General features: G+C 41.9%; 1 protein-coding gene across 2 annotated transcripts; it reads left to right on the top strand.

Annotated features, from left to right (window-relative positions):
- Positions 1 to 53,617: 53,617 nt before the first annotated feature.
- Positions 53,618 to 224,596, top strand: TMEM131L (transmembrane 131 like). Of its 2 annotated transcripts, none has more exons than XM_043567149.1 (35): positions 53,618 to 53,800; positions 54,501 to 54,571; positions 63,206 to 63,249; positions 133,881 to 133,949; positions 138,971 to 139,094; positions 140,377 to 140,493; positions 141,836 to 141,946; positions 162,385 to 162,462; positions 162,669 to 162,822; positions 164,406 to 164,464; positions 164,777 to 164,885; positions 166,963 to 167,056; positions 167,568 to 167,721; positions 168,436 to 168,606; positions 169,931 to 170,000; positions 171,070 to 171,187; positions 172,552 to 172,693; positions 175,047 to 175,156; positions 176,161 to 176,233; positions 178,984 to 179,111; positions 181,181 to 181,323; positions 183,588 to 183,774; positions 183,985 to 184,170; positions 184,988 to 185,137; positions 185,503 to 186,128; positions 192,377 to 192,525; positions 201,212 to 201,336; positions 204,976 to 205,142; positions 206,325 to 206,513; positions 210,705 to 210,783; positions 211,676 to 211,758; positions 219,666 to 219,786; positions 220,820 to 220,908; positions 222,838 to 222,977; positions 224,185 to 224,596. In XM_043567149.1, the coding sequence occupies exons 1-35, from the start codon at positions 53,677 to 53,679 to the stop codon at positions 224,458 to 224,460; spliced, it is 4,830 nt and encodes a 1,609-aa protein (XP_043423084.1). In that variant the 5' UTR covers positions 53,618 to 53,676; the 3' UTR covers positions 224,461 to 224,596. The 2 variants fall into 2 exon arrangements, with proteins under 2 accessions (XP_043423084.1, XP_043423075.1); XM_043567140.1 differs by having other exon boundaries at positions 220,817 to 220,908.
- The last annotated feature ends 31,018 nt before the right edge of the window (positions 224,597 to 255,614 follow it).

Below are 255,614 nucleotides of genomic sequence, written 5' to 3'. Positions count from 1 at the left end.
TTGGAAATAACCTTTAAAACTTTAATGCGTGGTTTACTATTTTTCATTACTTGGTGGAAAATGCATGTGATTGATTTTCAGTGTGAATCTCAGTATACTGCATCATATTTGCAAATTTCCTATAGAATAAAATGCAGAATGTTGGTATATTCAAGTTTAGAGTTAGGTAGTAATTCCTCAGTCCTGAAAACTACTTTCTTTTGACTTTTTGATGTCCTTTTACTGTAAAGAACAAACACCTGGCCCTTTGTCCTGATTAATGCACTTTTTAATTGGATGATATAGTAGTATTAGTATGGCACACATCACCAACTGGCATTCAGGGATTTTTGTTTTTCAACTACCTAAAAAAGAGTAAATTAAAAATAATGTCTGTCCTTTGTATATAATTTTTTTCCAATTCCGCTTGGGTATTTAAAGTATTTGTAGCACTCCAAGAAAAACTTACAGAAAAAAACAAAACTAATGTGTGCAGTGCACTTTACACACATGCCTTAATTTTTTTTCATACTAATTTTGATGTTCTTTGAAGTAACTCGAATGAGATACTCCATATATCTGAAGTGACCCAAATAGCATGCGAACCATTTGTGGGTGAATCTGGCCTTTGTATTGCATAGAGTTACTCTGGGCCTTCTTAATTACTTCCTGGAGGTGGGCGGGAGCAAATTGGTCTATCTTTGTTCTCAAGGCTACTTTTATGTTGCCTTTGGGCAACAGCTCTTTTCACAGAAGAAAGTATTTGATATAAGAGACAAAGGACAAAAAATAAAAATAACCCATCATAAGTCTTCCCCCAAAACACTAATTGTGGAAATTCCAAAATTTCTCACCGTTTGCTATTTATTAGAAAATATAATTCTTTGTTTAAAGAGAAGGGATGTATGTTCAAAAAGGACGGCATTTCTAGTGATCCCTAAAAGATTTTATTTTATAAATATTTAGGCACCTTTTTGGAGGCACTTTAAAAATTGAAGTATAATTAACGTACAACATTATATTAGTTTCAGGTGTATAATATAATGACTGGACATTTGTATACTTTGCAAAATGATCACCATAGTATATCTAGTTACCATCTGTCACCATATAAAATTACCCCAATTTTTTTTCTTGTGATGAGAACTTTTAAGATTTACTCTTAGCAACTTTCACATTTGCAATACATTATTGACTATAGTCACCATGCTGTACATTACATCTCTCTGACTTATTTTCTAAATGTTTGTTTATTTTGAGAGGGAGTGCAAGTGGGGAAGGGGCAGCAAGAGAGGGAGGGTGAGAGAAAGAGAATCCCAAGTAGGCTCTATGCTGTCAGTGTGGAACCAGATGTGGGGCTGGAACCCACGAACCATGACCTCAGCAGAAACCAAGAGTCAGCCTCTTGAACGACTGAGCCACCCTAGTGCCCTATTTATTTTTGTGACTGGAAGTTTGTACCCCTTGATCCTCCTCCCACATTTCACCACCCACACACACACTCCCCTCTGGCAACCACCAATGTATTCTCTTTATGAGTTTAGTTTTGTTCTGTTTGCTTGCTTTATTTTTTAGATTCCACATATAAGTGAAATCATGTGGTATTTGTCTTTCTGACTTATTTCACTTTAGCATAATACCCTCTAGGTCCATCTATATTGTTGCAAATGGCAAGATTTCATTCTTTGAGTATTCTGTTGTGTGTGTGCATGTGTTTGCACGTGCATGTACCACATCTTTTTTTTTTTTTTTAATTTTTTTAATGTTTCTTTATTTTTAGAAAGAGAGGGAGGCACAGAATCTGAAGCAAGCTCCAGGCTCTGAGTGTCAGCACAGAGCCCAATGTAGGGCTTGAACTGACGAACCATGTGATCATGATCTGAGCCTAAGTCAGACTCTTAACTGACTGAGCCATCCAGGTGCCCCTCCCACGTCTTCTTTGTCTATTCATCTGTGGATGGACTTAGGTTATTTCCATGTCTTCGCTATTATACGTAATGCTGCAAAAAACCTAGGGATACATGTCAAGTTAGTGTTTTCCTTTTCTTTGGATAATTGCCCAGAAGTGGAAATGTTGGATCATATGTTAGTTCTATTTTTAACTTTTTTAAGAACCTCCATACTGTCTTCCATAGTGGTTGCACAAATTTACACTTCTACCAACAGTATGTGAAGCTTCGTTTTTTCCACCTTCTGACCAACACTCGTTATTTCTTGTTCTTTTGATGATAGCAAATCTGACAGGTGTGAGGTGATATCTCATTGTGATTAGTGATGTTGAGCATTTGCTCACCTGTTGTTGGTCATCTGCATGTCTTCTTTGGAGAAATGTATATTCAGATCCTCTTCATTTTCTAATTGGATTATTTTTATTTTTTGTTGGTATTGAGCTGTACGAGTTCTTTGTATTTTGGATATTAACTCCTATTAGATATATGATTGACAAATGTCTTCTCCCATTCAGTAGGTTGCCTTTTAACTTTGTTGACAGTTTGTTTCACTGTACAGAAGCTTTTTAGTCTGATATAGTCCCATTGTTTTATTTTTGTTTTTGTTGCCTTTGGAGCAACAATTGCCTTTGGAATTGTATCCAAACAAAATATCCCCAAGAGCAGCGCCACAGAGCTTACTGCCTATGTTTTTTTGTAGGAGTTTTATAGTTTCTGGTCTTGTATTCAAGTATTTAATCCATTTTGAGTTAATTTTTGTGTATGGTGTAAGATAGTGGTCCAGTTTCATTTTTTTTTTGCATGTGGCTGTCCAGTTTTCCCATCACCATTTATTAAAGAGACTACCCTTACCCCCATTGTATATTCTTGCCTCCTTTGTCATAAACTGAGCATATATGCTTGGGTTTCTTTCTGGGCTGTCTATTCTGTTCCATTGATTTTTGTGTCTGTTCTTATGCCAATACCATGCTGTTTTGATTAGTATAGTTTGAAATTGGGAAATATCATGCCTTCAGCTTTGTTCTTTCTCAAGATTGCTTTGCCTATTTGGGCTTTTTCTGTTAGTTTGTTGTTAGATTATAAAGACACAAAAGGTTTTTGTTTATTATGTACCCTGCAACTTTATTGAATTTGTTTACTGTAATAGTTTTTTGGTGGAGTTTTTAGGGCTTTCTGTATATAAAATCATGTCCACAAATAGTGATAGTTTTACTTCTTCCTTTCTAAATTTGAGTGCCTCTTATTTCTTTTTCCTGCCTAATTGCTCTGGTCAGGACTTCCAATACTGTATTGAATAAAAGTAGTGAGAGTGGGCATCCTTGTTTTGCTCTTGATCTTATGGGAAAAACTTTCAGCTTTTTTGCTGTTGAGTATGATGTTAGCTATGGACTTATCACATATGGCCTTTATTATGAGTTATGTTCTGTTTATATCCACTTTGTCAAGAGTTTGTATCATAAATAGACATTGAATTTTGTCAAATGCTTTTTCTGCATCTGTTGAAATGAGCATAAAATTTTTGGTTTTCATTTTGTTAATGTGGTATGTCACACTGATTTGCAAATGTGAAACCATTCTTTTATCCCTGGAATAAATCTCACTTGGTCATGGTGTATGATCTTTTTCTTCTTCTTTTTTTTTTTTTAATTATTATTTTTACTTTTAGAGAAAGACTGAGCTGGGGAGAGGAGCAGAGGGAGAGAGAGAGAGAGAGAGAGAGAATGAATCTTAAGCAGGCTCCACACTTGATCCTGGGATAATGACCTGAGCCAAAATCAAGAGTCGGACACTCAACTGATTGAACCACCCAGGCACCCTAGTGTATGATCTTTTTAATGGGTTGTTGAATTCACTTTCCTATATTTTGTTGAGGATTTTGCATCTAGGTCCATCAAGGGTATTGGCCTGTAGTGTGTGTGTGTGTGTGTGTGTGTCCTTGTCTGGTTTTGTTACGCTGGTTTCATAAAATGAGTTTAGGAACCTCATTTTTGTTTGTTTGTTCTTTGAAAGAGTCTGAGAAGGATATGTCTCAAATCTTTGAATGTTTGGTAGAATTCACCGGTGAAGATGTCTAGTCCTAGACTTTTGCTCATTGGGGGGTTTTTATTACTGATTCTATGTTCTTACTAGTTATCAGTCTGTTCAGGTTTTTTATTTCTTCCTGATTCCATCTTTGAAGATTGTATGTTTTTAGAAATTTATCCATTTCTTCTAAGTTGTCCACTTGGTTGCTGTATAATTGTTTATAATAGTCTCTTATATGATCCATTGTATTTCTGTGGCATCAGTAGTAATTTCTCCTTTTTCATTTCTTATTTATTTGAACCCTCTCTTATTTCTTTAAAGAGTTTTTTTTTTTTTAAGTACTCTCTACACCCAATGTGGGACTCGAATTCACAATCTCAAAATCAAGAGTCGCATGCTCTACTGACTGAGCCCGCCAGGTGCCCTGACCCTCTCTAATTTTTTGATGAGTCTAGTGAAGGGTTTGTCAATTTTATCTTTTCAAAGAACCAGTTCTTAGTTTCATTGATCTTTTCTATTGTCTTTTCTAGTCTCTGTTTCATTTATTTTTGCTCTGATCTATATTATTTCCTTCAGCTAACTTTGGACTATATTCTTTTTCTAATTCCTGTAGGTGTAAAGGTAGATGTTTTATTTGAGATTGTTCCTGTTTCTACAGGTAGGCCTGTATGCTATAAACTTCCCTGCTAGAGCTACTACTGCTGCATCCCACAGATTTTAGTATGTTGTGTTTCCTTTTTTGTTTCCATGTATTTTTAAATTTCTTCTTTGATTTCTTTGTTGTCCCATTGGCTGTTCAGTAGCGTGTTTAATCTCCATATATTTGTGATTTTTCCAGTTTTCTTCTTGTAATTGATTTCTAGGTTTAAATCATCATGGTCAGAAAAGATGCTTGCTATGATTTCGTTCTTTTTAAACTCATTGAGACTTGTTTTGTAGCCTAGTATATGATGTATCCTGGACAGTGCTTCATGGCACTTGAGAAAAATGAGTATTCTGCTCAGCAACTCTTTTTTTTTTCTTTTTCTGTCTTTATTTTTGTTTTTGAGTCTATTTTATGGTGTTAGCACAAGAAGGATTGAGATGGAGTCTGTACATGAGCCAACCAGAGACTGCTGACCTCCAAGCCAGTAGTGTGCTTTTATTTATTTATTTATTTATTTTTCAACGTTTATTTATTTTTGGGACAGAGAGAGACAGAGCATGAACGGGGGAGGGGCAGAGAGAGAGGGAGACACAGAATCGGAAACAGGCTCCAGGCTCTGAGCCATCAGCCCAGAGCCCGACGCGGGGCTCGAACTCACGGACCACGAGATCGTGACCTGGCTGAAGTCGGCCACTTAACCGACTGCGCCACCCAGGCGCCCCAGTAGTGTGCTTTTAAATGTTTATAACAAACTGACTCTTTGGGAAATGGGATTGGGACTGATTTATATTATTTGCCTATTTGTGTGGTATAAATACTCCCAGTACAGTCAATTTCAGATTACCAACATGATGACAACGTATAGTTTGGGGAAAATTCTCGATAGCACACCATTACATAGTATTTCTACCATGTAAATATAATAAATGTAAATAATGTCAAGAGTACAGATAAGGGTATGGGGTGCCTGGGTGGCTCAGTCGGTTAAGTGTCTGCATTGGACTCTGGTTACAGTCTCGTGGTTTGTGGGTTCAAGCCCTGCATCGGGCTCTGTGCTGACAGCTCAGAGCCTGGAACCTGCTTTGGATTCTGTCTCCCTCTCTCTTTGCCCCTCCCTCATTCACACTCTGTCTCTATCTCTCAAATATAAATAAACATTAAAAAAGAAAAAGAATACAGATAAGGGTAAAATGGAAAATAATTAGGGAGTGATAAGTTTTTAACTTCAACATCATTGTTTTTAATATGTTATGATTCATCATAGTTTATGTAATTTAACCTTTAGTGATAGCTGTGTTTAACAGGTCTAGCACACCCCTGTCCTTAATTTTTACAAGCTACTTTTAAGTTTGTTCTTCCCTGAAATTAGAGATACTAATTAAGAAGCATAGGGACATTGGTTCAGCCAAGCTCTAGGAAATCCTTAGTCCTGGGTTGGTTTGGTTATTGATGTAAAAAGACTGAGTACAACCGGGGTAGAACTAGAGCCAAATTAGTAGTGATCCAGGATCAAATTTGATTTGGTAAATACTGCTATGACTGATACTCCCAATATCTTTTCAATGAATTGTGAAGTTTAAAAGGTATTTGAGGGGAGCCTGGGTGGCTCAGTTGGTTAAGCGGCCGACTTCGGCTCAGGTCATGATCTCGCGGTCTGTGAGTTCGAGCCCCGCGTCGGGCTCTGTGCTGACGGCTCAGAACCTGGAGCCTGTTTCAGATTCTGTGTCTCCCTCTCTCTGACCCTCCCCTGTTCATGCTCTCTCTCTGTCTCAAAAATAAATAAACGTTAAAAAATTTAAATAAGTAAATAAATAAATAAATAAATAAATAAATAAATAAATAAATAAAAGGTATTTGAGAGGGGCATCTGGGTGGCTCAGTAGGTTAACATCCGACTTCAGCTCAGGTCATGATCTCGCAGTTTGTGAGTTCCAGCCCCGAGTCGGGCTCTGTCCTGACAGCTCAGAGCCTGCAGCCTGCTTTGGATTCTCTGTCAGATTCTTCTGCCCCTCTCCTGCTCCTGCTCTTTCTCTGTCTCAAAAATAAATAAAACATTTAAAAAAAAATTTTTTTTTTTTACATAAAAGGTATTTGAGAGCTGATATCCATCTTCTCAATCTTCACACGTAGTTATTTTTTAAGTCTCACTATCCTATTTTCAAAGATTCTAGGAAAGAGATTTTATAGTCTCCTAACAAGTTTCACAGTTGTCCAGGGTCAGATCATATCACTGATGTCCCTTCTGAAGTTGGTTCAGTACCAAAGTGATCTGTAAGGATGAATTGGCTATGACTTTTCCTCTGATGTTTGCCACATCATTAGTCTAATAGGATTATAAGGTTCCTGGCCTATCTGAGAAAGAGACGCTATTATCCAACTTTATCAAACATGCTTCTTTTTAAGGGATTAAAAAGGAAATGAGTACAGCTGCCAGCCAGCCAAGAAGAACCACCCTTATAGTGCTTGAACAGAAAAGTCTAAATTGTAAACCTGATAATACTGTTTTTGAGAACATGATTGGAGTAAAACAGGGAACATTTTCAAGCAATATGGCTTCATTTGTAAGAGCAGTTAAAACGTAACAGATGGTAGGAATGTATCTTAAAATCATGCATACACTCCTTTTCAGGATGTGTGCTTCCTGAATATTTTCCGTATACCAGGAGGAAAATGTATTGCATTATAAAATGTCCCACTGCAGTGAATTTTAAATATATTATACTTATGCCAGCTTAGTTTAAAAAATTATTTGTGAGAGACAGAAGTCAGATAACATGGCTGTCTTTGGAAGTATTTGTTGAATCTCAAAGCTAATGATCTCTAGTAACCAAGATGGGCAAGCTACCACCCCAAGAGCCAAATCCAAGGCCTGGTTTTTACAGCCCTTGAGCTAAGGATGTTCTTTTACAATTTTAATGATGTAAAAATGGACATGAATATGCAATAGAGGGTGTTTATGGTCTAGAAAGCCTAAAATTATTTACTGTCCGAACCTTTACAGAACAGTTAGATCCAAAAGTTCAAAAACGGACAGCCTTTGGGCTACATATGATCTGCAAGGTGGATTTTATTTTAAATATATATTTTTTTAATGTTTATTTATTTTTGAGAGAGAGATGGAGAGACAGAGCGTGAGGGGGGGGAGGGGCAGAAAGAGAGGGAGACAGAATCTAAAGCAGGCTCCAGGCTCTGAGCTATCAGCACAGAGCCTGACGCGGGACTTGAACTCATGAGCCATGAGATCATGACCTGAACCGAAGCCAGCTGCTTAACCGACTGAGCCACCCAGGTGCCCCAAGGTGGATTTTATTTTGCCTAAACTGCATTTTTTTTTAATTAGTTGCTAACATGTTCACATGTAAAATGTCACATGCAAAGTGAGATTTTCAGTTTATTTTAGAAACCAGATGATTTAGCAATCCTAAATCCTCATTCCACATGGTAGAGAATCAGCTAGAGGTGAGTAGGACTGGCTCAATTGTAATAAGTTCTTTTCTTAGAGGAATGCCAGCAGATAGCTTTCTTCTCTAAGTTAGTTTTATTTCATGTTGATAAACTGACCTAAGATCAAACTTTAGTTTCAACTTTTCACATTCCAGAACAAAAAATCCTGGTGCTATTTTTTTAAATTAGCTTGTATTAAATTTATAAATTAACATAGGGAGATTTAATATCTTGATAATGATGAAGCATCCTATTCAAGAACCAAGAACAAGAGATATGTTTCCATTTGTTCAAGGGTACCTTTGTGTTTTTCCAACGATGGCATCATTTCCTTCACATAGATTTTTCACGTCTCTTAAGTGTACTCTTTTTTTTTTCCAGGTACAGTTTTTTTTTTGGTTTTCTTAATTGGAATAGAGTTAACATACAATGTTATATTAGTTTCAGGTGTACAAAATAGCAATTCGACAATTATGTACATTACTCAGTGCTCACTATGATAAATGCAGTCATCATCTGTCACCATACAACATTATTACAATATTTTTAAATTTATTCCCTACGCTATACTTTTCATCTCCATGACTTATTTTATAATTGGAAGTTTGTACCTCTTAATCTTTTCGCCTGTTTTGTCCATGCCCCCTACCCACCTCCCATCTGGCAACCACCAGTTTATTGTCTGTATTTAAGAGTCTATTTTTTGTTCATATGTTTTGTTTCTTAAATTCCACATGTAAGTGAAATCATAATGGTGTTTGTTTTTTTCTAACTTATTTCACTTAGAATAATACCCTCTAGGTCTATCCATGTTGTTGCAAATGGCAAGATTTCATTTGTTTTTATGGCTGAGTAATATTTTATTGTGTATATATACCACATCTTTATCCATTTATCCATCAGTGGACACTTAGGTTGCTTCCATATTTGGGCCATTACAAATAATGCTGCAATAAACATAGAGCTGCATATATCTTTTCAAATTAGTGTTTTGCTCTTTTGGGGTAGATACCCAGTAATGGAATTCCTGGACCATGTGTGTTTTTTGTTTGTTTGTTTGTTTGTTTGTTTGTTTTAGTTTTATTTATTTAAGTAATCTCTACACCCAACATGGGGCTTGAACTCATGACCATGAGATCAAGAGTTGTATGCTTTTCTGACTGAGCCAGCCAGGTGCTCCTGATATTTCTGTTTTTTATTTTTTTGAGGAGGCTTCATACTGTTTTCCACAGTGGTTGCACCAATCTACATTCCCACCAAAAGTGCAAACTGGGGTCCCTTTTCTCCACATCTTTGCCAACACTTGTTATCTCTTGTCTTTGATATTAGCCATTTGGACTGGTGTGGGGTGATATTTCATTGTGGTTTTGGTTTGCATTTCCCCTGATGATTAGTGATGTTGGGCATCTTTTCATGTGTCTGTTGGCCATCTGTATATCCTTTTTAGAAAAATGTTCAGATCCTCTGCCCATTTTTTTAATTGGAGTGTTTGGGGTTTTTTTTGGTGTTGAGTTCTGTAAGTTCTTTATATATTTTGGATATATCATTTGCAAATATAATCTCCCACTCAGTAGGTTGCTTTTTTGTTTTGTTGATGGTTTCCTTTGACACACAAAAGCTTTGTATTTTGGTGAATTCCCAATAGTTTATTTTTCCTTTTATTTCCCTTGCTTAAGGAGACATATCCATAAATATGTGGCTAAGGTCAATGTTCAAGAGATTACTGCCTATGTTTTATTTTAGGAGTTTTATGGTTTTAGGTCTGACATTTAGGCCTTTAATCCATTTGGGATTTTGGGGGAGTATGGTGTAAAAAAAGTGGTTCAGTTTCATTCCTTTGATTGTAGCTGTTTATTTTTCTTTATACCAGTTATTAATGAGACTGTCTTTTTCCCATTGTATAATCTTGCCTCCTTTGTCATAGATTAATGGACTATACAAGCATGGGTTTATTTCTGAGTTCCCTGTCCTGTTCCATTTATTTAGGTGTTTATATTTTTGTGTCAGTACCATACTGTTTTGATTATCATAGCTTTGTGGTATTATCTTGAAATCTGAGATTGTGATCCCTCCAGCTTTGTTTTTTCTCAAGATTGCTTTGGCTATTCAAGTTCTTTTGTTGTTCCATACAAATTTTAGGATTATTTGTTCTAGTTTTATGAAAAATACTCTTGGTATTCTGATAGGGATTGCATAGCATCTTTAGATTGCTTTGGGTAGTATGGACATTTTAACAATATTAGTTCTCCCAATCAATGAACATGGTATATTTTTCCACTTGTCTGTATCACCTTCAGTTTCTTTCATCGGTGTTTTCATAGTATAGGCCTTTCATCTCCTGGATGAAATTTATTCCGAGGTATTTTATTCTTATTGGTATAGTTATAAATGGGATTATTTTCTTAATTTCTTTTTTTTGCTATTTCATTATTAGTGAATAGAAACACAACGGATTTCTGTGTATTAATTTAGTATCCTACAATTTTATTGAATTCATTTACCCTAATAGGTTTGTTTTTCTTTTTGTTTTTTGTTTTTGTTTTTTTGGTGTAATCTTTAGTGTTTTCTATATGTAGGATCATGTCATCTGCAAATAGTGACAATTTTACTTTGTCTTTTCCAATTTGGATAACTTTTACTTATTTATTTTTTTCTTGTCTGATTGCTGCAGCTAGGACTTCAAATACATGTTGAATAAAATTGGTAACAGTGGACATCCTTGTCTAGTTCCTGATTTTAAGAGAAAAGCTTTTATTTTTCACCATTGAGTGTGATGTTAGTTGTGAGTTTTTCCTATATGGGCTTTATTATGTTGAGATATGTTCCTTCTAAAACCACTTTGTTCAGAGTTTTTATCTTGAATGGATGTTTTATTTTGTCAAATGCTTTTTCTGCATCTCTTGAGATGGTCATATGGTTTTTATCCCTTCTCTTGTTAATGTAATGTATCACATTGATTGATTTGAGAATGTTGAACCCCCTTGCATCCCTGAAACAAATCCCATCTGATCTTGGTGAATGACCCTTTTAATGTATTATTGAATTTGGTTTGCTAATTAGCTAATTACTAATAGTTTGTTGAAGATTTTTGTATCTGTGTTCATCAGGGATATTGGCCTGCAGTTTTGGTTTGGTTTGATTTGGGTTTGGTTTTGTATTGCCTTTGTCTGGCTTTGGTATCAGGGTAATTCTGGCCTTGTAGAATAAATTTGGAAGTGTTCCTTCCTCTTCTATTTTTTTTTTTTTTTTTTTTTAGTAGTTTGAGAAGAGTAGGAATTCTTTAAATGTTTGGTAGAATTTGCCCTTGAAGACATGTGGCCCTGGACTTTTCTTTGTTGGGAGTTTTTTTTATTACCAATTCAACTTGTTGCTAGTAATCTGTTCAAATTTTTTATTGTGATTCATTTTTGGAAGATTGTGTATTTGTAGGAATTTATCCATTTCTTCTAAGTTGTCCAATTTGTTGGCATGTAATTTTTTATAATATTCTCTTATAATTCTTTGTATTTGTTTGGTATCAGTTGTTATTTCTCCTCCTTCTTTTCTGATTATGTTTATTTGAGCCCTCTCTCTTTTTTTCTTGATGAGTCTGGCTTATCAATTTTGTTTAAGCTTTTAAAGAAGTAGTTTCATTGATTCATTTTTTTTTTTAGTTTTAAGTTTCATGTATTTCTGCTCCAATCTTTATTTCCTTTATTCTACTAACTTTGGACTTTGTTCTTTTTCTAAGTTCCTTTAGATGTAAGGTTGGCTTTCCCAAGATTTCTCTTGTTTCTTGCAGTAGGTCTGTGTTGCTATAAACTTCCATTTTACTTTATTTTCTTTCTTTATCTCAGAACAAGCAAATGGGAGAGAGGGGGAAACAGAGAGAGAATGAGAATCTTAAGCAGGCTCTATGCTCAGCACAGAACCCAACATGGGTCTCTATCCTGCGGCCCTGGGATCATGACCTGAGCCAAAATCAAGAGTTGGACACTCAACCAACTGAGCCACCCAGACAACCCTTTAGACTTCCCCTTTAGAACTGTTCTTGTTGTATTCCAAAGATTTTGTACTGTCGTGTTTTTGTTTTTATTTGCCTCTGTGTATTTTTTTTATTGTCTCTTTGATTTATTTGTTGACCCATTGGTTGTCTTGTCTGTAGCATGTTGTTTAGCTTCCATGTATTTGTGTTTTTTTCTAGTTTTTTTCTTGCAATTGTTTTTTAGTTTTATATCGTCGTGGTCAGAAAAGATGCTTGATACGATTTCAGTCTTATTAAATTTATTGAGACTTGTTTTTTGGCCTAACATGTGATCTGTCCTGGAGATTATTTCATGTACATTTGAAAAGAATGTGTATTTTACTGTTTTGGGGTGGAATGTTCTGTATATATTTGTTGGGTTCATGTGATCTAATGTGGCATTCAAAGCCATTGTCTGTTGATTTTCTATCTAGATAATCTATCTGTTGATATAAGTTGGATGTTAAAGTTACCCACTGTTATTGTAATACTGTCAATTTCTCCCTTTATGTCTGTTAATAATTTACTTTGTGTATTTAGGTGCTGCTGGGTTGGGTGCATAGGTATTTACAATTGTTATATCCTCTTGTTGGATTGACCCCTTTATCATTATGTCATATGATGCCCTTCTTTGTCACTTTCTACAGTGTTTCTTTTATTTATTTATTTTTTTAATGTATATATTTTTAAATGTTTATTTATTTTTGAAAGAGAGAGAGAGCTCAAGCAGGGGAGGGGCAGAGAGAGAGGGAGACACAGAATCCGAAGCAGGCTCCAGGCTCCGAGCTGTCAGCACAGAGCCTGAGGTGGGGCTCAAATTCATGAGCTGTGAGATCATGACCTGAGCCGAAGTCGGACACTCAACCAACTGAGCCACCCAGGTGCCCCTACAGTGTTTCTTTTAAAGTCTATTTTGTCTGGGGCGCCAGGGTGGCTCAGTCGGTTGAGGGTTTGACTTCGGCGCAGGTCATGATCTCTCAGTCTGTGAGTTCAAGCCCTGCGTCGGGCTCTGTGCTGACAGCTCAGAGCCTGGAGCCTGCTTCGGATTCTGTGTCTCCTTCTCTCTCTGCCCCTACCCCACTCATGCTCACGCTCTCTCTCTCTCTCTCTCTCTCTAAAAAATAAACATTAAAAAAAATTTTTTTTTAAATAAAGTCTATTTTGTCTGATAAAAGTACTGCTACCCTGGATTTTTTTTTTTTAAACTTTCATTTGCATGGAATGTCTTTTTCCATCCTTTTCATTTTCGGGCTGTACCTACATTTAGATCTGAAGTGAGTCTCTTGTAGGCAGGATATGGAAGGGTCTTGTTTTTTTGATCCATTTAGTTACCCTGTGTCTTTTGATTGGAGCATTTAGTTCATTTACATTTAAGTAATAGGCATGTATTCAATGTCATTTTTTTCATTGTTTTCTGGTTGTAGTTTTTCTCTGTTCCTTCTCTTGCTCTTTCTCTGTGGTGTGATGGCTTTCTTCAGTGTTATGCTTAGATTCTTTTTTCTTTATTTTGTGTATATGTGTTATAGGTTTTTGATTTGTAGTTACTGTTAGGTTCATAGATAACATCTGCTATATATAGCAGTCTGTATTAAGTTGATGGTCACTTAAGTGCAAATACATTCTGAAAGCCCTAAATTTTTAATCTCCTACACATTTTATATATATGATATCACAGTTCACATATTTTTATTTTGTGTATACCTTGACAAATTTTTGTAGATAGATTTTTGTACTTTTTTTTTTAACTTCCATACTGGCTTTATAAGTAATTAATCTACTACCTTTACTAGATTTTTTTGCTTTTGACTGAAATTTTTACCTTTCATAATTTTCTTCTAGTTACAGACTTTTCTTTTCACTTAAAGAATTCCCTTTAACATTTCTTATAAGGCTGGTTTAGTGGTGATGAACTCCTTTAACTTTTGCCTGTCTGTAAAACTCTCTCTCCTTCAATTCTGTATGATAAACTTTCTAGGTAGAGTATACATGGTTGTAGATTTTTTCTTGTCAGCACTTTGAATATATCATGCCACTCCTTTCTGGCCTAAAATTTTTGCTGAGAAATCAGTTGATAGCCTTATGGGGTTTCCCTTGTAACTTTTTTCTTTTCTTTTCTTTTCTTTTCTTTTTTTTTTTTTTTTTTTTTTTTTTTTTTGCTGCTTTTAAGATACTTTCTTTATCATTACTTTTTGCCACTTTAATTATTATATGTCTTGTTGTGGGCCTCCTTGAATTCAACTTGTTAGGGGCTCTCTGTGCTTCCTGAATCTAAGTGTCTGTTTCCTTCCCCACATTATGGGAGTTTTCAGCTAGTATTTCTTCAGATAAGTTTTCTTCCCCCTTCTCTTCTTTGTCTGGGATCCGTATCATGCAAATGTTATTATGCTTGATGATGTTTCAGAGTTCTCTTAACCTGTTCTCATTTTTTATTACTCTTTCTTCTTTTTGCTCTTCAGCTTGGTTGCTTTCCATTACCCTGTCTTCCAGGTCACTGATCTGTTCTGTATCCTCTAATCTGCTGTTGACTCCCTCTAGTGTATTTTTCATTTCAGTTATTGTATTCTTCAGCTCTTACTAGTTTTTTTAAAATATTTTCTATCTCTTTGTTGAAGTTCTTAAGTGTATTCTCAAATATTTTATCCTTTCTGTTACCATTGTAAATAGAGTCTTCTCTTCCATCTTATTTTCTAACTGGTTATTATTTATGTATCTGAAGGCCTTGATTTTGCATATTACAGTTGATCCTTGAATAACATGGAGGTTAGGGATGCCTATCGCCCACAGAGTCAAAAATCCACATGTAACTTTGACTCCCCAAAACTTAACCACTAATAGCCTCCTGTTGCCTGGAAAACTTACCAATAAATAATGTAAACAGTTGATTAATGCATTTTATATGCCATATGTATTTACTGCATTCTTTCAATAAAGTAAGCTACAGAAAAAGAAAATGTTACCAAGAATATCATAAGGAAGAAAAATTGCATTTATAGTACTGTAATGTTTATCAAAAAACATCCATGTATAAGTGGACCCATGCAGATCAAACCCATGTTGTCAAGGGTCAACTGTAATTTTACATCCTGCTGTCTTGCTTTCTTTTTTGAATTTGTTTATAATTAATTCTCTGAAGTTTTCCAGGTATCCTATCATACCATCTTCAAATAGACATAGTTTTGATTCTTCTTTCCTAATTCTTATGCATCTACTTGTTTTATCTAATTGCATTGGCTAATTATAAAACTGTGGTGGACATCGAGAGCATCTTTTTTTGTTTCTGATGTTATTAGGGATGCTGTTTGTATTTCTGCATTAATTAAAATGCTGGATTCTTAGAATATATAATGTTAAGTATTCATCTAGTCCTGTTTTCTCAAATATTTGTATAAGGAAAGGTTGTTGAATGTGTCAAAGGCCTTTCCCCCATCTATGGATATAAGCATGTAATGTTTCTCTTTTAGGTTATTTATAAGGTGAATGATATTAATATATTTTCTAATGCTCAAGCATTCATACATTCCTGGCATAAAACATACTTGGTTATGGTGAATTATTTTCTTTTTTTAAAAAAAAAATTTTTTTTTCAATGTTTATTTATTTTTGGGACAGAGAGAGACAGAGCATGAACAGGGGAGGGGCAGAGAGAGAGGGAGACACAGAATCGGAAACAGGCTCCAGGCTCTGAGCCATCAGCCCAGAGCCTGAGGCGGGGCTCGAACTCACAGACCGCGAGATCGTGGCTGAAGTCGGACACTTAACCAACTGCGCCAGCCAGGCGCCCCGATGAATTATTTTCTTAATGTGATGTTAGTCTATTTTCTAACATTTTTAGAATTTTTGCATAAATATTTATGTGATACTGATCTATAATTTTTTCTTTATGTGCTATCTTTACAGATTTGGATATAAATGTTTACTTGCTTCTTAAAAAATATGTGGAAGTTTTCCTTCATTCTGTTTGCTCTGAAACAATTTAGGTAACTTTGGGACGCTCTGGTCTCTAAAGATAGTCAAGTATAATTGTAAACAAGAATAAAGACAAAAATTAGATCATTCTGTACATGTAGATCAACACTGTTTTGTTTTTCATTTAAAAGTTTGTGAAGTTTGTTTTGTTCAAAAAGTTTCTTTTACTTGCTATGTAGTATTTTTTATAAAGCTATACTAAAATGGATGGATATTTGGTCTATTTTCAGTTTCAAGCTCTTTCAGACTATTTTCAAAGAACATTTCCAAACATATCTATTTGCCCATTTGTGGGAGTTTTGAGGATGAATTCCTTGACAAAAAAAAAAAAGAAAGAAGAAAAAGAAGGAAAGAAAGAGAGAGAAAAAGAAAGAAAAGAGTCCCTAGTCATGAAGAACTGATCCTTTAAAAAGAAAGAAATATAAGGCAAAGCTGAATTTTCTAGAAAGAAGAGGAATGGTAATGGTTTTGAGGACTTTTTGAACTGCTTTTTCCATGGGGTTTTAGAAGTGAACTCCACGTAATTTTTTTAAAACAGATCTGTATAAAATGAGCTGGGAATCTATTATCAAAAACAGATTTGTTAAAAACCCTGCCTTTTAGCCCGAACCTATTAATAAAAAAGATAATTTGTAATTACTGTTCACATGTCTTTAGGTCAGAGATTGGCTTTTAAAAGTTAAAGCCTAAATGGTTTGTAAACAACCTTCTAAAATGTAACTTACCAATTTGGAGACTGGATTTGATACAGACAGGGTGAGTTATTTTGCAAGCCTCAACTTGGAAGGCATCATGTTTCTCATAACATTTTGAAAAGTAACTATGGGAACTTTTTACACATTTAAATTGAACAGATGTGTAGTTTTTTTCTGTCCAGTTGTGGTTGTTACCGTGTTTAAGCAAATGTACTTCTTGCTTATATGTGTTTCCTGTGTTATGTGCGCTCTGGGGACCTACACCTGACTGAGTTTAACTTGCTTAGCAAGTTTCCGTCCGAGCAGATTTGGTTTGATTCTTAGGTCACCTCGAACAAGTATTTTTGCATTTAAGTACCCTAATAAAATCGGTTTGTATCTACAGGGATTGAAATGGCCTGTTTGCTTGTTTGTTTGAACAGATAAAAACATTCTTTAGTAATAACGATTCCCTTAATGGATCCAGAAAGATAACTTCTTTTTTTGGAACAGTGTCAGCATTTGGCGTAGCACAGCCTCGGGGAATAAAGTACCTGGATATCAAAATTATTTTGCATAACCGTAACTGAAAGTGTCTAAGAGATTGCTTATTAACTTTTCTTATATGCGAACAGAATAGAAGCGGTGACAGCCATGTTATATTGCAATGTTATAATAAGATCGTTTGAAAAGTAAGGTGGTAATGTTAGAAACAAATAGGTTTTGAAGGGTCGGATGGCCTTCTCTGCACTGAACAAAAGCTCCTTGACAGCATGTTGATTTTTCATTTCTATAGGCCCAAAGAACCTCACATAGAATTTGACACAAAAGAATTGCAACGTCACAATCTCCTGCCCCCAGTGGACTCTGAGCATTGCTTATCAATGCTTTTACTTGCAGTTATAATTGGCCTTATTCCAAGAGGCAGCTGTTACTTTTAGTCAGCCTTTCCAATCTGTCCCTACAAGTATTTCTCACATTTGCCACCCAGGCCCTCCGCTCAGCCTTACGTTCATTCCAAAATTTTCTCTATTAAAAAAAAAAGTTTTTTTTTTTTTTAAATTTGAGCCCTTCAGGCATAATTTCAACTCTCTAACCATCCTACCTCCAGTTATTTTCACACCCATACTTCCTGTTTAGGCCAACCTCTCTGCTGTTCCCCATGATCCAACTTCTTTCTGGTTGTTCAGAGACCTTCCTTTATGTTTCTTCTTCCCCTCCCCCTTAATCTCTTCCCTCTTTTTCTCCACTGCCTGATCTTTCCTAACACATCTCCCAGTGTTTCATCAAATGGTATTACCAGAGGGAATAAAGTACCATTCTGTCTCCTTACATTCTGATACCCTAGGGGTTAGCTAAGGTGTTTAAGCCATTCCTTGAACATGTTTTTCGCATTCATTCAACATATCTATTCTCCACTCGTTAACTCATTTGAACACTTATTTTAAAAATCTCTTATTTGCCCGGTATTATATTACATATTGATGATATAAGGATAAATGAGTTCTATAGTCTTTGCCTCAGAGAATTCTAATCAAGTGAGTGACGTAAACACATAAACAGGTAATTAGAAAACTGTGAAGAAAGCCAAGGAGAGGAGCGTACGGGGTGTTATGGTAACCCTAAAAAGGAACACCCACCTCACCAGCCTAAAGCCACACTTTTGGGATTTAGATCCCTACATATAAAGTTGACTCTGGGTTAGTCCACCTCTGGATATCACTGTCCCTTTTCTGGATCCCAATTCTTGGTATTTGTTTAATAAATCCACCCTAGGAAACACCATTATACTTTAATAAGTAAACATAATCATTTTAAATAGTAAGAATACATCTGTGTATGTAAATATATTTAATTGCTATTCAAAGTTTACAGGTCATATGCTACCTTTTAACATAGGGGAAACAATATATATTTATAATTGCTTGTATATGCACAAAAATATCTGAAGAGATTCATAGGAAATTTATGGTTACTTCTGTGACAGGTAGAGATTTTTCCTCTGTTCCTGTTTATGAATTTTACTTATGAACTATATACTACTTGTTCAAAAAGTTAAATTGTAATAAGTGTTATGCTAAGTGAAATAAGTCATACAGAGAAAGACAGATACCATATGTTTTCACTCTTATGTGGATCCTGAGAAACTTAACAGAAACCCATGGGGGAGGGGAAGGGAAAAAAAAAGAGGTTAGAGTGGAAGAGAGCCAAAGCATAAGAGACTCTTAAAAACTGAGAACAAACTGAGGATTGATGGGGGGTGGGAAGGAGGAGAGAGTGGGTGATGGGTTTTGGGGAGGGCACCTTTTGGGATGAGCACTGGGTGTTGTACGGAAACCAATTTGACAATAAATTTCATATATTGAAAAAAAAAGAAAATGATAATGAAAGGAGAAATATGAAATACATTGCAAAGGAAAAAAAAACTGAGAACAAACTGAGGGTTGATGGGGGGTGGGAGGGAGGGGAGGGTGGGTGATGGGTATTGAGGAGGGCACCTTTTGGGATGAGCACTGGGTGTTGTACGGAAACCAATTTGACAATAAATTTCATATTTAAAAAAAAAAAAAGAAATCCTAGAAGTCTCTGCACCGACTGACACCAGCTTTTCTAATCTTATTTTCCACTTCTCTGTAACAGAAAGCAAATGGAGTTCGTTTTGTCTCGATCATCAGTATACAAACTTGGCTCATCTGAGCCCTTCATCAGGCATCCCTCTGTCTAAACCCATTGCTTCAAGGTCCAGCATCCTTCAGGAGCCTTCTGAGACTTCCAGCTCACAGTGACCTCTCAAAAGGCTCTTTATAATGAGTTAAGGTATGTCAGTTCCTGTGGCACTGGCCTTCTTTTGCTCTGGAAATCTACCTAAATGTTCATATTTGGATGTCTGCTCGTAGCCCCTAGATTTCCAGCACACGCCTCCTTACATTATCCACATAGGAAACACTTCATATTTTTTTTGTCCATTAGTTGGGTCCATTCATTGAGGGGGATAGTTACTGCCTTCATTAAACTTAACTGTTCAATGAAAAACTAATAAGCTGTTAGAAGTATTCCTTAGGTCCTTGGGCCACAGTATGGAATAGGGGATTTAGAGTCAGAGAAGCTTGGGTTCACGTACTGGCTCTAACTGGATGAATTTAGGAAGTTGCTAATATCCCCAAGCCTCTGAGCCCTCTTTCTTAAATGCAGATAAAATAATTGCCCTCACAGATACTGAGTTTGTAGAATTATGCAAAATAATGTAGACACAGAAATCAACACTGTGCTGTAGCACAGAGTACCTTAATAGAAGGTAGTTGTATCATCTTGAACATTTGGGACGTTCTTGCTACGATAATAAATAACATAACTCCTGAATTCAAATATAATGACAGAGGTCACTGTCACAGGTGCACTGCCTTCCCAGGCCCAGACTGCATCAGACCTCACTCCATCCTTGAAGTCCTGGCTGTTGCTGCTGGAGAAGCCTGCTTTGCCCTGCATTCCCTCTCAGCCCTCCCCCTCCATGCCACCACCACCTCCCAACCAGCCTGTACATTTAGGGCATCCTCCACTCTTTCCAGGACAAGGGAACATGAGTTACAGGAATCCCAAGTAGGAAGTCAGGAAACAATCTCTTATAAAAAAGCATCGTTATACATGGCGGTGAGGGTCTTTAGTGGAATTACTTATCGGCAGATGGGCTTCTTTGGCCATATCTGGAAATCTAAACCACACCATCTAAAATTGTTTCTATGGGAAACTATGTTCCAAGGGTCTAACAGCTGACTTAGAAATGGGCTATTGGAATGCAACTTGTTTGGGGACTGTCTGTAGGTCAACATTCCTAACTCCTTGTCAATGAAAAAGGAAATGACATTTATTCTGCTATTACTGAAACACACTGCACATGTTTTTATGATCGTTTCTTGAGGACACCAAGTGTCTTAAGTTATTTGAAATAGCTACATAAACCCATCAAATTGAATTGATATTCTGGGTCTTCATTGCATTTAAGTCACTAACTCCAGCAACACAAATATGCGTGTTGGGTGTCTTTTACACATTTTTAGGATTTATTATTTTTAAGGAAGGTAGAAAGAGCCTTTCCCTTTGCAGCACTCCCCTTGTGGTTATATAACTGCTGTGCTGAAGCAAGTGCCCCTCCCCCTTTCCCTCTGGTGGCTTCTCTGCCCAAGTATGGTAACTGTTCCACAGCAGTCCTTCGTACCGAAGTGAGCAAGTCGAACCCTTATTAGGATCCAAGCTTAAAAGTTAAACAGCCCAGGGACTAAGATTAAGAATCTCCTGTGTGTAGAATCTGGTAGATAGTATATGGATCAACTAAATTGAATTTGGGATAAAGTCGTTCAGGGAGGAAGAGATAGGAGCATAAATGATCTGGGTGAGGTTGCTGTTCTAACAAAAAACCAATTACTTGCCCTGTTTTAAATTCATCTTGTCCTAAGTCCCAATGAAAGCATTTTCTCTCTCTTACGTTTCCATTTTTGTGTAATTACCACAAAGAGCATTAGGTGTGTCTTTTCTTGCCTTTTTCTTCTCTTTCTTCTATCCTTGTGTATGTAACTTTCAGGTACTCTTTGCTGTTATCCCAGGCTTACACTCAGTCCCTGAGTTACTCACCATCTCTTTTATTTTTGTGTCTCTAAGAGGGAGAAGAAAAAAAGCAGAACTAGGCAGAGTGTTAACTCTCTTTCCACCCCTGTAAGCAAGCCAGTTCTCCAGAAGGGTAAGCTATTGGCACTTAATATATCTCAAAAATTGTTATGAAGATACCCAGAGTGTTTGCCTTGTTCTAAGGGGTAGTTGTAACTTTTTGAGAATTGTGAAATTAAGCAAGCTGATTCTTTTTTTCTACAAAATACATCCGTTGAACACCAGAGATCTCTAGTCACTTACGAAATGCCTCCTTTATACCATTCACTAAAATGAACGACAAGGTCCAAGTCCTGAAGATAATCAGTCTTGGTACAGAAATGGAAATCGGTGGAAATAGGTACATACCGGGTGCTATACTAAAGCTTTTCAGAGGGTGCTGGGGAGTCCAGGTGAAACAATAATTGTCCATGCGCATCTCAAAAGTCCTCAAAGAAAAACAGATGGTTAACTGGGACCTGGTCTTAAAGATAAGGTGTTCTAGAGCAAGGCAGATGAACACAGGAAAGGCCAGAGATTCTGTGAGGTGATGCTTATTATCACAAAATGTTATATATATTATAAAATACAGAAAAACAGTCACTTTAAAGGATGAGATAAATAGAAGTCCTAAGATTTTCTTCCCACAGTCCATCAGCCTGTCCAGTGCACTCTGTAGGTGCAGGACCCATTTGGGAAATATCGTCATGACGTGTAGAGGGACCCGCAAGACTGGGAGAGGGGAGATGGGTGTGTTTCTTGTAATAATCTGGGTAAGAAGCGGTGGGGGCTTGGATTAGGGCAAGGAAGGTGAGAAGTGGACAGATTTTGAACATATTTTACAGGTTGAATAGAGAAGACTTGATGACTGGTTGGATGGCATGGAGGGGGCGGTGGGGGTGAGGAACAAGACAATTTTAACAGTGACTCACAGTTTCTGCCTTGAGTAACTTCTCAAATGATAGCGTCAATTTACCCTTCAAATGCAGCCAAATGAAAAACTCTGCCATTTAAATTTTGGAGGGAAAAAAGACAGGAAGAATTTTTACAGTCATTTTGGCAGTGTGTGTGCGTGTGCGTGTGTGTTGTTTATTTTTGTGACAGGAACTGCCTCTAGCCTTCATGTTTTGTGTCCTCATCTTTCCTCTAAGGTAGGAAATTCCCATAGAGAGCCAAGGTTTCTAAGGCCTCACTTTTCTCTTGCTTGTTCTCTCAGATACTGAATACCTTCTAAGTTGTCAACATTACAGGAATACCTTTATTACTTGCAATTTGGATTATGATATATATTAAAATTATATATAAAATACATATAAACTATATGTGTATATATATATAAATTATGACTCTTTTTCACACTGATCCATCTTATGACCCTTTTCTTAGTACATTTTCGGAACCACTTGAATCTATTTCTCGGCATATAGTACACTGAAAATAAAGCAATTCACAGCTTTCCACAAAATAAAAAAGTTTGAGGAGTTATGGTTATTCCAATACGTAGGTGGCGGGCATCGTTTGCACATCTCCAGAGAACTAGCTGGGAATCCCCTCATTAAGTAAGCCCTTGGGTTCCATACTTATCTGTAGGCAAATGTCAGCTGCAGCTACCATTAAGTGGCACAGCCACTTACAGTGATTATGAGGATCCAAAAAGATAATGGATATAGAGTGTTAAGTAAACTGCAAGTTCATAGATGAATATGCATTACTATCTTTAAAGCAAAATTATTTTTAAATGTTCCCGGAGTAGCAACCTATAGAGAAGTTGAATACACCAATAAATGAAATGTGAGAGGCTGTCATACCCATAGCCCTGCTCCATCATTAAAAGTCTGCTTGATTTTGAGTTCGGAACCAAATTGAGTGATTTTGAGTTAGAATAGGATAGAAGCAGCATGTTTCTCCTAGATGCATACTGAGTAAAAATGGTCTTTTAATACGCTGTTAGATGTTTGTAATTACTTTTGTTTCACTTTCTTAGTTAGAAAAATTAGTAAGCAAGACACAGGTTTGAGCCTGTTCAGTGACCCTAAAGTCTAGGGGGAAATATTATTTACAAACTTAGAAATAAATGTCTTGCTAATTTTCTTCAGAAGAGAGAATTTGCATAACTCTTGACCTAATTTTAGAGACATGCAGCTTTTTACTCTACATATACAAGGTTATATAAAGATCGGACAACTACTTTGGGGAGACAAGGGTTTCATTTAATCAGTCAGATATCTAATAAAAGTCATTTGTAATGATCCCATTCATTGTTTGTGTTCAAAAACTGCTGCCGAGAATGTGACCAGAAGTTATAGTTGGGGTCCTCTTTATCTTTTCAGGTGGGACTTGTGCTCGCTGTTTTGGTGGCAGCCCTGGAAAGCAGAAATCCTGGCTTTTGTTCAAAGGCCTGAGCCCTGGAGAGGCTACTGCGTTCCTGGTAGTAGGTAGACTGTTGGTTTAAAGGCAAGCGGGGGTGGGGATTAGTAGGCATGGTCAAAATATCTCGGTCAAAGACACAAAGGGAAGATTTCCCTGCTATTAGAAAGAAATTCCTCCAGGCTGGGTGGGAGAAGAAAGGGAGGGAACGTTGAGGGTCCTAAGAATGAAAGGGATGTACACACTGCTTGTTGGTTGCACCGCTGAGAAGGCAAGTCCTGGAGAGGTATGGCTCTGACGTGTGTAGATAGACAAGGATTCCCATGTCCCAAATATGGTACTGAAGCTGCCAGGAGCCCTTGGACCTGAGTGGACATCTTTGCAGCAGGTGACATCTATGAACAGAAGGTCTAGACGCACAAGCCCTTGTTACTGCGTACGACGCCAGGGCTGTGGCATAATCTTGGGAAACAGGAAGGAGAGGGCCTCGAAAAGAGCTGAGGTTAAATCTCTCATCCCGCAGAATGGGGCCTTAAAATGAGAAACAAGTTGATATAGTAAACAAAACACACTGAAGTATATTTCTTACAGAAACGAGTTTGTGGGCTGAGATTTATAACCACTACAAAGGGCAAACTTCTTTTTCTTGGACAAAGTGCAGAAATACACTTCGGTTTAGCATGTCCAGGCAATTGTACTCATTCCGGAATAGTAGGATATGAATGAAAGAGGGTGAGCCACGCCAGCACTCTAAAATGGAAAGATACGGAGAGGACTCTCACTGCCAAGTCAGAGTCCTTTAAACAGGGTCAGCTGACATAGGGCTTAGACGTTTACATAGGGTTGGAACTTCTGACAGGTAGCAAAGGGCCTGAAGACATTTTAGTTTTCAGAGGAGGCTTACCCAATAAAAACTCATTTCTATTTTTCCAGAAGACACCGTCGAGGTGAAATGGGGACTCGTGGCTCTAAGAAACAGTGGGAGGTAAAGCCTTCCCTGTGAAACTCCTCTTTGACTAGCCCGAGAGCGGCAGACAATTTCACACGCGCAGGGCGGGTTATGTCCCTTTCCAGCCCAGACGTGTGGCACAAGCTAGCAAATGGGAGCATGCAGAAGGCAGACAGGACTCCCTGACCCACTGTCTGCGCTGGAAGAAGCACCAAGAACAGCTGGCCAGGGTTGCAAGTATGAAGGGTGCTCTTGAAAGCAGGGAGGTTTGTTTGTATAGGTGTGGACTGCCAGTGGTCTACTTTGGGGGAAGTGGACCCCAAGACATGAAGACAGACAAGGTATCAGTGGCAGGGAGATGGGGACAAGCCCACGAGAGGTGTCAGGGGATAAATGAAAGGGAAATGACAAGGAAGGGAGAGGAGAAAGCACCACCATGTGGGGATTTCTGATAGGAGGGGAAGTGAAAATTATAGAAACAGAAAGAGGAACTTGGGGACCAGAAGCCTTTATTTCCCAGCACGCTCCCTGACTCCTCTCCCCCTAAAGAAGCAACCATATTAGGGGGAAGATGTACAGGAAATGTCCCTTTACACCTTAGCCCCTGATTCTGTGGCTGGATAAGATACCAGCTCCTTAATAGGGTGCTGCCCAGCCTGGAGCGAGGGATGTTCCCAGAGTGGAACGTGACCTGTTTGCATTCAGAGAATGAAGTTCCCATCCAATTTGAATGCGAACACTTAAAAAAAGAAGAAGAAGAAAAGGTTACAAACTGTCACTTTTTATGTGGTGCTCATGAGGGATAGAAGAGGGTAGGAAAGTAGGAGGAAAGCAACATCTTCCAAGAAGTTATGTTATCCAAGCATTTAATCAACTCTTGCTCAAGGCCAATTGTAAAAATAAACCGTGCACCTCTGCCTGCAGGAGGCGGCTTGCAAACTGCAGGTGCGATTGAGAAAGTCACCGTCATGTTCCCAGTAGTGATTCAAAAGGCATTTGCTATGAGCGAAACCATCTTTATGAATCTCACGCTGTTGTGGGAACCAGACATAGATCACACCATGAGAGAACATCTAGAAAAGAGCCAGCATGCAGGACTGTCACCATATGAGGACCTACCCTTTTTTTTTTAATGTTTTATATTATATTGTGGCAAAATAATATATAACATCAAAGTTGTCATTTGAGGGGCACCTGGGTGGCTCACACCATTAAGCGTCCAACTCGGTTTTAGCTCAGGTCATGATCTCGCTGTTTGTGGGTTCGAGCCCCACTGCGGGCCATGCGCTGACAGCACGCAGAGCCTGCTTGGGATTCTCTCCGTCTCTCTCTTCTCTCTGCTCCTCCCCTGCTCTCGCTTGCTCACTCGCTCTCTCTCAAAATAAATAAATAGACTTTTAAAAAATTTGTCATTTGGACCATTTTTAAGTGTACATCCTGTGGCACTCACATTGTTGTGCCATCCTGCCCACCACCCATTCCCAGAACTTTTTTTTCATCTTCCCAAACTGAGACTCTGTACATTAGTTATTAAACAATAACTCCCATCCCCTCTCCCGTAGCCTCTGGCAATCTCACCGTTTTACTCTCTGTGTCTATGAATGGGTTATTCTAGGTACTACATGTAAGTACAATCACACAGTGTCCTTTTGTGACTGATTTATTCAATATAGTATAATGTTCGTCCATGTCATAGCCTGTGTCAGAATTTCCTTCCTTTATAAACCTTAATGGGACTATACTTTTTAAGTGGGAGGCATGATCACAAAGGATCTCCTTTTTCTAAAGGAAAAAAAAAAAGCATATGTATCCATATTTCTTTTTTATTTATTTAAAAAAAATTTTTTTAACGTTTATTTATTTTTGAAACAGAGAGAGACAGAGCATGAATGGGGGGAGGGTCAGAAAGAGAGAGGGAGACACAGAATCTGAAACAGGCTCCAGGCTCTGCTCGGTCAGCCCAGAGGGGCCCAACGCGGGGCTCGAACTCACAGACCACGAGATCACGACCTGAGCCGAAGTCGGACGCCCAACCTACTGAGCCACCCAGGCGCCCCCATATTTTAAACCTGCCATCACTGTAAGATATTTTTAGTATTTATTCATTTGCAAAAGGAGGCTGGAGTTAGATTTCAAGGTATCATTGGTCAAGGCCCTCTTAGTTTCTGGGATGGGTTCTTTTTAGTCTCACAGACAAGAGACCAAAGGCAGACATTTTTTTTCCATTAGTGGAGGAAACTGAGCACTTAGCTAGTCCTTAGTCCCTTTGAGTTTTATTTTCCCTCACCCTCTGCTTGGCTCTCTACCCTCATAATGAGTTTCTGGGTGGAACATAAATGGGGGCAAAAATAGGAAGAGGCATGCTTCTGCTCTTTCAAGTAGAATGCCTTATATAGGAATGCCATACCTGGATGCAAAATTATCTAGTGTTGAGCTGGGTCTGGTCTTTAGGTAAGGTGGGTTAAAGAAATTAATGACTTTCCCCTTTCTGCTCCAACCTTAATTTAAAAAGTCTATGCTTTTTACTGAAATAAGATTCTCATTATCAGCTCTAAAGTTACCATAGGGGTAACTTTTGATCTTATTCCCCCAAGGCATAAAGGTCTTTTTCTGTAATTCACTGCAGGGTGTCTGCTCTAATGGCGGATGACAGGGCATGACCAGCCTCACCATGCGTTTTGAAATGACCAGCTGGCCCTGAAAATAATCTCCAAAACAGATCAGGCTCTGAAATTTCTGCTGTGAAATATAGCACCCAGGCAGCACTGGGACTGGCCAACAACTCATTGCCCAGCTACCCATGCCGAGCGGGAGCCTAAGAAAATACGAACATTTACTTAGAGCCAATACACAGATATGATTCCCGTGATAATCATGCAAGGGAACTACTAAAAGGAAATGGTAGCCACTACAGTTTTTAGACCTTTAAAAATGGTTAAAGATTTTTAGATGTATTTCCTTCTGAGAGAACTCTTTCATGTTTCTTAGACGTCATCATGAGTTGCTCTAATTTTTTTTTTTCCAGAAGATTGAAACTAGTAAAGATGTTTATTTTCAAGCAGGGCAATCAAGTCAATGTTTCTTCGACCCCATCAGGATCGTCAAGGGAAGGAACTGTTTAGCTCCCTGCCATTTCGGTTCACTAGTTAGTTACCCACTCACTGATGCTTCCATGAATAAAGCTGGAAGGAAGATCTTACTTTGGGAGTAGAGGAAAGAGGACCTCGAAGGGGAAGAACTGGCAATGAAGAAGCCCCAATAATTCATATTTCTGGACTCAGTTCTTTGGGACGTTTTTGCCTCATGTAAAGAAACATTGTCCCAGCCAATCAGCTTTACTGGTGTGCTGCTCCCCAGCCTTAACTTGAATTCTACACAGAAGTAGCTGAGAAGGCAGTGACCGTCCATTACGTCCTATCTCTCTGCATCTGGATTCAAGTCCCAGGCCTATCTTCTAACAACATCCATTTCTCCTTTTAAGAGTCCTTTCCTTTTGCAGGAAAACTAAGGATTTACCTCAGTCTTAGAAAAGCAGGAAAGTTAGTGTATTTGGGGGCTGTGATATATGAATTTTCCTAAAAAGTTACATTATTTAGCAATTGGAAATACGTTGACTCTAGCTTTCTTCCATGGACTTTGTGTGTGTCGTTCAAATATAATAATATAAATATATTACCATTTTGACCATTTTTAGGTGTACAGTTCAGTGGCATTAAGTACACTTTATGTTATTTTAAAAATCTTCCACTGCTCTTCATGCAGAGGCTCCTACCTACTTTTTGTGTCTAAGCCACATCCTACAGACAGTATTTAGGAATCCTTCATTTCTCAACTTCACTTTAACAACATTATAAGAAATTTATCATGCCTTTAAAAGTAGAGATTCTAGGGTGCCTGGGTGGCTCAGTCAATTAAGCATCTGACTCTTGATTTAGGCTCAGGTCATGATCTCATGGTTCATGAGTTTGAACCCCACATCAGGCTCTGTGCTGACAGCGCTGGGCCTGCTTGGGACACACACACTCTCTCTCTCTCTCTGTCTCTCTCTCTGCTCTTCCCCTGCTCACATTCTCTCTCAGTCTCAAAATAAATAAACAAACTTAAAAAAAATAAAAATAGAGATTCTAAAATGGAGCAACTCAAAGAGTATGTTTCTTTTCTTACTGGTCTATTCCTCTTCTGAACTTTTATCCACTAAAGATAGCATTTAGGTTGATCTTAAACTTGCTCTTCCTCAGTAAGTGATTTCAATGTCTTTGTCTATTAATAGGTATTTTTGCCCACACTTTAGTCATGGTGGTTCTCACAGTGTTTCTTCTCTGAACCCCCTCCAAGGTTATTTATATCTCTTTAGTTTTGAAAGTAATGTCTATAAACTCAACTTAAAATAAAACCAAACTCACCGAGGGTTTACCAGAATAGGTTTCTGGATCGGGGTCACTAGTGTGAGAAGGAGTTTCTGTCAAGTTTCACCCTTTCTCTTCCTGTGATTTCTCATTCTCAGTGCCTCTGTCCCTCTGCCACCTCATATTCAGTCTTAAAACTCCATCCAGTCTAAGAAAAACACTTCTTTCCTTCATTCCTTACAGTTGAAACATTATGGCAGTAGGGTATACGAAATGGGAATGTTAAACTACATTTTCCAGAGTGATTGGGTTTAAAATATCCTGAGCTGTTGGTTGATTTCCTTTTTTGTTCAGAAAGTGTTGACCAGACTATTAATGACATCTTAATGGAGGAAATGGCACCCAAACAAGAGCAAGGTCGATGTCAAGCCCATCTTGGTATTCACTGGTGCTTGTGCCCCCTTCCAGCATGGTTCCGTGAATGTGGGTCCAGAGTGGATATTTGTTGGCTGAATAAGTGAATGGAGGATAGATAGGTTTTAGAGAAGTGACACTTTACCCCCTAGTAAGCTAAGTAACCCAGAAGTGGAAGCAGAGGCAGGTATGGTAAATTAGAGTGAGGGTAACGTTTGATTTAAGGTGAGGATGTGGGCCAAGTGAAGAAGATGACAGCCTGAATGAATTTGAATTTGATCATATCATCCAGGCTGTGACAACCCCAAATGATTTACAAATGGCTTGTAAAGAAGGTATATCATCACAATCCTAAACAGAAATCAATGAAGTAATTAATTAATTGAAAGGAAAGTGAGGAAGGAAGGGAGCTCTTTTGCCTGCTCCTATCTGCATTTTTTGCAGGCCTGTCACCCCTCCTGGGCACGATCCTAATTGTTCAGTGTCTTCCAAATACACTATACATGGGTATAGCCATACCCAGAACAAGGCTGTTTCCTTAAACCTACACTTTGTCCTAAAATTATTCCTTTTAAAAATGCACTTCATGTGAAGTTTCCAATTTCTCAGAATTGGAAAACCTTCAGCTTACCTTGTCATATGCATATTTAAGCCACAGTCACCAAGGACTTAGTAGTCTATACGTGCTTCAAGTTACTTGGATAAAATACTATACCCCAAGTCTAAGAGGCTTATAGGCTTCATTCCCCAAGGGAACATTTGTGTTTCAAAAGAGGGTCTCATTAACTAAGGGAATCAACTGATGGAATGAATTCGGACCCTTCTGTGCCAATTCTGAGCAACCTTCTCTCCCCACCATCAAGCTGGAAACAGAGGAATCAACAACTTGGTATCTTATCTGTTGTCATCCACAGGAAGCCAAGATAGCTTCTTTATGGAGAAGAGTCATGATAAAACTGTTGTAGAAAGTTTACTAGAGAAGTGATGTTTATTCTAGATTTATTTGAGGGCTCTGAGTGGTGATTTCTACTGCTGCTGGTCCCGGACCTTATCGCCATTTAGACTGAGTTCAATGGAGAAACACAGGTAGGCTCTGAGCTCAGTATCCCTGAGGAGTACCACCTGATTCTGAAACATGTGCCAGGCATACAGGATACAACAGGTGCAAGGGATATAAGGACCAGTAAGGTCAAAAAGGGTGATCAAGTCTACTTGAGAGAAATACCGATGAGAGGGTGACCAACTTTCCATGGGGGAATATAGACAAGAAGGTCACCAACTCAGGGCGCCTGGGTGGCTCAGTCGGTTAAGCATCAAACTTTGGTTCAGATCATGATCTCTGGGTCTGTGGGTTCAAGCCCCACGTTGGGCTCTGTGCTGACAGCTCGGAGCCTGGAGCCTGCTTCGGATTCTGTGTCTCCCTCTCTGCTCCCCCCACCCCCCCCCCCACTCACAGTCTGTCTGTCTGTCTCTCTCAAAATTAAACAAACATTAAGAAAAAAAAAAGGTCACCAACTCTATCTGAGAGAGCTGGAGAAGGTTCATGCAGTAAGAGAGACTGGGCCTCATAGCATTTATCATCTTGTGTGATTATAAAATCTACTGTTTATCAATCTGGCTTTACCACTCTGCCACTCCTTGAGGGCAGGGGTTTCCTGTTACATATTTAAGAGTAGCTTTGTGCCCTGCTTGGCATAGAGTGACCATTGATATAATTACTTTTGAAAGAACAAACTGAAATATGTAGAAGAAATGTAGAAGTGCAAAAGAAAAGGGTTAGGTGTTACATGTGGAGAGAGAACAGCATCGCAAAAATGTGGGATCGGGAAATTCAGTGGGATTTTCAGGAAACACAATTAGTTCATTCCTGGAGCTTGGGGTGACTTGGGGAGAGGAATTGGAGAAGGAATGCCAGAAGTGTGGCCAAGAATCAGAGTGTGGGGGGACCTGTAGGCCCCGCTAAGAATTCAGGGTGTATTCTGAAGGCAGCGGGAGCCCATTCAGTGTTTTTAAACAGGGAAATAACTGGGTCAAATCTGTGTTTTAGAGGAATCACCGGCAGCAACATCAAGATGAACTGGAGTAAAGGGAGGCTAGACATACGAACCATTGGCCCTTCTGTGACTGGGGAGCGGAGGGATGGACCTTGAAGAAGTCATTCAGAGTAGCAATATTACCATGGAGAGAATTGAAAGAGTTGAAGCCAACATCAAGTTCCTGGTTTGGTTTGAGCATTGTGCGAGAAAACAGACAGGTGACCTAAGACAAGAAGCAGGTAGGAGGAAGGAGGGATTATTAACTCCACCTTGAATATCTGGGGTCTGAGGAACCAACGCATTTCCAAGGAGAGTCACTCTGTGCAGCCAGTAATATGAAGCAAGGAAGAGAATTGGGGCCAGAGATAGAGTTTGGGGTGTGGTAGGTGGAGCCATTTGATTGGATGAGAAACCCAGAGTGATCACATGGAGAGAGAAGAGAAACGATGAGGCTCATGGGGAAATTGAGCTTTTCTTCCCTCCTTCCCCGCCCCCCCCCCCCCCCCCACTTTTAAAGTTCAGTGCCTTTCTCCCTGTTATAAAAGTATCTGAAAACCAACAACAGGCCCAAGTAAGTGGAAATGACACTAAGTTTTGTTTTGTTTTGTTTTGTCTTTTCCAGAAATTCTCTAACTTCTGGCACTGGGAGAGGTGGGCCGGCACTCCCAGCCGCAGGACTGCTTCTCTAAGAGTTGACTGCTGTGTAGTTTGAGGTAATGCAAGCACTTTTGTGGAGTCAGCTCATTCAGGAGTTTACCGACAGCCCTTGAGATGTCTGCACACGAAACCCGGGTGTAGGAGCCAGCCCAGCACAGGGGGAAAGCTTGAGTCAGAGCATCAAAACAATGGAGCTTTCAAAATGCCTTTCGTTGTTAACTGTCTTGAAATGTCTGAAGGTTCTGTGACGCTGAGCAGTCTAAGCACTTTCTGGTAGTGACCAAAGGGGGGATCCACAGGCACAACACAGGCCTGGGACATGGCGGTGATGAAATCTATGGGAATTCAGGCCGGGTAGCTATTTTTGAGTGAGTTCTTGGTGAAGGAGAGGAGTAAAAGAATTAGAAGTTGAAGAATGTCTGGAGAACAGATGAGTAGTTGCCAGAGGCAGGGGTGAGAGGTGGGTGAAGGTGGTCAAAAGGTACAAACTTCCAGTTATAAGATGACTAAGTCCTGGAGATATAACGTATAGCATGGTGACTCTAGTTAACATTGTACCATATATTTGAAAGTTGCCGAGAGAGTAGATCTTAAAAGTTCTTATCACAAGAAAAAAAAAAAATCTGTGACTAAGTGTGGTGATAGATATTAACTAAATGTACTGTTGTGATCATTTCACAGTATCCACATAAGTCATTATGCTGTACACGTGAAACTAAAATGTCATGTCAATTATGTCTCAATAAAACTGGGGGGAAATAAAGGGGGGAAACACCTGGCTGGCTTAGTCTATAGAGCATGTGGCTCTTGATTTTGGGGTCATGGGTTCGAGCCCCACATTAGGTATAGAGATTACTTAAGGAAATTAAAAAAAAAAAAACCTGGAAAAAAAGAAATTGAAGAATGTAAGAACTTAAGGGAAAATAGTTACTGAGGGATTCAACTCAACAGTGATCCCGTGAATAATATCATTTGACTAAAATAAGTCATTACAGATAGCACGGTAAAGACAATAGCAGAAGTACTTGGTTTGGGAATATGGTCGGGCTGGGCTTTCTGGAGGATGTGGAGCTAGAAGTGGCCCTTTAGTGACAGGCAAGATTCAAATGGGAAGAAGGAGGCTGGATTATTCCAGGGAGGAAGAATGGCGTGAGCACAAAAGGACAAGCTTGTATGTAAACTGAAATGGTAATTAGGCACGGTGGCTATTTTATTTTAATTTAATTTAATTTTTTTTTCTGTGTATAGTAAATGGTAGCAGCCAGTACAGGGATCAAGAAGACCCAAGGATGAAGATTTTCACTGATTGATAGTGAGCTGGAATGGACATCTGCAGGAAGTACTGCACTAGAAGTCTGGGCGGGGTGCTCTGCCTATTTATGGGGGGCAAATAAAAGGTTTTCAGAAGACGATCATAGCAAGCGCCTTCCAGTTTTTTCCTGGTAATCACCGAAGAAGTGTTACTGACTGCCATGATTGTATTATACTACCAAGCAATAATAATATTAACAATATGTGTTAATATGTCAGTGCCTCTGATACACGGGTCACTGTTCTAAACTGATAAATGAATGATCTCATTTGATCTTTCTACAACACAATGATATAGACACTCTTATTTTCCCCATTTATGGATGAAGATACTGAGACACAACGAGGTTGAAAAACTTGCCCAGAGCCATGCAGAGCAGAAGAACCAGGATGGAACCCAGATGGGCTGCAGAGCCCGAGTCCTACTGTGTCTGAGAGTATGAAGGGTGCTCCATAATGTCTTCAGACTCTGAATAAAGCTTCTTAGTGTGAAGCTGGTATTGCTGCTGTGAAAAGGTCAACATGACAGCTATGCCTGTGTTAGCCTTTCCCTTCTCTGAATCAGCATTTTCTGAGAAATGTAGCCTCTGGGAGTGGTCATTTCCTCCATTGGAAATAAATCAGAGAAAAAGACCCCCCCCCCTCCTTAGCCCTGCCTCTCTTGACATTATTCAAATATACTTCTTATTGCTCAGAGATATGAATCTACAGAATTCATTAAAAACTCCAGTGCTTTCCCTTGAATCCCAAGAAATTCTGCTCATTGTGTCTTTCTCACCACCTTTCGCTTGGGGCACATGTAGCTCATTTTTCTCCCATACCTGCCACCTGTAAGTCTTCCTGATGATTGGTTTACTTGGGATATTTGCTTATTCAGTTTTTCCTATTTGGGTGAGGTACCTCTGGGAAAAAGCTATTGGATGACCTACTTTTCAGTTCATTTCATAATTGCTGGGTGTCTACAAATGTACCATGTGACATATGAGGAGCTCTATCCTGCTAACTGTCATCTTACCCCAAGGGAGTCCTGAAAGCCCTTTCTAGACCAGTGGTCCAGCAGTACACACTGCCTCTACCCAGACAAACTCCCTTTCACGGGGAACCATAGTCCTGTGGAGATCAGGATTTCACACCATGTATCTCCTTTACACTGGCCTGAAGGTCAATATCCACCTTATCTTGACATTGAGGGTTGATGACGCTGACTCAAATGTGCACATATATTTAGATGTAGTTGATGGCCTATATTCCCTTTTTTTTTAAATTTTTAAATGTTTTTATTTATTTTTCAGACAGAGAGAGACAGAGCATGAGCAGGGGAGGGGCAGAGAGAGAGGGAGACACAGAATCTGAAGCAGGCTCCAGGCTCTGAGCTGTCAGCATAGAGCCCAACACGGGGCTCAAACTCACAGACCGTGAGATCATGACCTGAGCTGAAGTTGGACGCTTAACCTACTGAGCCACCCAGGTGCCCCTATGTTCCTTTTTTTAAATCGAGGTATAATTGACATTTCACGTTATATTGCTTTCAGGTGTACAACATAATGATTTGGTATTTGCATACATTGCGAAATGATCAGCACAGAAAGTCTAGTTGCCATCCATTACCATTCACAGTTATGAAAAATTTTTTCCTTGCGATGAAGACTTTTAATATTTATTCTCTTAGCAACTTTCAAAGATGCGATACAGTATTATTAACTATAGTCTTCATGCTGTATACTACATCTCTGTGACTTATTTATTTTATAAGTGGAAGTCTGTATCTCTTGACCTCCTTCACCCATTTTGTGATCTTCCTCAGCCCCCGGCAACCAACAATCTGTTCTAGCTATGAGGTGAGGTTTGTTTTGTTTTTTAGAATCTAGGTATAAGTGAAATCATACAGTGTTTGTCTTTGTTTGACTTATTTCACTTAGCATAATGCTGTCAAGGTCCATCCATCAAATAGTAAGATTTCATTTTTTTTATGGCTGTATATTATTCCAGTGTGTGTGTGTGTATGTGTGTGCGCGCGCGCATGTGCAAAATCACATCTTCTTTGTCCATTCATCCATCAGTGGATGCTCAGGGGGCGTGTGGCTGTCTCAGTCGATGGAGCATGCAATCAACTCTCTGGGTTGTGAGTTCAAGTCCCATCTTAGGTGTAGAAATTACTTAAAAAAATAAAATCTTTTAAAAAAATGGATGCTTAGGCTGTTTCCATATCTTGGCTATTGTCAATAATGCTGCTATGAATATGTGGGTGCAGATATCTTTTCAAATTAGTGTTTTCACTTTCTTGAGATAAATACTGGATCAGAAGTGGAGTTACTGGCTTAATTGGTAGTTCTGTTGTTTAATAATTTCCTTAAAAAAATATTTTTAATTGCACCAAGAATCATAAAATACCTAGGAATAAACCTAACCAAAGATGTAAGAGATCTGTATGCTGAAAGCTATAGAAAGCTTATGAAGGAAATTGAAGAAGATACAAAGAAATGGAAAAACATTCTGTGCCCATGGATTGGAAGAATATATATTGTTAAAATGTCCATACTACCCAAAGCTATCTACACATTCAACGCAATCCCAATCAAAATTGCACCAGCATTCTTCTCGAAGCTAGGACAAGCAATCCTAAAATTTGTATGGGACCACAAAAGACCCCGAATAGCCAAAGTAATATTGAAGAAGAAGACCAAAGCGGGAGGCATCACAATCCCAGACTTTAGCCTCTACTACAGAGCTGTGATCATCAAGACAGCATGGTAATGGCACAAAAACAGACGCATAGACCAATGGAATAGAATAGAGACTCCAGAATCGGACCCACAAAAGTATGGCCAACTAATCTTTGACAAAGCAGGAAAGAATATCCAATGAAAAAAAGTCTCTTTAACAAATGGTGCTGGGAGAACTGGACAGCAACGTGCAGAAGAATGAAACCAGACCACTTTCTTACACCATTCACAAAAATAAACTCAAAATGGATGCAGGACCTGAATGTGAGACAGGAAACTATCAAAACCCTAGAGGAGAAAGCAGGAAAAAACCTCTCTGACCTGAGCCACAGCCATTTCTTACTTGACACATCTCCAAAGGCAAGGGAATTAAAAGCAAAAATGAACTGTTGGGATCTCATCAAGATAAAAAGCTTCTTTACTGCAAAGGAAACAATCAACAAAACTAAAAGACAACACTTGTTATTTCTTGTCTTTTTGACATTGGCCATTCTGACAGGTGTGAGGTGACCTCTCATTGTGATTTTTGATTTGCATTTCTCTGATGTAGGTACTCTTGCTACTAACTGAGATAAGTCCTGGGCTTGATTTTCCACAAACTGAGGACTTGTTCTAAATCGAACACAGTGTCATACCCAGATAATTGTGACGAATTCCTGCACTTTAGAAGTCGAGAGGACTCAGTTAAGAGAGGAAAGTAAATAGAGTATTACCTGACCAGGTAGAGTGGTGGTATTAGATACTGAGAGAAGAGTGGGGGCTCCTTCTACGTTCAAATTTTAGCCCTCCACCCACTAACTGTATGACTGCGGGCAACTAACTTAATCTTTCTAAGCCTCAGATTCTCCATCTGTGAATGGTAGTTACTAGTACGTAACTTGCAGCATCATTATTATGTTTAAATAAAATGCTTAGCACAGTGCCTGACAAATAGTAAGAGCTAAGTAAATATTGTTTTTAAGTAGGAAAAATACAGATTTGTGGGTTCCTTGGGTATTTCATTTTATTGCCGTCTCAGTTGATGACAACTCTACTTTCTTGGTTGCTCAGGACAAAAAGTTTGGAGTCATTCTTGGCTCCCTTTTTCCCTTTCATCTCCCATATCTAATCTATGTTGGGAAATCTTAATTCTACTGAAAAATTTTTTTACTAATGTTTGTTTATTTTTAAGAGAGAGAGACAGAATGTGAGTGGGGGAGGGGCAGAGAGAGAGGGAGACACAGAATCCAAACAGGCTCCAGGCTCCGAGCTGTCAGCACAGAGCCCAACACAGGGCTCGAACTCATGAACCATGAGATTGTGACCTAGCAGAAGTCAGACGCTTAACTGACTGAGACACCCAGGCGCCTCTGTTAACTCTACTTATAAAACATATCTAGAATCTACTTCTCAGCCCATCCACTGCCAACACCTGTTCCAAGCCACTATAAATTTTAGACTAGATTACCACATTAGCCTCCAACCCGGTTTGTTTCATCCTTACCCTCATGTCAGGTCAGGTCACTGCGCTTAAAACCCTTTATGACTCCCCATGTTTCTATGAAGTAAAAGTATACTTCACAGCATTGACGGCAGCCTCGTGAGGTGCTGTCTGATATGCCCGACGCCCACTCTGCTCTTTGCTCTCTGATCTCTTGCACACTCTCCCTCTCCAGCCACACTGGCCTCTTGCAGGCATTCTCCTGCCACAAGGTCTTGGCTGCAGTCTGCCTGGAATGCTCTTCCCCAGATGCCTGCAAATTTGACTCCTGCTCAACTTGTTATCTTTTTTTTTTATGTTTATTTTTGAGAGAGAGAAAGAGAGAGAGAGAGAACGGGGGAGAGGCAGAGAGAAGGGGAGACACAGAATCCAAAGCAGGCTCCAGGCTCCGAGCTGTCAGCACAGAGCCTGACGTGGGGCTCGAACTCATGAACCATGAGATCATGACCTGAGCTGAAGTTGAATGCTTAACTGACTGAGCCACCCAGGTGCCCCTCAAGTTGTTATCTTCTTAAATTAGGCCCACCTTGACCTCCCTATTTCAAATCATGTCTTTCACTACCGCTGCCCATCCCCTCCTCGAGTTATGCAGAAGAAATTTATCCAGCCCTGCTACAAATGGTTCTCAACTACTCTCATCTTACGACTGATTAGAGCAGACCTCCTTCCTTCTGGAGAGTTCCAACATTCTGGCTTTGGACTCAGGTCAATGAATCCAAGTGCTTATAGTCAGTGGCTTTTACAGCAAAATGCTGGCCATGATATATGTTGTACTCGAATAAGTAGAAATAAACATAGGAGAACATTTCTCAAGAGGGACTTTTAATACATAGATATGTCTTGACATTTGAGAAGAATCCACTTTTATTGTTACATAATTTAAATCTAGTTAAAAAAAATTTTTTTTAGGGGCGCCTGGGTGGCGCAGTCAGTTAAGCGTCCGACTTCAGCCAGGTCACAATCTCGCGGTCCGTGAGTTCGAGCCCCGCGTCAGGCTCTGGGCTGATGGCTCAGAGCCTGGAGCCTGTTTCTGATTCTGTGTCTCCCTCTCTCTCTGCCCCTCCCCCGTTCATGCTCTGTCTCTCTCTGTCCCAAAAATAAATAAACATTGAAAAAAAATTTTTTTAATGTTTGTTTATTTTTGAGAGAGAGAGAGACAGAGCACGAGCGGGGGAGGGGCAGAGAGAGGAGACACAGAATCCGAAGCAGGGTCCAGGCTCCGAGCTTATCAGCCCAGAGCCCGACGTGGGGCTCGAACCCATGAATTGCAAGATCATGACCTGAGCCGAAGTCGGACACCTAATCGACTGAGCCACCCAGGTGCCCCGAATTTAAATCTAGTTTTATACCCAGTGTTCATAATTTGGCTTTTCAGGAAATGAAAACACCTATTATACTTAAATAGATGAATTAGTCTTTCCTATTATAATCTTATGTATTGTCTCTCCCAAGTAGATGTATAAAAAAATCATATAATAAGGTTAAAGTTCCTTTATTCTGATAATGTACACTCCTACTTCACACATTATTGTTTCCATTCCCTAAAGGTTTTGAATGAGCAATATCAAACAAATAGGCCTAGAAGTGAGCAGGAAAATCCTTCATCTCAGAGAAGAAGGGACCAATAAGAAAAGAGTCTCTGGATTTGAGACCATGCACCGTCCTCGCAACTCCTCCATTTTGTTGTTGAAGAACTACAGACCTAGCAAGTGTAAGTGGCTTGCATGATCTCACTCGGTTGACCATAAGCTGATCCTGGAGGCCAGGCCTCTTGAAGGCTAGTGGAGTTATGTCTTCGTTGTCCCAGACCAATTTGAAAACAATTTGGGGTAATTATGCAGCTGTCCAGATTTTTTTTTTCTTAGCACGAGCTAATACATTGAGGGAAAACCAGGCCAGGCCACCATTACACCAGGACTCTGCCATGTATAATGAGATTTGATTTGAAAATATGTAGCATCCTCTTCTGTGAAGTTTGAGTACTTGCCCTGGCAATTCACCCTCTGGCATTAACTCGCTTGTCACAAAGTATTAACTGCCTGTTCTTATGTGTGCATATGTGGTTGTCTCTTAGGACCTAATGAGGAAGAGCTGGGTCAGAGAAGAGTGGGATGGGCTAATGTTCAAGAGTGAAGAGACAACAGAGACCTTGTCAGGTGAAATTACTGGAATAGAATGGTATCACCATAGTAACCAAGTTGGGGCTCTTCGGGCATTTTGGGGCTGAGGACTTCTGAGGAGTCCAACTTTCCTGCTTATCCCCAAGATGTTCCCAATGCCAGGTTGCCAGTGACACTTGGTCTCTCTTCTCCCTGCCCCCACTCTCCAGTCCTCAATAATCACAAAAATAAAGTTTTAGCCATGTTTGTTCACTGCACTTATTTTGAATTGTTTTATACACTTATTTTAAATAAGGAATAAATCAATGGTAACTCAGGTCATCAATACAGGATAGCACAGAACTGAAAATATGTTTATTCCTGACATTGCCATGTGCGCTAGGAGTCCATTTGTAGAGTAATTGCAGAGATTTGCAACTGTTTATATAGCGTTTGAAATCTTAGCCTTCTACTCCCGTGGGACCATCATAGTCAGACTGTTTATGTCTCTCATCAGTTGAATGAGAGTCACTTTATTATCCTAAATGTGAGCTCCCTTCCATCTTGCCCTATTTCCTGTTAACCAACCTTTACCAAGAGATTGGAAGTGACACGGAGGAGACTGGGGATCTTCAGAATAAGTCTATTGCCGCTAAGGTACAGAGATTTTGTAGGCTGTTCTATGTTTTCAGGGGGAAAAAAAAAAGCAAACGTATTCTAAGAATCAAAAATGTTCAGCAAACTTAGTCATGTGTGCACCAAATTAAAGGAGAAAGCATAGCATATTTCTATTTTATAATTCACTGTCCCAGGGCCTTAGATATTTGGAATGCAGACTGTGCCCTGTTGGCAGGGATTTGGAATCAATTGACAGTGTGTGATATGATAACACATGTTCTGGATCAGTGGCAGGGGAATGTTTGGAGCTGTAATTCTGTCTCCCCATTAGCAGGAAGCCTTGCTAAACTCACAGCTGGAGAAGCGCCTAAAAAGAACTAGGCTGTGTGTGTGTGTGTGTGTGTGTGTGTTTATAAAGGCAACACAAAACCCAGCCCCAGCGATAAATGCTAAATGAAGGCCATCAAAAATGAAATGGTACTTTCATCGCATGGATAAACTTGTATCTAGTCAAGATGACTACCTTTCTCAGCTAGAAGTGTTGCTCTATACCTTCGTACATCTGGGCTTAATGATACAGGTGATGTTTAACAACAGTAGAGAAAGAAAACAACCGTGGACCCAGTAGTCACAAGAAGAAAAGTAAATGGAAAGTGTTCCTTTTAATGAGGCACGAGGGGAGGTATACAATATGCAGACGATAGGAGTTGAAACCTGATATCCCTGAGGCATGAGGTAGAAGCTGACTCTTGGCCCTGGCGGACCAAACATTGAGGAAACATGTAAGTGCGTGTAAGTGCAAGCATTTAGCTAGCACAACTCAGCAGGCTTCACAAAGCCAAATGCTAAGATTAGGCAAGAACGATCAAATGGTGTTCTTTGAAAAGATTTAAGTTATTTATTTACTCACGGAGATCAGCAGAAAGAACAATTTATGTAACGTAACCCTACTTTCATATTTTTATTTTTTTAAAGTCTTTAGTGTTCTGTACCTTTCTATTGCCTTACTACCTAGACACATCGTCTCTCTTGCAATTTTCCTGAATGCATGCATGCATGAATGAGTGAATAAGTGGTCATTTGATTTAAAATATTAAGACTACAAAAATCATTGAGGCAATCATGGCCAATTTTGGTGTTTTTAGACTATTTCACTAATTCACAACTTGATCAATTTAATTAGGGCTGGCTTATAGATTACCAAAAATCTGGAAAGAGCCAAAAGGGTTAAATGATCAAGATAAAATCATAGCTTCAAATAGAAAAAAGATTATGATTTTACCAACTCTTCTTCAATATTAGAACTATAAGAATTTATGAAATAATCGATTTAGAATTATAGTTTAAAAACACACTGGCCAATTTTGCAATCTTTTTGTTTGTTTTTTTTTGTTGTCGTTTTGCTTTGTTTTGTCTTTTAGAGTGAAGCCCTTATCTCCAGGGCAAGTATTTATAAAGCATTTCTCAGTTGGCAAAGCACTTCTGCACATATTTTATCTAATCCTCTCAGCCTCTTACCTTTTTGTTCTGAGATAACATCTGGGCTTCTTCAGAGGTGATCTGAAGTATTTGGTTTTAATAACTGAGCAACATTTTCCCGTAGTCTTGCCTTCATTACATCAACTTCCTCTGACAACTGGAGACCGTCTTAGCCATTTCCTGCTCAGAACCCTGCTCCCTTTGAGACACTGGCCTGTGTACCAGCTTCTTGTTTCAGGGACCTCTTTAGTTATCTGCTCACTGAAAAAGCAGAGGAAAATCCAGTCATTGATCCCCTTTCCCATTTAGGTAACCAACACCGACTGCCCCGTGCCCACCTTCTCTTTGATGACCTGCTCTATGGTCTTCCTGTTAAACCACGTACCAGTTTTTCTCCTCACAACTGAAAATGTAAAATCATTCAATAGAAAAATGCATAAACAAATGGCTTATGATCATGGCTTCCCATGGGCCTTTTAGTTTGTGTTTAAACTGACAAAGCTCATCTCTGACCCTGGCACTTACACCCCTTCCAAGTGGAGCTGCACTCTTTCATGAACCCCCATTCTGCCCACGTGAGACACTATCTTCTACGCCTTCCCGCTTTCATTGCCTGGAAATCCCTTCTTTTTCAACCTTATGTGTGTGTGCTTTTTTCTTTTTACAGTGTTTAAAAAAACCCATTTATATGCTTTTTATTGTACCGATTCTATCATAAGTATCTCTGCCATTTCCACATTTGTGGATTTATTTGGGCTGTTTCCATTTTGGAACCATTAAATAACATTAAATAACCGTATCTTACAAAATTATCTTTTATTTAAAATTATTTTCTCAAAATACATTTCAAAGGTTATGGTCATTTTTATGGCTCTTATTCTGTATTTGGGCTGCCTTTAAGAAAAAGTATCAACTCATCCCATCCCTGACAATGTAAAATGTTGGTTTCTTTGAATCTTGCCCAAACTGGGTTTTATAATGATCTGGTTTTTTGTGGGGCGCTTTGTTGTTATGGTTGTTAATTTAATCATTATAAAATGATACTGCACAGTTATTTTAATCTGTGCTTCTTAAGTGAGGCTGATCTATTAATATAAAATATGACCAAAGTAATTTTTTATATATAGCAAAAATAATTTCTAAGGGGAGTGGGATTGGTCCTTCCTTCACATCTATTGGGCTGACTCAAAAGAATTTGCCTACATGTTGGTAGGGGAAAAACTCTTGTTTGCTATTTAGCAAAATAACTGCCACTGCTATAGTGTAGACACTTCTTCCTCCACACACAGATGATTGCCAAAGTCTCTTATCCAATTTAGTAACCTCCGACACTCCAAGTAATTGACCTACAACTTCCAGTTTGATGTGCTGCTTGTGGAGGAAACTGCATATGTGTTCTGTACCTTTCTGTAAGTATGTGAATATATATTGCAGAAAGGCACAGAGCCAGCTAGGACCAGAACCTCAGTCTCGTGAGTCCTGGACAGTGCTCTCGCACCTCTCACTACTTTCTGGGGATCCAGATCTCTAGAAGAGCTGCTGGCTGACGTTGGAGGTTTTCTGCACAGCCTTCTGGCTGCAGTTGTGGAAACCACGGCTTGAGGTTCGCGCACCCGCTGTTTGTGATTCTGCCCCTTTGCCTCCTGCTGGTCGGAGTCCTTGGGCTTCATAGCTGCACTCCAGTTGAAGATGTTTCTGCTGTTACCTCCAAGCTATTGTTGGCCGCTGACTTGCCTCAGGTTGTGTCCCGAGCCGTGCCTTCTGTTTGCCTCCCCCTTGGTTTCTCTTTCTGAGCCACAGGGCCTGCTGTCCTGTAAGGGCTGCCGTGACCAGCCAGGGGCCTGGGAGGGTTGTGAGTTGCACTACACGAGTGGAAGGCCCCCCGATCATGTGTCTGCAGCTTCTTTCCTGAGCAAGGTGCACAGGGTGCCTCCGTTTAGCATGATGCAGAGTCAGATGTCATGTTTGGTACTCTGTGTGAGTGTATTTTTCAATGATGCAGCAGTGTTCCTTTCAAGTCCTTTAGAGTGTACTTTATTCTCTTCTTCCAACCTTCCAACACACACACACACACACACACACACACACACACTGAATGTAGTCTGTGATGCAGCAAAATGTCATGGTTACTAGCATACAAGTGCACATTCTGGAGCCAGACAGCCCCGGTTTGAATTCTGACTCCGCCACTTAGCGCTGTGACCTTGGGAAGTTACTTCACCTCTGCCTGTGTAAGTATTTGCTCCTATTATTATTATTTCTTGAAAGGGGAGGGAGATCATACAAAAGTAAACAGATCAGAACTTACTCAAGATGTTCCCTTTTCAATTAGTGGTCAGCTTTACTTTGCAGCTGAAGGAAGAGTAAGAAAGACCTGTATTGGCTCAGGAGCCTGAAATTTAAACATGTGTCTAAATGGAAGAACTGATGGGGCTCCTGGGTGGCTCAGTTGGTTAAGTGTCCGACTTCGGCTTAGGTCATGAGCTCACAGTTGGTGAGTTCGAGCCCCACATCAGGCTCTGTGCTGACAGCTCAGAGCCTGGAGCCTGCTTCAGATTCTTTGTCTCCCTCGCTCTCTGCCCCTCCCCCACTCAGGCACATGCACTCTCTCTCTCTCTTTCTTTTTTTTTTTTTTTAAATTTTTTTTTTCAACGTTTATTTATTTTTGAGACAGAGAGAGACAGAGCATGAATGGGGGAAGGGCAGAGAGAGAGGGAGACACAGAATCGGAAACAGGCTCCAGGCTCTGAGCCATCAGCCCAGAGCCTGACGCGGGGCTCGAACTCACGGACCGCGAGATCGTGACCTGGCTGAAGTCAGACGCTCAACCGACTGCGCCACCCAGGCGCCCCACTCTCTCTCTCTTTCAAAAAAGAATAAATGTAAGAAAAAAAATTAAAAATAAACAAATAAATAGACGAACTGAAATGGGGGTATTTTCACAATATGAGGGCTTTTGTTTCACATTGGCCTGGCAGTAAAGGTAACTTGGCAGAAGCCTTCTATGAGCCATTGCCTGAGCTTCTCTCTTGAGTGCCCATCCAGACTCTTAGGCTTTACCTTCTTCCGGTTCTTATTTTGTTTCTCTTAATATAGGAAACAAGAGCAATAACAAAACATTATGTGGCATTTACTATGTGCCAGACACTCTTCTCCAGGCTCACATAGACTCATTTCTCTGCCACAACTTGTGAGGTAGATGGTTATCATCTCTGTTTTACAAATGACAGACTAAGGCACAGAGAGGTTAAATAACTTACTCCAGACCCCATAGATAGGACATTAGATTTTACCGACTGTATGCTTTGCTAAGTGGTCCCCCACTGGCAAATCAGGTGTGTCCCTAAGGAAAGAACAGATCTCCCCTTTACTACTTCTTCTCCATAATATCTGGTTCCCTGCTGCTGACTGGGCAACTTTTGATTTGAACTTTAAATGCCAAACTTAACATGATTGTAATCTGAAAGCATGCAAGTTCAGGAAGCTGTGAAGTTGCTTTACTCAGTGGATTTTGAAATAGTAAGAAATGACAACCAAAAAAGTTCAGGCTTCTTGCTTCCAAGCTATCAGGTTGGGACAGAAAATCATATAATGTTAGGCATGGAAAGGGTCTTAAAGATCATATTGTTTAATGGCTTCATTTTACAGGTAAGAAAACAGGTGCAGGGAGGTGAAGTGCTTTGTTCAAGGTCGTGAAGCATATTTTCCAAAATTGCAGTTAGAATGCTCAGGTGAGTGAATCCTATAAGTATTGTTGAAAAAGCACTACTATTAAGATTATATCTCGCTGTGGAAAGTGGTATATGGTATTCGTTTGGGGAGCTTCCTCAGCCAACATGGGTTCATATAACTTAATTCATATAATATATCAAGGTTACTTTACCTAGATAGACTCATTTCCATGACTGAGAATGCCATTATTTCTGGAACTATGACACATTCAATGACTAGACGTTGGCTATTCGGTATTGACATCCTCTTAACAATTTGTTAGATTTTTGATGCCATGATGGCCTTCATTTTCAGCGTCTCTAATTTCAGTGCATTTTGCATACATTTCTAATGCTCACCAATAGTACAAAAGTGATCATAACTACCCTCCCAATCACTTGAAGGTATAAAGATAGTATTGCTCTGGTGGTCAAGGACATGGATTCCAGAGACAGACGCCTGGGCTTAGATTTCAGCTCTGTACCTTTACTGATTTGTGGCCTTGGGCAACTAAGTTATACCTTACCTATCTGTGCCTCAATTTCTCCATCTGTAAAATAGGGATAATAATAATACCCACCTCATTGGGTTGTTGGAAGGATTAAATGACTTAATATATGCAAAGGACTTAGGATAGGGCTTGGCAGGTCGTAAGCACTATATGAGGGTTATCTTTCATTATTTCTAAGAAAGGAAGTTGAGTTACAAGGAATCACTTCAGACTGTGAAATACAGCTGAAAAAGTACTTACTATTTCTGCTTCTCAGATTAAGGGGGTGTCCTGGCTTTATAGTTTAAGTCCTTAAAAAATATTTTTCCAAGACCATCAAGAAATTGACTCGACTTACAGAAGTGCAATTCTTGCCAACCTTCTGAAGTCCAGTCATGTCTTTTCAAAAACAACAAGGAAGGAAAAAAAACTCGGCAAGGAAGAGAAAAATAAATCCTACTCATTGGTCTGCATTTTGACTTCCCAAGTAGAAGATTTTAATAAGTATAAACAATTAAATAAGTTAATGCAGCCACTGTTTTAGAAGTTTATACAAATAACTTTCCCAAATACACTATAAGCAAGCAAGCAAGTACAAAAGTCAGAAGGATAAGAACTGTGTCTCCAAAAGTGTGGAGGCTCAAAAGTAAAATGACAGGTTTTACTGGATTTCATATTGATCTTAATTTATTACCTGGAGGGTGTGTAGGTGGGGTATGTTTTGTATCTATATGTAGCAATAGTAATTTATTTTTAATGACTATAGTGGGGCTTTTGTAGATTGTTCTAACTTTCCTACAACAATCTGAAAATAAGAAGTAGAATTAAAACATGAAAAAAGTGGAGGCTTCCAAGTGAGTTCTTGCTCCTTCATCTTTAGAGACACTATGGTACAATGGAATTAGAGTCCAATTTTAACTCTGCATTAACAATTTACTTCTCTCACTCTTACTGTTTAACATGTAAAATGGGGACAATAAGACTAATCCTGTTGTGTTTTTAAATAAGAAATGCAGGGGCGCCTGGGTGGCTCAGTCGGTTAGGCGGCCGACTTCGGCTCAGGTCATGATCTCACAGTCTGTGAGTTCGAGCCCCGCGTCGGGCTCTGTGCTGACAGCTCAGAGTCTGGAGCCTGTTTCAGATTCTGTGTCTCCCTCTCTCTGACCCTCCCCCATTCATGCTCTATCTCTCTCTGTCTCAAAAATAAATAAACGTTAAAAAAAAATTTTAAAAATAAAAATAATAAATAAATAAGAAATGCATGTAAAATTAGTGCCCAGTGACTGTTCATTCTACCTTCTTCTTAGACATAAGAAATAATATTTTGATTGGAAAAAGGTCCTCCGCCCAGGAGGACACAAAATAGGCACGGGGTTTGGCCATCCGTCCGTGCCTTTGTGGAATCAGAATAAGACTCTTCTCACTGTGGGCATCCTCGAGCCAGAGCGTGGCTTGGTGAATCAGAGAGCTGATGTCAGTCCCTATTCCTTGGCTCTTTATACACAACCTTATGTAGCAGCCCTATGTAAATGATGAGAAGGAGCCAGATGTGGGACAATGAGACAAAGAGCTTCCCAGACGGAAGAAACAGCAAGTGTGAAGGCCCTGAGATGGGGGTCAAGTCTGGTAGGCTTGGGGAACACAAAAGCCCCTGGGCTGAAGAACAGTTATCAAGGGGAAGACTGGTAGAAGATGCGGTTAGAAAGGCGAGGAGGAGCCAGATCTCACTTCCTGCAGGACAAGGAAAGGAGTTTGGATTTTATTCTAAGCTTCTAGGAAACCACTGCAGGGTTTTGTACATAATCTGCTTTTTTTTTAATTTTTATTTTTATAACCCCTCAGAGTGATCCTCCATTTGTTAGATGGAATGCTGCCAGATGAATTCTGTTTTTAAAAGATCATTTTGGCTGTTGGAAAACCAGATGTAAGGGGAGAAAGTGGAAGCAGAGAAACCAGTAGAAGGCAATGGTAGGAGTCTATATGAGGGATGAGGCACTCCTACATCGGGGTAGTGGTTCAGAAAGGATAAGTATGAGGAATGTTCTGGAGGTGGCACGACTTGTTGCTAGATTTAAGGGTATAAAGAAAATATGGATTAAGGGTGACACTTTGGCTTTTGGCTTGAGCAACTGGGTAGATGCTACTACAACGTACTTGAAGTTAGGAAGACTGGGGATGTGCAGCTTTGGATGGGTAGAAGCAAGCAGGACATGTTAGGTTTGAGATGCTTATTCAACATTCAGGTGGAGATGACAAGTAGGCAGCTGGGAATATGAATGTGGACTTCAGGTTAAGCCTAAAATTCTAACTTGGGACTCATTAGCTTATAGATATTTAAAGACTTGGGGCTGGATGAGTTTATCCAGAAAGACAGAGTATAAAGAGCATCCAGGACCAAGCCCTAGAGTAGTCTTACTTTTAGAGGTTGAATAGAGAGGCAAGAGGCTGCAAAGCAGACTGAGGAGGTATGGGGAAGCTCTCACAGTACTTAGAGCTGTGTGTCACACGTGTCACGAGTGCCATCCACATAGACCTAATGTGATGTATCTGGTGATGGCACTGTCCTTTGGAGAATAAACTGGTATGCTAAGTGATAAGCACCGTTTCTTGGGGCCATCAAAAAGAAAGGTAGCTTTCTTCCTCAGGCTTGCCTGCTGGCTGCAAATCTCTGGGCATTACGTTTATAGTCCAGGAGGAAAAAGGACACAGAGTAAAAGGGCTGTACTAGCTGAGTCTATTCCTTTTCATCATGAAAGCAATAGCTTTCTTTGGAGCCATGTTAGTAGAGGTCTGCTTGTATCTCATTGACCAGAACTAAGCCGAATAACCATGCCAAGTCACAATGTAGACTACTGGGAAGGTAACTACTTTTTGTTTTGTTTACTTTTTTTTTGTTTTTCACTCATGTATCATATTTAATATCATTTAATCATATTTAAACCTTTAGCATGACCACATCCAAGGCATCCTGTATATATCAGTCTAACCTATCTTTAAAAATTTTGTCTTTAATTTCTTAAAAATTTATTAACTAAAAACTTTATCATTTTTACTTTAATTTATATACAGTGAAATATATCCTTTTCATTGTACAATCTTATGAGTTTTGAAAAAAAAACAAAGAGAAAGATGACTATTTTTAACTATGAATACTGATGCTTGGTATTTTCATAATGGTAAAGGACCATTAAAGGACCATTAAAGGACCATTTAACACAACAGAGTCGTTTGAGAAAGGAGAGAAACTTTATCTAGTGCACCTAATCGAGGCTTCTTGAGATGACATGAAATGGAATAAAGTTAGCATATGCTGGGTCCCCTTAACTTAAGGGGACAATTTGCATCTTAAAGGTACCTGACCAAAACCATTAGGTTACTGCTTTCAAGAGCCATCCCTCTGGGCATTTCTTCCCAGGGAAGATGAGGCTCAGATCCTAGCAATGATGGTAGTGGTTGTTTCATGAAACCCTTGGTTTTATTGTTGTGATTGGGGTGAAGCCCAAAATAGATAGATAGCATACAGCTGTTACATGTACATTTTCATTAAACATTCCCATTTCCAGCATGTCTGAGTTATAAAGGATCAGGGATAATGAATAGGTAATTAAAACAATTGAATATCAGTATCAAATTTACCATATTCAAGAAAGGTCTGGCATGTCCCCACAATGTGTATGCAAGATAATATCATTACTAGCATTTATTAACACGTATACTAGATGCTTACCATATAGTATCTCTTTCAGTCTTTACAACCCACCATGTGACCTGGTGTGTTGAATCTTCTCTAGACTAGAGACAGGTGATTTGGACTTGATGCTTCACTGTCAATTTTATGTAGAATGTTTTGAGATGTAACTCACATTTATAGACTTGCTTGGTTTTCATCTATACTCATTAAGAAAAAAAACAAGAGTGCAGTTAAGTCCAAAGCATGGTCAACACCTTGTATATCTTAAAATGAGTGTAGATTTAGTCAATTTTAGGTGTGTGTGGGGGGGGAGTGGTTCTTAAGTTTATTTATTTAATGTTTTAGTAATTTCTATACCCAAGATGGGGCTTGAACTCACAACCTCAAGATCAAGAGTTGCATGCTCTTTGGACTGAATTAGCCAGGCGCTCCTAGGTGTGTGTGTATGTGTTTTATTTTTTAATTTTTTTAAGTTTATTTATTTATTTTGAGGGAGACAGAGTGCAAGTGGGGGAGGGGTAGAGAGAGAAGGAGAATCTCAAGCAGGCTTTATGCAGTCAGTGCACAGAGCCCAATGTGGGGTGTGAATTCATGAAACCATGCAATCATGACCTGAGTGGAAATCAAGAGTCAGGTGCTCAACCGACTGAGCCATCCAGCTACCCCCTAGGTAGATGTGTGTGTATGTGTGCATGTGTTTAAATTAACTTATATGGATCTAACTTAAAATTGATAAACTCCCCCAATGTTTATAGCAGCACTAACAACAATAGCCAAATTATGGAAAGAGCCCAAATATCCATCTACTGATGAATGGATAAGTAAGATTTGGTATATATATATATATATATACACACACAATGGAATATTACTTGATCAAAAGGAATGAAATCTTGCCATTTTCCACAATGTGGATGGAACTAGAATAATTATGCTACGTGAAATAAATCAGTCAGAGAAATACAAATATATGATTTCACTCATGTGGAATTTAAGAAATAAAATATATGAACATAGGGAAAGGGAAGGAAAAATAAGATAAAAACAAAGAGGGAGGCAAACCATAAGAGACGTTTAAATACAGAGAACAAACTGAGGGTTGCTCAAGGGGGTGTAGGGTGGGGGGATGGGGATAGCGGGGCACTTGTGATGAGCACTGGGTATTATATGTAAGTGGAGAATCACTAAATTCTATTCCTGAAGCCATTATTATACTATATGTCAACTAACTTGGATTTAAATAAAAGAAAAATTTTTTTTTTAAGTTTTGGGGATCTAATATTCAACATAGAGACCAGAGTTAATAACATTCTACTGTATATTTGAAATTTGTTAGGAGAGTAGATTTTCACACACACAAAGGTAGCTATGGGAGGTGATAGATGTATTCATGTACTTGATAGTGGTAATCACTTCACAATGTATAATTAAATCATCACATTTTACACTTTAAAAAAATGATAAACTCTAGTAAGGTATCTCCTCAGTGCCTCTTCCATGCTTAGTTTTGTGTTTATAATTTGCATATTGAGTTAATTCATGTTTCCATTAATTTTTTTTTCTTTAGTTAACATTATTTATACATACTTCTCCATAACTTTGCTACTATAACTTGGATATTTCTCATCCTTTCTGGGCTTCAGTTTCTCTTTCTGTAAAATGATGCAGTTGTGCTATTATTTAATAGCCAAATTTTTCCAACTCTAATAATCTGTGACAAAAGAATATTTATTACCTGCAGGCAAATAATGGCATCAATGACACAGGAGTCTTCTTTGGAGAAGAAGTTTACTTCAAAACATGGATGCTACTTAATGGGCCATAACTTTCCTGTTGTTCATGAGTCAGCATGAAAAATACCTCCAGAGAAGGCTAAGTAGGTCAGATTTATCTAAGAAGACAGCTGTGTAATCCTGTATCCCTCTCCAACCCCATGGCACTGCAGATACATGCTTCTGGCTTTTTGAACAACAGTCAAATAGCATTACCCACTTTGTAAAGTCCACAAGATCACAACTTGAAAATCAAGCTGGCCTTCAAAAAGTTTCAGTACGAGAACAAAATAGAGCTGTGTTTTTTTTTAATAATGGTCCACAGCAATTTTCCTCTTTTAAGTCACTTTCATTGATTGTGTGATACTGGTTATTGTGGGAAAGACTTTTAGTAAAAAAGTAAGATAGTTTAAAAATTAGCAATAAGAAAAAAAATAGTAAAAAAGTTTGTACCATGACTTTTTATTAAACTTGTTTCATGAAACCTGTTTCATGTTCATCAATGTTTGCTTGTTTTCCATTCTAAGTCATGAGAGGACTTAAAAATACATATTGTAAATAAATAGGCCAATGACAGAATATTCATTTAAAAACAAACTTTGAAGGTGCAGTTACTGTCTCCTTGGGCTCTGGCAAGTATTTTTTGACAGAAGACAGCCCCTTAACACAGAGGAGGATCTTCAGAGCTCAAGGGGAAATACAAACCTAGAGAAATAAAACGAAGAAAAAAAAAAAAAAGACTCATTAGGATGGGACTAGAGATCCTTGCTACAGAAAGGGAGATGCTGGCAGGGAACACGGGAAAAAGACAAGGAACTGAGAAAATACTGGGGTCTTGAAGTTGGATAAGGCAAAGTGACTTTTTCCTGGGGAGAAAAGGATCCATGATTGATTTAGTTCTTCTTTGGCATCCCTCCTGCTATTTTGACCACTGCTTTGCCATTGTCTAGACTGTAAGGCACCAGAAACAATTAAATAGAGGATCAATGTAAACAGACAGGTGTGCCCCAGTCACTTCTCCTTATTCTACACTGCTCAAATTCTCTGAATTTCACACAAACTACTCTGGAAGCAGCAAACTAGTTAAAAAAAAAAAAAACCTTAAGACTGCCAATACCTCCAGCTTATGCAAAGCGATTCTTGAATAAAACCTTTGTTTGTGGTACCGTTGGCAAAGGCATGATATTAAACTTAAACGGGATCTCAGATATTAGACGTACTTTTTGGTTATAGGCATCAAATAATGGGGCTAGAAAATACATTTTCAGGTATTATGTATATTACCCAGTTAATGTTAGAAACAGGCAACCGACCTCGACCTCAACCATGTTTCCGAGGAGGCTGGCTGAATTTTGCAGTATGAATCCTAAGGGAGTATTTGCAGGGTCTTTGCAGCTATAAATGCCCTAGGAAGAGGCTTCCCCACCTGTCACAACCTGGGCCGTCTCCTCGGAGGCTGCCAGGCGCACCACCGCCACGCCTCGCTGAGGTCAGCCTCTCGGGTCTTGGGAGAGCTCTTTTTATTTTAAATTACAGACTTTGCAGCCACCGGATATCCTCGCTGCATAACTGGCAGTAGCCATGTGGCTGCACTAGCGTTTCCTGACAACCACTGCATTATTTCCACTAATATCCTGTCTGAGGCCTCTGGCCCGGCGACTCCTCACTCCCACCCCCGCCCCCCCAACACCGCCCTCCTCCCTCGTGGGTAATAACCCGACTGTGCCAGCGTGCCCAAACAAAGAGGAAACCACCCGAAAGTTCCTCAAATCGCACTTGGCGACAGTGGCCTGGTAGTCTCTCCCGACAGCTCTAAGAGACCCCGTCACAGCCGCAGACAGTGCCTGGGGACCGCAGATTTGGGAAGGACGCCGCGGGGCGCTGTGGGGCGGGCCCGCAGCCCTGTGGTCCGCGCCCGGGCGGGGTGCCCAGGGCCGCAGCATTCGCATTGTCCACGTTCCCCCGCGCCCCGCCGCGTTCCGTCCCTCCCTATCTGTGGCGCACACGCGCGCAGAGCGAGCGGCGCGCCCGGGGCCGAAGCTGCAGCAGCTGCGGCGGCGGCTGCAGCGGCGGCGGCTGCGGCGGGGGCGGGGCGGGGCGGGGCGGGGCGGGGCGGGGCGGCGCGGGGGCGGGCCCGGGCGAGGCAGCCCCGGCGCCAGCGAGCGAACAGCGAGCGCGGCGAGCACCCGAGAGGAGCGCGAGCACCAGCATGGCGGGGCTCCGACGCCCGCAGCCGGGCTGCTACTGCCGCACCGCCGCGGCCGTGAACCTCCTGCTGGGCGTCTTCCAGGTCCTCCTGCCCTGCTGTCGCCCGGGAGGGGCTCAGGGACAAGGTCAGCCTTGCGCCGCTGTGCTCGCTCTCCTTCTCCACCCCGCCCCCCCTTCTCTTTCTTTTAGGGAACTGCTGAAATCTATAAGAGGGCGAGGGGAGGAAGGGGAAAGGGGCAGGAGGAGGAAGGAAAGCGGTTGCAATTCTCGGCTGATAACATTTTCTAACCACAGCGTCCCCTCCCGCGCCCCCCGCCCTCAGACAAACGGAAAGCTGGGCAGTCGCGGAGCTTGGGGACAGCGGCGCGGACCGCTAGCCGCACGCGCCCCGGAGCCTTTGTGCGCGGGCCCCGGTCGCCCCGGGCGCAGCCCCCGCTTTGTGTGGCGCGCGCTGGGGCCCCGCCGCGGCCCGGCTTCCTGCAGCTTTGTTCCTCGAGCTCGGCCGCCCAGGACCCATCCTGCAGACGCCAGCCCCAGATGCTGCGGGATGCGGAGCGCCGAGCGGCCCGCCGGGTGGCTATCCCCCTGCGTCCCCCCCACCCCGCCCAGCACAAGAACCCCGACCTTGCACGCTCCCTACTCTCTGTCAGAGGGGCCGCCCGCTTTCACCCCGTCCATTGTGTTCTTGTCCTCGGGTGGCCTCCGCTTGGAGAAGGAAAGGGTGACTTGTTTTGGTGAGGCGAGTGCACGGGGGCATGATAGGGAAACAGGAAGCGTTTCTTTTCCGTGCATTAAAATGCGGTGTATTTTTTGGTGTTCGTGCAGCGATTGAGCCCTTGCAGAACGTGGTGGAGCTGTGGCAGGCAGAAGAAGGGGAACTCCTGCTGCCCACTCAGGTGAGGACGACCAGGTGACAGGGCTGGTGTGGGTGTGCGAGGGAGGACAGGCCGTCGGCCCCCCAGCGGCACAGGCGCTCGGGCCACTTTGCAAGGCAAATAAACGGTCGGGCAGAGCCTGAACACCTGGCAGCGGTGGCCTTCCCAGCCTCCTCCCGCGCCATGTGACAGGGCGTGAGTCACGCCCGCCCCAAGTTCAGGAGGTGGGAGCCCAGGCCACCTCAGCAGGGCCGAGGCCAGCGGCAGCCTTGTGGAGGGGAAGGGCGGGCCCCTCGGCGGGCTGTAGACCTGGGTGCGCGAGGGACGTGTGCCCTGTTCCCTAATTGAGCTGGAGCTGTGTGTGCCTGAGGACAACAGGAATATTGATTTCACAAGTGTTAGTGAGTGGCACTTGCCATTAGCGTTAAGTAGCTTTGCGATGAAGATGTGACTTTAAAAGATTGTACTCTTGGATTTTTTCCAAGGGCCTTTAATTCGTGTTAGATACACCCTCTTAACAACTTGAATTTCAGGTTTTGGGGGTTTCTCCCCCATATGATACAATGATTGCATGTGGAAAAATAATTACTAGCATTTCATTGAGAATATGTGGCATCATACGTAGATACGGTCCTGCAAAGCATTGTGTGAAGGTTTAATTTTAACATTTGAGTGCAGATGTACACATTTTAATATATTGTTGACTGCTTTACAGCAGCAGCAGTAGTGACCCCAAGTACTGTTTTTTGGGGGGTGTTCAATTATAAGGGAATAATCAGCTTGCGTGTGGTAGTTTTTAAGATGTTCATTAATTCCCACATTGGTGACAGCACTTGATTCTATGTTGTCTCTGGTGGCTGTTTGGAAAAACAGGATGTCTAGCTATAAGTTCCCTGAAGAACTGTGCTGTTTTACATTTCAGTTTCTCCCTCCTATGTGAAGCATTAGAGTGCTGGTTTTGAGATATTCAGAATATTCCCCTTTACCAGGGCTAATGAATAACAGCTTCAAGGCGGAGAGGTGATTTTTAGAGGAAAATTTTCTTGGACCTTCCCTGAAGGCCTGCAAGCTGAATGAGACCAGTCCTTTGAGAAGAAGCCTTATCGGGATGGGGAGCAAATAGTCTGTCCTTCTCCTAAAAGTCTATTCCCAAATGGTTTTTTTTTCTGATTACAAATAACAGATGTGTATTGGGAGGGTTTGGAAAATACATAAAGATGAAAAGAACTAAATAGAAATTGTTCATGATTGTACTGAAAGATCCACATTTAAAATTTGACGTTTTTACTTTTTAAAAATAGTTATATTTGTGTATCTCAGTGGTGTTCAAAAGCAGCATTAACGACATTGTGGGGTGGAGAATTCTGTGTTGTGGGGGCTATAGGATGTCAAGCAGTGAGAGCATCTCTGTCTTTACCCACTAGATGCCAGTGGCACTTTCTCCTCCCTCTTCCCCCCAGTTGTGAGAGCTAAAAATGTCCCCAGACATTGCAAAATGTCCCTGGGGAGCAAAATTGCCCGGGTTGAGAAGCACTGGTGTATATCCATATGCATTTGCATTTTTACTCAATTGTAGCCTGTACCCTCTTACTGGTTAGTGTTGGAAGCCAACCCAGACAGAAAGGAAAGTAAATTATAGACTCTGATTTGTTGGAGCATTAGTTGAAGATTTAGTCACTGTGCTCAGAGATGGAAATGTCAAGGCCTGTGATAGGATTAATGATATTATTTATAGCCATGAAAGTTATTTTATAAAAGTCTTAATTTTTGGTTTTGTTTTGTTTACATGGATAATACAGTTTGCTTTGGTAAAAAAAAAAGTCACAATTTAGAAGCTGTCTTTCTGCTCTACTCAGTATAGAAGCATTTATAACTAAACTATTTTAATCAAAGCTATAATGAAAGTGAAACTGGTGTTCAAAATAATTTTCTAAATACTTCGTTTCTGTCTATATGTGTATCTTTTAGAGACTGTTTTACCCTGCACATACCTGGGTGGGGGTGAGGATATATATGGATCTATATTATTTATCTAAACTGCACGTTTATATGCATATCTCTCTAAACTGCATATATATAATATATACACATATAAACTGCAGTGAGTTCTGAAGACAGTTATTTTTAGAGAATTCTCTTCAAAGTATTTTGACTCCCCCCCCCCTAAAAAAAAAGCTCCCTCGTGTGTCATGGAGTCAGCTGAAAAGAGAGTATTTATAGGTGTTTTTTAAATTTGAGGGTTTCTTCTTAATTAATTTCTAGGTTGGGTTCCTTTCACTCAGAAGACTCCGAGGCAGCTTCAGAAGCTAAGATTTGTCAGTGATAGGTGAAATGGGAACACCAGAAGATGTGGCATTACAGAATTGAATATTAACATTTACCACCACTAGTTATTTATAGTTATTTATTTTGGAAATGTTTTCTGGTGATTGGGTCGTCTTTTTTTTTTTTTCCTTTTCTAATGGGTCTTTAAGTGATCAAGAACTAGAAGAGTGCATCATTAATAAAAACAAATATAACAATTGAATTGGTATCATCTTCCAAATTCTGTCCAGCGTTCCAGGATTTGACTCCCGGTTCCATCCCTTTTCACCCCTCGTCCTCAGTTTCTTCACCTGCAAAATGGGGGTAATAGCAGTGTTGATCTCAGAGGATTTTGAGAGAATTAAAAGTATCTTGAACTTAGTAAGCTCTTCATGTATGTTACCTATTATTTTGTCAGTATCTCAGCTGACTCCTAGATTTGGTCTCTGGAGAGCATGGGACAGCTTTCCTACTTTGAAGGGCTTGAACCAGTGCAGATAACTCAGTCCTGTATGTTCTCTGCAGTTGTATAGATACATAATATTTTTCATATCTTTTTGTTAGATGCTGTTTTATGTGGTAGGATATTTTGGTGTAGGAACATAAAAAACTCTATCCCTGGTGATGAGAAGGAAGGAAAAAAACCGCGATTTTATTCTTAGATTTACAGAATTTTCCCCCTCTTCTGGCTTTACCCCTCCTTCAACACACTGAATCCAAAGTGGTGATGGTTAGGAACCAAAAAATGTTTTCATTAGCTTATTATCAAGAAGAAATTGCCAGTGTGCCAAGAATACTGCTTTGTGCACCTTCCTACTTCGCCTTCAAGTAAAAATCCCGCTGATCCCCTTGACCTGCTCTGGCCCTCGGGGCCTTCCGCAATCTAACGTCGTGTGTTGCTCCAGTCAGTCATCTAGGATGCTCGCTACAGCCTGACCCTTGGCAGAGGAGGCCCCACTCCTCCATTGAATGGAAGGACGAATGCTGTTGCCCTGCTGTTCCCAAAGAGCCAGTCTTTCTAGACTTCTAACTAGGCAGCAGCACTGTCATTTCTCTCCTTTTGAGTTTCTTAGGTGTCTGCAGTTTTTCCTTTGCCTTGGGGGTGCCTTCTTGCCCTAACTGGATTTCCCATAAGAGGGTTTGGGCTTTTGAGCTTGGTGGGCCCATTGTGGCCCCGTGGTTCTGCATACAGAAGGCATTCAGTGGCCAGCCCATGAGTTCTTCCTAGGGGAGGAGAGGCAGTTACCAGTGTGTTGTCCTGTTTATGTTAGTTTCGAAGACGGCAGGTGTAATGCCTTCAGCTTTGATTTCCTATTATTGTGTTGTTGTCGTTGTTTTGTATCAGTTCTAGTAGAAAGAAGGGAATCTAGAATTTGTTCTAATGCATTCAGCCTTTGCTGAGAAGAGAAGTCTCGCTCCTAACCCCCCCTAGCTAGGTTTGGGACACAGACATTAGTGCTGAGTGACAACAGCTGTTACCTGATACAGAATCATGTTGGTCTGTTTGTGGGGGGTAGGGGGGGTGGGCTCAGTGCTTTTCTGGCCTTGTTTGTTCATCTAGCAGACGCTTAGCATGGGCCTGACCCAGTTAGGCCCCTGGGATACAGTGATGAATAAGAAAGAGTCTCTGCCTTTAAAAAACTCATGTCTTACCCCTTTAGTCTGAGGGTATAGATAACGGAAACTAGTAGAAAGTGAAACGGGAAGTGGTACATTGAATATCTGAATTCTTTATTATCTCAGGTACTGTGTTATGTAATAGCATCTTGCTCCAGTCAGTGAATCATTGACTGGTATTTAGAAATCTTTTTGTCATAGAGATTTATTTTGGGCTTAATCTACTTCCACTATCAACATAAAAAAAATAATAGCTGACATGGGTTGAATATCACTGGCATTGTTTAAGCACTTTATGAGTTATTAATACTCATGGTAATACCTGAAAAACTGTGAAGTGTTATGACTTGATTTTTACAGATGAGGAAATTGAGGCCCAGAGTCATTAAATAATTTGCCCAAGGCTATATGAAAGCAGGAGTGGTGTGATTTGAACCCAGGTGGTGTTTAGGGTTAAAGCCTGTGCTCTGTGTGAGTTTTAGCAGTCTGACCAGGAAAAGTGTCGTGATAAAGTTCCTGTGTCTGAGAGAGATACTTTCATGTTCTGTTTTGAGTTAGAAAAATTTGCTTAATGAAGTCTTTAAAAATAATCAATAGTCATATCCGCTAGTATTTTTTACATTTTTGCTTAAAAATTTTTTTTATTGGGGCACCTGGGTGGCTCAGTCAGTTAAGCGTCTGACTTTGGCCTAGATCATGATCTAACTGTTCTGGAGTTCAAGCCCTCCATCGGGCTCTGTGCTGACAGCTCAGAGCCTCGAGCCTGTTTCAGATTCTGTGTCTCCCTTTCTCTCTCTCTCTGCCCCTCACCCGCTGACACTCTGTCTCTCTCTCTCTGTCTCACAAAAATAAATAAACATTAAAAACATTTTTTTAAAAAGCATTAAAACTTTTTATTGGGGCATAATTGACATACAACATTATATTAGTTTCAGGTGTACAACATAACAGTAAGTCTAGTTACCATCTGTCACCATACACAATTATAAAAACATTTTTTTTTGTCTTGTGATAAGAACTTTTTTAAGGTTTACTCTGAATAACTTTCAAATATGCAGTGCAGTATTATTAACTAGCCATCATGCTGTACATTACATCCCCAGAGACTCACTTATTTTATTACTGGAAGTTTGTACCTTTTGACCTTCTTCACCCGTTTTGCACCCCACCCCCTGCCAGCAATTACCAGTCTATTGTCTGTATCTATGAATTTGGTATTTGTTTTTGTTTTTTAAATTCTGTATTTGAGAATGACCATAAAGTATTTGTCTTTCTCTGTTTGACTTATTTCACTTAGCATGATGCCGTAACAGTCCATCCGTGTTGTCACAAGTGGTGCAATTTTGTGTGTGTGTTTTTTTAATGGCTGAATAGTATTTCATTATGTATACATACGTGTATATATATATTTATATGCATGTACACATATATCTGCATACACACACAAACCACCACATCATTATCCATTCATCTATCAATGGATAGATGTTTACATGTCTTGGCTATTGTAAATAATGCTGTTGGGTATAGATACTTTTTCAAATTAGTGTTTCCGTTTTCTTCAGATCAATACCCAGAAGGGCAATTGTTAGATCAATTTTTAATTTTTTGAGCAATTTCCATCCGGTTCTCCACAGTGGCTGCACCAGTTGGCATTCCCACCAACAGAGCAGGAGGGTTCTCTTTTCTCCACATCCTCACTAGCAGTTTTTATTTCTTGTCTTTTTGATAGTGGCCATTCTAGCAGGTGTAAGGTATATATCCATTAGCATTTAAGAACCAGCTAGACGGTACTTAGCTCTGCAGACGTTTGTTGAGTGTGTCCTGTGGGCCAAGCACTGGTCTATGTGCTGTGGGTGTCACGTTGAGCAAAAACTACCGCCCTTGTGGAGCTTCCAGTCTACAGGAGGCATATAGATAGTAAATAAGGAGTAGAATAAATTGTCACTTATTTAGTCTGTTAGGAAGGCATCAGTGCTTTGTGGTGGCAGACTGGAGAAGATTCAGGTGATGGGAACTGGAGTTTTAATTTAAGTCAAGGTAGATCCCTTTGAGAAGGGATATATTTGACATTTGAACCAACCCTTGAAAGCAGGGGGAGATTTAGAATAGCTAGTGCAAGGGCCCTGAGGCACTGCTAAAGGATGGGGTGGGGGAATTACAGGATTTGGTTCCTGCCCTTTGAGAGCCTGGTGGTGTTGGGGAGATAAGGCTGGTAATACCCTGAGATAACATTCAAGTGCTGAAATGTAGGAGCTGAGAGGAGAGAGGAAGAACAGTGTGTATTGGAGGGGTCTGTTAAAGCTTAAGGGTGGGAGGGCACTTGGAGAGCTGCATTAGCAAAGGTGTGAATGGGGCCTTGTCTAGACCCTTACATGGGTGACAGTTCAGTGTTTTTAAAGTCGATGCTTTGAATTGGAGCCCAGAGCGCTTGATGAAGTGTGGCTATAGAGATTGAGATGGCTATGGCAAAGTCAATTGACAGTTGCTCAGTTACAGGTTAAGGAGCTTGGAGTACATCTGACTAGCAGTTAGGGAGTCGTGGAAGGCTCTCGAGCAGAGATTAACGCAATGACATTGGATGCTGGGTCCATACCATGCGGGTGGTAAGTCATGATTGATGGTGAAGAAAATTGGTCTTGCAGTGGCACACGGGATGGGTTGGAGACAGCAGTCTGTTTTTTGTTTTTTGTTCTTTTTTTGGTAATGTTTTTATTTATTATTTTGAGAGGGAGGGAGGGAGGGAGAGAGAGAGAGAGAGAGAGAGAGAGGGAGAGAATGAGTGGGGGAGGGGCAGAGAGAGGGAGACACAGAATCTGAAGCAGGCTCCAGGATCCAAACTGTCAGCACAGAGCCTGACGCAGGGCTCAAACCCATGGACTGCGAGATCATGACCTGAGCTGAAATCGGACGCTTCACTGACTGAGCCACCCAGGTGCCCCTGGAGGCAGCAGTCTTAAACAGAGGAAGAAGCCCTGTGTGTGGTAGTAATGGAGGCCTGGGGTGCTGATAGTATGGGCAGATTTGCTGGCAGAAGGGATGGAGAAGAAAGGACAGGTCTGTACCCTATTTCAGATGAGTGGGTAGGTCTTTATGCCTGGAGGCGAAGGAAGGAGAGCAGTGTAAGATGACCTTAAGGTTTGCCATGAGTCAAGGAGGATGTTGGTATCCTTGACAGAAAGAGGCGCGTTAGAACAGAAACCACTTGGCAGGGGCCCCTGATGTTGATAAGTAAGTGTTGGTTGTAACTATTTCTGGGGAGACAAAATGCATATGTCCTGGAGGCATTTGCCAGTAGGGCTGAAGCTGTAAATGAATCCATCCTCCAAGTATTGTGGAGTATTTGCCATCTGTTGGCCATGGCTTGGTGCAGTGCTCACCAGAATCTCAGGAGTCTTGCTCTCGGGAAGGATAGGCATTCCCTGAGTATCCACACGTGTGATTGAGTGAGGCATGGGGGCTGGCACTGGGGATTTGGGCCCTATGGTTCGAATTGGTGTAGGGAGTCTGGGCCCAGGAGGACTGGCAGTGACAGGGAGGAAGAGGGCAATGAGGCAGTAAGTGCCGAGAGCCAAGGGTTAGAGAGAAGCTGGAGGACCAGGAAGGCTTGGTATTCCTGAAGCCAGCAATGGTGAGCTTCGGGAAAGAATGGTCAACATCGTGTCCGTCCGGCAGGTTACGTGTGGTGTCTAATCCGATCTGCCCTTGTGTTTTGGTTTCACGTGCCTTTTCTTTTTACCCTCTTGTTATATGACATGTAGTTAGATTTTAGCCTGGTAAGTCTGGGAGAGGATTTTGGAAGTGCTTTTGAGTGTGATGTTTATACTATTTATAAAATTGATCAGCCTTTTTTATGTTGATGTCAAAATACGTCGGATATCCATTTGGGGGATTGTGAGCTAACCGATCCATTTCCTATATTGTTAAACTTTATTTTGTGTGACTTTTGTGTAACTTAAATGTTTTTTTTTTTAAAAAAATTTTTTTTTTTTTTCAACGTTTTATTTATTTTTGGGACAGAGAGAGACAGAGCATGAACGGGGAAGGGGCAGAGAGAGAGGGAGACACAGAATCGGAAACAGGCTCCAGGCTCTGAGCCATCAGCCCAGAGCCCGACACGGGGCTCGAACTCGCGAACCGCGAGATCGTGACCTGGCTGAAGTCGGACGCTTAACCGACTGCGCCACCCAGGCGCCCCTAAATGTTTTTTTTTTTAAATGTTTATTTATTTTTGAGAGAGAGAGAGAGACAGAGCATGAGCAGGGGAGGGGCAGAGAGAGAGAGGGAGACAGAATCTGAAGCAGGCTCCAGGCTCTGAGCTGTCCGCACAGAGCCTGATGTGGGGCTCGAACTCACAAACTGTGAGATCATGACCTGAGCCGAAGTCAGACGCTTAACCGACTGAGCCACCCAGGTGCCTCTGTGTAACTTAAATGTTAAAAGGCTCTTGGAGAGAAGAGATGTCAAACTAATTTTGAGATTATGTAGGTTGTGGTTTTAAATGAGGATCTTTACTTAAAATATCTAAGGGATCACTTGGCTGTTCATGGCTTTTAGTGGTGTCATTACTAGTGTTATTCTTTCAGTAGATACTGAATGCCTGCTGTGTATCAGGCACTGTTTTTTGATATTCGTTACAAGGTTATTACCTGTGTTTAATTTGAAGAACTGTTTCTTTTGGAGATTTTTGTGTTGTTTTGAAATAACTGTTAAACCATGTTCTTTTATCAATAGGGTGATTCTGAAGAGGATATGGAGGAACATTCTGAAGAGCAGAGGTAAGAAAAACAACAGGAGCAAATACCTGCATGCTGAATATTGCTGCTCACTTTGGATGCTGTCAAAGTCTTGGTATATGTACAGCTATGTTTATGTGTTTGACATATCTGTAATATACCTTTTTCTTTGGCATTTGGGGTATCTGTACTCTCTGATAATTCATATGACTTTGTTTTAAAATAAGGTTGTATAGAAAGCTGTTAGAAATACCCCCCTGCCCCCCCCACCCCCCCACCCCACACACACTCTCACATGCACTCTCAACTTCACATTTTTCGTGGCATGCTTATGCTGTCCTCTTGCTCACAAATATCTGTTGAGCATCAGGCACAGAGCTGGGTGCTGGGCATAAAACAGTGAACAAAACCTGTGTTGCATATAGTGGTGTAGTTAGACATTACTGTAAATAAAACAAAATATTGCTATTATAACGACCAAGAATTAGATTGTTATAGTATAATGAAGAAGAAGGGGTGGTCAGGTGAGGCCCCTCTTAGGAGGTTACATTTAAGCTAAAGTCTGGAGGATGTGGAGGAATGGCCGTGCAGCAAACAGAGGGAATGTACCATAGGCAGTGGGAATGGCAGGTGCAAAGGCCCTGAGGTAGGAAGCACTGGCAGCATTCCAGGAACTTGGAGAAGGCTTGGGTGGTTTGTGGGATAGTGAGGTGAGGTAGGACCCTAGAAAACACATTAAGGAGGTTGGGTTTTGTTTTTTTAAGGGTGGTATGGTTTGTTGAAGGATTTAAAGCAGGGGCTAGCAAATTGAAAGGTGTAAACTACATTTTCAAGAGAATACTTTGGTCATGGTACAGTCTCGGTCACTTGTCCAACTGAGATGTCTGGTCCCTTGGAGGTGCATGGAGACTCTAAGTGGTACCTGGGCACAGGGATAACTTCCAAGGAATCAGCTTTTAGATCCCACTGTCCTATAGTCTCCTGAAATTGACCTGAGGTTGTGAGTTATCCTTTTTCACCTCTTCTTTTGTAATCTCTCTTCTCCACTTTACAAAGGAAAGGCATACTTCTTACCCAGCCCCAGTCTTATGAGTACTTCATCTTGGGCAATCAGAGGTGTGGCTTTGAAATGCTGATATTGGTTAGGAGAACCAGTTAACTCTGATTAGATGACAAATTCTTTTGTAACTCTGGTGGCTTTTGAATCTTTCAACAAAATTTAAGGACATAATCAAATTGGCAGTTGATAGATGATCAAAAATTATTTTTTTTAATGTTTATTTTTGAGAGAGAGAGACAGAAAGAGTATGAGTGGGGGAGGGCAGTGAGAGAAGGAGACACAGAATCTGAAGCAGGCCCCAGGCTCCGAGCTGTCAGCACAGAGCCCAAGGTGGGGCTCGAACCCACAAGCCTCAAGATCATGACCTGAGCCGAAGTCGGACACTTAACCAACTGAGCCCCCCAGGTGCCTCAAAAGTTATTTTTAATCATAGATCACTGTGATTTTTGGATAAACACTGAGGGTGTTTAGAGAATATAGGGACAGTGCTATAACAATGCTTCTTCCATTCATATCTGTTTATGTAAACAAGCTTTTTCAGTGCTTATATTAAATATAATATTTACATGAACCAATGATAGGGGGTAAGACACTCATCCATTTCATTAAAGGATGCATTTTCAGTAAATTTGTCTCTTTATGTTTAATTTCCTATCAAAATTTATAAAATTTGTTGATCAGTTTTGTACTAGTAAAAATTGTAATGGTAACTCAATTCAGAAGAAAAAAATATTTAACACTTGAATCCTGTGGTCACAGGAATGTTTTTTAAAAAGCCTATTTCAATGTATACCCATAGTTTTGTTGCACAAGTATTTGAACATAAAGATGTATGTATTAGGTTAAAATCGGAGGGAATATCCAGCTATTCAGGAATGCTTATAGATGTGTTTTTAAAAAATGGGTGATGATAGGGCTCCTGGCTGGCTCAGTTGGCAGAGGGTGTGACTCTTGATCTTGGGGTCATGAGTTTGAGGCCCACGTTGGGTGTAGAGATTACTTAAAAAAATGGATGATGATGGATTTCATTGCAGTGGTATTTAGATTCCGTTGAATATATTTTAAGAAGTGATTGTGAGTTTATTAAAGATGCCATCATTTATTATATACCAGAGATTACATTCTTTGTGACCATTTAAATTCATTGTATAAAATTTTAAATGGAGGATAAATATATGGGGCAGAGTTCAGAGTTTGTCACAATCCTCTGTTAGAGTGTGCGGAATTAAGAAAACGCGCAGGATGCTGGCAGTTGTTCAGACGAGGCTGGTGGGAGTGGCAATGAAGGGACGTGGAAAGTTCTGAGATGAATTTTGGGAGTGGAACAGATTCATTGCTCTGTCAGTGGTGGAGAGTGAGGGAAAGAGAAGTATGTCATGGAGGGCTTCTAAAATTTGGTTTGGGCATCTGGAGGGATGGGAAAGGAATTAGGGGGAGGGAAACCAGGAACTCTGGTTGGTTGTCTCATCGGAATGTCAGACTTGGTATGACAAGTCTGGAGATGGCAGGGAGGCAGTTGATGCTGTGAGTCCGGAGCATGGAAGGCCTGGGCAGCATCTCCGGGGGTGGGTGCATCCAGTCTGTTGCTCGGGCCTTAGCCTTTGTTCTCCTCTTTTGTAGATTGCTTCGGTTCTCTCCTTTCCTCTCACTGGGAACTGGTTTCTTTTCGTCAGTTTTCTGTCAGACTTTAAGGTATTAGTAGATTTTATCCCTGTTGGTCTTTTGACACAGTGTCAGGTTGCTGTGAAGGTGTGTGGGGAGAGAGAATTGTAGCAGTGATTTAGAACAGTGGCTTTCGGGCTTTTTGACAGTGACTCCTGGTAAGAGATGCATTTTACATCAAGATTACCTACCTGCCCATAGGCATATATGTGGATGTATGAATGTGTATGCACATAGTTTATTTATCAAATAGTGCTTACCTTTACTACCTAAGACATACTGTTTTCTATTTTAAATTTTTTTACTGTGATAAAATATACATTACACTTACCATTTTAACCATTTTTTAAAATTTATTTTTGAGAGACAGAGAGAGAGAGAATGAGCAGGGGAGGGGCAGAGAGAGAGAGAGGGGGACAGAGGATCCAAAACAGGCTTTGCACTGACAGCAGTGAGCTGGACGTGGGGCTCGAACTTGAAAACCATGAGACCGTGACCTGAGCTGAAGTCGGACGCTCAACCAACTGAGCCATCCAGGCATCCCCCGTTTTTAACCATTTTTAAATGTCAGTTCTGTGGCATTCAGTAATTTCACATTGTTGTGCAACCAATCACTACCATCCATCCATAGAATTTTTTTAGTCCATCTTATTTCATGGAAAAAAAAATGCTGTTTGCCATGACTGGATTGACTAAAAAATTTCTTAATCATCATTCACATTTTGATCAGCCCTGATTTATATATTTTAATCTTCTCGATATAAAATATTCTAGTATTTTGCTGTCATATTATCCATAGTTGCCTTCCTTTTAACTTGACTTCCAAACTTCCAAGCCTCTTCCTCTTTGTTTCTTCTGGCCTTTTTTTTTTTTTTTTTTTGCTTAGAATTTGTTCCTTATGTGTAAAGATAACATCATGACATGGGTTGGATGGTGCTCTTAGAAAACTTTCTTTGTGTTGATTTTCTGAAAATGTAGGTTCTGGAGTCCTTGGCAAGAATTCCCTCTGTAAGTGTGATGTCATGTGGTATGTAAATGAGTCACCTAAGTACTTAGTATTCACTTACCTTTACTGCACAGTTGGAAATTTTTTTTAAGTTTATTTACTTTGAGAGGGAGAGAGTGGAGGAGGGGCAGAGAGATGGAGAGAGAATTCCTCTTTTGCCAGCGCAAAGCCTGACGTGAGGCTCAATCTCCTGAACTGTGAGATCATGACCTGAGCTGAGATTAAGAGTTGGACACTTAACTGAGCCAGCCAGGTGCCCCTGGGAATTTTTTTTTTTTCAACGTTTATTTATTTTTGGGACAGAGAGAGACAGAGCATGAACGGGGGAGGGGCAGAGAGAGAGGGAGACACAGAATCGGAAACAGGCTCCAGGCTCTGAGCCATCAGCCCAGAGCCCGACGCGGGGCTCGAACTCACGGAGCGCGGGATCGTGACCTGGCTGAAGTCGGACGCTTAACCGACTGCGCCACCCAGGCGCCCCCCTGGGAATTTTTTTTAATGAAAAATTTAATACCTCCAAAGCTCATATAATGTCTTGCTACAGTTAAAACAGACCTTTGGCTTTAGGATAGATTTAGATTTACAGAAAAGCTGTAAAGATGGTACAGAGTATTCCTATATACCCCTCATGCTGTTTATCCTGCAGTTAACATCTTCCATAACTGTGGCACGTTTGTCACAACTAAGAAACCAGCATTGGTACACTACCGTGAACTAAACTCCACACTATTTGAACATCACAAATTTTTCCCTGGTGTCATTTCTCTGTCGAGGATCCCACATTACTTTTAGTTGTCATGTCTCCTTAGGACCTATTGATTGTGACAGTTGGTCAGACTTCCCTTGTTTTTGAAATCTTAACAGTTTGGAGGAGCACTGCTCAGGTATTTTGTAAAATATCCCTCGGTTTGGGGTTGCCTGATGTTTTTCCTCTTTGTTAGACTGGGGTTATTATGCGTTTTGGGGAGGAAGGCCACAGCTATACATTGGTATTCTCATCACATATTGAGGATATCTGCTATCAGCATGGCTTATCACTTTGATGTTGACCTTAATCACCTGGCTAACTCTTTTCTTTCCATCTTTCCATGCTACACTCTTTGGAGATAAGTCATTAAATGGAATTAAGCTCCACCTGCATAAATTATTTGGACTTCTTCTTTATGGGAAATTTGCTTATTTTCTCTCATTTATTCAGTCATTTATATCAGTATGGACTTACGGATATTAATTTATACTTTGGGTTATAATCTAATATTTGATTTGCTCTGCTAGGTTAATGTCCTTTATCCTAAATCTTATTTATGAAGTTATTACTACCTCTTTACACATTTTTCAAAAATTTTTGAGATTTTTGTTTTAATTACTACCCCACAAGGCCAATTCTCAATGATATTAAGTTGGACTTGAAGTCAGTAGAGTCAGTACTTACGAATTCTACAACATGAATGCCTCGTCTCTGAGAGTACTCACATAGAGGAGTCTTTCTTGGGACTCAAGAGAGAAGAGAGATTCAAGAGAGATTTGACCATAAAATAGAGTCTCCAGATGTCCCAAGAAAAGTGTAGGTGGCACTGACATCTGTCCCTGGTGAGAATCTAGATAGAGGAGGAGGGCTCTGTGTCTCACTCTCCAGATGGCCCAGGGCAGGGCTCGAAGCAGACCACCATTAATCCTGGGGCGGAGGGTTCTGGAGTAGCCAGCCTATGATCTCAAACACAGTTTGGGAAAGCTTTCAGGGAAATTGGCCTCGCTGAAGATTTTGTTTGTATTAACTTGACTTAATCTTCTATGAATGCTATGTAATTATATTTGGTTGAATGCCAGAAAAGCAATATTTGAAAGACTTTCTTGCCTCTTGCCTCTGCGTCCCCATTTTTCTCCGGGGTGTTCTCAAATATCAGCAGTAATCAGTTTCTTTGCTGAGAGAGAGAGGTTGTGGTTGGGACTCAAGCAATGAGAGCAAGTGAGACTGGACTTCAGCTCTTGCTGGAATTGAATGCTCTCTGGGAAGGTTGTCTGGCTCTGTACACAGCCCCCATAAGCCTTGTTGGGGTATAATTTGTTAGAATGTGAAAAGTGTGAGCATCTCCGAGGTGAACAGTATAGTACGTCAGCTTCTAAAAACGGTTATATAAAAATCATCAGTACCGACTGGTCAGGTACAGCATCTGCGGAAGTTGTCATTGTGTTGTGTTTTTAATGTGTTTTTATATGATCAGTAACAGCAGCAAAATGTGTTCTCCTGAAGTAGTTTAACATCAGTTAAAGGCAGATCCTCGAAGTCAGAACGTGCAGAAAGCTTGTTAACCTTTCAGCAACATACTGAAAGATATAATTGCAGACAAAAACGACTTAATCATTAGGGAAACTTCTTTTGGCAGTCAAGGGGATTTCAGAGCCCCCACAGGGAATGGAACTGCTTTTCACTTTTCTTTGTTCTCCTTTAGAAGTTGAAAGCTCTGTTTCCAGCACAACCCCAAAGTTCCTCACCTGTTGACAGGATCATAGCTTTTTAACCTTTGTGTGCCTCCTCAGGGTTCCCTTGTGGACCTGCTTGTCTTTCCCTCTGCCGTTTCCCCATGTGACCTCACCTGTTCTCTTGGGTCTGTATGTAGAAAGAACTTGCACTTAGATTGTACCTTCGAGCCAGGGGTCTCACCTGCCCAGTTGCCCACAGAGAGCTCCCTTTAGCTTTCAGGTGCTGCTAACCTAGTGTGTCTGGAACTGAGCTCTTGGGCTCGGGTCCTTCTCAGCCCTTCCCCCGCTGCTGCACCGTGCGTTCATTTGCATAAGCCAGAAACCAGGATGGCCTCCCCCTCCCCACTCCTTCATACTCCCCACCTAGTAGATGATCATCAGGTATGGCTGCATCTTCTTCAGATGGTCTGCTGCCTCCATTTTATAGCTACCCAGGTCTGTTCTTCGTCTTCCTCCCTGCATAATGTATCCAAGTCATACATCCTTTCCTACCATTCCTCTTGCAAACGACCTTACCTTCGTGATGAAGTGCAGAAGACCTGAGCATGGTGTAGAAGGCCTTGTGTGATCTAGGCCCTGCTCACCTCTTCAGCCTTCCTGCCCCTGCTTCTCCCTTCCCCTCTTGCACTTGGGCTCATGCTCTCTCTCTTTTCTCTGGCTAACCTGCCCACCTGACCGACTCCACATGGGACACGATGACATTTCTCCTAGCACAGGACTCATCCCTGTTTTAAAATTGCCTGTCCCGGGATTGTCCTGAGTCTCATTTGACTGATTCCTCAGCACCTAACCTAGTACCTAACTAACACTTGGGTGAAGACCTGCCAAATGAAGGGATGTAAGCTCCTATTTTTAAATTTAAGTCTTTTAGATTGATTGCTTGTAATGTTCCACATGTTCTTCATATCCAAGCCCACAAGTTATATTTGCCATTGAAGTCCAAGGACTGGTATTAGTATTAGAGGTTGTGGTTTTTAAATTAGGTTATTGCAGTTGGTGTGTTTTTTTAAAGAGAATGGGTGATTAGCTCTATCTCTGTGTGCCCTGTGACACCTTCTACACGGTCATGTGGGCCCTAGGAGCGTTGTGGAATGAATGCATTTAGTGATCATCTTCATGGCCGTAACAGTGTAAAGTGAATTTTCTTTGACTGTAATAGATCTCATAATTTAGATATCCTTAGAATACAAGGTTTTAAACAGGGTTCTTGGCATATATTAAAATTGTTTTCAATCACAAAAACCTTGTTTGTTTTTTTTTTAGGTTGTGAAATTTTTAGCAAAACTTTTGAAAGTTATTTATATAATTATTTAGCCCTCAAGTGGAATTAGAAATATAGTCTAATAGGATCAGTATCCAAATTCAGATTTTCATTGAAATTATTACTTCCTCTAAAAAAATTATTATTTTCCCTAGATTTATCTTACAGACTCCAGAGTGATCAGGCTTGTGCTAATTTATATCTTTATATCAAAAAAGATATTTGAGCCAATTTTAATAATTCCAGGTGTATTTTGAAGAGTTAGTCTAGAATAAAAATAAGCAAAACATTTCATTAATGTTCACATTCCTGAAACAATAAAGCGGAGTTGAAGTCTGGAGAGCCTGGGTATGGCCCGTAAACATGGCATATCCAGTGCTGGAAACTTGGTGTTCGTTCATTACTTTAGGAAGGATTGCTTTAGGACAAGTGCCTTAATTCAGCATTCAAAGGCTGACTCTTGGCTGGCTTCATTCCATATGCCACTGGGTGGCTTGTCTGATTATTGCTACCTGTCACAAACATTTAACAGTAACCTAACTCTGTGGAGTCTGTTCAGTCAGGTGTGCAGCCTGCAGTAAGAGCTAGGCAGATTCAACAGCCTAGCGGTTGGAATGACAATGTGGTTACTAAAAAGTACATAGAAGATTTATAAGGGGCTTATTTCAGGCCAGAGCGAAGGCACCACCATGAGGAAGAGAGAGACTTGAGTGTTTTGCCATTGGGAACTCAACTTCTTTCTTCAAGAAAGCTTATAGCGACAGAGTTAGAGATGAGCTGACATTGTGATTGTCTTGGGCTTCTTTTATGTAATGAGAATTGTGCTTTGGGTTGCTCTATTAACCCATTCATCTTGATGGGGTGATGAAAAATAAAAGTCCTTTTAGATGGATCCCAATATATTGGCAGCAGTATTGATTAATTCTACGAAGGCATTCTGGATGTGTTGTGATGCCAAACTTCTTACTGCTTAAGAGGGCGGCAAAGCTTGGGGTTTCAAGGTTCAGAACAGAAATATAATTTCCCAAGGCAGTATTCTCTGTCTAGGAACACAAGTGTTAAGATAATGGGGTCTCCCAGGAGCTTGTTACTCTAATTTTAAATGAATTGTCATCAAATTATTTGTTTGTTGTTACAGTCTTCCACATGTGAAATATGACTCTAGAGTAATAGTGATTCCCACCCCTCCTCCAATAAATGTAACAAAAGAATGTTGCCGCTTTACAAATAATTAACTGCGGAAATCTGGACGGTATTTCACAGATGTTGTGCTCAATAAAGATGTTTTTTAGAACCGTTGTTTTTGAATTGTCTTTGCAACTAATTTATAAATGATACAAGGGAAGTCTTACTTGTTTATTATAGTCTTTCCCCATGTTTTCCTCCAAGTAGTGGGGATATAGTTTTTAAAAATTTGCTATAAACATGAAAATTCTTCGGAAAAAAAATTTTAATTTGTTGAGAATTTGAAGTTATTTAATTTTTTTGAAGTTATTTAAAAATTACTCACTGATTGTTCCTTTGTTCCTCCAAAAAAATTTTTTTTTTTAATTTTTTTTTTCAATGTTTATTTTTTTATTTTTTTTGGGACAGAGAGAGACAGAGCATGAACGGGGGAGGGGCAGAGAGAGAGGGAGACACAGAATCGGAAACAGGCTCCAGGCTCTGAGCCATCAGCCCAGAGCCCGACGCGGGGCTCGAACTCACGGACCACGAGATCGTGACCTGGCTGAAGTCGGACACTCAACCGACTGCGCCACCCAGGCGCCCCTCTCCAAAAATTTTTTAGTAAAATGTTTGTTTCAGGAAGATAGCCATATTTACCTCATGGCATTATTTTCTCTACTACACACATACATATCCCAGTTTGAGAAACGTGGTTTTAGCATCATACTTGCTTTTTCCCCCACACCAATTCCTTTTATTTTTAACCAGTTTGTTCATATATTTCGATCAGAAGACATGGCTCTGGATGGCATGTGGTTGTTGGGCTAAAACTAAACTCATCTATTAATAAACTATAGGGACTATACCAAATTAAAAAGCTTCTGCGCAGCAAAGAAGAACCATGACCAAAACAAAAAGGCAACCTATGGAATGGGAGAAGATATTTGCAAACGATAGATCTAATAAAGGGTTAGTATCCAAAATATATAAAGAACTTATACAACCCACACCTCCAAAATGAATAATCCAATAAAAAATGGGCAGAAGACATGAACAGACATTTCTCCAAAGATACACAGATGACCAACAGACACATGAAAAGATGCTCGACATCACTCATCATCAGGAAAATGGAAAACAAAACCATAATAGGATCCACCTTACACCTGTCCCAATGGTTAAAATAAAAAAACGTAAGAAACAAGTGTTGGTAAGGATGTGGAGAAAAAGGAACCCTCATGCACTGTTGTTGGGAATGTAAACTGGTGCAGCCACTGTGGAAAACAATATGAAGGTTCCTCAAAAAATTAAAATTAAATACTATATGATCCAGTAATTCCAGTACTGGATATTTACCCAAGAAAATGGAAAACACTAATTTGAAAAGATATATACATCCGTATGTTTGTTGCAGTGTTATTTATAGTAGCCAGGATATAGAAGCAATCCAAGTGTCCGTTGATAGATGAGTAGATAAAGAAGAGGTGATGTATACATACGATGGAATATTATCTAGCCATAAAAAGGAGTGGAATCTTCCCATATGTGACATGGAAGAATCTAGAAGGTATTATACTAAGTGAAAGAAATCAGAGAAAGACAAATACCATGTGATTTCTCTTACACATGGAATAAAAAAAAAACAAATGAACAAATGAGAAAACCAGACTCTTAATTACAGGGAACATACAGGTACTTGCCAGAGGGGAGGTGGGTGGGGAGATGGATGAAATAGGTGAAAGGGATTAAGAGGTACAAACTTCGAGTTATAAAATAAGTCATGGAGATGAAAACTATAGCACAGGGAATAAAGTCAATAATATTGTGATAATACTGTATGATGACAGGTGGTGACTGTACTTACGGTGATGAGTACTGAGTAATGTATAGAATTGTCAAGTCACTGTGTTGTACATCTGACACTAATGTATGCCAACTATATTTCAGTAATTTTTTAAACTTCAAAAAATATTAATCCCCCATCCCCCCCAAAACTAAACTTCTATAGGAAAGATGAATTGCCACCTGTGAAATAGCCAAAGAAACCCACTGCTGCATTTGAGGTCGTTCCTGGAGAACAGCGTCAGTGAAAGCAAAGACATTGTGTGTGCCTCTTACATTGAGCATTGTGAAAATGTACATAGTAAATAATTCATATTGATGTTATGCCTTGTACATTGTTGACTTTTAGGGTTGTGCTGCTTTGTGGATGTTGGGCTCCTTTAGTTGCCACTAAATTATTGATAATAGGTGAAGTCCAGTTTGAATAACAATCCATTGTCCCAGTTGATTGCTATGACAGATGTATGTCGTATGAAGTTTTGGTGAGGTAATTCCTCTGGGATCACGATTGGTCTATATCTCTTAAAGTCAGGCCATGCTAATCCAGTCAATCCATTAAAAATTAGATTGAAGTAGTTGCCCTTGTATTACACTTCATAGTTTACAAAGTATTTTTATATGCATCGTCTCCTTAGGTAATCAGGGATTCCCATTTTGTAGATGAGGAAACAGGTTCAAAAAGGTAAAACAGTTTAAGATTACAGGGCTATGAAGGGGCAGAACAGGCACACAGTCCGAGGTGTCCTCTCTCTAGATCTACTTGTTGTCTCCCTTTTATCTAAAGTGATACGGAAAATAGAAAACCATTTTCCCAATTAGCCTGCTCTGTGTAGAAAGAGACCAAATCTAAGATTGGTATGTGGAAGCAACTGGATTCTTCAGTAAGAATTCTGAATTCTTTGGTATTCTATGGTTCCTAGCAATCCCCTGAAGAAAATGAGCATGGCTTTGTAAGCAAGACCGAGAGTTGGGACTTCAGTGTAGTAACACTTCGCTGTGTCCTAGAGAGCTTCTTTCGTTTTCTTTTCCAAGTGTTGCTCATCCCCTGATACTGGGTTGCATAGCTTTTGATGAAATAACTGGAAAATCTAAATCCAGAATTTTAGGGTTACTTTGTGGAACACATGCCACTGTAATGTGTCCTCAGAGGTTGTCTTTAGTTCTTGGATGGACATATTACCCTGTTTGCTTTGCTTTGCGATTAGATATTTTCAGCTTCAAGTAACAGAAAACCCTGACTCAACCAGTTCAAACAATGAAGGACGTGTTATATCACAAGAAGCCTGGAGGCTGGGTGGTTCTGGGCTGGTTTACTCATCAGGTGAGCGTCAGCACCAGGCACCCGGGTCCTTCCAACTCTCTGTTCAGCAGGCTCAGTGTGCTGCCCAGCTCCCTTAGGTTGCAGGAGGACTGAGGCCTCGCTGCCTGGTGTCCTCCCACTGGAACAACCAAAGGCAGGTTAAAAGAACCTTCATCCTGTGTCTCTTTCTCAGGAGCGCCCCTCAGCGCACCTCGCCTTACATCTCCCAGGTCAAAAATGGTCCAAAGTCACCTGGAACTACTCCTGGCTTAAGGACTGATGGGACTACCCAGTTTGCTTTGCAGGGGAGTTCACCCAGCTGCCAGGGAGTGGCGCTTACTGACCACTCGGGGGCTGTACCTGTGTGGGAGAAGGGGATGGACAGTGGGAAGGCCAGCAGCAGTGCCTGTTGAGCCCAGCTCAGGGCTTGTTCTGAGTGAGGAAGGACAAGTCTAGGGCAGTGTTTCTCCAAAGAATAGTCCCGGGACCAGCAGAATCAGCACCGCCTGGGAACCTGTTAGACCGGTTCTCAGAGCCCACCCCGAGCCTACTGAATCGGAATCTCCAGGGGAGGGGCCTGTGATCTGTTTTAACAAGCCCTCCAGGTGATTCTGATGCATGTTCAAGTTTGAGAACCATTGGTCCAGGGTAAGGCATCTGAGGAAGAACATGTCAAAATTCACTTTGGTTGAAGATTAAATAATTAACAGCAGAAATGGTCTTGTTGGTAAAACATTGGGTTGGAAGTTGGGAGACAGTTGCTTCCCCCCCCCCCCCCCCCCCCCAGCGCTGCTCACTGTCACTGGCCCGAGTTTAGCAAACTTAGGGTATATACATATTCTTTTCAGATGCTATCAAGTTTCAGCCAGTTGCTCTAATTGTTCTACAAGAGCTCTGTCATGGTTATGGGGCTAAGTAAGGGTGGAGTTGCAGGTTGAGCTTTAGTGCCTACCCGTTGGGGGTCTGCCGTGGCCTGGCACTCCTGGTAAACAGGTGGGTTAGGCCACTGCAGGTCAGCTTCCAGGGGAGAACTGAGGAACTTTCTCGGGGATAATTCATTCATTATAAGGGAAGTGAGCCTGGCAGAAAACCTTGGCCCAGTAACAAAAAGTCTCAGTTATTGGATGGGAGAGGCCAGTCACAGTACAGGGTGGTGTGTGTATTCAGATCTGCCTCCTGGCCCAGCTCCCTCTGGGCACGTGGCTGTGTGTGTGAGAGAGTGAGAGTGTGTGAGTCTGTAGTGGGGGGCGGGGGTGTTGGGGCGTGAGGAAGGATATTACTTAAGTAAAAACTGAAAGAAGTGTTCTAAAAATTCTGTGAGAAACTGGGGTGGGCGGAAGCAGAACAGGCACCGCCCACAGGGAAGGGAACTTCCCCATCCTGCCTGGACGCCCCCCACCCCCACCTGGGTCACGGATGCTTGGACAGGAGCAGGATGGTGCTCAGGGTGGGAGCTGGAAAGAAGGAAGAAGGTCGGGACAAGGGCCCAGATAGTTTAGCCTGTCATGTGACACTTTAAGAGAGAGAGAGAGCTTCCCCAACCAAACCACAGACTGGGGATTCCCTGCAGTTCTTTGATGGTGCAGTGGGAGTATTTGCCAGCTGAGGGGGCAGGATGGAGAAATGCAAGAGGAAGAAACCCAAGTTCAAGTGCAGTGTATTCCCTTTTCCTAGGGCTGCCATAACAAAGTACTCCAAACTGGGTGGCTTAAAACAACAAATTTATTCTCTCTCAGCTCGGGAGGCTAGAAGTCTGAAAGCAAGGTGTCAGGACCACATTCCCTCTGAAACCTGTGGGAGAATCTTCCTTGCCTCTTTGCTTCTGCTGGCTTGCTGGTAACCTTTGGGGTTCCTTGGTTTGTAGCTATGTCATTCTAGTCTCTGCCTGTGTGATCACACAACATTCTCCCCATGTCTCTCCATGTCTTCACGTGGCCGTCTTCTTAGAGGGACACCAGTTGAGTTACACGAGAGGCCCACTCTGTTATAGCCTGATCTTAACTAACTGTGTCTGCAAGGCCCTTTTTCTAAGGAAGGTCGCATTCTTTATGTGGTACGTAAAGAAGGTACAGTGGGTTAGGGTTTCAATATATCATTTTCTACCTTTAATGACTCTATGTTATTTACACATCATTGGGAACAAGTATTTTCTCTTATGGATTTTTTTTTTCTTGTGGGAAATGAGTGGGAAGATGAACAAGTATTTCAGTATATACTAAAACTTAACAGACAAAGCCTTGAAATTGAACCACACTCCTTTGATTAGAATTCAGAAAAATGCAGTTACTAAGACTGTAGCCATGTTCGCAGTGTTGTGTTTGTGGGTGTAAGTGCCTTAAACTTGTTTCCTTACCAGTTAAACTTTGCAGATGAGTACTTGTGGGTTTTCTCACAAGCTGAAGCAGATCCCTGTGGGTCGTTTATTGGTTTGGTGCTGTTTCCTGGAAATGCTAGGGTCAAGATTAGCCCCTTTGTGCTCCCATGTATTTTAATTGCAATTAGCCAGGTGTATAATACTGTTCACCGTAAGGAGTAGCTCTGTTATTGTGAGCTTTTTTAATACTTCGCTCATCAGTCTGCTTTCAGGTGGATGAATGTCACATCCAAATTGCCTGTTAGTTTGACTTTCATGTAACTTAATTAGCAGATTCATGTTTTGGGAAAGCCTGATCTGCGATCTTGAAATTGGTTACGGTTGGTGTAATTCGTGGGTAATTGGGCGCCTTCACGGTGACTCCTCTAGTCCTTAGAGGGCTGGGGTGGTTTGTGGTTGAAATGGGAGAGAGGGAGAAAGCACTGGCTCCCGATGCCTTAATCTTTTAATCCATTTAACCTGGGTAGTCAGTTCAGGCTTTATTTTAATTTGAAAGTATGCTTAGGTAGTTGGGAAGGGGTTTCATTAACTCACCACATTTAGACCATAATTAAGGGAGGAAGGTTATCCCTAATTGCCTAAATTTCTTAAAGGCCCATTAAAGTTATGTTGCTCCTTATTGGAAACTGAAATTCTAGATTGAAAAAAAAAAATGAGGCTAAATCCAAACCAAACAGGCACGACAAAACCATGTTCCAGTTCAGAGATGTTTCATGGGCATGGTCCTCGTGAGTTCTGAAATGTGTTTGTGGCACATGGAAGAGGGTTTATGGACACCCAGATACCAGGTAACCTGGTTTCTTGCTGAGTTCAAAATCTGTCACTTGAGTGCACGTTATATATGTTTTCTTTTCGTTTCTGCTTTTAAATTGGGGATAAATGGGGAAACTGGAGAAGGAGATGCTCCAGGAGACCTGCACACCTGTAATATTGACTAATAGAAGGAGGAGTAGACAGGAAGTAAGTGGAACAGGAAACTGGTGAAGAAAGGGAGAATTTAGAGTCTGGGTGGCAGGCATTTCTTGTCTATACACCCATCTTTAGGGATTTTGATCAGGTAGATAATCCTATGAAATTAAGTCACCAGTGTTTTGTATTATTTTCTCAATGGTCCATGTCCATTTTCTGTCACTCTGTAATCATTCAGGTGGTTAGTAAAAATCATTTTTACTCCTGTAAGTCTGTTTAGAGACAACTTGAAGTATTTTTTCCCATTAGTCATTTTATTCCAATTTGTATGGTTTGTGCATTTATTTTTTTAACATAATACTTTTTTAAAAAGTTTATTTAAGTAGTCTCTACACCTGGCATGGGGCTCAAACTCAAGACCCTGAGATCAAGAGTAACATGCTGTTCCGACTGAGCCAGCCAGGCGCCCCAACGTAGTACTTTTTTTTTAAGGTTTCTTTTGGTTTTCCAAGTAAAGACTTTTAGTATCCAAAGGTATTTAAGCTATTACAATATTAGTTTTCTTTTTTTTTTTTATTTTTTTTTATTTTTAAAAAAAAATTTTTTTTTTCAAAGTTTATTTATTTTTTGGGACAGAGAGAGACAGAGCATGAACGGGGGAGGGGCAGAGAGAGAGGGAGACACAGAATCGGAAACAGGCTCCAGGCTCTGAGCCATCAGCCCAGAGCCCGACGCGGGGCTCGAACTCACAGACCGTGAGATCTGACCTGGCTGAAGTCGGACGCTTAACCGACTGCGCCACCCAGGCGCCCCTACAATATTAGTTTTCTACATTTATATAACTTTTGGAGTATTTTTCTTGTAATGTCTAGTTTTGGATGTATTTGGCAGCACTCGGCACATGTGATTTCTGCCATAAAATAGAAACCTGATTAAGAGACTTACTGTACTTGCGTACTTATTATAGCAAATAAATTAAATCTTTAGTTTTTAATTAAAAAAATTTTTTTTAGTTTATTTTATTTATTATTTTTTTTTTTTAATTTTTTTTTTTCAACGTTTATTTATTTTTGGGACAGAGAGAGACAGAGCATGAACGGGGGAGGGGCAGAGAGAGAGGGAGACACAGAATCGGAAACAGGCTCCAGGCTCTGAGCCATCAGCCCAGAGCCCGACGCGGGGCTCGAACTCACGGACCGCGAGATCGTGACCTGGCTGAAGTCGGACGCTTAACCGACTGCGCCACCCAGGCGCCCCAGTTTATTTGTTTTTTGAGAGAGAAAGAGCAAGGGAGGGGGAGAGAGAGAGAGGGAGAGAGAGAATCTCAAGCAGGTTCTGCACTGTCAGCACAGAGCCCAACGAGAGGCTTGATCTCACGAATCCGGATATCATGACCTGAGCCAAAATCAAGTCAGCCATTTAACCGATTGAGCCACACCCAGGCGCCCCTAGCTTTTAATTTTTATATACATTGAAACCTAAAATTTTCATAGAAATTGAAGCCCTGAAATGTTACGTCTGCTCTGGCCTTCATGGAGGGGGGCTGAGAGAGACAGGCTAACTTGAGCATTTTACCTCATGCTACTGCACATGGAGTTGCCAGGCTGCCCCTGGAGTCACATCCTTCCCAGAGGGGGGCGTCTTACTCACATTTGTACAAAAGCACCATATGGGAAAGTCCTGAACTGAACTCTTCTTGCTATGGTTTTATTATCCTGAGCATGTATTCCTTTTGTAGCCTAAAAACTCCATTTAGAAATTAAAATGCTGATTGTTAAAACCAAGTATGCTTTCACAGACTGGGTTTTCTACGCAGTTGCTAACATACCACACTCTTTAGTTTAAAGCACATGGCTGTGTGTTCTCATTTGCTCCGAATAAGGTCGTAGAACAGATCTCATCTGGAAAACGGGGGTAATGAAACCAAGATTCTGGGTGTAGAAACATTTATTGAACATTGAACATTTCCAGTTATTTTTAGAAGTTCTAGCTTACTTAATTCGTCGGAACCTCCAGAGAGAAAATAGGCTTATCTCTATTTTATCTAGACTCTTGAGAACCATGCCTCTTAAAGCGTCAGTTCTTGCTGCAACTGAAGGGTGTTGGGGCTGAGACCGGAGTCCAGAGATCAAGCCACCAGACTTTGAATTTCTCACATTCAAGGTGTTATGTCAGTTGAAATGATTAGAAAATTCTTACTTGCTTTCATTTTTTCCTTTATTTTCTTTCTATTCTGAGAACAAGAAAAACAAGATAGAATAGTACCGTGTAGTTACCTATATTGAAATGTTAATTCATGTAAGCTGGGAAAAGGCAGTATGGAGTTCTGGAAACTTTGACCTAAAGATGATTAAAACGACTGGCTTTAGGGGCGCCTGGGTGGCTCAGTCGGTTAAGCGTCTGACTTCAACTCAGGTCACGATCTCGCGGTCTGTGAGTTCGAGCCCCGCATCAGTCTCTGGGCTGATGGCTCAGAGCCTGGGGCCTGCTTCAGATTCTGTGTCTCCCTCTCTCTCTGCCCTCCCCCGTTCATGCTCTGCCTCTCTCTGTCTCAAAAATAAATAAATGTTAAAAAATTTAAAACAACTGGCTTTTATAAAAATACATAATTTAGCTCAAGGAGGCTGATGAAAACATCCATGATGATGGTAACTTATAATTAACACATAGGTTTGATTGTAGAGAATTCTTAATAATTAAATGCCTAGTACTAAAATATTTTTCTCTTGAGTTCACCTGGATTAAAAATAGAGGGAGCTTGTTGAAAATTTGAATTTTTGCTCACTCTTGTCCGAATCATTACATTTTCCAAATTAATGATGCTTCAACTGGAGAGCTCTTCAACAACTATTGTGAATCTATATTACATAATAAATATGTGTAAAACTTTGCCTAAATCATTGTCAGAGTCTCAAGGTTGTGCATAAAATATCTCAAACTTACCATAGTGGACCCAGGGAAGATGAATATTCTGCTGTAATTAGTGATTAAAAGGCAATATACTGGTAATAGGAAACTGGCATTGCCTAGTTACTAGAAAGCCCCTGAAGCATACTGGTTAACTACTAGGTTATAAATATGGGCTCTACTCACAAGGAATATATAGTTTTAAGAGAATACATGACTTTGGCGACACATGAAGTAATATGTGTTTATGAGCCAAGTTTTTAGTTGAGCTCTTTTTACTTGCATCTTTTCTGGCTTCATCTAATGTTGGGTTAGGGATAGGGGTAGAGTGGAAAGAACAGAAGAGAAAGTGGGTCAATGGTGGGTAACTGGAAGAGTGGGGGGGGGGCGGGCAGCAGGCCGAGGTTAGGAGGAGACAGACATCTGGACAGAAGTAGGGACAGGAAGTTAAAGAAATGGGTCAAGGTCAGGAACCTGAAGTGGTTGTGGGCAGGGCTGTGAAATAAGATGGTGAGACACAGGCGGATATGGTAATGTTTACCTGGGGTAGGGTATTTTTTTCCAGCCTCAAGGTAGTATAGTCAGTGGCTAAATGATGTGCTTGGAGCCAGACCACCATGGTTTGAATCTGACTTCCTACTTATTAGCTGGCCACTTTTGGCAATTTGCCAAAACTCTCTGTGCCTTGGTTTCCCTTCTTTAAAACATGGGTATTATTAACAGTACCTCCTACGGAGTTTGTTATAAGAAGTGAATAAATGCGTGTAAGGTGTTCGGACAGCGCCACACCTGTAGGTGCTTCCACATGACCTGCTGTGAGATTGAGAAGGCTGTCATCCTTTTAGCGGTGGCTGACACTCAGCATCAGGGAACGCCTATCTGGCCGACACCCTTCCCTGGCTTCCAGGGGAGAATACTTTTTTCAGGAATTGTTGCATTTGAGAATCTGGAACTAGTGGGAATAAGGCCCTGGGCTTGGGGTGTGAACCCTGTCTCTGTAGCTTACTAGCAGTGTGAATTGAGCCTCTGTTCTCTGATCTGCAAAATTGGGACGATAGTAGCACCTACTTCACAAGATTGTGTGAGGATTAATTAAAGAGGTTACATGTAAAAGATACTCTGAAGAGTGGAAAGTGCAGTTGGCAGTGCATATCAAAATGTGGGTGTGCTTTAAAGATACTACACTCTTTAAAAAGAGTTTCCTGGGGCACCTGGATGGCTCAGCTGGTTAAGTGTGCAACTTGAGCTCAGGTCATGATCTCGTGGTTCGTGAATTCGAGCCCCGCATCAGGCTCTCGTTGTCAGCTCAGAGCCTGCTTTGGATGTTATGGTCTGCACCCACCCCCCACCCCTCCCCTGCTCTCTCTTTCTCTCTCTCAAAAATAAATAAACATTAAAAAAAAAGTTTTCTAAGGAAACAGTAGAATAAGTTCACAAAAATGTACTTAAAACAATGTCCATCTAATTTATATTGGGAAAGAAATTGTAACCAACCTAATTTATATTGGGAGGGAATTAGAAACAACTTATATGTCCAACAGTATATCCATGTACATAATGGTATAGTAAAGTATTTGAGAAAGATGTTTATGATACTAAATTTTTTGATAGAAAAAAATGATGGATAGATGTTAACTAGACTTAATGTGATCATTTTGCAATGTGTACAAATACCAAATCATTGTCCACCTGAAACTAATATAATGTTGTATGTCAGTTTTACTTCAATAAGAAAAAAAAGCTTTTAGTGAAAGGTACTAATGTTGACCAGGTCTGTGCCAGGCTCTATGATAGAGTTCCCCAAATATTGCTTTGTTTTGCCCTTAAAACATGCTGCTCAGAGTATGGGAATAGCCGTACGATACTTCACAAACTAGCAGAGTTACTTGGGCATTCTGGGAGAGTGCCCTTGACAGTGTTCACTGTTTTCATTTGGTAGTGAAATGGTATTTGTATTTTCATTTTTTTATTTTTAATTTTTTAAGTGTATTTTAGAAGAGAGAGAGCGTGAGTGAGCATGGGAGGAGCAGAGAGAGAGAGAGAGAGAGAGAGAAAGAGAGAGAATCCCAGACAGGCCATGCACTGTCAGCGCAGAGCCTGATGCAGGGCTCGAACCCATGAACTGTGAGATCATGACCTGAGCCAAAACCAGGAGTCGGATGCTCAACTGACTGAGCCACCCAGGTGCCCCATGTTATTTTTATTTTTGCTTATTAAGCTATAAGGTACATTTTAAAAATAAGACATGTTGAATTAGGGACGCTCACAATAAAGAGGGAAACAGATAAAGATATCTAACTATAATTCTTGATAAACTCCCAAGTGCTGGGAGCCAGCAAAATCCCCTTTTGCTAAGGTGGTTTTTTGTCCACTTGAGGACTGTACTTAATAAAGTAGTCTCTCCTGAAGAGTGGGAAGTTGTTTTCTTGCCAGTGAGGAGTGATTCTGGGGCGGGGAAAAGGACAAAAGGGAAGAGCGGTTACAGGAGTTTGGGATTGTGGGGCTGGAGTTGTCAGAGGGGCTGTAATAGAGCTGACGGCAGTGGGCTGAATAGGCCATATTCTAGACCCAGCTCTGAGACAGGGGTGCTGGGAGCACAGCGTGAGGGGGGGAATGCTCTGCTGAGTGTTTTTACCCACTAGTTGCTCAATCCTGGGGAGGGGTGAGAGGGTCCTAGGAGACTGAGAAGTAGCCACTTAGTGAGCAAGTATGAAACTGCCTCAGCATGTTAACAGGGTGGCTCTACAGGTGCTTAGGGAGTGGATGTCAGCCCCAGCCGGGAAAGAAGTCGAGACGAATTCCTAGAGTGCCAGCAAGGCCTTTGAATGCCAAGCCAGCTTCACTGCAGGGTGGTGTAACTGAAAATCAGAAAGACGGCCGGTTGAAGACAATCCCATTCAGAGTGAGAGTAGCAAAATAGATTAGGCTATAGATTTAATGGATAGAAGTTCTTTTAGAAAGGATTGACTAGTAACTTGCCCAGGCATTACTTCAGAAGACTGGCCTAAACTACAGTTTCAAAAAACGAAACACAAGATTTTAAATCACTGAACACTTTATTTAGGAAGAATTTTCTGTGGAAGCCTAGTGTATAAAGGATAAATACAGGCTGCTTTATTACAGTGGAGATGGGGAGACCTATTGGGCCAAAGGGATATTTACCTTTCAAGAACCCCCCCCCCCCCCACACTGTCCACCAATCTTATTATTTAGCTGGGGCGGCCATGCATGGTAGGGAAGATTAACCCTAACCCCGACACCAGAGACACATTTCCATCTAAGTCAGTCCCCTTTGCATAGATGTGTGTATAGTACGACCACGACGGTGTCATGGTTGTTCCCTCAATTTTGCCAGTGACTAATTTAGGGTTGGATGTTTATGAAGACAGCTTAACATTTTTTTCAGGCTTATTTTATTTTTGAGAGCGAGAATGTGCACACATGCATGCGAATGGGGGAGGGGCAGAGGGAGAGAGAGAACCCCAAGCAGGCTCCAAGCTGTTAGCACAGAGCCCGACACAGGGCTCGAACTCATGAACCGTGAGATCGTGACCTGAGCCAGAATCAAGAGTTGGATGCCTAACCAACTGAGCCACCCGGGTGCCCCTGTGAAGATAGTTTTGAAGGTAATGTTGCTTGAGGACTTTGGGGAAAGTTTTCCTCACCTCAGTACCAGTGAGGACGTGATGTTGAGGAGATGGCAAGGTGGGAAGGTTCCACAACTGTGATGACATCATGGAGCTACTGGACCAACCTGCCCTGGAGCCGTCTAGGACTTTGAGTCATGGGAGTCACATGAGAGAACTAGTCTTACTTACCTTGTTCAGAGTTAGGCCTCATGCCGTGTGAAGCTGAAAACATCCTGTTACACCTGTGTTTTAGGCACTCCCATCTGGCCCTTGAGAGAGACCTGTGTCTGTAACCCAGTTTAAAGCTTTTTGCTCTGTAGAATCATCTACCTAGAGAATTAATTGTACTAAATTAGGTCTCATATGTTATTTATATTTTCAAAGACTTATTTTTATTAAGTTTATTTATTTTGAGAGAGAGAGAGAGCGAGCATGAACAGGGTAGGGGCAGTGAGAGAGAATCTCAAGCAGGCTCTATGCTCTCAACGTGGAGTCCGACATGGGGCTTGATCCTACCAACTTTGAGCTCATGACCTGAGCCAGAACCAAGAGTCGGACACTTAACTGACTGAGCCACCCAGGCTCCCCAAGACATTTTATTTTTATTTTTTTAATTTTTTTTAACGTTTATTTATTTTTGAGACAGAGAGACAGAGCACGAATGGGGGAGGGTCAGAGCGAGGGAGACACAGAATCTGAAACAGGCTCCAGGCTCTGAGCTGTCAGCACAGAGCCCGACTTGGGGCTCGAACTCACGGACCGCGAGAGCATGACCTGAGCCGAAGTCGGTTGCTTAACCAACTGAGCCACCCAGGCGCCCCTCCCCAAGACATTTTAAAGTTTGCATCTCAGGTAGAGTATTTTCCACTTCATAGTCAAATCACCTGTCCATTGGAGCTGCTTTTTCCTGTTCTGGAAAAGGAAGTTGTTTGTGTGCTGAACACACAGATTTGAAATCAGAATGTGGTGACATGTATACCACACACATACCTCGACCAAATGAACCACACAAATCCCACATACAGTATATTCATAGCAGACATACCACACACGTTTCACACATACTCCACACACAACACACACACCATACAGAAAACATACTCACCATGCATAGACAATAAGCACTCCACAAATAAACCAGCTCTTCTTGTCATGGACTATATTCTTTTCTTGCTATTCTTCACTGTCTTATCTGCTTTCATAGATACAGAAATACTTAAATCTTTTTTCTTTTCCTTATGAAACGTTTCAAAAATAATGAAAAGTTGAAAGAACTGTGCCATGAACACCCAGGTATATGTCTCCTAGATTCAGCTTCTACTGACATCTTTAGAGCTTTCAATAGCAGGGGCCAGTGTTTAAGCATTTTGAAGTTTTGGCTAAATAAAGAAAAATGTTATGTTGCTTTCTCTTTTTATTTTGTCAGATTTAAGGCACAGCTCCTTTTCAGTCAGCCTGCCATTCTCTGAGTTTATGTAAGTTTGAGGAGGCGGGTGGGAGAAGATGTAGGAGGATGGAAAATGAGCATCTTGCTTTATTCATAGACATTGCTCAGTGAGCCCTGGATGGAGCCAGGGGTTTTGAGGAGTCCTGCACGGGGGGGCCTTCCCCTTCAGCTCTTCATATGCTTTTGCTGCTCCCCAGGAGGACGAAGAGACTGTGAGGGGGCCCTTTCCTGCTGGGAACTTTTCCTAAAAGTCCACTTTGGGTAGAGACACAGATTGCAGCCACGGAGCCAAGAAGGGCCGAGGCCAGCCTTCCCTGCTCTCTCACTCATTTCCGGCTCGCTGTTTAATTTGAAATCCTGGAACATGTGTTTTAGTGAATTGGTTCATAAAAATGTTTTTTGCAGGATTCTGGAATAGAGGCTGCGCATTCTTTAGTACACCATACATGGATAATTGCACTACGTGAGTGTGTGTGTGTGTGTGTGTGTGTGTGTGTGTGTGTGTGTGAGAGAGAGAGAGAGAGAGAGAGAAAGAGAAGGAGACTGTGTGTAGTGCACATTTTTGGAGGTGGGTAGGGAGGTAGGGAGTGAAGATAGTTCCTTTAAACCCTCTCTTCACAAGATGCAAAATGTTTTCTCCCTTAGTATTTATGCAGAGTGTGGACAGTGAAGGAGTTGAGATCCTGTGTCTCTCTGGGTCCCAAGGCTCTTCTCATTTGGCCCTTCTGGGCAAGGCTGGGCCTCCTATTTTTCTCTTTCAGTCACTTTGGAAACTAGTTATGGCTGGGAATTGAGAAGTTGCCATTTAGAAGTTTATACAACATACGCAAGAGAGACTCTGTTCCAAACTTTGCAGTTATATCAACTTTGAGCTTTTCCCAACCTTTCATGGAATAAAGCCCACTGGAATTAAGTGAAATCTCACAGTGCTGTGCAGCATAGCTGATTCTGCATTTGTAGTATGTATGTGGTGTGTGAGCCTCCACAGCATGTTGTCTTTTCTTTGAATGCAGTCTGACATAGAGAACTTGGGTTGCCTCTCATTTGATGAAACTTTTATCTGGCTTGTCCTAGACACAGCTTATTTTTTTCTCTTTCTTTTTTAGTGTTTAGGGGTGGGTCAAGCCGGAACTCCGTGTTTTGTGGTGCCAACCCTGCACGTGAAATCTTAACGAGCACTAGTCCTGGGCAGTCACTTTCCCACAGTTAGTTAGACTCAGATGTCAGGCGCTATAGCTCAGGCACGTCCTTGGGACGTTTGGAAGTTGGCCAGCACTCATCTGCCCGTGGCTGCTGACCCACAGCATCATGCAGCATGGCTAGACAAGGCTGTGGTCCGTCCTCCTCAGGCATGTCTGTCTGGACAGGAATTCAGTGCTGCCACCGAAGGAATAAATCCTTTGATGATGCCCTTCACGCTTGATTGATTATTCAGCTTCAGCTTGAACTCTTCAGGTGATGGGGGGTTCACCCCTCAGCAACGGACTTTCCGTTGGTGAGCCTCTCTCATTGTTAAGCTGATGTTTGTGATTTCATGTTTGCCGTCTTAGGCCCTCCACCAGTTGATTTCCAGTCTGCCTTCCGAAGCAACACAGACCGAGTCTGCTCTCTGCCATCAGGCAGATGGCAGTTGTGCACAGATCTGGACACCGTTACCAAATCTCATCTCTAGGTTGATTATACCTAAGTGTTATTTTCTTACTTTCTTCAGGCTAAATTATTCCTCACTTTTTTTCAGTTCTAATGTTAATTTCATCCGAACTTTTTTTTTGAGATGTTTTTTGTTTTTTTTCTTTTTTTTGTTTTTGGTTTGGGCTCTGTTTATTTTAATGAGGATTAAGTTTTCATTAATACTTGTATCAGTCTCTTCCCACCAGGACCATGTTGATTTTATGGCCAGACAAAACCAAGAACAAAACAAACAAAACAAACCCCTTAAGCCTCTCTCTTTCTCTTTCCCTTTCCCTTTTCTTTTTTTCTTTTTCTTCTTTTTACCAGGAACTATTAGGTTCTCTTTCTCAACATATACTTAAGTAGTTAATTGCCTTCTTTAGGAAAAAAAACAAACCTTTAAGTACTTACATTTGGTCTTGTTAAGATTCTGTTTTGTTGATTTGGACCTACCTTAGCCTGTTGAGACGAATGTGTGCACCTGCTCTTTTATTCTTAATTGTGACAATCGATTCCAGAGTGACCACATGACTTAGTGGTCTCTCCCAGGACCTGATTTAATAGGACAGAAATTTAAAAGGTAGAAAAAGCTCTTGGTGAATAAGTGTTTGGGAGAGGAGCTATCAGTTGTTAAGAAATTTCAATTTCAAATATTGAAAATGGATGAAGATGCTAACTGATGGAGGAGCCAGAGGAAAGCCTATAACATGAAAGATGAGGGGGCCCTCCGAGCATATTATGAAATGCCAGCATGACAGGGATAAAGAGAAGATTCTCAAAGATTTTAGGAGGAGGGTGGGTGGGGTTTGGCAGGGAATAGTTCACTGATGAATACACCACAGCCGGGACTCTGATCCTCTACACTGGATGCCTGACTGGAGACATGGGGCTTAGCACATGCACTTCCCGAGGTTGTGCAAGTGTTAAAGTTAATAATGTATGTAGAGTATTTTCTGACACATGGTAGGAACTCCCCTTCTGACCATTCCTGCTATTACGATGGTGGTGAAGAAGTGTATCAGGATTAGGATCAGCTTCATGAGACAGAAAACCCAGTGGCATGAACAAGATAGAAGTGGAGTAAACGAGATAGAAGTTTGCCTCTAGATGGCTCATCTGAGAGAGCAGCGAACCGGCCAGAGCTCAGGTGATAGCTCCATGGTCATCAAGGTTCGGCTTCTCTGTCTGCCAGTTCAAAATGACTGCTCAGCCTGCAGGGTCCTGTTCATATCCCCTCTAGGAAGGAGGAAGGAGCTGCGGTGGCATTTGGCCTTCAGCCTCCCTTTAAGGTAACTTCTTGGAAGTAGCCTCAGAATTCCAATATACATCTTGTTTCCAGAACTGAGTCAACATGATTGCATCTCAGTTGCAAGGTCACCTGGGAAAAGGAACCTACTCTGCAGCCACGTGGGTAGTTAAGAATGACTTTTAAGGAGGAAGGGAGAATGGCTATTGATGTTGGCAGCTAGCATTCCCTTTGTCACAAGAGGCCTTTACTTATCAATACGTTGGATCCTCAACTTTTGGAATACAAGATTTGCTCCAGCTCTTTGGGAATTAACACAAAGATCCATTAACATATTCTACTGTGGTTGACATGTGAATTATTACGTGTTAAACTGGGCATTCAACCACAGAAGCTTTTAGTATGGCTGACATGCATTTAAACATGCCCTGCTGAAAATACTCAGCTCAACATTACTTTTGAAAAGATCTGCAGATTAGGGGAAAATTAGAAATTACTAGGACCATCTTGTGAGGCTGGTATTAGTCATACATTATCCTTCTGGTATGGAGACAATTTGTGCAGATTGCTTTGACTGTTAAGAGACAGTTATAGCATTTGGTGTTCATAACTTCTTGTTACTTGATCTCTCTGCCCTGGGAGTGCTAACTCTGCTGTCACTCCAGGGAAATCTACATCTTAGATTTTTCACATTATTTCCTTCTGTTTGGAGGATAGCTGTGGGGTCCATGACCTTGTTCCTAGATACAAAATTTCTAGAAAGCCGGTTATTGCAAGGTCTTATCTTGCCAGATGATCTCTACCCACCCCCCAAGTCTTCCTGACCATGTTTATTTCTATTGACCCAAATACTTGAGATTTATTTTTAGTTAGAACAACCAGGAGATGCCTAAAGGTTAATCTTAAGCCCTATAAACTGTGCATTAAAACAAAGACATAATTTCAGTTTCTCATACTTAACTTGGAGAGTGCTTTCTCACTTAGGAAACTTTTCAAGAACCTTAACACTTAGCAAATGTTCATGTGATGTTTTCCATTGCTATAACTTTCTTGTTTAATTCACTTTTTCCCTTAATCATTTTTAGAATGCAAGGGATTTTTCACATTTCAGGGATCTGGTTATTATTCCTTCCTGCCCTTGGAGTATAACATGGCTTTTAAACATAAACCAGGACAGAATTAACCATATTAAATGGGAAAGAATTAAGGTTAAGTGGCAGAAATGGGCCATTTGAAGTACAACAAAATGAGTGCATTCTGTGAGTTACTATCATTTTTCAAATTCAGACATTATACAACTACTAGGATATAGCTTTGAAAAATCTGTTAGGATATAGTATTGGATAAACTGAAATGTTAATAGTTAAGAAAAAACCGTTGGGTATGTACTAAATTAATGCCTTAATTTGGTTTTGTGGCCAGAGCCAGGACCAGGAATCAGAGAACTGGGGTCTTGCAGGTTACTAGTGGCATGATTTGGGGCAAGTTATTTGACTTCTGAGTATTTCGCTACAAGAAGCAAAATAAGGCTAATGTCTGCTCTGCCAGCCTCATTGCAAGTAGTAATGAGACACTGGTTATAAAGTGCTTTGAAAACGATTAAAGGTCATGAAATGTAAGGTTATGTTATGAAAGAGTTGTAGCCGAGCCTAGAAACAAATCTTTAATAAGAAAAGAAAACAGAAAACTCACTGCTTTTCAAAATACATTGTTTATAATACACATACTGAGGACTTTGCTTTTAAATGTATGATGAAGGCTAAATGTTTTGTTTCTTTGTTTTATCCTCCTCAAGAGAAAAATTGGCTTATTAAGGTGATAATTATTTTGTTGCTTGGTTAGTCTGAGTTGTAATAAAATTTTCTTATAAATGATCATTAATTTATCCCATAGAACTAGCAAAATGTTATGATTCTTTTAACTGGGTTATAAAGATTTGTTTCTAAAAGTCTTTTTTTTTTTTTTTTTACAAATGAATGAAATTTAGGATGTATGAAAAACATAATCCTTGACTTTTTGCCTCTTCATCACATTTACCACTGGCAACATGCCATTGTCAAGGATGGATGCATTCACTTGAATCTCAGCTTGTTTTTCCGGAGTGACCAGCCTTGCTGAGTAAGAACAGAGGTTAGGGTTCAGGGGCCATGTGGGAGGAGAGGACAGGGTTGGCTAGGTGCAGACTATAGGGATGTAGAGTAAGTGTGAGGGGACCCTGATGGGAGGATAGAGACAACTTAGGTGTATTCTGTGTTCATAAATACTTGCAAATAAATAATACTAGTCTTTAATGAACTCTAAAACTATAAATTCTGTCTTTAATTACAGTGTGAATAAACACATGTTTGTGCATCATTTGAATTAGTATTTGAAAGCATATTATGTACTGAAGGGGAGAAGAAAAATGTTGTCCTGTTTCTTAGTACTCAAGTTCTTGATCTGTTTGGGGTCTAAATTATGAGCCCGGGACCTGCTAATAGTATAAGATAGTACTACAGTTGTTTCACCCAGCTAAAATATCTTATACCACTAAAATGAATTGGTGATAAAATCATAAGAATTCAGACAATTTGGAGTGAGAATGGTGAGTGAGTGGCTCATGACATAAGCGGATGAGGACCTGAAAGGAAGGAGAGGCATCTGGAAGTGAGTAGGGTGTGCTCAGGGTGCTAGGAGTGGGGAGGGGGAGCATGGCCAGAGCACTGGGCCTATTTTGCTGTGTCAAACATAAGTTTTCTAGAAAGGTTGTACCAGATTTTGATAGCTTGAATTCTTGCCTGAGGAATTAAACTATTCCATGAAGCAAAAAGGATCAGAGGGAAAGTGTTGGGAGTAGAAGATTTGGTAGCAAAGAAACAACAACTTATGTATAATTGGGCTGTGAAGAAGAGAAACAGAATTGTGCAGTGATACTAATGTTTAAAATCCAAGAAAACGTTCTGAAAGGAAAAGAAGACCTAATCTGTAAATTGGAAGAACCCATCAGATACCTAGGGAAATTAACCCAAAATGAACAACTCGGAGATACAGTCTAGGTAAAGTATTAGACTTAAGAGAAAAGAAAACCACATTCTCAAGGACTCCTTGCGAAAAGATGAAATGATAGACAAGGGCTAAAAATATTTGACCATCATCACATTTCTCAAAATGACTTATTTGTCATAGTGGAGCCGCATTTTCGGAAGATCTTATGGAAAGTGATAACCATGCATTTGTATTCAGCCAAGCTGCCCTTCGCGTATGAAGGCCAGAAAAATAGCTTTAAACATACACAAAGTCAGGGAATAATGTACTTTGGAGCCCACACTGAGGAATCTTTTAGAGGGTGAACTTCATTTAAGCAAGAATGATGGGGGAAAATGTCAGCAAGGTGACGGAGCCTGAGCGTTTCCTGTTTTGTTTGCAGATCTAAGGCTAAAATGGAGGAAGGGGCAGCGATGGGAGAATGAAAACCTTCCCTCTACATGTAATTGGAAGCTCTTAGAGGTTGTTTTCTGTCACAGTGTGTGTTCCTTAGAAGCAGTTGCTGAGACCGAGTTGGTGTACAGGATATTTATGAAGGATTAACACTTGTGGCAGGGAGGGGGCAGAAGCAGGGTTGGGCACAGGGAGAGGAAAAACTTCAGGACAGATCTGCAAAGCCCAGGCCAGCACCACGGGCAGCTTTGGAGTGCTTATGGCCCATCAGGGCTGGTGTTGGGCACAAATGGTTGGGCTTTTGTAGCCTCGTCTTCATCAGTCACTTGATGTGGGCTGCCCTTTGAAGGGCATGTTTTCGGGTTGGTGGCTATCTGGCTAGCACGTCTCCATGTCTGCTATACTTGCTTTTTCTTTCGTAGGAAGACTGTGGTCAAAGTGATACTTTAGAAGACAGATTTCTTCTAATTGGTGATGGTAGCTGCTCCCTTACCAGACCAGTTCTACAACATGATTCAGCCTAGATCCTTGGACTGGCTGTAACCTACTACCCTACTGCCATAAATGCTTTTAAAATGTGTAGAATGGATTTTGTGATTGGCAGCTAAGAACCTGACACCTGCTGTAGAGTTGATTGTTGGGGAAAATAGCCTAGAAGCTGGGAAAGCAGCTAAAAGACCACTGCATAGTCCAGTGGGAACTAGAAGAGATTTAGTAGGATGTAAGAATGGATTTAAGGAGAGTATGAAAGGAGGAATAAATCACACTTTAATGATGGTTAGAATAAGGAAATGGTGTGGGGGTGGGGGAGTGGGAATCAGATATCATTCAGCATTACCTCTGGGGAATGGATTTGGGTGTGACATAGGGATGGTTGGGTGTATGTAGATAATAGGCGGTTCATACCCTACTGTATGTTGTGTTTACTATATGCTTATAATATTCTTGTGATTTAAAAAAAGCTCTAAGATTTGAGCCAGGAAACTTAGAAACATTGTAGTGTTCAGATATCAAATTTTGGTGGGTATATTGTACATGAGTTTGAAAATATTTTTTTCTTTTTTTTTTTAATTTAATGTTTCATTTATTTTTGAGAGAGTATGAGAGGGGGAGGGGCAGAAAGAGAGGGAGACACAGAATCCGAAGCAGGCTCTAGGCTCTGAGCTGTGAGCACAGAGCCCGATGTGGGGCTCGAACTCACAAACCGTGAGATCATGACCTGAGCCGAAGTCAGACACTTAACTGACTGAGCCACCCAGGTGCCCCAGAACATATTTTTTTCTAATCTGAGAAGTCACAATAAATCAAATGAAGGAAGGCTATGAAGACTGGAGATGTAAAGATAGAAAATTGTGTACATGTTCCATACAAATCCTCAGTTCAGAATGCGTAACGCACAGTTGCTGAGTTTCTACTGTGTACTAAGCAATGTGCTAGGTTCCTAAATTCCTAGGTTCTCATTTAATGTTTTCTTCTCACATCTGTATTGTAGATAATATAATCCACTAAACAGATTCCCAGTGGAGATTAATTAATCATGTATCTCATAGGTTTCTTTGAATTGAGGAATGTTATTTTATGTTTGCTTTAGATGGCCTCTTTTAGCATAATCAGACCTATAAATTCAGAGAACATAATGTATAGACTTATCAGATCGCTGTGTTGTACACTTGAAACTAGTGTAACATTGTGTGTCAACTACTCAAAAAAAAAAAAAGTAGAAAAAAGATGCGTCTTTTAATAAGTTAAGAAGATGGTGCGTTTTATCTCCAAAGAACTCTGATACCTAAAATGCTTTTTAAAGTATTAATAATATATTTTAAAAATTAAAATAGATTAACCTTGGGTTCATCTACAGGTGAGAAATAAACATCACTCCTCCGCAATTAAAAACTAATTTTAATATTTAGGTATTAGTTCTTTGGTTCTCAACCCTGGTCACACTTTAGAATCACCTGGGGAGTTTTTTTGTTTTTGTTTTTGTTTTTTTACTACTGCTGTGACTGGCCCCACCCTAAAGCAATTGAATCAGAATATGTGCAGCCAAAGTTGAAACTGCTGCTTTGGGATTGCTTTGTAAGAGACTGACGGCTGCTTTTATGATGCCCTTGTTTTGATCTTGCTAACTGGAATATGATCTGTCAGGAAAGGGATGACAGTGTTCATTTTGAATAAGGCTAACTTTTCATTTTAAAACAAAAGCGCATCTGATGATATGAAAGGATGTGAAAACATACCTTGATATTAAGATTTTGATACCTGACTCAAATTTGTTAAAGACAATATGTATGAAACAGCCCAAATTAGAAATCAGACTTTGCACAGTTTTTTTTTTTAATCTTTATCTTGTGCTTCTTTGTCATTCCCATCTGCCTTTGAACTTGAGGTCTATCCATGTAGGAGTCTTAGAGCATTGGCCTTCAGATCCAAGAGGATGCATGTCCGGGGGTACTTTGAAGCCGTTTCAAGGGAGACACAGGCACCTATAATTTAAAGAGAATCAATTTCAGATTCTTAGACCTTGAAAGTAATCAGTCCTAAAATTGACCTGCCTCAGAAAATGCTTGTGACCCAGGCAGTCTGCTGGTTCTCCTTCAGAATGACCTATCTTTAAAGGGAAGGTACACCTCACACTTACCCCTAATCATCAAGGTGCCAAGCAGAGGGATAATGAAAATATTGGTGTGACTGCTGAGTAAGGCAATGACCTTAATGGAAAATGATCCTTTTGCAAGTAAGTTTCCCATTGTTTACTGTCCATAAAATTGAGAGAAGGCTTATTGAATGGTCAGCTAATAAGTTCTTAAATCTTACACCCATGGATGCATATTATTACTCTTTGCTAGAAAAATCTTTTCCCATTTCCATCTACATATTAATGCAAACCCATACTTTCAATGCCTACATCTGTAATAGCTAAATATAATAGATTTCATGTGGAATCTTGTCTCCTTCCAGTAATAATAATCTACAGAGAGTGAACTAATGAGAGGAAGAGTCCCATCCATATCATTAAGATACACATACATTTCCAATAAAATATTACTTATATTGAACAATTATATTATTTTTTGGGTCACTTTTGACCTTACAATAGTAATTGTATTGCACTCAATTTAGAAGAAACTTTTAACACTGAATTTTATGGTTGAATACGTAAATCTCAATTTGTTTAGAGGTTTTGGTTGCAGAGAGGTAAGACGGGCATGTAGGCATAAAAGTATATTAAGACATAAGACTGTAGGGAAAGTAGAATGGAAAGATGAGATCAAGGAGAAAGGGGAAATGGTGCACAGTTTCCAACATTTGAAGATTTTATTCATTTACTTTTTTAAATGGATGTGGTATGTGAAAAATGCTGATGGAACTTAGACTAGAATAGATGTATTTAAAAGTGATATAGTAGTTTTATTTACAACTCAGTATTTACAGTATGCCGGAAATTATATTCTTTGCAACCATTTGAGATTAACAGTGTGAAATTTTGAATGTTAACTTTAAAATGGTGAAGAGCCCTGGGTCAGGCCTATTGTGGGGACAAGGGTGATGAGGAAGACAGGGTTATTTATTTTTTTCCTTGGTTAAAATATATGGAAAGATGATATAACTGGATATTTTTAAGCCTCTCAGCAATATTTTAATAAAAAAAGATAGTTGCCAAACTGTAATAGGATGTCCAAAACCGCACTGTTTTCTAAGATCACTTCCTCTTTGAGCCTTTATGCCATTCCTGACATCTCCGTGTCTTCTGCCTTCTTTCTGCTTAACAGGAATTTCTGTTAGAGGTGTTATTTAGATATGCAGGCCGTTTGTGTTATCAGTAGATGTTAATAGGTTTTGCTTTTCTAAACAAAAACTTTTTTTTACATTCTTTTGAAGTATAGTTGACACACAATGTTATGTTAGTTTCAGGTGTACAACATAGTGATTCCACAAGCCCGTATGTTACTCTACACAAGTTCACAAGTGTAGCTACCATCACTTAATGGGGTTTTAACTTAACCAGTTTGTTACACGCAGACATGTCTTCATGTTCTGCTAATTTTCTTTTCTTTTTTTTTTTTCTTTTTCTTTTTTTTTTTTTTTTACTGGTGGTTTTAGTTATCAAAGAGTCTAGAGCGATTGGGAATGCATAAGGAAGTAGTTGAAGCCCTGAGAAAGGGTCTGGATATTCCGTGGTCTAATTATGGCTCTATCGCTAACAAGCTGCTTAAATTTACAGTTACTTTGTAGACAGTCATGTTAAGGGGGAATATCCTTTTCTTATTGCTTTTGTCAGAGCACATTTGTGAACTTATTAGAGAAAATTGTTAAGACTTCACCACAAAAGCTTATTTCTGTTGGTTCTAGGTCTCTATGCTGGGTACATAGGAGATCTAGATAGGTAGATCCACTCTGTCATTTTTGGGTTGATGGTTTTGGAAAGATATGACCAGAAAATAGCAAACGGGTAAACTGAGGATTGCAGTAAGGCAGAAAGTATTTAGTTACTTTTTATATTTTGTGAGCAGACTAGGTAGTGGGGAAAACAGTATCGATATTCTTGTTTTCTTATATTTGTTCTGAATTCCAATACTAGTGTTTCAGAAACTCATAAAAATATTAAAAAATACAACCCTTGTAAAATTGGTCTCCATTCAAACATGTCTTCCTGCTTAGTGCTAGCTTCTATACCACTCATTTCCCATTTGGTCGGTAGCCAGTGTCTTTGTGTTGGCTGTCGAAGAAGACAGAATTGACAAAGGATGATGTATTTGATGCTTCAAAAGAGGGTGGTTTAAGTGTCAAAACATTAAGAGATGCCCTTATGCAAATTACTATGGCCCTTAAATATTTTCACAAAAATTTACCTGTGTGTATCTCCCTCTATATCATATCTTGCTACTATTTGTCAAGAATTATGCTAAAAATTATCAACTCTTGACTCATTCTTTGTTCCTACTGAGACTAACTTAAGACCTGGTTGGGGTTACAACAATATTTGTTAAATATAAAATGCTTAGTTTTATAAGTTAGTTTTGTTTTTTAGGATGTCAAGTCCCAGATAAGTCTCTTTTTTTTTTTTTTTTTTCCATCTCTCTCTTACTCTTGTGGATTTTCAGTGGCTTCCTTTGAGTAGCTGTTTTTTCAGGTACCGATTTTCCCTCACATAAGACACCGCCCAAGCTTTGGAAGCTTAATGGTGGGTCTGAATCCCTCAGCCTCTGGCCATGGGAATCTTTGGCCAAATAATCTGTACAAGCTTTGATTTCCTTCTCTGTAAAACAGGACTGATGGTACCTTTCTCAGGATGGTGTTGAGGTTTATTAGCAGCAGGCACGAAAGCACTTGGTGTGGGGCCTACACAATAGCAAATGCTATGTGATAGGACCAGAGGATGTCATTAATTATTTGCCATCTTAGTCTGGCATCTCGGTTGCCTTGTACTTGGCATTTGTCTCAGCTGAGAGGAGAATTGCTTCTTAAATGATGGGAAACAAATCAAGAATGCGTAGTGAGGTGGGGCACCTGGGTGGCTCCGTTGGTTAAGCGTCTGACTTTGGTCCAGGTCATGATCTCGGTTCAGGTCATGATCTCGTGGTACATGAGTTCGAGCCCCACGTTGGGCTCTGTGCTGACAGCTCAGAGCTTGGAGCCTGCTTCAGATTCTGTGTCTCCCTCTCTCTCTGCCCCTCCCCCATTCACGCTCTGTCTCTCTCTCTCAGAAATAAATACACATTAAAAATAATAATAAATAAAAGAACGGTTGCGATGTAAGTAGGAGGGCATGCTTGTGTTTTCAAAGTGAAGATACAGTAGTTTGGTTTTTTTTTAAAGTTTATAATCAAAATAGCTAATTTTTGAATGCTTGCTTTATGCTAGATATTCTTTAAAGCCCTCTACAAATGGAACTGTGAGCTAGGTAGTATTAAAATGGGTACCATAACTGTCCCCATTTTATAATAGGAAATCAAAGTGGGTACTTATCTGGTCCAGCTGGTATGTGTAATGCCTGTTAAAATTTTTCTTCGTAAGAAAATTAAAGCCACCATAAAGTACTGAAAGAACTATTGTGGTTTTTTTAAGTTTATTTATTTTGAGAGAGAGCAAGTGCCAGCAGGGGAGGGGGAGAAAGAGAAGGAGAGAGAGAATTAGAAGCAGGCTCTGTATGGAGCCTGAGGTGGGGCCCCATCTCACGAACAGTGAGATCATGACCTGAGCTAAAATCGAGAGTCAGCTGCCTAACTGACTGAGCCACTCAGGTGCGCCATTATTGTATTTTTAAAAATAGCTTTATTTAGATGCAATTCACAGTTCATACAGCCCCATGTAAATGCACCTGTTAAGGTGTACAGTTCGGTGGCTTTTGGCATGCTAGCGGTTGTGCAGCCATCACCCCAGTCTAATTTTAGAACATTTTCATCACCCCAAAAAGAAACCTCACACTCACTACCAGCCACTTCCCATTACCTCCACTCCAGTCCTTGGCAAGCACTACTCTATTTTCTGTCTCTGTAGATTCGCTTATTCTGAACATTTCATATGAATGGAATCATACAACGTGCAGTCTTTTGACTGTTTCATTTAGCTTAATGTTTTTGAGGTTCACCCACATTGTAGCATATAGCCTCATTCCTTTGTATTACCAAATAATATGCCTTGTATGGATATACTGATTTTGTCTATGTATTCCTCGGTTGATGTGCATTTGGGATGTTTCCAGTTCGGGGGCTATGATGAATAATGCTGCTATGAACATGAATTGGTGTATGGGTTTTGGTGTGGACATGTGTTTTCAATTCTGTTGGGTATATGTCTAAGGGTATAATTGCTGGTTCATATGTAACTCTATGTGTAACATTTTGAGGAACTGTCAAAACTCTTTGCCAAGTGTCTGTGCCATTTTACATTCCCATCAGCAAGGTAGGGAAGGTTCCGATTTCTCCACATCCTCACCAGCATTTAATTACCTGACATTTTGATTATAGTCATGCTAGATGTGATGTGAAGTGATATCTTATTGTGCTTTGGATTTGCATTTCTTTTTTTTTAAAGTTTATTTATTTTGAGAGAGAGAGAAAGGGAGAGCACGTGCACATGTGATCAGGGGAGGGGCAGAGAGAGAGAGTCCCAGACAGGCTCAGTGCTGTCACTGCAGAGCCGGATGCAGGGCTCGATCTCACAAACCCTGAGATCATGACCTGAGCTGAAATCAAGAGTTGGATGCTTGACTGACTTGGCTGCCCAGGTGCCCCTGGATTTGCATTTCTTCAATGACAAGTTGTGTTTAGCATCTTTTCATGTGCTTAGGGGCCATTTGTGTATTTTCTTTGGAGAAATATCTATTCAAACCCTTTGCCCATTTTTAATTGGATTAATTGTATCTTTATTGTTTGGTTTGTACAGTTGACCCTTGAACATCTTCGGTTTGAAATGCATAGGCCCACTTATGCATGGATTTTTGTTTTCAATAAATGCAGTACAGTACTGTAAATGTATTTTCCTTATGATTTTCTTAGTAACATTTTCCTCTCCCGAGTTTACCTTTTTGGTAAGAATACAATACTTATAGCATACAAAATATACGTTAGTCAACTGTTTATGTTATGAATAAGGTCAACAGTAGTCTATTAGTAAAGTTTTTGGGGAGTCAAAAATTATATGTAGATTTTCATCTGCATGGGAACAACCCCCACATCGTTCAAGAGTCAGGCATATACTGTAAGGTTTTAATGTATCCTGCCAGAACTTTTTTCCATTAATAGGATGTATTATTTTTACTATATATTTTTAAGTGGGATTGAGACATACAGTTTTGTAATTTTATTTTTTTTCCTTTTTCTAGTTTTATTGAGGAATAATTGACATACACCACTGTAAAAGTTTAAGGTGGACAGAATGATGGTGTGACTTATGAATGTTGTGATTACAGCAGTAGGTTTGGTTAGCATCCATCATCTCCGTCATCTCCTATAGATACAATAAAAATAAAACAGAAGAAAATCATTTTTTTTTCTTTGTGATGAGAATAACTTCTAGGATTTACTCTTTTAACAACGTTCTTATATCTTATACAGCAATGTTGACTGTAGCTATCACACTGTGTATTACACAGTAGTTCTTTATCTTATTACTGGAAGTTTGTATCTTTTAAACACCTCCTTCAGATTCCCCCTCCCCGGTAACCACAAATCTGATCTCTTTTTCAAGGAGTTTTTTAGAGTCCACCTATAAGTGAGATCATACAGTATTTGTCTTTTCTCTGTCTGACTTATTTTACATAGCATAATGTCCTCAGGGTCCACCTATATTGTTGCAAATGGCAGGATTTCCTTGTTTTTTTTTTTTTTTTTTGTTGTTGTTGTTGTTATGGCTGAATCACATTCTATTAGTGTGTATGTGTGTGTCACAACCTCTTTATCCATTTATCCATCAGTGGACACTTAGGTTGTTTTCATGTCTTGGCTATTGTAAGTAATGCTACTATGAACTTGGGGGTGCAGATATTTTTTTTGTGTTAGTGTAACTTGATTTTAACCTTCCTCTATTGTAACCGTCTTTTTGTGCCTGTATTTAATTATATCACTTGTAATGACTGCTTTGTAGTTCATTATATGAACATTCCGTAATTTAAAGTCTCATACTTTATATATAGAGTTTATTTGAAAGGAAAAACATCTACATCTTTGAATGCTTGTGCAGTCATTTCTTTAGGATACTTTCCATATTAGAACTGAAATTGCTGGGTCAAAACGTGGGCAGGTTTTAAAGCCTTTGAAAAATATTCGCTAATTGCCCTCTGGAAACGCGGTTCCAGTTTCTACTCTCTTGCAAATGTCTTAGGATTGCTGGTTTCCCCACAACCTTCCCAATACTAAGTATCAGTATTTTTGCTAATATTTAATCTGAGGCCCCAGTTGGTATTCTATACTTCTTTAAATTTGCATTCATTTATTAATGAAGTTGGTTGAAGTCTTTGTTTCCCACCGTTGTTCCTTGAGCCTGGAGATTTCCTCTATGCTTCTTCCAGATAGCTCTCTGCCTGGGTACCCCTGATCTAGGAAGGTTTTCCTACCCCTTCCCCCACCTGCACAGACCTGAACACGTTCTCTCATCCTCACTTCCCAAGGCCCTGGGAAGGAGCTGAGGAACGTGTTCACATAGTTCCTTCCTTCCTTCCTTCCTTCCTTCCTTCCTTCCTTCCTTCCTTCCTTCCTTCCTTCCTCTTTTTTATACTTTCTTTTTAATTTTTTTAAGTTAATTTTTTTTGAGAGAGAGAGAGAGAAAGAGAGCACTGAGAGCATGAGTGGGGAAGGAGAAGAGAGAGGGAGAGAGAGAATCCCAAGCAAGCTGTCAGTGCAGAGCCCGATGTGGGGCTCAAACCCATCAACCCTGAGATGACCTGAGCCAAAACCAAGAGCCCCATGCTCAACTGACTGAGCCACCCAGCTGCCCCTACGTTTTCAAAAGTAAAATATATTATGTATTTTTTCTTCCCTTAGCACTACCCACCCCTGCCAAATAATTTTCAAAACCCCATAAAAGCTGGATCTCCCTGCCTGGGACATGTTATGTGTTCAGAACAAAGTTGGGTTGAATGGCATGCATGAAGTTTAGTGTTTATTAGCTTTTTGAGCATTCGCAGAGGTACTTTTGTTCGTCTGAGGCTTGGTTCCTAGTAGACTCATGAAAAATAAGGTAGCAGTGAAAGAAATACTTTCTGAACGTTTTTAACAGTTAAGATTCATTTTATGGGCAGTATTGTTTATGCAATCATGTGTTCCCAAACCTTGTTAACCAGAAGTCAAAAATCTATTTTGGTACGTTCCTGATTTCCTGTGATAACCCAGTCAAATTACTCATTGCTTGTATAACCTCTTTCTTAACTCTGTTTTACATCTCTTAAAGCCTTTAAACTGAGTAGGAATCTTTTAGAACCCTAGTTTTTAGGTCTTGAAAATTTGCCCCGCTTGAGTGATGGGCTTCAAAGTGACTTAATTTTACTAGTTTTCCATATTTCCTAAACTGACAATGAGTGTGTATGTAATAATGGGGTGAGAAAAACCAATAAACTGTTGAATAAAACATTTCTGACTTGCTGTTAGTGAGACCTGGGACTTGGAACATGGGGATAAACACACAGGGCTTTCACTTGACTCCAGCTGGGTTCGTGTTTAGAAGTGAGGTCGATCAACAGGTGTGTGAGTTCACACAGGCTCCCTAGCACGTGCTGTGCACTGTGATGGAACACCATAACTTCAAAATGTCTCATTTTCCCCGAGCACCTTTGGTTAGCTCTGTTGGATCCTGCTGAGTATTTCCAAAGACAGTGTCTTGGGTATAATAGAAAACTGTGGTAGCTAGGGGCCAGGCGGGATGTCCAAGAGCTGATCCAAAGAGAAAACAGAATCAGAAGAAGCTGAGCCTATTGTCGAAGTCTGTGAAAATAGGAAGCAGACACAATTAGCTGAGAAACTGTTAATGGAATAGAAAAGTTTGAAAACATAAGGAATAAATTAGTTTTTGTCTCAGCATGAGGTCATTCTGGAGAGAAAACATACGTAACAAATGCGATGTTGCAGGGTCAGGGTGTAGACTAGCGAGACTGTAGCATGACGTGTGGAAAGGGAAAATTGGGTAAATTATTGAGAAATTCCTAATAATTAAAATCATATGTGACAGTTTCAAAAAATTATCACAGGCTTTGGTATATGTTGGCATATGTTTACTATGAAAATCAGTAGCCTCACGTGGTGCTCAGACTCTGTTCTCAGTATTCCTAGGATATATCAGAGCCAGTTTGCAGCTTTCAGATGGAATCTGTGACTCCAGGGGACATTACTTAGTGACATGCTGATTCGGGCCTCCTCCCTCTTGTCTGCTCCATAGCAGGGTAGGCACCTGGAAATCCTAGTTGTTAAGGCCCTTACAGACCCTGAGAAACTTTAACCTGTGGTTTACTTGTTGTAGTTTAAACTTTTGAACACCTTTCTTACATTTCCTGTGATCAGTTTTTAGTCTCTATGTGTAGAACTCTTCTCCCCGCCCTAAACTAACTCTAACGACAAAGCACTTCAAGTCGTGCTGAATTCTTTGCATTTAATTATGAGTCCATCTCACTCAAGAATCCCAGCACGCCAGATGCCTCTATCCACCCAACTGAAACCAAACCATTGTTCCCTAAACCCACTCAGTCCCTGGGGAAAGGAGAAGACGCTTCGAAGAGTTGGCCTTTCCTAATCTCTCATCGGTGCTTCTCAAACCCTCCTGACAGAGGGGAATGAACCGCCCCAGGGATCTAGGGCCTTCCCGCTGTCCCACCTCAAGTGGGACAAGTATTTAAAGGGTAGTCATCTGTTTTTAACATGGCTGCAAACCACATGCTCTAAACTGTTGCGTTTATTTTAATATAAAAAAATCTTCCTTCCAAGTCTTACGTACAACTGGCACCAAGAAAGATGGACCGTGTACGTTCAAAGCCTCCAGAAACCCCAAAGCCCCAAAGTTAGCCCAGATGAGGAAGCAGGCCTGGCCGTCCCAGCCCATGAGTTCTCACTGCAGGCCCCCACACACTGAACTTCTGACAAGACCTTCCCCTGAGCAAGTGACGGCTATGTGTACCATTCGCTGGGAATTTACCTATCGGGCTTTAACCCCGTCGTTTTGTTTTCACATGCATAAGTGTGTAAACTCCCTGTGATCGAGGAAGGTCAAACTTCCCTATTTGTCCGCCACATCTAATCCTGTTTCTGACACATGACAGACTCTCGGGACAGCAGGTTCTTTAGAAACCTTGAGTAAAAGAAAAAAATGTGGATGGAGCCAGCAGGCCACCTTCCTGGAGACTCACAGTACATTTCTGTCTTAGCGCCTGATAAGCCCCTCAGCCCTGACAGGGAGAACAACAATGTATCCTACTGTATAACAGGGCCATTTTTCCTTTGTCCCTGCCAAAGGAAACGGGCCAAATTATATGTGTACTAAATTCACGCATCTGCTTTAAAATTACATTCACCTGCCGTTCCCCTCCAATGTAAACCCAAGTCTTAAAGTTTAAAATCGCTCGTTCTCCATATTCTAAATGAGTCAGACAGGTACAGATACTCAAACACCTTCCATAGCAACTTAAAGTGTCTGAAGACTTTCATCTTAGCTTCTCTCCCTCTGTGGCCTTCGTGTCACCTGAAGTTTGAGTAAAACTTCACAATCTCTGTGGCAAGCAAGAATAAAAAGCGAGAGACCTATTGACGTGGATTCGAGTACAAAGTCTTCAACCTCAAAAATAAGTATGTGATGCCACTAAATCATTTTCTGTCACAGCTTCTGTCACTTCAGCAACTTTCACTGGAAGCTTGGCCCCAAGCAAGCAACTCAAAAAGACAATATTTACACATGGCATCAGAACAACTGCTGTCGAAATCCCAGAGAACTTTCCCTACCGATCCTCTAAGCAAAAACAAAAAGTGTCCCCACAGCCACTACACCTCTCTGGCTCACCAGCACAAGTTTCCCTAAGGCTGGCGATCATATCACCCATGTAAGAAATCCTTTACACGTAGAATTTTAGTCACAAAAACTAACTTCTCCCCGCACTGTGGAACCTTCTGTGGGGCAGCCCGATCTGGTGAAGGCCGGGGCATGAGTGGTGAAAGGACTCACCCAAGACAGAACACAGGCGATAGAAGTTCATTGAATACACTACAAGGGAGCAGTGGGCAGGACAGTGGAGGAGAGACTGTCCGGGGGGTGGGGGGCTGTAGTTAAAGTGGGGAGTGAGGAGGTAGGGGAACGCATGGAATTTTCCTTTTGTGGTACCTGTGCCCGGTTGTAAGTCGCCTGTTGGTCGGCTAGGGTCTGTGGTTATTTTGAGGTGGGTGGCTTCATGAGCTTGTTTGCCTCCAGCCTGGTGGTCACTGGGGGCCCTTCTACCTTAATCAGGCTTCTGTTGCTCAAGTCTGTTGCCTAAAAGTGGCCTCTACACCTTCTTTTTTCAGTTGAGGACTTTGGATCCAGCATTTAAAATAGTGCCCTGAGGGGCGCCTGGGTGGCTCAGTCGGTTAAGCGTCTGACTTCAGCTCAGGTCATGATCTCACAGTTGGTGAGTTGAAGCTCTGCGTTGGGCTCTGCTGACCGCTCAGAGCCTGGAACCTGCTTCCGATTCTGTGTCTGCCTCTCTCTCTGCCCCTCCCCTGCTTATGCTCCGTCTCTCTCTGTCTCAAAAATAAATAAAACATTAAAAATTTTTTTAAAGTAGTACCCTGAAATTCTAGAGCAGATGTGGACTGTGTATGTGCCGAGGGATATGGGGCCGGGTAGGTGAAGTGACGTGCAGTCCACCCCTGGAAGCCAGTGCTTTGTGTGTGTGACTTTGGAGGGGAAAGGCAGTAGTGGGGAGTCCGCATGGGGGAGTAGCACTGCCCGCAGATCAGTGATGCACAAACTTTAGTCACTTTGAACTGTGTTTTCTTGGACCTGTTTCTCTTCATTTGTAGAAAGTGGATGATGCTTCCTCTTCTAGGTGATTGTGAGGCTGGAGTTAACATGAATCGGGTAAATGTGTGATCGGATTCAGCTCGTGGTGGTAGCTGTGTTGAGGATAACAGTGCTAATATTGTTGGGAGGGCAGAGGATGGCTTTTTCTCCAGGGAAAATTCTGAGCCGTCATCTTTCAGGTATGACTCTCTCAATAGACATGTCCATTCTTGATGTTCCAGTTAGGAATTAGAGAGTTTCCATTATAATTGCTAGATCCATTGTGTATTATTCAAAAAAGAGTGTGTGTATTGTTAAATGTAGAGGGACCCTGGGTAGAATAAATTTCTGAGGACTGTTCTTTTTTTTTAAATTTTTTTTCTTAATGTTTTTATTTATTTTTGAGACAGAGAGAGACAGAGCATGAGCAGGGAAGGGGCAGAGAGAGAGGGAGACACAGAATCGGAAGCAGGCTCCAGGCTCTGAGCCATCAGCACAGAGCCCGATGCGGGGCTCGAACTCACAGACTGTGAGATCATGACCTGAGCCGAAGTCGGACGCTCAACCTACTGAGCCACCCAGGCGCCCCGTGAGGACTGTTCTTTTTAAAAGTTATTTGTTTTAATTGTGATAATATATATATATATATACACACACACACACACACACACATACACACACACACACACACACACACATATATAAATCGCCATTTTAACCATTTTTAAGTGCACAGTTCAGTGACATTAACATTCATCACATCATTGAGAACAACCATCACTGCCTTCCATCCACCGTGCTGTTTACACATTGCAAAACTGCATCTCTGCTTTTTAAGCAGTAATTCCTCATTCCCCCTCTCCCACCCCCTGACAGCCACTTTCTGTTTTCTGTCATTATAGATACTACTCTGAGCACCTCACAGAAGTGGAGTTATATAGTTACTTGTCCTTTGGGGACTGGCTTATCTCAGATAGCATAACGTCCTCAGTGTTTATCCATGTGGTAGCATGTGTTCTCTGTTGTTTTTATTGTTGTCTTTTCTTTTTCTTTTTTAATGCTTATTTATTTGGGGAGAGAGAGAGTGTGGGGGAGGAGGAGGGAGAGACAGGGAGAGGGAGTGTGGAGAAGGGGCAGAGAGTGAAGGAGGGAGAGAGTCCCAAGCAGGCTTCTCGCTGCCAGCGCAGAGCCCAACGCAGGGCTCAATCCCATGAACTTCGAGATCATGACCTGAGGTGAAACCAAGAGTCAGCGCTTAACTGACTGAACCACCCAGGTGCCCCGTCCTCATTCTTATTACACAAATACATGTTTAGTTTACAGTCATTCAACAATATAGAGAAGAAGAAAAGCATTCCATAATACTCCTACCTGACATAACTCCTGCCTACGTTTCACTGTGTGCTTCTGCTAAGGCTGCCTCTTAAAGCAGAATGATTTAGAGTAAAATCCCACATATACTGGGGCCTCTGGTCTCTTTGGATGTGAGGGTAGCTGTCGAATGTAGGTTTTGGAGACAATGAGAAGTGAAGTGAGAGTCTGTGGAGCTGTGGAGACAGAGCTGGGGGAGAACGTGGAGCGGTAGAGTGGGAAGCCGCAACCACCTTTTATGAAATGGGACATTCTCATCTTTGAAGCCTGAGCTTGTGGGTTTTGAGTTCCTGTTTGTGCCCTTTAATTTCAACTTTCTAAGTTCATAAGTTTGTAGTAAATAGGTGTCCTGGCTTTCATTATGGGCAGATACTAAGGAGACCTCGGAAGGGCAGTCTTTTCCCTTCCAGGATGGGCCCATTGGGAGGAGTGCTGTGAGCTAAGTAGGCACTGGGGGAAGGAAGAGACCCAGGATGGAAGGAAAGGTAAATGGAGTGCTGAGAGCCTGTGCTCTTTGGGTCTCCTGAGACTTAGCCCCCGGGGTAGCTTCCAAGAAGCCCCAGCCCCTGTTCCTTCTGCCAGATCATCCGGTGCTCTGCCTGCCTAATTCTCTAGTCTTTGTTTGTCTCTACCTGGTGGGGTGGAGTTCTTTAAGAGCAGTCTCCTGTTGCTTAGCCAAGTGCCCTAGCCCTAGATGGTCTTTAATAAATGTTCCCTGAAATGAATGGAGACTCTGCCCGGAAGGTCGTCGCTCCTGTCTCACTCTGGGCCGTGCTGTCTTGATTCTCATCTCAATTCCTCTGTCCCCCAGGATCCCGTGTTCTTGCCACAGCCCATCTTCAGCACCAGCTTTGCTTGGAGCCCTGCCTTTGGTGATTTAGACAAGGCAGAGGAAATCCCCGTGGCCTCTGCCTCAGGCCTGCGGAGCTCCTGGGTTTCCCCTTAGCCCACTCTGATACTTGGTGGTTAGACTTTGCAGGACTTAAGGATTGAGTAGGTTTTTGTGGCTTCGTCTGCTCACTTAACCATGGTATAATATTTCCATGGTACAGTGTTTTCTTTGGTTTGAAAAAGTACTTAAAGACCATGTGACTATAGGATTACCTGTATTTTTGCCTTTAGCATTTGTTGTGCCTTTAGCATTTTATGTCAAAATAAGACCAGAAATACAGTTTCCTGTGAATGTAATTCCCAGATGTTATGTCAGGCATTGGCAAACCATGTTAATTAAAACTACCAGAATTGTGTTCCTTTGTAAGTAGAAGTATTTGTGAACCTTAGGTATTTTCTACATTTGTCTCTATTGCTGTCTGTTCGGTGAAATTCATTCTATAAGATGTGAGGTTATTAGATGGTTTGCCTAAAGTTAGGGGGGGGGGGGACAGATGTCTCAGGAATGAAATGGAGAGGGGAGAAAAGCATCATAAATAAAAAATTAAAATTTGGAAGGAAAACAGCACTGCATTATGTAGGGAGAAGCCAAATCTGATGCACATATATAGGTAACACGTGGGGTGAAGAGAAGGGGGAAGTGTTTGAGGAAGAGGAATTGAGTCTTTAGAAATGCAGAGGCAGACGTTTGCAGAGTTGGTTGGCTGTTGTACAGGGTGTGCTGAGGAGAGCTGTCAAAAGGAGGTTGTATGCTTCTAACTCACCTCAGGTTTTGTTGTGGAGTTTTCATGTGATCATTGTTTAACCTGTTATTATTGATAGGACTGTGGGAAATGTCTACAGTTAGCTGGTGTTAAAGACAGTTAAAACTTATGTCAAATCAAGGCCACACCCAGAAATGAAGCTATCACCCTCATAGATTATAGGGAATGTTTTGTTTTTTACCCCATGTTCAGGATGACACCCAATCAGGTTCCGATCAGAAGAGATCTTAGGGGTGTTTTGGGTGGCTCAGTCGCTTGAGCATCTAACTTTGGCTCAGGTCATGATCCTGAGGTTCATGGGTTTGAGGGCCACATCAGGCTCTCTGCTGTCAGCATGGAGTCTGCTTCGGATCCTTTGTCGCCCCCTCTCTCTGTCCTTTCCCTGCCTGAGTGCACTCTCTCTCTCTCTCTCAGAAATAAACAAAACATTTAGAAGAGGTCTTAGACATTCAGTAAAAGGAGTTCATTCTAGTTGAATATCAACCCTGGCCTTCCTTCATGACTGAGTTTTCCCATTACATTTCTCATTACAAAATTCATGTTTGTGGTAGCAAGCTTAGGTAATTCAGAAAAACCCAAAAGGGGCAGAAATCCTCACCCTATCTGCTTGCTAAGACTTTTACCAGCACCTCTCAATTGGGTGTATGGGGCTGCCCTGTCTTTCGCAGATTTCACTTCTGTTTGGCTTTTCCATCTCTCTTGCAGAAAGTCTAATGGGAAGTTTGGTCACTGGCTGTGCCAGAGTGCCCTTCTCACAGCTTTGTACCCCAAGGATTCCCTTCCAGTTCACGTGGTCTGGGGAAAGGCTCTGATACCTGTCTTGGGTCACGTGCAAGTCCTGGTGGCCAGGGAGGCTGGGTCTCTAACCAGAAGGAGCGCATGGCCAAAAGCCATGGCTCTTCTGGATTGGCAGTCCAAGTATTCGCCCATAGTACTTTGTAAATTTTGAAAAGACCAAAAAGAAAAATGGTTGCTCATCACAAGCACATAGATGTGTAATCTTTAAGGGCTGACATTGTTTGCAGGTAGAATGTGTTATATGGGAGTTCTGCTTTATGTTTGTCTTTTTTAGAGGTAGTTTATATAATAACAGTGTATGCTTTTTTTTTTTTTTTTTCTGTTTTAAGGGACCTTTGTAAAGAAAGTAAGCTTGTGTAGTAGTACATGCATTGGTTAATAGGGGGCCTGGGTTTGTTTCTCAGTTGGCTTCTAACAACATTTCTGACCTTGGGCAAGTGGTCATTGGGTTTTCATTTACTGGCCTAGAGAAGGAGAGATTTAGACCCTGTGGTCTATAAGGTCGCATCTAACATCAAATTCCAATGCTATGGCTTGATTTTATCACTTTGTATTATTTAGAGGGTTTGGAGCTGTGTCATAGATTTTTTGCAACATTGTCATTGCTATGATTTATTTGGTGTCTTTGGCCAGGATGTAACCCTTCGATTTTAATGTAGTTCCCATGGGAAGATATGATTGGCTTTATGTTATGGTTTCTAGGAATGTGTTGTGAAATTAAAGCAGGGACTGTCTCTGTGTTAGAAACTTCACTGGATGGCTCTTCTTTCTAAGATGATGCTACTTGGATAGTGACACATACTTGATGACGCTAAGTGTGCTAAAACAGCACACTGTCCAAGTATTTGACAGATGTCCTTTTACTGTCCATGTGTTATTTTTTTTTTCCTGCATTAGTGGGCCACATTGCATGTATTTCTTTTTATTTTCATCGTTTTGGTACTATATTTTTATAATTTGAGAGGCTTTGATTTTTGGTCCTGAGTATTTTAGAGTGTTAGCCATACCATTAACGTGTGCAGCTGCTTTTCCCCATGGTCTGTTCTGAATTTCCTTGGCCTGCTGGGAGACATCGCCTGCTTGCCTGTGACACACATTCACTCACTGAGTTTATCACATCTCTGAAATGGAGAGCAGTGTGGATATGTGTGGAGTTTTAGAACTGCGAGTGAAATATTGTAGCCTCAGCTTACTTCCCAGAGTTTGGCAGTAGATAATATAAAATAGGTTACAGCTTGCCTCTTCAAAGACTGTGTTATTTAGTTGTGAAAATGGAAATTTATTGATAGGGAGAATCTAGTATATGAAAACAGAACCGAGAGTGAGGCTGTATTTGAGCTCCTAGCAATTGGCATTGGTAGATTTGTGTGGGTTGAAAACATAAGTTTTAAATTTAGTGTATCCTTTTCCAGTGACTGGAGAAAAACTATGTAGCATGTTTTAAAATATTGAAAAAAAAAAGAACTTGTTTTATTGTTTTATTTTTTATTTTTAATTAAAAAAAAATTTTTTTTTTACTGTTTATTTATTTTTGAGAGACCGAACATGAACAGGAGAGGGGCAGAGAGAGAGGGAGACACAGAATCCGAAGCAGGCTCCAGGCCCTGAGCTGTCATCACAAAGCCTGATGCGGGACTCGAACTCACAAACTGTGAGATCATAACCTGAGCCGAAGTCGGACACTTAGCCGACCGAGCCACCCAGGAGCCCTAAAAAGGACTAGTTTTAAAATAAGAGTATCCATCTAGTCTGGTTGCAGTAATGCAGATAAACCATTCACTTATGGAAATTTAGGGGGAAACCTCTAGGTTTGAAAACAACAAGACCGTTAAAAACAAGGTGAGAACAAGTGTCAGCTTAAAAGCAGGTAGAGGAGAAGACTTCTTTTAGAACTTAAGGAGGAAATAACTGTCATTTCCGTTTTCTCTTCTGTTCTTCTTACTGTCTTTAAAATACTGGTCTTGTTTCTTGTAGGTTTGCTTCCTGGACTTGTCTCATAAAATGTTCATATTAACGTTGCTGTATCTCAAGCAAAGCAGTTAACAATGTATGCTTCAGACTTAGAGTTTCCAAGACTAAGGGAAATAGCATAGCGGAAGAGGGATTTGGTTGGGGTTGGAGGCACTGGCCCCTCCGTCAGAGCGTGGCTTAGAGTGTGGCCTAGAGAGAGGGTAGACTTTGAAGCTCAAGAGAAAGGTCAGCTATAGTCCCTTATCTGATGCTATATGTGTGCTAGACCACAGCAGGCTTTGGATTTTTGCTCTCTTTCTGTAGGGCGGTTTTGCATTTGGTCTGGTCTGGGAGGATTGTGTCCTCTGGAAGTAGGATTCTGTGAAGTGAGGGAGAGCCTTCCATTGCTTTTACCCCACCGTCCAGAGGGCTCCAGAGACCATTCATCAGTCATCTGTTTAATCTTTGGTGATTTGCAGGATAGTTTGTAATTAATTTTATCTTGGTGCTTATGAGAGATGACAGTCTAGCGCCTGTGAATGTTGTTGACTTTTCATCTAGAGAAGGTGGAAATGTTCTGTTCCATATAAAGTTGGTTATATTTGCAGTAGTAAAAGAAATGATTAATTACCTTGAATTTTCTATTTAAGGAAATTGCATAGACAGCGTGCTTCTCAAATGTGGGGGATGGGATGGAATCCTTTTACAAAAGAAATAGAAGTAAAGTTTCCACCTAAAACAGATTAGCAGGCTTTTGTGGGTGTGCCCCTTCCACCTTCAGCATGACTTGAAGAGAAACTTACTCTATGTATATGTTTCCACTTCTTGAAAGTGAGTATGTACAGTAAGAAATGTATGTGGACTCCTTATTTAGAAAAAGATGCTGCTTCTTTGGAAGACAGTAGCCCAAAAGATGTGAAGCGCCAATTAAAAGAGAAAACTGAATCCCTCAGGAGGAAAAAAATCTCAATGTAAGCACAAATATGATACCAAGTTAAATCTAGGAGGAAAAGTAGTTTACTCACAGGAGAAAATAAATTAAGAAATTAAAGGTAACTGTATATCTTCTATCATACTGTAGTGTGCTCTCAGGCTTGACTCCTGTGTTAGGAGTGATTTTGTTTGCTTTAAAGATCTCCCTTCACTCCTCACCCTGGCCAGGTAACTGTGGGAGATTTTCTGCACTTGACATATGCACATGTTTTGAAGTCACACAGTGTATTGTATTAAGTAAGATCTGATTGCAAAAATGGACTCTGTGGGCTGTTACACAAGATGTTACCATATGTTCATTTCAGGAGACCTCACACATGCTTTAAGAAAAGAACGAACATTATTTTTTCAAATCTGAGAAGTTTATAGTTAATATTGGTATCAAATATTTTAGTTGTAGCATCTAAAATTCTTTCTGTCCCCACTATTCTTTTCTTAGGTCTCTGCTGCTCCTCTGAGAATACCAACTCCTTGTGGTCAAGGGCTTTTATCCATTCATAGCACCTCATGCTGTGTTGGACATATGGCTTAGAAAATACTGTGTGGGGTCCCTGAGTGGCTCAGTTGGTTAAGCATCGGACTCTTGATTTCAGCTCTGGTCTTGATCTTGTGGTCCTTGAGTTCTAGCTCAGTGTTGTGCTGTCAGTGCAGAACCTGCTTGGGATTCTCTGTCACCCTCTCTCTCTGCCCTTCCCCTGCTTGCACGCTCCTGCTCTCTTTCTCTCCCAGAAATAAATAAACATTCAAAAAAAAGGAAAAAGGAAAATACCATGTAAAAAAATGCTGGTCGAATCTGGGCAGATCTCAGTAATGTGATTATTAGAATTTTCCTGGTGAGGGTGGTGTTAGTATGTTTTTTGTTAATCCTATCTATTTAGTTCAAGTGGCATTGATTTGGTGAATGACAGGATTTGGTGGGGGGCAAAGATCCAGTTTATTGGATGATAAAAATCAGGACCTTGTAAAAGATACTGTCTTATGAGTGGGGCCAAAGAAGAAGAAATTCAAAAGGTACTAGATACAGTATTGGGATCTGAATTAGCAGTTGTCCCCACAGGAAGGGGACATGGAGAGAAGAAAGGCCAGAGTGCTGTAGATAAAGGAGACATGAGAGTGTTAAGGACTGCTTGAATAAGTGGCTGTTGGGAGAGTTGAGGTCCTCTGTTCAGGGTAAGGCAGGCATGCTGGACTTCACTCTGGTGACCGCTGTTCGGTGCAGTAGCATCAGAAGCGTATCAACTCAGGAAAGTTCGACCTCTGGAATATCGCAAAACGTGAGTGATTCGTCCCTTGATTTGACTTAGTGGCTATGTGGCATTGGACCAACAGTGGTGGCAGAGGTAGCTCTCAGGTCCTGCCATCACAGTTGACAGGATGTTCCTGACTCAGTAGTTCCAGGATTGCTTCCCAAAGTGTCCCACCTTCCCAGTGTGACAAAGGTACCAGTACTCTAGGTGGGCCGGTTCCCTGTTGTCCTGGGAGTCCTTTCTGGAGGTCTAGAACAGAGACTGCCTCCTTGAACCTTTCAGCAATCCCAGAAGCATCTAATTCTCTATAGTAAAATCCCTTTCAGCTTAAAATAGCTAGTTTGTTTCCTGCAACCTGATTCTCCCTGAAACCAGAGAATTTTATAGGAGAATGAATGAGCTGCATTGGAAACAGAAGTATCCCTGGAAGAATCCCAGAAAACGAGCAGCAGAAAGATGAATAAATGGAACTGTGATTCCCAAATGCACATGCTACTTCTTTCCTAATGGGTGCAAGGAGAGTGCAGCTGCGTGGGGAGCTGTTCTCACAATGCAGATTTCCAGGCACTATCCCCAGAGATTCTGAATCAGCAGGAAGTGGTGGAGCCCTAAAATCCATATTTTACAAAAACTCCTGTTACCTCTGAGGGTGGGTAAATTGGATACCAGTGGATTCATTTCTTTCTTGACTGTAGGAGATGTGCTCATGATGATCCTTTTTAAAAGAGAGGAAATGTTTAGGAGTTACACGTTTTTAAAGAACCCACTGCAGGGGATTAACCTTTTCTTGAATTTAATGGGACTAATTCTGTAACTACTGCCAGAATGCGTAGTATTTCTAGACTGGAGTGTACAGGATTCCCTTCGTTATTACTAGAGGAAAGGAATGCATTTCTGAAGTGTTACTGAATATTGGGTTATAAATTGAATTGTTTCTAATGAGAGTTAAAAATTTAGCTGAATACTTTATGTACAGTATTTTATTGTATAATTATGGCATTTTACAGTATAATTCCCCCATTTCATTGTATGAAATACTGTTGGTATATTTTCTTATCTCTTTTATAGTTAAAGGAAAACCACAATGGAAGCTGTTTAAAATACGGAAATGCCTCCTCAGAAGAGAGGTCAAGGGATTATTTGGAGAACTGGCAAATTCAGAATAATTTAGTAGTATTGGAGTTTATTGAGCTCTGGAGGCCAGGTGGTTTAAGGATCAGGGCTCACATGTCCGTGAAGATTAATATGGGGATGGGGATAGCAGGGGGAGAGAACATGCCATGGTGTAAATACTTGTTCTGCTCTTACTTGATTTCTTCACCCCCCCCCCCCCCCCGCAACCCCTTCCTGCCTCCCCCCTCCCCCGCAGAAAAAAGAAAAAAAAACACACCCGTCCTGATTTCTGCCCTTTCTCATTCATCTTTCTTGCTGGCTTTTTGAAGGTACATGCTAACAGATGAAGAAGGAAGTCACCATTGTTCTGTGGTCTAATAGTGCCTACTTGATTGAAATTGATTAGCCCTAGATGATTGGAGTCCTTGTAGCAACAGGGGTTATATGTCAAATGGGCCTCCACTGACAGGCAAGGCTGTTTTTCCTCTGCAGCTGCCAGGCTGCTTGAAATTAGGCAGAATGATTTTGCACTTGGATAATGGGCAGGAATTAACTGCAGCTCCCCAAGTGCTGCATGATGATGGGAAATGTGGATGGCGCTAATCAGATGCATCTGCATATGGCATTTTCATTATGTATAAGAGGCATCTGTGTGCACAGAAAGGAAATGAGCTTGTAGGGCTTGTATGGTTACATGTTTGAGAAGATGCGTCGGCAGAAATGGCCTCCTCTTTCCTTTGCTATACTGAATCTTGACAGAATGATTGAATTAGGAGGCTGGCACTGTGTGGTTGCTGTTAGTTCTTTTTTTAAAAACACAGCTTTTTAAAGATAAAATTCCTGTACTGTACCATTCACCCATTTAAAGGACACAATTCACCGTTTTTTAGTTTATCTGCAAGGTTGTGCAGCCATCACCACAATCTAATTTTAGAACATTTCTGTCCCTCTTAACAGAAGCTATTGGTTCTTTTTTTTTTTTTTTTTTTAAAGAAAATGTAGTTTGCACTTTTTAAGAGACACTTTTCTGCCTTTGTTTGGAGGGGATGCAGATTATCTTAGGCCTTCTGTAGAATCATTCTATTTCTCAGAAAGCATGTGTTTTCATAAACAGTCATAAAATATATTTTAATGTTACAAAGGTTACTTGCTTTTCTGACTTTTGGACCCAGTCTCATGAATTATATTTGAGTTACTGAGTTCATCTCACTACTAGTTGGGGCCTTTTCAGCCTCAAGTGACAGACTCCAATCATTTGGTTAAGCATTAAAAGGAATTTGTTAACTCTTTTTTTTAATTTTTATTAAATTTTTTTTTTAATTTTTTTTTTCAACATTTATTTATTTTTGGGACAGAGAGAGATAGAGCATGAACGGGGGAGGGGCAGAGAGAGAGGGAGACACAGAATCGGAAACAGGCTCCAGGCTCTGAGCCATCAGCCCAGAGCCCGACACGGGGCTCGAACTCACGGACCGCGAGATCGTGACCTGGCTGAAGTTGGACGCTTAACCGACTGCGCCACCCAGGCGCCCCCCAAATTTTTTTTTTAAATATTTATTTTTGAGAGGGGAATGGCGAGGGGCAGAGAGGGAGGGAGACACAGAATCTAAGGCAGGCTCCAGGCTGTGAGCACAGAGCCCCACTCAGGGTTCAAACTCACGAACCGCAAGATTATGACCTAAGCTGAAGTCGGATGCTTAATTGACTGAGCCACCCAGGTTCCCCAGGAATTTGTTAACTCTTATAATCTGGAAGAAGGAGTGTTGTTGGCTTCAAGGAGTAAGTGAATTTGGGGATTCTCCCTTCATCTCTCAGATCTTTTATCCCCACGGTTGGCCACATTTGCCCCCATTATAGCTGGAGGACTAGTGTGAGGCTGGGGTACACATCGGCTCCCCACTGGTGCTAAACCAGGGTTGTAGCTGAGGTGGCAGAAGGGAGGCCGAGAGTCTGGTGCCAGGGTTCACCTCAGTTTGCCATGCTTTTTGTGTAGCTGGTATTTATAAATACTGTAGGTTTTGATTGCTTCATTCTGGGATTACCAACCTACTCATTCAAGCAGTGGAACCAAAACAGCCATCCCAGGAATGTTGTAATAACTAGTGATGCTGATTCAGATGGTTTATCAGAGATGTGAAACAGGCCCTCACCCCAGATGCTTCCTTCTGAAAGATTCTCCCCAGCCAAGGGTTAACAAAGTGCTTCTCTAGCTTGATCTCTTCCATGATGTTCAGTGCCTGATCCAATGCCTTATTTTTCTCAATAGTTCAATATCCTCCTTGTTTTTTTAACTTCTTAGTTATCTTGACGTTTTCTGAACAATTATAGCATCTGTAATTTAGTAATTCATTCTAATCTGTATACCTTTGACATGATTTTTTTTTTTTAAGGTGAATAAAAAATACAACTTACCTGACACTGGTTTTTAAGACTGTTCTATCCTTTCTTTCTTTCAGAATTAGATTTGGTAAAGGTTTAAATTGAAATTTAGGGAACTTTTTTTTTTTTTTTTTAATGATCCTGTGGTTCTGCTATGTTATGGTAGGCTGACTTTATACTGGATAATTAAAAAGATAATCCGAGGCCTGAATTGTGATTTTATGAATCCATGGCATCGGTTGAAAAGTTTTTCTCTAACTTAACAAATCCTATTCAGCAACTGTGCTGTAAATGCTTGGGACACATTGGCATGCAAGACAAACCAAAATTCCTGTCCTGGAAAACGTGCCATCAGATGGGGTATGGGAATGACACGGCAAACCTAAATACAATAAACAACTAGAACGAATGGATGTTTGGGGCACCTGGTGGCTCAGTTGGTTAAGCGTCCGACTCTTGATTTCAGCTCAGGTCATGATCTCATGCTTCGTGGGTTTGAGCCCCACGTGGGGCTCTGTGCTGTCAGCACAGGGCCTGCTTGGGATTCTCCCTTTCTCCTTCTCTCTCTGCCCCTCCCCTGCTTGCACGTGCGCTCACTCTCAAAATAAGTAAGTAAACATTAGAAAAAGCTAATGGATGTTTGAAGACAATACATGGTATGGAGGAAATTAAAAACTGGGCACAGGGAAAAAAAAAGATGAGGATGGTGGGTGGGGTGGGGGCTGTCATTAGGATGTGGAGGCTTATTAGAAGGGAGAGATTTTACTCAGATCTGGGGGAAGGGAGTTTGCCCTGAGGCTGTCTGAAAGAACAGCCAGTACAGAGGCCTTTAAGGTGGGAACGAATGCCAAGTGTTCACCGAGCAGACTGAGAGTCCCAGGAGGGGAGGGAACTGAAGGCAGTGAGGTCACCCCGAGGAGCGTGGTGCAGAGTTCTTGCGAGACCTTTGAAAAGGTTTTGAGCAGAGCACAGTGACGGGATCTGGATTAGATTTAGAAAGGCAGGTGTCCAGCCTGGACTGCAGGGAGAGCAGCTGAGGCCATTAGAGTCAGTAACCAAGACATGTGGGAGATGAGAGTCCTGGGACTATCAGGGAGGTGGTAAAGGTGGTGGGATTCTGGATTCACTTTGAAAGCAGAGCTCACAAGATTTCCAGCAGATTGATTTGGGGTGTAAGGTAGAAAACAGTCCAGGATGATTCCAAGATTATCGGCTTGAACACCTGAGCTAGATGGCTATGGATAGAGTTGGGATAAGGTCAAGGGTTTTGCTTTAGACTTTTTTTTTTCTTAATGTCTTGTAGACATCCAGTTGACCTGTGGGTGGGCAGTCAGAGGGCTGCGCGGGAGGCGTTAAGTTTGAAGTGATGCTGGAGCCTGAGATTGTACCAGATCAGCAAGTGAGGGTGTATGGCAGGGAGAGCGAAGCCTGGAGCCTGCAGGTCTGTGTCTTAAAGACATGGTGGAGGAAGAAGAGCCCACGGAGACTGAAAAGTTGCCAGTGAGTTAGGCATTGAAACTTTTGTTAGCTTTTTAAATAGCTTATAAATGTGGAAATGTGTTCTTTGAATTGATAAAAAGAAATGATCACAAGTAATATTTAAAAAGAATGTGACTTCCTATTGCTCTTGAGTTTTCTGAAAGCACATAACTGAAAATTTTTAATATTCTCATAGACATTGAGCCGCTTAGCAATTTTGGAAAATCAGGAGAAAGAGAGATGTTACCGACATCCCACCCATCCTAACATTGCTGTTAATATTTTGGTAATTGCCTTTTCATGTTCCTCTGTGTATTTTTTACTTGTACTCATGCAGCACGTGACTGTTTTGTTTCCTTTTATTTACTTGTTGGCGGCATTTTTTTTCATGGCGCTATGATCTTGGAAGCACACTTTTTTTTTACATCTTTTTTTAAGTGTTTATTGCTGAGAGAGAGAGAGCGTGTGGGAGCCAGCGCGCAAGTTGGGGAGGGGCAGAGAGAGAGGGAGACACAGAATCCGAAGCAGACTCCAGGCTCCCAGCTGTCCACACAGAGCTTGAACTCATGAGCCACGAGATCACGACCTGAGCCGAAGTCAGACGCCTAGCAGACTGGGCCACCCAGGTGCCCTGAAACACAATTTTTACCGGGGGGGGGGGGGGGGGGGGGGGGGGGGGGGGGGGGGGGGGGGGGGGGGGGGGGGGGGGAGGGGGGCTCCACTTCTTCTGGAGTTGGCGTTCCTCCACAAAGGGATTGGGTGGTTGCCACCAGCTGGTCTTTACTTCCCTCTCCCTTCTCCACTGGGCCCTGGAATCTGCGCTGGATTCATCCTGTGCTTTGTCTAGGGATGGAGAACGCTAGAAGGAGAGATGGAGATGTTTGAGAAGAGCTGGGCCACGACCAAGGCTGAGACAGGCTGCCAGGCTGGGGCAGGTCTGACCGGTGGGAGGGTAGCAAGCCTGCAGAGCCAGACAAAGGGAGGGAAGGTCTGTGAAGAGGGGCCTCTCTCCTGGGCTGGGGTGACCTAGGCTGGGCCCTCTTTCTTCTGTGACATCTTCAGCAATAACACTTCAGTGCCTCAGGGGTTTGAAAGCAAAATTACAATTTAAAAGGAAAACCCTTCATGCACTATTTGCATATGAGTGGCGCCTGTATAATTAAGAACAATTAAATTCCCTGGGCTGAATTGAAAGGGAGGCTCCAGCTACTTTCACTGCTGTTCCAGTGGAGTGCAGCCTGGAACTGTCAGCTCCCTTGAATTAAGTTGGAGGCATTCTGCCCGCCTGCCTGCCTCCCCCCAATAAATTAAATTTTAAAACGGACACTTCTTGGCCTGGTCCTGATTTGTTTCTCTGGAGTCTATAGACATCAGAAGATCAGTCTTGACTATTTTGCTTCTCTGCTGACCTTAGAACTGACACTCCTCTACTCCCTGGGCAAACACTCGGCTGGGTACTTTGCAAGCTCTTTGCATACAGATTTCATTTACTCCTCACAGACGACCTGTGGTGTTACCTTAATTTTACAGTAGTAGAGACTGAGATTCTGGTCACAAGAACAGTATGTAGTCTCTTGACTCATCTTTCTCTTGTGGGTTGGTTTCTGATTGGGATCCGGTAACCCGTAGGCCCTGGGAATGAAGCAAACTCCTTTCACTGCTAAAACCTTCTTTGGACTCTTCTGCCAAGACGGAGTAGGAAACAGGATACCGTCTTCCCCGTTCTTCCTTTTCTGGTTTTGCTGGAGCTCTGCATTGTGTCACCCTGTTGAAGGACCTTGAGTAGAGCAGGAAGGTGCTTGCTTTCCTTTGTAGGGTTCCTGTCATCCCCCCCCCCCCCCCAGGGGAAGGAGGCAGTGCAGGTCAGTAAATAAATGTGTTTCGAGCAGGCTTTGAAAACCTGAATAATTTTAATTCCTTGCCTTCACCGCAATGTAAGTGGTGTTGTGCTCCTGTTGGCAAGGCCCCTTCTTGGACTTATTCCTAGGAGGTCAGGAACCCCTGTGTGTCCCTTCCAGCACCTCTTATTTTTCTGGTGTGGTCACATTGGCATGGAATACCTTCCTACCCTGGGTTCGCTGACGTGTCTCACAGAGGTCCTCGCACGTCCCTGCGTGGAATTGTCCCTTTGTGTGTGGTTAGGAGGCAGAACCATAGGTTCTAAACTAGAAGGTAGTTTCTGTGTGCTCGGTCCTAAAAGCGGTTCATCTACAAGCATTTCTCAGTTTACACCAGCTTGTGAACAAAGCCACCAAAGGCTACTACCACAGTCAGTGGCTTTTCTCAGTGAAAGGCAGCCAGGAGCCATCCTTTCTTAGAATTTTCTTTGTTTTGCCGGCACGGTTGGGTTACATTTATTGCTTAACCACGTAGCCTCCTTATTTTGGGGGAGGCTCTGGTTCTGGACCAAAAGGAAGGCTGATGCCCCTGGAACCCGTGTTCCCCAGGGCCAGCAGAGGCTGGAAGGATGGGGAGGTTACATGGCATTCGTTCTGTTGAGCAGTGGCCCCAGCAGCTTGTGGTGTTAGAAAAGGGTGAGAAGTTGAGGTGCCTGAGTGGCTCAGTTGGTTAAGTGTCCGACTTCGGCTCGGGTTACGATCTCGTGGTTCGTGAGTTCGAGCACTGCGTCTGGCTCTGTGCTGACAACTCAGAGCCTGGAGCCTGCTTTGGATTCTCTGTGTCCCTCTCTCTCTGCCCCTCCCACTCATGCTCTCTCTCTCTCTCTCTCCCCCTCTCTCAAAAATAAATAAACATTAAAAAATGTAAAAAAAAAAAAAAAAAGGGTGAGAAGCTGTTTCAGTTAGAATTAAGTTTTCAGGTAACAGTTACGATGGTTTAAAATGGTTTATAATGGTTACAATATCACTGGTTTAAAACAAGATCACGTGTTCCCTTTCCTGTGAGAGTCTGGACATAACGCAGCCCCTGCCTCCAGAAAGTCTTTAGGGAGCCCCGCTCCCCGCAGATCACCACATTGCCTTCCCTGAGGTACTGGGTCTGGTATTCAGGATGCAAGTTGGACTTTTGTGTTCATGGCAGCAGATGGGAGGAAGGAGGGCCAGAGGGTTCCTGGAAGCTGCTGCACGGTGCTTACCTCCTGTTTGCCACTTGGTCCCATAGCCACCCCCAGCTGCAAGGGAGCCCTGGAAATGTGCCTGGCAAAAAATTCTATGAAAGAGGGAGAGAAGGGATGTTAAGAGCAGGAGAACAATCCCTGTCACATGGGGATTTCCCTGGGAAAGAAACCATGAAACCTTTACCATTATTTCTCAAGGGAAGATGGTTTTTGACATAACACATTTTAAAGTTACCACCCCCAAGCTCCCTATCCTTAGGGGGGGAAAAAATAACCCGGCCCCTCTGATTTATATTAAGGAGTAATTGTCTTTCTGGGAACATTCTAGTCTAGTTTCTCTGTTGTCAGTATGACTTGGGTTTTACATGAGAAAAATCAGCTTTTAAGCCATTGTGAGTGTGGGATTATATCTTACAAGAAGTGAGCTTGGCAGTAGGAAGTTATGCTCTGTGGGCAAGTGTGTGGTGTATGCTAGTGTGTTTAGTGGACAGCTGGACAGTCCACTTAAAAGAGCTGCTTCTACATGAAAGAAATATTCAGAGGGAGTGTTCTTTTTTTTTTTTCCCTTTCCTTTTCTTTAATTTTCTTTCTTGTCTTTCTTTCTTTTCTTTCTTTCTTTCTTTCTTTCTTTCTTTCTTTCTTTCTTTCCTTCCTTCCTTCCTTCCTTCCTTCTTTCTTTCTTTCTTTTTTCTTTCTTTCTTCTTTCTTCTTTCTTTCTCTTTTCTTTCTTCTTTCTTTCTTTTTTCTTTTCTTTCTTTCTTTCTTTCTTTCTTTCTTTCTTTCTTTCTTTCTTTCTTTCTTTCTTTCTTTCTTTCTTTCTTCTTTCTAAGAAGACTTGACCTTGTTGAACAATGACACATGGCCCAGGTATTCTGAGAAACAGGAATGCCTGGACACACAAGTTACTATTGTGCAAAACTGACAATTGCTGCGCCCTTCCCAGTAGCTGACGCTGCAGGCCCTTCACTCGCTCTGGCCAAGAAAGCTGCGAGGCTGACTGTTCAAGGAACAGTGTAGACATTTTTCATTAGATTTTTCCAACAGTATTGCTAAGTCTTTGTAATTGCCTGAAGATTATTTTGATATATTGTTGACATCGAAATTAAAAAAAAAAAAAAAAAAAAAAACTCAGGGGTGCCTGGGTGGCTCAGTCAGTTGAGTGTCTGACTTCGGCTCAGGTCATGATCTCATGGTTCATGAGTTTGAGCCCCGCTTTGGACTCTGTGCTCACAGCCCAGAGCCTGGAGCCTGCTTGGGATTCTGTGTCTCCCTCTCTCTCTCTGTCCCTGCCCTGCTCTGTCTCTCTCTGTCTCAAAAATAAATAAACGTTAAAAAAAAAATAAATAAAAAACAAAATCAGTCATAGTGTTTGAATTAAAATGTTGTCCTGGGATTTGAAGTTACATAGGGTTATTCTTTCATTTAGAGTTTCAACCAAGAAACTCCAAGAAGTTACCTTTTATATGTCGGTTTTTACCTTACGTGCCTTTCTGTAGTCTGTGTGTCATCATTTGCGTTTCTCCCCTTGTCTGGAATCCCTCCTCCACTTTTACCTGAAGGTGGCATATCCAGCCTTACAAGCCCTACTCCATGCCACCTCATCCAGAACACTTTTCCTAACCTGCTTCACACTGTTTTTTCCCTCTTACGGACTCTACTCCACCTCGTACTATATGCAGCACTGTAGGCACATGAAAGTTAGGCAGCCTCTTATTCATCTTTGGAGGCCTGGGTCATACTGCCTTGGCTGTTGTAATATCTTAATGCAGGGAGACGGAAGAAGTTAATGGTCAGAGATACAGCATTGCTGCTTTTATAATGTGAATAAGTGTAGCTGTCCAGTTGCTTAAAAGGTTATAGACGAACTTTAAATAATAGCTAGTTCATGTCCAGAGAACTAATATCTAAAGTTGTATGGACACTTTGAGAGCTCAGAGTTTTCTAAAAATAGCCACAGTATCGAATGAACTTGCATTGTCTCCCTGTGATTGAGAAGGAAAAGTCCTTCATCCCTAGTCTGCCTGGTGGTTCCCTTATTGTTCATGTAAATTTCTGCCTTTGCTTCCACTTCTGATATGTAGCATCTGGCCAGCTCTATTACTACTTGGAGATATCTACTACTGAATTACTTTTTCGTCCTAACTTGTCCTAGAGCTGAAAGGTAGTACAAAATACCTTTTGTATTCTGCAGACTGAAAAATCACATTTAATTATCTTAACATGTAGTAGAATCTAGGAAAATATGTTAAATCTTTATTTTTTTAAATGTTTATTATTTATTTTGAGAGAGAGGAGGGGCGGGAAGAGAGAGAGAGAGAGAGAGAGAGAGAGAGAGAGAGGATGAGAATCCTGAGTAGGCTCCTCACTGTCAGCACAGAGCCCAATGCAGGGCTCAAACCCACGAACTTTGAGACTGTGACCTGAGCAGAGATCAAGAATTGGAAGCTTAACCGATTGAGCTACCGGGCACCCTAGTATGTTAAATCTTTAAAACATAGATGAGAAGTCATACACTGCATAAAGGCGTTAAGTTGGAACAGGAGTTAGGAAACGTGGACTTAATTACCAGCCTTTTTCTTTTCATTTATGTATTTATTTCTCCTTTTCTTTTACAAGTTCTTGCAAATTCAACCACTTAACTAAAGGAGTTCTTGATGGCATAGGAACTGTGGTATGATTAAATATGTAAATATAATATATTTTAAAATTCTTTGAAATGCAAAGGTAGTGCTCTTTTTGGGTTCCCAGACCCAATGCCAGTGTGTATGGGGGTCCCCACGTACAACACCAAGCAACTCTAGGACACCAGTAAGGTGTCCAAAAATTCAGCTCACTTCTAACACTACCTACTCAGAGATTGCACAGGTTAAAGGGTCAGCCCTAGAAGACCGCCCTTCCCACTGGATCCCCATGTCAGACACCAGTCTGTGCTCTGACAGCTACAGGTGGGTATTTCCAGTGACCTTCTCCTTAGGTTTGATTAATTTGCTAGGGCAGTTATCAGAACTCAAGGAAACACTTATGTTCACCAGTTTATTGAATGATATGGTACAGGATAAGAATCCAGAACCAGATGAAGAGATACATAAGGCAGAGTCTGGGGAAAGGGCACTGAACTTCCATGCCTACTCCAGACGCACCACTATTTCTGCATCTCTCTACATATTTACCAACCTGGAAGCCCTAGGAACCCAGTCCTTTGGGTTTTTGTGGAGGCTTCATTACACAGTAAGGATAGACTAAGTCATTGGCCATTGGCTGAATCAACCTCCAGCCCCGCCTTTCTCCCCTCCCTGAGGAGTTTGGGGGTGGGGGGTGGCCGAAAATTCCAAGTATCTAATCACAAGGTTGGTTCCCCTGCAACCAGCACCCCCACTGTGGTTGGGTTCCACAGTCCATTAACATGACAAAAGACACCTTTGTCCCCCTTAACACTTGGGAAATGCCAACGGTTTTGGGACCTGTCAGCCAGGAACTGTGGTCAAAGACCAAATATATATGAGGAATAAATACTGACAAATCAGAATATCGCAAATGCCTTTTGAATATAAGGTCCTGTTAGTGTCACTATAAGGAGGGGACAGATTTGAGTGGTGTCAATGTGCCACGTCCCAGCAGAGTCCTCAGCATCCATTGCATGTGGAGTTAAGAAAAGTACAGGAGTCAGAATCTCAACAAGTCTCCTGGTTGGGCAGGTGGGCCGCCACTCACGAAGAGGAGAATACAGTAGACCCTGTATCCTCTGAGGATAAATTCTAAGAGCCCCAGTGGATGCCTGAAACTGTGGGTAGCACTGAAGCTCTGTCTATACAGTTGACCCTCAAACAACATGGGGCTAGGGGCACTTACTCCGTGTGCAGAAAGTCCACATATAACTTTTGACTCCCCAGAAATTGAACTACAAAGAGCCTATTGTTGACCGGAAGCCTTACTGATAGCATAAACCATCTGTTAACACATGTTGTATGTTGTATGTGTTATATACTGTATTCTTACAGTAAAGTAAGCTAGGGGAAAAAAATGTTAAGAAAATAATAAGCAAGAGAAAGTTCATTTACAGTACTGTACCATATTTATTGAAAAAAAGTCTGCGTGTAAGTGGGCCTGCACAGTTCAAACCTGTGTTGTTCAAAGGTCAACTGTGCTGTTCCCCCCTCCCCCAATCATACATACCTCTGAAAAAGTTTAATTTATAAACTAGGCACAAAGGCAGATTAACAACAACAATAATAAAATAGAACAATTATAACTGTATACTATAATAAAAGTTGTATGAATGTGATCTCTCTCAGAATACCTTACTGTACTGCTCTCACCCTTCTTGCGATGATGTGAGATGATAAAATACCTACCCTAATGAGATGAAGTGAAATGACGTAGCATGAGGCTAGTAGTGACCTTCTGACTGTGTATCAGAAGAAGGATTATCTGCTTCTGGACCGTGGTCGATGGTGGGTAACTGAGACTACGGAAAGCGAAGCTGTGGATAAGGGACTACTGTGCAGTGCTGTGATCCATTGGGGAGTCTGAGCAAGACGTTGAACTCCACCATGGATTCCACTTGGATGTGCCTGTGGGCCATCTGTGGGATGGTGTCTGGTACATTTGGAAACCCGAGTCAGGAGCTCAGCAGAGGGGTCCAGGCCACAGATACACAGTCTTGAGAAATGAATCAGTCAGACCACAGAAACCAGCTCTGGCTGATTTAAGCAGGGAAAAAAAAAAAAGGAATTTATTGAAAAGATGTTGGGCAGCTCTCAGAATCTCTAGGAAGACTTAAGAACCAGGCTGAGAAAAACAAAGAATGGAAGAGGGGACATAGCAAATAGAACCACAGCTAGAACTGTGCCATGGAAGCAGATGCCGAGGACACTACTGTCCCTGACACTTAACCCTGCTGCCTGGCTGCCGTGGTTACCCCCAGGATGATTCTCCATTTTCTTTCCTTCCCTTCCTTGTGGCATCATCTCCTGATGCCCTGCCCGCTTCAGGCAGGTGAAACTGGCCAAGTCTGGGTCATATGCCAGCATTCTAGCTATAGGCAGGTCTAGAAGAACTAGTAATTGGCCCTTTTGGAATCCAGGAGAGGTGACAGTGGGAAGTCTGTGGTTGAAGTAAGGAAACATGGATGCTGGAGAAAGAAGTGACAGATGTCCCTAGAGGAAGTGTCATCCTGTTGGTGATAGCTAAAACTAGGGGATAGGTGTGCTTGGCCAAAGTGAGACTTTAGGGAGGGCTGAGGAGACAGTAATGTGGGGGAGAAGGGCCTGACAGGGAGATGAGAGCAACAGCATGGAGGGCGGAGGAAAACTGGGCAAGATTTCCTAGAAACCAAGGAGGGGCACTTCAGGATAGTAGCCAGTGGGGAGATTGAGTAGCCTCAGCACTTGCCTTCCCAGCTTGTTCTCACTGATGACCTCAGCAAGAGCATTTGCGGTAGAGTGAGGGAGCAGGACCCCAGAGACGTGGACGGGAGGCGGTGTAGCCAGGGGCTCATTCCTGTTCAGCCACCAGCAGTGGAGTGGGCTTTGTCTGGTTGTGGAAACCCTCAAAGTGTCTGTTTCTTTGGGTGTGGACGTGGGATACTAATAGTACCCACACAGGGTTCCTTGGATTACACAGGACAGCAAAGTGCTGGGCACGGCATCTGGTATGCACATCTGGTAAGTGTTCAGTAAGTGTACTTGCTGTCGTTGCTACTTTGACCCACAGCTGAAGGGAAGGAGGGGACTTGAATCAGGTCGGAGTGACCGGAGTATGAGTATCTCCTATATATAAATGGAGGAGAAAGAGCAGGAGGGGATGCTGAGAATCCTGGAGAGGGCAGGGTGGGTGAGGGCCTGAAACCAGCCCAGGTTCCATCCAGAAAGGGGCTTTCGGGCATTAATCTTTGAGAGAAGGAACACCTCATCCCTGGGTGGTATGAGCTGGGAGAACGTCTTTGCAACTCGAGGGACGGATTGGTGTGTAGGACTTTTGTCCTGGCCTTGGGAAGGCCTGGCCATCAACATGTAGGGCTGGTTTAAAGCGCCAAATATCCCCTTATCAGTGAGGGTGCCTTTGACCACTGCTAGGATTGCTCCAAGGACTTTTCTCTTCGGCCAAATGATACCCCCTCCCCCCACTCGTTGGGGATTCATTAGGGAAAAATACTGGTTTCTGCCTCCATCCTTAAGTGATTATCTGTCAGTAGTTACTTTGCCAGGAAGAATGACAGTTCTAACTTCAGTAGATGTGCTTATGTCTATCATATCTGCCACGGTAAACTCTTAGAAATATTTTTTAAGTTAAAAGGAAGAGCCAAAAGCAACTTGTGGTACTAAGATTATGATGTAGAATTTCATAACCCATGTAGTTATAGAACTTACTTCATAAATCACATGGTTCGGGCCATTTCACCAAAGGCCTGCGGCTGGGTTCCCTTGGATCACTGGAGTGGTTAGAGCAGTGCCCATGCTAACCGTGCAGGCCTTGCTCTGGAGTGGCCGGTCTAACTGTGGGCAGGCTTCAGGAAGGGCTGCCTTAGGCTGGGGCTTCTTGTATCTGCGTAGGACTCGATCCCAGTTTTGCCGTATGACGGGAAGTACTAAATCCCACCGCCCCCGCACCCCCCCCCCCCCCAGGTGCCTGGGAATAGCAGCTGAGTCCTGAAAATACCTGTTTGTGTGTGTGTGTGTGTGTGTGTGTGTGTGTGTGTGTGTTTTCTCAGAGTCCAAGGGGATTAACAGTGCACAAATCTCTACCTTTGTGGACTCTGTGGGTCTTTTACAGCAGTCCCAGCACTGAGCTCTGGTGTGCACTCACATTCTCCTGACTCTAAGGAGAGCAGCCCAGTAAGTAGCTCATTAGCGTAACATGTCTTTCCTTGAATACTTCAGAGTCTAGACTATGGTATTATTTTGCTATGGTCTCCTTTGTTACCTTCCTTGAGGCAGAAGAGGGTCTGTGGACTGTGTGGGAAGCCAGTCCTCTTGTCCTTGTACTCATCCAGTGGCTAAAGCCTGGTCATGGCCATGCTCTGGAGGTATTAGAAGAGTTTGCATGTAAAAGACAGCCAGCTGGAGATGTTGGGGCTTTGAGAGGCAAATGGAAATCAGTGCATTTAGGAATGTGGAAAACCAGACAGTTCCATCTTCTCTGTAGGTGGCCGCCATTGTTTCTCAAATCCTTGCTGGAAGGTGAAGTTATTTTTTACCTGTTCAGAAAGGACTATACCAGCCTCTTCAGGCCCTGTTCTGGAACTTTGCAGTGTCCTCCAGAGATTGGTTAAGCCTTTAGGCTCCTTTAGGGGTAAGACCCAGCGCAGAGCCACGGTGCATGAATCTTGTTTTCATAGCGTGTTGTGGTGAGTGTCTGGCTCGTGCACCATCCCAATGTCCTTGTCCTCCAGTAAGACTGTATTGCTGGCTGCCCTCCTGTCTGCTCCCTTCTGTCCTCACTGTTCAGGCTCACCTCCCTTGCCATATGCTTCACCAGTCAGAGACTCCGCCCCAACTTCCTAGTGTGTCTTCCTTGCCTGAATGGTGTTTTCCAGATGCGGCCTGTGCTTTCCTTAGCCTTTGTGTCTTCCCTGCTGCTGTTCATTTTGCGAGTGGCCTCCCTTCAGTTTCCATTTGTGGTGACTGTTCCTTGAGGCCTCTGCCCCCTCCCACCCCCCACCCTAAGCCTTTCCTGACTTTTTCAGAGCTTTCTGTCCCTCACTTTGAACTTTCTTGATCTATGAGTTTCGTTTGTTGGCATCTGAGCCTTGTCTGGCTTCCTGGATTGTAACCTTGAGGGGAGGGTCTTCCTAGAGCTGGTCACCTGCCCCGGTGCAGCTAGTCCTTACTGAATTGCCATGAGCCGTTGAAGCCTGGTCCACAGTCCTTGGGTCCTGTTGCTCCCTCCAGGGAGCTGGAGCATTGTGTTTGGAATGATGTATTTGGTTAGATAACATTTCTGAATGGCTTAAACAGTTGGTTATAGTTAATTCATTCCCTACTGAAGTCACTGGACTGAAATTTTTTAATGGGTGTGTCTGATATCAGCAAATAGATATAATTTTCCTAGGAAGAAGGAGTCGGGGCATGTGAATGCCCTTCTAAGGATCCCGGAGCCATGCAGTCTGGTCCAGCTCCTTCAGTTTGTCGAAGAGAAAACAGAAGCCTGGTGTCACATGGGAGCTCATATCATATCTGGGACCTGAACCAAGCTCTTCTAATTTCCAGAGAAATTTTCTTTTCTCTTATACCAGCCACTTTAAAAAAAAAAAAAACAACAACAAAAAAACTGTTTCTTTGTTTTATATACAAAGAAAAAAGTTAGCTGAAGTTTCCAAAAAAGAGAAGATGATAAAAGAAAAAAAGTCAGGTAATCTTAGGTGATGATATTCTTTCCAAATAATGTGTAGATTCCTCATCCACATGTCCTGCTGCTGAGGAAAGATTCAGCTCTTTGCGGCCGGGGGGGTGTGTTTAGAAGGGCTAAGAGAGTGTGTGGGGTGGGGTCCATATAAACAAGAGCCCCCGCATCTCAGATTACTGTCACCTCTAGTTCTCCTCCTATGCCTCCCTCCTGTAATAGAAGAAAAATGGTTCCTCTTTTATCTTTCTCTTCTAGTAAAGGGCTTTTCCTTATAATTACCTTCCTGGGGTGGGGGGGGGGAGGGTACACATTAGAAATATGTGGCATAATTTTCTAATTTGTTTTTACAAGATGTCTGAGTTTATTTTATGCCAGACAAAGCGAATTTCTAAGAGGGAAAGAGGCCAGGTGAATTGTGATGTAAAAGAAGCATCAGCAGTATTAAGAGCACACATGCGGAAAGGTTAATGCTGACTTTGAATGAAAGGAGCAAAGGGAAGGAATTTTGTCTTTTATTGCTGTAGCTCTTAAGGCTTAAGTTACTTTGATGTCATGGATTTGGAAGTGAAAACCTTGGCGTCTTTAAACACAGTATAATTTCTTAGCTACCACTGATATTTGAGAATACGTGTTGGTAGTTGACTAATTTTTGGCAGTTTGCTGCTTTTCCCCCCTAAAGTTTTTTTAAAAACTTGTGCCTTATGTATGTATGTATGTATGTATGTATGTATGTATGTATGTATGTATGTATTTATTTATTTTTGAGGTGGAGGGGAGGGACAGAGAGGAAGAGAGAATCCCATGCAGGTGCCACACTCAGCCCGATGCAGGGCTTGATCCCACAACCCTGACATCAGGACCTGAGCTGAAATAAGAGTCTTGATGCTTAACTGACTGAGCCACCCAGGCCCCCTCCCCCTAAAGTCTTTAACAAATACTTGAGGACATGTGCATGTGTGTGAATACTCTCCAGGGCAGTGTCTACATCTAAAATGGTTTTACCTACGAGTACTAACTTTTTAACCTTAGACAGTGATGTTAAATCCCCTTGTAACTTGCTCTCCTTTCCAAATTGTAAAGTCGAGTGAGCTGAAACTGACCAAAGAGAAAAATGAATCTGTTCTGTGACTTTTAGGAAGAAATATTGACATGGTTTTACTTCTCCATTATGACATTGAAATAGAGTTTTCTTCGAAGTTAGAGACAGTCTGTCTGTTTCTAGTTTTATTGCTGTAGGTTGGACCTTTCATATCTGATTTTTGTTGGGTGTGTAAAACTTCCTGATTGTGGGATTTAAAAATCTCTGTTATGATATGAGATGGTGCAGGTTTATATTTCATCTGTTCTATTCAGAGATAATTACTGCTCCCCATTTGGGACTTTTAAATCCCCAGGTCAGCTCTGACTCAGGCTTAATTGGCTTCTCCATCTGTTCTCATTACTTTTCTTGTTAGATGACAGTCTTCCTCTTAGTAACATGATCTAATATTTATTGCACTTAACTATGTGCCAGGCACGAAGCAAAGGCATTATTATCTCATTTTAACCTCAGGATAACTATATGGTAGATACTGTTGTCATCTTCATTTTAAGATAGTAAGGCTAAGACTTTTGAGAAGTTGAGTGATTGACCCATTCAGGACTGGAGAGTAGTGGCTTTGGGCCTGGCATCCCAAGTTTGTCTGCACGCTAAAGCTCAAACCCTCACTCAACCGCTAGAGTGCCTTGGTTCCTTGGGTAGGTCTGGTGAACTTGGATAGGCCCCGACTCCATACCAGCTTCATATTTCTGGCCTCGACAGATCTGCATGGGAATTCTGGCTCTGACTCTTAATAGCTATGTGATCTCAAGTGAGCTACTTAAATCCTTAAAACCTTGTCTTCGTGCAGAAGTTGGGTGTGAAATCTGATGATAAATCCACTTTTGGTACTCAGGAAGAGACTATCATTAATTGTTTTACTTATTACTTATACAGTACCCTGACTTTTCTAAGATAATTTTTGGCATGTGAAGTTGCCTGTTTTCCTTTTCTTCTGGAATGCTAAAACCTGGCCAGCTCGATCTGGAGCGGGGTGGCTGTGGTACATGTGATGTTGGCACTTCTTTGCATCCATCACCTCCTGGGGCTCTTGAAAACGTTTCTGGAGGCAACTGGGTGTGTTAGTGGCCTTTTTGTACATCGTCATGGAGTTAGTCCTGTCCTAGGAGGCCAGTAAACAACATACCTCTTATCTGTTCAAGCTCAACGCAAGTAGAAAGGTGGGAATTGGGCAGGTGGAGACTGAGATGTCACTTTGATTTAGATAGGGACAGAAAAGTGGAGGGAGGAAGGAAAGATTGCAGCCAGGATCCTTCCTATGACATGAGGATTTTGGAAGGGGTTTTCTGGTTTCTGTATTGTTTGCACCTTCAAGAAAAATGGGAGATGGGCTTGCTGAAGGTCACAAAGCTTCTTTTGGCCAGCAGCTCTGAAATTCAGATGTCCACTCCTGGGCCAATCTTGGGACCATGTTTGGTGCAGTGCTAGTTGGTGGGAGGAGGCGATGGAAAGATTGTATTTTAGAAAGCTTTCTGGAGTCTTTGAAAATAGCTACACTTGTTGCATTTAGGGGCTTCTCCAGTTCAATAGTTTTGGATTGCATGGCTTTTAAAATGTCACAAGCATTGATAGTTTTTTGGTGTATATAATATATCACACATAATACAAGTACATACACACATATTTTGTATTTTCTCTTTAAGTAGGTTTATGTATATATATATATATATATATATATATATATATATTTATGTTATTATGTTATACATATATTTTTATTTTACTCTGTTTTTTGGTATGTTAATTTGGTATGTGTCTTGATTCTAAAGAAAAATCATCATAACTGGTTAACAGCTGTTGAAGATGTGACCTGCCATGTGAGGTTTTATGTGATGATTGTTCTTAAAAATATGGATTTGGGGATGGTTTCAGCCTTCAGGGGCATCCCTGGCTCTGCTCCCATCCTTTCCCTGTTACAACTTTAGAGGCCAAATCTCCTTCCCTCTCCAACCCCTCATCCCCAGTCATCTTACATGTATGTCTTGATTTGGAGTTTATGAAAATAGTCGTATTATCTGAATTCATCCATAAATGAAACCTAAATGAAATGTATATTAAAAATTAACTGCTTCCTCATTTTTGTCGAATGCTTATAGAATCTGTACTTTTGATATGTTATACTAACCATAATCTAAAAGTATCTTAAATTTTTGCAAGTATAGAATTGTATTAGACTTCTAATAATTCAGTTTTTACATTTAAGATCTAGTTCAGACTCATCAATAGGGGAGTAAAATTATATCTTGTGAGAGCCCTTGGCCTAAGCGTATACTCTTAACTCAGCATTCAAGTTTCAAAATTGCAACAAAAAATAATCTGTCTTGTCTTTTCTTTTTTAGCTTCTCAGACAAACTATTTAGTGGAAAGGGCTTACATTTTCAGCCATCAGTTCTAGATTTTGGAATTCAGTAAGTATCTTTTCTTTGTAATTTTTAATAACTTGCATTATTTGCATTGTTTGCTTTCAGGATATTATATATATATGTATGTATATATATGTATGTATATATATATATGTATGTATATATATGTATATATATATACTTAAAATATATTAATATATATAAAAAGTTGAATACATTTTAAGTATATTAATAATATAAGGGATGTTGATTCTGGGGCTTGTTAAAAGGAATATTTTTGTGAAAAGGAGAGTATAAGATTGTTTTAGCTACTTCTTCAGTTATTAATAAAGATACCTTATAATATTTTATAGTGATTAGAATTTGATAAGAAGTCAGTATTAACTCCTGGTTTTTCTATAGCAAATCAGGTTATTGTATAATGAAAACACTAAATATTGATGGTTTCTGAGTTCTTTTTTTTCTTTTTTTTATTTGAAAGAGAGAGAGAGCATGCACAAGCGCATGCACAAGCGCACAAGCATTGCACAAGCGCAAATGGGAAGGAGCAGAGAGAAAGAGGGAGAGAGAGAGAATGAGAAAGAGGGAGAGAGAGAGAGAATCCCAAACAGGCTCCATACTGTCATCACAGAGCCCGATGAGGGGCTCAAACTCAAAAACCATGAGATCATGACCTGAGCTGAAGTTGGACGCTTAACCCACTGAGCCACCCAGGCGCCCCTAGATTCTTTTAATTAGATTCATCTGCTTATTTTTACTGCTTGTGATGCTGTGGGATTTACAATTGCATGTACAAACATTAGTTACCACAGTTAAGACTTTGGAAAGACGTTAAGTGGAGAAGAGCACACATAAGCTGAGTGCATTGTGTTAAGAACCGTTAAGATGAAGGGAATGTGATCTGAGTGTTGGTTGTGGGGCTAATCTGGGAACTTGGAGAAATAAAGAGCATGGTGACACTGTGCAGAAGGGACTTAAGGACTCTTGTTGGCTGTGACACTTAACAAGCGTTTGAAGTTTGAAACTTAAAATGTTAAACTCCCCGGATGCAGAATATTGCAGAACTGAATAGATGCAATTTCACGTGAGTGGAGTTTCAGGTATGGAAGTAAAAGAGTGTTTTAGGTGTCAAAGCTCTGCTTATTTCAGCAGCCTGGAACATCAGTTCAGTTTTACGAAGAGCTTATTTGAGTTACAAGAGAAGTTATGTGAATGAAATAGGCGTGGTGATAGGAGAGCATCTGGGGTGAGTTAGTGGTGGTCTCCTGGTGTGCCCTCCTTTATTCATCTGGATTTCCTTCTTTCCCTTTCCTTCTGATCATCAAAAGATTAGCCCTAAGGTGAAGGAAGAATGAACTTTAAAAATAAAAGTTTCTTGTTGAGCTTTTAAAGGAGATTCTGTAAAGGAAGAAGAGAGAAAAGTGTGAGGGGAGCTTGCTGATTTTACAAGATTCGAGGTGTCTGCTTTTTGGTGTTTTGAGTTTTTTACACCTTTACTGTTAGGTAAAGAAACGTTCAAAGCTGAATTTATAATAAAACCTCATTGGTTGCAAATTCTGAGAGATCGCTTTTGTGAACAGTCTTTATCGTAAAAAGAAATTTTAGTGCAGGACCTACTTTTTTTATTTTTATTTTTTTATTTTTTCAACGTTTATTTATTTTTGGGACAGAGAGAGACAGAGCATGAACGGGGGAGGGGCAGAGAGAGAGGGAGACACAGAATCGGAAACAGGCTCCAGGCTCCGAGCTGTCAGCCCAGAGCCCGACACGGGGCTCGAACTCCAGGACCGCGAGATCGTGACCTGGCTGAAGTCGGACGCTTAACCGACTGCGCCACCCAGGCGCCCCCAGGACCTACTTTTAAAAATATATATATTACAGATTGGTAGATGTAATAAGATGGATATAGTAAGTACAATTAGATCAGGATAACAACTCCAGTTCATAGTATGTTGGCTATCTATAATATGTTTACTCTTTGGTAAGATACAAATCCTGTGATCAATGCACATGAATGTATAGATGTATTAGCAACATATGTTAATTAGCTATATGCATCAGTTTCTGGTCCCCATAACTGGAAGCAGGTTGAAAAACAAATGTTTAAAATCTTTATACATTAAAAAAAATTTTTTTTGAGTTTACTTTGAGAGAGACAGAGCGAGCGGGGGAGGGGCAGAGAGAAAGGGGGAGAGAGAGAATCCCAAGCAGGTTCTGCTGTCAGCGCAGAGCCCGATGTGTGGCTCGAACTCACGAACTGCAAGATCATGACCTGAGCTGAAACCAAGAGTCAGATACTTAATCAAATGAGCCACCCAGGCACCCCCAAAAAGGTTACTACATTTTAGACTTGAATCATCTTTGGATGATACAGTTTTGTGTATGTAGTACTTTATATAAAGTTCTCAAAGTACAATCATGTCTCTTGTCAGTTGAGTTTTATATCAATCCTAGAAGGATAGTGGACTAGTGGAGGTAGGTATAATCTGAGAGAGTGACACACACACATACAGAGAGGCGCGTGCGTGTGTGTCTGTGTGAGATTTTCAAATATCTCTATATTTGAGCATGGACTACAGATGCTTATGTATTTCTTGCTAAGAAGTAATGTATTTTGCCCAAGGGCATTTTGCTAGAAGTAACAGAATAAATCTTAGAATTGTCTTCTCATTTCTAAGTCAGCACATACCATGCTATTTTTTTTAATAAGCGAGATCTAGGAAATGATTAAGGGAATAAATTATTTTTGCTGAAGTTTTAAAAAAGTCTCAATAACAAACGTAGTCAATTAGAACACTTCTAAAATTAGTCAAGTTTTACCTTACTTTTAACAAATGGTCTAATTTATAGGCATTAGATTCAAACCCAAGTGTTCTCCTTCTGATTTCTTCACTGCCCTTGTTCAGCTTTTGCTATTGTTTATTTTGAAGTTGACCTTAGGCAAACCCCATCCCTTTTTCATAGCTTTGGTTTTCCTCTGGGATGCAGAACCAGGGGAGTGTTATCCAGCTGCCTCCTGGCAGCTGCCTTCTGCCTACAATCCACTTTGTAGGATTTGTTGTTAAGGGTTAATATCCCACTGGTCCTGAGATTAAAAGTACTAATCATTCCTAAAAGATTTTAATCATTCTTTTGTAGTATTAAATTAAAGAGTACCTTCCAGTTGTCACTAGTGAAGGAAATTCTTATCCTCATAACGCTTTTAAAAATAGAATTAAAAAACATAGTATAAAAATAGCCCAATGGTAACCAGGTCTGGGTCAGGTCTGGTGAGGTTTCTGGGGGAACACAGTCACTGGGCTCCCTAGAGTTGCAGTTTTGCAGTACAATTTTTTAATGTGTTTTCGTCTGGGAAACATTTGTATTTTTTTGAACTAAAAATCTTATATTCCAGTGATATGAATGGGAGATAAAGCTTTGAGGACAAGTATTAATAGCTTTGCTGATTGAATCGTATTATTTACCTAAAACCTAAAACCATGGAAGTCTTTATTTTTTAATTTAATGGAAGGAAAAGACAAATGTGAGCCCCATCCTCCCCAAGCAGGACTCCCTGAGGTGACCTTTTGTGCTCATGGTAGTCTAAAATATTTTTAGTTGTATTAGCTACAAACACTAAAAAAATATCAAGGTTTTGATCACACTGATGTATATTTTATTTATCACTGAGTGTAAAGAACCCGTTTTTGAAAATAACACATTGGCTGTATTAAACCTTCAGTTAAGACTTGTGATTAAAAGTAGTGGGGGCGTTGGCGCTTGGCTTGGCTGACTCAGTCTGTAGAGCATGCGACTCTTGATCTTGGGGTCGTGGGTTCAAGCCCCATGTTGGGTTTAGAGACTACTTAAAAATAAAATCTTGAAAAAAAGTAGGAGGAAAGCTGGAAGAAGAATGTGAGAGATTTGATGGCGGTCGTATAATAGTTTGGAAATCCCACTGTTACACGTAAGACAGACAGCACGCACTTAATTTTCCTTAAAACACACAATTCTTAGTGTCAGAGAAGTCAGAATAAAATCAGAGAAACGCAAGCGTAAGGTAGATGAATTTTTGCTGAGCTTAAAATATAGTTTTATTTCTAGGCCATATTTAGGAGAGCAGTATATTTGGGTCTCTGCTACTGAGGGCATTAAAACTGGAGAAATGGCTTCAGTGAAACTTTCACTGGCTCTCTGTTTTTGACAATGTGAGTTAAGTGGAATGAATTTGGTATTGGGCAGTAGGAATCGGAGGTAAATGATTCCAGGGAACATGGCAGGTAGGTTGGCCAGAGAGTGCTCTCTGTTCCCTTGCAGTTCCTTTGCTAGTCTTGTGGATAGAAAGCAGAGGAAAGAAAGAATTAACATGGGCGTCCTTCTCAGGGTGTTTGCTGGAAAGCAGACATTCTTACCTTAGTGCACAAGCGTTTTCGAGCCGTGTGTAAAACTTTTGTGTGTGCCCGTTCGTGGAGGGAGGAGCCAAAGCTTTCATCAGGGTTTTCTACAAGACTCATGATTTGAATGGATAAGAGCAAGTGCTAGAAAGTGCTGCTGAGTTTTCATTTTTCTCAGAAGAATGGTCTTTAGCAACAATTAAGTTTTCCTTTCATAAGGCTTGATAAAGTCCCTTTGTGAGTTGAAATCCATTCCCCTGGAAAGCCTCTTTAAACTTATTACTCAGAGAAGAAACCCTAAAAAAACTGGGCTTTTCTGAGTACAGTTTCTTACCTAAACGTATTTTCATTTGAGGCAGAGCGAGTACCTATTTCCTACTCTGAGTATTTGCAAGCATTTAATGGCCCATGTGTGTTGAATTCTTCTAACACAAAAGTCAGTGAGGCGTTACCATTGGTTGGCATTAAGTGTGTCTTGTAAAAGAAAGGATTCTTTAAAAAGTTTTTGTGGATTGAATGTTTTAGTAATAACAGGATTTAATAATTGTTGCTTTTAACTTTAACGAACATCAACAGCTTTCTGGGATTAAAGTATATATACAATGTGTGTGGGTGGAGGGATGGGTGGATGGATAGCTATATTTAGAACCACATAATCCATTGGTTTTTTTTTTCTCCTTGTTCCCCTCCTAGGTTCCTGGGTCACCCTGCAGCAAAGATTCTCTATGCTTACAACCCTAGTAGGGATAGTGAGGTCGTGGTGAATTCAGTGTTTACAGCTGCTAGACATTTTCATGTGCCTCCTGTTCATTGCAGGGTAAGTGTTGATGTACTCTTGGAAACTATGCTGTGGCAGGCTGCCAGATTTTCTTGCTTTCTTTGGCCTGAAGTTTTTACTTTCTGCTCCCTGTCTCCCCCTTTTCTGCTACCCAAACTCTTCCCTTCTGTGTGTTTGCTTTAGCATTTATTTTTTCAGTTGTTCATAATTTTGGTGGCTCTTGGTATCTACATGGAAAAAAAACATGGAAAAAAAAGTTTAGAGTCTAAACAAAGTATAATGTTTGTGTATTTAATGGGACTTTTTCATGGTTAAAGAAATATAGTATTGGGGCGCCTGGGTGGCGCAGTCGGTTAAGCGTCCGACTTCAGCCAGGTCACGATCTCGCGGTCCGTGAGTTCGAGCCCCGCGTCGGGTGATGGCTCAGAGCCTGGAGCCTGTTTCCGATTCTGTGTCTCCCTCTCTCTCTCTGCCCCTCCCCCGTTCATGCTCTGTCTCTCTCTGTCCCCAAAAAATAAAATAAACGTTGAAAAAAAAAATTAAAAAAAAAAAAAAGAAATATAGTATTATGTGTCTTGAAATGACTACAAATGCTGAAGCATTTAGTAATTAATACAAGTTTTATAGTCATGGTCTCTTTGCCTGGCACACTGACTAGAATTGGACTCCTTTCTAAGTGTAGGAGTAGGAGGCAGTGAATGGCTCCTTATAAAGTTAATTCGCACCGTAACAGAGAGCTCCAGACCCTGGTGTTCTAGTAGTGTAGATTTCAGTGGTCTTTGAAGATCCCAGTCACTGGTGGGTTTTATTTATTTGTTTATTTAGTGTACTGATGTCTACCTGGTATACTTTTTTTCTTTTAAATACAAGACCAAGGAAATGGTGTAAGAGGAAGTCCACTATTCTGTTTATGATTGCCCAGATAAATGCAGCTTCCGATTTTTATTAGGTATTGCCAGGTTTGCACATTGGTGGCTCCTTCTACTTAAGTAAGGTTAGAACTGTGTTCAATAAAGGCCGTTGAACACACGTGGGTGCAGAAGAGGAGGGAAAAGGAAGGATGTGAGGGCACAGGGTTCCCAGTCCAAAGTGAAAGCACTCGGCAGCTGCCTTGCTGTAAGTCTGTGGTATGTCCTTCGATACCTTCTTAGATTGTTGGATTTTGTTCCATTTGGGGGATTCCTAAGGATTCATGATACTTCTGAATCAAGGGTACAGATATGCAGACATCTGTTAACAGAAATTGTCAAAAAGAAAGTCTCTGAAAGACATCTTTTAAAGAGGGCCATTCCCAATGGCTAATTTGGTACCTTTCTTTCAGGTAATTCCAGCAATGGGGAAAACGTCCTTCAGAATTATTTTCTTACCTACTGAAGAAGGAAGCATTGAAAGTTCTTTATTTATTAATACCTCCTCGTATGGAGTCCTTCCCTATCGTGTAAGTAAGTTTTTCCCTCTTGTCCCATGATTTTGTTGTTGATTTAACAAAGGGGTTTGGATGCTTTGTAAAAGACTTTTGGAAATGTTGCCACCTGGCTTATGTTATTAGAATATAAGATCGTTAGTGATGTTAAACTCACCAGCTTTCACCCTTCTTCTGCATCCCATGCCACACACATGGGACTGTCTTCGGCTCAGAGTACAGAGCTGTAACTCTCACCATGAATCTCTGAAGGACATTGGAACAAAACACAGAAGTCTACCGTATTCTGTTTCTGTTATAAAATAGAGTGTACTTTCAGAACTCTCTGCCCTCACCTCATGAGCAGTCCAGAGGGAGGAGCTATAAAGGCAGTCTCTACTGATTTTGCCTTCGTCCCTTCTAGGCTCGGGAATATTTCTGATCAGGGGACAAGGATTGCATGTTTGGGGGCCAGTTCTCAGGGAGCTTACTATTGATATCAAGGCACCAGGGATGGAGAGTGAAGAATCTTTTTGTCGTTGTTCACAAAAGTAGTTAGGAATCTTTATCTTAAGTGGTATCTGTGACTTATTTAATACGACATAGCATCAAGCCAAGATCTGTCATTTTCATTATTATTTATTATTGGATTCCATTTAACACTTGTTTCCCTAATGGAAAAATTGTCTATATCTGAAAAGCTTTGCTACAGTGAGGAACATTGAGCTTGAATGTAGCAACTTTTGTTACTTTCTTTTGTAGACGGAGATAAATTTAGTAACTGGATTAATACAGTCTTTAAATTTTATTTTTTAATGTTTATTTATTTTTGAGACAGAGCATGAACGGGGGAGGGTCAGAGAGAGAGGGAGACAAAGAATCTGAAGCAGGCTCCAGGCTCTGAGCTGTCAGCACAGAGCCTGATGCGGGGCTTGAACTCACGGACCGTGAGATCATGACCTGAGCCGAAGTCGGACACTTAACCGACTGAGCCACCCAGGCGCCCCAAGGATTAATACAGTCTTTAAACAATTAATTAATTAATTAATTGATTCATTAATTTATTTATTTTTGAGAGAGAGCGCGCGCACAAGCAGGGGAGGGGTGGAGAGAGGGAGACACAGAGTCTGAAGCAGGCGTCAGGCTCTGAGCTGTCAGCACAGAGCCCAATGCAGGGCTTGAACTCACGAACCGTGAGATCATGACCTGTGCTGAAGTCGGGTGCTTAACCAACTGAGCCACCTGGGTGCCCCTGGATTAATACCGTGTTAAAGGTCAAGGTGGTGAATACAGATTGCCTTTGGAAAGGTATTTTAACATTACAGCAAATATGTTTCAAAACAAATAGAGGAGTAATTAACTTCTTTTTTTTCTGAAGGTTTCTGGAATTGGCACTCGAAGAATCTCTACAGAAGGGTCTGCAAAACAGCTACCAAATGCTTATTTTCTGCTCCCACAGGTTCAGAGCATTCAGCTTTCACAAACCCAGGTAATTTTAATGGTGGATTTATTTTGAATTCTAGCAAACGCCAAACTTTGTAGTCTTCTAAAGTTATGTGTCTTTCACAGCCCTTTTTATATAGGATTGCTAGAGATGTTAAACTCACCAGCTTTTAGAATTGGGATTTTACTATTTTCCGCTTTTTGAAAAAATCCTGATGTTGTGTCAGTGGAATCAATGTTCTTCTTTTGAAAGGCTGTATAGTCCATAGTGTTGCTTTGTCATAGTTGGCTTTATCTTGTTTTTGATCACTTGAAGTGTTTCCAGTTTTTCGTTATTACTACCATTAGTCCATGTACATGTTTTATAAGTTTTTTTATTTCCTTTTTGGATTACCCGTCTCCTCAGGATATATTTTGTAAAGAGAGTGTCTGTAGTTCAAGACCATGAACCATTTTATAGAGCTTGTTAAATATTGCCAGGTTGCTTTTCAAGAAGACAGACTGCTATGGTCACTAGTAATGATATTTTTTCAGGAATGTCTTACTATCTTCCCCTCTCCCTAGTCCTAGCCTTTCTTGAGTGTGGCTCAGTGGAAAGAAATGTTTTTGATGTTTTAGAGTGTATATCCAGATGACCCTTGAGCAGTGCAGAGGCTATGAGTATCAACCCTCAATGGAGTTCAAAATCTGTGTATAACTTTTGACTCCCCAGAAACTTGACTGCTGGCAGCCTGCTGTTAACCAGAAGCCCTACAGATAACATAAATAGTTGATTAACACGTATTCTGTGTTGTATGTATTATATACTGTATTCTTATAATAAAGTAAGCTAGGAAAAATGTTACTAAGAAAATCATAAGGAAGAGAAATACATTTACAGTACCGTTCTCTATTTATTGAAGAAATTTGCATATCAGTGGACCTGCACAGTTCAACCCATGGTATTCAAGGGTCAGCTGTAATGATACCTTAACGTTGTTTTAATATGCATTTCATTTATAGTGTATAAGTTTGACCACTTTTCCCCTTTGACTTATTTCCTTATAACTATGGCTAACTTTTGAAATTGAGAAAATTCCTTTTATATATATATATATGTTTGTTTTTTTGAGAGAGAGAGAGAGAGAGAGAGAGAGAGAGAGAGAGAGACAGAGCATGAGCAGGGGAAGGGCAGAGAGAGAGGGAGACACAGAATCGGAAGCCGGCTCTAGGCTCTGAGCTGTCAGCACAGAGCCCAACGTGGGGCTCAAACTCATGAACCATGAGATAGTGACCTGAGCCAAAGTCAGACGCTTAACCCACTGAGCCACCCAGGCGCTCCAAGAAAAGTCTTGAACCAGTGTATCACCTTACTGACCCTTTCTTTCTGATTAGTGAATAAAGAATATTGCTTAGAACTTTGTGTCAGTCCCAGTAGTGCCTGGGGCTTTCCTTCATTCAGTAGTCTTCCTCTGCTGTGGGCAGGCACTGGTTTAGTATTTCCATCTTCCTGGAGCTTACATTCCAGTGAGAAGACAAATAAAACTAATTTACCTGTAATGTAATGTCTGGGAGATTTGTCATCACTTAGATAATTCTTGGGAATTTTTGGTATTATTTTTACTTTGATAAAACTGAATAGCCCTTCCTCCCAGGATTTTAAGGAAGATTTCTTTTAGTTTGTACATTTGGATTTGGTTTAAATCCTAAGACCAATGGGGATGTATTGAACTTTTTTTTTTAAGTTTATTTCTTTTCAGAGAGAGAGAGCAAACAGGGGAAGGCAGAGAGAAAGAGAGAGAGAGAGAATATCTCAAGCAGGCAGTGCAGAGCCCGATGTGGGGCTTGAACTCTTGCATGGTGAGATCATGACCTGAGCCGAAAACGAGTCTGACTGTAACCAACTGAGCCACTCAAGTGCCCTTGTATTGAACGGTTTCTAGCATAAAAATGATCTGAACTGACTTGCATTTTTGTAAGGGGTTGAAAGGGCTGGGGTAAGTGTAACTTGCATATGCTGATAGCATGGGTTTTTCCTGCTGAATGTTTTTAGCCTTATCTCAGGGCCGTCCTTCAGCAAAGGGGGTGGCTGAGAATGGCCAGGTTTCTCTGGTTACTGAGACTGGAAGCTTTGAATGCCAGATGCTGTATTAGTGGTGATAAAAGTATTGAAACAGAGACAGGTGTTCAGATATCTTAGTAGGGGTTAATTTAAGGATACAGAGAATTAAGGGAAAGAGGCAATGACCATGCAGGCCTCTCTACGAGGCCTGTGAGAGACCTTGCTATGAGGAGAGCTTGCACGTTATATGCATTGTACCTGGCAGATCTTATCTGCTGACCGTGATGCCTGCTGCCTGTTTTCCTGCATCCAGGCTGTCATCATCTCTTTCCCAGTCTACTCCAGTGGCCCCTTAACAGATCTGCCAGCATCTAGTCTGGCCCTTTCAAAAGTCTCTTTTCCTAAAATGCAAGTTGGACCACACTAGTCATCTGCTTAACACCTTTCAGTGTATTCCTGCAGGTCTCAGGATTTAAAACCAGGTTCTTAGTGTGGCTCTAAGGCCTTGCATGGTCTGGCTGCTGTTCCTCTACCGTCACGTGGTCTTCCTCTGCTTGCTTCCTCTGCTTGCTCACCCATGCCGTTTTCACTCCTCCACACGTCCTTCGTGCCTGCGGTTTCCTCAGATTCCCCCGCCCCAACTGTCCTCTGGAGTAGCCCTGATTTCATCCTTTCTGTTTCAGCTCAAGCTCCACTTCTTCAGAGAGTCTTGCCATCTCTCCCCATCCTAGTTCAGGTCCCTGGATGGACTGTCGTAGAACTGTGTTCTTCCCACTTAGAACGCTTATCCCCATTACTCGGCCACCCTTTCCTTCCCTCTGTGAAATTGCAGCCCCGTGGAAGCAGAGACTGTCTGCTGTTGCTCTCCACAGGGTCCCCTACACCTAGCCCAGGGCCTCCGGCAGAGGCGCTCAGTGAACACTGGTCAGATGAAGTTCCGGCTGGAGGGACGTCTGTAGCTCTCCCCATGGGAGCAGTTTCTTTGTTCTGTTTCTTTTTTTTTTTGCATTTTAATTTATTTTTTAACAGCTTTATTGAGCTATAACTCACATACCACAGACTTGATCCATTCGGCAGTTTTTAGTATATTCAAGAATTGTGCAGCCACCCCCGTAGTCTAATTTTAGAACATTTCCACGGCCGCAGTTCCTGGCAACCACCCCTAAGTTTTCTGTCTCTATAGATTTGTCTCTTCTGGATGTTTCATATAAATGAAATGTGTGATCTTTCATGATTGGCTTCTTTCACTTAATGTTTTTAAGCTTCATTCATGTCATAGCGCATATCAGTCTTTTATTCTTTTTTATTACCCTATACTAGTGAACCATTGTATGGACATACCATACTTTGTTTCATCATTTACCAATTGGCAGGAATTTGATTTGTTTCCACTTTTTGGCTATTATCGAAACTGTTGCAGTGAACATTTTTGTACAAGTTCATGTGGACATATGTTTACTGTTCTCTTGGGTGTGTACATAGGAGTGGACTTTTGTGGTCATATGGTAATTATATGTTTAACATTTTGAGTAACTGTCAAAAAATGGTTGTATCATTTTACAGTCTCACCAGCAATACATGAGGATTCCAGTTTTTCTACAGCTTTACCAAAACTTATTTTATGTTTTTTTGGTTTTTTAAGAACATCCTAGTGGATGCGAAGTGATAGCTTAGGTGTTTGGTTTGCATTTTCCTGATGACTAATGATGTTGAGCATCTTTTCAATGTGCTTATTGGTCACTTGTATATCTTTTTGGAGAGATGTCTATTCAAGTCTTTTGCCCACCTTAAAATTGGATTGTTTGTTTTGTCCTTGTTGAGATGTAAATGTTCTTTATATATTCTGATACTAGGCCTTTATCAAGTACATGATTTGCAAATACTTCTCTCATTCTGTGTTGGTTTTTTCATTTTCTTGATGGTGTTGTTTAAAGTACAGAAGTGTTCGGTTTTGATGAACTTCAATTTTGCCTGTTTTTCCCTTTGTAACTTATGCTTTTAGTGTCCTATCTAAAAAGGTCCACAGTTACCAAGATTTACCTCTTTGTTTTCTTCAAAGAGTTTTATAGTTTATCTCTTACATTTAGGTCTATGATGCATTTTGACATTTTAGTGTATAGTGTGAGCTGGGGATCCTAATTCATTCTTCTGTGTGTGGGTATCTAGTAGTCCCATTTTTTAAAGATGTTCATTTAGTTATTTTGAGAGAGAGAGAAAGCAGGGAGGGGCAGAGAGAGAGGGAGAGAGAATCCCACGCAGGCTTTGCACTGTCAGCACAGAGCCCAGTGCGGAGCTCGAACTCCCAAACCACGAGATCATGACCTGAGCCAAAACTGAGAGTCAGATACTTAACCAACTGAACCACCCAGGCGCCCCTGACTATAATATTTTTGCATTTAAACTTCATACATATATGTGTTTGTGTTGTGTTTAAGTGGCCATAATTGCCAGCTCTGCTTTCTCAGAAAGAAATGTCTTCATTTTGCTCTTCTGTTTTTCCTTCTTTCTGTTTTTTGGTCAAGAACCCATCATCTGAGGTGAGTGTTGAGTTCAGCTTCCCTCAAAATGGGATAGAGGGTTTGGGAGGTACTCTGGTTCAGTTGGGAGCTGGAAGGTGGGTCTGCTAGAACGCTAGAGAGTGAGAAGGTTTGGGCAGAAATTAAGATATTGTCAGCTTTGCTTTCACTTGCTTCCTTAGCTCCATCTCATGGGATAAACGAGGGTGCCAATAATCATTGTTATGTTATCTCATTTTTTTTGCACTTTGGGCTCATTTTGGTCCGTTTTATTTGTGTCTTTACCCATTGGTATCTGACTTTTGCGTTTTTCCTGCTCAGTTGAATCGGATTGAATGGCTCCCTTTCTTCTGCTGGAAACCAGAGTGTGTGTGTGATTTCTTTTCTATCTAGATTTTTGGTGATGTGTTGTAACAGCCACTAGGTTCAGTGGGGAGGAGGGTATACCTTTCGCCTCTCTGCTGCCCATGTGTGTCTGCTTTTTTCTTTTTCAACCTTTTCATCTGGCCCTTCTTTTTCATTTGTTTGGCCCTTTATGAAGCGAGGGCTCCTAGCAGATGAGAGGTCACTGTTGCAGTGGGTCTGAGTAAAAGTCTGAGGTTCCTCTGCTTTTGTTGTAGTCTTGTCATTATTTGACCCCCGGGTTATTGTCCCAGTCATTCTCTGCTCCATGTGTCACACTGCTGCTCTCATGTCCTCCCAGACAAAGCTGTTCAGTGCTTCCCTGGTCTCTGTACTAGCTGGGCCCCTGTTGGTTTCAGCATAAAGCCCGAGCCCCGGAGCTTGGCATATGAGGCCCTCGACACCTGCTCCAGCCTCCTCTCCAGCCTCAGACGTCCTGCCCTTCTCTTCTCCACTCCGGCCTCCAAAACCGCTCGCTGTTGAAACGGGCCATCCCTTTTTACATACTGCCTTTCCTTCATAGGCTTTCACCCCCTTCTAACCCTCATTGTCCTTCTCGCTCCCTCCTCTGAGACCTGGTTCAGGTATCAGCTCCTCCGCAGCCTCCCCTGGGCCCTGGGCAAGTCTGTGTTCCAGTCCCCCTGGCACGTGGTTCAGACCCCTGCTTGAACGTTTGGTGTCATCCTGTGTCGTCCTCCATGAGGCTCTCTTCCATGGGCCTGTTTCTTTTTCATTTTTATAATCTCAACATCAGCTTAGTGTTTAGTACATTGAGGCTCCCACAGTTTTTAATAAATAGGTGAGTCAGTGGGCATCTGAGTCGAGATCCCCAAATAGCGTATCTACCTGTTGTAACATGTAAGATTTGCATAACTTCCCCTTTTCACCACATCAGCCACTTTGACCTTCACCAGATTTACTGCTAGGGCAGGTGGTAATATCCTTATTTTAGAAACTGTAGGATGGACGTAGAGTTTAAGTTACCTGGTGGAGGCCGAGAGCCGAGCTGGGATGGGCAGTGCCAGCGCGCTCTGCCGAGGGATTTGCGCCACGTATAGTTCAGTGTCGCGATGACTTCCACATCTGTGGACTTAGTAACTCACGTTCCATGAGAGATAAATGTCAAATAAAATGTGGGGTTTGGCTACATTTTTATAATGGCAGAAGAACAATGGAGACAGCTTAAAGGCTCGACAGTAGAAAGAGGATTTGATGAATGTGATTATATCAACATGTAGACTGTTAAGTAGTTCTTCCAAGTTATAATTCTGATGCTTTGTCTGACAAGGGAATAGTAGAATATAAGCTAGGTTATACTTGGTGAGTGTAACTATAAAATACATGGTGGGATAGAATACGTAAATACAGTTGTGCTAGGCTTGTGAAAAAGTGAGAGTTTTTACCTTTTAATGTTTTTTTACAGTGCTATTTTGGTTCCAGACTGTTGAGATTTGAGGAGTGTTTCAGTGGTTTATTTGGGCAAAACAGTGTTAGAAATTGGCATCATCTCAGGATCTGGCATAGAGGTTCACTATCATGATAGGCTCGTCTCAGAGATTTACAGGAACTTAGTTATTGGTATTAGAATCATTGTAAAATAATGTTTATTGTTAAAGATAAAATGATAAGGCAGTGTGGGAAAGCCAGATAAGTTTTGAAGTTAGAGGAAAACACATGACACACAGTCCCACCAAATAAAAGTGTGTGTGTGTGTCCTAACATGATACCATATTATCACATTATCTAAAAGTGAGATTGTGATTATACAAAAATTATTATGTAATCAGAACATAACATGGGAAACCAGAGAAGTGAAAAATTAGAAATAAGCCCCAAGACTACAGTCACACTCGGCAAAGGTAACTAGGATTAATATTTTGTCATATCCTAGTGGGCACCTGGGTGGCTCAGTTGGTTAAGTGTTCACCTTTGGCTCAGGTCATGATCTCGTGGTTCATGAGTTCGACCCCCACCTTGGGCTTCGTGCTGACAGCTCCCTCCCTCCCCTGCTCACACTCTGTGTATCTCTCTGTCTCAGAAATAAAAACAAACAAAAACATTAAAAAATGTTTTGTCATTTCCTTTCAGTGTATTTCCTGAGTGTGCATGTATACAATGAAGGGTTCCCCTTCCCATCACAGCATAATGTTGCTGGATTGAGTAAAGGAGAGATTATTTCTGGGTGTGCTGCGTGATACCTAATGCATTTCAGACCAGGAGTTCCTAACCTTTTGAGACTGGCACAGCCTTCGCTTTTGGAGTGGTGACATCAGGCCCCTGTGCCTGCCTGCCCGGGACAGGTGTCAGGCAAGGGCTGTGGCCCCAGGTCTGTGTGGAGCCTGGTTCCTGCCAGCCTGGGAGAAGGTGCCCTAAGTTGTTTTCCTGCTTCTTTCTTGGCTGCTGAGGTGCTGATCCCTGTCAATTAAGTGTGGCAATCTGGAAGGGAAGCTGTAAAATCAGTATAGGGAGAGGACCAAGGAAAGTTTTTTCAATCACAGTTTGACAGAAAAGAAGGGGGCACATTTCTCACTAACAAATAAGGTACGAGAGTCTCATCTAGGATTTGGAGATGGAAAACAGAATAGGGAAAGGTTCTTTAACCTCTGTAGCTGTCCTGTTTTCTTGATGGACTTCCGTCATTAGTTAAAAATGAAAGAAACAGATTTTCTGAGTGTGACAGCTGAGAATTCCTACAGATCCATGTGACATCAATAATATATTTAATACCATTTCTTTGCCTGATGAAAGTTTGATTTTTTTTTTTTTACATAAAAATGATAGACTGTCAGACTGTGGAAAGCTATTACTATATGTTAGGTAAATATGTGCCATTACTTAATTTTCCTCTACCTACCTACCTCCGAATATGGCTTTTAAAAGCAAGGAAATTGCTAAAATTTGTACATTTTTCTCTTTTTCATCTCATTCCAATGAGAATGATTCAAGGGGTTGGGAACTTGGGAAGCCGAGACCGGAGGGGTTGAGGGTGGGAGCTGGTGAGTGGAAGGAAGGGAGGAAGCAAGGGAAAGTCTAGAGAGGATACCTACGTGTGTGTGGGGGCGGGTGTTTCTCTTCTGTGTCCTGCAGGGCAGGCAGTCCCCTTCCCTCCGTCTTCCCCCCGTTGCTTCCTTAAAATCTCTACTGTCTTAGCAGGAGAGAACAGTGTTCTTGATCAGTTTCCTGGTCCCTCCTTTAACTCAGTGATTATTACCTTGTGTCTTTTTTGCCTTCCAGGAGAATTGACTAGCTCTTTACTGAAAATGAGAGATCCCTAGCATTGCAAACACAGTATTTAGAAGCTTTTGTTTTTATGCATTTCCTTTGCTAATATTGTAAGCTCCTTAAGTGCAGGAATCCTGTCTTAGCCAACGTTTGTTTTCTTACCACCTGGCAGTCTGGCCACATAACGTACAGTGAATAAATGTTTGATACTTGAATAAATGATCTTAAAAAGAAACTATAACCTCAGTTATTTAAGAAGTTGTAAGATATGAATCTTTTTTTACTTCTTTCAGACTTTCATTATACTCTGTTCTAGAAACTTTTGTTGGGGTATATGAAGATGCCCAATAAATAACATATGGTTCTGAACTAATGTATGTATAAGAATCAGGAGTTAGGGAACGAAAATGCCACCTTCATATTGCTGATGAGCCACATTCTCATGTATCAGCTGAGGTCAGAGAGCCAGTTACTAATTCCCTGTCCCCTCGGGTGGATTGTGGAGCGGCCCATCAGAAGGGGAGTTTGAGTCTGAAGGACAGACACCCTTCTCCAGAGTAGAGAGAAAGAAGGCAGCTCCCCTCTGAGCCCCTATCCTTCTCCTCACTGCCTACAGCACAGCATCATGGTCTGTGGCCCACTGACAAGCAACCCTCCCCTACCTATAAGGGGAGAGGAAGACTTGGGGCCAAAGGACAAGTGAAGTTAGGAAAAGAGAATCCTTTCCTTGTAACATTCCTCAGTTTTTTATACCCTTGACTCATTGGGCTTGCCTTTTATTAAGCCTGAGTCCCCCCTTCCCCTGACAAGGAGATCAGCAGGCTTCTGGCAACTGTGTTCCCACTTTCCTTAGCCTGTTCCTCCTCCCACTGGACCCAAACCCCCATTTCTTTGATTATCCTCAGCCTGTTGGGGAGCATTGTTGAGTTTGCCCCTAGAAAGCTCTGAGATAGATTAGAATAATTCATTAATAATCTTTTCCAAAGCCACACTAGAGTCAAGGTTGAGAGTTCATGTCCCCATCTGTTTCCCATTCCAAATTCTTTTCAAGTATGATATCCAATACAGCTTATCAGAGCTTTTGCAGTGGGCTCAAATAACAGAGTAAAGCTACTCCAATAAAAAAAAAATACCAGTCATAAAGGATGCCCCATCATAGAGATGCATGGTAGAGTGAATAAGAAAGTGAATTCTGACCACCTGGGTAAAAATCTTGGTCATGTCTGAGTGACCTTGGTCAAATTACCTAACCTCTCTGTGTCTCAGTTTATCTATAAGATAAATAATAATAGCACTACTTCATAGGATGGCTGTAGCTATTGACTAAATTCATGCATATAAAGTGCTTAGAATTGGTACCTGGCACCTAACTAAAATGTATTCACCAATTAACTGTAAAAATAAAGTTTTGAATATAAACCCTCTCCTATTGTGAAACTCTTGGAAATTTTTTTAAATTCAGAGATCCAGTCCTCTGGCAAGACGTGAAAGTTCAAGGCTATAGTCCCATATCAAATTATCTTGGCTTGTGAGTTAACATTAAAAGAATTTGAAGCCCTCCCCAATTTCTTACTCATTTGGTCTTCGCCAGAGAGGTTGTCCATGCCTGTGTGCAGCTGGGGCTCACTCTCGCTAGGATGTGTGCGGCTTCCCTGGAGTTTCACAAGTTACATTAATTTAATATTAGGTCTCTTGGGGCGCCTGACTGGCTCAGTCCATAGTGCATGTGACTCTTGATTTTGGGGTTGTGAGTTCGAGCCCTACATTGGGTGTAGGGATTACTTAAAGATAAAAAATATCTTTAGAAATAATATCGAGTCTCTCTTGAGCCTTGCTTGAGTCTAGAATCTTAAGACACGTAGGAATATCAGATTATCAACCATATATCCACTGGGTTTGCAAAACATGCCTCCCATCCCAGTCCTCAAGGGACTGATTCTAAGCAGAATTGTTCCCAGTACTTCATTTTTGCCGAAAGGAGGGATGGATGATGGAGAGCATCACCTTGGTTTTGGCTTTAGTTTATGCCAGTTGTTTTGATTCTCAGACCTTGCATTTAAACTCCGTGGGGAGAGATTGCTTGTCAGGAGGCTAAGGCGGCAGCCTGTGTATTCCTCTCTCAGGAAGTTGCCCCTGAGGTGCTCTGGTCTCCCCTCAGAGTTGGGACTTGGCACTGGTCGCAGCCAGTCACAGGTGTGTCTTTGTTCTTTCTGCGGGAAGCCCTTGTTTCTGGCACTCCTGTGCTGACTGGCATGGACACCCTATTGAGGGATGGAGTGTCCACGGTGCCCGGGCAGGGGCCTTGAGATCTGTGTACACAGTTGTTTCCATTGCCTCTTACTGTGGATTCACTGAGGCTTCTGGGACCTACTTCTTAGAGAAGGCTTTCCCTTTTAGCCCCACCTACATCAAGTGGGGCATTGTTTTCAGGTTCTTGGAGGGGAGCTGCTGTTGACATTTGGGAAGCTCGGGGCCTAGTGGGGACAGCATGTTGGCCGGGAGCCGCTCACCATGGCCTCCAGGTTGTGAGTGTGCCCCTTCTTTCTCTGCACTTGTGGGCTCTGCCTCCAGGATATGCTTTTCCTGTCCCCTCTTGCTCTCAGGAAGGCTCAGTTGAGTTTCTCGCCATTTAACCAGCTTCTTTTATTGCTCTCTTTCTTTCTCTAACACCTGCAAAGTTGCTACTGTTTTCTGGAATTGGTTCGTTCCTTTTCCTTTTTCTTTCACTTTTTGATCTAGATTTTTTTTTCTTTAGATGTTTCCCTAGATATTTTCTTGTGAGTTCTCCTAAAGGAAAGAGATAAAATCAGTAAGTTCTGGGTCTGCTGAAAGCATCTGTTGTTCAAACACATCTTCTCTTCCCTGCATTGGATGGTCTTCCATAGGAGATGCTCACCTATCAGACCAACATCTAAATCAGGCCTGGGGTCAGTCTGTCTTGATAGTCTGGCCTGGTTCCTGTTTAATGAGTTTCCTCTTTTTGCTGTGCCTTCTCTAGACTGAGTCCTACTTCCATGAACTTCTCAAAATGCTCCCCCAGGGCATGGGCAGTAACTGTGTCTCCACCTAATATGCTCTGGGCATTCTGCTCTGATATTCCTGCTTGCCCCCAGTGCCCCCCCCCCCCCCCCCCCCCCCCCCCCCCCCCCCCCCCCCCCCCCCCCCCCCCCCCCCCCCCCCCCCCCCCCCCCCCCCCGCCAAACCTGTCCAAGACTGTGTAACCCTGGGTATAGCTGTTTCAGTCCTCAGTTGCTCTTACTATGGATTCTGATCCTGGCTTTAGAAGTGCATTTCTCCATACCTCCTATAACCAAATCCTGATTCCTTTGTGGGGAACAATTCTAGTCTGCTAACATCTTGCTTTTATTCTTTCATTATATATATATTTTTTTTTTAATTTTTTTTTCAACGTTTATTTATTTTTGGGACAGAGAGAGACAGAGCATGAACGGGGGAGGGGCAGAGAGAGAGGGAGACACAGAATCGGAAACAGGCTCCAGGCTCTGAGCCATCAGCCCAGAGCCTGACGCGGGGCTCGAACTCCCGGACCGCGAGATCGTGACCTGGCTGAAGTCGGACGCTTAACCGACTGCGCCACCCAGACGCCCCTATATTTTTAAGCTCCAATAAGCACAAAGTTCTATCTCCCTTATTTCAGTTACATACCAGGCTGTCTCCATCTCTCTGTATGTCTCTTGGGCTGTACCCAAGAGAAGGCTGTACCTTCTCGTTTCTCATTCACGTTCTCTCTGGTTGTTCCCTAAGAGGTTAGTCTTCCTTTTAAGGGGAGCCCTCTCTTCCTCTTGTTTCATTAATCTGCCTTTTCTGTTTTATTTTTTGTTCATCTTGCTCTGATGGGAAGACTAAACCATGTTTCCCTAACCTTCTAGCACCTCTTTGATTTCCAGAGTGAACCGGATTGTTCCAAGGACGGACCTTAGTGGTTGCCTTCTTTGTGCATGCAATAATTCTGTCAAATTGCTTCTCTGACTCAACCCAAGATAAGAACATAGCTCCTTAATGAGAATACCCTTGTTGCTTCTTCTTCTTCTTTTTTTTTTAAAGTTTATTTTTGAGAGAGAGAGAGAATGCCGGAGAGGGGCACAGAGAGGGGGAGACAGGGATTCCCAAGCAGGCTCCGCACTGTCAGTGCACAGCCTGGTGCAGGGCTCGAACCCAGGAGCCAGGAGATCATGACCTGAGCTAAAACCAAGAGTCAGACCCTTAACCAACTGAGCACCCAGGCACCCCTCCTTGTTGCTTCTTTATTTATAAAATCTGCCACCCATCTGTATATCTGTCATTTTGGATCTTGAAAATCTAAAACAGCAGTTAGCGTTTAAATGATTAATAAATCTAGAGCCAGTGAGTTGGGGAGGAACTTTTGAGTCTGTGGACCAGCCCACATGATTTTAAACTAGACTTTTCATAGTTCCAACTCATAGCCATGAAGATAATACATAAAAAGGAACAGAATTCCAAACAACCCGTCTGTACTGCCTGCCTGGAGTTGGACCCAACAGTTTCTTCAAGATCTGGTTATAAAAGCAGATGGTGTTCTAGAAGCTCTATTTTGAGGAGAGAGAGCCCTGACTAGGACATCTTTTCCTTTTCCTTTTTCCTTCTCCCTTCTCCCTTTCCCTTTCCTTTCCTAGTGGTAAAGTGTGCACACCATAAGATACCATTTTAATTGTACAATTGAGTGGTGTTCAGTAAATTCACGTTTTTGTGCAGCCATTACCACCATCCATGTCCAGAGTGTTTTCATCTTCCAAACTGAAACTCTTACTCACAGTACATAGTAACTCTCCTGTTAACCTCTCCTCTCAGCCCCTGATTACCGTTATTATTTCTGCTTCTGTTCTAGGCTCCTTCATGTAAGTGGAATCACAGAATATTTGCCTTTTAGTGTCTGGCTTATTTCACTTTGTTATCACATTTTCAGGGTTCATCCATATTGTCATGTGTGTCAGAATTTCCTTCCCGTTTAAGACTGAACAGCATTCCATTGCATGGCTGTACCATGTTTTATTTATTCATCCATCCATCGATGGATTTTGGGTTGCTTCCACTTTTGACTACTGTATATAATACTGCTGTGAATTTGGGTGTACAGATACCTGTTTGAATCCCTCCTATCACTTTTGGGGATGTACCTAGAAGTAGAATTGGTGGATCGTAGTGTAAGTACGTGTTCAATTTTTTGAGGAATGTCCATACTATTTCCCACTGCAGCACCCTTTCTTTTAGAGCCTTGGCTAATCTTTGCCATGGCTATGCCTATTTAAGTAAAAACTGTGCCCACATTGCTCAAGGTCAAGCTCAGCAGCCTGCATCACAAAGGCTGAACTTTTGCCGAGCCTGGGCTCAGGATCAAGGCCTGGGTCAGGCCTTCAGGACCCACTTGCCATTTGCTTAAGGTCCGGCAACATCCAGCCGTATAAAAATAGCTGCTTGCCTTTGGATCAAGTCACCGTATGCTCCATGACCTACCAAGGTGAAAATCCCACAAGGCTCTCCCGAGACTGCCAGCCCAGCTCGTAACAGTTAAAAATCTGCGATCCAAGTGCAAAAGCCAAGGTGTTGCACAATACAGGCCACTGTCACTTGATCCAACAAAAAGTCTCAATATCTAAGTGTTAACTTGTTCTCCAAATTGCTTTTTGTCTGTCTTTCAGGGTTTCTGGCACATTTCAGGAGGGTGGAAAGCTGTCGGCAATAAATGGCTCTTCCCTCTTTTTGGGGGGTTCTGAACCAAATGTGAAATAAGACAAAAAGAATTTGAAGCGTTTAAGAAAAAACAAAAACAAAAACCTCTTCTCTTAGAAACCGAAGGAGTGTGGAAGAGGAGTTTCCCCTCTTACAGCTTTGATGTGGGGGAAAATGCTTCCCAGGAGCATTTAAGTTATTTATTGTGGAATTTTGCTAATTTAATGCATCAATTGTGAATGAACAAGTAAAAACAATAACGCTCCTTGTTGAAGGTTTACTGATGCCCAGTGATTGGCATATGTATCTCATTTAGGGCTCATAACGTGGCTGTGAATTCATTAACTCCGTTTTGTTGAAGAGGAGACAGAGTCTTAGGCAGGGTAGGGGATGTCCCTAAGGTTTTGTGGCTGGGGTTTCATCTCGAATTTAGTTAAGTGTAAAGCCTTTTCTAAAAAGATGCGGATAAGAAAAAATGCTCTTCCCTTAAACAGAAAACTAATTTCAACGAGTTCCTAGGTTTTTACAAATATTTTAGCCAGTGGGTCTGGCAACATAGGTGAATTTTGTTTCAGTGGTTAAATATCTGAGGAATAGAAGGGTAGCGGTTATGGAGAGGGTTGAAGCACAGTTGCTGTTTAAGGGTAAAAGCAACCATACAGTGCTGACTAATAACTCAGCTGAGCCTCTCCGTCGTGCAGGAAACACTAAATTAGGAGTTTGGTTATAGAGCATGGGTGTTGTGTGGAAGAGATCCAAGAAAGTGCCTGTTTTATGCAAAATCATTTGCTGCGTAGACTGTATTGGACCTAGCACTGTGTGTGTGGGCCACTGTCTGGCGTGGTCACATGGCATATACAGAATCTGCCTTCCTACTGATACGTGTGTTGGCATGAGAAATTTACCTGTATAAGGACCTTTAAAATTTAGCATTCAAAATTGTGGAAGGGGAGAAAAATGGGACCTAGTATTGGATTTTATCTAATATTTTTCTCTTTCATGAGTTATTTTCCTTAAATGAAAGGTTTTTGTGTGTGGTCATTGCTGGGAATGTTACATAATTTCAAGGCTCTTGTTCATTCTGTCTGGATTAATGTATTATAGATTCTCATATACTTTTCTTAGGATATTGGTTTCTTCTTGTTAGAAATAAAAGTCCTCCAGCGTGGACTGGGTGGCTCAGTCGGTTGGGGATCCAACTTTGGCTCAGGTCATGATCTCACCATTTGTGGGTTCGAGCCCGGCATTGGGCTCTGGGCTAACGGCTCAGAGCCTGAACCCTGCTTTGGATTCTTGTCCCTCTCTCTCTGCCCCTCCCCTGCTCACACTCTGTGTGTGTGTGTGTGTGTGTGTGTGTGTGTGTGTCTCTCTCTCTCTCAAAAATAAATAAAACATTAAAATTTTTTTTAAGTTCTCTAAAATGATAGGACTTGAAATCTATAATTTTCTTTCCGCTTTACCTGTACACAATTCCCCCAAATCACACTGTGCCCTGGCCTGATGCACAAAGATGAGTTTCTTAGCAGGTAGAGAACTAGGTGATTTTTTTTCTCTCTTAGATTCAGTTAACTAGACTTATAACACAAAAGCATGGGAATATAAGCCATTACAAAAGGGTTTTTTTTTAAACACTGCTATTTTCTTTTCCCTTTTTTAAAGTTTATTTATTTATTTTGAGAGACAGAGCAAGAGGGGCAGGGGGAGGGACAGAGAGAGGGAGAGAGAGAATCCCAAGCAGGCTCCATGCTGTCAGCGCAGAGCCTGATGCAGGGCTCCTTCTCATGAACCGTTAAACCATGACCTGAGCCAAAACCAAGAGTGAGTCGCTTAACTGAGCCACCCAGGCGCCCCTCCCTGGTGGCTATTTTCTTGAATGTTGCATTATCTCTGGGAATGGTGTTCTAATACTTGTTTCCATGGTGAAGAACTTTTTGGTTTTTAAATTTAGGAGTAGACTTGGTCTGTTCTGATTTACTTAGAAAAAACTTGACTTGTGTCAAAGGACCTGCTATTTTTTTTCCTGGTTTTCCATTAGCTACTGTTAGGACCTTTGATAAGTCATTTAACCCTTCCAAACCACGTTTTCCCTCATCTTCTGAAAGGGAGTGATACCATATACTTCACGTGGAAAGCACTGAAAAATTGTTTTTAGTTTTTAGCTATAAAATTCATGACCTAATTTGTTAAAGTAATGGGGGGGGGGTGTTGAAAAGTAGAGAAGTAGGCTTCTGTTCTCCTTTTATAATCTGCTCTGCACACTCTTGGTTAAAGGGATGTCCCATTGTCATAACAAGTGTGCTCAGTTGGGGCCCTTTCAGAGAGAATCGAATCCCAGGGGTGTGTGAGTGTGTGTGTGTGTGTGTGTGTGTGTGTGTGGTTGCCTCAGGTGGCTCCTCTTTTGGTTATGGTTTACTTTTTAAAGTCAAGATTGCAGTAGTTTTGTTCTTTGGTTAAAGACATGAATGTTTAAATTGTTCTTTGAGAAAACCTGGAGCACTTCAGGACAGTGTGGAGGTGCTAGGACGCCCCCTTGTGGGATTCTGAAATATGTTCTGCAACAAATGAAAATAATAAAGTAGTTTATTCTTGTTAGGCTTCCAGCTAAGAGAGGAATCTTACTTAAGATTGGTAAATTATAAATTCATCCATCTAGAAGCTTACCAAAAATGTCAAAATAGTAGGCTTTATATTACATCAAATCACTGTGCAAGTTGGATTGTTAATCGTGTTTAAAGATCATAATTTTGGGGGCGCCTGGGTGGCTTAGTTAAGCATCCGACTTCAGCTCAGGTCATGATTTCATGATTCATGGGTTTGAGCTCCACATCATGCTCTGTGCTGACAGCCTCTGTCTCCCTCTCTCTGTGCCCTTCCCCCTTTCACACACACTCTCTCAAAATAAACAAATAGACGTTAAAAAATTGTAATTTTGAACTTGTAACATCTCAACATTTGAAGAAATATTTTAGGGAAGAGGATTGCCTTGTCAGGTTAACGCCTATAGTTAAAGTGCTGTAAATTTTCAAAAAACATAACTATTATAAATGCATATGTTGAAAATGTGTTGATATGGGTTTTTCTTTAAACTTTTGGTTGTTGTTGAAAGTTTTAGAGCATAAGTCACATCAAGTGGCAGGAGTTGGTATATTTTTTTTATTTTAGAGCCACTGTTTATTATTTTTAGTTTATTTTATGCAAGCTTGCTTTTTTAAAGCATCTGTGGCTGTGTGCCCACTTGTCTTCATTCACTAATTGCATATTGAGTGCGCATTAAGTGGTAGGCATTGAGGTAACAGCATCGGGCAAGGGGCTTACGATCTTCTGAGGAAGACAGACCTTGAGCAAGTTGTTACATTATAATGAGGACTGTTAAGGAAGGTCAGGGAAAAGGTGCTGTGGGTGTGAGTAATGGGCAGTTACCCCAGCTGTGGGGGCAGGGAAAACCCTTGTGAAGCGTGTGTGTAAGCTGGACCTGAAGGATGAATTAGGTTTAGGTAGGTAGAGGGAGGGTGGATTGGGGATTCGAGTTTACAGCAAAACAACACATTTAGAGGTTGAAGGCAAAACGGAGCAGAAAGTAGACCAGTGAGGCTGGAGCATAAATAAGGAGGTGGATGAAGACTAGGCAGGTACCTGAGTGTTGAAGCCACAGTAAAGGATTTGGTCTTCGAAGGGTTTTAAGCAGCTAGTGGCATCACCTGATTTGCATATTGGTTACTCACTTTTGGTGCAGTGTGGAGACTGGAATGGAGAGGACAGGTGGACACAGGGAGACTAGCCTACCTGTCTCTCTCCCTCCCTCTCCTTCTCCTTCCCACTAGGGCAAGCATTCCTCAACTTTTTCTGTAAAGGCTCGGAGAGTATATTTTGACTTTCCAGGCCATGTGATCTCCGTTGCAAGTACTCCTCTCTTCAGATGTAGCATGAAAGCAGCCGTACACAATACACAAAGGAATGAACATGGTTGTGTTCCAATAAAACTGTGTTTATAGACACAGGCAGTGTTGGCCCATGGGCATGGTTTGCTGACCCCCTATCTCCAGGATATAGTAATGAAGGAAAGTGAATGGATTCAAGGGTTCCTGAGGAGTTGTGATCAGTATTACTTGGTGGTTATGGGTTTGTTTGAGAAGGGTAAGTGAGAAGCTGAAGTTGGTGTGCAGGTTTCTGGCTTAAATAACTGTATGAATAGTGGTTCCAGGACGACGTGCACACCAAGCATAGCTGTCTTGGTGAGCGTGAGCATTCGGGTGGATGCCCAGCCATTGGCTGGACGTGGGTGTGTGGAGAGAGAAGTGCAGGCAGCTTTGGTGTGTTACAGAGCTTCCCTAGAGAGAGTGAAGAGGGCAAAAGGAAGAATTCCTAATAACTCTAACATCTTAAGTGGAGAGGGGGAAGAGCCACAAAGGATGACGCAAAGAGGAAGGAGCAAAACCAAGAGAAGCACCAGTGGTTAATGGGGTTAAATTGGCAGAAGCATTAGGCAAAATGGGAAGGGCCTATTGGATTTGGATGTGAGGAGGTCATTTATAACTTTGGTTAAAGCAATTTCAGAGAGTAGTGGGCTTTTTCTTCTTATGTCTATGATATGGTGGGACTTGTTTGCAGAAAGACAAATTCAGTCATCTAATTCTTCCTTAAGATTTTAGGTTCCATTTACAAATGGTATTATTCTGTTGAAGTCTAGCAGATCCTAGCAGTTGCTTTTTATTTTTTTAATTAAAAAATTTTGTAAATGTTTATTAGTGAGAGAGAGAGACAGAGCATGGGCAGGAGAGGGGCAGAGAGAGAGGGAGATACAGAATCTGAAGCAGGCTCTAGGCTCTGAGCTGTCAGCACAGAGCCTGATGAGGAGCTCGAACTCATGAGCCGTGAGATTGTTGACCTGAGCCAAAGTTGGATGCTTAACCAACTGAGCCACCCAGCACCCCAAATAGCAGTTGCTTTTTAGAATAGTCTTTGGTTAGGGGCACCTGGGTGGCACAGTCGGTTAAGCGTCCGACTTCAGCCAGGTCACGATCTCGCGGTCCGTGAGTTCGAGCCCCGCGTCAGGCTCTGGGCTGATGGCTCAGAGCCTGGAGCCTGTTTCCGATTCTGTGTCTCCCTCTCTCTCTGCCCCTCCCCTGTTCATGCTCTGTCTCTCTCTGTCCCCCCAAAAAATAAATAAACGTTGAAAAAAAAAAAAGAATAGAATAGTCTTTGGTTAATGTTTGGTCCTATTTCAAGCTTGGTTAATCTTCTTTAAAGATTTTTTTTTTAAATGTCTATTTGAGAGAGAGAGAGAGAGAGAGAGAGAGAGAGAGAGAGAGAGAGAGAGAATGAGCCCCTGGGGTGCAGGGGCAAGAGGAAGGGGAAGTGGGGGAAGGGCAGAGAGAGCTGGGGACAGAGGATCCAAAGTGGGTTCTGTGCTGACAGCAGTGAGCGAGATGAGGGGCTTGAACTCACAAACTATGAGATCATGACCTGGGCTGAAGTTGGAAGCTTAACTGACTGAGCCACCCAGGCGCCCCATCTTGATTAAACTCCACTATCTTTACTGCATTTTAAAATGTGTCTTATTCCTTTTTTGGTACTTTAATTGCTGAATGAAAATTGTAGTAGTTAAAAATGTGTTTTTAATGTAATGTGCTTAGGTAATTCTTAATAAATCTAATAAATTAAACACAATCATGGTGGTTCTTTCTACTTAATATTAAGTCTTCCTGGAGTGAATAAACGCTTACCCGCAATCAAGTCCGCCAAGGATTTGGGGAATGTCTCCTTGCCTTACTGAGATTTCCTGCCATCGTGACTGTGGCTGCCAGGCCGAGTGCCTTTTTATTTTATAATCACTATGCCAGACACATCAAGCTGAACAAAAGAGGAGCTGTCATAGCTGATGGGTTTTGGATTTACACGCTGCACTACCTGACTTCCCTGTGTGCTCACTGTCTGCACTCCCCCCTCCCCCCCAAATGACTGTATTTCTGAATCAGAGTGTGCATTTCCTTATCTTAAGAGATATGTCGATTACCATTCCATGTGGCTGTTGAGATCTTTGAACTTGATGAAATTTTGCATTCTTTTCATTTATTTTCGTCTCTTCCATGCATAGCTCTTTCACATTTTAAAAATGATAATGATAGCCCGTTTCAATTTTAGACATCTCTTAACTGTTTGGCCACAACTTCTAACATTCTATTAGCGGAAGGCAGACGGAGGAACAGTTAATTGGCTATTGCTGGGTGAACCTACTTTGAAATAAAAGATTCCTGTGTTGAAACAGAATGTTCAGAAAGTATAAGAAATGTCAAACTACAGTGTTCCTGTGTATATTTAGAACATATTTATCTCCTTATTGCCATAATAGGAATTTTCATGTTGCCCAAGGGAGAGCTTATGATTTCCATTAGAATGTGAGCTTGGTGACAGGCTTTTCTGTCTTATTCATGTTTATTTCCAGCTACTAGGATAGTACCCAGCATTTAGCAGATACTCAAATATGTATTAAGTGAATGAATGTTCTGAATAAATGATAGATTGTTTACTATGAATACAAGATTGAACTCTTTGCCTCTTTTTAAGTTTTTTTCCTCCCCTTTTTTCTTCTTTTAGGCAGAAACCACTAATACTAGCCTCTTGCAAGTACAACTGGAATGCAGTTTACGTAATAAAGTGTGTCAGCAATTAAAGGTAAAATTTAAAAATTCACTCTTCTCATCCTTCCTTTCTTGCCTTTGGCTTGGAAATCAAAAATAACATGACACATTCTGTTTTCAGAAACACACATGACCTTATCATAAGTGCTTTTCTTTTTCTAAAATTTGAAATCACAAAGTTTGGATGATTTTTTTTTTTTTTGAGTTTTTCTTTTGTTCTTTCCATCCCTCCAATCTCAGAGTTGTTATATGGAATCTGACGATGTTTTACGGCTACAAATGAGCATAATCGTAACCATGGAAAACTCCTCAAAAGAGTTTGAAGAAAACACACAAGATTTGTTAGATCATCTTTCTATAATTTATGTAGCCACAGATAAATCTGAGACCTCAGGTAAGGTGGAATCTTTTAACATTTTTATTATAGTATATCTTGATTAACCTGCATCACCATTTTTTTTTGTTTTATTTTATTTTTTTAGTATTTATTTTTGAGAGAGAGAGCGAGAAAGACAGAGTGTGAGCAGGGGTGGGCAGAGAGAGAGGGAGACACAGAATCCTAAGCAGGTTCCAGGCTCTAAGCTGTCAGCACAGAGCCTGACGTAGGGCTTGAACTCACGAACTGCGAGAACGTGACCTGAGCCGAAGTCAGATGCTTAACCAACTGAGCCACCCAGGCACCCCTGCATCACCATTCTTAAAGCATTTACTTGTAGGCTGTATCATTGCAATGCAAGACAACGAGGCTTTGCGTTCGTTATTAAGAGATTAACCGTGACTGGTTCTCAATCTGCAACTGCTAATAAGGCTATATTATTTTGCAGTAAATTAAGTGGCAACTGCAAACCACTTTTTAGTTTTCTTGGGATGATTTTTTTTTTTTTTTGCATTCTGAGATAGGAAACAAGTTAAATGGGCAGGCACAACAATCTAATATAAATATTCACAAAGTGTTTGGGAAGTTTTGTGTCTCTTGTCCCAGTGTTACTGATCTGCAGAAGCTCAGTTAAAGAAATCATGCCGTGTCGTATTTTTAATAGCTGACTGGGTGCCAATTGTTCCTGGATGCCGGACAAGTTAAGAGAGTGTGAATTGTAGTGTTCATTGTTATGAATTTTGTCTTTGAAAATGTATGTCCTGTGTACCAGGAATTACCTAGTTCATCAGCTTCAGTTTCTAAGAACTTTCGTAGGCAACACATATTAGGTGATTTTTGACATTTACAATGTAGAGTTTGCTGTTACCCATTGGTTAGCAAGGCTGTTCTGGTATATGTGTATATATGTATATATATGGACACATACATACACATGTACCACGTGTACATAAACACATACCATATACATATCCAGAGAAAGAATTGGTACCAAAGTGTAATTTTATGGTCAAACATCATCTACTTTCCAGCCCTCAGAATTGGCTGCAATAGTGATGGTTCTTCAGCAGGAGAGCTGTCCTGTCTTCGGCTTCCTAGTTTTTGGTGATTCTCAGAATGGCCAGATAGACATCAATGTAGAGAAGACCCTGTCCCATGGGGAGCACTTCTGTGAGTGAAGGTTGAAAGGAAGGTGATGTTTTGAGATCCCAGGGTTTTGTTTTTCCTCAAATGTGATCATCCCAATAAGGAAATAAGGGCCTGTCCAATCAGCAGGAGAACATCGCTTTATTTAAAGCTGTCCAGTTGGTTAGTTTCATCCAGAGGAGTAATAGTGTGATCCTATACTCAGAATATCTTCACTGGTAGTTCATTATCCTTTAGAGAGCCCATGTTGGTAGGTCAGTCTTTTTGTATAGATCTTTTTCCTTGTGACTTAAGAATACCCAACAGAAAATAGTTCCCAGTTTCAATGGTAGTGTTGAAAAACGAGTCACATTTTTTATAGAAATGTGTAATGTAGTACTTTAGCCGCTATATTAAGGTATGAGAATGAGATGGCTCTTTTGTTTTAATCTCATTGCTCTGATTCTTTTGGACAGATGATTCGGCAGTAAATATGTATATATTACATTCAGGAAACAGCCTTATTTGGATACAGGTAATTGTAAATTACATAAAGTAAAATTTAAACTTACGAATGTATGTTTCATTGCAGAACATGAGGAATTTTCAACAACAGATACAGAAATACTTGTCTCATTTCTCTTTTGCTTTAATTTATACCCGGTTTCCCTTGCTTGAACCCACATTAGGATGAAGGTTGTCAGCACCCCCCTTCCTACTGTCATAGACACATATGCTGAGCAGTTGCTTGTATGCCAGTCTGAACGACTTAGTTCTTTTAACAGAGTTGATTCACATTGGATACTCACCCAGCTGAGAATAGTCATGTGGATTTTTATTTTTGTAGGACGTACATCATTTCTCACAGAGAGATGCTCTGTCTTTGCAGTTTGAACCAGTACTCGTACCTACTTCTGCAACCAACTTTACAAAAATTGCCTCTTTCACTTGCAAAGGTACAGATTTTAAAAATGCTGGAGATTGTCTTTTTATTTTTGTTATCTGGTTATGATGACAGTTCTCTTCTGTGAAATGACTTGGGTTTCACAAAGGTTTTCAGAAAGCGAATTGGCTTGATGGTAATATTGCAGCCTTAAGAGTTCTAAGAGATAGAATGATGGAAGAAATGATTGTTGATGCCACTGTTATTCTGCCACATATGGGGGATTTTGCATTTAAAGCTTAACTCACGTGGTGATCTGAAAGAGCAGGATGTAAATGTGTCTGGTGGAGGTGCTGCTTCCACAGAGAACAAGGTTGTGCTGCCCGGGTCGTGTATCTTTGTGCAGAATGCAAGCTAGATCTAGTGAGTATAAACCCAGCTGTAGCTTTAGGTTCTGATTTATGGTTAAAAAGAGTTCTGTAAATAAATGTAAGTTGTTTGAAACATATGAAAGCATGCCCTGCCTCACTTCTGTTTCTTTTTCTTTTTAAAATTTTGTTAATGCTTATTTATTTTTGAGAGAAAGAGAACACAAACAGGGGAGGAGCAGAGAGAGGAGACAGAGGATCCGGAGCAGGCTCTTTGCTGACAGCAGACAGCCCGATGAGGGGCTCAAACTCACGAATTGTGAGACCATGACTTGAGCCGAAGTCGGACGCTTAACTGACTAAGCCACCCAGGCACCCCTTTTTAATTTTTTTAAGTTTATTTATTTATTTTAAGAGAGAGAGAGAGCACCAGCAGGGGAGGGGCAGAGGGAAGGAGAGACAGAATCCCAGGTAGGCTCCTCACCGTCTGTGCAGAGCCTAATGTGGGGCTTGAATTCACGAACCGTAAGATCATAACCTGAGCTAAGATCAAGAGTCGGATGCTTAACCCACTGTACCACTCAGGCACCCTGCCTCACTTATGTTTCAAGAAATGTTAACTAAAGCCACAAGTAAGATATAATTTATTACTTAGATCAATAAAGTGTTAGTATTCTGTGTTGGTAATGATTAGGGAAAAAACACGTATTTTGACAAGAGTACTAACCAATGCAGGCTTTTTGGAGGGAAAATTGGCAATCTGTGAAAATTTAAAATGCACATTTATGCTCTTTGACGCTACGTCTGGGAACTGTCTAGGTACACTCATATACATATTCAGAACTGCTTACAGAAATGTGCACTGTTAGTGACAACATCCGTCTGTCGACAGGGGGCTCGTTCACTCGCAGTGCATTTACAGGGAGGGTATACCCTGCAGCTATTAGGAGGCATATGTGGGCATGTAATGCAAACAGCGCATACACTTGGTGTCCTTTAAAGGGTGTCTGTGTACTTGCATGTCATAGAACACTGGACGGATGCTCAGGAACCTGCTAGCAGTTGTTTCCTCCAAGATAACTGGGGACTCGGGTGGACTTTATTTTCACATTTTTTGTTAGTGTTGGAATTTTTTGGGGGGGGGGGTTGGGGCCATATATGCAGCTTAAAAAAAAGACTTGAGTATTTGTATCAGAGTTAAGAATTTAATGCCAATGCCTTAATATTAGGAGTAGTTCAGGGAAAGCTTAAAAGTGTTGTTTTGATAATCTCGAGTGTTTTGGAATGCATTTCCACTCACCCTGTGAAGCTCCTTCTTGCTATTTCGGTTGTCTTTCTTTTTCCTTTCTTGCTCATGCCTCCACATGCTCCTCTTCACCCCACCCGGCTGAGTATCATTTTTCACTTTTGTCATCTCTGGCAGACCTAAAGACTTTCCTCTTATTTATGGTGAATGCAGATCTTTGTAAAGAGAAGCTATAAAGCGTTGACTCTCTTTTTCTTTTTCTCCCAAAGGAAGAAATGAGAGGTTGGTTTGAAAAGGGAGGGGTGTGTGTGTGTGTGTGTGTGGTAGACATCAAGTTCTAGAAAATTGGCAACCAGCCAGCAGAGGAAAAAGATAGGAGTGTTTGAGAAAGTATTTTACCGTTGATATCTGATGCACTATTTTAGTGGAGAAACTGAAGTAATTAGAAAGTTATAAATAAAACGTATATCCTGTTTTTATTCAGGCACAACAAAAGAAAAGATGCTTCACGTTTATTTCTTTGTATCTCAAAACAGCTACATCATGTGCCAGTGGAATTAAAGAAGATGTGAAGAAAATAAAAAACACTCCAACACTAAAAGCGTGTCTCTCCTCTCCTGTGATTCAAGGGTAGGGTGAATACATTTTCCTTTAAATCATGTTTGTTGAAGTGTTTTTCATCTGGAAATAATTTAAAAATGTGACTGATGAGACGTGTATGATTCTCTCTCTCCGGACTTGCCTCGCGTACATTAACACAGCTAGCAAGCAGTGGAGAGGCTGATGGCAGAACGGGAGAGGGGAAAAGAAGGATTCCAGAGATTCCGTTTGTGGACTGGGCCGGGGACCAGGTAGTCAGGTGTGGGAAGGAGGAAGAGGATGCGCTTTGGGGTCCTGGTTTTGTCCTGGCGGCCTGTGTGAGCTGCCTTGGTCCTGGCCTGGTCACTTACCCTCTGGCCTTCAGAGGCTGCGCCTGAGGGCACGAAGGGTGAAGAAGGCAGTCTGGCGGCCTGTTCCTGGCGCTAACGTTTGTGCTCTGACGTTTCATGCTGCTCCTCTTTTGGCACCCTCCGAGGCGCGCTGAGTGCTGGTGGGTTGTCTCCCACTCAGGGCTGATAGCATGCACGTCCTGTGTTCGCAGGTATTTTAGAATGGACTCCTCTGCGACCCAGTTTCACATAGAGACTCACGAGAACACTTCAGGAGTTTGGTCAATGTGGTACCTCAACCATTTTGACCATAGTGTTGTATTAAATGATGTGTTTGTTTCCAAGGAGACCAAGCACATTTTAAAGGTACATATGGTATTTTTATCCAAGTTTTAGCCTATTTTAAGTTTTATTTAAGGTCAGATGCAATGAAATTAATATTTATAAAGTTTAATTTTTTCTTCTGAGTTTTAAAGCAAGTATTTTTCTTTTAACGCTTTCAGAATTATTTCTAAGATCTATTTGTTTTTTTAAACTATCGTTCAAGGAACACAGAGGGACCAAGGTATATTCTTAAAGGATATTTGCTGTCACCATTATTAAAAAAATTACAATGTACAATTTATGCTCAAAAGATTGTATTTATTAAAAATAAGGCTGCTTAATAAGAGACTCTTAAAAACTGAGAACAGACTGACGGCTGATGGGGGGTGGGAGGGAGGGGAGGGTGGGTGATGGGTATTGAGGAGGGCACCTTTTGGGATGAGCACTGGGTGTTGTGTGGAAACCAATTGGACAATAAATTTCATATATTGGAAAAAAAAAATAAGCCTGCTTAATGACAAAACAGACTTTTTCAAAATACTGCCCGTGGAAAGTTCAAGATTACTTTTGTGAAATTAAAACAGCATGTGAAACATTTAAAACCTATCATTTATATGAAAATATTTCAATCTTTGAGCTGGAAATAGTTAATTCTATTTTTGAAAGTACAAAAGAACTTTAGTATCATACTTTATAATGGTTTTAATCATAATTGGTATTAGGAAAAGTAATTTCTCTTGCTTTTTTTCTTTTTAGATTCTGAATTTCACTGGCCCTTTATTTCTACCTCCAGGCTGTTGGAATATATTTACTTTGAAACTTGCTATTAAAGACATTGCCATAAATCTATTCACCAATGTATTTTTGACTACAAACACAGGTGCCGTTTTTGCAATACCTCTACAGATTTACTCAGCACCAACCAAGGTATTGTTTACAACACTATGTGTTATAATTTTCATAGTAATTACTGTTATTAACTTATGGTGCTTGGGTTTTATTGGCAGAGTGAAGCTCGTGTTCTTTAAGACTATCTCAAGAAATACAACAGATATTACCAGGCCAAGCTTAGATGGTCATTTGTTTAGATATGGAACTCTTTATTTGGAAAGAGTTTCCATTTTTCACGAAGTAACTTGAGGTTCTTGAACAAAATAAGGTATTACAAGTAGATTCATCTCATTTTCATTTATTTCCAAAATTTGTAGAGCAAGGAATATGTGCTCGCTCTAGAAAGCACAGTTGAGCTTTTAGTGCATCCTTGCAATGAATTCAAATAAACTAGACGGTTAAATGCTGTAGTTAGACCTCTGGTAAGTGAGGCTTGGTTGCTTGTAGTTCTTGCATTTCTCCCGGGGGCCAAATCTAAAGCCTGAAAGGTTTCACAGTTAAAATGCTTTCTAAAATCTGGGTAAACCGTATTCAATTTAGATCTTATCTTAAACATGTCTCATTTTTTCTTAATGTTTATTTATTTCCATTTGGTTACTGTTACTGCTTCTTTTTGATCCAAGCTATTCTGTATAACGCTGGGTTCTGATTTTTCACTATGAGACATTCATGCAACCATCTTTATGATTTTTCTCACTTATTAGCCTTGGTGTTTCATTAGATAGAAATGCCTCATGCTTAGCTATAGGCTTAAAGGTAGGACCTCTAAAATCAAACTACACAAAGTGTAAGGTTAATTCCATTCATCCTTATTTTGAGGAGGGGAGATTTCTTAGAAATTTCCTTTTTCTGATCAAGAGATGCGTATTAAGAAGAGCGCCCTGTGGGAGGGAGTAGGCAGGTTTCATGTATATGTGGAAGTAGCGAGTCTGTGCTTTCCCAACCTGTAGGAAGTGGAACGTCAATTTAAATGTCCTGAGTGGCTTAGGAGTTTCTACAGATTGGTATGCTGTTTTTCAGAGGATTACAGTGTTTTGGTTTTTTTTTAAACCTATCAGGAACGTCCTGAGATTAACCTCTAATTCAGGAGGCAGCTTTGTGTCTTTGGAGCCCATGGATCATCACTGTGGGCATCGATGATTGTGCAGAATCCACTGCTGTGAGCCTTCCTGTGAGAGACCGTTCAGGGCTCTCATTCAGGGGGAAAGGAAGCCAAGAATTCGCTTTCTCATTGTTTGGCTTCTGGTTAAAGAGAAATTCACTGAGGTGGAGGCCAATGTCTGCTTTGCATTTGAGTGCATTAGGATTTTTATGCTTAGTGTTGTGTTTTAAGTTATTCATATATTACTTTTCAATCTAGGAAGGGAGTCTGGGTTTTGAAGTGATAGCACATTGTGGCATGCATTATTTCATGGGAAAATCAAAGACAGGTAAGTATTTTGCCCTTAGGCTTTCTGTAGAACTCTAGAGTGGGGTTGGGTGGGAAATAGTGAGGAAAAATAGAGTTTGTAGCTGCAATAATTAGTCCTGTAAACATAATTGTATCATATTTTATTTTTAAAGAGCATGATCATTCACAGAATGACTTGAAAGTCTTAAGAATCCTCCAAAAACACCTGAGGTTACTTGTAAAAATAATGTCCCCTTAAGTAGCTTGAACTTTTGTAAGGGATTTTTTTTCAAACACATGATTTGATGGTCACAGCAACTTTGTGTCCAGGAAAAGTTGGAAGATTCTGGTTCTTTTATAAAAGGGCTGACTACAAGGTGGTAAAAATAACCTGGAATTGTGTTTGAAGACTTGGATTATAGGAGCATAAACATCTTCCAGGGGGTGCTTGCTGTTATGTGAGATTGAATGCTATGGTGTTGATATAGAAGCTCTTTCTAGCCCTTGCCCTACGTTTTTGATTTATTAAAATATTTAATGTAAGGAGACTGTTGCAGTATGGAGACTTCTTTGAGGAGACACCCATGTTTTCATCCTGGTACACTCTTTAGCACAGACAGGACAGAACAGATAAGTAGAGAGGGCTCAGTGAACAGGAGGCCGTTTTGTAAATATGCACATGCACCTTCCCCAGGCCTGGTCTGTGCCCTTCTTTGGGAGGACTGTTCGTCCATCAGCACTGATCACCGAAAGGCTTAGATGATGACCAGTGCTTACGGGGAAGCGGTTTAGCCTGTTAGACGGAAAGCTGTTAAAAATGTTCCGAGTATAATTTTTACTTGTTTCAGGCTGTATTCATGAGCCATGTGTCTTTTATGTTCTTACCTTTACATGATTCGATTTAGTTTTGTTTTCTACATGTTTGTTTGATTTGATGTACCATTTGCCATTGAGTTAGAGGGATCCTAGGAAAGTCAGAGGGAGGGAGGGGGTGTGTTTATGCATTTGACAGTCCTCTCAGTTTGAGAAGTTTGGCAGCCTGTGGCATTCTTTACTAATTGAGTTGCATCTTCTATAAATCTAAATATGAAATCTGATCTAACTTTTAGAAAATCCTAATTGGGAAGGGAGTCTTTCCCTGGATCGGTCTACCTGGGATGTGGATTTGGAACTTGCCAATAAATTGTATGAAAGATGGAAGAAGTTTAAAAACGGTGACGGCTGCAAGTATGTCTTCACCTTTCCTTGTCTCTTTTATGCGGCACTGGGGAGACACTTCAGGTGAAGTTGTAGGATGTCCAACCTTAGAAAAGTTGAAAGTGGAGTGCAGTGAATACTCAGACGTTCCTCGCCTGTTTTCAACCAGTTGTTCACGTTTTGCCACTTATGCTTTATTTCTCTCTCGACCTCTATACCTTTGTACACACGCATTGTCTGTGTGCTGAGTCATTGGAAGGTAAGCTGAAGATTCCATACCTCAACCCTCCGTACTTTATTAGGAAAGAATTTATTTCCCATGGAGAATATCCTCCTACATAGGACTATGCTATGATTCCACACCCAACAAATTTAACGCTGATACGGTTATACAGTATACAGTCTGTATTGAAATTTCTCTGTTTGACTCACTGGTATCCATTATGGCTATCTTTTTCTTTTTCCTTTTTTTAAATCCAGATTCCATTCAAGGATCATGTATTGCAATTAGTTGTCATGTTTTCTTAGCAATTAGTTGTCATGTTTTCTTAATTTTCTTTAGACTTGTATCCCCACCTTTCTTCTTCATCTATCATAATGCTGACATTTTCGAGGGGCCTCCCCAGTTGTCTTACAGAACCTTTGGCACTGTGGAGTTTTTGGATTGTTTCCTCAGATTTACATTCATGTCCAACATTTTGGGGAAGAGTGCTAATTACTTGGTTGGTGTTGTGTCCTTATCATTGCATCACCTCAGAAGGAACATAAATGGCAGTTTGTCCCATTGTCGGTGTTGCTAAGTTGAATCGTTTGACTGTCCCCATTGTGCGTCTGATAGCTCTCTTTCCACCGTACATGAATTTTTCCTTTACTAAGTAATTATTAAAAATTAATAAGTAACATGTGCTATGATAATTTGAGATCATTTAAATTTCCTGTTCCCAAAGAACATTTCACCCCATCCATTGATAATCCTTGCCTGGGTCAGTTGCTAGATTGATGGCTGCAAAATAGTGATGTTTCTGATTATTTTGTTCATTCTACATTCTTTTTGAGCATCACTGTGGATTCTTTGTTCATTACCATGATGTACCATCAGTATTATTTTTGATGCTAAATTGTCCCAGATTTGGCCGATGGGAGCCCCTTCAGGCCAGATCGTGGGTCCCTTAGATGTTCACTTCATTCTTTGAGCAACTTCCTTGTTTTCTAGTAGAACAGGATGCTCCGGGATCATGTGTACTTTCTCTTCCCCAGACCCAGAATACCCAGAATAAGCCTTTTCTTTTTTCCGAGAGCCCTTGTTCCTTTTAGTAGGAGGGATAATTAGTGATTTCCTTTTTTTATGTGAAAATTATTTTTCAAAATAATTTCTTTCTTTATGAATTACACAGGAGGACTGCTTTAGGCATGACTCGATTTGGTCGCTTGAAGAAATCCAAGGAGTCAGAATCCTTTGTTTCGTATCTTCCTCGTTTAATCACAGAGCCCGGCCTTGTGTTAAACTTCAGCGCAACTGCCCTGAGGAGTAGCGTGGTGAGGATTGTGTATCTCCTTGTCAGTGACCCCCTGGCTCTTGGGGTGTTAAGTTATCAGAGTCTTTCCACCTTGAGAATACTGTGTCAGAACCAAAGTTAATTTAAATTCATTTTAAGTGACATACATATGCTGTTCAGTGCACTTAGCAGGGAGGTGTCAAGAAACAAAGGAGTAAACTTGAAACAGACTGAAAGTGCATGAAACAAACACATTTTCTGAAGTTTGTTTTCAATTCAAAATCCGTCAAGAAAGTTCAACTACGAATATCAGAGAAAATCTTTTTTATAAGATTTTACCGTTTTTTTTAAAATTTTTATTTTTAAATTTATTTTATTTATTTTATTTTTTAGAGAGAGAGTGAGAGTGGGGGAGAGGGGCAGTAGGAGAGACAGAAAATGAGACACAGAGAGAGAGAGAGAGAGACACTCTTAAGCAGGTCCATACTCAGCACAGAGCCCAACACAGGGCTGAGTCTCACGACTCTGAGATCATGACTTGGGCTGAAAGCAAGAGTTGGACACTCAACCAGTGAGCCACCCAGGCACCCCAATTTTTTTTAAAGTAATCTCTACGCCCAACGTGGGGCTCAAACTTACAACCCCGAGGGGTGCCTGGGTGGCTCAGTTAGTTAAGCAGCCGATTTTGGCTCAGGTCATGATCTCCTCATTCATGAGTTCGAGCCCCGCATCGGGCTCTGTGCCTTCAGCTCAGAGGCTGGAGCCTGCTTTGGATTCTGTGTCCCCCTCTCTCTGCCCTTCCCCTGCTCATGCTCTGTCTCTCTTTCTCTCCCCAAAATAAAGAAATGTTAAAAAAAATTAAAAAAAAAAAACAACTTACAACCCCAAGATCAAGAGTCACAGTGCTTTACTGACTGAGCCAACCAGGAGCCCCATCACAGAGAGAATCCTGTGACACAGGCTTACATAGGAGTTAGCTTGTTTTATAGTGAGAAGCTCAAAAGAGAGAAGTCCAAAACTGATGAAGCAGCAGTGTGATGCCATCAAGAGCCTGGACTCGTCCATTACCCTCTGTCCTTAGTGTGCTGACTTCTTCTCTCGTGTGTGCTTTCCTCCATGAGCTGGGGAAGCAGGGAGCAAAGCAGAGGCACAGAAGCCACACCAGCGACTTCCATGTGTGTGTGTCATCTCATTGCCAAAGAGCTGCATCACATGTGGTCTGGGTGATGATTTACATTTCATGAGGTGCTCACTGGGTTTCTTAGGGGTGGCATCTGAAGACTGTTTTTAAAACATTTTTGTTTTGTGGAGCGCCTGGGTGGCTCTGTCGCTTGAGTGTGTGACTTCGGCTCAGGTCATGATCTCACAGTTCGTGGGTTTGAGCCCCACGTTGGGCTTTGTGCCAACAGTCTGGAGCCTGCCTGGGATTCTTTCTCACTCCCTCTCTGCCCCTCCCCTGCTCACACACACACACACACACACACTCTCTCTCTCTCTCTCTCTCTCTCTCTCTCTCTCTCTCTCTGTCTCTTTCTCTCTCAAAAATAAACATTAAATTTTCTTTTAACTTGAAATAATTTCAACTTAAATGGTTTAAAAATAGTACCAAGAACTCCTAGTCACCTTTCACAAAGGTGTTTTTGTGTTTGCCACATTTGCTTTATCATTCCTTTTCTCTGTCTTTGCACACACACACACCACACCCTTTTTTTAAAAATGTTTTTTAATGTTTATTTATTTTTGAGAGAAAAAGAGCATGAACAGGGGAGGGGCAGAGAGACAGGGAGGCACAGAATTGGAAGCAGGCTCCAGGCTCTGAGCTGTCAGCACAGAGCCCGATGCGAGTCTCGAGCTTATGGACTGTGAGATCATGACCTGAGCGTAAGTCAGACGCTTAACCAACTGAGCCACCCACGTGCTCCACACCACACACATTTACGAGCTGTTTGAGAGTGTCAGATGCTATGTCCCCCCTTATTTCTACTTCATTGTGGATTTCCTAAGAACAGGAGCATCTTCTCACATACCAAAGTGTAATTATTAAAATTGGATGTGATATTAATCATAATAATGTTATCGAGTCTGCAGTCTATATTCAGAATTTTCCAGTTATCCCCCTCACATACTTTATGGTAGGTTTTTTTTTTTCCCAGCTCAGGATCTTGCATTGCATGATCTTTATCATCACCTGTAATCTTTCTCGGCCTTCTCTTGCCTCTCATAGCAGAGATGTTGTTGAAGTAAGCAGGCCATTTATTTTCTAGACTGTCCCTCGATTTGATTTGCATGATGGTTCCCATGATTCGATTCAGGTTATGAATTCTTGGCGGGATTATCTCAGGAGCAATGCCATGTCTTCCTCGGGGTTTTGATTTTCCTTTCCCCATATCTAGGTGAAGTACTTTGTGGTGAAGAACCCTTCCTCTTGGCCGGTCTCCTTGCAGCTCCTGCCTCTCTCCTTGTATCCTACACCCGAGGCTGTGGTACGCCTGCTGCACAAATGGTAAAGCACCCAGTTGGTGAAGACTTTCTGACGGTGTTTGGGAAACGCTGTTAAGACTCAGAATTATTCAGAGTCCTTCACATCTTTCACTCAGAACCTGTATGTGGGTGTACACAATATTGGCCCCAGTACCTGCACACCCAGCTCCTTGGGACATACAACCTGATGGAAATTGCCGCTTCTCTTGTTACGTGGAATCTTTGGTGTTCCTGTGACAAGGCTAGCTCCCAGAAGAATATTACTTTCTCTGGTCAGGGAATCTTTACAGCTGTGATTTTTTCCCACGTGTATTCCTCATATTGAGAATCTAAATCACAGCGATCTCTGGGCAACACAAGAAAGGAGTTTAGTGTTTTAGTATATTTTAATCTCGTGTTAGAAAAGAAAAGATGATGTCCCTGTCTGTTATATCTTATTTTCACAAAGCAGTCACAGTTTCAGTTAGAATGTTTCCCTCTTTGGCTTAGTAGGATCTACCCTTATCCCTGGGTTTCTCAGCTTCAGCACTATTGACATTTTGGACCAGGTGATTTTCTGTTTGGGGGAGAAGGGGCTGTTGTGTGTTTCAGAGGGTGGTTAGCAGCGTCCCTGGCTTCTACCCAATTGGTGCCAGTAGGACCTCCCCAGCTGTGGTAAGCAGAAATGTCTCTGGGCATTGCTACGTGTCTACTGGGAGATAAAATTGTCCTTTCTCTAGAGTCACTTCCTGCCAGGTTCCTTATGTATTGTTTGGAGAGGGAAAAAAAATTGCTTTGTATTTAGAGCTGTTGTCACCATGTGCTTCTTTACATTCTGTGCTGCCAAAGTCATTCATTCAATGGTATTTATTGAGCACTTCCAGTATGCCCGGGACAATGCAGGGGGCTGGGATGCAGTGGTGACAGGATGGGATGAACTGTATATGTAAACACATGTGCTCACATAATCTGTATATGTGCACACATGCACTGTTTTCTTTAGTGGCAACCTGAATGTTATTTCAAACATGTTTTTTTCCTTTATAGGTTTGGCACCGATATGCAGATGATTAATTTCACAACTGGTGAATTCCAGCTCACCAAAGCTTGCCCTTACCAGGTAGGATGTCCTCTTTAAATAGAAAAAGAATGCTGACAAACCATACACATAGCATATGGCTGCACCAAGTCACGTTTCAAGTGTTTTTACATAATATATGTGGCTCTCTTATATTCTAGGCGTGAAGTATACATAGCAGATTTTCCCAATTAACGAATGCAGCAAGAGCCCATGGTTCATGTTAGCCTGTAAATCATTTTAATTTGATAGTTTAGATTCATGTGAGTGAAGAAATAACAATTGGATCAGGGCTATGTAGAAAACCATAAAACCTGAGACCCCAGAATTTACAATTCTCTTTTAGATTTCCCATCGATTGTTTTTTAAGGTGACATGAGGTAAAGATACACCTAAGAACATCTTCTCCTACTAAACAGGCTTCATGTTTTTAGCAAGTCACCCAGTTTCTGTGTTCACCTCATCTGTTTAAAAAAAAAAAAGGTCTTTCTGAAATTCTTAAGCCTCTGGGCGCTCATGAGGTCTTGCACAAATACTCAGGAGGAGGAGTAAACATGTCATGTGGAAAGGATGTTGTTCTGGGACTTGGCAGCCTTGTTTCTTAGTTTCCACTCAGTAGTTCTGTGGCTCTTTGTACAGAGCTGAGAGTTCTCCTTGATCCTATGTGTGAGATCAAGTCAGACGCGGAGCATCTGTTAAAAAAATACAGCCACACACATCACCACACATGGGCATACAACTATATTAACACACACACGCACACACACACACACGCACGCACACACTGAAATGCCTTGGTATTTTCTTCTTTCTCCACACTTATCCCTCCAAAGATGGACTGTTGGCTCTAGATTAACTTGAATAGCAGAACGAGGGAGATCAAATGACCTCCAACTAAGAGTTAAAACTCATCAAAGCAAGTTTTTAGATGGATTTTTAACAGAGACTTACAATAGGAAACATATCACACCAAATGTCCCTTTCTGTTTGTAAGTGGTTTAGGCAGCAGGATGGTCTTGGTTTTGTTAGCACGCCTGCCCTGCTCATTGCCTCTGGTTCTCCTTTCCACTGAGCAGGCTCCCAGGGCTATTAGAGATAAGTTAGTCCAGGATACTAAAAGATCTTTGGCCCCACTGGTGTTGAATCGTATATAATTTGGAATTCCAAAAATAATGCCGATTTTCTTTTACATCTAAATGTTCTATTCAGATTTGAACAAATGCTGCAGCCTGTTTGGAAGAAGTTTTTCATGTGTGACCAAAGGTTTCCCCCAAGAATATTACACCTTTTGTGATAAGAGACACCATTACTGTTATGAATTTGTTACACTGACAATAATAGTATCGATGCCTTTGAGACACTTAAAGTTTAATTCAGAATTCTTCTTAGAACTCTTTGTTATGTAAAGAATGGCACCCGTATTTATGATGGTTTGCTCTTAGAAATGTAGTTCCTTCGGTTAAGATCAGGGGGAATTAGATGGTCAGGGTTCTGAGTCCAGGGTGTTAACATGGGCTAGCTTTGTGCTCTCAGGAAGATTACTTATCCTCTCTACAGCCTTCTCTCACTCACTCATAATAATGTTTGAAGATTCAGTAACATTTATGGAATGCTCAGCATTTTATATACTTCTTATATTCCAGTGCCTGGCATATAAGAACGATTTAATAAATGATGAAGTTGTTATTACAGATTTTTTAATGTTTGCTTATTTATTTTGAGAGAGAGAGAGAGAGAGAGAGAGAGAGAGAGAGAGAGAGTCCCAAGCAGACTCTGTGCTGTCAGCATGGAGCCCTTTGTGGGACTCGATCCTATGAACTGTGAGATCATGACCTGAGCCAAGGTCAAGAGTCGGGTGCTTAACCGACTGAGCCACCCAGGCGCGCCATGTTGTTATTACAGTTTTAATACTAAAAATCAGTTTTATTCAGTATTCATATTAGATATATGTAAAGCAAGGTTTCTCCCTTCATGAAGCTTATAGTTCTAATGAAAATGAATCAAACACTGTCGCTATTTCTTCTGATAGTGTGGGGAAATACTAGCAACAATTGCAGGATAAAGCAAATACAAAAATCAAGACTGCAGAAAAGAGAAATATTACCATGCAGATTATATGATTATAGCGCTAAGAAATTAATGATTTTTTTAGTGAGAAGGAGCTTGAAAAAAACAGTGGAAAGAGGAAAAATGATGAAGAACTCAGCCTTGAATACTAGATTTAGAAAACAAGATTTTAGCCTTGAATACTAGATTTAGAACACAAGATTAATCGGAGAAAGTTAGAGACCTTGGGAAAAATAAAGGAGCTTGTGAATAAACACAGCTCTTTCTCCTGAGTGAAGAGACGCAATATAATAAAGATGGTTTCTGTATGAACCTAAGGTCAGTATTAAAGATAGGGTTGTTGAGCAGCAGTTGGGTGTTGGGTCAGATCCCCGCAGCATTCAAACAGAGGCTATTTGGTGTGCTGTCTCAGTGACAGTTTGCAGTCAGAGCATCTTGGCAGAGATGGCTCTTGTAGCCGCAGCTTCCATCCGGGCCGGGAAGCAAATCCCCCTCTCCAGCATCCCTGGCAGGCTGTCCTGCAGCCTCTGCCTGCTCTTCTCAGCTGTGGTTCGGGAACTGTTTATCAGTGTGAACTCTCAGAGTGAGCAAGTTCAGCACGTCGATTAGGGTAGTCCACTCTGGACGTTAAAAGAAGAGCAATCATGTTTATACCCTAAAATGCACGTAATGAAGACGGAAGCTTGCTTCACGGAATCATTTCACTGCATTTATTAAATCTGCAGGGCATGCCTTCTGAGGAATCTGAGTTTGGCATCCTCCACTTACATTTGCAGCCTCTGGAGATGAAAAGGGTCGGTGTAGTTTTCACGCCAGCTGACTACGGAAAAGTTACCTCACTCATACTAATCCGGTGGGTGTGTCCCTGTCATGGAGCCTATTTCTTTCTCTCTGACTCGTCTGTCCAAGTCTCTTTCTCTCAAGAATACATAATCTCTTTATTTTTTGTTTATAAGTATTTGTTTATTTCTGAGAGGGAAATATAAAATCTGCAGCAGGCTCCATCACCACAGAGCCCGACATGGGGCTCGAACTCACGAACTGTGAGATGGTGACCTGAGCTGAAGTCGGGCGCTTAACTGACTGAGCCACCCAGGTGCCTCAAGAATATGTAATCTCTTTAGCTAAGAGCTGACATTCACCTCATGGCCTTCAGGGATGGGGCTGTGTTGCATGGGAGGGAGAGGAGGAGAGGCTATGTGAGGCTTCACCTTCTTCTGTGCCTCAGTTTCCCACCTTGTAAAGTAGGGGCTGTGTGCCCTTCTCTCTAAGAGCCGCAGTATATTTTGCTCAGCATCTCATCTGTTGGTGTCATTGAGGGCAGGACACATGTACAAATGCAGACACACACACACGTTTGTGCTAGGAACGCATGTTCCCAGCTCAGAAAAATAATTGAAACACTGCTGTGTATGTTTTCACTCGCAGTGTTGGGATTTATATCACTCTCATACCTGTCTTGCTTCTGGAACTCTCTGTAGCCCCAAAGGACAATGGACTAAGGACTGTTGAGCCCATTGCCTTTTTTTCCCTCCTTATTTTAAATGACAGATGTTGCTAAATTTAAGCAGCTAAATGTTTCTCACTATTAAATTTTTTTCATCTTTAGTCTTTATTGAGAGTTTTCTTTCAAAAATTTACAGTAAATACAGATCTATGTTGAAGCTCTCTGCATTGGTGAGAAGTGTAACACTAATTTTCAATAAATGTCCTTTTAGTTACTTTGTAGAGTTTTTCTAGCATCAGATCAGCTAGCGAAGACTTTCTTATTCTGGACTTCTTTTAATATATTACACGAGTTTGTTCTTCTGCAAGTGAATTGCTCTGAAAAAGAAAATGTACTTGTTTGTTCTATTAAGCATTTTAACTAAGACTCCTGCTGCCCTGTTGACAGTGTCTTTCATTTAAAACTCCTTCTCCGTTGAAGAACTAAGGTCCTGGGAAGTGCAGAGATAACATGTACCTCATCCCAGGTTCAGCTATCCCACCTCGAAAAGAAAGTCTAAATTATTTGTAGTAGTTAATTTACTTTTGATATTTCTATATTGACACATAGTATTTTTCTGTAAATAATATCAGTCATCCAACCTAACTTAAAGGCTTTTAAATGGTTAAAGATTCTTAATCCTTCAGATAAAGGTGTAAAGCTCTTGTTGTATTTTGCCTAATTAGGAATGTTTTCTCAGCTTCTGTAGTATTTACATTAATGATGACTGGCTTTCACTCCAGTCTACACCTTTTAAACATCTACTCCATTTAACTTTTTTTGTCCTGGGAGTCATGACTTCAGTTAATGAAAAGGCAGAAGCTAGTCTGAATTTTTGCTTGACTACTAAGGATTTGAGTAGATCTATGTTATTTTGTGGGGTGACATTATAAATCTTTGGTTCAAAAGAAACAGTAGGATTTTATTTCTAGAATTATCCCTAAGGCAGAATCTCTAATAGTCACAATTACTATGAAACTCCTTAATTCACCCTGCAAGTAGTTTGTATCAATTAGGCTAAATTTGTTAATATTTCTCTGAGACCCCAACTTTATCTTTTCAGTTTTTGTTTTTGTTTTTGTTTTTGTTTTTGTTTTTGTTTTTGCTCTTGCAGGTCTCATCACCACCCAGGTGGCTGATTATTAGAAAAACATGGCTTCACATTCTCGGGCTGAGGCAGGAGGGTGATCAGGAACATTCTGGGCATTCACTCGTTCTTGCTGTAGTCAGCTTGCCTCGGCTCTTCTGAGCCCATTGGCAGCTTCCGTTGCCCATCAATAGCCTCTAAATTCCAGGAGATGCCACACTATTTAAATTGATTTTCTCTTTGAAAACCTTACAGCTGTTCTTGCTAACTAGGAATGTTTAAGTCCAAGTGCACTGTATCTTGTGACTGTGTTGTAATGCCTTTGTATTTGTATTTGCTGCCCTAATAGGAATAACTTGACTGTTATCGACATGATTGGCGTGGAAGGGTTTGGAGCGAGAGAGTTACTGAAAGTGGGCGGAAGGCTTCCTGGTTCGGGAGGTTCTCTCAGGTTCAAGGTGCCTGAGTCCACGCTGATGGATTGCCGGCGACGTGAGTTCGTGTGTGTGGCACTCAGATGGGGCAGGCTTGGTGCTAAAGCCAAGAGCAAAAGGATTCTATAGGAAGATTCTTTATAAATTTATAGTAAATTCATTGCATTGATGCAAATAATTGAATCAGGCAAACGTTTAGTATATATAGGCCTTTACTTTATAAAAATAGCCTTAGATATTTAACCCATCTTACTTAATACATATATAAAAAGTGTAATTGCTGAATTATCAGTATAGTGTCAAATACTTAAGATAAATAGTAAGAGGCTACATCATCATAAAAAGATCACACCATGGGGTGCCTGGGTGGCTCGGTCGGTTGAGCGTCCGACTTCGACTCAGGTCATGATCTCGCAGTTCGTGGGTTTGAGCTCTGCGTCGGGCTCTGTGCTGATGGCTCGGAGCCTGGAGCCTGCTTCGGATTCTGTGTCTCCCTCTCTCTCTGCCCCTTCCCCGCTCATGCTCTGTCTCTCTCTGTCTCTCAAAAATGAATAAATGTTAAAAAAAAAAAAAAGATCACCCCAAAATGCTGAATGGAGACAAGACTAAAGATTTCTAAGCAGTAGAACTCTATGCAGTAATGGAAATGCTCAGTGTCTGTGTCATCCAGTACAGCAGACACTAGCCTCATGTGCTTACTGAGCACTTAAAAATATAGGTAGTGTGACTGAGAAAATAAGTTTTTAAATTTTTTTTAATGTTTATTCTTGAGAGACAGACAGAACATGAGTGGGGGAGGGGCAGAGAGAGAGGGAGACACAGAATCCGAAGCCAGTCTCCAGGCTCAACTGTCAGCACAGAGCCCAACGTGGGGCTCGAACTCACAGACCGCGAGATCATGACCTGAGCCAAAGTCGGACGCTTAGCCGACTAAGCCACCCACGCACCCCGAAAATCACTTTTTAAATTTACTTAATTTTAATTTAATTTAAAGTAGCCACATATGTCTAGTGGCCACTGTATTAGACATAGAAGATTTAGAAATTTACATAAATGTTCCATTAGATATTTCCAAACTGTGCATGTATTTAAGTTAAATACTTCTAAATTATTTATATTAGGTTCAAGAACTTTCTCAGGAACTAAAACAAAAATCAAACAATAGATGTAAAATGTTTTTCGTAAATTCTGTCTTGTTTCCTATATAATTTTGAATTTCTGGAACACACTGAAAGCATTTTAGTAACACTATGCTTCCTGTGGATAAATCTGATTAGTGAAAACTATTGGATAATTTTGTAGCACTATTTAATGTCTCATTAGAATTTTTTTAATAAAACTATGCTAAATGAGCATTGAGTTTGAAGCGATTTATTAACCATTTGCATTCAGCATTCATCACAATTCATTTTTTTGTTTCATTCATTCAGTAATTTAGAGTTGACCTTGAAAGATAGAATTAAGGAGTATTATAAAAACTATAGAACCAGATAAGATATTGGTCCCTTTATGGAAAAGATTGTGGGTTGTAAATTTATGGGAGTAATTTAAAATTGTGGTAATTCTTTCTTTTTTAAACTCCCTATATAAAATGTGCTCTCATTTTTTTTGCAGGGACTTGGTGACTTACTTCCTCTGAATGTAGTGGGTGTTTGAGTCATGTTTCTAGAAGCACACACACTTGCTCTTAACTGGTCCCTGTTCAGTGTGAAGATACTGGGAGCAAAGTGTGCATAGTGCCTAGGGATATCCAAACTATTTGGCTTCTGAAAAGAATAAACTTCTAACCTTAACCTTTTTAAAAAAAACAACATTAAATGTTTATTTTGAGAGAGAGAGAGTGCGCGAGCATGTGCAGGGGAGGGGCAGAGAGAGAGAGAGAGAAAGAGAGGGAGAGAGAGAATCCCAAGTGGGCTCCACACTGTCAGCACAGAGCCTGACGTGGGGCTTAATCTCATGAACCTGTGAGATCATGACCTGAGCCAAAATCAGGAGTTGGACACGTAACTGACTGAGCCACCCAGGCATCCCTAACCTTAACCTTTACTAAGTAAAAGAACAAAGAAGAGATTTTGATTACTGTTGGTACCTAGGAAGGTCATTTAACTTAAAAATCTTGATTAGTTAAATGTTTTTATTGTATCCTGGTAGTATAAGAAAATCTGTAACTGTTCTAGAAATTAGATAGAAGTCATACTTTGAGCTTATATTGAATTTTTTTCACATTATAATAATACACGTCATGGTTTTTTGATTCAATAAATTATGCTAAGTAAATTTTGCAGTTCGTATACACTAAATATTACTTTCTGTCCTCACTAGAACTGAAAGACAGCAAGCAAATTTTATCTATTACAAAGAACTTTAAAGTTGAGAATATTGGACCACTTCCTATAACTGTGACATCTCTGAAAATTAATGGGTATAATTGCCAAGGTTATGGATTCGAAGTGCTAGATTGTCATCAATTTTCCCTGGCCCCAAACACATCCCGAGATATCAGCATTGTGTAAGCATTGAGTTTTAACCTCATTTAAGTTTTGTGGCGCATTTAATAATGTGGGGGTGGAGGGACCTTTTTCCATTGGTAAGACATGTTAAGTTGTTTTTATATAAATACTGATGGTAAGTAAGAAATTTGGCTGCTATTGTGATTACTTTGTTTTGTGCCTGGAATTAAAAGAATCAAAGTTCATAAAGATGAATCTTTTGTTACCAGGTTTACTCCCGACTTTACCTCTTCCTGGGTCATTCGTGAGCTGACTCTTGTGACTGCAGCAGACCTAGAATTTCACTTCACTCTCAATGTGACCCTCCCTCATCACCTGTTGCCTCTGTGTGCCGACGTGGTTCCAGGACCCAGCTGGGAGGAGTCGTTTTGGAGGCTCACAGTCTTCTTTGTCAGGTATGCTCCCACCTTTGGACGAGTTGCAAGAAACTGTCTATTGCCTGGGTGTAAGAGCTTATGAATAGTCAAATAGCATATTCAAAACATCTGAATTGAGTGAAATTTGTATTTCTTTGCGAACCCTGATAGACATGAAGTAGACAAAGTAGTAACTGATAAACTTTAAGATAATAGTAAATGAATTGTAAGAGATTCATGGGACCTAGAAGTATCATAGACCATTGTGCCCCATATGTTTTCACTGGCCGTCACAGGGGAAGATACGACTTTGACTCCTATTGGCCCAGTGCAGTGGCAATTTGAGATTGGAAGACTAGAACGACCCTTTTAGATTTTATCATGAAAGTGCTTTAAAAATTTTTTTTTAATGTGTATTTATTTTTGAGAGAGACAGAGACAAAATGCAAGTGGGTTGGGGCAGAGAGAGAGAGGGAGACACAGAATCTGAAACAGGCTCCAGGCTCTGAGCTGTCAGCACAGAGCCTGATGCAGGGCTCGAACTCACGAGCTGCGAGATCATGACCTGAGCTGAAGTCGGACGCTCAAGTGACTGAGCCACCCAGGCGCCCCACAAGTGCTTTTAAAAATGGAATTGGAATGTCAGACTTACAAGTATGCACATTTTTAGAAACTTGGGTTTTTTTTTTTTTAATCTTTAATATCAGAAAGTATGATATCATACATCTTAGGGAATCCCAATACCACATCTTTAGACATTTTGCATCAACCATCCACTGCTCTTCTGTAAGAGAGCTGGTCTTTTTAATGCCAGTCAGAACCATGCAGTAATGAACCCCATTGCTTTCTTCCTCAGTTTGTCCCTGTTGGGTGTGATTTTAATAGCCTTCCAACAAGCACAGTACATTCTTATGGAATTCATGAAAACAAGACAGAGGCAAAATGCTAGCTCATCTTCGCAGCAAAACAATAGTTCGATGGATGTAATTAGCTCCCATTCTCACAAGTAAGAATTTCTGTGTGTGTGTGTGTGTGTGTGTGTGTGTGTGTGTTGGGGGGGAAGGGGCTCTCACCTTTGATATTACTTCGTTCTGATTTTATTTTAAGGTGATATAAATACTATTCTGAGTCTAGGTTTAGATTCGTAAAATTTTCTTTAAGTCATTGAGGCTGTAATAGTCCTTTTACAATAAGATAGACTTCATATAAGGACTTAGTTTGTAAAACCCAGGGGGTTTTGGAAGAAGGAAAGATAGAACTCCCCAGTACACACAGTACTGATGGCCACTTCTTTCTCACGGCTTTAGAAACAGAGGGGTAGGGTTTGATTCCACTTGGCTTGATGTTAAATGTTTTTCTTCCTCCATTCAGGAGCAATTGTAAGAACTTTCTTGATACCTATGGCCCCTCTGATAAAGGCAGAGGGAAGAGCTGTCTTCCAGTAAACACTCCACAAAGCAGGATCCAGAACGCGGCAAGGAGGAGCCCCGGTACCTACGGTCATTCTCAGAAGAAGCACAAGTGCTCAGTCTATTACAGCAAACACAGACCTAGCCCACCTGTTGCCAGCAGTGCCAACACTGCTGCCGAGGAGAGACAGACTCCAGCCCTGGGCAGCCCCCTGTCTGCCCCTAGAGAGGACGTGTGCACTGATGTTATGGGTGAGAACTGGATAAACCTCAAATACGCAAGTGGCATAAATGTCAACCTGCAAAAGAATTTAACCCTTCCCAAAAACTTACTGAATAAAGAAGAAAACACACTGAAAAACACAGTTATGGTCAATCATCCTTCTTCAGAATGTCATATGAAGGAGGAAATACAGACATGTATGTTTCCTAAGGAAACGGATATTAAAACTTCAGAAAACATAGGTGAGCTCAAGGAGAGAGAGCTCTGTTCTCTGAAGACCTCTAAGAAACTACCTGAAAATCACTTGTCAAGAAGTGCACCTCAGTACCAGTCAGACTTGCCAGAGATTTCCGGGAAGAATAATGGTAATCTTTTCATCCTCCTGGATGACTTTTCTCTCCGGTTTGTCTTCGGTCTGTTTTTTTAACAGAATTTGTTCTCACCTGTGACTTTAGGTTTAATCATGGATGCTGAATTTTTAGTTCTTGCACAGAGTTAAAGCAAAGGTGTAAATCTTGAAGTACGGTTTGCAAAATGAAAAGCTTAGGAGGAGGCACCACGTTTTTAGAATGTCGTGGCTAAGAAGTGTACTTTTAGTACATGTGTTTAGAGGGTTGGGAATGTCATATTTTATTGGGAGGATATGTACACCACTTTCTAATTATTATTTTATATCTTGGATTTTCAGACTATTTGTGAAAATTAATCTGCTCATAAAATGTTTCTGACCGAACAAAATTTACCAACTTTTTATATTTAACAGCTGCTACCGTCTCATGTTCCCTGGCCCTGATTCTTGTCTAATCGTGTCCCTTGGTTAAAAAAGACAGATGTTCTCTTACAGCAAAGGCAGTTAGTGAAAGCGTAGGCAGGACTGGACTCAGAAAACTACCTCTATGTAACATTGTCGTGAAGCTTTAACTGACCCCTTTGGCTTTTGGCATAAGAGCCCGTGCTTATTTTTCTTAGCCGTTCTTATCATCTTAATATGCACATTTCTGTACCTGGTAAAAGTCAGGTTTTGGACACTTTTTAATCTGGAAAAATCAGTCACCTTTGATCTTATTAAAACATCTAATGTGTTTCACTCCTTGTTACTGTAGAGGGGGTAGAGAAATATTATGGATTGGTCAGTTTCTGATGAGTTTTATGCATGTAGTTAAAAACCCGAAGTGAATTTTATGTGTTCCATAAAAGGACGTCTCTAACTTCAAAGCTGGAGTCCTCCGAGCGAGTGGAGCAAGGTCAGGCAACTGCACATGTATTCCTGGTGCGTCTTGTTCCAACCAGTTTGTACCGTTTCCCTGGTATCCGTGCACGTATTTGAGGTGGAATCATGTCTGCAGGGTTGACGCCGTCCCCTGTGTTCTGTCCACCCGGCGTGTGAGCACGCACTCCGGATGAAGCATTCAACCAGATCCTCAAATGATAGCATAGCATACTTGGTCTGAGGATGTTTTGTGGTAGGGCAGGGGGCTGCCTATTGTTCCATTTCCACGGGGCCCAGGCTGCAAAACATTTGTGAAAGAGTGAGATTAGGGGTGAATCCTACCAGGGTTTTCCTTGTTTGGTATTATTTAGGCCCGAGCACAGGATCTAACATAGGCTGACTTTACGTAAGCCTAAAACCATAGTTGTTTGAGGTGCTTCTGTGGCCCATTGCATCCACTAGTCATCTGCATAAATGTGCCTGCAGAGTGCAGTGGCCATGGCCTTGAGGATAGATAGATGGGAAGGACCTTTTGCTGCACTGCAGTACTTTGAAGTGGGTTAAAATGTGGAGACGTGGGCCCAAAGTGCAGTGCTAGAGTGGGTCAGAGGATTCACATTTGTGCTTCAGGTCCCTCCTGTCCAATACTTGATGTTTAATGCCCATAGTGGAGCATAGATGGCCATGTAGTAATACTTCAGCAAGTGTGAGTGAACTTCGTATTGGAGGTCCAGAAACAAAGGACTTGCTTGTATCATCATAGATGTCATTCCTGCCCAGAATCTTTCCCTCCTGTGCAGATTGCTAATCTGTGTTTTAAATGGAAACAAGTATCTCGCAATAAGAAGTCTTTAAAAACTGCTGTTTGGTTAGATCAGTAGTATGTTAAGTGGTATCAGGGTGATTGTTGATCAGATCTAGTAAGGACTGATGAAAGAACTTTGGCTTTCCACCGTGTTCCGACCAGCAAACTTAGAGGTACTGATTCACAGTGCTGGATTTCTCTCCAGAATTAGTATGTCAGCAGGAGATTCCTCGCAGGGAAAGCCATTCATTGACATGTGTTTTGTTCTGTTTTCTGTTCACAGCACTATTCTAGGAAAATATCAAAGAGGTTAAAAAAAATAGGTTGCCTGCCATCCATTTACAATTCAGACATTTTAAAGGATTGACAATTTTAAAAATAAGAAAGGACTGAGAATTCTAGAGGAAGATATTTGTAGTTTGAAGATAGGATTTAGAGGTTTTTTTTTTTTTAGTAATATCAAGGGCTTGGGGTGCTTTTATCAGATTTTAAAGGAAAGCATTGTAATAAGCTGGCAGATGGTGAACAGGCATATAATTGGCAGGGAGTCCATAACGTGTGAAGAATGCTCAAGGATGAGAGAAAACCATTTGTATATGAGAACTCTCCAAATTTTCACTTCCAACTTTGAGTGTTAGTTCTTTTTTTGCTTTGAAAAGTGTTTTACTTTGTGAAAAACGTGTTTCCATCACAAAATCATTCTAGAATCTGAAGAAAACAGCTTCTGTGTTAATAGTTGAACTTAGCCCGCCGGCTGGTTGGGAATCCCAGGTCCCTCCACCTCGTTTCCTGTGTGGCCCACTAGAATGGGGAATTTCTGTTTGCTCAGGGGAAAGCAGCTAGTGTGTTTGCCACATCCTAGCTCCTTCTCCTAAAGTACACAAATGTTCCATAGAGGCAAATTCAGTGATAAGATTGCTTTTGGAAAAAGGGGAAGGGGGCAGGCGGTCTGTCTCCTAAGAGTGCCTGAAGTGATTTTATTAACCTGACAGACCTCCTTGAGGCATGTGAGGAAGTTTGCCTTCTCCTATTCTGAGGCTTTTTAATTTTTCCTGAGGGTGACATATTGTGTGAGAAAAAAATATTCCAAGGTGAATATTAATGGCTCTGGCACTACATGCTCAGTTTTGTTGTTGAAAAACACAGAATTTATTTTCTGAATAAAAGAAATGTGTCTCATCCCCTTCCTGTTCTTTCTGCGGCCTTCTTCTGAGAGGCCTTGTAGTAAGTCATAAATTAAAATTCCCCATAGAAAGGAAGTCTGTTGACAGATGCTTCAGAGCTCTGTTTTCACACACAGTTTTCTTGGCATCCACCTGTCAAACCACAGCTCAATTTTTCAAACATTTGTTATGTATTCCAGAGTCTTTTGAGCATCTGACAAGAGTAGAGCTCTGTGTGTAACATAAATGATCTCTTAAATATGTCTCTTTTCAAATGTGTATTATTTTTAAATTGTGTGATCACAATTCTAGATCTGTATTTGACCGTACAATTAAAAAATAATGATCTCTGGAATTAAGGCTAAAGACACACAGCTGGCCTCAGCACTATGAAAGAGGAATAGTCAGCCAATTATTTTATTGCTTTCTTTTTTTTAATGTTTATTTCTGAGAGAAAGCACGCGCGCGCGCGCGAGAGAGAGCAAGCAGGGGAGGGGCAGAGAGAGGGGGAGACACAGAATCTGAAGCAGGCTCCAGGCTCTGAGCTATCAGCACAGAGCCCGATGCGGGGCTTGAACCCACAGACTATGAGATCATGACCTGAGCTGAAGTTGGATGCTTAACCAAGTGAGCCACCCAGGCACCCTTTTATTGCTTTCTGCTTATAACAATGTAAAGGATAATAAAGTTTTAAATTGAATAATACCCCAAGCCTTGGAATTAACAATACATGGAAGATGTCACTGAATAGACACTCCAAATTTCCGAAATACGAATATTTGAAAAATTCAAATAGTCTCATTTTACTTATAGATACTAATATCTTGAAGATTAGCTTTTACTCAAAATATAACATTTGATTAGATTTGATGCCATAAAAGTTTAAGCAGGATTCTAGTTGAGTTCACTTGTTCCCTGTTTTATTTGTTTTTTATCTTTATGGCTCAAACACTGACTCTGTGAGATGGGTGTAAGAAAGTTGTGTAACACTGTAAGTAAGTAATCGTGCCTAATAAGATGACTTGGATGGCTCCATTAGATATTGTCATGTTAGAGTTTCTCAAAGACTCAATGAAGAACTTGTTATTAGAATTGCTTTTACTAAAAAAAATAAAAAAAAAAAGTGGGGGGGTGCCTGGGTGGCTCAGTCAGTTAAGTGTCCGACTTCAGCTCAGGTCGTGATCTCGCGGTCCGTGAGTTCGAGCCCCGCGTCAGGCTCTGTGCTTGACTGCTCAGAGCCTGGAGCCTGTTTCAGATTCTGTGTCTCCCTCTCTCTTGACCCTCCCCCGTTCATGCTCTGTCTCTCTCTGTCTCAAAAATAAATAAACGTTAAAAAAAAAAGTAAAAAAAAAAAAAAGTATTGCTTTTACTGTTTGTCCTGATTCCCAGCCCCACAGAAGGTGTTACTAAGTGCTTTAGCACTTTTGGGGATAGTTCAGTGTTGGATATTAACTTTGGATCCTTCCTGAGAAAGTTTGACGACTAATACTTTTAGTGCTGTTCTCGGCCGTAAGAACACGTAAGGAAATCCATTTTCTCATGAATTAAGACTCTAGGAAAGTTAGCGGCACATTTTTTGGGAGAATGTATGTGTTCTGTTTTATATGTATGGTTTCCAGAATCCGAAGGGATGTCCTTATTTATGATTTCTTTTTGTGTTTTGGATCCTGCCTCCTTTGTTCTTGGCTCTTTCCTTTACCACTTCATCATGGTGGATATTTTCCTCTGTAGTTGTCTGAACACCCAATTTGTGTCTTAGAGCAAATTAATGCTTCCCAGCGTTTTTATAGTTCTATGATACTTACACCATTTTCCATTAACAAAATAAAAGCATGCTTCCCTTGTAAGTGTTATTTGTAAGATGTATATATCTTGCTTTGAGTGAGTTCAGCTTCAGAATTTCAGAATCAGGAGGGATTGAACTGCTCATTTCATTTTGCGGGCACAGACTTTTCCTGCACCAGGTCCCAAAGCAGGGCCGGACTGGAGCCCCTGCTGAGGTGAGGTCAGGCTTGCATCACCAAGCCTGCAGCCTGCTTCCTTGTGAAATAGCTGCCGGGCCATCTAAACTTTCTCAGATTGCAAAGGTATGGTAAGGGAAGTCTCAGTTTAAGAAAAAAAGAGAAGGTATTGAAATGCTTTGTTTCATATTAGGACACTGAGGCCAGTTTTTGTGGGGTTGACGTTGCTTTGACTTTATTTTGAAGTAAGGGATGGAAGAAGAAATACACTTAGGCATGAAATCACTTGAAAGAAAAGTAGGAAAATCATGTTTTCACATGAGGTTTCTACCAGCACTAGCTTTTTTGCCCTGTGATTCATCTGCTCATTTACAGGGTACAGGCCCTGGTTGCTGGGGGCAGGTGTGCCCCAACTGGGAGGAGGACCTGTCCTGAAACGGGTCATGTAGTTTTGGTGGGGGATCCTTTCCATTTATAGGTCTTCTGATTTCATCTTTGTAGCAGTTGGGGCAGGCGGAGAAAGTGGTATTTTCATTTTATAACTAAGGAAACTGAAGAAACTCAGGCAACTTAAGAGATTTGCTTTGAAAACTAATTAGGGACTGGGTCATGACTGGAAGCCAAGGCCTTTACCCCTCTCTCCCCTCACCAACTTCAAAAAAATTGGGGTAAAATAGGCCTTTACCCCTCTCTCCCCTCACCAACTTCAAAAAAATTGGGGTAAAATAGGCATAACATAAGATTTACCATTTTAATTGTAAAGCTCCGTGGCATTAAGTACATTCACATTGTTGTGCAACCATCACCACCGTCCGTTTCCAGAACCTTTTCACTGTCATGAAAAGAAACTCTATACCCATTAAGCAGTGAGTACCTCTACCCTCTCCCGCCAGCCCATCTCTATGAATTTGACGACTCTAGGTCCCTCAGACAAGGAGAATCATATAGTATTTCTCTTTGGGGGACTGGCGTATTTCATTTAGCCTGAGGTCTTCAGAGTTCATCCACGTTGTGGCATGTGTCAGAATTTCCTTCCTTTGCTTTTCCATCTCCATCATTTTTGAGTATACACCTCAATAGTGTTAAGTATAATATTGCCCATGGTGTTGGGCAATGATTCATTCCTCTTACGGTGAATGCTATTCCACTGTAGGTATAGCACATTTTGTTTGTCTGTCCATCTGTCCAGGGACACTTGGGTTGTTTCTACTTATTGGCTGTTAGGTATAATGCTGCTATAAATAATGGTGTACCGCCTCAGGCTTTTCCCTCAATCTCTTTTAAAGACTTTTTGTAGACCTCTTAACATAAGCACGGTTTTACTGGTCAGCACATTTCTAGAGCATCGTGAATGTCGGGAACAATCTCTAAGTCTAAATCTCATTAAATTAGATTGGTGTGGGAAAGAGATTTAACTATGGGAATGTGAATGGAAATAATTAGCTAGAGATTAAATCGTTTTTATGTATTCAAGGGAATAACCAGCAAGTGCCTGTCAAGAATGAAGTAGACAGCTGTGAAACTTTGAAAAAGGTTGACACAAAGTCTTCCTCAGAAAAGAAGATCCACAAAGCATCTAAAGAAGACATATGTTTTGAGAAACAGGACATACCTTCAGTCGAGGTCTGTATTCCTTTTTCTCTTGCCTATTAGGACAAAACCCATTTTTAGGGCTTAGAGAGCAAATATCTGTCTAGTGACTGTCCACGTATATTTCATACTTTTCAGTGAGGGGGCTAGTTAGGCATTTGAATCTGTACTTGTAAGTGGTGAGTTTGAGGTGTTTGGAAAGTTTTATTTATCTTCTAATTCCATAGGAGACGCTAAGATAATTTCTAGTAACATCAGATAGCTTTTATCTTTTATTCTCTGGGGAAGCTGTTTTTTTTTTTTTTTTTTTTAATTTTTTTTTTTTTCAACGTTTGTTTATTTTTGGGACAGAGAGAGACAGAGCATGAGCAGGAGAGGGGCAGAGAGAGAGGGAGACACAGAATCCGAAACAGGCTCCAGGCTCTGAGCCATCAGCCCAGAGCCTGACGCGGGGCTCGAACTCACGGACCGCAAGATCGTGACCTGGCTGAAGTCGGACGCTTAACCGACTGCGCCACCCAGGCGCCCCATGGGGAAGCTGTTCTTAAGCAGATGGGTTAACTCCTGGTAAAGACGGTGGAGTAGAACCAGTCCCTTTTCTCCAGTTGTTACCCAACATCCATTTTAGGGTCTGCTCTTGCTGAGTTGGAAGCATAGGCCAAAATCCACAGGAAAGGGATGCCTGTCTAGCTCAAGCAAGTGGGCGCTTGTGCAACAGGTTCCCAGAAAAGAGAACATAGTTGCACACTGTCCTGGCAAACCCTCTCCCTTCTCTCTAGTGTAGCCTACCAAAGAGCATCTAGAGAGTAGAACCCAGCCCCATATCTCATAGGCAAAAGCAAACAGGTGAAGGAGAAAGGTAGAAAAGGTATTTAGGAGAATTTACCTACTTTATTTCAGAACAGAGCTATCTGTGTATTAGTAAAAGCCCAGTGGGAGAAACATAGCATTCTAACTATGCAGATACACACTGTATACCGCCCCCCCAACACACACACTGTAAAAGCGAATGAAAGGAGTAGAACACAGAAGACAGGTAAAGATCCTAATGTAGAAGAAAACATATCCAGAGACCTGAAGAAAACTTTTCATACTTCTCACTATAGAAAATGAACTCCATAAAATGAGAGCTTTTATAAAGGCAAATCAATACACCAGGATGAGGTTAAAAGAGATATTATAAAGCGAAGAAGTGAAGACCCAAATGACGTTACACAGACAGTAGCCAAAACTCGGATTATTTGACCCCGAGAAAGGCTTTAAGATAATGAGAGCGAGTGTGAGGGAAGAAATTGAAGAGCTGGAAGCAGTTAGAGAAAAGATGGTGATAGATATGGGGCAAAGAAAGAGAAAACCAGTCCAACAGAAGAATAATGAGTGTTTAAGTAAATGGCCCAGGAAATAGATCTGAAACATATTTATTCAGAGATGAAATCGAAGAAAATTTTCCTGATACAAGGGAAGAATGGAATTTATAGAATAAAAGGGCACACTGGGTACACCAGGAAAAACTGACACATAGCAATGGACACAGGCACAGCCTGGCTATAGTTATTGAACTTAAAGCCTAAAGAACAGTGCAAGGAGGTGAAGAAGATGGAGAAACACCAGCTCAGGCTTGCCTCACTTGGTAGAAAAATCTCATGCCAGGGCACAGGGAGCCATATCTTGGAGAGAATGAGAATGTGAGCAAGAATACTCTAGCCAAGTTGACACTTAAGTGCGAAGACAGCAGCATCCTTAAACACAGGTGAGTTCATCATGAGTCTTTCTTAAAAAATGAAGTTAATGAAATTTAACTAACTAAGCTAGAAGTGAAAATAAGGACCCAGGACTACTGAAGCTGTGTTAAAGGTCTGTTGTTGGGATTTCTGTCCATTTTCCACCCGCAATTAAAACTAAACAGTTAGCAATTATAATTGCAGAACAGATTGCATATTTTAAAACGAAAAGGTAACAGTCTGCAAAAATGAGAGATCGTATTGAATGGTAGGTGATAGTGAGTTTTAATGTTATTTTTCTTGGTAGAGAGTCCATACTGTATAAAACTGAACATAGCACTTAATAGGGTGAAAACTTAATGAAAATGTCCTTCACTATCTTTCTTAACGTTAAACAATTAATAAAGAAGAAATGATTATTTGAACATTGGCAGTTCCCTGGGTTCTACTTCAGTTACTTTGTTAAATTCAAATAAAACTGAGCTTTAAATTTTTATTTAAAAATAATACATCGTTCCAATATTATGAATCATTCCTGTCACTTGTCTTGCCATCCTATTGTGTATGTAGGTTCATAGAGAGATAGTAAAAAATAAGGTTTGCCAAATAATCAGTGGCAGACTCTGGTTATTTCTGGGTGGTGGGATTTGGGGTGATTCTTTTTTCCTTCTCTATATTCTTCTGTTTTTGCTTAAACTTCATAACCAACATGGGTTTTTCATTTAAATAACATGAAAATGATACAAAATAAAGATATCCTAGACATTCCAAACTGGGAGTTTGCAGCATTTAAAGAAGGACAAGATATTTCTAAGTAGTCAAGTGCCCCAATCAGTCCATGGTGGAAGGGATTTCAGATAGAAACGTGGACAGGCAAAGAAGGGAAGGTGGGCAGCGGCACCCCTGAACCCCACAGCATAACTGGGAGCTGTAGGAGATCATCTTTGAGAAGAAGCTCAATCGGGAGTGGGAAGTAATGGGAGGGAAGAGTGGGAGACCTTCCAGATGGGAAAGGCCTTTGCATACCAATTGAAAATTTAGACTTTATCCCCTAGGCCTCAGCCAGAAGCACAAATAGTGAACTGGGTGAGCACAGCAATCAAAGCGATGATGCCTATAGAGAATTGGACAGTAGTGGGTTGCTTGCTAATAAATTTCAGAGTCAGATTTTTAAAAGCGCATCTGTCCAAACAAAGTTCTTTTGGCTGAAGGGTTTGGCCAGAGGATTTGGCTGAAGGGTGGCCAGTTTGGGGGGGACCCTGCTGCAAATGATGGAGTGCTATGGAAGGTTTCTGAACTGGCATGTGGATGGGTGGTGGAAAATAGCCTATAGGCTGTGAGTTTCTTGAAGGTCATAATTGAGTATTTTTCAGTTCAGTTTCACAAAGACGGGCAGAATGGCTGTTACAAAGATTATAAAGTGTAGTTGTTTAGTAAATGCTTGAATGAATGTGTGGATAATGCATTTTTGGAGGGTCAGTCTGAATGTTTTGGAGGCTGGGTTATAGAGAGCAGAGATGGGCACCAGCTGTCTTCTCATAAGGAGGCTGTTACTCTGCTGGGAGGTGTGATGTAAGGCTGTGTTTGGGCAGGAGCAAGGATGAAGGGTAGGAAGAGAAGGTAAGAGTTTAGAAGAAAAACTAATAGGACTTCCCTGCACCTAATTGCACAAAGGAGAGGAGCTGTCTTCTCTTATACAATCACTTGCAAAAGTAACTCCAGGGTTTTAAGTCTGGCTAACTAGAAGATGGGGAATTCTGACTTATGAGTTCATTTTTATGTTTATCAAAGCAGTGTTGCAAATTAAGAGCATGGACTTTGCAGTCAGACTTGTTGGGTTTGAATCCAGGTGGTCACTTACTTGCTCTATAACATTGGGCAAGTTACTTAACATCGCAGTTTCCGTATCTGACAAATGAGGATGATAATAGCCTGCCTACCTCCTAGCATTGTGAGCCATAGATGAGTTCATGTGGTAAGTGCTTAGAGTAGCGCACTTACTAAGCACTGACAAGGGGTAAGTAGAAAGGAAATGACCGTGTTCGTTAGTGACAGCCGGAGATACGGATCCAGGGCTTGAATGGGAGCTGTGCCTGTGGAGGTTAGAACTGAAAGAGGACACTGAGTTCTCCGAGATGTGTACGTACAGAGGGAAGAGCAGGGGCCTGAGTGTGAACCTCGGGTGGTGGTGTAGCTGTGGACGGCTTGAGGGTGCAGGTATAGCAGATGTACTGGAAGCGAGGCCAGAAGACTAAGACGGGCTGTGCTTTCAGGAGCAGAAATAAAGTCATTGAATTTGAGGTAGGAGGGAATGGGTGAAGGTAAGGGTTGAACTGTAACATCCTCCAGGGTTGAACCGTAACATCCTCCTGATAAGGGCTTTGGAGACTTCCATGTTGCCCTGTAGTGAGATCGAAACCAACACTGAGATATGATCACTCAGTGGCTGCACAGCCTGCGAGCTGGGACTCACGCTAGGTCCCTCCATCTGAGGGCCACAAGGAGGAGGTGGCCCCGAGGAACTGTGCTTCAGTGGTGGTGCTGCTGGCATCCATCTGTCACAGGTGGGTGCCATTCCCCCACTTCAGACTCAGCCTCTGGCCCCCATGACAGACCCAGGCCTCTGTGCTTGGGCCTCTTCTTTTTTCTCGTTATCCCTGGAGCTCAGACTTCGCTCGTGCACAGTCCCAGGGGTCATGTAAGCTCCTCCTTCCTTTTCTGGACTGGGAGCCTGTGTAAGAGAGACATCTGCACCTAAAGATGATGGCAATCCCCTCAACAGGAAGGATGCCACCAGCTGGAGGATCTGAGGGACCACAGTCCCTCATTTGTTTTGCTGTCTCCATGACTCACTCCCTGTTTTGCAGAGCATCTCTTTAAAACCTCGCAAGTGTGTGCTTTCCATTTCATTGTTCGTTTGGAGAAGTCGTTCTCAATAAACACATTCCCAAGGGCAGCACTCAATGTTTGTTTTTCTTATACATTCTTAGGGCCTAACTTTGCAGCTTAGAAAATTGTATAAATCTGTCTATAGTACATGGGGAACATTCCTGTAGATTTATTGGCAAAGAAGGTTGAAGCCCAGATTTAAGAGCTACAAACTAAATTTTAACCGTAGCCCTGCTGTTTATTTTTTCAAGCAGATTTTTTTCCCCTTAGAAAAGGAATTTATGATTGTTACAAAAGCATAAAGAAGGGGCAGCGGGGAGAAAAGTCTATCCAAAATGAACCACTTTGTACATTTTTCTATATTCTATTTCTTTTTTATACAACTTTTTAAAAACCTCAGCATCATCATTATGTAGATGTAGGTTTGCTAATCATGCTAATAATTCTGAATTTTCTCACGTTCAAAACAAAGGGAACTTTCAGTGGTTACATAACATTCCGTCATTTAACTATGCCCCTAATCCTAAACCATTCCCCTGTGACTGGACATTAATTTACAGCTTGTTATTTTCGTAAATAGCGCTATGATGAGCTACGTTGTTCTTAAGTCTTCCCTGTATACCTGCTGTGTCCTTGTTAGAGATTTCTAGAAGTAGGATTAGAGAGTATCCTCATGTGTGCCCCAGATTGCGTTCCAGAAAGGTGGATTCACGTTCACATGGATGGTGTAGGAAACGCTGGCTTCCTCTGCCCCCAGCAGCCCCATGTGTCATGCAAAATCTTGATCGGCGAGATAGGGAAACGACTGTGTTTTCTTTCACTTTGCATCTCTCACCAGGAAAAAATCAGCACTTTCCTATTCCGAAAAACAAGTAAAAACTCATCCATCCAAAATCCTACCGCTGAAATCTTTTTCATTTTTTAAAATAAATTAGAAGTGAATGTCTCGCCCAGTTCCACTTGTGCTGCTCAGAGGCAGACTGTGTTAACGGCACTCTGCCCGCCCCCCCCAGCCCTCTCCTGGTGTTTGCAGGCAGAAACATGCAGTGTAAATACACTCGTGGTTTTTAAAACCAAAATGGAAAGATGAGATCCAAGCTGGTCTATAATTTGCCTTTCCTAAAACATACTTCATTATTAAGTATTTTGGGTGAAGTCTTCATGGTTTTTAGCCTTTTATATTTCTTTTGCAAATTTCTATTTCATGTCCTTTGCCCGTTTTTCTGTTGCATGTGTTTTTCTTATTTTCTTTAAGAACATACAGCACGGTATTGACTCTGCCTATCAAATAGTGTATCCGATTTTTTTCTTAATTGGCCCTTTCCCTCTTTTATTTGCTTTTACTTATATACAGCAGCTTGAAGAATGTATTGTGAAATCTGTGGTTTTTCTTTGATTTTTTTCGTTTGCTTTTATTAAAGTTTAGGAAATCTTTTTATTTCCCCACCCTGTAATCAATGAAATTGTCCCTTCTTACCAGGGCTATCAGAGAACTTCACTAGTTCAAATAATTCAATAATGTGATAATAGCCGGGTCTTCTATAGAATTCTTACTATGTATCAGGTAATGTAACCCTCACAACAGCCTTTTGAGGAAGATTCAGGAAACTGAGGCAGAGAGAAGCTAAGTAACTTGCTCAAGATCACAGTTGCAGGCATGGAGTGAGATTCACATTGGGCTGTTTGGCCTCACAGTTGTGGTCTTACTTGCAACTCTGCACGGACTCGTTCCCTGGTTGGTCCTGCCTCCCTCTATGTGTGACACCCTCTACCAGAAAGCAAAGAGCCAGATTGTGCCTTTAGTCTGCCTCTCATTTCTCCACGAGTCTGTTGCTCTGGGTCTCTGGTTTTCTCTCCCGGCCCCCTCCCCCCACCATCTGCTACTGCCAGTGCTGGCCTGTTCTCCAAGCCTGACTGGAGCCCTTCCTCTTCACTTCCCATTGTTCCTGCCTCCCTCTTCCCCGCCCCCCAGCCCCTGCCACACATACACACACACACACACACACACACACACACACACACACACAGCAAGTCCATTCATTGGTTTTTCATTCCTCAGTATGTCCTCAGTCTTTTCCCTCTCTTGTCCACACCCTGTTTCTGTTCCTGTCTGTTTGCTCATGCACTCTGCTTCTCTTGTCATTCCACTCACCGGAGTCCAGCGTGCCCTGCACTCTCGTTAATCACTCTTGCCTATATTCAGAGACCATAACGATGCCTCTGACCACCCAGTCTCATGTCTCTGTAGTCCCTCTTGTTTGCACAGGATGACAAATCTAACCAGATTGAGTGCAGAAAGGCAGCCAAGTGTCAGAGTGACTACTGACCAGCTCACTCTTTCTCTGACCCCACTTAGAGACAGATCCTTTCTTTGTATGTGACTCTGGAGGGACAGAAAGGCTCAAGTACTTGCTGTGTTGAAAAGTCTTTCTTGGCCCTTAAGTGGAGAGGGGAGGGGAGAGGAAAACTTTCCTCCCTGAAGTTAGAAATATACAGGGAATAGTATGTGAATAAATATGGCACGTATTTACTGTTTAACTTTGGATAATGTCTGATCATATGTTATTAATGTGTTTAGCATCTAACTTAAGCAGTTAGCATAAAATCCTATAAGATAGGGCTTTGTGTGTTTAACGTGTCATGTTTTTCAGATACCTGCAGACTCAGAAAAAAGTTAATACATACTTATTGGGAGAGAAACTAAAGGAGTATTAAGAAGAACCCCCCAAATCCCATAATCCTACCACATGTACAGTTGCAGTTTCATTTTATTTCTAGTATTTATTGCAGTAAGCCTCTTGCTGTAATAGGTACATGAGGCTTTTGATACCCCAGATATGTAACATGTAGGCATTTGAAACCTTCTGCTTTTCCTCTTCCAAGTCATGTGTATTAGTCAGGTGTATGCTAGAATGTCATGGATTCGTACTCTGATTTCTGGACCAAACTTCTCAAAAAAGAAGGTAAAATGAGGCAGTCTTTATTCTGTATGAAAGGTGAATCCTAAGGGTCAGTAGGAAGAGGACTCTCTGAGCTGGGGGATGTGCCTCTGTGATGTCCAGGAACAATGCATTCTTCAAGCCCTAGTGAGCTCTGTACCTTCTCCCACCTGCTGACAGTGCCTCTGCTGTAAAGAGGCAGAGTTTGGGGCACATGGGTGGCTCAGTCAGTTGAGCATCCGACTTCGGCTCAGGTCATGATCTCATGGTTCGTGAGTTCAAGCCCTGCTTTGGGCTCTGTGCCGACAACTGGGAGCCTGGAGCCTGCTTTGGATTCTGTGTCTCCCTCTCTCTCTCTCTGCCCCTCCTCTGCTTGTGTGCGCGCTCTCTCTCTCTCTCTCTCTCTCTCAAATAAATAAACATTAAAAAAAAACCTTTAAAGAGGCAGAGTGGTAGAAGGAAGAGAAATAGAGTATTAGAGGACTTGTAAGGCAGGAGCTACTTCAAAATGTTAAGGGGCAGGGGGATCCCCCTTCTCTTGGCTTAGCGGACTATGCCTAACACTTAAAAGAGGAAAAGGCCCAAATTAAAAAATATATATATATGTATACACACACACACACACACACACGTACATAATGTGTAGATATATAAAAATACGAATTTCATGCTAAATTAAGTTTTTCAGAACCACATTTAAAACATCAAGCATATTCTTGCCTTATTTACAAAAGCTTAAACTAGTTTGGCACACTCAATGGAGATTTGGCTGTCCTCCTAAAGTTTTTCTGTAAACAAATAAGAACATAAATACACAAATTACTCCTAAGTTGAGTTTTTACGTGACTTTTCTTCAGTAGTAATTCATGCGAATTGCACATACCAAATTAACAGGTGAATGCTGGAGAATTTATTGCTGCCGATTAACAGCAAGCTGACCCTAAATTGCTAACAGATGTTTTTCCTTTTTAGCCTGTTTGGAATTTTATAGGCAATGATTGTTTTTTCTTTTTGCAGAGATTGAGGAAGGTAGAGAAGGAAGGGAAATGAAAACAAACTAGAGATTGAGAAATGTATGTCTCTGTTTTCACCCATGTTGGAACATTCTGAATTCATATGAAGTTGGTCTTCAGTTTAAACCTTTACTTAAGGTTTATTTTTTCTCTTTAGCAAGAAGATCCTTATAGGAGGAAGAAGCTTCAGGAGAAGAAAGAAGGCAATTTACAAAACTTGAGTTGGAATAAAAATCGAACGTGTAGAAAAAACAAGAAAAGAGGTACTGCTCAGGTCTTGAGGTGTGTAATTTTTACGATCTCTTTAAAATTTTCATCTGTTTTTTAACCTATGATTTTATTCTTAGCTATTCTCTTTTAATCTTATTTTTGTTCTATTGGATACAGAGAATAGATATCAATGTTTGTATTTTGAGATAAATGATATTAAAATTAATACATATCCTGGATATGTTTTCATTTCTTTTCCTAAAATAATACCTTAAAGTGAACATAGTTTTCATGTTTTTACTTTATAAAATGCTCAAAGCTCTGGGAGGTTTTAAAGAAAAAGCGTGGCATCCTCTGTGCCCGGCCCTTCATTCTGCCTGTGCAATGCAGTTGCAGGAGTGTTTGTGGGCCAGGTGACAGAGAAGACAGCTGGGAGCTCTCAGGCCTCCTACCCCCGCATCGCTCTCACCCGCGAGGGGTCCTGGATTCCCCTGCCCCTTAACAAGAGAACAGTCATGACTCAGGGAACCTGAGGCTCAGTCCTGCAGAAGCTGGGTTCTCTTACAGCATCAGTAAGTGAGGTGCCCAGACATTTTGTGTTTGGCCTACAGCCCCAGAATTGGTAAGGGGCAGGGTCTGAATTGGAACCCAAGCAGTGTGATATTCTTGTTTGGAAACCTTGCTTCTGTAGCTCACCTAATATCCCTGAGCTTTCATTTTCTTATCAGTAAAATGAAGGCGCTGGATAGTGTTTGTGGGAATCCCACATTCTGGCTTTTCAGAAATATCTTTCTAAATCTGATATTATGTGAATTTCTCAGCTTGAGGTTGGTTGGTTTGTTTTTTCAAGGGGTCACTAGTATGTACGTACATTCTGACTTCAAATCTACCTGGTGGTATAGTTTCTGAATTTTGATTTCTTGGTTTAGACATCTAAACACCCAACATATGCACAAGCCCAGAGCCTCTAGTAGAGACACTTTCTCCTGCCTTTTCCTCCCTAAGTCCATGGATGGAGCCTTTCAGGTGTCCCTTGCACTGACAATACCCCCTTCCCAGGACCCCAGTTTTATTTAGGAATAGTTCCAGCTCCCTGACTCTTGTATAACTGTCTTTGAGAGGAATTAAAACCTACCCCCCTGGGCTTTAAAGCCTTTTTCCTCCTGAGTACATCCTCACCACTCTGGCTTTTTCTTCTTCTGAGTTCAGGCATCTGGGAATTTCTTTCTTATGAGCTCAGCTAGGTATTTAAATGTGTTTCTGCCAGATTGTTCTCTAGTGGCTCCAAATCTTCCTGGGGAAGGGGCTCCACCATGCTGCAGTTCTGTTTGTTGTTGGAAGGGGACTCTGGCAGCACAGCCCACACTGAGGCAAGGACCCTGGCACGGGAGGGTGGGGGGCACATATGGTGCTGCTTGCAGTGTCTGTCGCTGGGTCGCTTAGGTGGTTGCTGTCTGGAGCCTGTGATTCAGCATTGCAGCAACCCCCCCCCCCCCCCGCCCTTCTTGTTTACACTCTGCTGGGGAAAGGTCAGGCAGCTCCAACGTCCCTGGCTCACTCAGAGCAAACAGCAAAGTGCAAATAGGAAAAAAGCATAGGCTCACTGCTAGTTCGTTGTTAATACTAAATACTAATTGTTGATTAGCAATTACCATTTTATTTAGGCTAAATTATTTAAAAGCTGCAGTGTGGTATCTTGTGGAAAGGAAAGTTATATCTTTTGGTTTTTTTTAATGTTTTATTTACTTATCTTGAGGCGGGGTAGGGGCAGGGAGAGAGAGAGAGAAAATAATCCCAAGCAAGCTCTGTGCTGTCAGGTCAGAGCCCGACAAGGGGCTCCATCTTATGCACCATGAGATCATGACCTGAGCCAAATCAAAAGTTGGATTCTTTTTTTTAAATTTTTTTTTTCAACATTTATTTATTTTTGGGACAGAGAGAGACAGAGCATGAATGGGGGAGGGGCAGAGAGAGAGGGAGACACAGAATCGGAAACAAGCTCCAGGCTCTGAGCCGTCAGCCCAGAGCCCGACGCGGGGCTCGAACTCCCGGACCGCGAGATCGTGACCTGGCTGAAGTCGGACGCTTAACCGACTGAGCCACCCTGGCGCCCCCTACCTTTTATTCTTTTTACATGTATTTTCATAAAAAGTTGATTGACTTAGGTCACTCTAAAGTATTATATTTTCCTGATGTGAAAATACAGGAAGATACAAAATTCGAGTGGAATTTCACCAATTAAGCATTATGATATATTTCTACAAGGATATTTCTGACATGCTAAAGAAACAAAACTTTAAATTTTTTTTTTTTAACGTTTATTTATTTTTGAGACAGAGAGAGGCAGAGCATGAACAGGGGAGGGGCAGAGAGAGAGGGAGACACAGAATCTGAAACAGGCTCCAAGCTCTGAGCTGTCAGCACAGAGCCCGACGCGGGGCTCGACCTCACGGACCATGAGATCATGACCTGAGCTGAAGTCGGACACTTAACCGACTGAGCCACCCAGGCGCCCCAAGAAACAAAATTTTAAATTTTTTTTTTTTTCAACGTTTATTTATTTTTTTTGGGACAGAGAGAGACAGCATGAACGGGGGAGGGGCAGAGAGAGAGGGAGACAGAATCGGAAACAGGCTCCAGGCTCCGAGCCATCAGCCCAGAGCCTGATGCGGGGCTCGAACTCACGGACCGTGAGATCGTGACCTGGCTGAAGTCCGACGCCCAACCGACTGCGCCACCCAGGCGCCCCAAGAAACAAAATTTTAAAATAGAACTTTCCAGTAGCTTGTAACTAATCAGAATGTTTTGAGAATATGATACTTAAGAAGTAGCTGGGGGGCCCTCACCTATTTTGATTACTCTCAAAATAAATGGGTAAACTTACAAAAAGAGAAGTGTGTGCTTGTTGGATTGTCTGTTTCCTTGGCTCTTGCTTCTTCTGTTATAGTCTTTACTTTGAGCGGTCAGAAACCAATGAAATCATGTGCTGTAGCTCACATATTTTGTGTTCTTAACTGCCATCCTACAAACCTGGCGTGAGGTACTGCAGTTAGACGATGTGAATAGCCATCTGTGGACTCCTGTGGCGTCCTCTACCCATTTCTATTTTGCCATTTACAAAACCATTACAGTTCTTTCCCCCAGTTCACGGTCTAGTAGAGAGGTGTTATCATTGGACTGTGAGCTCCCTGGGGAAAGAACTTTATGCTTTGTAAGCACAACTTTCCTAACAATACATGGCACATGGTAGTCACTCAATAAATGTTTGCTAAATGAATGGATGAGAAGAGATATAAATGAACGCTCAGTACCTTCCCCCAGACACCAGGCAGCAGGTTCATCTATTAAGAATCATACCTGTCACTAAAGCCAAGAGTCCTGGGTTCTGGACCTGGACCTGCCACTTATGAGGTGACGGAGGGACTCCATCACTTATTTAACTTTGTGGAGTTTTATTCCTCTCATTGTGAAGTATAGAGTAGATTAAATGAGCTCCAGATTGATTGTAGTTCTAAAACAGCAAAAATCTTTTGTCTTTTTGATACCACTCCCTTACTCAGTGTCTTCTCCCCCAAAACATGAAGAGCAGAGGTCTTGGGTTGTCCCAGGTTCATTTTCACCTCTGGTAAGTCTCATGGAAAGCAAGGATGGTTGGATGATAACATGTGGATGTGATTTTTTTGTTTGTTTGTTTGTTTGTGGTTCTTCTAGGCCTTCTGAACAGAGTGAATTAAAACTTGTGTGCAATGCATTTGAAAGGCCTGAGCTGAGCAGTGACATCAATGTCCGAAACTGGTGTATACAGGAAAACCCGGGGGAAATTTGTAAGACAGATGCTGGCATTGGGAGCAGTTTACCTGCTGCACAGGAAGAGGCAGGTGTGTGACTTTGTTGAGCTATGAGCAGTGCTTCTGCTGGGATTTTTGGTTCCTCCAGGAAGTAGTCACTGTAAAGAAATGGCACCTTGATGAGGTTATCGCTTCAGAGGCAACTTAGGTTATTGACGCCTGAATGGAAAGCTGTCAGGATGACACTGTAAACCTGAGATTCTTTTGAACCCAGGCAGGCCTCGAGTGTTGTCCCGTCCTCCCTAAAATCTGGCCATTCTCAACTGTTCTCCTGCGCAGTGCTGAAGGAACGGTGGTTGCTCCCTCTGGGGACAGCCGGGTGAGAACTGTGTTCTTCTCACACACCCAAGCCGGTTCCTGCAGAGCCAGGCTGCCGTCGCTCCCAAGAACTTCCCGGCAGCGCCTCTGGGAGTGAGAGGTAGAGGGCACCCACAGCTAGGTCCGAGCTAGACTAAGGGGTAGCAGGAGGCTCCAGGGCCACTGAAGTTGACTGCACGTGTTGGGGGATGGTGTGGGGGAGTTGTAGTCCTGTCTGCCAACACCGTGTTCCCAGACACACGTCCATGTCCTCGATGCACATGGCTGGCAGATTTCGGGAGTTTCTTTCTCTGTCCTCTCATTCATTCCCTTGACACATGTGTTGCCTTTTGGTCTTCTTGGGGGTTCATTCCACTCACACATAAATAGTACTTTGAAGCTCTTTTTTTTTTTTTTAGACTTTATTTTTAAGTAATTTCTACACCCAACATGGGGCTTGAACTTACAACCCTGAGACCAAGAATTGCATGCTGTACTGACTGAGCCAGCCAGTGCCCCAGTACGTTGAAGCTCTTAGGAGGTATCTTCATAAAAGAGAGGGAGAAATTACCTATAAATTTCCAGTCTGATCGAGTAGCTCAGTTTTCTTCACAGAGTGTTTATTTCCAGAACCACTTTTAGATCAAGGGTATGCTTGGTATTGACAGTCTGAGCCCCAGCCAGGTGTAATCACCCATCCCGCAGGCAGAGTAGACACAGCTCATCCCTCACTGTTTCTTAAAGTCCCGTTATTGGTTGTAGTTAACTTCTTTCTTCTCGCTAGATGTGCAGAGGTAGCAGACCCTGACCGTGAACCTGGCCTTCTTCATAACTTCACTTACCTCCTTTGAGTAGACATGGCATCAAGTTGAAAATTGTTCGAATGAGATATGACTTCTCCCTTCCTTCCTGCAGAGGGTTACTACCAGAAGACTGGCAAGAAGTGTGTGGAGAAGTCTTGCTCGGATTCCAGCTCCGACTGCGGCAGCTCTTCGGGCGGCGTTCGGGCCAGCCGCGGCAGCTGGGGCAGCTGGAGCAGCAGCAGCAGCAGCTCTGACGGGGACAAGAAGCCCGCGGTGGGCCGTCAGCACTTCCTGCCAGGCGGTGAGTCTTGGGAGTACACCCAGCCCTGGGAACGGCCCTCCCTCCTGCCCTGCCTCCCGCCTTCCCACCTGTCCTCCCTCCCTCCCAGCTGCCCTCCATCCTGTCCTCTCTCCCACCTGCCCTCCCTCCCTCCTGCTCTCCCTGCCACCTGCCCTCCCTCTTGTCCTCCCTCCCACCTACCCTCTGTCCTGCCCCTGCCTCCTGCCCTCCCTCCTGCCCCTGCCTCTCCCCCTCCCTCCTGTCTTCCCTCCCACCTGCCCTCCGTCCCATCTGTCCTCCCTCCTGCCCTGCTGCCTAGCCCAGTATGAGACCTGGATCTGTTTTCCAGGGCCTGGAGTACATGCGGGACTGTAGATTGGAGTATTTACTTAGCTTTGGATTTCATTCACTCTTTTGTTCTTTCCTCCTTCCTTTCCCTCTCCCTAAATCATCATCATCATCATCACCATCATCACCGTCATTTAATGTCTATCTTTGACACAGTTCAAAGAACTTTTGCATTTCTTTTTTCACTTGCAAGTTTTTATTATGGTAAAATATATATAACACAGAATTAACCATTTTTAAATTTTTTTTAACGTTTATTTATTTTGAGAGACACAGAGTGTGAGAGGGGGTGGGGCAGAGAGAGAGGGAGACATAGAATCCAAGCAGACTCCAGGCTCCAAGCTGTAGGCACAGAGCCTGACATGGGGCTCGAACTCACGAACCGCAAGATCATGACCTGAGCTGAAGCCGGCCACTTAACTGACTGAGCCACCCAGGCGCCCCCAGAACTTACCATTTTTAAGTGTACCATTCAGTGGTGTTAAGTACACTCATATTGTGTAACTATCACCACCATCAACTTTTTCTATCACCCCAGACAGACTCTGCACCTTTATCTATCTATCTATCTATCTATCTATCTATCTATCTATCTAAGAGAGGGGGAGGAGAGAATCCCACGAAGGGCAGAGGGAGGGGGAGAGAGAGAGAGAGAGAGAGAAGTGGGTCTTACCTGAAGCAGGGCTCGTGCTCACCCAGAGCTGGGCTTGAGCTAACCTGACACAGGGCTCGAACTCACAAACTGTGACATCATGACCTAAGCCGAAGTCAGATGCTTGAGTCAGCCACCCAGGTGCCCCATGACTCTGTACCTTTAAACAACAGCTGTCCATTCCTCACTTCCTGCAGTCCCTGGAAGCCTCACCTCTACTTCCTGTCCCCATGAATTTGACTACTCTGGTGTCTAAGTGGAATCATACAGTGGTCGTCCTTTTGTGTCTGGCTTATTTCCCTTAGCATAATGTCTTCAAGGGTCACCCATCCTTCTTTTTTAAGGCCAAATCATACTCTGTTGCATGCACATATCTCATTTTGATGGGCACTCGGGTTGTTTCTACGTTTTGGCTATTGTGAATAATGCTGTGAACATTGTGGCCTTCTCTTATTTTTGAGAAATTTGAGGATTTGGGAAAGGTCAGAATTAACTACTCTTACTTTCACTATCTTTACCCTTGGGTTTGTTTTTGTTTTGTTTTGTTTTGTTTTTGTTTTTGTTTTAAAAAAAATTTTTTTTTTCAACGTTTATTCATTTCTGCGACAGAGAGAGACAGAGCATGAACGGGGGAGGGGCAGAGAGAGAGGGAGACACAGAATCGGAAACAGGCTCCAGGCTCTGAGCCATCAGCCCAGAGCCCGACGCGGGGCTCAAACTCACGGACTGCGAGATCGTGACCTGGCTGAAGTCGGACGCCCAACCGACTGCGCCACCCAGGCGCCCCTGTTTTTGTTTTTAATAGTGCTTTATAGTCTTTTCCACTTTGGCCTCCCCGAGTCACTGCCCACTGTCATGAACTTGGTACATGTTCTTTTAGTCCATATTTTATCTTACATTTATATAGCCATCAACAAAGTATAGAATTATTGTTTTTAACTTACATAAAGGAAATCATACTTCAGTATATCATTCTGCATTTTGTTTCTTTCACTTAATGTTATTTTAAAGCTCTGTGTCTATATAAAGATGGAATTCATTCCTTTTCACTGTTATTTTCAGCTTAGTCTTTGTGTAAGGGTGAGATTGAGAAACTCACATTTGTGAGGCCTTTGTTCACCATCACACTCACACTGCTCCCAAGTAACCCTGAGGGGCCAGGGCTGGTGTCCCCGTGCAGTCTGAGATTTGAGGTCCCGGGCACAGAGAGGTTGGCAGCCTGTTCCACACCCCAGTTTGCTCGAACCCTGTCCCCTCCCCCCAAGACAGGTCGCTTCAAGCCACAGACCATTCCCTTCAGCAGCCTCCAGGCTGTCCTCTCTTCTCTGTCTCCCACCGGCAGTGAGACCTATAAAAGAAGGTCTTGTCTGAGAGACCAGGGCCCTAGTAACCATAAAAACCTACAGAAAGCACCCACGTGTATTTTCAAGCTGCATTTCTCAGCCTTTCTTTCATTATCCTCTCCCTCCCCAGGAGCCTTTTGAGACACTGTTTTCTTAATGACCCCCCGTAAAATTTTAATATCACTGATAGGCAGTGTTTATTACTGTGTAGTGTGCTTTAGGGATAAAAAGATAAGATCTTCTCAACCCCCAAGAAACTCAGCAGTCCTGCCCCCCTCTAGGAGACACTGTCGCCCACATGGAGACACACAGGCTCAGATGAAGGCAGGCAGGTACACGCGCTTTGATAGCGGGATATGTTTGGCCTGAGGAAGCTTGAGTTCCACAGCCTACACCAAGCCCAGCTCCATCCACCACTGAAGACAAAGTTTGCCTGATGATGCAAACATAAGATTCTGAAAAATCAGTCCTTACTAACAAAAAATAGAAATGCAGTTTTGCTTGGGGGAAAGGCTGAGAGAGCAAGATGACAAAAATTATTCATAGTGTTTCTGTACAGTGGCTTAATATGTAGTTTATAAGTTGTTTGAGGGTTACGTACTGTCAGAAAAATGTCCCCAGCATAATTATGGTGTAAAAGACCATAAGGACAACGTATATGTGAAGCATGACCCCAATTTTATATGTATGCGTACACATAAAAGAGATTGTAAGGAAATGTATCTAAATGTTGAATGGCAGTATAATTGCAGGTGACTTCTGTTTTTCTTCTTCCTTCCTTCCTTCCTTCCTTCCTTCCTTCCTTCCTTCCTTCCTTCCATTCATTTTTGAGACACAGAGAGACAGAGCATGAATGGGGGAAGGTCAGAGAGAGAGGGAGACACAGAATCTGAAACAGGCTCCAGGCTCTGAGCAGTCAGCACAGAGCCCAACACGGGGCTCGAACTCACGGACCGAGAGATCATGACCTGAGCCAAAGTCGGACGCCCAACCGACTGAGCCACCCAGGAGCCCCCTGTTTTTCTTCTTTAAACTTACGTTTATTTTCATAGATTTCTTACAGTAAATATGTATTACTTTTCTAAATTGCAGGGATCTATTTATATAGCAAGATTTCTTTTATCAGAAAAACCCCTATGAGAAAGTTACATGATATTAATGATTTCAGCTTTTTGCCATAATTAAAACACCATCAATCGAAAATTCGTAAATTTAAGTGTTGAATTTCAGTAACTTTTCAATGAAGATAAATATAATAGAGATTTTTTTTAATGTTTATTTTTTGAGAGAGAGAGTGCAAGTGGATGAGGGGCAGAGAGAGAGGGAGGGATAGAGGATCTGAAGTGGACTCTGTGCTAACAGCAGAGAGTTCGATGTGGGGGTCGAACCCATGAACCGTGAGATCATGACCCGAGCCGAAGTCAGATGCTTAACCGAGTGAGCCACCCAGGCACCCCTATAATAGAGATTTTTAAAAAATAAAATCACTGAGGGGTGCCTGGGTGGCTCACTCGGTTAAGCATCTGACTTCGGCTCGGGTCATGATCTCACGGTTCATGGGTTCGACCCCCACATCAGGCTCTGTGCTGATAGCTCAGACGGAGCCTAGAGCTTGCTTCCGATTCTGTCTCCCTCTGTCTCTGCCCCTCCCCCACTCACACTCTGTCTCTGTCTCTGTCTCTCTCTCAAAAATAAATAAATGTTGGGAATAATTTAAAAGAATAAAATAAAATTACTGAATGTGAAAATCATTTTAAAGTGAGAACTTGCTCATTAGGGGTTGGAGGTATTAGCCATCTGCTCTTTAATACATAATACAGTTGAATTACATGTGTAAAACATAATGATAATGTTTTTGTTTTTATGCAGGAGACAATGTTTCCCAAAATGACTTTCCTTCAGAAACTCCCATCTCCTTGAATCTTTCTCATAACATCTGCAATCCCACGTGAGTTTTTAATTTCCTAGCTTTGACAGTGTGTTGTAGGTACTGCTTTTCCTGTCACTGCTTCTTCCTTGTACTTGGTTCTACGGGTGAAAATAGGAAAACTTTTTAAGGATGTGGGAAAATACAGTCCAATTTTGCTCATCATTCAGGAGGCAGGATCCTCCCGAGGAAACACGTTTCATGATCTCTGGGGTGCCCAGTGACGTAGCCACATTGGAACACGTCTCGTTCCTGAAAGCAGACAGAGAAACTGCAGTAGTTGTAGGGGTGGGGGTCATCAACGCTTTGCTACAACTTGAAATAAAACTGGACTCCCATGACTTAGGGAAGTTTGCAAGACCCCAGCAGCTACCCCCACGGTAACAATTCTGTGTGATGCTTGCCCCTGCATGGGACAAAATCAACAAGTGGCTTTTATTGAGTGGGAGAAGAGGAGGGTACAGCCGGCAGAGGTTTTCAGAGTGGGCACGTGATCATCTTTCCTTAGGCGCTGGTCACATAGTGAGAGGACAGGAGGCTGTCATTAAAACTAAATTGGTGGGGTTGTAAAGAAGGAAACTCAGCATAGGAGACAAAGCTGTCTGTGAACTGTTTTGCTAGAGGTAGAAAGTAAATTAGGGGTTAATCCTTGCTGCTGGCTGGTGGTGGGCTGATGGCGAATCTGCAGTTCACCTTAGCTACCTTAGTTAAACTTGTTTTGTTTATTTAAAAAAGGCTCTGCTGGGTCTTGGGAATTTACTGTTCCTCAGCCCTTTTCTGGCCGTGTACCATTGTGTCTCTAGTATTTTATGTTTCTTGTGGGAAGAATGTCTGTAAAAACTCAGTGAACAAATTTGGTATGTCCTCGTACAGAAGAAATGAGTAGATCCTCATTCTCTCACTTTCTCCACAGAAACGTGAATAATGTCCCACAGTATGCAGAACCTCCCTGTCCCAGCCTTCCTGCTGGGCCTGCAGGTGTCGAAGAAGATAAAGGTGAGGCGCATACGCTTGGAGCAGACAGCAGCCAGGTGCTCCACACCGCAGGTCGGGGAGCTTGCCAAGACAGGCAGGTCGGGTGGGGCCGGGGCTTCGCCCAGCGCCCTCTCGTTCAAGCCACGTCGCTGGGCTTTCGTGCGTTGGGAATGTACCTGCCCTCTGGACTGGCTTCATCGAGGTCTCTGACTTGGGCTGCCCCCTCGTTTAGAGCCAGGGTACGGGTGCCCTGTGACCCGAGTATAGCACGGGGTGCTTTGCAGGGGACTACTGCTATGTGTGGTCCACCTTTGCCTGTCTGAGGTAACAGAGAAATAGAGAAAGCAAAGGTAAGCTCTGGTTGGACAGCATGCCATGGGTCAAGTCCCGGCACCTGAGCCTGCTTCCACCTTTCCCACTCTCTCCCTGTCCTCCCTGCCTCGCCATGTCTTAGAAGTCCCTTAACCTGGCCTCGCAGCCTCAGTGACCAGCCTCGCTCCCTGTACGCGACCTGAGACCAGGAGCTGAGCTCCTGTAGGCTACCCCCAGGTGGGGAGGACAGCGTCCCAGGGGTGTGGAAATGATGTGAGTGGGAGGGAAAACCAAACCCCGCTCCTTCCTGGGGTCTCTGTAGGACGTTAACTCCAGTCTCCCTCATTTTTCTTCTCCAGTTCTCTTTGTTACCTCTCTTGGCTCTTGTCTTGTGTCTCCTGTTTTCTTCTAGTGCCTGCTTCCCACGTGATTAGGGTCAGGAACCGTGGCAGGATAAACCTGATGTTCACTCCCGTGGCATCATTTAGCTTTAACACATGTACTTGCTTTTGCTCATATAAATGAGACTAGATTTGAAAACTCCTCTATGCATTGGAGCCGACTCTGAAAGCATAGGCTTCTGTGCTGTTCTTTGGATACATTTTGGACTTGCTGTTGTTGCATTGTCATTAGAAATAAATTATTTGTGAGTTGGATCCAACTACTAGCCCAATAAAATAAGTGTTTTCAATTAAAAAAAACTCTTGAATTCAGTCATGTTGCTGAAGCAAGATTTGGACAAAATTTAGGTGGTACTACCTTTTTTCTTTAAGGTAGTAGACAAGATAAGATTTAGTTGATGGGGAAAAATAAAAACTGTCAAACAGATATGCCTTAAAATGGTATTCTGTCTGTATCTGTCTGTATGTGTTGTCAGGTGGAGACTTACATGTTGTCTAGAGTCTTAATCTGTTTTTTTGCATGTGTGTATGTTTCAAGTGCCTTTTACCTTGTTCTTGGTGTTAATAATCTGCAATTACTTTTGTTTATTTATTTATTTTATTTTAGAGAGAGAGAATGGGGAAGGTACAGAGGAGAGAGAGAGAGACAGAGAGACAGAGAGAGAACCTTAAGCAGGCTCCATGCTCTGTGTGGAACATGATGCGAGGCTTGATCCCATAACCCTGGGATCATGCCTTGAGCCGAAATCAAGAGTCAGATGCTTAGCCAACTGAGCCACTCAGGCACCCCTGCAATTAGTTTTGAATCACCTGTTATAGTCCTTGGTTGGATCCTCAAGTCACTAGAGAATTAGATCTTGCTCACAGTGACTGTCTGCAGAGCACTGGCCCCATCTCCTTCTGCCGTCCCTGCCCTTCCTCACACAGCTGCTTTTCGCCCAGCCCCAGTTCCCCGTCCTCGTTACAGTCTCTCCGTTGCTACCTCCTTTCACTGCAGACACCTTGCAAAACCACAGTCAGGGTTCTGCCAGGTTCTGCGGCTTCTCTGCCGGCTGCAGTGCCAGCGAGCGAGGCTGGAGAACAGTGGGCAGAAGCACACACAGCAGCCACTGCTCTGTACGTCCACGGCCCTCGCTTCACGTGACCCCATGGCTGCGACTCTCTGGGCCCTTATCTGTTCCCTCCTCTGTGCTCATACTTCCAGTGCTTTCTGCCTCGTCCTCCTAGCTGATATTGCTTGGTGTTTCCCTGGGAAGGAAAGAGACAGTTGGAGGCCTTCGAAACACTCCCACTGCCCCCTCCATGCACCACCAGTCACAACATCTTTTGCTCCTTCCTGTTTCAACCTGTTGAATTATCAGTGCGGTGCTCCTCCCCAAGGCTCTTGTTTCAGTGCATTGCCCATCCCTCTGCCGTCAGCTGGTTTTCTCTGGGGGTCATTCCATCAGCTGTGATACTTCCCATCTTTAAAAAACCAACAGCCCAAACCCTCTCTCTCCATCCCCTTCTCTAGCTACGTCATGCCTGTCTTTGGGGGAACTTCTTAGAAGAGTAGTCTGTGCTTGCTATCAGATTCCTTTCCTCCTCTTCTCTGAAACTGGCTGTGCTCCACCACTCCCCCGAGACAGTGTCTGCAGGGGCCCTAGCGGTTTCCGTGCCGTGAAGTCCCACACTTCTCAGTCCTCCCGTCTCCATGGTGACCTATTGTAGACCTTAGATGTTCTGCTCTGGCCCTTAAGTTTTAGGGTTTCCAATTCAGTACCCCCCGACCTGTCATGCCACCTTGTGCTGTCTCTGTGCACAGTCCTGTGGTGGTCTCATCCATCTGCAAACCTAAGTGCTCCCTCCACCCTGATGACTCCCACATTTGCACCTTTAGCCTGGGCCTCTCTCCTGAACACCACTGTCTTATAGCCAACTGCCATTTGACATCTGTACTTGGGGATGCAGCGGGTATCCCAGTGCTCGGCCTCCCTCAGTCCTGCTCACCTTACAGCCTTCCCATTTGGTCTTTCTTGTTGCTCAGGCCAGAAATCTCGACTTGCTTTTCTTGTCGCCCACACATGATGTGTTGTCTTCTGTTCGTCTTCTGCCTTCCAACCAGGATCTGACTACTGCTTCTCCTCACCTCCACCATAATCACCCTGGTCCAGGCCATCATAGTTTCTCTCTTGGGCTGTCACGATAACTTCCTGACAGATCTCCCTGCATCTGCTCTCACCTTGCCATCTAATTTCTTTTTAATTTTCTCTTTTTAAATTGAGGTTTAATTGACTTATACAGTGTACAATGTAATGATTTGATATGTGTGTATATTGCAAAATGATCACAGTAAGTCTGGTTAACATCCATCAGTGCCTTACCATCTGTTTTTAACACGGCAGCCTTAGTGACCATGTTAAATAAGTCATAGCCTTTCTCTGTCCAGAACTGGGGAGGAGCTGAGAAGTTTACCCAACTTACAAGTTAACCAATTAGTGTACCACATTTTTATAGATACTGGCAGAAGACAGGAGACTTCTGGGTCAGACACAGAGGACGTTTAGCACAATGAATGGCATGCACATGGATGTATTTATGGCAGGTCCTGGCCTGCAGTCCCATGGGGATGATGCAGGTGGGCCCGGGTGGCCACCTGCATGGGTTCTGGGTGCGTTACAGGACAGGAACCCTGAGCTTAGGGAGCCCAAGTGTTTTATAATAGTCAGGAAACACTGTATTTATTTTGTTGAATGTTAAAGAAGCTTGCCCCTTGGGGCTCCTGGGTGGCTCAGTTGGTTGAGCAACCGACTTCGGCTCAGGTCATGATCTCACAGTTTGTGAGTTCGAGCCCTGCATCGGGCTCTGTGCTGACAGCTCAGAGCCTGGAGCCTGCTTGGGATTCTGTATCTCCCTCTCTCTCTTCCCCTCCCCAACTCATGCTCTGTCTCTCTCTGTCTCAGAAATAAATAAAAACATTAAAAAAGAATTAAAAAAAAAAAAAGAAGCTTGTCCCTTGCTCCGAAGAGAGACCTTATCTCTCCTGAGGCTTTGCTTAGTAAACATCCTTGGAAAGGTAGGTCAGAACATAGGCAGCTAGCTTCCTCCTTGCAGGAAGTACAGAAAAGCGAGACACCCATAGAAAATTGTCTCACAACAATATACACACCCCTTGTTGCTGTGTAGCCTTGGCTTCTGGTCCATTTTCTCATGCATACATCACTCCTTAAGTAGTTCTCAATTACTCTGACAGAAGGTGGGGCCACATCTTTTAATTTGACTATGATATAGCCTGCAACTTGACCTACAGGAAAATGTCTGGGTGAGTCTGTCCCCCACACCCTGGCCAGTGAGTTAGCGCTGACCTGAACGCCTTCCAGAGCCAAGCTGGTGTTGTGGTGTCTTTGATCATTTCAGCTAATGTTAGGAAACAAATCTCATACCATCTTTGCTGATTGGATGGCTCCCTCGTAGTGATTACTGCCTACAGGATGTGCATAAACAGCAAGTTATCCTTCAGGGACGTCCCCTGAAGAACCTAGAGCATCCTCATCTGAGAGGTCTCCACGGTCATTGGAAAGCTACGTGATCTACTGGTGACTGGCACGAGAAGTACCGTTCTGGGGGTACACACACTGCCCTGGGAAGAAGGTGTCATTTACAGTTGCTACCCCTGCCCCGCCCCCGCTTCCCCCCCTTGTCCCCCTGCCCTGGCAATGGGACCTGATCATTCAGGGAATACAGGTTGGCAGTGTCTCGAGTGTGGCCTGACTGGCCGGTAAACCTTTGGGTTCCCAATTCAGTTTTGAATAATTGAGTCTAGTCTTTCTTTGTGGAGGTTCTGCCTACATGCAGATAGCCCAGGCTGTCCCATTGATGGATGCCACCAGCTGATGGCATCTGTCCATCCATCCATCCCACAAATGACTGAGCGCTGATAATGGCAGTGAAGGCAGGAGACAGCCGGAGATGCTCAAGTGCTTTGCACGGAGGGGGCAGGAGCCAGTCCATCCCCTGGAAACGTCAAGGGAGAAGGTGACCAGTTGAGGTCAGAACTGTGTGATGTAATTTGGCGGACTCGGCAGTCGCATTTAAGGCCCTAACAACAGTTTGGAAGAGCCGTACCAGGACATTTTCCTCCCTGAGGAAGACTCCAAGGGCAATTCTGAAAAAGAGGGATCATGAATGTCCTCCTGTGCTCTGCACCTCCTGAGACCTAAGGCACTCCCTCCCCGGGTGCTGAGGTTTTCCTCCTCCATCACCATAGAATCCTTGTCTCTCATCACAAGAGCTGTAACTGTAACAGTGACTTTTTTTACAACAAAACCGTACTTGTACCACCTTTTGTCCAGAAGGGTCAAGGCATTTTTTTAAATGTTTATTTATTGCGAGAGAGAGCGGGAGAGAGGGGCAGAGGGAGAGAGACAGACTCCCAAGCAAGCTGCTCATTATCAGCACAGAGCCCAATGTGGGGCTTGAACCCATGAGCTATGGGATCATGACCCGAGCCAAAGGTGGATGCTTAACCGACTGAGCCACCCAGGTGCCCTGGGTCAAGGCATTTTTTATGAAACTTACAGGGATCCATATGTTCCCCCACTTGGGCCTGTATGGGCCATGTAGGGGAGTCAGTGAGCAGTGTACCCATCCACGTGATTGGTATCCTTATGGTCCAGGATCCCCTCAGTCTAACAAGAGAATCCAGGTGACTGGACCAGAAATAAGTGTGAACCCACTCAGCCCCCTATTGGCTGGACTGACACCAGAGTGTCTACCCCCCAGCTCAGCCTAGGGTTGCTAGTAGGGCAAAAAACAAGTGTCACATGTCTAGAAGTGGTCGGGGCAGAATTGTGGATGTTCAGAACAGATCTCTGTATCCCACTTGCCCCACACCCCTTTAGTCCTGTTTCATACCCAGGAAGCAGCCAAGGGCCAGTATCCCTTTCTGGGCACAGGTCCAGTCAGTACCAGACTGCCTTACATAAGCATGTAGACCAGGGGAGATGAGGAAGTAGGGTCAGAAACCTGTTTGGGTTGAACTGGAGGAGGCTGTTCCAGGCCCAGCCATCCCAGGTGTCTGTGGGTGGTAGGGAGTATAGAAGGACCACCAAATGCCTTGACTCTCAACCCACTGCTTTGGTCCGGGATAGCTGTCCTGATCAGGTTACTTTCAGGGGCTGCAGTGATGTGACTGTGCCGGCTGGTTGGATGAACAGCAGCACTGTAACCAGAAATGTGTCAGCAGTGGGGAGGCAGCAGTAATGGCCTGGAGACGGGGCTCAGGGTCCAGCGTGGTCCATGTGCCAGGAGTGGGTGACAGCAATGCTCAGTATGATGTGGCCCACCCCAGCTCGAGGCAGCTGTGATGAGTCTGGCTGGCAGTGGTAGTCCTGGATCCTAAATAAGTGGTTTCTTCCCTCTGTGCATTTGTGATGCTGGAAGTGCTCCCACATCCGATATGACAGGCAGCAGTCCTGGTCGTCTGGGTGTGCAGCTTGATTCCAGGCTACCTTCCCCAGGATACCCTACCTGAGTGGCTCAGATGATTAAATTGGAAGCCAACATTTGTTTCCCCATTTCACATCCCTAAAGCAAAGTGTCTTTTAATCTGCCAGTTAGTAGCTTTCCAAGTGACAGACCAGTAGCTAGGCTATTAGCAATAGCTTGTGTCAGCAAAAGCACAACTCAGTTTATCAAGAGAAGAGCTGGCTTTGAGAACCACCCTGGGTCTGTGCCTGACCAGAGGGGCCATATTCATTTTCAACGCTGCAGAGTGGATGCTGGGGCGGACAGCTGCTGCAGCCCAGTGGGCACTATCCGGTTTCAGCTTAGTCTGACCATCAGTGAGCCACACCCAGGCATTTAGGGGAACCTCAATGAGTTGTAGGCCCCACTGAGCCAGCAGCGTTGCTTCAGGTAGTAGAGTGGGAGATACAATTTCCCCAGAGGGACAGCCTCCATTTCCTCCACATAAAGCTGAGAGAGGGCTGAGGCCAAGCCAGCTACATGAACATCACCATGTTTGCATCAATTCCCCTGGGTCCTACATGGATACCTGTGTGCATACTGGGTTATGTTACAGGAAGGAACCCTGAGCTTAGGAACCCATATGTTTTATAATGGGCAGTAAGCATACCTGCCCTTTGCTCCAGAGGGAGGCTGTATATAGGTTGCATGGCTTTTGCTTACCAAACATCCTTGAGAAGATAGTCCAGAATAAAGGCATTCAGGGCCTCTGCCTGCAAGATGTACAGAAATGTGAGAAACTGGTAGAGACTTGTCTCCTGGTAGTCACTAGGCTCAGAACCTTCTAACAGCTCCCCATACCATCCAAAGTAAATGCCCCCATCCTTAAATTGGGGAGCCCACAAACTCTGCACTCTCTGGCTCTCAGTCATCTCTGTGACCTCATCCCCCACTACTCTCCTTGCTGGCCACACCAGTATCCTTGCTGTTCTGAACTCACCAGGAGCCTTTACAGAAAGTGCTATTCCCCCTGCCTGGAGCCTCCCCCATCCCCCTTGGTTTCTCACCTTATTCACATCTTCCACCCATCAGATATTCCCTTAGTGAGGCCTTTCATTACCCTGTTTAAAATTGCTGTTGGGGCCCCTTGGGTGGCTCAGTCGGTTAAGTATTTGACTCTTGATTTTGGCTCAGGTCATGATCTCATGGTTTGTGGGGTTGAACCCTGCTTTAGGCTCTGTGTTGATAGCACAGAGCCTGCTTGAGATTCTCTCTCTTTGTCCTTCCCCACTCGTGCTCTCTCTCAAAATCAAGTAAACATTTAAAAATAAATAAAATTGCCGTTTATCTGCATAGCACTTAGACCACCTGCCATATTCTCCTTCTTCCTTTTTCGTTTGTCTCTGTCTACTTGAATGTAAACTTGTCCACTGCTGTGTCCTTGACATCTAAAATGGGGCCTTACAGAGAGCAGGCCCTCAAATACTTGTTGAATTATTACAGTGATCTTATAATCCAGGTCAGGAGACAGTCCTATACCATCCGAAGTGAAGGTTAAAGCACATGCCATCTTTCTACTTCATATCTTGAAAGTATATCCTGAAAGGGGTTGGGGAAGATAGAAGTGATCGGCATGTGTGTGGGTGTGGGTGATATTCAGGGAGTGTTTTCTTGAAAGAGAGAAGGGAAGTTGAGCTGGTCCTGCAAGGAGGATGGGATGAAGGCCAAGGGGGAAGAAGGTAGACTGAGAGGCCTTGTTCTCTTCCTTAGGTCTTTACCCACCTGGAGACCTATGGCCCACGCAGCCCATGTGTGTGACAAGCAGCTACAACTGTGCCATGGAGAACAGCATGCCTGGCGTGATGCAGGGCCCTGCCCCCGTGCATAATAGGTACAGCTCTCTCCTCTGGTCCTTGCCTTGCTTAGCCTGAGGGCTTGCCGTGGGCATTTGAGTTCAGTCAGTTAGGCAGGCCTTACGCAACTGGGGGCCAGGCTTCTTCCCCAGTGCACCTTAGCTGGGTGTTTCCTGTCTTTTGGAGTCGCATTGTGATGTCTCAGAAAATAACAAAGCACGGATTGAGAGAAACATGAACGGAAATAAAAATAACAAAGCTGTTGGCCACGTGATTACCTTCCTTTTTAAGTTGGAAAGACGGATTAAGAGAGGCAAGTCTGAAAAAACAATCACTCAGAATTTCTACCACCTAGCAGAGCAAAGATTTCCATTTTTCCATGGTGTTCATCATGAACACGTTTAAAGTGTTAAGAAAGCTCAAATAATTTGAGTATTGAAAAGTAGTTACATTATAGCAGTTTTTTAATTTTGCTGTTGGATATTAATGGCATTCAATTATGAAAACTTGAGAAAATGTTGCTATCTGTGTTTAATCACAGAATCTGTTTGAAGTTTTCTTTTTTGGTTCAGCTTGTTACAGTGGTATTTACTTCCTTCTATCTATAATGAGAATCCAGTTTGTAACAGTGATTGAAGTGTCTGTCGTGAATCATAGTCTCTATGGTTGTGATTTACGTAAGGTGAGTGCTGGCCTTGCTTTGAGCAAAGGTGGATATTTTATAACACAACCGTCAGGTGTTTGCTGAGACCCTCAGGGTAGCACGGTCACTCTTCCAGAGTGCTCATAAAGCCATGGCCTTGGATCCTGCCTCCGGTTAGACTTCACAAACCTGGTTATAAAGGAAGTGTGCTCCTAGTTTGACCGTCCAGCCTGCAAGGCTGTGTCATTGATGATGAGCATTCAGTTAGTAAGTCTTTGATCCCAAGACTTGAGAAAGTACATCTTTTATCTTCCAAAATTGAGGAATTAGCAGTGATTAGGATGCTGGGCAATAAAATCGGTTTCCTTTCTTTACTTGATCTTTTGACATCCTATTTCTGAGACTACACCTCTTGTTTTTTGTAGCAGTTTCATTGATTGGAGCGCGACTTGTGAAGGCCAGTTCCCCAGTGTGTACTGTCCGTTGGAACTGAATGATTATAATGCCTTTCCGGAAGGTAAAAGCTATTCGAACAATCCCAGTGCCATTCTTTTACTCTCAGAAAGTCAAAGCAGGAAGTCTGTCTAAGGTTGAAGTCTAAGGTCTAAGTCTGTCTAAGGCACTAATTGCAGAAGAGTACCTTTTTGAAAACAACTGATATAATTGGTGTAGAACGTTCTTTAGTTTCAGGTGAACAACATCATGATTCCATATTTGTAAATATTGGGAAGTGATCGCCACACTAAGTCTGGTTACCGTCTGTCACTGTACATTGTTACAAAGGTTTTCTCTTGTGATGAAAACCTTCGGGGTCTCTCCCGGCGACTTGCAAATACACAGTACAGTGTGGTCAGCTATCCTCACCATGCCAGCACATTATCTCTCCAGGGCTGGTTCATCTTCTAACTGGGAGTTTGTGCCTCTTAAGAACCTTCACCCATTTCACATACACCCCACTCCCCACCAGCCCCGACCCCTGCCTCTGACAACCACCAGTCTGTTCTCTGCGTCCGTGAGCTTGGTTTTTTTATTGTTGTTATTTGTTTGTTTGTTAAGAATGTGCCCTTAACAGTGAGCAACCGTGGGGAACGACCTTACAGGAAGCTGCTGAGTGGCTTCATGTGGGTTCAGTTGTGCATGCCTGCCATGTATAGTTTTACATGGCCTCGAAAAGCCCTTTCCACCTGGATGTCTGGGGGCTTCTACAGATAACTCTAACCTATTTAGCCCTTCCCATTTGGTAGAACTGGGTCATTTGGATTTATGTGGACCTAAGATTGTAGATGATCCATTGGGAGGCTGAGGCCTTAGATGTTTGCTGAACTTTTGAGGCAGGCAAGCCCCATGTGAAATGCGAGCATTTATGGGCTTGTTCCTCAGCAAGTCCTGACTCTTCTGCCCCTGGGTGGTGCTGCAGAAGGAAGGAACAGAGCTAGGAGGGGGAAATTCTGGGAAATTACAGATGCTTGGGCTCAAGCATCGGTAATAGTAAACAATAAGAGCTATGCAAAAAGATAAACTGCAGAGTGTTCTGATTCTGCATTACAGTCTGATCATGATTTCTCATGCCTTTTCAGGGAAGGTGTAAGCAGTATATTAGATGTACTTCCCCCGATTGTAATGTATGCGTTGCTCCATGCTAACCACTGGGGGGTGCTGTGGTAACTTTCTTCCTGTGCTGGTGGGGCTTGTGTTCCTGACAGCGGCACCCTGTGAGCCGGTCGTGCTTCCTTCTGTTTCAGTTACCTGCGGCCAGCCGCCATCCAGAAGCAGATGATCCTCCCCCTGACCCCTGACGCATTGTCAGAAGGTCGATACTAGCCTAACACTATGTCACAATGTCTGTCGTTTACCTCACCTCATCTCCCTACATGGGCATTTTATGATCTCCTATCATCACAAGAAGGGTGACTGCGGTACCGTAAGATCTTTTGAGAGGGAAGGAGAAAAAGAGAGCACATTCACATAACTTTTGTTATAATTTTTCTATTTTATTAGTTATTGTCATTAATTTCTTACTGTACCTAGTTAGTACATTAAACTTTACCATAACTGTTTATGTATAGGAAAAAAACATATATAGGTTTCGGAAGCATGAGGTTAGCATGGCAGGTAATAAAGGAAAATGTTGAGGACTAGTAAGACTCTTGACATGATTCCAGTCTGCGGTAGTGTTTATTAGAAAGATTCCCATCAAATTGTCAAATACAGAACATCAAGTCCAGAGGAAGACCTTCCTCACTGAGGGCTTCCCAGGTAGTGTATCTGATAAATAGTTTTAACCCTGAGAATGACAGTGGGCCTCCTGGTCCTCATGGGGTGAGTATTTATACCTGTCTTTGACTTGTCAATATAGTAAGGCCTTGAAAGTTTTTGGCCCAAGAGTAAGAATGCAGATCTTGCCATGAAAATGTTTACCTGTGTTGTTGTCTCCCATTCTTTGTAGAAAACATGAATTACCCCAATGGCTTCCCTTGTCCTGCCGAAATTCAGACAGATGTTATGGATCACAACTCTCAGTCTACCTGGAGTCCCCCGCCCAATATGCCGACTGCCTGGGGACATGCCAGTCTCCTCAATTCTCCGGTTAGTGCTGTGACCCTGGGGCAGTTGCAAATTCCTTCTGGTGCTGCTTTAATCCTGGTCTCCCTTAATTTCAGAGTTAGGTTCAGATCAGCCAAAGCCTGGCTTGGTTCCTGTAGATCACAGAAGTCAGGGTGATGGTCTGTAGATAAAATTGAATTGGGGCCAGGAAGCCCTCTGTGACTGGGTCCTGAGGGCTTCCTGCCTGTCAGCACCCTTCTGAGCCTAAAAGTCCCACACCTTCTTCCTTTCACATCCATTCAAGACACTAATTTTTCTTTTTTAACATTTATTTATTTTTTAGAGAGTGAGACAGAGCACAAATGGGGGAGGGACAGAGAGAGGGGGAGTATACAGAATCTGAAGCAGGCTTCAGGCTCTGAGCTGTCAGCACAGAGCCCGACGTGAGGCTTGAACTCACGGACCCCGAGATCATGACCTGAGCCAAGTCAGACGTTTAACTGACTGAGCCACCCAGATGCCCCTCAAGACAGTTCTTATAGATTGAGGGCATTTGACCTGTGTGGGTCCTTCCTTGGGTTGAAAATAAGTTTATTCCAGTTAGATGAGGATTTCACATTACTCCATTTGAGAAAAATGGAGTTGAAGCAACCCAGATGGTTGAGAATATTAATAACTTACAAGTATCTTGGATTGCTACCACTGTGGTGTCCACTGGTAAGCATTCGACCTTGATGTTGCCTTTCTAAGACTTGTGTTTTTAAATTTTTGTAATGTTTATTTATTTTTGAGAGAGAGAGAGAGAGAGAGAGAGAGAGAGAGACAATGCAAGTGGGGGAGGGGCAGAGAGAGAGGCAGACACAGAATCCAAAGCAGGCTCCAGCTCTGAGCTGTCAGCACAGAGCCCGACACAGGGCTTGAACCCATGGACCACGAGATCATGATCTGAGCCAAAGTCAGACACTTAACTGACTGAGCCACCCAGGTGCCCCAAGCCTTCTATTTAAAAAAAAAAAACATTTCTTGGGGCACCGGGTGGCCTAGATGCCTAGCCTCGGTTAAGCGTCTGACCTCAGCTCAGGTCATGATCTCGCAGTTCATGAGTTCGAGCCCCGCATTGACTCTCTGCCATCGGCACAGAGCTCACTTTGCATCCTGTCTCCCCCTCTCTCCGCTCCTCTGTCTCTCTCAAACATGAATATTTTTAAAAAATAAAAACATTTTTTTTCTCTCCTCATGTACACTCCAGCCCTACCTCACAAGCACCCGAAGCTTGTCTCCAATGTCTGGACTTTTTGGTTCCATCTGGGCCCCGCAGAGTGATGTATATGAAAGTTGCTGCCCCATCAGTCCCACCACGGAACATTCGACTCACATGGAAAACCAGGCTGTCATGTGCAAGGAGTACTACCCGGGGTTTAACCCGTTTCGTGCCTATATGAACCTGGACATATGGACTACCACGGCAGATAGGAGCGCAAGCTTCCCGCTATCTAGAGACTCCAGCTACTGTGGGAATGTGTGAAAAGGATTTGATTTCTAAACAATGTGAATAAAGAGGCTTGTGTTTTGATTACTAGCGTAAACTGGTTGCTGAGATAGATTATGACATTGGTGGATATTTTGGCACTTTTATATGAAAATAAATTTTTTTAATGAAACCCAGGTGCTCTGTTTTTTTAAACCCATTGCAAATCCCTGCTAGAGACGTTAGCATCCATGTGGCATAAGTTCATCATTTCACAAGTGTGTCTGACATGCCCAATGTTTGAAATCAGAATAAGAGAGACTTCCAAGAAGGTAAGAGTTGAGAAAGAAAGGGCTGCTATGTTTCTCCACAGCTTCGGAACCCCCCCTCCCCCACCCCCAGGGAACTTCAGAGATGACCTTTATCCGGTGGCCTTCCCAGAGATTCTCACGGGGCTCAGGCCATCTGGATTTTGTTTCAGGTTCCCCATTGACGGTACTGTGCAGCCAGTGTGGAGAACGGCTGGTTGGGAAGCCCCGCTGAGCAGCATGCTTACGGGCCTGGACAGACCCTGCTGGGGGTGCAGGGTGGCTCTTTCCGGTCCTGGCGGTCATGGCCGCTGGGCGGAGCCGAGAGCCTAGCGCTGTTCTGCCCGTTCAGTGTAGCAGGAGCGTTCCCTCCCCTCCGTCATGCCAGTCTGGGGGCAACAAAAGCAGCAGGGACATTCCGGCCAGTGGTTGCCCTCTGAGTGAGCAGGCTTAGTGCAAATACAAAAACTCGGGAGTTAGGTGGCTGACCCGTGTTTGCCAGACCGGTTCGTTATCTGCCTGTCAGTGATTTTAGAAATCCATAAGATGGTGGAATTATCTATGTACGTGTGTCAACCTGGAAAACATTCTTAACTTTGAATAAAAGTGTCTTATTTTTACATTGCGTTTTGTCTTTATTGGAAATTCAGTGGGAGAGAGTTTTGAGAGGTGTGCTGGCAATGTTTGCTTTCAGTTTCCCTTTGTTGCGGTCATCAGGAGCCTAGGACAAGGAGGACCAGTGTACTGTAAACCAGGCACTGCCCTTCTGTAGGGGACGCCTCTAGGCATGCACAGCTGCTAGAAACTACTCAGGTTGCCGAGTTAGAATCCCGATTTGGGTAAAGCAGATCTCCCACCTGCAGTGTTGAATAACGTTAACATAATTTAGGGTCTAGGTATATACCCCAAAGAATTGAAAGCAGGGACTTAGGCAAATGTTTGCACACCCATGTTCCTGGCAGCATCATTCACGACGGCTGAAAGGTGAAAACAACCTAAGTGTCCACTGACAGATGAATGGATAATCAAAGCAGGGTACAGACGTACCATGGGATACACAGCCTCAAAAAGGAGGGCAATTCTGATGCTGCCACAGCGTGGATGTACCATGAAAACTTTATGCTAAATGGACTAAGCCAGTCAAAGGACAATTACTGTACAATTCTACCTACATGAGGTACCCAGAGCAGTCAGATTCCCGGAGAAAGTGGACTGGGGCTGGGGGGAGTTGTTGTCTAAGGTGTGCGGCTTTTTTTTTTTTAATGTTTATTTATTTTTGAGACAGAGACAGAGCATGAACGGGGGAGGGACAGAGAGAGAAGGAGACATAGAATCTGAAGCAGGCTCCAGGCTCTGAGCTGTCAGCACAGAGCCCGACGCGGGGCTCGAACTCACGGACCATGAGATCATGACCTGAGCCGAAGTCGGACGCTCAACCGACTGAGCCACCCAGGCGCCCCTAAGGTGTGCGGCTTTCGTTTGAGAAGATGAAACTTGGGGCGATGGATGGTGTGTTGCCGCACAGCAGTGTGAAAGTACCCCATATGCCGCTGGGCTGCTTGCTCCAAAATGAAAATGGTAAGTTTTGTGTTAAGTATTAACCACACAACAAAATAAGATGAAACAGCCCCAAAGCATTTTCAGAGTCAAATTCAAAACTCGCACTGGAGACAGTGAGACATTAGATGCACATTCTGTTCAGGATGATTGTCGATCTAATCTATTTTTCTACTTTCATTGATCCCCCAGTTTTACGTCAGGAAAACGCGAGAAACCAAAGTAAGTTTTTATTCTACTATACACAAGAGAAAGTAAACGTCTTAACTTTGGAAGATCCTTCAGCCCCAAGACTAAAAGCAGTGGCTGTCTGGCCTGTGAGCAAACCGAGGTTGCCTGCTCTGGATTGTGCCCCTAATGGAAGGGGTGTGGCTTCCTCTTCCTTGTTTCACCCGCTGGCATTGAGGCCTGGACTCCTGACTCTCGTAAGGGTCTGTGTTATGGCATCAGGCCTAATACAGCCATCCCCTCTTGTCCGGTCCACTGTTGTCTCTAGCACCTGGTGTGGTATCCATTCTATAGTAGTGGGTGTAAAGGAATGGGGAGGGGGTGGTTCACAGTGATCTGGCAGTGGAAGTGAGTCTTAATTATTAGAGAATATTCCAATTATTCTGTGGTTGAGAGAGAAGCAAAGGGCCACCAGCAAAGCAGCAAAGGTAGGAGAAAACGTTACCACGATTCTTTACAGACTGAGTGAACTCTTAGATGTCAATCTCTGCTTAGAGCTCTTCACGACTACTGTTGCCACACGATTACGGTAACACCGGGGAAAACTTGACAATCACTCGAGTAATCAAGGAGGTAGAAAAAGACTGATCCTTCCCTTTGGGACCTTCGATTTGAATGGAACACTTATTAAAGAGCGTGCCCTTTGGGGCCAGACTTCCTGGGGTCTAACTCCAGCTGTACCACATTCCTACCTTCTCCATGTCTCCGCTCCCTCTTCTGTAAAATGGGGGTGGCAATGGTACCATACCTCACAGAGTTGTGAGGATTGAATGAGTGAGTGTAAGTGTTCCATTGGAGGCTATGAGTATTTGGTTATCATTACTATCATCAATTTCAACGAAACAACAGGATATGCAGGAAATTGAGTTTCAGGGTTGGTGAGGGCAAATGGGGTGGGGCACTTTTACCCATTGCTGATGTTATAAATTCATTGGCAATATAAGGGACTTTAAAGACTTCTAGGAGTCGATTCCTACGGGAAAGAGTAAAAGATGTGCGCAAAAATCCGGTATTAGTTTTCTATTGCTGCCATTAAAAATTCCCACAAACTTAGCGGCTGAAAACAACACAAATTTATTATTTTACAGTCTTGTAGGGCAGAAATCCCACACAAGTCTCACTGGGCTAAAATCATTTTGGAGACACTATATTTATTCCCATGTGGAGGCTCGAGGGGGAGAATTTGCTTTCTCCCTTTGACTTCTCTGGCTTCTTTTATTTATTTATTTTTTTTTATTTTTTTTTTCAACATTTATTTATTTTTGGGACAGAGAGAGACAGAGCATGAACGGGGGAGGGGCAGAGAGAGAGGGAGACACAGAATCGGAAACAGGCTCCAGGCTCTGAGCCATCAGCCCAGAGCCCGACGCGGGGCTCGAACTCCCGGACCGCGAGATCGTGACCTGGCTGAAGTCGGACGCTTAACCGACTGCGCCACCCAGGCGCCCCTCTGGCTTCTTGAGGCCACCCACATTCCTTTGCTCGTGGTCCCCTTTCTCCATCTTCAAAGCCATCAATGTAGCATCTGACCCTGCTTCCATTGTTACATCTCTATTATCTCAACTGGGAAAGGTTCTCCTATTTTAAGAACCCATGTGATTAGATTGGGCCCACCCAGATAATCCCCCCATCTCAAGGTCCTTAATTTATTCCATCTTCAAAGTCCTTTTTGTGTTTTTACAGGTTCTGGGGCTTAGGATGTGGACTTCTTTGGTACAGAAGAATCATTATTCTGCCTAGCGCAAGTGATGTGTGAGCATATTCATCAATGTTTACAACAGTGATGAATTGAAAATAAATGTTCTACAATAGGAATGTTTATAGTACAGGTGCTTGGGTGGTTCATTCGGTTAAGTGTTGGACTCTTGATCTCAGCTCAGGTCTTGATCACAGGACTGTGAGTTCAAGCCCCACAATGGGCTCCACACTGGGCATGGAGTCTACTTAAGAAAAAATAAATAAATTATAGTACATACAAATAATAGAATTCTAGGAAGCCTCAGGGCGCCTGCTTGGTTCAGTCGGTCAAGCGTCCAACTCTTGATTTTGGCTCAGGTCATGATCTCACACTTGGTGAGATCCCCACATTGGGCTCTGTGCCAACAGCTCAGAGCCTGTTTGGAATTCTCTCTCTCCCTCTCTCTCTCTCCCCCTTCCCTGCTGGTGCACAAGCACACGCTCTCTCTCAAAATAAATAAACATTTAAAACAAAATTCTGGGAGGCCTCCAAAAAATTGTAAGACCATGACATATGCAGTGAAAAGAAGCAGGATACAAAGTTATGTAGAGTATGAATATGGACAGTTGCTTGCATATGAATATGGGTATTTTATACAGTATGAATATGATAGTTGTATACAGCAGGCTATGGATTGGAGGGAATGATGCACTATCTGGTGGGTGGATTATGAGTGCTTTTCATTTTCTTTTGTATCGTCTATTATAAGCATGTACTACTATTACCCTGTCTCCATCCCCCCCCCCAAATTTTTAATTAAATATGAAGGGAAAGTATACTTTATTTAACAATGGGGAAAAGTAAGCGTGTTAACAACAAATACTAAAGTCCAAGTAAAATTTACATCACGCTATAAAAGGACATAATTTTAAGGCAAAGGCAAAGTGAAACTTTCACTAAACATTCCCTAATAAAAACCCTATAAAATGAGGTATGTAGTAATTACTCGGGCTAGGATTAAAGGCACATAAGAATGTCTTTAAATACTTGTATAGCCAGCGTATAAAATGCAAGCCAGTCTAATTACGATTAATTGAAATACTAGACAAGTATTATAAAAGTCACCTTTAAAATACAACTTAGTTAAAATACATATACTGTACTATAATATTTATGCCAATTCAAATTAACATTTCAAAATAATCATTTCTGTGTGACCTAGATATTGGAGCAGTTTAATACACCTACCAGAGTCCTGAGAAGATGTCCGTAAAATAGAACATATTATTTATGGATGTAGAATGCACATATTATTAATAAAGGAAAACTCTTACTTTAGAAGTTAAAAAGAAATGAAAAATTTACCCAGTGTCTCTTCATCTGGCCAATCAGATGTGTATTCATTCACTGTAGACATTGAGCTTATTGAAAATCTGAAAATGATTGAAGGAACATCGAACACTGTGGCCTCAGGCTGGGGAGGCTGCCACAAGGGAGTGGAAAGTGACCACTCAGTGTGTAGTTCAATTTTAAAAGAAAAGGAGCAAGCAGTACTGGGTCAGGCCAGGTTCCCAAGTCCTTCTTGTGCTCTAGATCCACTTGTTTACCTTCCTGCTTTCATTGACCAAATTTTATTAAATCAAGGGGCATCTGGGTGGCTCAGTTGGTTAAGGGTTGGACTCTTGATTTTGGCTCAAGCCATAACCTCACGGTTCATGGGATTGAGCCCCGCATCGGTCTCTACGCCGACAGTGTGGAGCCTGCTTGGGATTCTCTCTCTCTCCCTCTCTCTGTCTTGTCTCTCTCTCTCCCTCCCTCCCTCTCTGCCCCTCTCCTGCTCACACTTTCTCTCTCCCAAAATAAATAAATAAGTAAACAAAAAAAGAAAATTTCATTAAATCAAAATAATGGGTTAAAATTCGGAACTGATCTGGTGTTAGTTGGGATAGGCTGCGTTACATGGTGCAGTAACGAATTGATCCCCAAACAGGCTCAGGTGACACTGCAGGGCAAAGGGCCTCTAGTGTGACTCAAGTGGTTCAGATCACTTGGCCATCTCCCTCATTTCACAAGAAAGTGCTTGGAGGACTCCACCCACTCCTCTGAGGGGCAACTTCCCCCAGGCCACTTCTCACAGCCCATTGGCGGGAGCTGGTCATGTGGTCCCAGTCAGGGGGAAATAGGGGCTTCCCCGTGTCTAAAAGGCCGGTGCCAGATATTGCTGAACACAGCTAATGTTAAACCAACAGGGTACGGGCTTGCAGATGGTTTCTTTATTTCTCTCCTAACTGGAGACATTTTGGTCTCTAAACCCCAGGGTGGGCAACAGGGCCCGGGCCTCCTTCTGGAGAAGAGACCTGGAGTGCCACAGAGGTTTCACTTGGAGCCCTGCCGTTTGGGCTGTGCCCTGGGAGTTGCTCAAAGTCCAGTGCTCATTCCCTATGGTACCCAGCACCCACCCCTCCAGGCTTCCATATACCAGGGGCGCTGACACCCGCCATAGCAAACGGGATTTACGTGACTGCTTGGAGCCTAAACCTAGTCCCGAAACACAGCGTGTGCTCCCTACGCTGCTTTTATTTCAGAAAAATACAATTTTAACTACTGGGCACAAATACATGTCAACTACTGAACAGCTATTCAAAAACACTTTGCCAGAGTTACTAGCATGCCCAAAACACGGGTAGCCGTGAAAGGGGTCATTGCTGGATTAATTGGAAGCAGAACTTGGAAAAACAGGTCATAGTTACATTGAGGGAAAGTGTTGGCTTTCTGATGGAAAGTAAGTCTGATCAGGTTCTGTGGGGGGATGAGATAAAGGCGGGAGCAGTCTTCAAGCCCATGGTTTCATACACTGGCTACCACGATGAGGACGAGGACGTTGGGAACAAAGGTGGGAGGGATGTCACTCCAGCAGTGGAATGTGAGGCAGCCCCCAGGGGCTGGGGAAGAGCTGGATGCTAGCAGGAGGCAGTAAACATGCAGGTGTGAGCAAAGTAAAGACCAGGTCAGCATGGTGGCAGGGTTTGAAAGGCAGGTTGAGAAATGTGTCGGGGGAAAAAGGGCTGTCCGATGAGCCACAGTGAGCTTGGCAGCATGAGGGTGGCCGTGCCATGACAGTCGATACCAAATGTTTGTTCTCTTACCCAACCAGAAACTGTGCTTTCAAGATCACATGGGATTGGGGCGCCTGGGTGGCACAGTCGGTTAAGCGTCCGACTTCAGCCAGGTCACGATCTCGCGGTCCGGGAGTTCGAGCCCTGCGTCGGGCTCTGGGCTGATGGCTCAGAGCCTGGAGCCTGTTTCCGATTCTGTGTCTCCCTCTCTCTCTGCCCCTCCCCCGTTCATGCTCTGTCTCTCTCTGTGCCAAAAATAAATAAACGTTGAAAAAAAAATTAAAAAAAAAAAAAAAGATCGCATGGGATTATGTCCTCAGCAACCGCTGTCCTCCCCCCTCCTCACTGGGTTATCACCTTCACCCCTGTATCTTCAATGTCTTACATGAGACTGACTTTTAAATCCATCATTTCTCTGCTTTTTAAGTAGAAATACCTTTATTGTTTGTTCTGTCTGTAGAAGATATAGATAACCAAAAGGAAAAAAAATAATTATAATCCTATCACCCACCAAGAAGTACTTAACATTTTGGTGTTTTCTTCCAGACTTGTGTGTATGCGTGGGTTTAAAAACAATGGGAAACACACACTGTTCTGTGAACTGTTTTTTTCTCACCTAATGTTCTATGGAAAGCTAGACTTATTTCTGAGTGCCTATTAGAGATTTTACTGGCATTTCACACAGATCGTATCTGATAGGCACCAAACCTATCACTTCCGATCTACTGCTAACCCAAACCTCTGCCTGAGTTTGTTCATTTACTAACTTAACTCATTCAACATCTGAGCCCACAACAGGGGCCTGTGCACTTGCTAGTCAACCAAATATAAGTCAACCCAGAGTCTCTTTTCCTAAGCCTCCTCGTGCTTAGTCACCAAATCACTCATTTATTCAACAAATATGTAATTCATTGTGCTTGCAAGCCCTGTAGGTATCCTGTGACCTTGTGGTTTGCTCATTCAATAAAATCAAGCATCTATTATGTGCCAGATACTGTGGTTTTGCTCTGGGCAGCCACCACAGTGAACAAGAGAGGCATGGTCCCCTCTGCCACGGTGCTGTTCTTCCAGAGGAGGAAATAAACAATACATCCATGTATTATTTATTGCCGCATAGCAAATTACCCAAAATGTAGTGACTTAACATGACAACATTTATTTATGTCCTTGTGTCACAGTTTCTGTGGGTCAAGAATCAGCGCACGGTTTCGCTTGGGACCTCTGCCTCAGGGTTTCTCACGTGGCCACAATCAGGGTGTCGGCCAGGCCTGCAGCCAAGTTAAGGATTCATTGAGGGAGCACTTGCTTCCAAGCTCATTCATGTGGTTTCTTGCTGGTTGTTGGCTACAGGCTGCCTCCATTCTTGGCCACATGCTCCTCTCCATTGGGCAGCTTACAACACCACAGCTCGCTTCATCAGAACAAGCAAGGAAAGACAGAGAGAGAGAGAAATGACAGTTTTTTAGAACATAATCTCATAAGTGACATCCTATCACTTTGCCATTTTCCATGTGCTAGAAGCAAGTCCCTAGGTCCTGCCCACAGGGCATAAATACCAGCACGTAGGGATTTGGGAAAGCCATTTTAGAAGGCCACCAGCCATATAAATAAAAAGACAATTCCAGATCATGTTCAGCACTAGGAAGGAAATAAAATGGGGATAAGACAAAGAGCCCCTGGAGTGTTACGGGAGGTTCTCCTGAGTGAGTGGTCAGGGAAGACCTCGGGAGGAGGTGACAGGCAAGCAGAGACCCGAATGACAAGAAAGAGCCCATCTGAGAATATGGCTTCCAGACAGAGGGAACAGGAAGTGCACAGTGGGAAAATGGGCTCTATGTGTTTGAGGAAGAGAACGGAGGCCAGTGACATGGAACAAAGTGTGGTGAGAATCTTATAACAAACAGATGAGGTAAATATTATCTACATTTTAAAATAATGAGTAAGTTCTCTGATCACACAGTTTGGAAGTCACATAGAACACACAAGGATTTGCACTTGGGTCTATCTGATGCTAAAATCCATGTTTTGATCACACCAGCACCTTGTAGTCCATTGCAGAATCCACTAGAAGGGATGATATCAGGTGATCAACCACCCCAGTGGCCCAGGAATGAGCAGTTGCCTAAGACATGAGACTTTCAGGGACAAAACCAAAATAGTCCCAGGAAACTGGTCATTCTAAAGGGAAAACATGGCCAGCGGGCTCTTTCATGTGTCACGAAACCTAGGTTGAGCCAGCAGCCATGAGTCACCTGGTAAGACTCAGATGTGTCTTTCGTTGCTAAGAGAGTAACCCCACCTTGTTGCTAAAGTAAGATGCTTACGTACTTCTGTTTTGTTTATGCTTGTTTTTCTCTAGTCATTCCTGTGGGAGAAGCTGGCCTAACACACTGGTGCAATCATGGCATCTTCAAGCTGGGAAAAGCCTAGGCTGGTTCCTGCCAGTCGTCAGTTCCTGAGCAGGACCTACGGCTGAGGGCAGGGCTCCTTGATCCCTTAGACATCTTTCCCATTGGGCCTTCTGCGTTTGACGTAACTATTGACAGCTTGTGTCCCTTCCTGAATTACACGTCTCTGCCTATTCCACCAAAACACTTGGTGCAGTGCTCGGCCCACGGTAGGGACTCATGCACGTTCAGTGCCTGAGTGACTGGACAACAACCTGTACACAACAAAGTGGGATGCACAGGGCCATGGCAGCAGAAGATGGACGCTGAACCGCAGCTATTTCTTTGCTTGGTTCACTAAGCCATATCCTGGTGACCTGAACGAGGAAGTCAGTGACTCCAAGATCTCCCCAGTGGGCTTTGGCATCTCTCATCAAGGTGATGGATCCTCCCCTTCTCCAAGATCTCACCCTACAGACCAGCCCTCCTCTTTGAACCTCTCCTACTATAAATTCTCTGATTGGAAGCTCTCCTCTGCTCCCCATTACTCCTCTTCTAATTTCCCTCCTGACCTCCCTATTTTCCTGGAAATGAATGACAATAAGACTGAGCCCTGGACTGCCTTCTCTCCCTCCCTAGAGAACTGCATTCTCAGCTGTGAGCTTCACTCTACGCGGATGACCTCCTGAGAGATCCCAGACCGGATTGATTGCAGTTACAGACCAGCGTAGATCATATCCACTATCTCTTCTGTGGTGCACAGCGCCTCTCTGTGGGTGGAAAAATACTCCCTTGCCCCATCGTCAGACTTGGCCTAATGTCTTGTTTTGGCCACGGAAGGTGAGCATAAGTGACAATGTGTCAATTTCCAAGAGAAGCTCTAATTGGCCCTGCGTGGTGCTTTGTCTTGTATTCTTTCTTTCTGCTGCCTAATCTCATGCTCAAATAGAAGATTCTCTTTCAGTCTGGGATTCCAAAGGAGAAAACCAAATACCTACTCTCTGTGTTGTCTGTAGAATATCCAAAGTTGAGGGATCCTAAAAAGCACATCATTGAAAGGTGTCCATTTGCAAATGGGATCAGATCTCTAAGAATGACTGGCTAGGCAGCTTCTGTCCAATAATTATTCAAGATGAAATGTAGAATTGATACGTTCTGAAAGAGAAAATAAAACAGTGCAAAGACCCAATCTTAGAGACCAAATAAGAGTTACTTCTGAGAGAGCCAAGTTTTAAAAGACCACTGCCTGCTCCACCTAACCAATGTTGGATTATAAAGTACAGAGCCTCTTAGTTTGAAAGATAAACTACAGAGATAGTCTATTTATTCTTAACAGAGCGATCAGGAATAGTCTTTTCAATGCGTCAGACTATGTCACACTTCCACTCAGTACTTACTCATGGCTCCCCATAACACACAAGATCCTCCATAATCTGACTGCCCATCACCTCATCTCCTTCCCTTTCTTACTTTATTCCAGCCTTCTCTCAAATACATTGAGAATGCACCTGCCACCAAGACTTTGCACTGCCCGTCCTCTCCACCTGAAACACACATTCCCTGGATAAGCACACAACACACTTTCACTCCCTTTAGGTGTCTGTCCAAGTATTCCCTTATCAGAGAGGTCTTTCCTGACCATGTCCACACAGAGATTGTACTTCCTTGCCCATTGTGGCTTTGGACAATGAATTTTAGCAAAAATCACATGTGTCACTCCTGGGTTGCATTTCAGGGTCAGTGTATAATATTGATTGATGTTTGTCCTCTACTGTTTCACGAGAGCAGACCGCATGTTCCAGATGGTTTGGTCACAAGATGATGCAGCTTGAATTACTAATTACCTAGAGCAAATTTCCCTGGAGACTTGCTGGACCCATAGCCGACTCAATGTGTGTGACAGCAGCATACCCTATTCTGATTGCTACACATTCTCACATGCCATCAATCCTTTCCCCTTTACACTGCTTTATGTATTTATTTATAAATAAATTATTATATATAATATACAAACATATATATATTTACTTAAGCATTTAATATTGCTCTACGTAATGTATATTTACTTGTTTGTGGAGGTCATCAATGCTGCTCACCAAATATTTCACTTCTCTGCCTCTTCTAGACATGTGGTAAGATTGTGGTTGGGTGAGACCATGTTCTGGAGTTTCCCTTGTGCACAAAAACTGGCCCCTTGGACTCATCCTGGGTCCTAGAATGTGGCAGATAGACCCTAAGATGGTCCCCATGATCCTTAACTTACTTCTGACCCATAGAATATGGTGAAGGTGATGGAGTGTCACTCTTGTATAAGCCCCCATCTTGCTAGCAAACTCTGTCTCTGTCTTTGAAGAAGAAAGCTGTCGTCAAGTAAATGGCCATGTTGGAGAAGCCCAGGTGGCAAGTAGGTAGCCTCTAGGAGCCAACAATAACTCCAAGCAAGAAACTGAAATTTCAACCTAAAGCTTCAGGAAATGAATCTGGCCAAACCATGAGCTTGGAAGTGAATTTTTGCCCAGTTTAGCCTGTGAAGAGAGCCCAGCAAATACTTGGGTGTCATCTGGATGAGGCCCTGAGCAGAGGACCTAGTAAGCCATGCCTGTCATTGGTGGTCTCTCCTTCTACCAGACAAGAATTAAGCTTCATGAGGGCAGAGAGTTTGTTCTGTTCATTTGTATTTCTTCAGCATTAATTGGCACATAGTGGGCACTCAGTAAATATTTACTCCGTGAAAGAATAAATGGGAAAGAACTTTGTTTTGCTTTTTTTTCACGTTTATTTATTTTTGAGAGAGAGAGACAGAGAGAGGGAGTGCGGGAAGGGCAGAGAGAGAGGGAGAGAGAGAATCCCAAGCAGGCTCCGCACTGTCAGCACGGACCCGGATGTGGGGTTCAAATTCACAAACCGTGAGATCATGACCTGAGCCAAAACCAATAATCAGATGCTTAACCGACTGAGCCACCCAGGCACGCTTATTTTGCTTAACTTAAAAGAGAGATAGTTGCCCGCAATAAATTCGTTAAATGGAATATGTACACATATTAAATGCACTATGTATACATATAACATGTATTGAAATGTCTGTATCAATTAAACTTTGTCCTAGGATTATTATTGAATTCTAAGTGTCATTATCCACTAAGATATGATTGGGTCCACGGTAGAATTAAATTTATGCCAAAGCAAAAAATACGAACATATAAAATGAGCGTTTCTTAATCCATATATATAAAACAAAATTTCCATTGGTCTTAACTGTGTCATGAGAAATTGGCTATCAGTATTTTCACCAAACTTGGAGAACATGTCTGGAATAGTCTGACTCAAAATATAGGCCACATAATGTACATGAAGTCACTTAGTGGGATGTGGTGGTTTTAAATATGAACCTCAAAATGAAAGTCATGAGGACGGGCTTCCGTTTGGCGTGGAGTCATTTCTCACATAAGCAACTTCCTAAACATACTATAAAGATTTATTACATAATGATAGTTAAAATTCTCCTGGGCAATGCAAGAGACTAAGAGGGAGCCAGAAATCAAATATGTGGACGTTTTGCGGCAAATGTTATGTTGCCAAGTGGCTTCCCTCTGTCAACTATCAAACTTCTGGATTCCTTTCCAAACGATTTGTGGTAGGCGGAATAATGGTCTCCCAAAGATATCCACATCTTCCTCCTTGGAACCTGTGAACGTCTTCTGTTACCTGGCAAAGAGGAATTAAGCTTGCTGATAGAATTTAAAGGTGCTAATCAGCTGGTTTTGAGATGGGGAGATTATTCTGGATTATCTGGGTAGGCCTGATGTAATCACAAGTGTCCTTATAAGTGAAAGAGGGAGGCCGAGGAGTCAGTCAGAGAGAGAGCTGGGGCTGCAAAGCAGCCGGCTTTGAAGATGGAGGGAAGAGGCATACGCCCAGGAATCCAGGTTGGCCTCGACAAGGCAGAAAAGGCAAGGGAACAGATGTTCCCCCAGAACTTCCAGAAAGGAGCAAAGCCCTTGCCAACACCTTGTTTTGGCCCAGCGAAGCCCAGGTAGGGTGTTTGCCCTCCAGCACTGTGAGATAGAAAAACTGTGTTGTTTTAAGCCACTAAGTCTGTGGCAGCCTGTTAAATGAGCAACGGGACACTGAGACAGCGCCATCAAGGACAGTGAAGTATCTGAGATTTTGCCCTAACTGCAAGCTAACCAGTCCGGGTTCCCTGGAGGCCGGCAGAACACGTGACCGCGGGGCCAGAAACAAAGGGCGACTGACTTCTCACTGCCTGCCAGAATGGCACCTGTTAGGATGTCACCATTCTGCAGGGTTCGCAGAGCCCAGATTCCCACGGGGCAACGCGGAGAGGGCCAGGTGACATCTGCACACAGCAGCTCGTGTGATGGGAGAGGAAACTTGACATTAGGGAACTCAAATCATTCACATCCGCAGCAAGCACCCTGCTCTTTGCTCCCAAGGGAGGCACTCTGTCTTCCAAAGCTGAAACGTAGTAATAGTAATACGCATGAGAACAGTGGTTTCAGTTTACAGACTATTTTTCACCTCTACCGTCTAATTCAAACTTTTAACAACCCCTTGAAGAGGTAATGCTCCCAAGACACTGAGGCCCTGAAACACTGAGTGGCACAGTCAGGGCCACCCTCCCAGTAAAGGTGGGGCCACATTTCCTGTGGCTTCCCACGCTGCTACTCTCAATCAGTAGATCCGTTTGTGCGGCTCTTCACCCTTTGAAGGTATGAACCTCTCGGAAAAGAGTAAATTGTTACTCAGGCTCTCATCCTGGTGATGTGCCAATGGCAGATGCTAAATTCAGCTGTTAGAAGGACCGTGGGCTGTGGAATTAGATGTTAGTGGTTCAAATCCTGACTATGCTTCTTACTAGCTTCTCCCTCTCTCTCGTTTTTTAGAGAGAGAGAGAGATCACAAGTGTGGGAGAGAGAAAGAGAGAGACAGAGAGAATCTCAAGCAGGCTCCACACAGGGCTCGATCCCACAACCCTGGGATCATGACCTGAGCCGAAATCAGGAGTCGGGCACTCAACCGACTGAGCCACCCAGGCGCCCTTCTGACTAGCTTCTCTAATGTCTAGGAGCCTCAGGCTGCCCACCTGCCAAATGGGGTCATAATTCTTTCAGAGGGATGCTAAGAGACTCGTGCCTCATGCGTAATGTCGTTCAGGTTGTCCCTCTTGGACCTACTTGCTCAGTTTGTCTCTTCCTCATGACTGTGAGCTTCTTGAGGGCAGGGACCACATCTCCTGTGCATTCCCCTCAGCAACTAGCACCATGCCTGCCAAAAAGACATGCTGGATAAACATTTGTTGACCGAGAGTGTACGTCTGGCCTCTGGCAGGGGCTTGACAGTTGTTTTCTCTTCCCACTTTCCCTTCTCGAGCCTTGCCTTTCTGAATTGGCTTCCGGGACACGTGGCTGCCTGCCAGGCAGGCGGCAGTTTCAAGACTGAAGGAAGTCTGGGTTCTCTACACCAGTCACTTTCATTTCCTAAAACTGAACTTTCTGTGAAACATATTATGCAAGAGCGGATAGCGTAGTCACTCACTAGACAGCCTGGAGCAGGACAGAATCACCCGTCCGGGTTCCTGGCATAGCTGGTGTCGACCCAGTTGTGCAAGTTTGAAACAGAACAACTCTTCTTGTGTTTCCGTGAGCTCCGGGGAAAACTCTCCTGGCAGAGCAGCCCTTCATTCTTGGAAAAGTGAGCGACGCCCCTTCCCTTCGCAAAGCCAAGACCCACGTCTCCCTCCTGTGAGAGACAGGTAGGATAAGTTACCACTGAACCGGTGGACCAGGTCTGCAGCCTCCCATGACGAAGAGGCAAAATGCTTCCACAACTGCAGGTTTCATTGAGTGGGTTCCTCCCCACCTCCCTTCACTCCCCTCCTCTTTTCTGGACTCAACTCTCTACTTCGGAGGGAATCCCCCTCCTTCCCAAATACTTTCCCTTTTCTGTCCCAGATGACCCTGCACGAGGCGAGGCTGTCTGCCTCAAAACTTCACCTCTACTTATTACATCAACACTTTTACTTCCTGAGGGAAACTGAGCTCATCCCGTTAGTAAGAAGGAGACAATATTTACAGCAAAGTCGAAAGCCCAATGATATTTCCATTTCCTAGTGCAGGTGCCTTTTATCAAAAGGGTTAATTAATCCAAGTGAATGCTGTCTATAGCACAATTTCCATAGACGGCTGTTGGCCACTTAGTCCTTTCCGGGTCCCTCAGGCATGATTCTTGCTTGATAAGATCTGCCTTTTTGAGAATACAGCAGTGAGGAGCATCAGTGATTTTACATTTGGTCTACACTGGATCAGGTCTCCCCTCACCCACTGGATATTGTGCCTCAGTGGGCCAGAGATGAGACAGGTTTGGGGGCTGATTATTTGAAGAGTAATCGTTATCCGACAATTTTCCTAGCAATTCACTTAAGATTAGAAACAAATCCTTTTTAGGAAAGAGTGGGGGGAAAAACCGACCCAATATCTACACCCGTTCCCCTTGTTTCAATTTCTCTCTGAAGTTTTACTCTTTGTCAACACAGCTTTAAAGCTGTGTGATTTCATGTCTAAAAGTTCCTTAGTCAATTGACCTGCAACCCCTCTTTCTCTTCTCATTCCCTTATCATGATGTACTTTTGCCTAATGTTTTTGCCCATGTATTGACAGACAGCTATGTGTCTCCAGTTGATTTTCCATAAAATAAATACATTTATTCATTCGGCTCTCCTTACGGGACAACTCATTTCTAGCGCTTCCAGATGGCAGGCGTCATTTGCTTTCTGCACATGGCACCTGGCCGGATTTACACAACTCTAGTACCTTCGTTTTACAGGGACAATGACTTGGTCAAGGCTGTGCAGTTAGCAAGAGCCTCCATTGGCAACCATTACGCTACACTGCCTCCCTGTTCTATCCTCATGTTGTCAGAAATGTTTTAAAATCACTTTGAAGTATTATTCCTCAAAACAAACAAGAGTTATAGCATCCCAACTTTCCAAAAAAATGGTCTGGACCGTTTGACAAATGAATAGTGAAGGTTGATCAGACCCCACTGTACCAACAGCACGCTCGCGGCTGGTGGGGTGATATTCCTGCTGTTGCATAGTTACCTGGTGATGACGTCACTGATCTCAACAGATTCTGGGGGGTAGAGGGACCAGCTGCTTGAATCAAGAAATAAAAAGTGACCATGACCAGAAGTGACTATGGGAGGTTCTTTTCCCCCAGGACGAATGTTCTCATTATTTGCATCTTGATCTGTCAACAATTTGATTAGGCTGGCTGAACCTACAGCAAACTAGAGAGAGAACCAAGTTCCCATAGTTTAAATCCTAGGGCCTTTCTCAAAACTAATAGCTAACACTGAGCATTTACCATGTTCTGGGCGCTGTTTTCTGGATAAGAATTGTCATCCCCATTTAACACATGTGGGAACTAAGTCTTGTGATCTTGTGATGAAGCTAACATGTGGAAGAGACAAAGCACTTGCCCGGGACAAGCCACGTTCCCATAATGCTCTGGGGGATGGGCACCACTGGGTTATGCCGAGCCCTGGAAATCCATTCGGTTCAGCTTTGGATGTGTAGTGCATGGGCCACAGTTGGTGGCTGACCTGAGTCGATCCAGCAGCTGATATATGGCGGTGACTCATAGTGAATCTTTTACGGCCTGCATAGCATATTTTTAAAAACCTGCATGTTAGTATATCTGCAGGAAATAAAGTGGAAAGCTGCAAGGATAATGATGATAATAATAGCTACTAATTATTGATCTCTTTCTGTATGCCACGCATTCTTAACAGCACATTATATACATAACCTCACTTAGGACAGAAAATCAACTGATATTTGAATGTCTCATACTCAAGTCATTATTTAATTATCATTTAACTTCCTTCTTGGACTTACAAGAGTAAATGACATCATTTCAGGCAGTGTTTGCTGAAAATTCTCGTATGTGGCAATCATACTTGAATTGTGCAATGCATTTGGGCAACATTTGTGTAAAGAAATGTTGCAACAAAATGGGCACACACACATACCATAAAAAATCCAGTTTTTCTGTTGAGTGTTCACTAACATTCCTAATGAATAACAAGTGTAGCAAGATTGTGAGGCAGGGAAGCTGTCTATGGAGATCTAGTGAAATGGACGACATGTGGGCTTTGAAATCAGACTGTGGGTCCAATCCCAATCATCTTACTTAGCAAGTTCCTGAACCCTTCTGGGTCTCCTTCAATTTGAAATGCAAATAGCACCTGCCTCAGAGACTTTATAGGAAAAAACAAACACACATGAACCACTGAGCAGAGATCTTGGCACAAGACAGGGTCTCAACAATAGGAATTACCTCTTCCATCCCTACTTTGGATTCTACTTGCCAGACTTGCGAGTGTTCACTGACTTCTCCTTTCTTCAAGCTCTACGTGCCCCCATTTTATAGTTCATTTTTTCTTGATTATCTCGATTTGTTCATTTATCTATTCACAAGTTTTTGCAAATACCTACTATGTACAAGTTACTGGGTGACCATTGAGGATACGATGATGAACTAAATTAAAAAATTCCTTTTTGTGTCCTAGTGAAAGAGTCAGGCATTAATCACACAAGTGGATGGATAGTTACAAACAGATGAATGCTAGCAAGGAAAGGAACACGTAACTAGGTTTTAGAGTATGGGAAGTGAAAGTGAGTAAAGACCAGAAGGGGAAGTGAGAGTATCTACGGCAGGTGGTGCTGTTGCTGGTAGAGGTGGAGGTGACAGTGGAGTTGGCGGTGTGGTGGACGGCAGGGTGGCAATGATGTTGGACTTGGTGTTGGAGGTGAAAGGGGTGGTGGTAAAGGATGGCATTCACAAAAGGAATGTGCAAAGGTTTGTGAAGGGGGGGAACTCTGTGTGTCTGAAAACCCAAAAGGCCATTGTGGCTGGCACACAGATGGCAAAGGGGAGAAGGGACAGAGACCAGGAGCCATACCACAGACCTTGCAGGGCCATGTAGTCTACCTGGATTAAGATCCCCAACCTAAGAACAAATTACAAGTCACAGAAGAATTTTTAATATGGGGTAATGTAAAATGATCAGATTTTGCGTTGTAGAAAGATCATTCTAGATCTGTACTGGCCAATAATGGTAGCTACTAGCTACACATGGCTATTGAACACTCGAAATGTTGTTGGTCTCGGTTGAGATTTACTCTAAATGTAAAATATGATTTCAAAGACTTAGTATAAAAAAATGTAAAGTATCTCATTACTTTTAAAATATTGCTTCCATATTGAAATGATAAACTTTGGGGTGAAATAAAGTATAATTAACATCAATTTTAGGGGCACCTGGGTGGCTTAGTCAGATAAGCGTCTAACTTTTGACTTCCGCACAGGTCATAATCTCATGGTTTGTGAGATCGAGTCCCACATTGGGCTCTGTGCTGACAGTGCAGAGCCTGCTTGGGATTCTCTCTCTCCCTCTCTCTCTGTCCCTCCTATGCTTGCACTTTCTGTCTCTCAAAATAAATAAACACTTAAAAATTAATTTTACCTGTTTCTTACTTTTTAAAATGTAGCTACTAGAAAATGTAATATATGTGTAGCTTGCTTTTGTGGCTCCCGTTCTGTTTTCATTAAAAGGAGATGCTCTGGATGCAGTGTGAAGAAGGGGATATGGAGAAGGTGAAGTAGATGAGACCAGTTGGGAGGTTGTGTCTGTAGTCCAGGCAAGAGGGGAAGCAGCTTGAATTGGGATCATGATAGTGGGAATAAAAGGAGTTGGATGGATTAGAGGTGAAATCAGCAGGACTAAGTACCATAGCAGATGCATCCAGATGAATGGTGAGTACCACATGTTGAAACAAAGACCACTAGGAAAGGACTAGCCTTGGCCAGAAATATGAGCTCATATTTGGATACGTTGAGTGGATGTGCTCTGAGACATGCAAGTAGACAGATATCTCAAGTAGGCTTAGATGAGATATCTGGGCAGGAGACTTAAATTTGAAAGGAACAGGCAGGTGGATGGACATGAATGATACTCTTTTTTTTTTAACTTGTATTATTTTTTATTTTTAAAAATTTATATCCAAATTAGCAAAGAACACAACGATTTCAGGAGTAGATTCCTTAGTGTTCCTTACCCATTTAGCCCATCCCCCCTCCCACAACCCCTCCAGTAACCCTCTGTTTGTTCTCTATATTTTTGAGTCTCTTCTGTTTTGTTCCCCTCCCTGTTTTTATATTATTTTTGTTTCCCTTCCCTTATGTTCATCTGTTTTGTCTCTTAAAGTCCTCATATGAGCGAAGTCATATGATTTTTGTCTTTCTGACTAATTTCACTTAGCATAATACATCCAGTTCCATCCACATAGTTACAAATGGCAAGATTTCATTCTTTTTGATTGCTGAGTAATACTCCATTGTATATATATATATATATATATATATATATATATATATACCACCTCTTCTTTATCCATTCATCCATCGATGGACATTTGAGCTCTTTCCATACTTTGGCTATTGTTGATAGTGTTGCTATAAACATGAGGGTGCATGTGTCCCTTCGAAATAGCACACCTGTATCTCATGGATAAATACCTAGTAGTGCAATTGCTGGGTCATAGGGTAGTTCTGTTTTTAATTTTTTGAGGAACCTCCATACTGTTTTCTAGAGTGGCTGCAGAAGCTTGCATTCCCACCAACAATGCAAAAGAGATCCTCTTTCCTTGCATCCTCACCAACATCTGTTGTTGCCTGAGTTGTTCATGTTAGCCATTCTGACAGGTGTAAGGTGGTATCTCATTGTGGTTTTGATTTGTATTTCCCTGATGATGAGTGATGTTGAGCATTTTTTCATGTGTCGGTTGGCCATCTGGATGTCTTCTTTGGAGAAGTGTCTATTCCTGTCTTTTGCCCATTTCTTCACTGGATTATTTGTTTTTTGGGTGTTGAGTTTGATAAGTTCTTTATAGATTTTGGATACTAACCCTTTATCTGCTATGTCATTTGCAAATATCTTCTCCCATTCTGATGGTTGCCTTTTAGTTTCGCTTTGGTTCCTTCGCTGATTTTTATTTTGATGAGGTCCCAGTAGTTCATTTTTGTTTTTGTTTCCCTTGCCTCCAGAGAGAGACGTGTTGAGTAAGAAGTTGCTGCGGCCGAGGTCAAAGAGGTTTTTGCCTGCTTTCTCCTCGAGGATTTTGATGGCTTCCTGTCTTACATTTAGGCCTTTCATCCATTTTGAGTTTATTTTTGTGTGTAGTGTAAGAAAGTGGTCCTCGTTCATTCTTCTGCATGTCGCCGTCCAGTTTTCCCAGCACCACTTGCTGAAGAGACTGTCTTTGTTCCATTGGATATTATTTCCTGCTTTGTCAAACATTAGTTGGCCATACGTTTGTGGGTCTATTTCTGGGTTCTCTATTCTGTTCCATTGATCTGAGTATCTGTTCTTGTGCCAGTACCATACTGTCTTGATGATTACAGCTTTGTAGTATAGCTTGAAGTCTGGGATTCCGATGCCTCCTGTTTTGGTTTTCTTTTTCAAGATCGCTTTGGCTATCGGGGTCTTTTCTGGTTCCATACAAATTTTAGGATTATTTGTTCTAGCTCTGTGAAGAATGCTGGTGTTATTTTGATAGGGATTGCATTGAATACATAGATTTCTTTGGGTGGTATTGACATTTTAACAATATTTGTTCTTCCTATCCAGGAGCATGGAATCTCCATTTTTTTTGTGTCTTCTTCAATTTCTTTCACAAGCTTTCTATAGTTTTCAGTGTATAGAGTTTTCACCTCTTTGGTTAGATTTATTCCTAGGTATTTTATGGTTTTTTTGTGCAACTGTAAGTGGGATCAATTCCTTGATTTCTCTTTCTGTCGCTTCATTGTTGGTGTATAGGAATGCAACCCATTTCTGTGTGTTGATTTTATATCCTGCAGCTTTGCTGAATTCATGGATCAGTTCTAGGAGTTTTTTGGTGGAATCTTTTGGGTTTTCCATATAGAGTATTATGTCATCTGCGAAGAGTGAATGTTTGACCTCCTCCTGGCCGATTTGGATGCCTTTTTATTTCTTCGTGTTGTCTGATTGCAGAGGCTAAGACTTCCAATACTATGTTGAAGAACAGTGGTGAGCGTGGACATCCCTGTCTTGTTCCTGACCTTAGGGGGAAAGCTCTCAGTTTTTCCCCATTGAGGATGATATTAGCATTGGGTCGTTCATATATGGCTTTTATGATCTCGAGGTATGCTCCTTGTATCCCTACTTTCTTGAGGGTTTTTATCAAGAAAGGATGCTATATTTTGTCAAATGCTCTTTCTGCATCTATTAAGAGGATCATATTGTTCTTGTCCTTTCTTTTATTGATGTGATGAATCACGTTAATTGTTTTGCAGATATTGAACCAGCCCTGCATTCCAGGTATAAATCCCACTTGGTCATGGTGAATTTTTTTATTTAATGTATTGTTGGAGCCAGTTGGCTAATATCTTGTTGAGGATTTTTGCATCCATGTTCATCAGGGAAATTGGTCTATAGTTCTCCTTTTTAGTGGGGTCTCTGCCTGATTTTGGAATCAAGGTAATGCTGGCTTCATAGAAAGAGTTTGGAAGTTTTCCTTCCATTTCTATTTTTGGAACACCTTCAAGACATTAGGTGTTAGCTCTTCCTTAAATGTTTGGTAGAATTCCCCTGGAAAGCCATCTGGCCCTGGACTCTTGTTTTTTGGCAGATTTTTTTATTACTAGTTCCATTTCCTTACTGATTATGGGTCTGTTCAAATTTTCTATTTTTTCCTGTTTCAGTTTTGGTAGTGTATATGTTTCTAGGAATTTGTCCATTTCTTCCAGATTGCCCATTTTATTGGCATATAATTGCTCATAATATTCTCTTATTGTTGTTTTTATTTCTGCTGTGTTGGTTGTGATCTCTCCTCTTTCACTCTTGATTTTATTTATTTGGGTCCTTTCCTTTTTCTTTTTGATCAAACTGGCTAGTGGTTTATCAATTTTGTTAATTCTTTCAAAGAACCAGCTTCTGGTTTTATTAATCTGTTCTACTGTGGTTTTGTTTTGGTTTTGATAGCATTAATTTCTGCTTTAATCTTTATTATTTCCTGTGTTCTGCTGGTTTTGGGTTTTATTTGCTGTTCTTTTTCCAGCTCCTTAAGGCGTAAGGTTAGGATGCGTATCTGAGATCTTTCTTCCTTCTTTAGGAAGGCTTGGATTGCTATATACTTTCCTCTTATGACCGTCTTTGCTGTGTCCCAGAGGTTTTGGGTTGTGGTGTTATCATTTGCATTGACTTCCATATACTTTCTAATTTCCTCTTTAACTTCTTGGTTAGCCCATCATTCTTTAGCAGGATGTTTTTCAGTCTCCAAGTATTTGTTACCTGTCCAAATATTTTCTTGTGGTTGATTTCGTTTCATAGCGTTGTGGTCTGAAAATATGCACGGTATGATCTCGATCTTTTTGTACTTACTTAGGGCTGATTTGTGTCCCAGTATATCGTCTATTCTGGAGAACATTCCATGTGCACTGGAGAAGAATGTATATTCTGCTGCTTTAGGATGAAATGAATATATATATCTGAATATACCTGTTAAGTCCAACTGGTCAGTGTGTCATTCAAAGCCATTGTTTCCTTGTTGATTTTTTGATTAGATGATCTGTCCATTGCTGTGAGTGGGGTGTTGAAGTCTCCTACTAGTATGGCATCACTATCGATGAGTTTCTTTATGTTTGTGATTAATTGACTTATATTTTTGGGTGTTTCCACATTTGGCATAGAAATGTTTACAATTGTTAGGTCTTCTTGGTGGATACACCCCTTGATTATGATATAATGCACTTCTGCATCTCTTGATACAGTCTTTATTTTAACGTCTAGATTGTCTGATATAAGTATGGCTACTCCGGCTTTCTTTTGTTGACCATTAGCATGATAGATGGTTCTCCATCCCCTTATTTTTAATCTGAAGGTGTTTTTACGTCTAAAGTGGGTCTTTTGTAAACAGCATGTAAATGGATCTTGTTTTCTTATCCATCCTGTTACCCTATGTCTTTTGACTGGAGCATCGAGTCCATTAACATTTAGAGTGAGTACTGAAAGATATGAATTTATTGCCATTATGATGCTTGTAGAGTTGGAGTTCTGGTCCTTTCTAATCTTTGTTGCTTTTGGATATACATATATATTTTTAAAAATTTTTTTTCATCTTTTCTCCCCTCAGAGAGTCCCCCTTAAAATTTCTTGCAGGGCTGGTTTAGTGGTCACAAGCTCCTTTCGTTTTTGTTTGGGAAACTTTTTATTTCTCCTTCTATTTTATTTCTCCTTCTATCCAGCTTTGCTGGATAAAGAATTCTTGGCTGCATATTTTTCTGATTCAGCACATTGAATATATCCTGCCACTCCTTTCTGGCCTGCCACGTTTCTGTGGATAGGTCGGTTGCAAACTTGATCCGTCTTCCCTTGTAGGTTAGGGACTTTTTTTCCCTTGCTGCTTTCATGATTCTCTCCTTGCGTGAGTATTTTGTGAATTTGACTATGGTATGCCTTGTTGACGGTCGGTTTTTGTTGAATCTAATGGGGGTCCTCTGTGCTTTCTGGATTTTGACGTCTGTGTCTTTCCCCAGGTTAGGAAAGTTTTCTGCTATGATTTGCTCACATAACCGTTCTACCCCTATTTCTCTCTCTTCCTCTTCTGGGACTTCTATGATTCTGATGTTCCTTTTTAATGAGTCACTGATTTCTCCAATTCTTAAGTCATGCTCTTTTGCCTTAATCTCCCTCTTTTTTTCTGCTTCATTATTCTCTGTAAGTTTTTCCTCTATATTACTGATTCTCTGTTCTGCCTCATCCATCCTTGCCTCGGCTGCATCCATCCATGATTGCAGCTCAGTTATAGCATTTTTAATTTCATTCTGACTAGTTTTTATTTCTTTTCTCTCTGCAGAAAGGGATTCTAATCTATTTTCAACTCCAGCTAGTATTCTTATAATCGTGATTCTAAATTCTGGTTCAGACATCTTGCTTGTATCTGTGTTGGTTAAATCCTTGGCTGTCATTTCTTTGTGCTCTTTCTTTTGGGGTGAATTCCTTCATCTTTTCATTTTGAAGGGAGAAAAGGAATTAATGAGGTAGAAAATTAAAATTAAAAAATTAAAATTAAAAAATTAAAAAAAAACACACACAAAATCAAATAAATGATGCTAGATCCTAGGTGTGTTTTGGTCTGGGTGTTGAAAGTGGTTTCACAGATTAGAGGAAAAAAAAGGGGGGGGGGAAGGAAATCGTTTGAGAATTTGAAAAAATGAATACACTGAAGTAGACTAAAATGAGATGATGGGAGTAAAATAGAATTTAAAAAAATTTACACAAAAGTAAAGAATGTAGTAGAAAAAAATTAAAGAAAAATATTTTTAATAAAAATTCAAAATAAAAATGAATTTTTTCTCCTTCTGTATTCAAGAAAAAGAAAAGAAACAAAAAAGAGAAAAAAGAAAAAAGAAATCGTTTGAAAATTTGAAAAAGTGAATACAGTGTAGTAGACTAAAATGATGGAAGTAAAATAGAATTTGAAAAAATTTGCATGAAAGCAGAAAATATAGTAAAAAAATTAAAGAAAAATATTTTTAATAGAATTGAAAGTAAAAATGAAGTTTTTCTCTTTTTGCATTCAAGAAAAAGAAAAGAAACAAAAAAGAGAAAAAAGAAAAAGAAAAAAAGGAAATTGTTTGAAAATTTGAAAAGGTGAATACACTGAAGTAGACTAAAATAAAATGATGGAAGTAAGATAGAATTTGAAAAAAATTTACACAAAAGTGAAAAATATAGTAAAAAAGTTTAAATAAAAATATTTTTAATAAAAATTGAATATAAAAATGAATTTTTTCTCTTTCTGTATTCAAGAAAAAGAAGTGAAAAAGAGAAAAAAAAGAAAGAAAATTGAATAGATGGACCTAACAGATTGAAATAGGACTGAAATTACTTCGTTTTTCCCTAGAAGTCAGGCTATGAAGTACTTTATAGTCCATAAACAAGTAGGCGGTGAGAAGACACGTGTTCTTGAAGAGCGACGTTGGCCCACTTGGGCGGGGCTCAGTGTAACGGCTCCATTCTCCACTAGATGGCGCGGCTAGCTTACTGGGGTGGAGTGTTGCGGTGCTCATAGGTGCGTATGCGCATGCACGGTAGCGTTGAAAATGGCCCCTACCCAGCTACCCAGTCTGTTCTCCCCGTCAGCAATCGCGCACCTGTCGTCTGTCTTCAGCTTTTGTCCACTTCCCGCTTTTTCACTGTCCGTGACCAAGCCCCAGGCAGTACCTCTCTCTCGAGCTTTGTCTCAGATGTGGCTATTTTCCCCGGCCCCTTACTTCTGTAGGACTGCGGCTTTGGCCCGTTCCGCCCCTCTGCGGGAAGGTCTCACCGAGCAATGGCCGAATGAGCAATGGCTGAGTGTCAGCTGCACCCAGGACCGCTTGCCGGACCCTGCTGCTGCCGGTGCCCCGAGACTGCGGCCAGGTGCCAGCCCGTCCCGGAAAAGTTCGCGAGATAGTATAGCGGCAGCTTTCCACGGATTACGGAAAATCACAACACACATCTAACACCGAGCCTCACCCTTAACGACCCTGTTCCAGCACCAGCGGATGTGGCCATTTTCTGGGGTCTGCTGGGACCAGGTGGCTTCAGCAGTCTCTACCAAATGTCCTTCCAGCAGTGGAACCGCTTTTTCCCGTGTGGCCCGAGAACCTCCCGGACCCCACTCTGCTCCTGGGGATTCGCCCTTCCCACCAGAGCATCGCCAGGTATTGAGCTGCATAGTTGCAGCCTTTGCGCTCCCCTTGTTTACAGTCTTAATGGAATTTAAACCCTCTCCTTTCTCCTTTTCCCTTTTTAGTTTAGTCCCTGCGGCTGTTTCCAATTTTCCACTTTCTCTCCAGCTGCTTTTGGGAGGGTTGCTTTTCCTGTAGTCTCCCCCCCGCCCCAGTCTCCATCCTCTCTCCTCTTGCAAAAGCACCTCCCTTCCTGAGCCTTCTCACTCCCCAAGTCTACCTCTCTGCGCCGTGTACCTGCTGAATTCTGTGGTTCAGGTTGTGCAGATTGTTGTGTTAATCCTCCAATCAGTTTTCTAGGTGTGTAGGATGGTTTAGTGTTGGTCTGGCTGTATTTCATGGACGCAAGACACACAAAAAACTTCCATGCTGTTCCACCATCTTGGTCCCTCCCCATGAATGATATCCTTCAGGAAGCAAGTAGCCAGTGTGGAGTGGCCTTGCACCTAGACTTCAGATATAGGGTAGGGAAGGATAAGTTTGAAAAGGAGAGTTGAAAAGGAAAACCAAGCGTGTGGTGTCATGGAAACAAAAGGAGAGAATGTTTTAAGAAGGAAGGAGCAGTCAGCAACGATATCTGCTATGACAGGTTAGGCAGCATGGAGAATAAAAAATAGGAGTTAGCAACATGGTGGTCATTGACGACCTTTGCAAGTGTTGTTTGGGGTGACGGGTGCCGAAGCCAGACTAGGGAAGAGTGAAACCTGGGCAAGAGGTGGGGAAAATAGGGACAGTGCATATAAAGAGCTCTTTTCAGAATTTGGACTATGAAGGGGGAGAGAGGGAGAGAGAAAGAGAGAACCTGGAGGGAGATGAGCTTTTTTGTTGTTTGTTTTTTAAAAAAAACAGCTGGGGGAGACTGGAGCATGTGTAAATATTGGGAGGACTGGTCTGGTTGAGGTGGAGAAAGTATGAGAGAGAGAAGGGAGGACAATCAGTGTGTGGCTCCTGAGAAGGAAGGGAAGGACGGTGTCCGGACTGGACAAGGGGGGATGGACGGACCACGTGGGACCAGGCACCCCCTCTACTTGCAGGAGGGAGGAGTACTGGTGTGGAAGGAAGTTCAGAAGTGGGAAGTTGAGGGGATTTCTTCAGATGGCTTTAATTTTCTCTGTGAAGCAAGAAGAGAAGTCATCCCTGACAGGATATGAGGAGGCAAAGACGGTCAGTGGCAGAAGGAGTGTGCTGAAAGTGTCAAATATTATTGCAGAGGGTACAGGTGACTTAGTGAGAGAAGTGGAACAAAACTGCCCGCTGTCCTCGAAGAAAGCAGGCAGGAGGGAACTTTTAGGTTTGGGATTTTGTTACGTAGGAGAAACAGAAACATGAGGAGAAGAGACTGCAGTGGCTCTAGAATTTCTATTTGGTAGAGCAATCAGATGCAGAAGTGGGAGGACCTGAAGTTTTTTGTGTAGTATTTTCTGTGCTATGATAGTGAGAAGACCCCAACTGTTCATAGTGAAGAGCAGGAAAGACTTATGGAGATTGAGGAGGAGGTGAAGCCCTCATCTTCAACCCCGTGCTTGGCAACACTAAGCAAACTTCTACGAAGGAAGATTGTGAACAAGAAGGCCTGTGCACTCTCTCAATTCCCTGAGGTCTCCTGCGGGCACCCCCAGTACACCCCCACCCCAGCAGCTGGCATGAATGTTCCCACTGTCTGGTGGCCACATCCCATGAGTTTTTGCCTTATAAAAAGAAGGAAGGAGCTCCTTCCTGGGGAACCGGAAGTGTTTGGGCCAAGTAGGACTCTACATACAACGCCGAGAGAATGGGAAGTCCAGGGTCTGCTGACTCCTCCACCAGTGAACTCCAGTTTGCTCCGAATGTTTGCCTCAGTCTTCACTAAGTAAGCAAGAAAGAGAAGGAAGGAGATGACAAGTGGATTGGGGAAAGAGGAAGGAAATCAGTGGACTCTGAGCAAGATGCAGGAGGCTCGAGTTAGTCATTTAGAGCTTGGACGACTGTAGGTAATGACCAAGTCTGGGGAGTGGCCGGTGTAGCCCAGAGGAGATCTTCTGGGAGGAGGAGGTAAAGGGACTGAGAGGCTTTGGGAACAGTGAAGCCACCTGGGCTTCTGGAGGATCCTGGGAAGAAGTCTATAAACCGGTGCCAAAACCTTCAACAAGTGGGGGGAAGGGACTAGGCGGTCACAGATGGTGACAGACACAGGAGGCCACAAGTCAAATGGCATGATGTGAGCCCATAGCCTCAGAGAAACTGGTTTTCTTATAAAAGATTGGGGAAGCAACAATTTTCTTCAACTTGCTCAGGGAAAAGGGTTTGTGGATCTGATGATGCTCTTTGCAGAAAACCATGAATCACCATGGAGCTATCAATTTAATCTCATCACACGAACTGGGATTTAGCACAAAGCATTTTAGTGACCTAAGTGGGCAGGAACTGTTACATGGTAAAAAATGTATACACATTTTTTGGGTCTTTACCAGTGACCGACAGCTCAAAGGAGCCATGGCTGGAGGAAGGGTGGGAGGACACTGGCAGGACACACTTGAGCAGATGGGTGGCTTGGCCCGGACGACTCAAGTGACAGAAAGTGACGGCGACAGGCAGCCATTGAAGGAAGAGCAGCAGTTAACATGAGGAGAAAGGAAGGACTTGGCAATTTTTTTTAGTGACTCAAATTTAACTTTGTTAACATAGACTTTTTAGAATGTCCTCAGGGTGCCTGGGTGGCTCAGTTGGTTGAGCGTCTTACTCTTGATTGTGGCTCAGGTCATGATCTCACGGTTCATGGAATCGAGCCCCGCAACGGGCTCTGCACTGGTATGGAGCCTGCTTAGGATTTTCTCCCTCTCTCTCTGAAATAAGGTTTAAAAAAGTTAAATGTCCTCAAAAATTTTTGTCTGCATAGACAATCAAGAAGTTTGCTTCAGCTTTCTGACTGAATATTTAAATTACTAAATTTACAAAGTTAAAAACCTTGTCTTTCCTTAAGATTTTAGGTTTGACTAGCTATTTATAAATAGTAGGCTCAGAAGGAGCCTTTAGGAAAGGAGCCTTTCCTACCAAAGGAAAGGAAAGGAAATGTTTAGGGCAATTTTAAGTCTGAATATAGATGCAAACTCTAAGGAAAATATTAGTAAAGAAATATGTCCAGTAAAATATAAAAAGAGTAATATACGCAGATTAACTTGGATTTATCCTAAAAATGCAACATTGTCTTAACACTGAATTGATTAATGTAATCACCAGTATTAACAGAGTATGAAGTATACATTTTATTTTATTTTCTTATTGAGGTGTAATTGACAGACAATATGATATTAGTTTCAGGTGTACTACATAGCAAGTCTACATTTGTATACTTTGCAAAACAGTCACGCAATAAGTCCAGTTACCATGCAAAGTCACCTTACCAAGTTAATGTAATATTATTGACTATATTTCCCATGCTGCACATTACATCCTCATGACTTACTTATTTTATCATTGGAGGGTGGTATTTCATAATCCATTTACACCCCTGCCCCCAATCCTCCCTCTCCTCTGGCAACCAATCTATTCTCTGTACCTATGTGCCTGGATTTTGTTTTGTTTTAGTGTTTTGGATTCTACATATAAGTGAAATCATGCAGTTTTTGTCTTTCTCTGTCTTATTTCACTTAGCATAATATCCTTAAGGTCCATCCATGTTGCTACAAATGGCAAGATTTCATTCTTTTTGTATGGCTGAATAATATTCCATTATATATATATTCCAATAATATAATGGAATAATATCTATATATCTATATATAAACATATGTATGTATTTACACACACATATATGTGTGTGTGTATATATACGTGTGTGCGTGTGTGTATACATATATATGTCACTCTTCTTTATTCATCCATTGATGGACACTTAGGTTGTTTCCATAAAATATCTTGGCTATTTTTTTTTTAAAGTTTTTATTTATTTTTGGGACAGAGAGAGACAGAGCATGAACGGGGGAGGGGCAGAGATAGAGGGAGACACAGAATTGGAAACAGGCTCCAGGCTCCGAGCCATCAGCCCAGAGCCTGACGCGGGGCTCGAACTCCCGGACCGCGAGATCGTGACCTGGCTGAAGTCGGACGCTTAACCGACTGCGCCACCCAGGCGCCCCTATCTTGGCTATTTTAAATGATACTACAATGAACATAGAGATGCATAAACTTTTTTGAATTAGGGTTTTCATTTTCTTTGGACAGATACCCAGTTGTGGAATTGCTGGACGATATGATGGTATTTGTATTTTTATTTTTTTGAGGATCCTCCATACTGTTTTCCACAGTGGCTGCACCAATATACTATCCCGCCGATGATACATAATGGTTCCCTTTTCTCTACATCTTCACCATCATTTGTTATTTCTGGTCTTTTTGGTAATAGTCATTCTGACAGGTGTGAGGTGATATGTCAGTGTAGTTTTGAACCATGGTTATACTTTATAACAGGACTGAAACTAGGAAGGCAGTGGTCACATAGCTCACATCCCTGGGCTTGAGTCATGTCATGACTTCATTTTTTCTATCCACACAGAAGTCAGCAACCCCTACCCAACTGGCCACACAACATGGTTGGACTCAGCAGTTATTTGATTTCAATATATTTTCTGAAGAGTCAAAGAACTTGGAACTTGATAAAAATCCTACCTTCTTTTCACACTCTTCCTGCCCAGTGAGACCATGTAACCATTACAGATATCAAAATAATACTGGTTGTTCACTCATGGTTTTGTGTATATGTTTGGAAATCAAGCACTGTATTTTATTCTGATCTTTAAAAGAGGCCAGCTGCTGTGTGGCAAGGTTAGAAGTCACTGATCAGACTTTTCTCCCTTGTAGTCCCATTGTGTGTCTGCAATGGCCACTTCAGATATTTCTATTCCATTTCTCCAGACCTAACTGATGTTCTGAAAAGGCAAGTCTATTCACCAGTCAACAATTATTAGTTGATTAGTGCTACTATGTTGTAGGGGCTGGAGACACTTCACTGCAAAAAGAAAATAAAATCCATGCCTGCATGAAATTTACATCTAGCTATGTCCAGCACGTGTGTGTAAATTTGGAATCTACTTTTCTATTGCCTAATGGAAGTCTTGCAATAG

Source organism: Prionailurus bengalensis, chromosome B1, assembly GCF_016509475.1.
Source record: "Prionailurus bengalensis isolate Pbe53 chromosome B1, Fcat_Pben_1.1_paternal_pri, whole genome shotgun sequence".
Taxonomy (NCBI): Eukaryota; Metazoa; Chordata; class Mammalia; order Carnivora; family Felidae; genus Prionailurus; species Prionailurus bengalensis.
The sequence above is the reverse complement of the archived record's forward strand: the minus strand, read 5'-3'. Positions and strand labels throughout refer to the sequence as shown.

Bases quoted from the DNA above. Each gene is read 5' to 3' on its own strand.
- TMEM131L (XM_043567140.1), top strand. From the start codon at position 53,677: ATGGCGGGGCTCCGACGCCCGCAGCCGGGCTGCTACTGCCGCACCGCC. The intron at 172,694-175,046 runs GTGAGGATTGTG...CCCCATATCTAG, and splicing joins CTGCCCTGAGGAGTAGCGTG to GTGAAGTACTTTGTGGTGAA. The intron at 175,157-176,160 runs GTAAAGCACCCA...TTTCCTTTATAG, and splicing joins GTACGCCTGCTGCACAAATG to GTTTGGCACCGATATGCAGA.